This window comes from Camelus dromedarius, chromosome 16 (assembly GCF_036321535.1).
Source record: "Camelus dromedarius isolate mCamDro1 chromosome 16, mCamDro1.pat, whole genome shotgun sequence".
Classification (NCBI taxonomy): Eukaryota; Metazoa; Chordata; class Mammalia; order Artiodactyla; family Camelidae; genus Camelus; species Camelus dromedarius.
Window position 1 is genome coordinate 48,136,923 of NC_087451.1, and position 243,793 is coordinate 48,380,715.

At 40.5% G+C, this 243,793-nt stretch overlaps 10 protein-coding genes, 1 long non-coding RNA gene and 1 pseudogene across 18 annotated transcripts; 7 read left to right on the forward strand and 5 right to left on the reverse strand.

Moving 5' to 3' along the window:
- Positions 1 to 15,381: 15,381 nt before the first annotated feature.
- On the forward strand, positions 15,382 to 27,480 carry SLC46A1 (solute carrier family 46 member 1). Of its 2 annotated transcripts, XM_031468361.2 has the most exons (6): positions 15,382 to 15,620; positions 16,541 to 17,393; positions 18,531 to 18,614; positions 19,908 to 20,064; positions 20,616 to 20,711; positions 27,122 to 27,480. In XM_031468361.2, the coding sequence occupies exons 1-5, from the start codon at positions 15,393 to 15,395 to the stop codon at positions 20,671 to 20,673; spliced, it is 1,380 nt and encodes a 459-aa protein (XP_031324221.1). In that variant the 5' UTR covers positions 15,382 to 15,392; the 3' UTR covers positions 20,674 to 20,711; positions 27,122 to 27,480. The 2 variants fall into 2 exon arrangements, with proteins under 2 accessions (XP_031324221.1, XP_010977287.2); XM_010978985.3 differs by lacking the exon at positions 27,122 to 27,480 and having other exon boundaries at positions 20,616 to 26,842.
- On the reverse strand, positions 22,768 to 41,994 carry SARM1 (sterile alpha and TIR motif containing 1). Its single transcript, XM_031468360.2, has 9 exons — positions 40,160 to 41,994; positions 34,663 to 35,281; positions 32,427 to 32,639; positions 32,029 to 32,120; positions 31,681 to 31,916; positions 29,662 to 29,764; positions 29,396 to 29,585; positions 24,742 to 24,863; positions 22,768 to 24,654 (listed from the first exon to the last, which is right to left on the reverse strand). Exons 1-9 carry the CDS (start codon positions 40,627 to 40,629, stop codon positions 24,525 to 24,527), a joined length of 2,175 nt encoding a protein of 724 aa, XP_031324220.1. The 5' UTR covers positions 40,630 to 41,994; the 3' UTR covers positions 22,768 to 24,524.
- On the forward strand, positions 32,635 to 38,229 carry LOC135323260 (uncharacterized). Its single transcript, XR_010384621.1, has 2 exons — positions 32,635 to 32,818; positions 33,809 to 38,229. It is a non-coding gene; the product is annotated as an uncharacterized LOC135323260 (long non-coding RNA).
- A 208-nt stretch (positions 41,995 to 42,202) lies between the features above and the next one.
- VTN (vitronectin) lies at positions 42,203 to 45,076 on the forward strand. The gene is made up of 8 exons (XM_010978986.3): positions 42,203 to 42,376; positions 42,470 to 42,589; positions 42,666 to 42,980; positions 43,055 to 43,194; positions 43,453 to 43,609; positions 43,776 to 43,928; positions 44,323 to 44,670; positions 44,886 to 45,076. Exons 1-8 carry the CDS (start codon positions 42,313 to 42,315, stop codon positions 44,996 to 44,998), a joined length of 1,410 nt encoding a protein of 469 aa, XP_010977288.2. The 5' UTR covers positions 42,203 to 42,312; the 3' UTR covers positions 44,999 to 45,076.
- Positions 45,077 to 46,414: 1,338 nt separating this feature from the next.
- On the forward strand, positions 46,415 to 47,329 carry SEBOX (SEBOX homeobox). Its single transcript, XM_031468363.2, has 3 exons — positions 46,415 to 46,445; positions 46,610 to 46,770; positions 46,949 to 47,329. Exons 1-3 carry the CDS (start codon positions 46,415 to 46,417, stop codon positions 47,327 to 47,329), a joined length of 573 nt encoding a protein of 190 aa, XP_031324223.1.
- An 816-nt stretch (positions 47,330 to 48,145) lies between these two features.
- On the reverse strand, positions 48,146 to 53,825 carry TMEM199 (transmembrane protein 199). 3 transcript variants are annotated; one of them, XM_010978989.3, is made up of 6 exons: positions 53,579 to 53,825; positions 53,400 to 53,473; positions 53,012 to 53,101; positions 52,458 to 52,500; positions 52,148 to 52,260; positions 48,146 to 48,487 (listed from the first exon to the last, which is right to left on the reverse strand). In XM_010978989.3, the coding sequence occupies exons 1-6, from the start codon at positions 53,784 to 53,786 to the stop codon at positions 48,407 to 48,409; spliced, it is 609 nt and encodes a 202-aa protein (XP_010977291.1). In that variant the 5' UTR covers positions 53,787 to 53,825; the 3' UTR covers positions 48,146 to 48,406. The 3 variants fall into 3 exon arrangements, with proteins under 3 accessions (XP_010977291.1, XP_031324222.1, XP_010977289.1); XM_031468362.2 differs by lacking the exon at positions 48,146 to 48,487 and adding an exon at positions 50,471 to 51,397; XM_010978987.3 differs by lacking the exon at positions 48,146 to 48,487 and adding an exon at positions 50,471 to 51,848.
- An 81-nt stretch (positions 53,826 to 53,906) lies between these two features.
- POLDIP2 (DNA polymerase delta interacting protein 2) lies at positions 53,907 to 62,377 on the forward strand. The gene is made up of 11 exons (XM_010978990.3): positions 53,907 to 54,147; positions 55,537 to 55,618; positions 56,439 to 56,536; positions 57,232 to 57,328; positions 57,499 to 57,574; positions 57,804 to 57,911; positions 58,359 to 58,495; positions 59,300 to 59,326; positions 59,504 to 59,629; positions 60,661 to 60,740; positions 61,322 to 62,377. Exons 1-11 carry the CDS (start codon positions 53,987 to 53,989, stop codon positions 61,434 to 61,436), a joined length of 1,107 nt encoding a protein of 368 aa, XP_010977292.1. The 5' UTR covers positions 53,907 to 53,986; the 3' UTR covers positions 61,437 to 62,377.
- A 179-nt stretch (positions 62,378 to 62,556) lies between these two features.
- Positions 62,557 to 72,247, reverse strand: TNFAIP1 (TNF alpha induced protein 1). 2 transcript variants are annotated; one of them, XM_031468359.2, is made up of 8 exons: positions 72,095 to 72,247; positions 69,399 to 69,603; positions 68,814 to 69,131; positions 68,070 to 68,239; positions 67,550 to 67,639; positions 67,412 to 67,464; positions 66,422 to 66,617; positions 62,557 to 65,276 (listed from the first exon to the last, which is right to left on the reverse strand). In XM_031468359.2, exons 3-8 carry the CDS (start codon positions 69,016 to 69,018, stop codon positions 65,040 to 65,042), a joined length of 951 nt encoding a protein of 316 aa, XP_031324219.1. In that variant the 5' UTR covers positions 69,019 to 69,131; positions 69,399 to 69,603; positions 72,095 to 72,247; the 3' UTR covers positions 62,557 to 65,039. The 2 variants fall into 2 exon arrangements, with proteins under 2 accessions (XP_031324219.1, XP_010977293.1); XM_010978991.3 differs by lacking the exon at positions 69,399 to 69,603.
- Positions 72,248 to 72,440: 193 nt separating this feature from the next.
- IFT20 (intraflagellar transport 20) lies at positions 72,441 to 79,240 on the forward strand. 3 transcript variants are annotated; one of them, XM_010978995.3, is made up of 6 exons: positions 72,450 to 72,587; positions 75,302 to 75,531; positions 75,691 to 75,819; positions 77,012 to 77,097; positions 78,272 to 78,375; positions 78,815 to 79,240. In XM_010978995.3, the coding sequence occupies exons 3-6, from the start codon at positions 75,693 to 75,695 to the stop codon at positions 78,894 to 78,896; spliced, it is 399 nt and encodes a 132-aa protein (XP_010977297.1). In that variant the 5' UTR covers positions 72,450 to 72,587; positions 75,302 to 75,531; positions 75,691 to 75,692; the 3' UTR covers positions 78,897 to 79,240. The 3 variants fall into 3 exon arrangements, with proteins under 3 accessions (XP_010977296.1, XP_010977297.1, XP_064351957.1); XM_064495887.1 differs by having other exon boundaries at positions 72,452 to 72,587; positions 75,279 to 75,531; XM_010978994.2 differs by lacking the exon at positions 75,302 to 75,531 and having other exon boundaries at positions 72,441 to 72,587.
- A 102-nt stretch (positions 79,241 to 79,342) lies between these two features.
- TMEM97 (transmembrane protein 97) lies at positions 79,343 to 87,271 on the reverse strand. The gene is made up of 3 exons (XM_031468358.2): positions 87,063 to 87,271; positions 82,270 to 82,414; positions 79,343 to 81,387 (listed from the first exon to the last, which is right to left on the reverse strand). Exons 1-3 carry the CDS (start codon positions 87,186 to 87,188, stop codon positions 81,134 to 81,136), a joined length of 525 nt encoding a protein of 174 aa, XP_031324218.2. The 5' UTR covers positions 87,189 to 87,271; the 3' UTR covers positions 79,343 to 81,133.
- Positions 79,842 to 80,560, forward strand: LOC116157756 (barrier-to-autointegration factor-like; annotated as a pseudogene).
- Positions 87,272 to 109,100: 21,829 nt separating the features above from the next.
- NLK (nemo like kinase) lies at positions 109,101 to 240,924 on the reverse strand. Of its 2 annotated transcripts, XM_031468356.2 has the most exons (11): positions 239,369 to 240,923; positions 168,931 to 169,060; positions 160,718 to 160,773; positions 134,582 to 134,688; positions 132,958 to 133,043; positions 129,022 to 129,231; positions 125,911 to 126,012; positions 119,960 to 120,046; positions 114,058 to 114,256; positions 113,013 to 113,106; positions 109,101 to 110,900 (listed from the first exon to the last, which is right to left on the reverse strand). In XM_031468356.2, the coding sequence occupies exons 1-11, from the start codon at positions 239,824 to 239,826 to the stop codon at positions 110,846 to 110,848; spliced, it is 1,584 nt and encodes a 527-aa protein (XP_031324216.1). In that variant the 5' UTR covers positions 239,827 to 240,923; the 3' UTR covers positions 109,101 to 110,845. The 2 variants fall into 2 exon arrangements, with proteins under 2 accessions (XP_031324216.1, XP_031324217.1); XM_031468357.2 differs by lacking the exon at positions 114,058 to 114,256 and having other exon boundaries at positions 239,369 to 240,924.
- Positions 240,925 to 243,793: the final 2,869 nt, after the last annotated feature.

Here is a 243,793-nt window from a genome sequence, read left to right on the forward strand (position 1 = left end):
ACACACCATTGAACACACAATTGGGAAGAGATGACCAATCGTGCATGATTATAAACTACTATGTACAAAATAAGTAAGCTACAAGAATGTATTATTGTACAGCACAGGGAATACACCCAATATTTTATAATAACTACAAATGGAGTATAACCTTTAAAAACTGTGAATCACTGTGTTGTACATCTGAAACATACACATCAACTATACCTCAATAAAAATAGTTAAAATAATGCACCATTATATCATAGTTCTGTGATACAGACATAATAGATGTAAATAATCTCAAGTACATAGATTGTAGCAAAAATTATAATGTTAGTAAGCAGTGATGAGTTTCAAATTTTTGTTACCTTTGTTTTTAGCCATTTCTTTTGGCATGTATATCATCTCTGTTTCTAAATGGAATACATACACTCATTTTATTCATCAATTTCAGACATTATTTATCAGCTTCCTATTATGTTTATCTATAATATAACTGTACTGGGAAATCTTAGGTCTCTCAAGTCAAATATGATTGTAATTTAAAATTAAATCAATATTCAGTGTGTACATTAGAAATGCTTATGCAAATATTTATAGTTGGTTATTGTAGTGTATGATGATGATGATGCCTTTCTTTATCATTATTTTTATAGAAGTTAATAATTGCCTTGTTAACTAAGTTTTCCTTGTATACATTATTAACTCTTCTCACACCATCTTAAGGCCTAGAGTACAGTGTTCCCAAAGGTTATTCCCATCAGGTGCCCTGTCACTTCTACATCATTCCTTGAGACCTTCATTTTCCTCTGTCTTGGAGACCTCCATTCTCCTTTCATCTAGGTTAGTTGCTCTCCAGGCCTGCTGCACAGCTGTCATCCTCGGACTCCCTTTTTGTCCCCTTAGTATTCCCTTTGTCCTCCTCTGAGTCGGGTCTCATGCCATCCTCCTAAATTTACTTGCTTTCTTTTGGTGGAGCACGTTTATCAGCAGAGGGCTAGTTATGACAACACTCGGTATGATTGCCTCATGAGTCATACTGCCCCAATGTGGATGGACTTCCCTTTATATCTGAAGCACAATTGTCATCATGACATCTACCTTCATCATCATTCTGAAGATTCCCTTTGTTTCTCTTCTGGGTTGGCTCTCCTATTCCTTCTATCCATTTCTTGCCTCTTAATTTACACCCTCATTTAGGTAGAGCACAACTTCTAATAGCTTGTTTAGAAAGGAAATATGAAATGAACTTTTTGAGAACTTGCATATCTGAAAATGCCTGATTCTATCTTCACACTGGAATGACAGTTTGGCTGGTAATAGAATTCTAGGTCGCAAATAATTGTTCTTCAGAAGTTTGAAGTCATTCCTCCATTGTTTTCTTTTTTTTTTTCTCCACTGTTTTCTTGCTTCAAGTGAAATCTAAAGTTCTTTTGACTCCTGATCTTTTTATGAAAGCTGTTTTTTCTCTTGGAAACTAGTAGGTTATCTCTGTCTCTAAGAATTTAAAATGTGACAATAATGTGCCTGGAGTGAGTCTATTTTTAACAACTGGCTGGACATTTAGTGGGCTCTGTCAACCTACAGGCACACATCCTCCAATTCTGAGACATTTTCTTGAACAATATCAATGATGTTTTCTTCTCCTCTATTTTTTTTCCTCTTTTTGGATTATTTGGTTTTTCAGGTGGCAAGGCAGTCTCTCTAAATTTATTATCTTATTTTCTGTTTCTTTTTCTTTTTGCTTTAGTATCATTTCTGTTGTCATGTTTTCTGTCCTCTTAATGCTCTTTTTTTTTTCTGAGAGCATCCTATTCTTGTTTTAAGGACACAATATCTTATCTCTCTGATGATATGATGATAGGGATTTTTTGAAATTTTCTTTTTCCTGCATAGTTTCTATTTCTCCTGAGCTTTTTTTTCTGTTTGTTTGCTTTAGTCTCTATCATCGGTGTTAGAGGCTTTTCTCAGATGCTAGTAATTCATGCATTTGGTTATGATTAATAGTGGGGAAATAAAAGCAATTTGGATGCTCTGAGTCAACTATGAGTTTCACCATCATGACCTGGATTGGTCATTTGTTTGGAAACCCCAAGTGTCTCTATCTTTAGATCTTTCTTCTTTAGCCATTCACATTACTTACAAAAGACTCTTCAAATCTTCTGACTAGAGGATATAGGTTTCACTTCTAGCATTATGGGAGCCCAGTAGGAGGAAAGGGATGGGAGTATGAATAATTAGCACATATAATACATAATTCTACCTTTCAGTGTAGCCTTCAACCATGCCAGCCGACCTTCCCCCATGTGAAGAAATTTTGTTCCTTCTTTTAAGAATTACCCCCCACTCATCTGCTGGGGTGTATGAGGGACAGTCATTCCATGGTATAGAGTAGCAGAGGGGATTTAGCATCTAACTATTTTTCAGCTTTCACCCAATCCTCTTTATTTAAAATTTTACTCCCACCCCATATTCAATTCCATATATATATATGGAATATATATATATATATATATATATAAATAAAATTCTTCCATGTGGAGTAAGTACAGTCTATTAGCATCTGTGGGATCATCTGTAGTTAATCAAGTTTCTTAATTGCCATCCACAGCATCCACTCTAGCTGATTTAATCATAAAGTGGTGTATTAATGGATATCAAGTGGCTAAAGAATCTCTGGGAGGACCAGAGAACTGAGAATAGAAGATAAATTACAAGCTCAAAGCAGCCAGGAATAACACAAGCAGGAAAATGCCTAACCATGCCACAGGATTTTCCAGTAGAAACACTACTATTGTCACAATTCACTGCCTAATCCCTATAACACTAAAATTTGAACCCTGGGAAGTTATCCCTGTCAGACCCCTCGAAGAACAGGATAACAGCACTATTGTGTTTACAGAATTTCCAGACTCCCAGCCTGTGGTCTATAGCTCATGTTGCTCTGCTGTAAGTACCTATGCTTGAAAGGTACTAGGTCATTGCAGCTGCATGATTTTTGACAGCAAAAGTAATTCAACAGAGGAAGGATATCCTTTCAACAAATGCTCCTGGAGTAATTGGATATCCACAAGCTAAAAAAACAAAACAAACAAACAAAAAAATGTAAACCTCACATCTTATACAAAAATTAATTCAAAATGGATCATAGACTAAAAAAGAAAATGAAAACTATGCAATTTATAGGAAAAAAGTAGGACAAAATCTTCAGGATATAGGGCTAGGCAGAGTTCTTTGAATTGGCACCAAAAACACAGTCCATAAAAGCAAAAATTGCTAAGTTGGACTTTGCCAAAATGAAAAACCTTTGGTCTGTGAAAGACCCTGTTAAGAGAATGAAAGATAAGCAAAAGACTAAGAAAAAAAAAAAATCACTTGCAAACCAAATAGCCAACAAAGGACTAATATAAAAGAATGTTCAAAACTCTACATTAAAAAAATCTAATTAGAAGGTAGGCAAAAGATAAAAAGAGAAATCTAATTGAAGAGAATGTACAAATAGAAAATTTCTCACAACTGTGTGTGAATCTACAATGATCTTAAATGAAAAACTTTAATTAAAAAATTAAATCCTTCCCTACAGATCGCAAGTGTTTGCATGATGGAGGGAAGTAAAAATCATTTATTTAGGGACATTATTGTAAATATTCTTCTACAGACACACATGATTCCATTGATAAAACAGTCTGGTCAATGAATAATTAATGACTGTTTCAATGAAAATTCCCAGCCTTACAGTCTCAGAGGAATGGTAGGATTTCCAGCCCAAGACAAGTTCAGCAGATGCAGCCACGTTTCCAGGAGCCTCCCACAGCCCCTAACCTGCACTTGTTAATGTCCCTGCCTCCTACTAACTGTGGGGTCTCTAGTCTGCCCCATCTGTAAAATGGGAATGTCCACAGGTCTCAAAGTGATAATATTGTTAAGTGTTTAATGCATAACTTCTCCTTCTATTGGTTTTCAAACTGGCCCCTGTAGATGGAGGGCAAGGAGAGACTGAACAAAGAGGCAGCCGCTCCAGATTGGTCAGGGGCAGGTTTAAAATCACAGGAACTTCCATCCCAGGCTTGTTTTCGGCGGCTGCAAGATGAGCAGATCTCCACATTGACCAGCCAGAATCTTTAAAACTTATCTAGAGGCCTTATCTGGGTTCAGTCACCATCCAGATGGTCTCAAAAATAGCGGCCTGTTTTAAGGCTATGTCCTTGGGGAAGATTGGGAGGGGGAGAGGAGGAGGGAAATTTCTACAGGGGAAGACAAGCTGAACTCACATTCCAGGCACAAGGGAGGGGTGAGGAGCTTCTGATTGCCCTGGTCGAGCTCCGTAGGTCAACTGGTGGTCAGGTCCTCTCAATAATCCTCTCCTTTTCCTCCTCCTTCCCCCTTCCTCTTCCTTATTCTCTTTGAGAATAGGAATGCCAATTACAGGGGGGTTGAAAATGGCAAGTGGTGGACTGAAGGCTGCTGGGATCTGGAGAGAAAATGCTGGCAGTCAAGTCTGGAAGAGATGAGCTGTCTTGTGATCAAGGAAGCCCAGGAAATGCGATGTGTGGCTAAGAAGAAAGTTCCTGGTAGGAGGGCATGTGAGGTGTTGCCAGGCTAACATTTCAACAGTGTGTACTTTTCTCGCCAGTGTAAAGCCCCATGGAACCAAGAGGGCTTGTCATATAGCACATGGCCACCAGGAAGCAAGCAAGGGTCAGGTCTAGAGAGTAAGCCAATTAAGAGCAAGACCCAAGGAGAAAAGGAAGAAGGAGGCAGTTAAGGCTCCCAATCACCAGAAAGCAGGGAACCTCCCAGGCCATTGGAACTAGTCTTGCTGCTGAAGCCCGACCCTGATGTTACCTGCGGGGTGGTGGCCACTGAGCCCCTGCACATTTCAGAAGTCCTAGCCTGTCATGTGGTGGGGTCTGCTCTGAACAGACATGTGCCCTGGAGCCACACTGGCTGCCTGGTTGCTTTCAGGACCACCTGCACAGCGCTGTACTGTTCAGAAGAGAGCCTTGAGTGGACCCTGCTGGAGCTGGACCCAAGATTAACCTTTGCAAACTGCTCTTAATCTTCTCCATCTGGCTTCTTGTATCTCTAGAATCTGTCCAAGTTACAACTTCATGGAGATAAATGCTTTCTCCTGATTAACAATCAACTCACCTTCTGATAAGAGCATATTGCCCTGTATACCCCACTGTGTGCAGCCTTGGGAGAATCAAGATGCCTTCCCCACACCAAGGGGTGGGCATGTGACCCAGCCAGGCCAGCCAGCCTCTCTGTTTCTTGGGAACCAGAATCTTGAAAGTGATAGAATAGGACTGCAGCTGCTTTATCCTGGCAGCAGTGTCCTATAAAGTGTGTCTGATGGTTCCCGCTGCCTGGATTCCCAGAACTGCCCTGTTTCTTGTCCTAATTGTGACCTGGCTGTTCAGCATTCTTTGCATTCTGACAGTTACCCTTCCAGAGCTTTTAAACAAATCCTTTTCAAAAAGACAGCCAGGATTTGTTTCTTTCTCTTGCGACTAGAGAATGCTAAGTGACACAGAATGCTTGAATCTAACAAGGTGACATCACATGTAAGGGATACTTGTATGGGCCTGAAAAATGGGTCCAAAATCACCTGCATGAGGGCCCAGATGGTGGACCCAGGAGCAGAGTGTGAGGCAAAAGCTTGGGGATTCCCAGGAACAACACAGCAGGAGCCAGCAAGGCAGAAAGAGTGCCCTTTCCCTGCCAGTTATGGCTTAATTAATGGGGCCAGGTAGTGGGGACAAGCCAGGTGATGCTCACATGGCATCCTGCAGAGTGATCTGTTCCTACAAGAAAGATCACTATGGGGAGGAATCTGGAAACCCTATCAAAGGAGGGGTAATTGAAGAAGCAGGGTTGTTCAGCCTGGAGCAGAGAAGTCATGCTATCTTAAAATATCACTTATTCAATCATCCAACAATTATTCCTGGCATGTCAGACACTGCTATATACAGAAATACACATGACTTAGAGTTTATACCCTGTCGGGGCAAGTATAGGTCTCTGTGGCAGTGCCTGCTTCAGATGGAGAGTGGGCTTCCTGGAGGAGGGGGTATACAAGGTGAGTTTAGAAGGATGTGTAGGAAGGAGTTACTCCAGGAAATAGGCAGGGGTGGCTGGTGGGCATGGGAGAGGGGCTTTCTAGGCAAGGGCAGTAGCAGGTGCCAGGGCTTTATGGGAAGTGAGCATAGTGTCTTGTGTGGAATGGGCGCTGAGTGTGAGGGGGCTGGCACTGGATCAGAAAGAGCCTCAGATGTCATGCCAAGGGAACCATGGAAGCTTTTTAAGTAGGGAAACAGCATAATAAGATTTGCATTTTCAGAAGATCGCTGTGGACAAAGATTTGGAAGGAGATGAAAACCAGGATATATGAAACAAGTTAGGAGTTACTTGGAATAGTCTGAGGAGGGAAGGGCCCTGGGCTGGCGGAGCGGCAGTAGGGACAGGGAAGGGTTCTTGCGGTGCTAAAATCAGGGGGAGGAGAGGAAAAGTGGGGCGCGGAAGGCCTTGTCCACCAGGTAAGTCATTTAGTGGTGAGGGTGGTATCTTGACTTCAAAAAGAGCCCTCCTGGCCATGGCAGCAGAACCTTGGGCAGCCAAATGCCACTTTGTCAAGACTGTGTGTGGTTTTCAGAGACTAAGACATAGTAACCAAACCCATTAGGGACTGTCTCATAGTTCTAAATACCAATGTGTTCGTTTCTAGTAGGGAATCAAACTTTGAAAAATTTAAAGAGACCTTCCCAGAGGCACCAGAGTCCATGTGCCAGTCAATAGGCACTTCTATTCTATTCATTAAGGGTTCTGGAGGCTGGAAGTGTCATCAGAGGTCACCAAGGGAGGAAGAGAATGAAAGGTGTGTGTATGTGTAAAGACTGTAAGGCTATTTATGAAGACTGTGAGCAAATTGCTGGCGAGGACTGCTGTCCACTGATGTCTTCATGCTGCCTGCGAAGTGAATGCTCATGTCTGCCCAATTCAATGCTTCTCACCCTGGAGTGAGTAAATTACCAAATTTCATCTTTCCCTTTGATCTCCATCTTCTGGATGTCTCCCCTATTCTATTTCAGGTGACTCTTTTCATATGACGCATTTTCCCACTACGCGCAGTGCCTTATTTCTTACATACTGCTGAAGTTAAAGATACAAAAGCTGAGAAATTGATTTGCATGTCGTATGGTGGAGTTCATCCCTAGAGCTCAGAAATGCTGTAGAATTTCTATTTATTCAATAAATGTTTATGAGTATTTTATACAACTCAGTTTTATTCAATTTATACAGTATTTTATTCATAATTTTGGGAGGAATCATTGAAACATTGTTTTTGCAACAAGTCAATGGCATGGGGGAAGAAAGCAGATGTGAGGGACGATGGGGGAATGGAGAGGCTGTTCTAGAACAAAAGAGATATAAGAGATAGAACAAACCCTTAAAATGCATTGTGTGGGCTTGTTTGAAGTCTAATTTAAACACATCAGTCATTAAAAGGTATTTTTGGAAACCTGTTATTGAATACCCAGTACTAGATCATGTCACAGAATTATTGTTATATTTTAAGGTATGATAATAACATTGTGCTTATGTGAGAAGATGTCTATATATTTTAGAGATGTAAAATATGGGATGAAGTGAGACACTATAATGTCTAGAATTTATATTTTAAAATACTTTGGCAAAGGACAAAAATGGATAAGTCTGTAGCAAGACTGTGATAATTGTTGAATCTAAGTGATAAGTATATTGCGTTCCTCTATTTTGTGTGCATTTGAACCTTTTCATAGTCATAAAAAGTTAAAGATGAATTAAACAGTTGCAGCAATAAAGATAAAGTTTCTAGGCTAATTTCTTATCACCCAGTTCTCATTCCCTCATCTTAACCTAGGAGATGGGAAATTCATTTTAAGGTTGGTAACAAGAGCTTGATGAGGCTGATTTTTCAACAGGGATTTCTGTAGATGATTGCGTAGGAGATTGTGGTGTGGATGGGTTTTCGTGACTTTTTTGGAAAATTTTCTGGAGGAAATTGAAAACTCGCTTCTTTGCTTGAGAAAGGACTCTGAAGAGCTGGCTGCCCACCAACAGTTCTGCAGACTCAGGAGGCAGCAGAGGGCAGGAGTGAGCAGTCTAGCTTTGGAAGCAGACAGATAGGGTTCCAGTAATGCCTTGGATCCTTAATTATACAAGACTTTTGATAAATTTCTCAATCCCTAACAGCCTCAGTCTCCCTTTCTATCAACAAGTACCCTAATAACCACCTTGTAAGGTTTTATTAGGATTACTTCCCGTGTTTGGCATATGGTAAATACTCATTAACCATTAGCTACTATTATTATTCTTGCTGCATTTTGGTGACCGGCATTTCTTTGTCCTTATTAATTTTTTTTGTGATATGATTTTTTTCAATTTCCTAAAAAACATGCATATAGGAAAGAGTGGGGAAGATCCCACACTCCAGAAGCTGGACCACTGCTCACATCAATTTTTACAGGTTTTCTTTCATTCATGGGGAATACCCAGGATCTCTCTGCACCACTGTCACCTTTCCAGAAATTGTTTTAGGATCCACAGTGGAGGGACATCCTTTCAATGAACAGACTTAGAGTATATATGGAAAGTGATTCAAGTCCACACTTTGAAAACAGAGCAAATGGAAATAAAGGGAAGAAAATATACACTTAACAAGAGATTCAAATGTATGTTTTGAAAACAAGAGAAATCATAATCCACAGATAAAATATTTATCTGAAAGGAGATTAGATACACATTCAAAAAAAAAGGAGGGGGGTCATCATATTCGCTCTGAGGATGTACAAACTCCATGTTTATACCTGTCTGTTCATTATGCTCTAAAGACACTATGAGAGACCCTAGAGGGAGAGGGACACGGTGAGAGGTGAGGAAAGGAGGCTCAGCTAGTGGCAGCAGCTTGTTGTCTTTTTGATAGTAGCCATTCCGACAGGCGTGAGCTGATAGCTCATTGTGGTGCTGATTTGCATTCCCCTGTTGATTAATGATGCTGAGTATCTTTTTATGTGCCCGTTGGCTGTTTGTATGTCTACTTTGGGGACATGTCTATTCAGAGCTTCTGCCTATTTTTTAATCAGGTTGTTTGTTTTTTAATGTTGAATTGTATGAGTCACAAGTGTTCTTTAAATTTGCCCTTTTCCTTCAGTGCTGAACACCTGCCACCCACTCTCAGGGCAATGAGCACTCACCTATGGCCCAAACCCATTGCTTTCAGGTGCCTGCTGATGCTCCATCTTTATCTGAAGTACACCACACTGGGGTTAGCTCAGTGTTTTCCCTTTACCCGCTCAGTCTTACAAAACAAGGGCACATACAAATCACATGTCAAAATAACTGCATCAGAAAGCTAAAAATGAGGGAGGCTAGTGGGACAGCCTGAAGTGTTGGTTCAGTAGAGCTACAAACGTGTCCCAGCTTAGCCTCTGACAGGGGGCCTAGCAGTGCTGGAGTGTAAGTATGAAGGGTCAGCGCTTGGACCGTGGGGTGCAGCTGGCTGCCTTGACAAGTTACGCTGTGAAGAATGGGAGAACGCGTCTGCTGCTGTCATCACCTTACTGGGTAGGGATGGCTGCTTTCGCCCTCTCCATGACTGGGTTTCAGCTTCAGATTTGCTTCCAGGGATTACATTGGTCTCTGAGTTCAGGCCTGTCTGTTCCTATGCTTCAGTCCCACCTTTGAGAGAGGAGCCAAAAATCACCCCCAGAATGTGTTACATCTTGCTAATTACATTCTCTAAGGATGAGCTTATCATGAGGCACCTTTGCTTCATTCCTTGGTATTAAACGTCCAGCTGATCCCTTCTTAACCCATTGTGATCTGATTACTACCCTTCCCTTCCCTTGTCTCACCTGCTGGAACTTCTGGGGTGACCAGCACTGACCCCTGATTGCCTTGACCTCTCTTTAGTATCCAGCATGTTACCCATCTCGCCAGAAATTCTCTTCTCTTGGCTTCAACACTCTATTCTGCTTCTCCTCTTCCTTCTTCTCTGCCCACTCCTTCCTCTGTCCATCTGAACCGGTTGTGTTCCTCACTGACTCCTGCCCAGGCTCCTTGTCACTTGCCCCATCCTCTCAGGATGGTCTGTCCACCCCCAAGGCTCTATCACACATAGGCAGATGACGTCCAGCCCTGTCCTTCCTCTGGAGCTCTGGGTACACTGCTCTAGGCACACCACTCCCACACCAGGATGTCACAGGGACACCTCGAACTCAGTAAGATCCAAATTGAACTCCTCAGAGGTATCACCTGGCTCCTGCCAACTTCTCCGGCCTCACACTCTTTTCCCCCTTGCTATGAGGTGTAGCAACACCAGACTGTGGTGGACTAGATGCTAAGGTGGCCTTACAGCTAATTAAGTCAACAAAGTATGGGAGGAAACAGAATGTTTTTCAGACCCCTGGAATAGCAGCTTGGCATGGTGTCCCAGTGATTCCATCTGCTTTGTGTTCAGAAAGCATCAATATGGGACTTACAGAAACTTTGGGATCCTGGGGGGAGGGTATAGCTCAGTGGTAGAACGCATGCTTAGCATGCATGAGGTCCTGGGTTCAATCCACAGTACCGCCATTAAAAAAAAAAGTCTAAAAGAAGGAGGGAGGGAGGGAGGGAGGAAGGAAGAAACTTTGGGATCCTATTCTGGTACAACGGCCAAGCCCAGTTAAGGGGCTGCAAACTTGCCGGCCTACAAGCCCAGCCTAATAGGCTTGTGTGAATGTTGCCACAATTATGAATTTTTAAGAGAATCCAAAAATCTGGACTTTCATGTGAATCTTCCAGTTGTTAAATGTTGGCAACTAATTCAAAATTTACAATATACTATTTGAATCAAATAATTTTTTTGACAACACCATGTGAATCAAACAAAGCACAGCTGTGGGCCACATCCAGCCCACAGGCTTTGTGTCTGTGAACTAGAGGGAGCAGAATACTGGAGACTTTGGAGTCAGACACCAAGTCAAATATCGGCTCTGCTACTCTGTGTGTCTTTGGGCAAATCACACAACCTCCCAACGTCCTCATTTATGAAACAAGAACAACACTATTTCCCTCTGAGTTGTAATGAGGACAAGAGATCATGTCCAGTTAATGGCCAGCATAGCAGTTCCCTAAACGGAAGCCAATGATTGCTTAATCAGCGCTATTGACACATCTAAAAAAAAACACGTGTTTCCATGGTCAGCCTAGGAAAAGAGGGTATATGAACACCATGGAGGACAGGGAGAGGGAGCCTGGCTGACAGTCCACAGGCACTTCGGTCCCTAGAGAGCAGTTCTCGGAGGTGGCTTCCCTTGTTCACAGAGGAAACACCCTCCCGCCAACCCCTGCCCCCGCAACCATCCTCCTTCCTTTGGCTCTGAATCCTGGCTCAGCAGCACCATTCTGATCAGTCCTTCCATCGCCCATTTCCCTGGTCCTGGGAATGGGCAGCCCTAGGAGAGCGATGTGGCCAGACATCGTGAACAGCCTTCTGGTTGGTACCCTAGTCTTTCTTGAGTTGGTTTTCTGATGCACTTAGAAAAGCTATGTGCTCCAGGACACCGTAGCTGGTGTTCTGAGCCTGGAACTGATGGGGGGTGTCCTTCCTTTGAACCCCTAGACATTACCCTCATGGTCACCCCCAAACTGTGTCAGCCATGAGGAACTCCTGCAGGGCGTCCCAGAGGTCAAGAGGCCTGAGTCACTTACGTTATCTGAGAATACAGGGAAAATAAAAATGAACCCTTGCCAAGACAGGTTTTTATAGTATATTTAAAACATTTACTTTGAAAAATTAACACATTTTAACACACACAACATAATGCTGTTTAACCATGCTATTCACAGGGTAATTCCATGGACCTGCCTTTCCCACAGCACAGAAAGCCCTTCTCTATTTCCTCCGCTTGCCTGGTGACTCTTTATCACCATCCCATGCTTCAAAATTCAGCTCCTCTGCTGTGAATCCTTTTTTGACTTCCTTGTGAGGACACTCTTTGAACTGGTTGGTACAACCACATCCTTTTATTATTGTAATTTGGAATCTGTGGTTTTGCCTCCCACTGGCCTGGGAGCTCCCTGAGGGAAGGGGTTGTGTAAACACTTGTCAGTAACCCCAGCACCTGACAGTGAGCCTGGCAAGTAGTAGATGCTAAGTGAATGGGTGGTGGGATGGAAAGATGACAAGGCTCATCAAGAACGATGTGTTTATAATGAGACCAAGGGCAGGAGCCCCAAGACAGGAAGTGGTTGGGGGAAGCTTCCCACGTGGGGTAAGTGGCTGGGGGGCTGTGCCTCTAGCCCTGCACTTGTCTGGTTTCTGAACAGCATTTTCGTCCAAGGCTCAGTTGATCCCCTCACCTGGGACAGCCTCACTCTTTCTGGTTAAACTCCCTCCCCATCTTCAAGCTTAGTTCAACGGCAGCCACCAATATGGCACCTGGGCACAGTCACACTCAGAACTGGCACGTGAGAAGCAACCACTCGAAGAGGGAAACGTCTTTACCCTCATCCTCTTTCCTCCCTTCCCTGTGATATCTAAAAACAGGAACAGCTCTCCAGACGCTGTGCTTGGCCACTTGTAGGAAGGAAGCACCGGCTTACTGAGCACTTAGTCCAGGGTTGGACAGCACCGTCATTAGTGCTGATACTTCTCATTCCTGAGGCCATGGCGGGTGTAACTAATGGATCACGGGACTTCTCACCGAGCCAGAGAAACAGCCCATCTCCACGTAGCAATCCCGGCAGCTGCAGTCAATTGACTGGAGTTGGTGCATGCCACCAAACCTATTTAACATTTCATCTTACTGCCTGCCAGGCCCATTGCTAGGAGCTGCAGAAATGAATTAAACAATATCTGTGCCTTCAAGTTTGGAAGCAGGATGTAGGTAGAGCTTGAGAGCTGACAAACTTGTGAACACATATTTATAACCAGGTGAAGTATAAAACCAGGATTAAACATATGAATACAGTATTATGGAAGCACATACAAGGCAATGACTAATTCTGCCTAGAAGTGTGGTGCAGAGGTAGGTCTTGAATGATGAATAGGAGTAGAACGGACCAAGCAAGGTGGGAAGGGTATTCATAGCAAAAGGCTTAACATATGCTAAGGCTTGGGATCCAGAAAACACTGGAATGGGTATAAGGAGAAGAAAATCTATTCCCAGAGTGGGAAAGATTTTTTCCTGCATCTCTCTAAGCCATAGATATGCCATCTGTTAAAAAAAAAAAAGTACCTACCTCATAAGGTTGTGGTGAGGATTGAATAAGATAATGTGTAATGCCCTCACACAGTGCCTGGTTCAGTGAAAGTCAGCTCCTCCTGATGTCTCCAGAAAACCATGGGGCATGAACTTGATCTCTGGTAACTGAGCTGGAGTAGGTTTAAAGTAAAAGAACATCACCAGATTTTTAAAAAATATTGTAGTTTCCACGACTAAAATACATGCTTATGTTAGAAGAGTTGAAAATATTTTAAAAAGAGAAAAAAGAAAAGAAAATCTTACCTCCCCCAGCCCCATCCCAACCCAGAGAGAATCTCTGTTAATATTTTGGTGCAGTGTCTTCCAGACTTTTTCAGTGCAGTTCTTTTCTACACCTATGACACCATAGAAACAAAAAGTCCTCTGGTTTTTAATCACATAAAAATGATGACACAAGCAGTTTTCTGTATTACTGCGATTTCTTTGAATATATCATTTTAATGGCTAATATCCATTGAGTGGATCTATTGTAATTTATGCAAGCATTTCCCTGCTGTTGGACAAGCAGGTTGTCTACAATTTTTTTCCCCAATTGTCAATGATCTTATAGAGAACATCTCTCGACACAGAGAGGGCACATGTCCTTAGGGCCCTCGTAATAACTTGGGTTTCACTGAATGAAATGGAAGGCACAGTAAACTGGATGGCTTTGAGCAGAACAGTGACCTGAGTGTAGCCAGGATATATATGAATTTATTTGTATGTCCGGGACATGCTGGGGGGTGGGGGGTGGAGAGCTCTAGAAACACAGCAGTGTAAAGAAAAAGAAAAAGTTTCCTGCCACTTCAGTTCTACAAGGATTAAGCCATTACCCACCTAATTTGCCCACCCATTGGGAAAAAAACACTCAGTCGAACATAAAAAGATTACTGCTAACCACAAAGAACAGGCATCAGAATTTAATGATTTGAGTACTTTTCTATGTATGGGAAGATACAAGAATCTGCGGTCACTGAAACTTTTCCTTAGATGTGTATCTTATCTATCTAGGGGCAGTGTCCAAAGCACAGAATTTCCCTCAGGCGCACAGTTGGTAGGTGGGTGGTGGGCGACTGCAAGGGCTAATGGCTTGACCCTCTGATTCGTGTAGAACTGGAATGGCAGGCAACATTATTTTTCACACTGCTTGTTCCCAGAGACTCCCCTAGGCATGGTCCCTGACATGCAAGTGGCACTCGATAAATGCACTGATAAAGGAGAAAGGCAAGTAATACTATTCCCTTTTACAGGCAATAAAACCAGAAAGGAGATCTGATTGACTTCTGCCCCGATTTCTACAGTAGGAGCACCCAGAAGCATAGGGTCACAACCAAGGGCCTCCCAGGCCCTCCACCATCTCCTCCTCCTCCTCTGCTCCTCCAAGGGCACTGCAGAGCCAGGCCCCAGCCCCAGAAACAAGTCTAGCCTCCTAGAAAAAGATCCTAGGGCAGGAGTGGAGCTAGTGACAGCCTATTAATAACAATAATAGCACTTAAAATATGCCAGATACTATTCTCCCACAGTAACTCTTTGAGGCAGGTTCTATTAGCACCACCATTTTAAAGATGAAGAAACTGAGGTACAAAGAGGTAAGTGGCATGTCCAAGACAGTAGCAGAGCCTTGGCAATCGAACTGAGGCAGTAGAGCTGGAGGCTGCACCCGTATCCACTGAGTCGCCTCTTAACGGAGCAAAACATTAACACAGACAACAGAAGTCATAGCCTTGAGTTCTCGAGCTCCTTGTTTCTTCTTGGATAAATTGGAAACATTAATAGTTGCTAGCCTATAGAGTTGTAGGGAGATTAACGTATCTAGAGAATACAGTGCCGAGCACATAATAAGCGATCGATGAATGTTAATTATTGATATTACGGTTATGGGCGTTTCTGGGCCTGGGAAAGAGTGCAGGGCGATAGCCTTGCACGGTTTGCAGGTGAGATCACTTTGTGAGCCAGCGGCACGGGGCCCCTCACAGTCTCTCCCCAGCCCGGAGACTGCGAGCCCAAGAGTGAGGGGCCCCCAGAGGCTCTGGCCCCGCCCCACCAGACTTTAAAAAAAAAAACAAAAAACAGGGAGACGCTGGGCGCAGGCGCAGAAAGCCAAGCCGTCGCCTTGCGCCCGCCCAGAAGTGCACAAGCATGGAGGGACGCGCGGACTCCCGCGGCGAGCCCCGCGCTTGGCTCTCTGGGTCCGTGCTGGGCCGCTGCTGCGTGGAGCCGCTCGTCTTCTTTGCCAACTTCGCCTTAGTCCTGCAGGACCCGGTCACCACGCAGTACCTGTGGCACCGCTTCAGTGCCGACCTTGGCTACAACGGCACCCGCGAGAGGGGCAGCTGCAGCAACCACACAGTGGATCCCACCGCGCAGGTAGCGGCGGCCTGGAGAAGGGGGCGACGTGGCGGCGGCGGGCCCTGGGCTACAGCGTGGGGGTAGCTGAGGTGGTGGGGCCTGCATGAAGGTTGGGGGCAGACCAGAGGGTTCTGGATATTGGGTGGTGGGCGGGTCCGGAGCAAAGCTGGAGCCTGAGGAAGCAGGGTTAACCAAAGGGAGTATTGACTGAAGAAAAAAAAACAAAAACGTACAGCCTAAAAGTTGAGAACTGCGTTTTATTTGGCTGACTTTCTGAGGACTCAAGCAGGAGAGGCAGCCTTTCAGAATAGCTCTGAGGGACTGTGTTCCCAAGAGATAAGGGAGAACCTAGGATATATAAGAGTTTTGCAACAAAAACCAGGTAGTGGGAACGTGGAATGATTACTGTTAATTAAAGAAAACCACACATCTCAAGTTAATGAACAGCCCTTTTCTCTGTATGGGGTGATGCAAGAGGCTGGGCTCATTGAAAACTTTCCTTTGATATACACCTTAGCTATCTTGGGCCAGTATCCTGTTCTTTCCCATCCTGAGCCCTCTCCCAGGGTGCATTGTTGGGGGTGGCTGCAGTGTCTGAGGGCTTGGCAGTGAGCAGTCCTTTTGTCTCCATCCCGAGTTCCCTCGGGGCTCACCTCAGGGGCGGTGGTAATGGCTGAAGGCTTGATGGCCACAGCATCCTTTGCCGGTATGCCTGGTAACATTTTTCATTCACAGTGGTAAAAGTAAGGAACGGGATCTTGTCCATTTCCCATACCCACCTCCAGTGTCAGTTTTAAGAGTTGTACTAAAATTGTCTCTGCAATTTAGGCTCCCAAGAAAGTCCTCATACCTGCATCTCCCAGGATGGTGATGGTATGGGGAGTGAGCAGCCTAGAGTGAGGAACAGCACCCCAGTAATAAGACTTTTGTCCCCACAGGAAGTGGAGACTCTTACCTCCCACTGGACCCTCTACATGAACGTGGGCGGCTTCCTGGTGGGACTGTTCTCATCCACTCTGTTGGGCGCCTGGAGTGACTGTGTGGGCCGCCGTCCGCTGCTAGTGCTGGCCTCGTTTGGCCTGCTACTCAATAACCTGGTGTCCATCTTTGTGGTACACCTGCAGCTCCATGTTGGCTACTTTGTTCTGGGCCGCATCCTTTGTGCCCTCCTTGGAGATTTCAGTGGCCTCCTGGCTGCTGGCTTTGCCTCCGTGGCAGATGTCAGCTGCAGCCGCACCCGTACCATCCGAATGGCCCTGCTGGAAGCATGCATTGGGGTGGCAGGGATGCTGGCGAGCCTTGTTGGAGGTCACTGGCTCCAGGAGCAGGGATATGCCAACCCCTTCTGGCTGGCCTTGGCCTTGCTGATAACCATGACCCTCTATGCAGCATTCTGCTTTGGTGAGACCGTGAAGGAGCCAACACCTGCTCGGCTCTTCACACTCCGTCACCACCGATCCATTGTCCAGCTCTACGTGGCCCAGGCCCCAGAGAAGTCCAGGAAGCATTTAGCCCTGTACTCACTGGCCGTCTTCGTGGTGATCACTGTGCACATTGGGGCCCAGGACATCCTGACCCTCTACGAGATGAGCACACCCCTTTGCTGGGACTCTAGGCTGATCGGCTACGGTTCTGCAGCTCAGCAACTCCCATACCTCAGCAGCCTGCTGGGCCTGTGGCTTCTGCAGTACTGCCTGGATGACACCTGGGTGGCTGAGATCGGTCTGGCCTTCAACATTCTGGGGATGGTTGTCTTTGCATTCGCTACCATCACACCCCTCATGTTCACAGGTAAAGTGTATGGGCTCAGGGACAGTTTGTCTCAGAATTGCTGGGTGAAAAATGGGGGCTAGCCACCTGCTGCCCCCAAACGTAGTTCATGCCTATGTCTTAACATCATTGTGCCCCTAGGCTGCACTGGAGGACAGACAACTAAGAAACCTCACAAAAATACTATCTTTGTCATATAGAAAATACAGACCTTCAGTAGCCAAGGTCATTCACTCACATTATCAACCATAAATGTTGGTGGTAAGATAGAGCAAAGACAAGAATATGGCTCATACACTAATTGCTTTACTCCTTGGCCTCCCACAGCCTGCATTCATGGTGTTCTTAAGCAAAGTCCATGCCATTATTGCCTTCACACTCGCTTCTCCGATAAGAATCACAGGACCTGTCTCAAATATCCTTCGTCAGCTTCTCTGGGTTTTTAAAAAAGCCAGTCTTCTCAGATCACAGATAACACACTCCTGCTTGGGTTAGTTCTTCTTCTCCCCTCCTCTCTTCCTTTTTTTTTTTTGGTGGAAGAGGGCAGCTGGGAATGAGGAAGTTAACTTTTCTGAAGGAACAGATTTATTTTAATAGAGCCCTAAAATATTTTGTTTACAGTCAGCCAGTCAGTAATCAAGAGATTTCTGCTCGCCTAGACGGTGTGACTGGCGGGGACCCAGGTACTTTTCTCTCCTGCCCACGGCATCTCCCATGGACTAGGTGCTGGGCTCAATGCCCTTGGGTGTGCAGGGATGATGAATATGCTGTCATTGCTCTGGTGAGCCTCAGCAGAGTGGGATTTGGGGGCTGTCACCTGAAGGGCCCCTGGGAGGCCTCATTGTCTAACCCACTTTGGAGGCTCCACTGTCCTCCAACAGTTTGCAGTTTTCCTGAGGAGGCAACAGTTGCGCAAGGGAGAGAAATGGTTATGAAGGAAACAGTGTAGCCTGTGAGTAACTAAATGTCAAGGGAAAGGGAACTTGCATTTACTGTGTGCTTACTGTCCCCTGTCATTGTCTCTTTACCCTGCTGAGGAAGTTCTTCCTGTGTCTAACCCGAGTCCCTCATGGGATAGGTACCAGAGCTCTGCTGCCTCTCACTTGGGCATCCATCTTCACAACCCCATTTTCTTGATGATTGTTTCTTTCTCCACAGGGTATGGGCTCCTCTTCATGTCATTGGTTATCACACCTGTCATCCGGGCCAAGCTCTCCAAGCTGGTGAGCAAGTCAGAGCAGGGTGAGTGTCAGGGTTAGCCCTTGTCTAGTTCCTCATACCCAGTATTGCCTGAACCTGGCAGAGGGCAGCCGTGGGCTGGGAGGCATCTGTCCTTCCTCCCTCCCACCCTGGAGAAGTAAGTAGCCAAGACAACTACGTTGCTGTCACAGTGCCTAGGGCTGGCAGAGGACCACAGTGCCTTGGAATTTGCAGTCATGTGCACGATTATGTCCTTTTGGATCAGCCAAGCAGAGGATTTACTCGTTCCAGACCCCAGCTTTTCCATCTGTAAAATGAATGTCACAATGCCAGAGTTCCCTACTTCCCTGGGGTCAGAGCATACAAGCTCAGAGGAGGCGAACAACTTTGTGATGTAGATTTCACCGTCTCTGCGTGGCAGATGAAGCAGAGGATTAAACTGACTCACCCAAGGTCATCAGTCAGTGGTGGAGCTAGGATGCACACCTGGATCTGTTTTCAAGAGCAGCAGGTCTTGGGATCTGGGTTTTAGTCCTGGCCCTGTCACCCTCCTGGCTGTGTGATCTTGGACAGGTCCCTTTCCCTCTCTGGACCTGTTCCTCATACGTAACACGTGTGGATTGCTCTTGATGACATCTACAGGCCCTTCCAGCTCTGGCAGTCTGGCAGTTTAATCTCAACTTCCGTTGGGTTGTTGCTCACTTTGCAAAATTCGGGTTCTGCTGGCATATCTATAAAGAATAGCTTCTCAGGCTTCTAGGTCTTTAGATCTCAGTCTGAAACGTCTGGCTCATCCACTTTTCCCCGCCTGCCCTGGAAGGAGGATCTGGTGATGGCAGAAACTCTGGTGCCATATATAGCCCACCATGGGTTCTGTTGTCCCCAGAACCCATGTGACTTCGTTTATTCACTCATTAAGTTTTTTTCTATCACCTTCACTGTGCCCAGAGATGCATGCCAAGGGGAACAGGAGAAAAGAACAGCCCTTACTAACTGGCTGACTCCAGGGGGCTAGGCCCCATGATGGGCGCTTTACGTGCAAATTTAATGTTACCAACAGATTCAAAACCATTTTTATCAGGCTTTTGCTAGAAGACATCACATGTACTTTTATATATGTATAATAACAGTCATTTGTTTGGTAGCCACTGTGTGCCAGGTGCTTCCTATGCATGCCTTCATTGGAGTCTTATCATGATGCAGGATTTATAGGTGAGGAAGGTGAGATTCAGAGAGGTTAAATGACTTGCCCGAGGTCACACAGCTGCGTGGCGGTGGTGCCGAGGTTTGCACTTAGGTCTTTCCGATTCCAGAGTGGTATTTATTTCTTCACAGGTGCTCTCTTTTCTGCTCTGGCCTGTGTGAATGGCTTGGCCATGCTGATGGCCTCCAGCATCTTCAACTCGCTCTACCCAGCCACCCTGAACTTCATGAAGGGGTTCCCCTTCCTCCTGGGAGCTGGCCTCCTCTTCATCCCGGCCATTCTGATTGGGTAATGCAGGGCTCTGACCTGTGTTCAGAGTGGAGCTCTTTATCCTAAAGGTGTCCTCCTCTGCCTCCTCCCAAGCAGAAACAGCATCCTCATTCCTGGAGCTCTTCCCCTGTGGGTGTGTCAGTCTCAGCCTGACTCTCCCTTAGCAGATGGTCACCTAATCCTCTGGGAGCCATTCCCCAGGGACAAGGCAGAGGGCTGGTAGGGGAAGGGTCAGGCTCACAGTGCCTCCTGGAAAAGCTACATTCTTGCACCCAGTTCCCCCATTTTACAGATGGAACTGTGGCTGGCAGAAATGTGCTAAATGGAAGCCTAGAGGGCTTCCTTGGCCAGGCGTGGCTGGGCCACAGGCTCACCTGACCCAGTTCTTCCCCTGATGATAGCCTCAAGAATCATTTGCCAGAACCCTCTGTCTCTGGACATGGTCTCCCACCTCTCAGCCTGGGGAGGGGGATACCTGGACCCGCCCACCCAATAAAACCTGCGTCACTTCTCCAGGATTTGAAGGTCCCCACCTGTTAAATCTGAACCTTCTCTCTGGTCTCTCACAGGATACTGGAAAAGACTAATCATTGCCCTGAATTCCAGCAGTTTCCCCAGAGCCCCTGATCTGCCTGGACCAGAGGACAAAGGGCAAGAGGAGCAAAGTGAGCACTAACCAACTGGAAGTATTGCCTCTGGATCCCAGCCCTCAGCAGCACCGGCAGCTCCCTGCAAAGGGCAGTGTGGTCAAGCTCGACCAAGGCCCCCACCTCATCCACAGCTATGCCAGCCTATGACTCTAGGATCTGGAATTGTAACCCAGACAGACCCACTCCAGGGCAGGCAGTGGGGGAGCCATTCGGAACAGGGATCTGTTTACCCTGTAGGCCATCAGGCACATAGAACCCTCCAGGGGAGAGGAAAGGTCCTGATGGAGGTGACACTTCAGGGACCAGTTGAAGCATGAGGGCTGGCCCCTCTGCTTCCAACCGAAACTGCACAGCTCACAGTGCTCAGTTTACCACGAGCAGCCACCAGTCACTCCTTAGTGATGAATATGGTGCTTGGTCAGTGCTGGCTTTGTAGGGAGGGAGGGTTGTGGGAGTGGCTTGGTGCCCCCTGGAGGGAGAGTGCACTGTCTGAGGGTGGGAATCAATCTCTTGGGCTTAGCAGTGCCAAACATAATAATTATAATCACCCTGAAATGAACCTTCTGGCCCCCAAGGCATTGGGCTGTGGGGCCCTCTGTTTTCCTGTTCACAGTTTGCCCACCAGAGGTCAGACAGCAGTAGCTGCTGGAATGGACAGGAGCCCCTGAGCAGCCATGGGATTGGTACTGGACATGGCCAGCCCAGACCTCCTCCTGACTGACCATTCTCTTCTGAGCTGCTGGGATGTGGAGGGCTGCCAGGCTTGCATCAGGCCAGCAGAGAGACTCCGGGCAGAGACCTGACCGCTTGTTCCTCAGTGTCAGAGATCCACTCCCTGAAGGCACCTGTACTGGTCTTCCTGGCTACACCAGCCCAAGCAGAATCAGTTTTTGTTACCATTCAGCCCTCCAGCACCTCCCTCATTGCTGGGCATTTCAGCAGGGCCATGTGCTGACACTCTCCCTTGTTTATCTGTAGGTCAACAGGAACCTGGAGATGGGCCTGACCCTCCAGAAAATGAGGGGCCCATTTCTAGGGCATTAGGAAAGCCTGGACCTAAAGTTGAAAGGCAGAATAGGATTCAGTATTAAGGCACTGGCTTTGATGAAGGCCATAAGCCCCCAAGCAAATCAGATGGTACTTGACTCTTCAAAACAGAATTGGCCACAGGGCATGACCCCCTGCCAGTATTTCTACCCTCATTCTCTCTCACCTGCCCTACCAGCCGGTTTCCTGGCTAGAAATCACGTAGGTAAAATGGGGGAGGCCCAGAGTAAACCAGGGTCAATTGTGGCCTTCTGTAGCCTGGGCCTGTGTCCAGATTCCTATCTCACTGTCCCCTGTCATTGGGAGATCAAAGCAAGAAGAGGGCCTGGGCTGTACTCTGGGCAGGGCCTCTAGCTCATTCATATTTGGCATTAAGCAAGGTGGTAGTTCAGTGACATCCCCTAATTAATCATGGTTGGACAAGTTAGGAAACACTAGATTGAATAATGTTCTAAGATCCTTTTTCCCTCATACATTCTAGAATGAGAGGCCTCTATTCATGGGCCTTGGGGGAGGATGAATGAGTTGGAGCTGGACTTTTGACTTTTGAATGCTCCTGAGCAGTTCTTGGTCCAGAGAGGGGCGGGGTGAGGCTGACTCAGCCCTGACCTGGGGGCAGCAGCTAGGGCCCAGCCAGGCAGAAAACCCTGCCCCTGAAGACCCGTGTCAGAGCAGGCTGCAGGGGAAAAGGCTATTTCTCAAAATCTCAGGACTAACCCTGTGGGGCCAAGTCTAGATGAAAGGTGAGGGCCAAGGTGCCCGCCTGGGCCTCAATCTGGGCAGTGTTTGTCATGGTGGGGGATGCCGGCCCCTGAACATGCTGGCCTGGCTGGGGGAGGGTCATCACTTCAGCAGCTCTGGTGGGGCCTGGAGTCTGGGCAGTCGTTCCTCAGAGAGGCAGGAGACAGGCAGCAATGGGGGCTGTACCGAACAGAAAAACAGTGCTGGGAAACTTCCCTGAGTACTGCTCAAGAGAGCTCAGAAGGGAGTGGGGCTGGGGACAAAAAAGACAGGAAGCTTCTCCTGGAGGAGACTCATCAAACTGTATTATTATTGGTTCTGCTTCATGAGGGCAACATTCAGTCTGCCTCAGTCACCATGCTATTCAGGGCCTGGCACTGGTGGGCATTCATGTGGCAAGGAAGGAGAGTCAAATGCAAAGGACCAGCTGAAGACAGTATTTTTGGCAGGGAGGGGACTGGAAGGAAGGAGTCCGAAGCCTGACGATGTGGCTCGAGAACTCAGAGTGGCCTGTGGCCTGGCCAGTACCTTCAGGAGGTGGCTTGGGAGCTGAGCCAGCCTTTAGGTGTGAACCCACTGCCTTCAGGAGGGGAGAGGCAGGGCAGGTCCCAGCTGATCCCACTAGCTGGAACCTGGATTTATTGGAGGGAGGATACAACCCTGGTGGAGGAAGCACCCAAGGGACTCCTGCTCGGTTATTTCTGTATAGCCTCTGGGTCAGCCTTCTGTTACAAAAACCTGTCCCCCACAGCTAGATTCTTTGGGGCAAGGGAGAAACCAGCCATCTGTGGCTCAACAGTCCTGCCCAGGATGATTCTTAGGAGAGCAGTCCCAACAGCAGTGGGCTGAGCAGCAGGAGGCCAGGTCTGCATCCTGGGGCTGACACTCATGACTTGGGAAACTGGGCACATCATTCATTTCCTTCTCTAAAATGGAGATGATACCAGGTAAGGTTGCTCTGATGATTAGAGACCATGGAGTGTCAGGGAAATGGCAAAGATTTGTGAGACATTTGTGTTTTACAGCCTTGCTACCCACCTGAGAGTTGGTGAGAACTGCAGAAACTCAGGCCCCACCCCAGTCTCCTGAATGGAATTTTAACAAAATTCCCAGATGATTTGAATGCACCCCCTTGCCCTGCTGCAGGGTCTTGCCTCTTCCCAGGGAGCTACAGTTCTGCCCAGGCTACTGCTGATGCCACAGGGCGCTGCCTTGCCCCACCTCCCCCTGAGCAAGTGGGTGGGCAGCCTTGGGTGGGTGAGGGGCTGGGGAAGGGAGCTGGACCAGGCAGAGGCCCAGGGCACAGCACCAAAGCATAAGTAAGGGGGCTAGCTGCCCTTTGAGACATGGCCTCCCCTGCTCAGACCCAAACAGGGGACTCCCATGTACCAGTGAGTGTAGGCCGCAGCTGCAGACCAGTGAGACCAGTACAGGCTGGCTCAGCCTGACCCTGACCCAGGTGTGGTGAAGGAGGCCACACGTCAGGAAGGCTGGGAGAGGGGCCAGGCCAGCTAAGGACACTGAGTGGTTATAGGGCAAGGCCACGGGGTGCAAAGAAGTGGTGAGCCCAGGGGCCAGAAGCTGTCTGGGTGGAGAGCCATGGCTGGACTCATCCCCAGCTGGCTCCCAGGCCCAGGCCCTTGCGGGGCGGAGAGCGTTGGGCACTGTGTTAATGCCTGTTTGAGGCTGCCTGCCTTCACTCTACTCAAGCTGGCTGCTGTCAGGGCAGGAGAAGGGTAGTGTGCAGCAAACCCTCAGTCTCCAGGGTCTCCAGAACTGAGCAGTGACCCTCCCACAACAGAAACAGGACCTGGTGGCAGGGCCTAGGGAGGTCTTAGCACCCCCAATGCCTGGCTTCCCTTCCCTTTCCAGAGGAAGCTGGGTTTGAGGTGGACCATGAGGGTGAGGAGATAGAGAGCCATTTCCTGAGAAGAGCCCAGGCTGTCTCAGCCCAGGGAGGACAGTCTGAGTTGTTCCATTGGGGGGTGAGGAGGATGATGGAAATGGGGGTCATGGCAGGGCTTGGGAACTAGGGACTGGTTAAGTTGGGCCCAGGGGTACAGCACCCTCCAGACTGGTGTCGGAGCCTGCAGACGAGTCCCGGGAGGAGCGGCCCTGCAGGAAGCGGATGATCTTCTCAATGGTGGCCTCCTGGTACTCATGGGACCACCTGTGGGCACAGAGGCCGGTGGGTCAGCGGGCTGGGCAGAGGGAGCTGCCACTGGGGGCATGCGTAACCCACCCCGCCCCTCCTCACTTGATGCCGTTGAAGCTGAGCACAGCCTGCATGTCCTCAGGCAGGGCCTGGGGCTCTGGCCACTCGAAGCCATCAATGACAGGCACGATGTTCTTGCCACAGCTCAAAGCAGTCACAATCTCCTGGAGAGAGAAGAGGAGGGAAGAGGAAGAGACCCTGGGTCCCATCCAGGGACCTGGGGCCAGGCAGGCACTGGGAGGGCCAGTAGCCCAAGGCTGAGCCCAAGAGCCCAAGGTGGGATACTGGCCTTGAAGTCCACCTTGATGTCTCCCTCACCTGCTGTGGTAATATATATATATATATATATATTTGGTCTTTGTTCCAGGTTCTTGGCACCAAGCTCCTAAAACCCTCAGAATCTCAGATGACCTGGGAGGTAGGAGGCTCTGCCTAGGTAGCTTCAGGATGGGGGCTGGTGGCCAGAAAGACTAAGCTATGCTTAGAGGGTTGGAACTTTCAGCACTCCTGGCCCCCCTGCCCCAGACACTTCCAGGGAGGGGAGAGGGGCTGGAGATTGAGTCCAGTCACCAGTGGCCGATGTTAATCATCACGTAGACTTAATCAGCCTACATGATCAAACTTCCATAAAACCCCTAAGGATTGGGTGGGTTGGTGAATACATTTAGATGCTGGGAGGGTGGCCCAGAGAGGCATGGAAGCTCTGTGCCCCCCTGCCCATGCTCCCACTCCCCATACCTTACCCTATGCATCTCTTCCACTTGGATGTTTCTGAGTTGTATCCTTTATAATAAGCCCAAGAATAGTTAAGTGCTTTCCTGAATTCTGCACGTCATTCTAGCAAATTATTGAACCTGAGGGGGGAGGTCATGGGGACTCATGAATTTGTAGCCAAGGCAGTCAGAAGTGCAAGTGGCCTGGGACTTGTGGCTGGGTCTGTGGTGAGGGCTGACTTCTGGGACTGAGCCCTTAAACTATGGAGTCTGACATCCGCTCCAGGTAGTAGTTAGTGTCAGAACTGAACTGAATTGTGGGCCAGCCAGTTGGTGCTGGTGAAATGGAGAATTGATTGTTGGTGTGTGAAAAACTCCACACAAATTGGTGTCAGAAGAAAAACATCACACCTCCTGCATCCAGATTGATCCATGAGGAGCCCTGCCAGTTGTCATCCTTACTTATTTCTCAAATCCACCCATTTTTCTCTCCTCCACCCGCTACCACTGCCCTGCTCCAACCCTGTATTACCATTACTCCCCACCCAGTCTCTTCTCATCCATTCTTGCCCCGTGGAATTCACTCTTCACATTGCCCTTTCACCTAGCCACTCTTTGCAAAATGCAAATCTGATCATGTCATACCCTACTTAAAACTCTTCATGACTTTATATGGCTCTTAGAATAATGTTCAAAGCTTTATGTGGTTGGCCACAGCTCACTTCTCAAACTCTACCCCATCCTGTTCTCCCAGCCCTAGATTTGCCATCCCCCCCCCCGCGCACAGGGCATTTGCACATGCTGTCTCCTATGTCTAGAATACTTTTCCCTGCCCTTTCACATAGCTAATGCCAACTCATTTTTCTGATCTGAACTCAATCAGCCTTCCCAGGGAAGTCTTCCTTCACTTCTCTGACCAGTTCAGATCCCCTATTTTAGGCTTTCATAGACTTCGCAGCACCTACAGTTGCAAATTTAAATTAACTAATGAGTAATTTACTTATTATCTGTCTTCCGTACATAAGACATAAGGACCGGGACCATGTCTGGTTTTCACTCACCTTGTGTCTCAGGATCTTGTACAAAGCCCTGCCCATAGCCAGCCTTTGCTAAATACTTGATGGCTAACTGGCTAAATGAAAGAATGAGACAACATTGCATAGCAGTTAAGGTTGTACTCTGGAATCATCAGATCTGGGTTCATATTGAGTCTCTGACACAGGCTCTGTCATGTGAGGCAAAAACAACATCTCTAATTTCTAAAAATAGGGTTAATGATAGTCCCTAACTGGTAGGATTGTTGGGAGGCATAACTGTGATAACCCATTGCAAGTGATTAGAATAGCACCTAGCAAGTAGTGTATGTTTAATAAGTAACAAGTAATTATTTCCTCCTTTGTGAAGTGGGGATAATAAAGCTTACCTCATCAGGTTGTTGTGAGGCTATGACTATTAATGGGTGCTCTGGTAAGTGCTTATTGAATATTTTTTTTTTCCTTTCAAGGGGGAGCCACAGGGATTAGGCTTTTTGAGTGCAGTTCACTTGTGGTTTTCCATATTGATTACCCACTAAATGTGGCTTCAGGGAAAGCAGTTTTAAAACCAGAGGCAATTAAGCACTAAAAACAACCAAGGAGGGATAATGGAGCCTTTGGGACTGGTCCAAGGCAAAGGCTCTCACCACTCCTCCTGCTCCTCCCTCCTTGCAGTCTGCTGGGCCAGTGATGGATGCCACACACCCTTGCGGAGCAGAGCCTTCCTGGGGAAGGAACCTGCATAACTTCAATCCTGATTGATTTCTGGGGAACCTCTCCATTTTATGACTGAGAAGAAGGAAGCCCAGCGAAGGGAAGGGACTTGCTCCCAAGTCACATATATGCCCAGCCCAGGAGGGGCCAGGCCTCTGACTCAAGCATTCAGATTCCAAGTTTCAGGCTGTTTCAACCAAGCCCTCTGCCTCTCTTCTGAGCACTTGAATGAATTCTGACCTTGCAGCAATTTATTTGGGAACCTTTAGACATTTGTTTTATCCAGAATTACACAGTAAAGTTAGAAGATGTGTATGGTTCTCCTAGTCATCTCAGCTTCATCAGTATCACTCATCTGTTTAATCATTGATTTAATTATTCTATAAACTCTTCAAGAACCTACTTTGTACTATGCATGGTTTTAGGCGTCAGGGATCCAGCATGAATAAGGCAAGGTCTGAGATCTTATGGAGCTCACAAACATTCCTCTCTTTTTCTCAGAAGGTCACCAGCTCTAGGCCATCAGTCATGATCCTCCAGGGTGTCTCTCTGACCCAGCACCTCCTCCCCAAACCAAACCCAAAACTCAGCCTCTCCTACATGGCCTCTGGGGCCTGACCCTCTTCCCCACTGTCCATATGGGCTGCATCCTTTGTCAGAGCCTTCTCCTTAAAACCCACTGGCCTGGCATCACTGCCCTCATGGGATCCCTTTCCCCAGTGCTTTAAGCACAGGTCTTCTCTCTGCCTTTAGGAACCCCATAACCTGGCTCCTTAGTTCTTATCTAGCCAGTGGTGTGCTGGTACATGTTTAACAAGTAACTCTCCAGAGGGGAAAAAAAAAACAACCAACCGAACAAATAAAACCCTAATTTGTAGTTTTTACCAATTTCCTTAGTGTAACTACTCCCAGCCTGGCTGACTTCAGGCTACTGACATGATGTCACTGAACTTGGAGTTGGAAAGAGAGATGATTACTCTGGTGTCAGCTGAATCCAGTCCTATCCCACCACCTTCCCCCCCACCCCTCAGATCTGAGCCATAGGACAAAGTTGGATCCTAAGAAAGAGCACGGGCTTTGGAGTCAGATAGACAAGAGTTCAAAGCCCAGCTCTGATTTCTATACCAGCAGTGTGGCCATGGGAAAAAGTATTCTACTTCTCTGAGTGTCAGTTTCTTCATCTGTAAAATGGAGAGGCCAATACCAGTAATAATGTAGGTTTTTGTATCTTTCTCATCCCTACTTTTGTTCTTTGCTCATGCTGTTCCCCTGCCTGGGATACCTTCTCTTCCACTGATCTAAATTCTTGAGACTCTTCTCAAGTCCTGCTTCCTCCATGAAGCCTCCCCTGATTATTCCAGCCCTCAATGATTTCTCCTTTCTCCATATTCTTACGGCAAGTAAGAGGTTGGCCTACCTGGCTTTACACTGACATTAATTTCCATATGATCTGGTCACTCTGGGCATATTCTTGTCTTTAGGAAAAGGGCCCTATACATATGACTACTGCTTCCTTTAGCCCTGGCCTCAGCTCCTGCTCACTGATTAATGATTAATGACTAATAACCAGCAGATGTGACATGGATCCATCCATCTATCCATCCATCCTACAAGTATTCAATTAGTTTCTACTATGTGTTAGGCACTGAGGATACAATGGGGAATTAAACAATGGTAGTACTCATAATAATTGTACTACTACTACTAATTACAGCCATTATAGAGCAGTTATATGCCAGGCATTCTGCTAAGCACTTCACAAATTTTAGCTCTTTTAATCCTTATAACAATATCCTAGGGAATTAGGTACTATAATTATTCTACTTTCCAGTGATAAACATGAAACTCATTAGGGTTAAATAACTTGCCCAAAGCCAGAGCCAGGATTCAAACTCTCAGCTTTGTGCTCTTAACAATGCCATTGTGCCTGTCACTATGCTCTCCTGCCCCCTTCCCTCACAGAAATTATTTTTCAAAGCATTTTCATCCCTTTCTGGACCCTCACAACAATCCTACAAAATAAAAGCCAGGCAAGTTATCCCCATTTTGTAGATGAGAAAACTGAGGCTCAGAGAGCCTAAGTAAATGGCTAAAGTCCTGTTACAGTCAGAGCTGTGGCTCCTAACTTCCAGTGGGGCCATGAAGGTTGCTGGTGTTCAGATGAGAAAGAATGGGACGAGGACTTTGTCCCCTGTGCCACAGGCCAATGCTGAGACCACAGAGGCCAGCACTTACCTTGTGCACCCAGTCCTTGCAGTCATGGTCCTGCATGCACTTGTCCAGGGCCCCAGCTGACAAAACCAGCACAAAGTTGCGGGCATCTGTGACACTCTGGATGAGCTTGTCTTCAAACTTGCCCGCTTCCAGCTTCTCCACATCGATGAAGACACTGAAGCCGTGCAGCTGCAAGTGCACCTTCAGGAGGCTGCAAAAACGTCTTATGTCACTGCCATGGCCTCGCCCCAAGGTCCCAGGCTGCCTGCCTGCCTGCCTCTCCTCACCTGGCCAGCTGGGAGCCCGAATTCCGGCGGTAGCTGATGAAGACATCTGGAGTGTCCCCGCTGGGCTTGCAGCCCGTGCAGGGAAGTGGGGAGTGTAGCATTTCTGAAGCAGATAAAAAACAGCCTGGTGAGGGTGGCTCCCCCATCATTCACCACGAGGTACATCATCCCCTACACACTCAGCCCCCTAAGCCCGGCTCAGGCCGGGCGGCTTGCTCCAAAAATGTGGAGATGGTGAGATGAGGCCTACTGGAAGGCAGGATGCTAACCAGGGGTGAGGCCCTCTCAGAAAGCAGACATCATGTTTTAGGGACATTGATATGCATCTCCGGCTCTGCCCTCTGTCTAGAGCTCCAGACCTGCACAGCCAGCAGCCTGCAGGCACTCCAAATCCAACACATCCCAAATCCTCCTCTGACCCTCTTCTTCCTAGTCTCCCACCAAAGCCAGAAACCTGGCTATCAGCCTCAACTCCTGCCTCTCATTCATTCCTTCAACAAATATTTACCAAGCGCTTTGTGTGTATGAGGCACTATTCTTAGTGCTTGGGATACAGCAATGAACAAAACAAACCCTGCCCTCATGGAGCTGACATTCAGTGCTCAGAGCCAGGCATCATGCTCTGTGGCTTCTGCCTTCTAACATCCTGGACTCCAGCCCCAGGGCCCTCCCTGTGTCCAGGCCCCCAAATCCAGCCTCTTCAGTTGTCTCCCTAAATCCACACTTGCCCAGTCTAATCTGTTTGCCATAGCCACCAGGGAGATCTTCCTAAAATCCAAATCTGAGCGTGTCATTGCCCCCACTTAAAAACCTCTGCATGGCTCCCTACTCCCTACAAAAGGGAGTTGTAAGCTATTTTTTGCTGTAGACCCTCTCATTCTAAAAAAATAAATCTTAGGGGTTTACTGGGAACTGCACTGGAAAAATGATAGAAGCTGGTCTGCTTTGGCTGAAGCAAAAAGAATGGGGCCAAAGCCCAGTCCCCTGCCCCTTATGGGAGCTTAATACATACTTACTGAATGAGATGAATGAAAAGAACCCATCATCTTATAATATTCAGACTTAACACAGAAAACTTCTGTCTGTTTACAAAGAAAGGCAGAAGCTCAAGTCAGAGTTCTGTCATTTAATAACTCATAACCTTGGGAAATGTATTTAAATTATTTAAATTTGAGATTCATCATCTTTAAAATGAACACCCATGATGGAAATGTTCTTTATCTTTGATTATGATGGTGGTTACACAGGGGTATACATTCAAAACTGTCCAAACTGGACACTTTTAAGTTAAATTATATCTCTTTTATTCTTTAAAAAGTTAAAAAAAATTAACGCCCATTGCATAGGATGTATGTAGAGATTAATGAGATAATATCTGTTAAAAAACTTACACAGGACCTGGCCTAGAGTAATTAATGATAAATATTAGCTACATAGTAAATTAAAATAAATTAATAAAGAGGGCTGCTAGAACCTGAGAATCCACTCTGCTCTCACAACCTCCCTAAAGCACCCACACTTTGTAGGCTGTTGATTAACAGGATAAGCCCCTAGTCTTCCCACCCACATTCACTCTGTGCACCCCCCATGCTGTCTTACCTCCTTACTTGTATATATTGCTCCTTCTGCCTGGGTTGCCCTTTCCTTCTGCCACCACTCTTTCCCCCACCCCCAAATACATCCTTCCAGACCTGGTCAGGTATCCTCTCCTCTCCAAAGCCTAGGTCTGGGCAGACAAGATAGGTGGTGCTTCCTCTAGGCTCCCTCTGGAGTCCTGGGCATGCTACCTGCTGGGGTCACCTGCCTGTGTATTCTCCCACCCTCCTACCCACCTCAGACTGGGAACTCCTTGAGGGCAAAGTGCAAAATATTCGTCTTCCCATTCTTAGAGCCCAGTCTGGCACAGCCAACGTGCTCAATCAATCCGAAGTGGGGCTCAGAGGCTCCCCTCACCCCTCCAGGGCTGGGGCTAGGGCTGGGGCTGGGGCTGGGGCCGGGGCATGGGTGGGAGCAACTGACCTCTGGCAGCCGTGAGGATGCGGGCGCGGTGCACGCCCAGGCGGATGCCACAGTCCTCCAGGAGCTGCTGCTCAGACACGCGGTGCAGCAGGGAGCGGTCTAGGCCACAGCTGACCAGGCCATATGTGTACTGGCGGAAGCGCGGGTCCAGGCTGCCCAGCCAGTCAGCCAGGTTGCTGCGGTCGCACGTAGCGTAGTTGGCGAAGGTCTTAAGCTCCGTGAGCTCCCTGAAGAATCTGCACCGGAGGGAGGAGAGGAAGCTGAGGTCTTGATTGGAGACTGGCTAGAGGCAGAGGGGGCGTTTAGTTAGACCTGCCAAGGGGGATGTGCTGGCTAGAGGCTCTATACCTCTTTCGGGTGATGCCCGACTTCATGCCCAAGTCGGTCTGGAGTTCCTCCTCCGTAAGCCGCAGAAGCAGGTCTCCATCTACCTGCTGCTCCTGGAGGAGGGGTCAGGTGTAAGGAAAGGCTCCCCTCCTCATCATTTGGACCCCACCCAGCACAATGTCAAGGGCAGGGACCTGGAGATGGCGGTGGGGAGGAGAATGGGACCCAGATGAGAACCAACTGACTCAGAAAGTGGCCGAGTACAAGCTCCCCACGCCCAAAAGGCCACCCTAGTGCCGCAGGCGTGAGGTCCCGGATGGGGATTGGTCGCCTGTGTACAGGGCGCCCCTAGCGGCCGCGCGGCACTCAGGCAAGCACCCGCTTCCAGACCGCTGTCCAGCGATTCTGCGCGGCTCTACCCGGAAGCTCTCGCAGTACTGGGAGAAGCCGATCTGCTGCAGCCACGTCTGGACCTCGGCCTCCTTCCAGCTGGCCACGCAGGGCAGGATGGGCCGCGGCACCTCCTCGCCCAAAAGGCGCAGCGCGCGCTTGGCCAGCGCCGACGTCGTGCCATTAGTGGAGTAGGAGACGAGGCGTTTCAGGCTTTGGATGGCACCTATGTCGCTGAATACCTGGCGAAGTATGGGGAGAGGGTGTCTTGGATCCACCAGTTGCCCTGTCGTGCCTGGTCCCTCCCCGCGCCTCTTTTCACCGCTGAGAGCCCCACCACCTACCCTAGGTCTCCCTTCATCAACTAAATCACCAAGTCCTGTGGATTCCTCCTCCTGACGTTCCCTCAACTCTTGACCAGGTAAGTCCCTCCCATGTCTCCTCCCCTCTACAGCTTCCATCTGCTGTGGGATAAAGTCTAGTTCTCAGTATGGCTGCCAGGCCTGGCACAGTGCAGTCCCTCCCACCACTCTCAGCTCTCCACCTCTTTCACCAAGCCACACTCCTCTGACACCCACCCACAGAGGCTCTCCCACCTCTGGGCTTCAGCCTGTGGTGTTTCCAGACACTTAGTTCTTCCAGCCTGCTTGTGGGAATCCTACTCATCTTTTGAATCCAAATTGATTGGAACCTCCTGCACGCAGCCTGCTTTGATTTATCCACAGTTTGGCCCATACCTCCAATTAGACCTTGTACCGCACTCTCAATGCCACTGTCATTAATTGACAATGCAACTTCCACTAGACTGAAAGCTGAAGTCATGTCTTAGTCACCCCTGGAGTTCCATAACAGGCACACTGCAGGGCACAGAGTCAGGGCTCCATTTGTCTTTTCTTAACTGCACTCACTTGGCCTTGCTGGGAAAGGAGTGCCAGAGCTGGTGGTCATGGCTGCTGCCCAGACCCACTCCTTAGGGTCCTCACTCCCTACTTCCCTTTAAGTCCTTCTCCCAAAACAGAATGACCTGCTTTGCAAAGTCAGTCCTCTCATGGCCCAATTCTGGGGTGCAGAAAGGAAAATCAGAAGCTCCTAAAGCATTGGACCTCAGAAGAGGCCTCAGAGATCTCCCTAGCACATCAGTCTCTTCTTGATCTATGGGGATACACATGATGGGTGACAGTCACCTGTGAGACACACTCCTCTGAGCAGCCCCAGATGACCACTGTCATACAGACAGGGTGGTCCATGCAGCATGCCCCATTCCCTGTGCACCAGTGGTCACTAACCTCCCAAACCCCTAGAGGGATGCAAAGGAGGGAGAGTGACATTATAGGATAATTAATTCTGTTATATTTTAAAAACAAAACCTGCAAACTTTTGACAATTTAACTATTACTATTCCCACATCCAGGATAAGAATCGTTGCTACAGTCCACTCCTTCAATTATGGTCCACTTCTTCAATTTTCCAGAGGACAAAAATGAGGCATATAAAGGCCCAGAGAGGGGAAGCCAGGTACCTAAGGTCACATAGCAAGTTAAAACAGAGGGAAAAGGCTGCAGATCAGGCCCTGAGACTGAGGACCTCTTGGGACTTGGGTGGGAGTTATCTGACTGACAAACAGATGTCGTGCCGCTGTTTACTCCATCTCCTTCCTGGAATCCAGACCCAAATGACAAAAAGGTCCACTGGAGGGCCCCAACTGGTCATCTCTCAGGCACTTCAAATTCCATCTGTCCCCATGAACTCACTCTGTGCCCCACCCATTTCACACAGTTCACCTTAGTTCAGTACCAGGTGCCACCACCCACTGGGTTCCTATGTTCAAAGCCAGGTGCCACCCTCGGCTCCTCCCTCCCCTTCATCCAGTCACACACCAAGTCCTAATTCTGCCTCTTCAGCACCTCTGGAATGTGTCTGCTTCTCTGTGCTTCTGCTGTCATGCCCAGGTCCCAACCTTCACTTTCCCAACTGCCCCCTGCCATGGCCTTCTATCTGGTCCCTTTGCCTCCAGATACACCCTTGCCAACCTCATCTCCATGCAGCAGCCAGGGTGACTTTGTAAAACACAGGTGTTCCCCGAGTAAAACCTTGATTTCGCCTTTAAGGCCAAAATGACTGGTCCCTCACCTTCCTCCTCACTTCACCTAATTCTTATGCAAACTTCAAGTCTCAGGTGAATGGCATTTTCTCTGGGAAGCCTTCCCAGATGCTCTCTAACCCCCACCCCACCCTACTCCACACAAGCCCCACACCTGCACCCACCTTGGTCTTGCCCTGCAGACTCTTGATGGCAGCCTCGGCACAGAGATAGAAAGCGCCGATGCACTGAGCCTCCAAGCGCGACGAGTCGAGCAGTGGCACGAGGCGCTGCAGGTCGTCTGGCCCGCGGCCCTGGCTGGTGTCGCTGGCATCCACCAGGCAGCGGGCGAAGCGGCCGGGGTCCAGCGAGGCCACGAGCGGCTCTACGAGGGCCAGCGTGCCGGAGCGCTCCACCTCGCGCTCCACCTCCTTGTTGGTGGCTAGCACCGCCACGGCGAGGCAGGCGTGCAGTCGCAGCAGCTCGTCCTCCTTGGAGAAGGCGAGTGGGAAGAGCCACTCGGCGGCGCGCTTCTCCACCATGCGCCGCTGCACCGCCTGGCCCCCGTGCAGCGCACAGTTGGCTAGCGCCAGCGCACAGTGGCGGAGCAGCGCCGGGTCTGTGCGGCGGCACCAATAGAGCACCGCGTCCAGGCCGCCGGCTGCCACCAGCCGCTGGCACGTCTCCTCCGAGTGCTTGAACATGTGCTCCAAGATGCCTGCCACGCTCCGAGCCAGCTCCACTGGCTCGCGCTCCTTTGCCAGGTTCAGGATCACGCCTAGCCCGATGCGCGCCACGCGGTCCCTGCCAAGATGCTTATCTTAGCCTCCTAGGAGCAATGGCCTCATCACTCATCCTCTCTGGGCCTTGCTAGTGTCATATAATGTCATGAGTCTGGTCCTCCCTGCCTCCCCCGCCTCCCTCACCTCCTGCCCTGGGAGAACCAGACTTCTCTGCTTATAAGGGTACTCCATCCTGGCCACACCCATTTCCACTCTGACACCCATCCCTGGAGGAGCAGTATATGTAGTGGCTAAGAATTCTACCTCTAGAGCAGATTCCCTGGGTCCTGGTTTCTTCTCTACCATTTTCTAGCTGTGAGATCTTAGGTACCTTTATCTTTCTTGGTTTCCTCATCTCGTAAATAGGATAAAAAGAATACCTACCCCATAGGGTTATTATGAAGTTTATAATCCATGTAAAGTGCTTGGCACAGTGCCTGGCACATAAAAAAGACTCAATAAATGTCAGCTTTTCATCTCTGAAGTGCCACTTGAAGTACACCACTCTTGGCCTTGCCTTCAAACTTCTCTTCACTCCATGCAGTGTTATTGGAGTGTATTTGTCCATTCATTTAAGAGGTCATTTATTGAGGGCCTACTGTGTGCCAGGCACTGTGGTAGAGGCTGAAGTTAAACAGTGACTAAGAGTGGCCGGAGCTCATACACAGCTAACATAGAGCAAGTAAATGATGAATGGACAGGATAATAGTTATATGACCATAATGATAGTAAAACCAGGTGATGTAATGGAGAGAGCCTGGATGGAGGGATATGTCTGAGGAGGTGACGTCTGAGAGTTAAACATCCAGAGACCCCTGCCTGCAAGTATCTGGAAAAAGAGCACAACAGGCAGAGAGAAAAAGGACAAACGCCCCGTGGGCTGATGAGCTTGGCATGTTTGGGGAAGAGAAAGAAAGCCAAAGATATCTGCAGTGTCTAAAATCAACAAGGGATTCATATATTGAATATTTATAAAAAAATTCAAGTCAACAAGAAAAAGGCAGTAAATTTAATGGAAGAGGGGCAGTGGACACAATAAATGCAGTTCATAAAAGATGAAAACCACAGTGCTAACAAGCAAATAAGAGATGCTCTAATTCATTAGTAATCAGAGAAATAAAAATTAAAACAGCTATCACTTTACACTTAGTAGATGGGCAAAAAGCAGAAACTGGGTAATACAGGAAGTTGGTGGTGTGTGGGGCCATGAACACCCTGAAGCCCTGTGGGTGGAGGTGTAGGCTGGGGCGTGTGGGTGAAATTAAGGAGACAGAAACTCTATGAACCACAAATGAGGGCTCTTGGGTTTATATCCCAAAGAGATTGTCACACAGCTCCACAAGAGGACATGGACAAGTCCATTCATTGCAGTGTTATTTGTGGTGGGGGAAGCTGGGGCAGTCCAGTGTCAAGCCTGGGAGAGTGGAGAGGTAACACAGGCAGGTGCCCACTCTGGAGCACTTACAAGTGACTGAGCAGATGATAACATAGCAACAAGGAGGATCTTAAAAACAACACTATTTTAAAGCAAGAAATAGAATGTGTTATATAACACAGCACCATTTGTGTACAATAAGAATCTGCACATAAAACAGGAGTAGAGATTTTACCAGAACACAGTAAACATTAAACAGATACACATTAAACATATTGGATGGTTGCCCATGGGATTAAGTTAGAAAGATAGTGGGACATCAGTCAAGAGGAGAAAGAGAGACTGCATTCTAGGCATAGATGTATGCAAAGACTTGGAGGTGTCTGGTGTACTTGGGGACTGTCCCCATCTCAGCCATGCTGAAGTGAAGCTACTCCAAGTGGCTGAGGTGGAAGGTTCAAAGGAAGAATGAGCACAGTGTTCTGGGGGCCTTTTGAGCCATCTCAAAGCATTTGTACTTTATTTTGATGGCAAATGGGGAGCCATTTTCAGGAAGGAGAGTGACTTAGTAACATGTGGGTTTTAGGAAACTTGTGCTGGCTGCTGTGGGGAGGACAGATCCACGGGAGAGAGGCTGGAGACCAGCAGAGCAGGCAGGAGAGTTGCCACATTCCTGGCAGAGGTGAAAGTGTCCTGTCTTCCTGACCTCCACAAATGATGTCCTCCACAGATGATGTTACCCACAAAGACTTACAGGCCCAGCCAGTCATGGAGTCCTCGCCCAGTGAGCATCACAGTGCTTGTGACTCTGTGTCCACTGCAGGGCCTATCTGAGCCCAGAACATGGCCTGAGGCCAGTACAGCTTTGCTGAGCTGATCACTGAGCTTCTCTCCAGCCCAAAGGAACAGATGGATCCTAACCATCCACTTGGGCAGCTGGCACTGCAGTTGTTCCTTTACCCAGGGAGAAAGCCAAAGCTCAAGAGAGGTTACATGACATGCCCAGGGTTACACAGCTGGTGAGAGACAGAGCTGGGATTTGAATTCATATCAGTCCATTCCCAGGGCTCAAGATCATTTGTTGGCACTGTTTGCTTCCAGAACTATCTGACTACATAAGCTCTGAAACTATCGGAACTAGGATGTGCTTAAGACATCATCTAATCCAACACCACCTTCGTTTCCTGAGGCCCATTGAGGGGAAGGGCACGTTCAGGAACATCAGTTTAGAGAGAGGACTTTATTCTGCATTTTTGAGCCCCAGCCCTCACCTTCCCCTATGCACCTGGCACCTTTAAGAGTTAACTCTGCTTATTGTGAGACTTATTCACTTAATTCCCAATTCTTCTGCAGCCTGAGAAGCTGTGGGTCTGGGTTCAAATCCCAGCTCCAAAGGAGGGGTAAATTGTGCACATACACACACATACAAGCCTGTATATATTATATATATATGTATCTGTATATGCATAGACTTTCTGGAAAGATATACAAGAAACTTGTTTCACTGGTTTGCCTCTAGGGATGGGAAGAAAAACTTTAAAGGTGTATGCTTTTTGTACCTTGGCACTTGAATTTATGTGCAATAGTTTTTTTGGCTTTTGTTGTGTTTTGTTTGTTTTTTTAACGTATCTCCTCCACTTACTCACTATGTATTCTTTGGAAAGCCGTTTAACCTCATTATGGTCCCCTGATGGGGGGCCAACTGAATTTAGAGGGCTAGCAGTCCGACGAGGCCCTCACTGGGTGTCGTGGGTCCAGGCTCAGAGGGCCCTACCCTGTTGGGCTTCTCCTGGATTTCAGGGGTGAGTGAAGCTGTGATATAGGCTCCTGGGTAGTGGTTGTGGCAGCACCCTGGGAAGAAGAGAGCTGCAGGAAAGGGAATGGCAAAAGGAGTGATGGAAGAACCTTCTTTAAGAGGAGGTTGGTTGGTGGAGGAAGGAAAGATGTCATAAACACAAATTCTCTCTGTCACCCCCCCAAACCCCATTTTCTTGCCCTTTCAGCCTCCTTCCGGTGCAGTCTAGAGGTGTGGGGAGATCTCCGAGAGGATTTTGATGGCGACCAGGCTCTCTAGGCTCTGTCCTTGGTCCTGAAGTGATGCCAGCACCAGCACGTTGCTCTTGGGGCCAGCGACACTGGTTAACATGACTCCTCAGTAATTCTAAGCCAGGTGAAAACTGTTATTTTTCAACCTTGAAAAATGTCAGGGCTATTTCTATCTTGCAGCTTTCCTCGTCTTAGGGTGTTGGCTGCACCCATTCTCTAGGAGTTCTAGTTATAGCTGCCCCATCCCACATATCATGTCTACAGGGCAGACTCATCAACCCAGGCCCACCACGTCCAGTGAGTGCCCACTCCATCTGCTAGCCCTCCACATTTACAGCCCATTCCCATCAGGACATCTGATGTTAGATGGGAGATTAAAGACTTGCTGAACAAGCAGAACCCTAACTTGGTCTCCTAACTTAAATTGCTTCATTGATGCATTTTTGACAGTTGTATCATTTCCACTGTCCACAAGTTTATTTTTACTTTTTGAAAATGGCAAGGAAAACACCCCCAATTCATGCTCATCACACTTGTGAGAGCTATATAAACTGAAAGTGACCCTTTCAAAACCCTTCTAAATCTGAGGGGCCCAAGAATTCAACATGAGACTGGAATGTGACAGCCTGGTCTGCTCTGGCCTCAGAGGGGATAGAAAGTGGGCCAGGGTCCTCTCATTCCAGGGGAGATCCCAAGAGGCAGGAAAGAGTGGCAGCCAGGCTTCAATTGGACCCCACCTACTGTATCTTGGCACTGTGTGAGGAAGATTGGGGAACACATACTCTGACACCTGCCTAGTTCCACACCTGAGTTTCCTCTTCCCCACCCACCATCCCAGCAGAAAACCTTCCATTCCCCATTAGCAACCACAGAATGAGATCATATCTGGTCTGTTACATGAACCAAAACAAAAAAGGAAGAAGCAGGAAGTGGATTGGGGGTGGTATGAAGGCAGCAAGTAACCCTTAGTTCAGCACTCATTTCAGCCTGGGGAGAGAGGGGAGGGGTCCTCCTCCTGTTCTGAGCAGTGTTTCTCTTCCTCTTTTGGTGAGAGGGAGATGGTATGGCAGAGAGAAGCCAGCACAGAAGGACACCCAGGCCTGCGGGGAGGAGGGCTGTGGGTTTAGAGGGAATTGACATTAGGGTCCCACCTTCATTCTCAGAACCAGAGACAGTGTCCTGTCCTACTACTCCATTCCTCCCCTCCCAGTCAAATTCCTCGCCCCATTGGCCCTGGGAATGAATTTTGGCTGCACCATTATTTCACTGTGTGACGCTGGGCAAGTCACTAAACTTTCCCAAGCCTCAGTTTCCTCTGGTAAAATGGACACACTGGTCCCCAACAGGGATGTGGTGCAGGGATTTCTGAGGTGAAGCAGGAAAGGCCCGATGCGAGGTACACGGAGACCAAGGCACTAGGCGGTCCTTGCTGCCCCCACCCCCCACCCCAGCGCTCTACCCCTAGCCCGGCCCCCTCACCTGTTGTCAGCTACCAGGATCTGCTCCAGCAGGCGGGCGGCCTGCACGCGCGTCTCCAGCTCCGGCGCCTGGAGCAGTCGCAGCAGCAGGTCTAGGCCTCCATCCAGGCGGATGGCGTCGCACAGACCCTGGGCTACCTCGCGGCCCATGGCCGGCAGCAGCCAGGCCTCCTCCACCAGCTGGAAGACCTCGGCCAGGCCGGCGCCCACCGCCCGCACGCTGCCCGCCTGCTTCAGCGCCGACAGCGCCTGCTGCAGTTCGGGCAGCGTGCGCTCCAGGGCGCCCTGCACCTCAGTGCCCGCCCCGGGCGACATCTCGCGGGGACCACGACCGCCCGCGGCCCACCATGGGCCAACGCCGCCACCGCCGTCCGGCCCCGGCACCCCTAGCCGCTCAGCGCCGGGCCGTGGGTCCGACATGGCGAAATAGCGGCACAGCTTGTAGGCGGAGAGAAGCAGCGTCAGGACCATGGGCGCGGGGCTGCTGGGGACATGCCCGGCCTGAAGGGGCGGGGCCGGGAAAAGCGATCCAGAACTTGGGAAGAAGGGGACCCAAGAGGGGACCAGGGGGAAGATGCTGGAGGGAGGGTGGAGAGAAGGGTACCAGGCAAGAGCACTGACCAGAAATTTGGGGGAGGGGTGAGGGCAGGATCTGGGACGAAGCGGTTGTGGAAGGGGATGCAGGCCCAGATGCAGGGGCTAGGCGATAGGAGGAAGCGGGGAGGAGAGGAATGGACCCAGGCGCGGGAGGGCCTAGGAGGCAGCAACCAGAACAAAGCGGCTCCAGCTCGGGCTAGGTTCGCAGAAATGCTCTGCAGCAGCCCCGCCCCTGAGAAGCCACCGGCCGGAGCAGACGCCCCGCCTCTTGGTCTTAGGGCTCCTCCCCTGCCGCCTGCGTAGCCCCACACTCAGCCTTTCCCAGGCACGCCCACACCCCGCCAGGCCTCTCTCTCCAGTCGCAGACCCCTATCCCTTCCGCTGGATGCAGGGGGAAGGAGCGGAGGGCGAAAGGACTGCCTCCATTTTACCCTGGTGACACTGGAATGTGAGGGCAACACGGTTGGGTGCCCCTGCCTTACTAGTGGTTAATGCAGTAGTAATAACAATTTTTAAGGCCCTTTATGCCTGTTTCTCAGGCCTTAAAACATTCCTAAGAGGTAGGAATTAGTGCTCCCATTTCACAGCCGAACGGACTGAAGCCTATAGAGAAAAGATTGCCCGAAATCACACTGTCTTCTGATTATAGAACAGAAAAAGGCAGCGGAGTCTCTGAGGATCACTTCCTCCAGGTGATGGGAGGACTTCCAGAGGTCTCTGGACTCCTGAAAGTGAGCACAAAATCAAGCATTCTGTGCCAGTGAGCGTTTTCTGGGTAGAGGGAGCCTACTTCTCACTAGAGTCCGAAAGTGGGGAACTGGCCTACGGGGAGGATGAGGGTGGCGATAGGGAGTGGCCTGCTGAGGGGCAGTAAATTAGCGGAAGACTCAGGAATTACATCCAGTCTAAGGGGTGAATGTTCACCCAACTTACCATGCTATGAATACCTGCTTGGGGAAATCAATGCACCCAAAAGATAAAACAAATTTCCCCAGTGTGCTTACCAGCATAGTTCCTACCCCACTTTCACTGCCCTAAATACACAATGGGGAGGGGGAGCCACCCAGCCAGGGATGTGTCTGATCAAACAGATCATGGGTCAATAACCATTTATGGAGAATGAAGTTGGGGGTGCTCCAAGCACTGGGCATTTTGTCTGCTTTAGCTCCCACCCTGTGCGACAAGCATAATTAGTTCAGAACTAAGGCAGGTAAAGAAGTTTGCCCAAGGTCACATAGCCTGTGAGCAGCAGAGTGGGCTTCCATTCTGCCCTCCAGACCCACTGTGTTAGCCCTCTTCTGAGATGACCCTGAGCTTGGCAAGGATCCTATACACAGCTCTCCTGGGCCTGGAGTTCCAGGAACCTGACCCTTTGCTGCCTCTGGGGTTGGGGCACTAGGGGCTGGGCTGGAGGTTGAGCAAACAGAGCAGTAGAAAAGGCAGCTCCTCTTCTCCAGTTTTCTCCCTCCCTGTTTCACCTCTCCCTCCCTTCCTCAGGCATCAGAGCAGAGACTGCAGTTTCTCTACTTTACCAGGCTCAAGGCTGGAGGCCCTGCCATGGCACCTCCAAGGCCCCTTCTGATGCTGGCCCTGCTGGCATGGGTTGTTCTGGCTGACCAAGGTGTGGGAGGGTGTCAGTGGCCATTTGGGTCAATGTAGGGTGGGCAAGGGTGGCCTGGGCTTGGCCATGCTAACTGATACCCCTTCCCCACAGAGTCGTGCAAGGACCGCTGCACTGAGGGCTTCAACGCCGACAGGAAGTGTCAGTGTGACGAGCTCTGCTCTTACTACCAGAGCTGCTGTGCCGACTACGTGGCCGAGTGCAAGCCCCAAGGTGCGTTCAGAGTGGCTGGGTGGGCTTGGGGTCCCCTCTGCAGTTGGAGACTCACCACCGCCCATCCTGCCTGCAGTGACTCGAGGGGATGTATTCACTCAGCCAGAAGATGACTACAGGTTGTACGACTACCACGAGGAGACCAGACCCAGTATGAGTGCCCAACCACAGACAGAGAGGCCCAGACTGCAGGGCCACACTAAAGAGACTCCTGAACTGGCACCTACTCAGAACCCTCAGGAAGAAGTCGTTCCAATATCTGGGCAGGGGAACTCAGAACCTGAGGTGGAGCTCCTCAGGCCTGAGATCCCAGCAGAGGAGGAGAAGTGCAGCGGGAAGCCCTTTGATGCCTTCACTGACCTCAAGAATGGTTCCCTCTTTGCCTTCCGAGGTGACTCAAGGAGGGGTCTCAGGGGAAGGGGTCTGCCCCAGGAGCATCCTCTCACATAGCCTCCCTCCCTCTAGGGCTGTACTGCTATGAGCTGGATGAAAAGGCAGTGAGGCCTGGGTACCCCAAGCTCATCCAAGACGTCTGGGGCATTGAGGGTCCCATTGATGCCGCCTTTACCCGCATCAACTGTCAGGGGAAGACCTACCTCTTCAAGGTGCCAGGTCCAGGGCCTGTGGGTTAGGGTCAAGGGTATCAAGGTAGGGGTTGAGGGCTGCTGTGTCCAGGACCAGGGTGGGCAAGAGGGCTAGATCCCAGCCTGTGGTCCCTGGCTGGGTCTCTATAAGGACATGAAAGCCCCAGGTTCCAGGTCTTGGGGCTACAAACCTGGAACTAGGGCTGCTGCCTTAGGTAGGGGACTCTGCCTCTGTGCCCAGCCAGCTGCCTCCTCACTCTCTTCTTCCTGACCCCTTAGGGTAGTCAGTACTGGCGCTTTGAGGATGGTGTCCTGGACCCTGATTACCCCCGAAACATCTCTGAAGGCTTCAGGGGCATTCCGGATAATCTGGATGCAGCCTTTGCACTTCCTGCTCATAGCTACAGTGGCCGGGAGCGGGTCTACTTCTTCAAAGGTACTCAGGGGGTGGGTGGGAGGATGAACAGGCAGTGGAGCAGTCTTGGTTTTCTTCCACACTCCACTGGGGACTGGCCTCACATTATTGCCAACCCCCTGCCGGGATCTTGTAACTTCTACAGCCTCTGGGCTTTCCAGTCTTGCTCATGGCCACCCCTCCCCAGGCAAACAGTACTGGGAGTACCAGTTCCAGCAGCAGCCCAGTCAAGAGGAGTGTGAAGGCAGCTCCCAGTCGGCCGTGTTTGAACACTTTGCCCTGATGCAGCGGGACAGCTGGGAGGACATCTTCAAAATTCTCTTCTGGGGCAGTTCCTCTGGTATGGAGGAAGAGCAAGTCTTTCTTCCCCCTCAACAGGGCTGGGATCCGCGGGTAGAGGTAGGGATGGGCTGGCCAGAGGGGCTGTGACTGTGGAGCTATTGATCAAAAGTTGTTTGCTCAGGTCAGACTTTGCTTCTGTTGACCTTTGTCGGGGAGGTTTGCCTTCTGCTGGACCCCACACCTTGGACTTTGCCTAGCACAGCCAAGAGCACAGCCAGCAGAAGGAGGGGCTGTGGCAACCGGGGAGGGATATGGTGGAGGGAGCCCAGGTGAAAGGGCATTGAACAGGGATTTCGAAGGCCAGGATGCTAGGCTCTGCCTCTGGCTAGCCGTGTGTCCTTGGGCCCATCCTTGGCTACCAAGGCTCCCCATTGACCCCTTCCCTGACACAGGTGGTGTTGGACAGCCCCGGTTCATCAGCAGGGACTGGCTTGGTTTGCCTGGACAAGTGGATGCGGCCATGGCTGGCCATATCTACATCTCAAGCTCAACTCCCCGCTCCTCTCAGATCAAAATGACCAAGTCTAAGCGTCGCAACCGCAAGCGCTACCGCTCACACCGTGGCCGTGGCCATAGCCGTAGACGCAGCCAGAACCCCCACCGGAAATCTCGTTCAGTCTGGCTGCCCTTGTTCTCCAGTGAGGAGAGTGGTCCTGGAGCCTACAACTATGACTATGAGATGGACTGGCTAGTGCCTGCCACCTGTGAGCCCATCCAGAGTGTCTACTTCTTCTCAGGAGGTGGGAACCCTGCCAGCCCTATATCTGGTCTGCTGTCCCTGCTCCCCATGGGCTGAACACAGCTCTTGGGTGATGATTCCAGAAAGCCAGATGGGAGTCCTTAAGTGCATTGTGGATGTTAACTTATCCTTCTAGGAGAGATCCAGGTCTTCTTTGGGCAGGAGTGGGCAGGCCAATGCTGGGTCTCACACACCCTCTCCCAACTTCTCTTCCAGACAAGTACTACCGAGTGAACCTTCGCACGCGGCGAGTGGACGCTGTGATCCCTCCCTACCCACGCTCCATCGCTCAGTATTGGCTGGGCTGCCCAGTCCCTATCCACGAGTAGGAGTCTGAGTCCACACAGCTGGGCCTCTGCTGCCCCCTCCGCCAACTTCCTCTTCCCAGCCCAATAAAGATTCCTTGGTCTTGAGTTTAAGACTACTGTCCTGGCTGGGCTGGACAGGCAGGAGGGAGGGATCTGCCTGGGTAGAGGAGGGGAAGCTGGGCTGTCAGGGTGGCTTGGGGGAGGGGACAGAGCAGAGCCTCCTTGTGTCCAGCTCATGTTGGGGATAGGCCCACTCTGTGAGCGAGAAAAGGTGTGGGTTGGGAGGGCCTCATGAGTGCAAGACTTCCCCCTGCACTGAGCAGCCCCCCACAACCTACCAGCCCCTAAGCAGGAGCTCGAACCCCTCTGAGGATGACAGGAGTTACCAAGCTACACTTCTGAGCCCTGGGTTTGTTTTACCTGTCACTAACTAGGGTCTTGGAGGAGAGAGAAGGGGCAGGAAGTGATGAGTTCTGGTTCAGCTTTTCTGCCTATACTGGACATGAAATGCTGTTAGCTTAGACATTTGAGTTCCAGGGGAACTGGTCATTGTGCTCCTCCAAACCCACCTCAACGATGAAGGACCTTTGAGGTCTCTGTCTTGGATCTGTGATGCGGAGCACTGAGTCAGGAGAGATAGGGAAGAGCAGGAACTAAAAGGAAATACAAATGCACCCATTTCTCTTAGAAAAGTGGCCCAGAAGACCTCCAAGGATGAGTACACTGTAAAAGCAAATATCTTTCTTAAAACCCCTCAATGTAACTGTGGAACCTTCTCTGGGTCCAGATTCCTGGGCTCTAGAAAGCCCATTTGGGCTCTCAAGGGGCCAGAAAGAACGGGCTAGATGCAGACAAAGCTCTAAAGTGGACCTGAGGGTGATCTGGTGGTGACATCTGCTCCCAGCCCTGCTGAGGGGAGGGTGGCTCCAGCTCACTGCTGCCCCCCTGTCTTCCTCCTCATTCTGTTCAGATCTCCTAGCCCTGTCCTTAACTGTGGTATAGGACTCCACCCACTCTCTCTGGATGGCAGCCAGTACCAGGGCACTGAGGGCTGTGGGATAGGCAGCTGAAACACTGGCAGCATTGGAGAAAGGGAACGCCTTGGCTTCCTGGAAGAACCCTGGGAGGATTTTCACAAAGTACAGGATTTCAGACACAGACTACCAGAGTTTGAGGTTTGAAGAGGGGGCTGGGCTTCTTTTATGAAGCCCAGAGGAATAGGGTTGCCCAACCCACATCCCCACAAGCCCCAACACTGCCCCTGGCCTCCCCTATTTTCTCTGGGAGTTCTCCGCCCTCATCCTCGGAGCTGGACACTAAACCTACCCCCTCCTGGAGGCGGAGCCAGCCCTCGGAGCAGGATAAAACCCCAAACCGAGGGGACTGGTGTGGGCACAGCCTTGGCATGGCCATCTGGCTCCTCACTCTGCCAGCTCCATGGCCAGCTCAGTGGATGCATCTTCTGCAGGTGATCTGGTGGGGAAAGGGTGGGCAGGGGGAGGATGTGGGGAGGGTGTGATGGGGAAGTTTGAGAGGGGTGGGGAGTAGGAGCTTCCATGTTTGTTGGGGGTTTGAGGCTGGGGTAGAGGTTCTTGCAGGGACACCTGGCTTGACCCCCACCCTGGCCTACAGGCCTTGCCAGTGGGTTGGGTCCCCATCGGAGAAAGAGGACTACCTTCAGCAGAGGGCAGCTGCTGGAGATGGAGCGGGTGTTTGCAGCACGGCCCTACCCCGACATTGGCACCCGTGAGCACCTGGCCCAGGTCACCTGCCTTCCTGAGGCCAAAATTCAGGTAAGCTGTGACCCCTACCCCTGCCCTCATTGGGAATGCTCTCGCGCAGACAATTTCTAAGCTTGACCCACAGTCCCTTCTCTCTGGGTATCCTGCCCCCAGGTTCTGCTTTCACTGTATCCAGGGGAGGGTGGGAAAGGATGCTGTAGCCAGAAGAGACTCCTTCTTTCCTTATCAGGTGTGGTTCCAGAACCGCAGAGCCAAGAGAATCAAGAATAGAAAGCCAGGAGGCCTAAGCCCTAGGCCTGAGCCACCCCAGAGATCCTGTTCTCTTCCAGACACCATCAAGCAGTCTGGGGAGCCCCGAACCCTGGGCCAGTCTCCACCCTCCAACAGCACAGCTCAGTATGCCTCTGTGTGTCGACACACCTCCTGCCCAGCTCCTGGCTTGGGTCCAGGGCATGGATGGGTGGGGGCTAAAGCTACTGCCCCATGGGGACCAGCTGGGGCTGCAGGGGTCCACCTAACTTCAGAGCGAGCTACCCCCCAGAACTCACTGGGCAGCCTGTCTGACCTCATCTATGCCTCGGCCATTGTCACCAACCTGGACCACTCCTAATCTAGGTCTAGAACTTGGAAGACCCCTCCTGTGACTCCTGTAACCCACTCTACCCCTTAGGACTGAACACATCAGAAGTGGACCCAAAAAAAAAAAAAAAAAAGAAGTGGACCCTCTTTTTAACAAGGGAGTTCTCTTACAGGAAGAAGGGTTAGCTCAGGGATCCCTCCCTTCCCCTGTCCTCCAGGCCAGCCTAGATGCGGGTCCTATGGAGTGACAGGGGCCTGGCTCTGCTACCTAGCACCCTGCCCCTTCTGGGGCTTATGCCTATCATCTCGGCAGGAGGTACCTACAAAGAGATGAGGTCAGGGCTCATGTTTCCCACTTCTCCTTCCAGGCCTGGTTCCCAATTCTTCTCTCCCCAGCTGACCACACCTCCTCCCACTAAAGGAGAATGGCCAGCTGCCCCTCACCCAAGGGCCCTCCAAGCCATAAACTGACTGTTAAGTGAACTAGGAGAGTGCTGATCCTAATTCTAGACTGCAGGGACCAATCCTTTCATAGTTCAGGGCCCCCTCTCCTGCCCTACTACTGCCTGGACAAATTAATCAGAACCACGGATCTGAAGAGGGAGTGATATTAAAGTAATAAAGTAGAAATAGGAGTCTGGGCTTCTGTTAATCAGATTGGCTGCCCTCTGACCTGCGGCTGCAGACAACCTGAGATTCAGGATGGGGTGGGGGTTGGGGGTGGTCTGCACGGCAGCATTGGGTTTTGGTATCACTGTCATCTGTAATGCCAACTAATCTCCAAATAAAACCCAAACTCTACCTTAATCTGGATTGTTGTGTGCTGCAAATGAATTGAGATGGGGGCTGTTTGCTTTTGAAATTTATCTCTATCACCTAATCCCTAAATAGGGCCAGGTTCCACATAGACTCTGGGTGGGAGGTATTATTCAGGCTTCTGTTGGGATTAGTTAGAGGGATAGTTAATTGAAGGGCTTAGGCCTCTGGCTGACAAACCCTGGAGAGACGGGAGCCTCAGCTGTACCCACTTCTGCTCCCACTGGTTCCCAGACACTCCAGCTGCCTCCACTTCTGGAGCTGCTCTGCTTCAGAGAGAAAAGCTGGGAGTTTACAACTGGTCTGCGCTGGATACAAATCCTGGTTGCCGTGTCTGCCGTGTAATCTTGGAACTCACCAACAGTCTATGAGCCTAAAAAATGGGGATGATAACACTCATCTCTCTGTTTGGGGAACAAGAAGCAATAATACAGATGAAGGGCTTCACGTGGTGCACGACATGTAGTAAAAGCGCTCAATACACGGTAGTTCCCACCCCCTCCCCATACGACAGGTCTTGAGGAACTGGGAAGGCCTCAAACTTCTTGTTCTGCAGGCTGGCTGCCAAGGACTCCCCTTTCTCCCTGGGACGCCCTGGACACAGGCTGCACCAGAGAAAGCATGGTATGGTGAGACAAACGTCTGAGAGCAGAGAGTTCCCTTCTCTGGGACGAAAACTGGATGACAGGCCCTCCCCCATCTCCATTCCTATTCTAATTCGTGCCCTTACAGATGGGAGCCACCTGCACAGTGGCCATTTCCTTGCAGGCCCCAGGGCTTTGACTCCTCTAGCCCCAGAAGCCAGGGCAGTGCTTGGCCCATTAAGGAACTCTCAACAAGTACTCAAGGCCACGGAAGCCTATTGGCTTGTGAGTAGGGGGCTGGGACCAGGTAAAGACCCCATTCCAAAAAAGAGGGGTGTGTGGAGAATGACTCCAATTGCATCCTGAGAAGACGCCCTGGATCAGAAGCTTTTTAAGGAAGTCTGCTCTTTATCTAAAATGTGGAAGTCTTCCAACCTGAATCCAGGTACGTGGAAGCTGTGAAAGCTCAAGGGTAGGTTGTCTCCCTGACCCATGGAGTTTAGCACAGGTAAGTACAGCTGTGAATCTCCACAAAGCTTCAGTGTACCTTTTTAACTCAATCTTAAACCATCTGGGTTACTAGAAACACTGTAAAAGTCCACCTGCATTTTTTCTCACAATCAACAATAGAAATCCTATGATTTTTTTTTTTGGTTTTTAAAAAATTGAAGTACAGTTACAATGTGTCAATTTCTGGTGTACAGCACAATGTCCCAGTCATGCATATACATACATATATTCATTTTCATATTATTTTTCATTAAAGGTTATTACAAGATATTGAATATAGTTCTCTGTGCTATACAGAAGAAATTTGTTTTTTTAAATCTATTTTTATATATAATGGCTAACATTTGCAAATTTCAAACTCCCAAATTTATCCCTTCCTATTTCCTTTTCCCTGGTAACCATCTATGTCTGGAAGTCTATTTGTTTTGTAGATGAGTTCATTAGTGTCCTCTTTTTTCTTTTTTCAGATTCCACATATGAGTAATAATATATGGTATTTTTCTTTCTCTTTCTGGCTTACTTCACTTAGAATGATCTCTAGGTCCATCAATGCTGCTGCAAATGGCATTATTTTATTCTTTTTTGTCTGAGTAGTATTCTATTGTATAAATATACCACAACTTCTTTATCCAGTCATCTGTTGATGGGCATTTGTGTTGCTTCCATGTCTTGACTATTGTATATAGTGCTACTATGAACATTGGGGTGCATGTATCTTTTTGAATCAGAGTTCCCTCGGGATATATGCCCAGGAGTGGGATTGCTGGATCATATGGTAAGTCTATTTTTAGTTTTTTGAGGAATCTCCATATTGTTTTCCATAACAGCTGCACCAAGGTGTAGCTTTTTAACTCAATCTTAAAACTGTCTGAGTTGCTAGAAACACTCTAGAAGTCCACCTGCATTTTTTCTCATGGCTGACATTTCTTCCAACCAACAATAGAAACCCTACGATTTCTCAACACAGTGATCTGTGGTGGGACAGAAGGGCCTAAGCCACCCTCTCTCTCATGGAGGATAGTGCCCTGAGAGGCTGACTTGCTATAATTCAAGAAACTGGCAATACTATAGAGGAAACATCTGCTGAGCCAATGAGTGTATAATTTCTAAGAACAGAAGAGTGTTCTGGAAAAAGAAAAAGATGACAGGAGCTCATACACTGAACAAAGACAGAGTCCACCATTAGGAACAACCCTGGCCAATTCTCCCAACTATGGAAATCTCTAGGCTTTTGTGTTCTCACAGGATTTGAAATAAGAATATGCTGGGTACAACAAATATTTATTGGATAAATAATGCTGATACCATTTTTAAGTGCCTTATACAGATTCTATCAGCACACCACTAATCTAAATTCTTATAAGTTTAACATTACACAGAGACTTCAGGGCAACCTAAAAGTCTCTGGCTCTATTTAACAGAGGAAGGACCTCAGCTGGTCATTTGATCTTTCTCAGCCTCAGTTTTGTCTTCTGGAAAAAGGGCCTAAAACCATTTCCTTTTCCAACCTCTGGGATTACTGTGAACACCAAAAGCAATCACGTAAAACAGTTAGTCAACTGAGAACTCTTACACACTATTTTTCATACTCACCCAAACGTGTTGAAGAATCTACACAAAATAACCTGTATTAAGCTTACATATAATATGTATATATATGTGATGTGTATATTCACATTCGTATATATATAGTTACAAATATAGTTAAATCTAAAAACAGTCCCTTGTCTACAGAGAACATCTCCCTTTATTTATTGATACAACCCACAGAAGACATACTCTCCCCACAAACACAAACATGCACAAGGGATTTCACAACTAAAAGCAGGCATACTGTATTGCCATCTGAATCATTTTCATTTTTGAAAGCAAAAGGTGATGGGAAGGTGGAAAGTTTCAGAAGGGGTAGTGAGTGGTGAGACAGGCAGAAGCATACAGAAAATATGAACAAGGCAAGCAGAAGAAGGAAGAGGATGAAGACAGAAACTAATTAAAAAAGGTAGCTGCCTTGCTTCCAATTCCACCATTGTGTACCAACCATCTTTCTCCTATTTGATGTCCTCTGATCAGTTCCTCTTCCAGCACAAACTGGAGAAAGGGAATCCCTTCTGCTTTCTTGGAGTCTTCTGATCTCAATTTTAGGTCTGCATCAAGATGTGTGCAGCAAGGATGACCACTGATTTGTGAACCTGGGCAAGTTCAAGGCAGTATGGTCTACTTTTGAAAAGGCCTGGATTCTCTGTACTCCCAATGGAAAAAGACCCCTGTCCCAGCAATGCTCAGAATGGACTGGAGAAGGCAGATGGGCACCAGGTTGAGGAGAACATATTGAGAGACCAGGTCTTTTCAGTTGTTGTCTGAGTCTCCTCTACTGCCCCCTCTGTAAACTGACACAGGATGGGGTGCCCCACAGGAACAGCAGGTGGCTTTGGTTCAGCCCTCTGACTAACCAGAGCTGAGTACAGAGAGCCTGATGGGTTGACTGAGAATCAGTGATTGGCAGCTGGAAGCCTGGAATCCTTAGACTTTGATGATCAAGTGCAGTTAGAGCTCTCCCAACTCGCCTTCCATTGCCCGTACCATGACATACAGCTCGGCCAGACCCACCACAGAGGCCACAATCAATGCAGCCAGTATCCGCTGGGAAGAGAAAGAACCAGGCTTAACAGATGCAGGCCAGCTTCCAGCTCTGCAGACTCTAGCAACTAATAAGGATGGAGAGGACCTCAACCCAGCCCATAAGTTGGGGGAAAGGGAAGAAAAGAGGATCTGAATTCTCTTGAGGTTATCATCTACCCTCCATGACTACTGGACAGCTCAAATGCGCCCCTTGTTTATCACACAAATACTTTACCTGTGCAAGGCATTTTCACATACATTCTCCCTTTCCCACCAATACTCCCACCTGGGGCAGCCTGCCCTGCCCAGTAACTACTCACCGAGGTCATTTCTGTGAAGATATATTGGCTTCCAAGGTAAGTGCAGACAAAGGCAGCTGCCACCGTGACAATGAAGTTGAAGATGGTGATGACCAGAGCCTTCACTGACCTCACTTTGGGGAGGAGCCCAGGGAAGAAACCTTTAGGTTGCCATCCTCCAGGAGGCCCTCTTATCTCAAAGCTCCCTCCCCCATCAAATGGGTTTCCCTCAAGCCTGAATAGCTCAGGCTTAAATACAGAGTCAGAAGGAGTGCCATGACCGACCGGTCACAGGAAGAGGTTTTAGCAGCCTGATTTCCTGGCACCTCACCTTGCTTCCCGAGGTCACTGAGAGTTCCACCGTGCCTTGAATCCTGAGAGAAAGAAAAGCAAATGATTTCAGAATAGACATAGCTCAGAGGCAGCCCGGAGAGTATTCATTTGTCAGTATGAGCTCAGCCCTCTTTGTTCTGCAACACATTAACTCTGCGTTCTCCATGGATTTTTGTCTGGGACCAATTGAAATCTTTTCTGGACCACAGATCAAGCATTTCAGAGAAGGGGTGTAGGTTCCTAGTACCCATCTACCCATCTCCTTCTCCAGGGCAGGAGCATACCAGAGAACAGTAGGGAGCCCTGTCAGAAGAAAGGCTCCAGGCTCATCTCCACTTCTACAACTTTTAAAAATCAGTCACATCTGAGCTCAGAGTGTTGGTAAATAAGTTGGGAATTGTATTTGGCCTGTACCCAGCACAGAGTCCCTATGGTCTCTGAAGAGTATACAAACCAAGTTTCTATGCTGTTTCTTTTATCTGTACCTCTTCCCAGTGCTGGGCCCTACTTTCAGGGGCTACACAATATATGAACTGAAGAGTGAGCCCTTACCTGACAGGTGACATTGCGGGTGATCCGCTCATATTCCTCATTGGCGAGCTGTATCTTAATCTTCTCCAGACGGGCAACTAGCTCTGGGTTCTGAAGCACAAAAATCAAATGAGAAGAATGATACTCCCAACTTGCTAGAAAGCACGGGCGCAAAGCATGCTAAAGGTGTCAGGCGACCCATATTCTGCCTCCATTGCTTTGGAAACTAGTCTTTTGGGTCTCAGTTTTCCAAGCTGTCAAACAGGGTGGACAATATCTTCTTCCCCCATCCCAGCTCAGGGGGATTTAAAAGACAAATATTTTAGCCCAAAGATCGATTCATAAATCTGGATGTATCACAAATCCAACTCAGCCAACACCCACTCTCACAGATATATCCCTTACATACCCGAGGAGGCTTCACAACCTCTGGGAAATAGATTTCACTGCCTTCTAGGAGCTCATGAAGGTATAGTGTGGAATCTGGGAAGAAAATATTTCCACAAATATAATGATGCATAGAGCTGAGGTCGAAGGATTAAGATCAGAGAAAAATGAGGCGACTGTGGACTGGAGACTGGGGCTCACCCCTTTCTCTCAGGTACTGGTGCAGATCCCGGATCAGGTGGAAGGAAATCAGGCGTTCGGTGCCACCCGGCTGACATTCCTTGTGCTTCTTCCCTAGTGCGGCCTCAAGCTCTGCCCTCAGCTTCCGCGGCAGCTGCTCTGGCTCGAGCTCCCCACCGGGACCCAAAGCGCGTATCAGTCGCTCACCGGCTAACAAGCAAGACGCCATGTCTAGCCAGTTGTAGGGTCAGGTGACCCCGAGCCGGGACTTCCGTCTGCCTCCGCCGGAAGGAGCTCTGAGCTCACGGGGCGGGGCAGAGGGCCAAGGGGGCGGGGATACGGCGCGGGGCAGTGTGGGGCGGGGGCGGAAGGCCGCCCGGCCGCGGGTGCGTCTGTGTGTCAGCAGCCCGGCGGGCGCTCTCTCGGGACATGGCGGGCTGTGTGGCCCGGCGGGCCCTGACGGTGGGCAGTCGCTGGTGGTCCCGGTCGCTGGCCGGGGCCCGGGGGCCGAGGCTGTACTGTGCGGCGGGTGGAGCTGGGGCCTTCCCACCAGCGGCGACCACGATGACGCGGAGGCACCTCTCGTCCCGGTGAGGGACGGAGCGCGGGGGCCGGGCGGGAGCCCTGGGAACTTGTTCCCAGCCAGCGAGGAGACCACGGGGCCGGGCTGCGTGAGGGTGATTGGAGTTCGACCCGGGAGAGGGTCCCGGCCGAGAGTCGACCTGCGCTGCCTGGGACGCGTGCCAAGAGCAGAGAAGGGAGCCCTGGGTTGTGCAGGGCTGGCTCTGAGGGGACACTAGTAACCCTCCCATGGAGAACCCTGCCTCTCCGAATGGGGGAATCCGAGCGCTGCTGTTAGTGGGCAGCCTTTTAATTAAGTCTCAGGGCTTTTGACTTGAACCCTCAGCCCATGACTGGGTCAAGGCCTCCCTGAGAAAGATGCTAGAAGTGGGAAACGGGACTCGAGTCTGGGCCCTGCGTGGGTCCCAAGTTTCAGTGTGACCTTGGGGATACACCTTTTATTTATGTAACTTGGGGAAGGGGGTTTGAGGCCATGGGGATGTTGTGAGTAGTGCCTCTAGGGATAGGACAGGCAGATCAGATTGGGGCTGGTGGATCAAGTGGGAGGAAGCATAACGTTCACATCTCCAAAACAGTAAGAAAGCATTGCTTTGAAGGGCCCCCTCGAAAAAGCAGCTCTGTGCAGCGAGGTCTCTGAGATAGCTGACCTTTTAATGGCTGAGATTAGACACGGACCTTGGGGAGAAATGATAGCTATTTGCAGTTTAAGACCCTTGAGAAAACTGATGTAAATCTGAACAAAAACTAGTTTGGGAGAATACTACTAGGTGCAGTGCAGGGAGTACAGTAGGAAATCTAGGGATGATTAAGCCATTCAAGGGCAGGGTGAGGACTGCAGTTTAGAGGGGAGATGGACGTGAAATCATATAACACAAAACAAGTATTTTTTTTTTGAGCACGCCTTATACACTAGGATCTGAGAGGGAACACAGGCTAATCAGACACAGGCATTGCTCCCATTGCTCCCATTACAGTTTCTAATGGAGATAAGACAGGGACATGAATAACTGAAATGCAAGGTGGGAAGGGCAGTTAAAATGTTGTGGTAAGTCAGGAAGGTGGGTCAAGGAAGAAATGGAGGCAAGGGATACAATTAATTAAGCAGGGTCTGAGGGCATGATTTGAGGAATGCTGAGAATCAGAAGAAAGTGATCTGTGAACAGACAGGTCTCATGGAAACCAAGGAGGCATCTCTAGCTGGACTTCAAAGGAGGAAAGACAGAATCTCTGGAGTGGTGGTTTGGCAGGACCCTTACGTGCTTCAGCTGGCTTCACTGCCCTGACCCTTCTCTGCTACTGCCCTGGCCCCTCAGTATCCTGGTAGCTTTTTCAGATGCATTAGTAAATCCATTCCCTTCTCAGCTTTTCAGTTGCTTATTCTTTTCCTTCCTAATCAGAAACCGACCAGAGGGCAAAGTTTTGGAGACAGTTGGTGTGTTCGAGGTGCCAAAACAGAATGGAAAATATGAGACTGGACAAGTGAGTGCTGGTCTGGGTCATCTTTCATTTTTATGGTTTGTTCTGCTTCTGAAAGGGTCAGATTTGGTCACAGGCCTGAATGTTATGGTATTCTGCCTTGGTGTTTGGTGCCAGACCAGAATCACAAGGGTGGGGTTTATTTTATTTTTGTTTTTAAGATGGAGTTTCTGTTTTCCTGCATTTGAATGTATTTCCATGTGTCAGTCAGTTCTCTTTCCAAATTAGTGTGGACAGAGATGGTTTGGATTGTTATGAGGAGAGAGCCCAGTTGCTGAAGAGTCATTTAACATAGTGGTTGGTGGGAAGCTAGTGGAGGGAGCTTTCAGAAAAGCAAACCTGCTTTTTGATGCTTTATCATATTTGCAGTGAAGTAAGATCTGGGTGTGAGGCACTTTTTTCTGTATGAGCTCCACTGCGATAGATTTAGGCCCAACTTTTTTTTTTTTTTTTGTATGTCTGCAATGGACTGAGCGTTATGCATTGGTGTTAAATCAGAAAGCAATACCTTCACGGAGTTGACAGTTTAGAAAGGAATTATAATATGCAAATGGTCAACAGCTGTACACTGTGCTAAGTGGAGGGGAGGTAAAGGAGGCTTCCTAGAGGCCTCAGCTATGGCCTAAAGGATGAGTAGAAGTCACCCAGTTGAAGAGGCGGTAAGAGTGTTCCATAGTTTGTCTAGGTGGATCGCAGAATTCAAGGGAAAGAGTAGCAAGACCTTGTGCTAGAGTTGCTAACACCTGTGCCACTTAGTGGTCTGGGCCCCACCCAGATGGACCTGCTGGGCTGCAGACTCACTGAGGCCTCTCTTTCCTCCCAGCTTTTCCTTCACAGTATTTTTGGCTACCGAGGTGTCGTCCTGTTTCCCTGGCAAGCCAGACTATATGACCGGGATGTGGCTTCTGCTGCTCCAGAAAAGTAAGTTTCCTCATCATTGTGCCACATGTATCCTCAGGAGGAGACCTGCTTCATGGCAGACATACATAATTGGGGCCCCAGGGGTGAAGACAGCAGCATCCTTCTGGGCCTTAGAAACACTCCCAGGCCACTAATACCCATGGAGACAGAAGTGTTTCATGCCAGGGACAGAATTAAGATCCCTTTAGGTCTCCCCAGGATGCTGTCCCAAGGGATTCACAATTTGCATTATAAGTACCCCAGAGGGCATTTGGGGGACTAGGCTTCTTGATTTCCTGATGTTCAGTTAGAATCTTTCCCTTAATCTTTTATTATCACTAGAATATGTTAAAAAAGAAAAGGCCCAGCTCTGTTAAATAATCACAGACAGCCCCTGGGACGTGAGGAGAATGGGGTGCTTTGGGTTTCGGGGACTGAGGCAGCAGTTTGATTTTCTCAACGTGGCCTGTTTCTTGTAAAAGGCATCCAGAGAGTAAGATAAATGATGACCCTATGCCATGGGTCCTCCATACTCCATTGCTTACCCCTGACTGGGGAGCGTCTGGCTGGGGTGTTGCTGAACAGGTACACAGCAGGTGCTAAGCCCCTTCAATTCAGGCACCAGTCTGTTTAGTGAGGAGGTGATGGGGACCTGGGGCAAGCACTGCTTCTCTTTTCTCTGGGGGTGATCTTGGGCTGCTTCTCCTGCCCCATAGAGCAGAAAACCCTGCTGGCCATGGCTCTAAGGAGGTGAAAGGCAAAACTCACACTTACTATCAGGTGCTGATTGATGCCCGAGACTGTCCACATATAGTAAGTAAGCAAGATGGCTGTGCCTGGGGTTCTTCTCCATGGGAAAGGCCTGAACCCCGATGGGGGCTAAGGGAAGGAGAGGGGTTAAACAGGCCTGGGTCAGCACTGGGCCCCAAGCCCTCACTACTGGATAGTGACCAAGAAAGTCTCTGACTCACTTCTTGCCTTAGTCTCAGAGATCTCAGACAGAAGCTGTGACTTTCTTGGCTAACCATGATGACAGCCGGGCCCTCTATGCCATCCCAGGTGAGTGGTGAGCATCTGAATGGTGCCTGTGGTGGTCGGTCTAGTGTGTCTTAGGGAGAGGATTTTGATGCCTTTCTGATGTCCTTTAATCTGCTGGGAGGGAGTAAAGATGCTGAGAGCAGTGGTGGTCATCCCAACCTGGGACAAGGCCAGGAATTGTGTTTCTTCTCAGCCCTGGTCCTCTCCCCTCCTACATGAGTTTCACTGTCCCTTTGCCTCTCTCTGCCAGGCCTGGACTATGTCAGCCATGAAGACATCCTCCCCTACACCTCCACTGATCAGGTTCCCATCCAGCATGAGCTCTTTGAAAGATTTCTTCTGTATGACCAGACAAAAGGTATCCTCTCTTATTAAGGGAAGCTGGAATAGGAGGGCCCTTTCTTCAAAGAGAGTATCACAGAAGCATTTTCGAAGCTCTGTTTCCACAACCTTATTCAAACTCCCATTAGACTTGTCAGATAGATGGCTATTATCTCCTCCTAACAGATATGGAAACAGGCTCAGGGATGATGAGAAGGGACTGAAGGTTGCGAGGTGGTGTGGAGCGAGGTCTGAAAACCAGGGCTCCTAACTCCTAGTCCGCTTCTCTTCCCCTGATGTCAGCCCCTCAGGGCTTATTCTTGGTAGGCAGCTCTCTGCCTTCTTCCGGCCTGTGCTTGGCTCATGTTTGGGTGTCTTGTTTACCTGGGCCACCACTGGGAAGAGTTTTCTAGAAGGGGCAGTTGGAGAGTGGGTGCAATGCCCTGGACTCTGGCCTGGACTAACCAGTCGCCTCTTGTCCCAGCACCCCCTTTTGTGGCTCGAGAGACGCTACGGGCCTGGCAAGAGAAGAATCACCCCTGGCTGGAGCTCTCTGATGTCCACCGGGAAACCACTGAGAACATCCGTGTCACTGTCATCCCCTTCTACATGGGCATGAGGGTATGTGCCCAGCTTGGATACCTGCCCTCAGAGCTAGGTCCCAGGTTCTGTGTGGTATCCTCAGTGACTGCTGGTGTGGGTTCCAAATTTAAACCATGTCTGTGGTTCTGATTTCAAGTGCTGCATACATGGTTGGGGTTGAGCAGCCTCTTGGCGACAGCTGACACCAAGACCTAGAGCAGGGAAACCCTGGTCCCAGGAAGGAGTCCTCCTGGCTAACCCTTCCTTTTTCTCTTCTGACTCAAAGGGGCCATGTTTATGAAGAATATACACATGCTTATTTAAATCAGTCTAGGCCCATCTTTACACTTTTTATGCGTTAGTCAAACGTTCATTTAGCTGTTTCTTGCTTGGTGGTAAGCTGGGTCCTGGAGATACAAATAAAAGTGGAACACTGTTCCTGCCTTCCAGGAGCTCATGGTAGTGGGGGAGGCCAACATATAGCATGTCAAATATTATAATTAGCCTGGAGTATGGGAGGGCCAAGGAGGAGGACAGTGGCCTGGGCCAGCGGTGGTAGGAGGTGGCGGCTGACAGGGAGGGTGGTAAGGGAAGAGCTCCAGGCTGGTTTCTGTTGGCTTCCAGCTCTGTTGGTGATCTCGATAGGATGAAGAGGAGGGAGGCCAGGGATGGACCCAAGGGAGACTGCCTCCCTGTGGGCTTGTTGGCCATAGTTCAGACATAGTTGAGCTTTGTTCTATCTTTGCAACCTTCCTAGAATACATCACTCCTTCGGAGAGATGATGATGGGAAGAGACTTGGTCCTGCCCTCTGGCACTGAAATTCTTTGTGTTTTTTCCCCAGGAGGCCCAGAATTCCCACGTCTACTGGGTGAGTGTCTTCCTCGGGAGGAGGGGAACTCAGGAGGTGTGCCTGCTTGGGCAGGTTGGGAGGTGGGGCTTGTGCAATGCAGGTGCCTTTGTTGCCCTTTGCTCTCCTAGAATTCTGAGAGGGCTAGCCCAGGGTCTGTTCCTTCTCAGATGTGAACTCTCTTCCCTACCCTCACAGTGGCGCTACTGTATCCGCTTGGAGAACCTTGACAGTGACGTGGTACAGCTCCGGGAGCGGCACTGGAGGATATTCAGTCTATCCGGCACCTTGGAGACAGTGCGAGGCCGAGGGGTGGTGGGCAGGGTGAGCATCTTTGGGCCAATAATGCCCAGTTTCTGGTCCTGCACAGCAGGCTTGGGAGCTTAGTGCATGGTTTCCTCCTTCTCTGTGGTTAAGGACAGAGGCTCAGTGTGTGAAAGCGTCAGGCTGTTTGGGGTGAGAAGCCTCATAACCACCCATTCACAGATGAAGAGACTGAGACTGTTAAATTTAACTAGCCCATGGTCCTATAGCTAATAGTGGCAGGGCCTGGATTTGAATCCAAGTGAATCTGACATCAAAGCTTGTGGTTGTAGGCATAGTGCCTTTTAAAAAATTTGAATTGGGTGCTCGCTTTGGCAACACATATCCTTAAAAAAAAAAAAAAAGAAAAAACAAAACTGAATTGGAATGCCTTCAGGCGGGGCATGCACTCCCCACCACTCCTGGTTGTCCTTCCTCTGCCTCTTTATATGCGTACATCCTTTGCTGGTCCTTGAAGAGATCTGATTTTGCAATTCGTGTGCTACGCCACCGTCTCTTGAGAAATAAAGTCACGAGAAGGGGCCACATTCAACAAGCATTTATCGATGTTTGCAGGGACTTGGGGAAACTGGGTGGGATAGTAAAAATAGGGCTTTGGAGTTAGTCTGGTTTCAAATGCCAGCTATGTTGTTTACTCGCTGCATAATTTTGGGCAAGTTATTTAACCAAAATCTCAGTTTCTTACTGCTGAAATGGGGTTAACACCTATTACCTTATGATTACCACCAGACTTAAGTCAGCAGGAGTTTGCAGAATACCACATGGTGCCTGGCACTCAGGTACTCAGTGAACAGACGCTGGAAGAGGTATTTACAGAGTAGGCCCTAGTTACCTCAGACATTCAATCTGAGATTGTCTTTCCCAAGGTCAGAATAAAAGGACCAGGTCAATGGCTGTGCTGTAGGAGGAGGTACTGGTCGAGTTATGGTGGGAGGCATGAGGGGGCATCCAGTCCTGACTGGCAGTCAGCATGGGGCCGCAGGGTACAGGGAGCTTGTCTGGCCTGACCTCTTTTGCCTGAACCCTCACAGGAACCAGTGTTATCCAAGGAGCAGCCTGCATTCCAGTATAGCAGCCACGTCTCCCTGCAAGCTTCCAGTGGGCACATGTGGTGAGTGAGCATGTGCTGGGGCGGGGGCAGCTCAACTTCACGGACACTGCAGGTCAGAGAGAGCTCATAGCTGACAGTTAACTCTGGGCCAAGTGAAGCCCTGAGGTGGAGCCTTATCTCCTGTTCATTGTTGTGTGGGTGTCATCTGATTTTTTATGACTGTCTGTTTCCTACTTCCCTGTGGTTTTGTGGACTAAAGACTTACGTCAGAGAGGTCTGGTGACTATTTTTTTTTTTAAGAATGTACTTTATTTATTTATTTATTTTAATGGAGGTACTGGGGATTGACCCCAGGACCTCGTGCATGCCAAGTGTACACTCTACCACTGCACTATACCCCCACCCCCTGAGGTCTGGTGACTCTGATGCTGTACTGAGTTGCCCATGTAGTTGGTTTTTTGCCCTGCTGTTTCACTCCTTAACCTGGAAGTGTAGTTGGGTAGCTTATTCCTTATGCATCTAAGGACCAGTATCAGGACAGCTGTGTTTCTTATTTTCATATAGGGCCAGAATGGGCTCTCCAGACCTCAGGAGGGCCTTAGCCCTCATTCCCTCTAAACCAGCTTTTCTCTGACCTACAGGGGCACGTTCCGCTTCGAGAGGCCTGATGGTTCCCACTTTGATGTCCGGATCCCGCCTTTCTCCCTCGAAAGCAATAAAGATGAGAAGACACCACCTTCAGGCCTTCACTGGTAGGCCAGCTGAGGTCCTGAGTACCCAGCCTCAGCCCCTGAAGAACATCCCACGATTGCTGCAGAACTCTCTCCATCGTGGGCCACAGTGGGTCTCTTAATCCTTTGCGCCATTTGATTGTGGGGTTCTTGTTTTGGCGGGTGGAGTGTAACTGTTCTCTCCAGAAGACCCATGTAGGACTCCTCCAAGGCTGGCCTCCCCCATAAGCCCTGCCTGTGCTGTGTTCCAGTAAACCTTTCCATCAGGAACTCTGTGTTCAGCTGCCCAGGCCTGGAGGAGTTTCCTAGCCTGTCACACAAATTGTTTAGAATGTGAGGTTTGGTCAATAAACGAGTGCACGCTTGGCCATCCTCGCCATTTCTGCCCCTGGCGTCTCAGGCTCCCTTTTTGACCCAGCGGGGGCCCTTTGTTGCTTTCCTTACTGCCCTCCCAGGAAGCTGCCCCTTCTACTAGGTTGTTTCCTTCTTGAGACTGGGGGTCGGCTGACGTCTCCCAGGTCACTGTGCCTCTTAGCCAGTGGAATGGGGGCTGGACTGGACTCTTGTTCTTTTCTTTACCCTCTGCCAAGTGCAGAGCAGGAGGCCAGCATCAAGGTCAAAGGAGTGGCTTAGCTCTTAGTGCTGGCCAACTGTTGGCATCTCTGGCCTCCCTGGGCCTGGGAGAGGAGTGAGGCAAGCCTGTCGGGTTTCCCGGAGCAATGGGCTTGCCAGCTGTGGGCACAAGTCTCAAGCCTCCAAGATCACAAATGCAGAAACTCAGCCAAGGAGCTTTGGTATGGACGGTGACTAAGCCAAGCTACTTTCTGAGCTTCTCACAGATCTCCAAGAGCCAGAGATAAAATGTGTTGCATTTTTGCCGATTCTTAGGATCCCTGCACACTACTGTAGTCATTGTTAAAGAGGTCATTTTCTTGAATTAATATTAAATCTCAGTTCCAGTCCTTATTAGTGTTGTCCTTAATCCTCCACCAGGGGGAGCCTGGGATGCGGGGCAACTGATTGCAATGGAACATAGGACCCAGCGAGAACATAATGAAGTCAGGTGATGAACTGAAATACAAGAATTACATTCAAGGCAGCGAGCTGACAAAGGTATACTCACTGTAAGCATGGCTCTGTACTACTGCAGTGTAACACAATTTTATTAGAAATTAGTGTTTGTTTTCATCATCTATACTGAGCAACAAAGAATTGTAGTTACATGATAAAGAAGGAAGTTCTTTCATACCGGGACCTGTGCTGTCTTTCAGGCAGACCTCGGTGGGGTAACAGGTTGATTAGAACCTAATACTGGTCCCTGTGGTTAACAGCAGGCTTCCAGTTTTCTCAGAAACTGACAAGAATGTTTGACTTTTATCCACAACTTTTGTTTACATTCCCTTTGGCTGCTCGGAGTTGAAAAATTCACAACAGCCAAGAGCTGCTTTCTGAATGGGGCTGGGAAACTCAAAATTCCCCAAACCTTTACACCACAGTCTGATTTAAAAAGCTAAGATTATTTCAGTGAGTTCAGTGTTAGTATTTTAAGACCAAGGAGATATTTTCAGTTGGAGGAGATAAGTGCCCAAGTCCTAGACTCTTGTGCTTTCTCAGGAAGAAAAGACTACTCGCCACTGACACAGCTGAGGATCTGAATGTGAGAGCAGTAAAGAGAGGCCACAGGGGCTGGGGAGGTCAGAGGACAAGCATTAAAATACCTCAGTGGGGAGCTGGGACTTTTGAGTATTAAAAGGCTTCAGGAAGGCAGCTGAAGAAACAGGCCAGTGGCCTCAGGCAGAAGCATTCCAGTCACTGTGGGAAAGCCACAAAGCCAGAGCCGGAATCTGGCCAAAGAAATGGATTTGTCTTCATTTTGTTACTCCAGTGAGGGCTGGAAGAACTGTTTGTAGCTGATCACTAAGGTGCCCCACCTGAAAGTCTTTATACATTCAAGACTGTGACAAGTGTAAAATGCCTGATTAGAGTCACTTCCTCCCCCACCCCCCATCATGTCATTTCAGGTCCTTGTGAGCATCTGCTAACCCTGGCCTGGCATTTGCCCGTAGGCTGTATGGGGTCAGCCATGAGCAGCCACTTAGCTATAGTAAGAGTAGTCAAGAGACATGAACTTGATAACCTATGTCCCTTCTTGACTGGGTACTGCTAAGTGGCTGTGCTGCTTTGTTAGGCTGGTTGAACAGCTTCCCTAGCGGCATTCCTTTGGAAAAGAATTTGGATAAGCAGCCTCCCAAGGGCCAAGCCAAACAGAAGGATGAAAACCAAAGCCCTGAAGAGGATCTTGCACCCTTGCCCAAGAGCTGGTGCTTGGCATCTCCAAAAGAAAGCAAGCAAGCTTTCAAGGTGCTGAGGCTACTCACATCATCCTGTGTTCAGGGACTCACCACTGGACAGAACCGCTGTCTCCAGCCAGGACACAAAACCAGTAGCATGGGTGGGAGGCAGGGGGTGTGTGTGGCGAAGCACAGCCGCCTCTACACAGGGCTGCCAGTAATGCGGGACTCTGCGTTCGCTGCCGCCACCTGATAGGCCTGCAGGCCCGGTGCCCATGGGCTCCACAGCCTCCCTGCTGCGGCTCTTGCTCCTGGCTGCAAGCAGCTCCTGGCCCCTGTGATGGCTCTTTGGCTTTACAGTAAGTGAAGACAGCATGCCTCGGAGCCGAGGGCAAGTGAATCAAAGAGAGCAGTCATGTTAGACCTTAGAAGTCAGTATGTGGGGGTAAAATGTCCTTTCTCAAAGGGGTGTTATTAGGACCACAGGTCCTAACTTACACATCCCTTCCCCTCTGTGCTCTCTGTGCTGGCTGCTTGGCCGGTTTGGCAAAGCCAAAGCTGGTCAGTTTTTTTTTTTTTTTTCAATTATTGCTTCTTTCCCCTCCCTCAGATTGATTCTGTAGGGAAGAGGGGATTAGGATCAGAAAAAGATGACATGGGTTAGGGCAGAATACAAATCTCCTGAATAAAAGTACAAAGTGCTTTAAAGAAATAGATCCCAAAGGCATCAAAAGGGCCAAGGGTTCTGCTTTACTCAGGGTCCTGGAACCCTGGAGGGGTAGCAGAAATACCAAGTCCCCTCATTATTAGACTTAAAACTAGTCACTTCCTAGATTACTTTTTTAAAACCAAACTCATCAAGCCTATGCTTAAACACCTTAGGAAAAAAGGAGCCCCGTTTTCCTTAAATTGGGCCTCCACAGCACCAGAAGCCACCTTCCCCAGAGTGAACCCATTCCCCATGGGCCTCCACTGAGGCCTGAAGTAGCCCCTCAGTAGAGCAAAGGGACACTCAGCAAACAGCCAAGGGGAATGCTCTTGGCGGGGAGGTGGGCAGGTCAGTCCACTCAGCCCAGGGCAGCAGCGACTCCCTGTGGCAGGAAGGGAGATGCTGAGCAAAGGGGCCAGGGCTCAGTCCTCCTGAAGTGCTGGGGGAGCAGAGCAAAGAAGCATGATCCCTCCCCTGCTCAGAACCTCTGACCTCCCAGGCAGGGCCTGTCATGCCTCTGGGTGCTGGAGCAGAGATGGAGCCAGCAGCAGCGTGGGGTGGCCAATTGGGCGGGGCTCCACAGGAGGGCAGACAGGGCGTCCCGTGCCCTGACTCCCGGAGGGTCTTGTCAGTCGCGATGGGCAGACTGGTGGCTGAGCTGCCGGTCATCGTAAGTGCTGTAGCGCTTGACGTGGATGCGGCGGACCCGGTCCCGTAGTTCAAAGGTCTCCTCGTCTTCACTGGGAGAAGCCTGGCTGCGGCTCCGGCTTGTGGCCTCCAACAAGGAGTTGTCTGGGACTCTGGGGGTCTCATAGAGTAGGACGTTGAGTGTTTCCTCATAGATACGGGCCTCTGGGAATTCCACCTGGGGAGGGGGATTGAGAGGAGCAAGTGGGGTTTCATCCCAAAGAGGGAGCAGCATGTCAGGGCCTTCAGCCCTGGTGGACTCCATAAGGCCTCCAGAACTCTCTCAAGAGACACGGCTGTCTGTCTTTTGAGGGAGGACAGGGGTCTCCCTCTGAAGGTGTGAGGAGATGCACTCTACAGACAGAAGGATGCAGAAGATTAGCATCCCTCCCTTGCCCCACTCAATCCCAGGCCAGTGGGATTGTGTAGAGGCTATGGCCTTGGCTCTGTGGTTGGGCCTAGGTATAAATTCAGCTCCACCACTTACTAGCTGTGGGGCTTTAGGCTCAACCGTGCTGTGCTTCAGTTTCCACATGTTAATATCTGCCTCAGAGTTATTGTGAACATTACATGAAAGACATAAAATGCTTAGCAGAGAGCCTGACACACAGTAAACAAACCAGCAAATACATAAATAAAAGCTTGGCTGTTTCGAGCCCTTCACATGCACACATTTCTCTCCCAGGTGAGCTGCCCTCCCACCCCAGCAAAGCTCTGCTGTCTCTGAAACACGTTCATGGGGTGGGGGTGGGGGTGGGTAGGTAGCTATTCTCGAGGGAGGTACCATCCGCTTGCAGTCTAGGGACAGAGTTAGCTGGGTTTGTGTTAACTGTCTCCTGTCAAATCCCTCACATGTGCCTGACACTGTGTGGTTACTGCAGAGGCTAAGCTGACTGACCCGAAACGCTCAACCAGCGGGGGCCAGACAGGAGATCTGAACAGCTATTTCTACTGCCCTGCCCTGCACTGCCTCTCCTGAGAACTGTCTCATTTTCATAGCAGCTCTTTTAAATTCATACTATCATTCCTGAGTTTTCAAATGAGGAAATAGAAGCTCAGACGGTTTAAAGGGCTTATCTAAAGTCAGAAAACTGATAAACGGTAGGGCCAGAATTCAAATCTGAATTGGGCCAACTCCAAAGACCTGGTCCTTCCCTGCTGGTCAAAAGCTCCACCTCTCAGCTGACCAGAGCAGAGTTGTGTGCCATTCCCTAAACCTCTTTTATTAGCTTTGGTCCATGACCAGTACCTCACAGTGAGTTTGGGAAAGACGGCAAAACGTCACTTGGGGCCACCCTACCCATGCAGACAGAAGCCCCTTACCTTGGTCTGCTTCTTCTCCGTGGCGTACACGATGGAGGTGCAGCACACCTCTGCCAGCTTCCGACCCTGGCCGTAGAAAGACCAGCAGCAGATCTCATCGCCAATGACGTCCTTGATGAAGAGCACTCGGCCGTTGAAGCGCAAGGAGAGCTTGTCGAACAGCTCGATGTTTTTCAGCAGGTGGTCGTCGGAGTTGCTGAAAAACCGGTAAGGGCCCTCGGGCCTGGGTCCCAGCACAAGAGCAGGTGCTAGCTAGGCCCTCCTCTCCCCACCTCTCCCCTGTCATGCTTATGAGATAAGGAAAAGTCAAGATGCCAGAGGGACAGGGAGAGAAAGGGTCACAGGGCACCCTTTGGGTTTGGGGGCCTGCAAGGAAAAGGAGGTGGTTGGTTTTAAGTTAAAGTAGAGAAAACTGGGGGAGGGAGGTCTCCTCTCATCAGGCCCAGAAGGAAAGAGGTCACTGCCATCTCAGCAGGAGGACCCCTACCCTTGCTGTCGGGGTGGCACTGGCAACATGCCTGCCCACGAGGAGTCACTGAGAGGGTCTGGGTCTCCAAGCCTGCAGCCTCCTGCATATACCTAACTGGTGTGTTGAGAGGGGACAGGGGGACAGGGGGACATTGGCCCAGCAGTGAAGTACAAAAGCTGTCTTAGGAGGAGTCCCAGCCCCTTGGCTTCCCAGCCTTCCTCCACCCTGTAAGAGAATGCTGGGAAAACACCTGGCCTGCTGCCCGACATGACACACGTTAACAGAATATTACATGTTCAGTCTCGTCTATGTCCCAGCCAGGGCCCTGAATCGAGTTCCAAATGCCCTGGCTCTGATTTCCCTTCAACTCTCTGTCTCCTCCAGAGACCCAGACCTATGCTAACTGTGCCAGGCTCCCCTTGGGTCAGCTGCCCACCTTCTGTCTGCTCGCCCCTTTCGGCTGCTTCTGCAGTCCTTCCCCAGGCAGTGCACCCCACCCCCTCGCCAGGACCCCTCCCTACCTGGTGTAAGAATACTTGTTGTTGCTTCTGTTGTACAGCAGCTTCACCACAGGCTGTGAGGGAGAGAGCGTGAGGGCCAGGCAGGGGCCTGCGACCCGCAGCCCACAGCCCTCTGAGATCCCTCAGAGGTCCCAGTACCTTGGTGGAGGATTCAATGAGCCTCTCCTCTTCCTTCAGGGATGTGATGATGGGGATGTTGCACACAGGGTGGTAGGAGTCCTTCTTGTCCTGGGACACACACAGCCAAGAAGCTTTTTTGAAATCTTCTGTTTGCCAGGCTTAGCTGGGCTTTCCCCAGAAGCTGTCAGAGCCCCTCTGCACGGCCACCTCATGCTTGTTGAGGAGGCATCAGAGATCAGGAGGCCCCTGGCAACAGACACTTCCAGCTGGCACGCAGACCCCCATTTCCAGAAAACCTAAAATCCAGATACCTAGGTATATAAACAAGAAGCTGGGCCTAGTCACACTGCCTGAGTCTGTCACCGAACAAACTGACTGGCTGCCAGCTTGCTCAGCCTGGGCGACACCTGGTGTGTCTAACTATGTTTGAACTCATCAATCATCCCTGCCATGCACCCTTCCATGACTGGACCCTTCTGTCCTTGAAGGAGGGGGCCCATCCTGACCTCATCAACTTGCCCCAACTCCGCCTCCATACCTGCAGGGCAGTCTGGCACATGTTCACCAGCCCCTGAATGAGGTAATATTTCGCTTCAGCCATCAGTTCCTTGATTTCTTGCCGGTTCTGAGGGAGGATGATGGTGTCATCTCGAAGGTAATTCAAAATGGTGCCGAAGTGCTTTCCACATCGGTCTATGAGGATCCAGCCTAGGGATTCAGACGGGCCCCAGAGGGTTACTGTTTGCTTCCAGGTACGTCAGAGCAGGCCACAGGCAAAGGCCACCTGACGAGCCTGGTGGCAGGTGCTAAGAAGCACAGGAGCGTAAGGCCCACAGCATAGGAACAGATGTGGGAACAGAACCTCTAGCTCCCTTTTTACCTCTCCTCCCTGAAACCAAGAACATACTGCGGGAGACCCAGGCCCTCCAGGCTCTGTGGAGGCCCACAGAGGTGTAAGCTGAAGAGCCCACAGGCCCACTTCCTGGCAACAGAAACCACCAGGCCCTGCTTGCCTTCTGCCCACTGCCTGGTCACTATTGGTTCTAGTGAATATTTTTAAAGTATGCATCTTCTCCCTGGAAAACGTGTAAACACACAACATTCTATACACAATTTCAAAGAATTCTGAAGCTCTACTAAGAACTCCAGGTGAAGGAGTCTTACACTAGGTGAACAGGAAAAATGGGCCTAGACCTACCAGGCTTAAGCCCTGCCCTGAAGTCATTTCCTCAGGAGCCCTTCCTTCCCTCCCCAGCCCGCCTCACAAGTCCCAGTGCCTCACCTTCTTTGTCAGTCAGCACCTCCATGCGCCCACTGAACATGGCCTTGAGCATGGTGTCGTGCCGGGTTAGTGCCCGCACGGTGGTGTAGTACAGGGAACCACCCACGTTGAGCTGGACGTATTTGTTGCCCAGGCCTCCTCCCTTGAAGCCGCTTAGCTTGGGCTTGGCCCCTGAGGCTGGACACAGACAGGTATCCCCCGACATCTCCCGCTGCAGGTAGATCACCACACGGCAGGAGGTCGGCTTGGAAGGCTCCACTGTGGTGGAAGGGTCACGAGCGAGTGGCCAGTGGAGGCCAGAGCCTCATGCTCTCAGCACTGTGAGCGGGAGATGGGAGAGAAGATAGGAGTCAGTGGAGGAGAGCCCTCAGCCAGGAGTGGGGAGGAAGAAAAAGACATTCCTGCCATGATATTCTTCATGGTACCAGCAACCAGGCCCGGGAGCACAGTCTCCCAGAACCTGGTGCTGGTCACCTCATTAGCCTTCCTGAGACTCAGCTGAGCTCTGGGTGGCAAGGCAAGCAAACCCTTAGAACTAGTCAGAGACAGCTCCAGGAACAGACTGGGCAGAGCAGAAGTCCTTACCCCGGGGAGCCACCAGTCAGCTTCCAGTTATTTTCTTCTTAAGGTTCCCAGGATCCAAGGCTTCCAGCCAAAAAACCTACTGGGAATCCAGCCAGCCTAGGAGTTTCCCAGGAGTCCGAGGGACAGGATGCACTTCCTTTCTAATGATTCCAGGCTCAGGAGCAGCCTGCACCAGTGCTTCCTTTGAACACCACCCAGAGTCTGGCTTCAGGAAGGCAAGTAAGAGCAGCCTCAGATGAGCATGGACTGAGCCAGGCTGGAGGGAGCCAGCCAGCATGCCCAGCAGAGGTTACCTTGGCTTCAGTCGGGGTTTCCTGACCTTCCCCTGTTTTTGCATCATCCCTGTCCCAAGTTCCTGAAATTGTCACCATTTTTCAGGATAGAACAACCACAGGATGGCTATTTTTGCTCCTTTTTCCTGAGAGGGGGCCCAGCCTATCTCTTCCTTTCTTCCTGCCCAAAAAGAATGGGGAGATAGGATAAGAAAAGACCAGATGATAAATCTAAAAACAATTAAGTGATTTGGAAACTGAAACACTAAAAGGAGTTCATAGAAGGGAGGAGTGAGGAAGGCAAAAGAGGGCAAAGCCAGGTCACCTCTTGTGATCTAGATTCTACATATGTTTTGGTTTTCTTAAGAATCACTAAAATTATTCATTGAAAGAAAAAAATAGCAAACATTCTTTCCATGTTTATTATGTTCCAGGTACTATTCTAGGCACTTAAAACATCTCAGCTCATTTAATTCATTCGGCAATAAAACAATATTGAGTGCCTAGCAGGTTAAGCAGTAGGGACAGATATGAAAAGATATTGTCCTTGCCTTCAAGGAGTTCAAAGAAGCATGATAATGTTAACAAGAATAAAAATAGTAACAGTTAGCATTTACTTGGCCCCTGCTTTGTGCCAGGTGCTGGGGATACAGAAGAGAACAAACAAGTCACAGCCTCGAGGAGCTTATGTTCTAGTGGGAAGACAGACAGCCAACAAGAAAATGAACAAATAAGCAGGCAATTCTAGAAGGTGAGAAATGTAATAAAGATGATAAAACAGAAATAAGAGGCACTAATTTGGATGGGGAGCTGGGGAAAGCCTCTTTGGGAAGGTGACATTCCAGCTGAGGTCTGAAAGAGCATTCCAGATAGACGGAAGAGTAAGTGCAAAGTTCCTCAGTTAGACACAAGTTTTAGGAACAGAAATAAGGCCAAGGTGGCTGGTGCATAGAAAGAAAGGGGAAGTTGGCTGGATGTAAAGTCAGGGAAAGCAGGGGCTGAATCATATTGAAGACTTTGGATTTTATACTAATTGTAAGAGTAATGGATTGTAGGGTTTGAACAGTGGAGTGATATGATCCGAGTTTACTCCGGCTGCTTTGTAGCGAATGGATTGTAAGGTTGCAGGAGAGCAAGTGGGAAGACCAGAGGAAGCAGTAGTCTAGGCAAGAAATGATGAAGGCTTGGACTACAGTGGTGGTTAATACAGTCAGAAAAAAAAGTGGAATGGCGTCATTTCATCATCACACACGCAGACATTTACATCATCTCTAAGTGCACTGGTTTTCCCACGTTTACTGCTCGACTCTCCAAACAGTCCTTAGCACAATGCTATGCACATTTAAAAGTATTTAATGTTAAAAAAAGTATTTAATATGTCAGTCTGTTAGACTGAAATCCCTGCAAAGATTTAAGTAGGTCCTAGGGAAGAATGTCCAAGGAAGGGCCAGGGCAGGTGCTGTATGAAATACTGAATTCCTTTGGTGGTTGTCCAATGTGGATAAGATGAGCCCCCACCAACAGACTGCCCATTCAGTAAATAAACTCGAATGGCATGAGATCATCTTACCTTCCTTTGCCCACCCCAAAGGAATAAATCCACCCCTTAACAGGTTTTAACAAGTTCCCTATGTATTTTGTGTTTGACCCCAATTTCCCCAGGATCAAAGAAAGCACACATACGTATTCCACCAAAGCAAAGGAGCTCAAAGACTGTGGGCTACTAACAGGAAGGCAAATCCAAGCTAATCTATTCCTTTTCTACAAAGCAATTGCTTTGAGCCCCTGGATGACGTCAGCTCAGATTCTGCCCGCTCAGATTCCGCCCAGGCCAATGGATTCCAGGAATCCTGTGGCAGGTGACGCCCCAGAAAGTAATTTCAGTGAGAATGAAGTTTCCACTGAGAGCCTCAGTGCTTTTCCTTCCGGACTTTGTGTGTGGATATTTGGGGATGCTAGGGGGCATATCCGTGTCTCGTTCGGCGAAGCTAATGGGAATCCAAGCCGAATAAAGGGCAAACTACCATGGCGGTGTTATAAGGTGGGGTCCTAGGGAAAAAAGGTCCCAGGAATCCGTCACACTGGGGATGGGGAGGGCGGGAAGCGAGGAGGAGCCGATCTTGGCTAGAGAGGGCGGATCTAGCAGAAATCCAAGGTGTAAATCTTGTGCTTCATCCAAAGGGTCTGGGGAAATTGAGCGAGACCCAACCTCTCTGTGGTCAGGGTAGAGTCTTCCCCAGCCCCTACACCACCTCACCACCGAGAAACCGAGACCGGCTCTAACACCCACCCCAAGGGGAGGATCTGAGCTCTCCGCCTCCCTTCGCCGTCCCACGCCTTTTCCCCGAGACCGGATGGGGCTCTTTGCTCAGTCCGGGACCCGTCCATCCCTTCCCCTAGGGCACGGGCAGGCTCAGCTCTCACCCTCCCCGGTGGCGCCTCGTCTCAGCTGGGCTGCAAGTCGACACCGTGCCGCCCCTAGACTGTGGCCGCCTGCCTGCCAGCAATCCCAGGCGTAAACTCGCATCCTCCACCCACAGACCCTGCCCGCAACCGGCCGGAGCCTGAGACTATAAGGCGGGGCAGGCCTAGCACCCAATCAGGCGGCAGGGAGGAGCCCCTGAGAGTATGTTGCGGTGATCGCACAGGTACTTCCGTCAGCCTTTCCGGGGCAAAGGCTTCTGGGTCTTGTAGGCAACCGTCCCTCCTCTCAGGCCTCTGTTTCCCAGCAGGCTCTGCGAGCTGGGCGGTGGTAAGTACTTCCGGCGTCAGGAAGTGACGTTAGGGATAAACAGGTCTTGTATCCGTGGCAGCAGCTGAGGCAGACGAGTCGGGCGCTGGTTGCCGCGGACCAGGGAGAGGAGCTGCCTGCCGACGTCAGCCTGGACCACAGACGCTGCGGCTACGGGGTGGACAGGTAGGCCTTGACTCCGGGTCTGGGGACTTGGGCGGAGCCGGGGCGAAATGAGCTTGACAGGCCCGCGCCCTGCGGAAAAACAGTCTCAGGGCGAGAGAAACGTGGGAATTCCGCCCGGCTCTGGAAGCGATTTTACCCCAGGCTTGGGCCTGGAACTTTACGCGCCGATACTCGCAAACGTTTTAGGAGGAAACTGCGGCTCAGATAAGTTCAAGGAGTTTATGTAGTGAAGACAGCCAGCTCTGTCACCCAGGCCTTCTTAACTTTCCCCACATTCTGCTGGCGGAGCCTGCTTGTTGCACCCAGTGTGGATCCAGGGGAGCCGCCCTCGTCTTCAGGGAGCTTAGTCTGGCTCTTGTGTCTAATGTTCCTCAGATGAGCGTGTGGTGGGAGTTGGCAGAGAATCCAGTAGGCGGCTGTGAACCCTCTCCCTCCACTTCTCCTGTCTGACCCATCTCCTTCAACCATCCCCTCCAACCATACAGCTGGCTCAAGCCAGGTACCTGGGAATCTTGCCTGACTCTCCTTCATTTCTCCCCAAATCCAGTCAGTCATCCTTTACTAAGTCCTATCAACTCGACTTACGAAACATCTCAAATCAGTACACTTCTTCAGCTCCAAGCCTTGGTCATTGTAATAGCCTGCCCTGTTTTCACAGTCATTCATTCCACAAACATTTGCTGAGTGCCAGTTTGGTGCAGGCACCATTCTAGATGCTAGAGTTACAGGGATGAACAAGATAGGTGTGGCCTCACCCTCTTGTTCCCTCCAACACATTCTCCATCCTGGGTCAGAGGGATTTCTCTAAAAGGTATATTCGTTTATGCCATTCTGCTGAGAATCTGCTGGCTGCCCATTAATTATACTTATCCAGGCTCATTACTGCTGCTTTCAGAACCTCCACCATCCAGCTCTAGCTTCCTCATCCTCTTCCGCTCTCCCCCTTGCTCAGTGTTTCAACCACACTGTACTTTTGTTCTTGGAATGTGTTAAATTTTTTTTAGAGCCTCAGCGTCTTCACACATGCTTTTCCTTCTGCCTGGAATATCTCCTTCTCCCTTCAACTTGACAAACTTCTGGGCATCCTTTAGGCCTCAGCTTAACTGTCACTTTCAGAAGGCTTTTATTTACAAATTTTTTGTAATTTTGTTTCCATGTGAGTTACTTCCTCCTGCTAAGGCTTCACATAGGACCGTGTGCTTTTCCTCATACTATTATCACTATTTGTGATTATTTGTGTACTGTCTGTCCAGAGGTCAGAAACTAAAGTATTAAAGCATTTTCTTCACTACTCTATCCCCAGAGCAGGGACTCAGTAGATGTTGGTGAATAAATGCACACCCTCAGGAAGAGCAGTGGTAGTTGAACTGGATCTTTGTGCCCTCAGGTTATTTGAAGCTTTCTAGACCAGCTGGTCTGATTAATCACCAGGTAGGTGATTATATGTGAGTATATGTGTAAATAGAACAAATAGGAAGACATATCTTTTTTAAAAGCCCAGTTATAAGGAACCTCTGGATGATTAAAATGTTTCAAAAAGCCTATTTATTTGTGTGGACTCTAGTGAGGCCAAAGGCTCTGGGCCACAGTCATTCACAGCCAGGTATGCATTAGTTGGCCCACACAGTGTTGAAAGTGGGTTTTTTTTTTCTTACTTAAAATTTTTAAATTAGATACTTTACTTTAAAAATCAGATTACATATATAAATCTGGATTTCTAGTCTTCTTGAAAATCAGTTCTGGCAACAGTGGGACTTAATTCTTTCAAACCATTGCTCTTCCTATGGTATACCAACCTTAGGCAGTCACTCTCAGAATCACCCTTTTCAGAACAGAACTTCTCTAAGGAAGCTGGAAGGGAAACAGGTGAGGCTGGGGGAGGTGGGAGGGAAGGGCTCAGGGCCAGGTTGCCGTAGGCTTTGGAACACCTGGGGTTTTGGAGTTGGTATAGCAGCCAAGACAGAGCATGTGCTCCCTTAGAGAGAGGGAGAGAGGGAGGGAGAGGGAGAGAATGAATGAAAATGAGGATTGAGGATGAGGATGAGTTTTCAGTGTTTCCTTCCCAGAATTGAGGCATTCTTTGGACCAGGAATGCAAGGTGACCTGGGAAAAGAAATCTCTGTTGGTTCTTTTGGCCTACAGAGAAAAACCCAAACTCTTTAGCTTAGCACACAGGGTCTTTTTGATCCGGCTCCATCCGACCTTTCCAGCTTCATCCGTCTTCTTTGCAGGATAGGCCCTTCCAGCGGCTTCAGGCTCTTGTCCAGGCTGTTTTCTCAGCTTGGAATGCCTTTCCCTGGCCTTTTTACTTGGTGTGTCCTTGGTGATACTTCATTCTGTTTTGTGCTTTCTGCTAGAAAGACACTGACCCAAGCTTTGGGTCCCAGTTCAGGCACGTGTACCTGTGGCGTACATTTTGGGTAGTATTCTTACACTTGGCTTCTTACTTTCTTAAGCCTAATTTGTAATTCACTCACATTTTCTCTTTTACTTGCTTTTTGTGTTGTTCCAGTACTGTATCTGAAAAGCTTTTTCATGTCCTTTGGATACATTAATGGGGATAAATAAATAGGCTTATGGCTCACAACTTAGTTGACACGTCAACTCCCTCACCCTAAGTTAACTGCTGTGTTCTCCTCCAGCGCTTTGGTGATATTTCTGTAAAGCACTTAACACAGTATAATTTTTCAGTGTACATGTCTGTCTTCCTCCAGCTGAACTCTGTGCTCCTCCAGGGCGGGCACCACGTGCACTCATCTTTACCCCCAGCATCTAGCAGTGCTGGCATGTAGTAGGCACTCAAGAAATGTGTGTTGAATGAACGATGCCTGTGACAAGCAGCTGGACTTTATTCTTTCCTGACCCTTGCTCCTATGACACACCTCCTCCTGGCTCCCCCTTCAAAGCAGAACTTCTCTTCTCTAGGGAAGCTGGAGGGAAACAGGTGAGGCTCAAAGAGGTGGAGGCAGAGGGTGGGCGGAGCCTTTGGAATACCTGGGTTTTTGGCATTGGTGTCCGGGGCCAGGAGTGGGACTGGGCTGGAAGCATGTATTTCCTTGGGTGGCTGGGAAGTGATCTGGGATTGGGGCTGGTTTCTTTACAGCCATGGCCAAGGACATCCTGGGTGAAGCACGGCTGCACTTTGATGAGCTGAACAAGCTGCGGGTGTTGGACCCAGAGGTTACTCAGCAGACCGTAGAGCTCAAGGAAGAGTGCAAGGACTTTGTGGACAGTGAGTGTCATTTGGGGAGACAGGGTACTGCTCAGCTTTGAGCTGTTCTGGCTGTGTCTTCCTCTTCCCCCCACCGGCTGACTGCAGCTCTTGGCCCTGCCACAGTGGAGCTGCTGGCTCCCAGGAGGTTGAGCCTGGCCTTCGTGAATTCTCATGTGCTACCTGCTTTGCCTACTCTCTTCTTACGCTCTCTTGTAGGTCCAGAGCACTAGTAAAAACAAATACTGTGATGGGGAGAGATGGGTGTTTATTTAGATACACCATCTCAGGAACCTTAAACTTCATGGGGGCAGGACTATGGCTTACGGATGGGAAATAGTTATATATTCATAATTTGATTTCTTGGGAGAAATAGTGTTCTCAGTAGCAGACTTGCCATTGTTTGGAGTGAAAGTTGATTGACTGGAGTTTCTACAGGCAGTTCAAAAGACTCAAATAAGGTCTTTTTTTTTTTTTTTAAGCTGGATACTCGGGATACCTCCTGTCCCAGCAGCCAAATAAGCCCAGTGGCAGTGAATATAGAGCAGATTTAGCTAGAGCAGGGATTTCTGGGCCTTCTGGGAGCTCCATTCTATAGGCTGTGGAGAGAGCTTGACTGGCAAAAGGTGGTGTGGGTGCTCCCACCAGTCTTCTGATTGCTCTGTTCATGCTGTTCTACCATTTGGGCCTTAGTTTACTCTTCAGTAATGTGGAATTCCACTGTACCCAAGGAAATTGAAAAAAGCAAATGGGAGATTAGGTCCTTAAATGCTTTGAGCTTTTTGTTAGCTCTGGGTACAGGCAGAAAGCTCCCACCCCAACATTAACTGAAATATGTTGTCTTATCTGTGGCTGTCTAGAGGCAGCATTCCTGTCCTGAGTCAGTCCATTCATGAACATGGCCCTTTGTGCTTCCTGTCACTCCTGGGAAAGCAGGATGGGTTCCCTCCAGAATACTGGCCCACCAGGAGCCTAGTCTGAGCTAACAGCTACTGGCTGGCTCAGTGGGGACTCAGGGTCCACCTATGCCCCAGTCCCGCTCTGGGCACCTGGTCACCCTTCTCTAGGTTTGGACCAAGGCTGGTAGACACTAAGCTTTTTTGACACAAATTAGGAGGGGCAATTTGCTCTGTCTTTTCTCTGTAAGGGAATGCTAAGGGAGAATGGTGATGCTGAGAAAATAAAACTTTTTTTTTTGTCCTTCCCCCAAAAGAAATTGGCCAGTTTCAGAAAATAGTTGGTGGTTTAATTGAGCTTGTTGACCAACTTGCAAAAGAAGCAGAAAATGAGAAGATGAAGGTAAGATCAGCATATGTTTTGTCCAAATCTTGGCCTGGAACCCTAGCCTCTCATCCTTCTGCCTTTTATTTTTTTGGGGTGGGGATTGTTTTATTTAATTAAAATAAGATTTTAAATACCAAGTTCCATACAAATATTGAATTATGGTGTACACCTGAAACTAACATGTCAACTGTATCTCAATTAAAAAGTAAGTAATTCTTGGTCCAATTAACCTATTTTTTAAAAATAGTTTTATTGAGGCTTGATTTTTATACAAGACTCATCCATTTTTAAGTGTGTAATTCAGTGATTTTTAGTAGTATTATAGAGGTGTGCAACCATTATCACAGTACAGTTTTAGAACATTTTCATCACCCAAAACTATTCCTTTCTGCCTCTTTGCATTCAGTACCTTCTTGTATCCCCTGCTCCAGGTGGTCATTAATCAGTGTTCATCTCTAGATTTGCCTTTTCTGAACCTTTCACATAAATGCAGTTGTACAGTATATATAGTCTTTGTGCTTCTGGATTCCGTTGTGTTAAATTTTTGAAGTTCATCCATGTTGTAGCGTAAATCAGTAGATTGTTCTTTTTCACTGCTGAACTAATACTCCATTGTATGAATTTATTACATTTTGTTTATCCATTCACTGGTTGATCAGTTAACCTACTATTGAACTCATATGCCAGGATACTTTCAGTCATTGTTTCCTTTAATCTTTTTTTTTTTTCTTGGTTGGGGGGGGTAATTAGGTTATTAGGTTTTATTTGTTCTTTAAATGGAGGTTCTGGGGACTGGACCCAGGACCTCGTGCATGCTAAGCATACAATCTACCACTGAGCTATGCCTTCCCCTCTTGTTTCCTTTAATCTTCATATCAGCACTGAGATAAGTGGTTTATCCTCATTTTGTAAATGAAGGTGTGCAGTGTGGGTGACTCGGCAAAGGACACAGGCTAAATGGCTCTGGGGGTGCTCCTAGGTCTGCCTCAGAGCTGCAGTCTAGTTCTCACTGGGCGCTGTGGGATCATGAGGTTAAACTTCCTTCTGACTTACTGAAAGCTCTGGGTCTCAACCTTCCCCCTGCTGGGCACTGAAATAGCCCCCAAGTGTCCCTTCCCCAGTTGAGGAGTTAATGCTGAAGATGTTTTTAGTGAAGCCATGGCCTTCTTTGGCAATACTGTTCTTCTAGGCCATTGGTGCTCGGAACTTGCTCAAATCTATAGCAAAGCAGAGAGAAGCCCAACAGCAGCAACTGCAGGCACTCATAGCAGAAAAGAAAATGCAGCTTGAAAGGTAAGAATTTTTGATGTAAAGCAAGTTCTTGACTCAACTGTGATTTTATTTTTCCTTCTTGAATGGTCACCTCGTCCATATTCTTCATCATCGTTCTCCCGGGAATAGTCTTGTCATCCTGATTTGAAGATTTTAAAAATAAAATTACATTTGATGGGAAGAAAATTTAATTTCAAACAACCTCTAGTTTGAGAGCATGAAAGCACAGGTAGTGTCTAGAGTTGGCTGGCTCTCTGAAAGGAAGACTCTCAGGGCTAGAGGCTTTCCAAGGGTGGCCCCAGGTAGGGCATTGCCTCTTACTTTTTTCTTTCTTGCCCTCACTAACTTCATTTTGAGCTCACACCATTTCTTGGAATCATCTAAATCACCCACATTCTTCTATAGAAGAATTAAGTCCATGGTTTATTTCATCCATTTTTCTAACAATTTTGTTTTTCAGGTATCGGGTTGAATATGAAGCTTTGTGTAAAGTAGAAGCAGAACAAAATGAATTTATTGACCAATTTATTTTTCAGAAATGAACTGAAAACTTCATTTTGTAGCAGGAGGGCAAAAAAGAAAAAAGAAAAAAAAAAAACCCATAACCCCAAATCAAAAAACCCTCTGTACCATTGCAGTGACTTATGACCCAGTGTGTTGTATAAGGTGTGTGAAGAATGCAGCATCTCTGAAGGCAGTAATAAATCAAATCTGAGGGAGCTTTTTTCAGATGTCAGTGCATCTGCAGGTGAACACCCAGTGGCCATGGTGGTCCAGGTTCTCACCTCTTGCATTCTCAGTCTGAACTGAGCAGTATGTGAACTTTTTTTTTCTTGGTATATTTACAAAGCTTTGGAAGGAAAAGCAATAAATTATTATTTTCAAATGGCTTGATCTACCTCTTTTCCTGATACCCTTGAAATGTACAGTTAACCCTTTATAAGAGAACCCTGCCCTCCCTAGCCCCTAGTCCACAAAATAAACCAGGTAGTGGTCAGCAGCTTCTTTTATTTGGACCAGACACACGAGTCAGATGATACTCCCAACAATCAGACCGTTAGGGCTTCTAAGCAAAACAAAGAGAGGTAACTAACCAGGACCAGTGCCTACCATTTTCCACGTGCGTTCACAGTCTTTTTTTTTGAGTTGGCCTTGAGTACAAATTTAGAGAAAGCTAATAAAATACCAAATACTAATGTGAAGAGAATCTATATGCACCCATTGGACCTGTCATGCCCAGCCCCCTGTCCCCTTTGGGAACAAGACAGGAAGGAATTCTTAAAACTATTAGGATGGATGAAGTTATTCAGTAAGAAGCACAGCTCCAGATCAGGTTTTGAGACACCAGACCTCAGAGTAAAGCAACTTATGTTAGGTGGTCTCTAAAAAGTAACAGAAGACTAAGGTCTGGAAAGAGGATAAACAAGGAGACTAAAAAATCTCTTCTCGGTTACGAGAGCTGGAGCTGCGGATCAAGCCTGATCAAGATGACAGCCTCCCAAAAGCACTGAGACTTCATGGCAGAGCTCATGGGGAAAAAACCAGTGGGAAGGCTGGCCGGGATTGGTGAAGTCCTGGGCAAGGAGCTGGAGAAAAGAGGCTTTGAAAAGGCCTATGTGGTCCTTGGTCAGTTCTGGTTCTAAAGAAAGACGAAGACCTCTTCTGGGAATGGCTGAAGGACACATGCGGCACCAACGCCAAGCAGTCTCAGGACTGCTTCGGGTGCCTTCAAGAGTGGTGCAATGCCTTCTTGTGATGCTCTCCGGGGAGACCCCGATCCCTACCCCCAGTATTGAGTCTCCAGAGTTTGCAGTCAAGTGAGGACTCCTCCTCCGTCTTCTACAAAGGAAAAGATTGCTGTTGTGGTCCACACCTCCGATGCACTCCAGGGTCCTTTGGGAGTTCTCTCCCATCACCATTTCAACTTTTTTGGAGGTCTCACTCTTGCTTGCATTTCCCTTCTCTCCCTGCCAATTTCATGTCAGCAATTACCAGCTTTTCTGAGTGGATTCCTGGTTCCTTCCTTCACACTCACCCTCACCTCTGGTCTGTTTTATGCCATTTGGTCCTCTTTGGCAGAACAGTTACTGTTCTTGTAAAATTTTTTAAATCAATAAAGTCAGTGGCCGTCAAAAAAAAAAAAAATCTCTTGTGGGATGATCTTTTTAAGACAAATAATACACCTTCTAGTCTGACCCATTTCTGACTTAGTCTCACTAGGGTTGAACCTTAAGGAAAACTAAGTTTAAAGCTCTTATAGACTATCTCCCCACCACCTAGGAGTGGGGGCAAGAAAACAGTTTTTAATGAATAGTAAAGAGGCATAATTTCAAACTTAAAAATGGCCTGAAACATCCCACTGTTCATTTTGCTGATTCACGACATGCTGTAGACTCCGGAGTCAAGGTTTAGTCACACGCTGGTCAGATAAGTCATGATACATGCCAAGTAGGCCATGTTTCTTGGAAGTTTATCTAGTTTCTGGTCTGGTCCTGCCTTTAGTAATCCTGCAAGGGAACTTGGGCACACAGCAAGTCCTTTGGCACCACTTCGCCATAACCTGGCCCACACCCTCTGCCTGTCCTCAGGTGATGGGTCTGTTTGTGCCAGTGCCCTTGGAAGGTGACAGTTTGATATGCCTCTTGCTGGTGTCTTGCTCCTGTGTGTTGCTGCTGGTATATTTCAAATACTATTGAAAACCTGGGTTCTGAGCAGTTTTCCTGGTACTGCGTCAACAGGAAACTGCCCTGTGGGCATCTCTTCCTGGGGCCCATGGTTCTCATTTTTTCTTTATTTTCTCCTTGTAGTAAGGGTTCCGCAACAGGAAAAGCAGAAGTATAAGAGGGATGAGAAAATAGGGAGTGTAGACAGATATAAGGAATAGTCGTTCGTGGAAAGTCTTAGGTCCTAGTCCTTTGAAACAACTGGCTTTGGAGAAGTCCTCGAATAGAAATGTGGAGAGGATTGGTATCAGAGTTGTCATGGTGTGCACTGAGTAGATGACTGCAGGGGTGCGGATCCACCTACAGCCTCCTGAGGTCGTTGGGGGGAGAGAGAGAGAGAGAAGCGTCAGGTCTGCTTGTGACTCCAGGGATGCCCACAACATCCTTCCCCGTCTCTGCCTGCTCCCTTCAGCTGAATCATTCTACCTCCTTTTCCAAGTGGAAACCAATGGAAAGCTGGATGTGTTATAATAGTGCCTAACGTGCAAACTTACATGACAGCTGGAGGCCTAACACACTGACTGCCAAAGAACTAAGGGTGGGGGCTGGAATTTAATTCAGAAAAACTGGGGCAGTAAAATGGCCATTACCAGTTAAACCTGGTTGGTCTACAGTGCAATGGTGCTGGGGGCAGTCCTGCCAGCAGCATCTGTTAAGTAATTATATAGCGGTGAGAGGGATCAACAGATTCTGCTGAGAGAGGACTGGGGGGCTCCAGTGGGACATAAGCTGTATAAGCTTGGTTACCATGAACACTGGTATAGCTGCCTTCTTTATAAAAGCATTAGTCATGTGGGACACTTAAGGATAATTTTTAAATGAGATGTTGAACCATTTAGGGATTAGCTTAATGCTACTGCTTACAAGCCAGTATGATACTCCCAAAGCAGAAAAATAAAAGCCAATAATAATAATAATAAATTTTGTAGGGGGAAAAACAATAAAAAGAAACAAGTTCAATCTTTAAAGTAGCCTCAGGTTTCACGTGTAAGAGGTTTCTAGTCGACTGAGGCAGCCCTGCAGCCCAGCTGACCAGACACTAGCCTGAGCCACATTAACGTCTCTTTACAAGATCTACCCTGGCCATTCCCAGCAGATCGTCTGTCTCCTTCCAGGGACCACTCCCCACTCCCAAAAGATTTCTGGCACCTGGTTTCAGGGCAAAAATGGGATCTCCCCACCATTTACCAACCTTTGAAGAAAGCATATGTTGCAATGGGGAAGAAAGGCAGCTGAAACACCAGCTCGCAGAACAGGAAAGACTTAAACCACATTGGCGGGTTCTGCAGCAGAGGGTCTTTGAACTCCTCAGTGTACCACTGCCGCAGGTTTCTCAGCTGGGAAAAGAGCACGATCACGATGAATATGGCCACCGGGCAGTACAGGCATCACCAGCTCCAACCCACTGGAAGAGTCATTCATTGCCCAGGCCCCTTGGCAGCAGACAGCACACCCAGCTGGCTTTTGTGCTACCCAGCGTTTGTCAAGAGCAACAGTATCTGCCACTTAGTAGGCTCTTAGTTTGCTGAACAAATACACGGATGTGACTTATCTGCCAACACCATCATGATATTTGTCCTTTCACAACAGCAACTGCACAGCAAACTCCAAGGGCCAGATTGCCTCAAATACAGAAATGAATTTCCTCATCTTTTTTGGAGGGGATGGGATGGGAGGGAGGTAAATCTCTGTGAAAACCTCTGTGAATATGCAATTTTAGGCAATTTGAATAATCCCCAAATCTCAAGTTCCTCATCTTTCTTAACCCCCTAGTTCTAATTTCTTTTCTCCTTTTAGGAGACCAGTAGGATATTTGTAGAAGAACAAACTCTCCCCTATACCATAAACTATGTAGCTTCTAGGTTATGTCAAGGCTGGACAGTTAGTGGTCTCAGTTCTAGCTTGGGCCCCACTTTCATAATTACACTGTCATATCAAAAGATACAGATCCATGTTGATGTGGCTACAGGCAGGGGAAGGAAGCGGGAGGATTTGAGGCTGCCTAGTTTGTGCTCTTTTATGAGCCCGAAGCCTCCATACCATGCAGACTACTGTTAACCTCCTGGAGACAGCATCTTAACACACCTGCCTTCAAAGCCAAATATATGTCTTGTTATTATGATAAATCAAGATAACTCCCAAGATAAGAATTTGGCTTACAATGGAAAATTCAAAAATATTTTTCCTGTTAATTTTTAATCTAAAGATAAAGGTTCACAGTTGTGAAATAGAAGCCTCTTTGCTGTGAGTGAGCTTTAAGCAAATATCCAGACACCAACATTCTGTTAGCATAATATTAATTACAAAAAGGCCTTAGCTAGATAACCAATTTATTGACCAAATGATCTTTAATTTGTATTTGAGTTGAAATTTAAATTCACAGCAATATCCTTAGCTTCTTCCTAAGCACTTTTCAGGATGGTAATGTGAAAATATTCACAAAGGTTAAGTCATGGCACCTCTCCTGGGCTCTAGTTCCATACATGTAAAACAAGTGACTTGGACTAAATGTTTCTTAAGATCCTTTTTTGCTTTCTAGATTTACTTAAAACAATTACTTAAAATTTACTGTAAAAAATCCTGGAAGGAAGAAACTATTTTAAAAGATTTACTGCAGAATTGAAAAGGCATTCTGGTTCATTTGAACTTCATTTTCTATTTAATTTGTATATTCTCTCTGATACACCCATTTCATAAATCTAGGCAAATTTGTACAACAGTGTAATTTCTAAGGGCTGCAGGATGATATTAGCAAAATTTACAATCCAGGAGACCCTTGAACAACACGGGTTTGAACTGCACAGTTCCACTTACATGCAGATTTTTTTCAACAGTAAATACTACAGTACTTTACAGTACAGTACTGTGGCTGGCTAAAATTTGAGGATTGGGAGGAACTGTGGGTATGTGGGGGCTGACTATAAATTATACGTGGATTTTCGACTGTGCAGAGGGTCGACGCCCTTAACCCCTGAGCTGAATGAAGAGCATTGGGACCTGGGGATAGAGTGCCTAGCTCTGGGCTAAACACTTCACCTCACTAAGCTTGTTTCCTGATTTATAGCACCTACTTCACTGTTGGTCAGATGAAAGGAGTTAATGCTCAGTCTTTAGAACAATGTAAATGTTCTAGCTAGCACATAGCAAATGTTAAGATTACTTAATCAAATGTAATTAATATTTATTTGGAGGAGTTCAAATTTAATCCTATTAAAATCTCAGCACGTGAGTGGTCTTTCATAAGAATTATTCTTATTAGGTAAGACCCCCAAAAAGGTAATAAAACTCTTTCCGTGTATACCTGACTCACATTTGATTCAATTTACCACTGTCATCCATTAAAGTCACCAGCCCTATGCACAAGGATTTCTAAACCAGAGTTGCTACTGAACAATCTTGCACTCCTCTGCCTTAGAATGAGTGCAGACTGGTTTCAGGCCTAGATGCTCACTTGTTTTTCCTTATTTTAACAGAAGCAGTGCTACCCAGCTGCACGTGGCACTACAAATGCTTCCCATCCCCTCTGTGTTCTAATCCAAACTAGTTTTACTGTTTCATACTAAGGGTTTTTATAAGTATTGATCTGGTTCAAACCAAGACAGATATTTGCAACTTTTAGCCCAATCATTATGTGATCTCCACAATCTTTTTAGTTCTAGGGGAAAACTCCTTCTGTTTAGGGAGGAAAAACACAACAGATGTTAAATTTTGGCACTTTTTCAAAGAGAATCTGAAGATAACTCAAGGCTTTTATTAGCGATATTTCCCCATACAGAAGCAACAAAACCATCTTTGCCCACCCAAAGCACCAGGAGTGAATAAAGACACAGGCATCCCAAGCTGGGATGCCCCTGTGTTGCTAAGGCCTTCAAACAGCATCAGGCAGACACATGAAAACACACACACACACACACACACACACACACACACAGTTTCTGGTCAGAACCTGCCTACGTTGGCTCTTGATCTTTTACAGTAAGTCAATTTAAAAAAAATAAAGCTGAGAAAACTTTACCTAATCAAATACGTGAGTTTAAATGGGTCTTTATGATGCTGGACACATTTAATTGTATTTTGTGAGTGATCAGCAAGGAACTTGTGGTAATGGCACATTCAGAAAAGATAGGGAAACCAACAGCTGTTAAGTCTGGACGGGCTGGCTGCCTGGAGTAACATAACTGCCTAGTATGAAAGGAACTCATAATGTCAGAGACTAAACAGGTAGTGTGCCTGAGTTCTGCTGGCCAGCAGACTGCACAGACATGGCTCTCCTTTCTTCAAGGCAGCTAATAGCCGCTGCAGAGCTGTGACAACCTGTTCAGAAAGATCATGTACCACCTGGGCCTATGTGGTAGGCTGAATAATGGCCCCCAAAGATATCCACATCTTAATCCCTAGAACCTATGAATGTAACCCTGTCTGGCAAAAGAGACTTTGCAGGTGTGATTGGGTTAAGGATCTTGAGATGGGAAGACTATCCTTGTTATCTGGTGGGTCCTAAATGTAATCACAAGTGTCCTTATAAAAGCGGGGCAGAGGGAGATTGGACTAATGAAGAAAAGGCAGCAAAGTGACAACAGAAACAGATATTGATGTGATGTCGCCACAAGCCAAGAACACCTGCAGCCACCAGAAACAGAGAGGCAAGAACAGATCCTCCCCTGAGACCTTCAGAAGGAACCAGCCTGCAAGACTCATTTCAAACTTCTGACCTCCAGAACTGAACGAGCTTAAGTTTGTGTTGTTTTAAACCACTGTATTTTTGTAATTTGTTCTGTAACAAATAGGAAACTAATACACCCTGTATCTGTTTGAGCTTGTAATTTAACCCAACTCTCTTCTACTTGACAATTGAAGCTACAGAGCCTTGTCTTGCCCAAGACTCTCAAGCAGTTCGTGGAAGAACAGTTCCCAGACTGTGGGCCAGTGCTCTTGCCACACACAACCCAGGAAAAGGTAGGTCAGAGGTCTTCCCAGTTATGTTTGGAGCTAGAAACAAACCAGACTATGGAGTCGGGGTATATTGTCCAGCAGTGGCTCTTAACCTTTTTGGGAGGGTTGGAGCCCTGGAAAAGTTGATGGAAGCTACAGAAAACACAAGACACACGCAATTTTGGATATCCCATTAGGGGTTCACAGACCTCAGGCAAAGAACGCCTGCTCTGCAGAGAAAAAGCATTTAAGGAAAAACAAAGGCAAAACCAAATCTTTAGGTAGACAAGTCAACCGTGCCCACCCTTCTACAGTCTAGAAGCGCAGAACTGAAGACTGGAATCCTGGGATAGAAGGTTATAGGGTCCAGACGTGAAAATAAAACGTAAGAATTAAAAAGCATTAAAGCGAAGTTTGGGGTAAATAATACTCTCCAAAAACCAAGAAATGGGGCTTTTCGCCTCTGTTTCTACCCAGGTGATCATTCTTACTCAAACCCAATTAAACAGGCTGATTTGAAAAGGTGTCGTCAGTTTATTTCTGAGCTTTGGAAGTTGCTGGATCCTAATCGTGAAGTAAGGACGCCCAGCGGGTGTCTTTTAGCCGGTCTAATTCTACTTGCATTATTTCTCTGGGATTAGTCGGTATTTTAAAGCTCTCCCAAGAAACACAATTTTAAAGCAAGTCCAACATATGATTGGGGCACTGGATCATCCAGATTACTTCCCTCAAATACCGACAACTGATCAGAGCTGGGGTATGGGAGCCTTAAACTAACCCAGGGAAGAGCTGTCTTTAAAAGGAGCAAAGTGCCCACAGAAGCCCAGGAGAAGCTGCTGGGAGAAACGAAGAAAACCTCGAGGAACTAAGTCGAATTGACCGGTAAGGAGGGGCCGCAGCGCCGGCAGGACCCCAGGAAAGCGGAAGGGAACCCTGACTGGGCGAGGCGGGGGGCGAGGCCTGAGGAGGGGAGGTCACGGCGCCGCCGGGAGAACCGCTGGCCGAGGGGCCCCAATCTCGGCGACCGGCGGCCAGGACCGACGGAGCCCTCACCTCGACGGGGTAGAGATCGCGCGGCAGCAACGCCTGCAGGTCCATGAGGAGGGTGATGGGGATGTGGGTGAGGAAGTAGAAGCCCAGCAGCCATTCCAGGCCGCGCCGGGCGCCGAGAGGCCCCATTATCGGTTGGTTAAGTCGGGCAGGACTCGAGGCGACGTTCGCCGGAACGCGACGTGGGAAGAGGCCCCGGCTCGCGCCGTCCGAGACCCTCCTCCCGCCCCACCCGACCTGAGGGTGACGCCGCCGGCTCCCATTGGCTGAGAAGCGGCAAGCGGGCCGGGAGCGGCTGCAGAGGCGGCCCGCGGGCCGTTTCAATTGGCTGTGGAGAGCGCCGCGTGAGCGTGGGCGGTGCTGCTCGGCCGCCGCGTGGGACCACTCCGGGCGGTGGGCGTGCACGTTGAGCCGCTCTGCCCTCCGCCGGGACCGCCCGCCTCCTCGCCGGCACCGCGTGCGCGCTGGGCTCCGCAGCGGCTGCTCTCCTTGGCGCTTTCGCTCATCACTCCTCCGTTCCTTCATTTCATCCATTTAGCGCTTGCGAAGCGCCTCTTGTATGCCCGGCCTTGGACGCTTTTGGGGATGGAGCTCCCAATGCAGTGGGGTGTCACCCTCCAGGGCCGGGAGGACAGTGCGTGGTGATCCGTGCCGTGGGACCAGCGGTCAGGAGCTCTGTCCCGCCGTAGTTGAGGGTCCCGGAAGCCTTTTGAAGGAGGCAGCCAGCCTCAGTTAAGAAAGAAGCACAGGAGGTAAAATTGACTAGTCTTGATGATTGTGGAGGATGAGGGAGGACCAAGGGTTCATTTTCATTCTGCAAATATTTTAACTATATGCTGGGCCCAGGTCTGCCTGGGACAAGATGGGGCTTCCATTCACTGAGAAGAGGGACATAGAGGAGAAGTGACTGAAAGAGAAAGTAATTTGGTTCCGGCCATGTTTCATTGAGCAGTCTCTGCAGCCTCTGAGTGGGAAAGTCTAGCAGGTAGTTGGATTAACATGTCAGAAGATGTAGATTTGTGAGGCCTCGGCGTTTGATGGTAGTTGAAGTTTTGAGAGCAGGAAGTCTGTAAGATATCTTAGAGGAGTCCTAAACTCAGAGGTCATGGGAAGAGGGCGTTGAGATACAGGTGGACAACAGGAGTGTGATATCTCAGAAACATGGGGAGAGGGAGGGTCAGCTGTGTCAAAGCAGCACTGAATGGTACCCACCTGTGGTCTTGTGAGAGCAGCTGTGGCTGATAGAGGCAGAAGCCAGATGAGAGCAGGGCAGGGGGTAAGGAGGTGGGGAAATCGAGGTAGTGAGTGAAGACATCTGGTTATGAAGCAGGAGAGAGAGAGACGAGGCAGTAGCTGGAGGGCTTATTTACTTTTCAGAAGAGAGAGACTGGAACACTTCTCTTTAAATGCTGCTTGAAGTTTCATCTTCAAGGAGGAGAGGTAGTCCATACAGGAGGAAGAGAGCAGGAAATGTGGCTCAAGGCCGCCGAGGACCTGGAGAGAATGGATTAGGGTTGGTCAGAGGAGAGCTGTGCTCCCCAGAGTGGGCCCCAGGGGGCTAAGACAGAAAAATTGTTGTCAGTGTGGGGGACCCAGCTGAGATGTGTGGCCATTGATCTGGAGGCCTCACTCTCTAGGCTGTGTGCTTTTCTCCCATTGTGAGGTCTTCTCACAGAAATGCTGTTGGCCTCACCCAGGGTCAGGGTGATTCTGAGGAGGTGAACAAGAGAGTGATTGAAGAGGGCGAGCATGCGGTTCAAGCAGGATAGGGAGTGAGTGACATGAGGCCAGAGGGGACTGGGAGAAAGTGGGAAAGTGAATGGGTGTGAGGCCTGGCTGAGGAATGAGCATGAATGTGATGGGAGCAACTGGATGGATGGGCCAGAAGGTTGGGAGAGGATGACAAAGGGGGTGCAATGTCTGGGCTTCTGGGATCAGAAGAGGTTCTGCCCAGGGGGAGCTGTGGCAGAAGCAGAGTGGAGGGGGAGGTACTTGGAGATGAGGTCAAAGGACAGAGAGCCCAGTGTGTGGGATGCATCGACTGCAGAGGCCACCTCGGATGGTGGTGGCAGTTATGTGGAGAGAAGGTGGTGAGGCCGTTGCCAATGTCTCTGGTATGTAAGGGGAGTGACCAGGAGGGAGGTGGGCTTGGGCTGAGGTCTGGCTTACCCCTTGGAGAGTGGAGGGGAAATGGTGTGGATGTGGCCTTGGGGAGCAGGGAGGCTGGTGACCCCACCTCCTGCCCCTGAGCCTGTGGAGCGTGAGAAAATGAACAGCTTGCCATGGGGAGGGCTGCGGGGAAGCCGAGACCTTAGGGGCAGGGGAGTCAGGTGTCAGTCACGGTGGGATGTGAGGGCAGGGGCTGTGGAGGGGTTTGTGAGCCCCACAGTAGAGGTGCTTGGGCTCTGGAGAGGAGGTGGGAGGACAATCAGAGCAGGGTGGAGGGAGCGCACAGCAGGAGAGGGAGGGGGAAGTTCCTTCTGGGCTGATGAATAAGGGATGACCTTCGTCAGAACACACAGCTCTGGCATCCTGGGGTTGCTGGGGGACAGGCTGGAGTGCCCCAGCACCCCTGTACTCGGGAGGGGCCTCCCTCCTCCCCAAGCATGGCTTTCGGGACAAGGCGGCACCTTTGAAGCTGTGCTCCATGCTGATTGTAACTGCCTGCTGGGGAGAAGGGGTGTGGGGCCCCTCAGCTGGGATTTGCCAGGAACGTGGTAAGTATACAGCTGCGGAAGTGACTGTGCTTCCAAAGGCATCTTGCCCAGCCAAGTTTGTTATCTGTAGATAAAGATTTTCAAGGCCGAGCACTTTTGGAAGGCCCTCCATCCAACAAAATCTCTGTCCAGCTGCTGTCTTATGTTTGAAATTCCTTTAGTGGGGGAACTGCAGCTTGACGAGGTCAGGTAAGGGTAAAAGTAAATGGCCTTGGGGAGGAGGACATGGCTAACCAGCAGATTTTCACCCAAAGCAAGTGTTGAGTGAAAGAATGACTTAAAAAAAAAAAAAAAGTCCTAAGCAGCTTCTCTGTCCTGAGTGAGAAGAGGTTATGTTTAGCACTTTTTGAAAATTATGTGTATTGTGATGAGTGAGACAAATCCCACTAGCCCAACAATGGACCCCACAGTGATGGAAACAGAATTCTAGCCTTGTGACCCCAGCCCGAGCTAGACCTGCTACCTTCCTCTTTGGCAGCAACTGTCCAAGCGCTTTCTTCTCTCTGCTTTTGTTTGACTTTTCTCCTTAAAATGCACCCATCCTCCTCACCCACCCCTGCCCGCCTCCCCGATCCCTCCGTGTTTTAAGGCCCAGTCAGAGGCCTCCTGCCCTGATTGCCTGTCTCGTGGCAGCGTCTCTGAGCCCGCGTCGTCTCCGACCCGATCATTCCTTTCACTCTGAGCAACAATGATCTGAGTACGTGTCTGCACAGCTTTTCTCTTCTGCACAATGAAGACTGTGTCTTTGGCATCTTTATTTTACAAATACAAAGCTGGGGTCATTGTCGAGTGAACTAAATATGAAAGTTAGGCCTCTCTGCACACTGAGGCAGAGACGGTCACCCGGTGTAATCGTAAAGGGAAAACTGGGTGTAAGAACAGCCGACCGATGGCGAGATGTAGACCTGTCAGATTTCAGGAGGTTCTGCAGCTAATAGGAAATGGTAAGACCTGGAAAGCCCCTGTGGCTTTAGGATCAGCAGATGGCTCCACACCTCAAAGCCAAAATATGTTCGTTAACAAGAGCTAAGATTCTGTCAGTCCTGGAGGTCTAGCAAGGAGGCTGGGGCTCGGGGTAGATTCAGAATGTTCTGTCTGGAGATCTGTGGGTTTCACGGAGGCGGAAGGCAGCTGGCCCCTAGGCTTGAGTGATTACCTCCTGTTCATGTCAAAGAAACTGTGAACTTGGGCAGAGGGACAGAGCAGGTGGGGATTAATTCTGAAAGACTGTTTAAAATTTGGATATTTTGTTGTTTGTAGATCTTTTTGCATTAATTTTAGTTATTGCATTAAATATTATTTATCCTGATTACTAACTTTTGGTGTCTGGCTAAGTTTTTGCACCTGAGATGTCTTACTGGTCCCAGCCCTGGCTGTCAGGGAGGAGTGGAGCTAAGTTTGATTTGGGGAAGAAGGGTCAGGTTACTGGGCCTGGAAAGCAAAGCGCCAGTAGATTTGGTATCAGGGCAATAGGGGGACAGTGGGGGATCTTGAGCAAGGTGGTTGGGGATTGCAACAGTGGAATCCCCAACTAGGAAGGTTTGTCTGGCTCCAGTGTGCAAGGTGGTCTGGTGGGGGTGGGGAGGCTGGAAGCAACATACTGGCGTTTGTATACTAGATTGTGTGTTTCCAGAAGTTTTGTAGTTAACAAAGGAAAGAGCTGGGATTATTAGGGTCAGGCTTTTTCCAAGATAGATGTTTCAAATACATTTGGTGGTGGAAGTAAAGGGGCCCATTTAATGGAAGTTAATATTTCTCATGGAGTTCCTACTGTATTCTAAAGCAGGGGTTGGCAAACTTTAACTGTAAACAGGTCAGATGGTACTTCAGGCTTTTCTGTCCCAGCTACTCAGCTCTGCCATTTGTTGTGTGAAAGTAATACAGGAAAAACGTGGGGCAAGGGGATGGGCCGTGTCCCAGGTCTCAGTTGAGTCTCTGCGATGTCCCCTGCCAAGTGTGGGTCCTTGGCTTCGTGCAGGAAAGAATTCAAGAGCGAGCCATAGTAGTGTAAAAGTAGATTTATTCAGAGAGATGCACATCTCATAGACAGAGTGCAGGCCATCTTGGAAGGTGAGGGAGTGAGAGGCCACGAGGCGCGGTGTTGCTAGTTTTTATGGGCTCAGTAGTAGATGGCGCTGGATAAAGTTTGTTGAGGAATGAGATGTGGTCTCAGAATCTCTCTCCATAGATTACTTATTAATTACAAAAGAGAAAGGTACCAAGCGATCCAACTAAGTATCACCAAAAATGGGACAAACATTTGTGTCTCCTGATTTAATGGATGGGAAGCATACCACATCACCTCTGTAATAAGCCTTTCCAAAAATGTTTAACCTGAATCTAATTAGAAGTATCCACATTTTGTAGTATATGCTACATGACAGTTGGCCTTGCACCTTCATAAATGCCAAATGCCATGAAAAAGAAGGCAGAAGGACTCTCCTATATTAAAAGATGCTGAAAAGACATGATCCTTGGCTCAGTCTTGAATTGGAAGAAAAAAAAAGCTTATAAATGAAATTTTGGGGACAACTGGAGAAATTTGAATATGTCCTGTATATTAGGTAATATACTAATTGTTAAATGTCTGTGGTATGATCATGGGATTGTAGTTATGTAGGGTAATGTCCTTGTTTTAAGAGATATATTAGGGGTGAAGTTTTATGTTTCAACAAAAATAAGGAAGTGTTAATAAACATACGTGTGTATACATGCATATTTGAATGAATCTATTAGGGGTTTCATAGAAAAAGCCAAGTAATCTATGGAGAGAGATTTTGAGACCACATTTCATTCCTCAGCAAACTAATAGACTAATAAAGCAAATGTGGCAAATGTTTAAAACAGGTGAATCTAGGTGAAGGGTATATGGGTTTTGTTATACTGTTTCTTTCTACTTTTCAATAGGTTTGACATCTTTCAAAAGTTTTGGCAGGACAGAGACAGCCAAGCCTAGTTACCCTCAAAACAAAACAAAAACGTTTTCCTTTAATAAATGGCATCAATTTTTTTTTTTTAAAAAAAGCACAACTGGAAACTTTTTATTATTCCCTCAGGAATAATGAAATTCAGAAAAGCTTTATATAAAATTTTTAGATTACAGTGTTTTTTTCAGAGGCTGTTAAAGTTTATTGTAAAATGCTAAGTGGAGTACATTTTAAAACTGTTAGAAGTAATCACTGTGTTCAGCCAGGTTGCAGGATACATAACAATATACAAAAATCACTTGTAATTTCTGTATTAGCAATGAACAATTTGAAAACAAAATTAAGGAAAAAATTCCGTAAAAAATTACATGGGAATAAATTGGACAAAGGAAATGCAAGACTTGTACATTTGAAAACAAAACATTGAAAGAGATGAAAGAAGAGCTAAATAAATGGACAGACATTCCATGTTCATTTAATATTTAATATTAAATGAGTAGGTTTAATATTAGTAAAATGGCAATATTCCCCAAACTGATTTACAGAAATGCAACCCCTATCAAAATCTCAGCTAGCCCTTTTGCAGAAATTAACAAGTTGATTCTAAAAGTCATGTTGAAATGCAAGGGACTCAAGAGCCAAAATAATCTTAAGAAAGAACAAAGTTGGAGGATGCACACTTCCTGATTTCAAAACTTCAGAGGTGCAGTAATAAAGCAGTGTGGTAACTGGCAAACAGACATAGATCAGTGGGATAGAACTTAGATCCAGAAATAAACCATTAGGTTTACAATGGATTTGATGTCCTCTAAATGTTTTTTATTACTTAGAAAAGAGAGACTGAAAGTAAATTGATTATATAATGATTAAATATCTTTCCATTTCTGGAACAGCACAGCTTTATATTTTTTAATTGTGGTAAAATAAACGTAAAATTTACCATTTAAACCACTTGAGGTATACAATTCAGTGGCATTAAGTACATTCACATTGTTCTGCAACCATCGTTACTACCCATCTCCAGAACTTTTTCGGATTCCCAAATTCTGTACCCGTTAAACATAACTCCCCATCCCCCTCCCTCCTCGCCCCTGGAAACTACTTATCTATTTTCTGTCCCTTTTCTAGGTACCTCGTATAAGTAGAATCAATCAATATTTGTCCTTTTATGTCTGGCTTATTTCACTTAGCATGAGGTCTTGAAGGGTCATCCATGCGTCATGTGTCAGCATTTTTCTTTTTAACTGAAGTATAGTTGATTTACAATGCTGTGTTAGTTTCTGGTCTACAGCAAAGTGATTGAGATATACATATATATTCATTATTATATATTAATATATACAGATCTATCTATCAAGAATAGTATATTCTTTTTCATTATGGTTTGTTACAAGATACTGAATATAGTTCCCTGTGCTACACAGTAGGACCTTGTTTATCTACTTTATATATATAGTAGTTTGTATCTGCTAATCTCAAACTCCTAATTTATCCTTCCCCACCCTTTCCCCTTTGGGAACCGTAAGTTTTCTATGTCTGTGAGCCTGTTTTGTAAATAAGTTCATTTGTATCATATTTTTGACTCCACTTATGAATGATATCATGATATGTGTCTTTCTGTCTAACTTACTTCATTTAATATGATAGTCTCTAAGTCAATCCACGTTGCTGCAAATGGCATTATTTCATTTTTATGGCTGAGTAGTATTCTGTTGTGTACATATACCACATCTTCTTTATGTATTCACCTGTTGATGAATATTTAGGTTACTTCCATATATTCACTATTGTAAATAGTGCTGCTAAGAACATGTATCTTTTCAAATTAGTTTTCTCCAAATATATGCCCAGCAGTGGGATTGCTGGATCATATGGTAACTCTATTTTTAGTTTTTTAAGGAATCTCCACATTTTTCCATAGTGGCTGCACCAAATTACATTCCCACCAACAGTGCAGGAGGGCTCCCTTTTCTCTGCACTCTCTCCAGCACTTATTTTTGGAAACGTTTTGATGATGGCCATTCTGACTAATGTGAGATTATAGCTCATTGTAGTTTTGATTTACATTTCTCTAATAATTAGCGATGTTGAGCATCTTTTCATGTGCCTGTTTGCCATCTGTATGTGTTCTTTGGAGAAATATCTATTTAAGTCTTCTGCCCATTTTTCAGGTGGGTTTTTTTTTTTTTTTGTTATTGAGTTGTATGAGCTGTTTGTATATTCAGGAAATTAAGCCCTTGTTGGTTGCATCATTTGCAAAATTTTTTCCCCAGTCTGTAGGTTGTCTTTTCATTTTGTTTATGGTTTCCTTTGCTGTGCAAAAGCTTTTAAGTTTGATTAGGTTCCATTTGTTTATTTTTGCTTTTATTTCTATTGCCTGGGTAGACTGACCTAAGAAAACTTTGCTATGATTTATGTCAGAGAATGTTTTGACTGTGTTCTCTTCTAGGAGTTTTATGGTGTCATGTCTTGTATTTAAGTCTAAGCCATTTTGAGTTTATTTTTATGTGTGGTGTGAGGGAGTGTTCTCATTTCATTGATTTACATGTGGCTGTCCAGCTTTCCCAACACTACTTGCTGAAGAGACTGTCTTTTCTCCATTGTATCTTCTTGCCTCCTTTGTTGAAGATTAATTGACTGTAGGTGTGTGGGTTTATTTCTGGCCTCTCTGTAATGTTTCATTGATCCATGTCTTTTTGTGCCAATATCATGCTGTTTTGATTACTGTAGCTTTGTGGTATTGTCTGAAGTCTGGGAGGGTTATGCCTCCAACTTTGTTCTTTTTCCTCAGGATTGCTTTGGCCATTCTGAGTCTTTTATGGTTCCATATAAATTTTAGAATTATTCTACTTTTATGGAAAATTATGGTAATTTGATAGGGGTCACATTAAATCTGTAGATTGCTTTGAGTAATATGGCCATTAAATAAAAATTTTTTTTTAATTTTAAAAAATTTTATTTTTTATTGAAGTGTGGTTGATTTACAATATTAGTTTCAGGTGTACACAAAAGTGATTCATTTATACACATACATATATACACACATATATTTTCAGATTCTTTTCCATTGTAGCTTATTACAAGAAATTGAATATATTTCCCCATGTTATACAGCAGGTCCTTGTTGCTTATCTATTTTATATACAGTAGTGTGTATCTGTTAATCCTAAACTCCTAATTTATCCCTCCCCCCACCTTCCCTTTTGGCAACCAGTTTGTTTTCTATGCCCATAAGTCTATTTCTGGTTTGTAAATAAAATTTGTATCTTTTTTTAGATTTTACATGTAAGTGATATCCTAAGATACCTGTCTTTCTCTATCTGACTTACTTCACTTAATATGATAATCTCTAGGACCATCCACACTGCTGCAAATGGCATTATTTAATTTTTTTAGTGACATTATGAGTAATATTCCATTGTATATATACATCACATCATCTTTATCCATTCATCTGTCAGTGGATGTTTAGGTTGTTTCCATGTCTTGGCTATTGTAAACAGTGTTGCTATGAACATTGGGGTGCATGTGTCTTTTCAAATTATAGTCTTCTCTCTCTGGATATATGCCTAAGAGTGGGATTACTGAATCATATGGTAACTCTCTTTTTAGTTTTTAAAGGAACCTCCATTCTGTTCTCCATAGTGGCTGCACCAATTTATATTCCCACCAACAGTGTAGGAGGGTTCTTTTTTCTCCACACCCTCTCTAGCATTATCCATAGGCTTAAAAAAAAATTTTTTTAAATGGAGGTACTAGGGATTGAACCCAGACTTCTTTTTTTTTAATAAAAGCTTTATATTTTTTCTTATTTATTTATTTATTTTGATGGAAGCACTGGGGATTGAACCCAGGACCTTGTGCATGCTAAGCATGTGCCCTACCACTGAGCTATTTCCCTCCTCCCAAACCCAGATTTTTTAATGATGGCCATTCTGACTAGTGTGAGATGATACTTCATTTTAGTTTTGATTTGCATTTCTCTGATAATTGATATTGATATGAGCCCACTGGCCATCTGGGATATGGCCATTTTAACAATATTAATTGTTCCAATCCAAGAGGATGGGATATCTTTCCATTTCTTTGAATCATCTTCAACTTCCTTCATTAATATTTTATAGTTCTCAGTGTATAAGTTTTTCACCTCCTTGGTCAGGTTTATTCCTAAGTTTTTTCTTAATGTGACATTTATTTATTTATTTGGGTGGGGTTAATTAGATCTATTTATTTATTTAATGGAGGTAGTGGGGATTGAACCCAGGACCTCATGCATGCTAAGCATGTACTCTACCACTGAACCATACCCTTCCTTCTTATGCAATTTTAAAAGGGATTTTTTTACTTTCCTTTTTTGGTATTTCATTGTTACTGTAAATAAATACAACAGATTTCTGTATGTTAACCTTGTATCCTGCTACCTTGCTGAATCCATTGATTAGCTCTAGTAGTTTTTATGTGGAGTCTTTAGGGTTTTCTATATATAGTATCATGTCATCAGCATATAATGACTGTTTTACCTCTTCCCTCCCAATTTGGATCCCTTTTTTCTTGTCTGATTGCTGTGGCTAGGACTTCCAATCCTGTGTTGAATAGAAGTGGTGAGAGTGGGCATCCTTGTTTTGTTCCAGATTTTATCAGGAAGGCTTGCAGTTTTTCACTGTTGAATATTATGTTGGATGTGGGTTTGTCATAAATAGCATTTGTAATGTTGAGATATGTTCCCTCTATGCCCACTTTAGTAAGAGTTTTTATCATGAATAGATTTGAATTTTATCAAATGCCTTTTCTGCATCTATTGAGAAGATCATGCAGTTTTTGTCCTTTCTTTGGTTGATGTGGTGTATCACATTGATTGATTTATTGAAGCTTGTGACCCTGGGGACGAATCCAACTTGTTTGTAGTGTATGATCTTTTTTATGTTGTGGGATTCAGTTTGCTAATATTTTGTGGAGAATTTTTGCGTCTATACTCATTAAAGATATTGGTCTGTAATTTCCTTTTTTGTGTCTTTGTCTGGTTTTGGTATTGGGGTGATTGTGGCTTCATAGAATGAATTTGGGTGTATTCTCTCCTCTTCAATCTTTTGGAAGAGTTTGAGAAGGATCGGTGTAAGTTCTTTGTGTGTTTTGTAGAATTCCCCAGTGAAGCCATCCCGTCCTGGACTTCTATTTGCAGGGAGTTTTTAAATTACAGAGTCTGTTTAATTTCTAGTGATCAGTCTGTTCAAATTATCGATTTCTTCTTGATTCAGTTTTGTTGGGCTGTATGTCTCTAGAAACGTGTCCGTTTCTTCTCAGTTGTCCATTTTATTGGCATACAGTTGTTCATAGTATTCTCTTATGGTTTTTAATATTTCTGCAGTGTTATTTGCTATTTCTTCCCTATCATTTCTTGTTTTACTTGAGTCCTCTCTCTTTTTTTCTTGGTGAGCCTGGCCAGAGGTTTGTCGATTTTATTTACCCTTTCAAAAAAGTAATTATTGGTTTTGTTGATTTTTTTCTATTATTTTTTAAATTTCTATTTTATTTATTTCCTCCCTGATCTTTATTATTTCTTTCCTTGTGCTGACTTTAGGTTTTGTTTGTTCTTCTTTTTCTAATTCTTTTAGGGGGTAGATAGCACCCAGCATCCCCCACGTACCAGCAGACACACATTCTGGGCTGGGGAGTGCAGCAAGGTGGCTAGGACTGTCTGTGCTGGTCTCTCTTTCTCTGTTCTGCCTGCTGCACTCTGAGCCTCTAAGCTCTTTATCTGTCCCAGCTGATCTCCTAGCCAGTGAAGGAGGTTCCCAGGGTGAGGGAATCTTTTCTTTTCCACAGCTCTCTCCCAGGGGTGCAGGTCCCATCCTGATTCCTTCCCCCCACCCCCCTGTTATCCTGCTTGGTTATGCGGTGATCTTTCTCACAGCTTTGGTTGTATGAGATCTGCCAACGTTCAGTAGGTATTCTGTGAGAATTGTTCCACACGTAGATGTATTTTTGATGTATTTGTGGGAGGAGGTGAGCTCCACGTCCTTCTATTTTGCCATTGTGCCAAAGTCCCTCATTTCTTTCTTTTTTTAAGCCTGAATAATATTCCATTGTACATGTATACGGTATTTTATTTATCCATTCATCCATTGATGGACATTGGGTTGTTTCTCCCTTTTGGCTATTGTGAATAATGCTGCTATGAACATGGGTGCACAAATACCTGTTTGAGTTCCTGCTTTGAATTATTTTGTGTATATACTCAGAAGTGGGATTGCTGGATCAAAGGCCAATTCTAATTTTTCTTGAGAAATTGTCACACTTTTACATGGTATCTACACTATTTAACATTCCTATCAGCAGTGCACAAGGGTTCCATGTTCTTATATTCTCTCCAACATCTGTATGACATTTTTTGATATTTTAATCTTTTACTTATATTTAATTTTGATATTTAAATATTTTGCTTATATTTAATTTTTATCAGAACTTAGTAGCTGCAGATTCCACCTAATTCTAATTGTGGAAAAATGACTCCTGTATAAACTGATTGGAAAGTCCTTATTAGCAAACCAAGCAGTCAAAATAGATTTACCTTCTGTTGGAAAAAGTCTGACTTCATTTTATACATGTTTCCATTAAAAAAAAATCTCAGTTCTAAAATTCAAGACAGAGCTGTGCCATGAATTTGTTGTCTGAGTGAAGTAAACTACTTCCAGTTTCAATATTTCTTTCTAATGCTCTCTTTGCTATACTTTCCAGGAGTTCTCTTTTGGGATTGATGTGTTATTTGACAGGAGTGAGTGAGGTCTTTAGAAACAAAAACTGTTTTAAATTGTCTCTTTACATTTATAACTTAGAAGACTGATTTTTTGAGTATAGGTAAGTACATTTGACTGTCCTTTTTGATTGGATTACTGCATTCTGTTGATTCTTATTTTGTGGTTGCCTTTATTCCTTTGATAACTATGTAAGCTTAAAAAGCTGAAGCTCTAAACTGTTCTTAGAAACAATGAACAGTATATATATGTAAATTTTACTTTATTTTTTTTATCAGTTGAAGTCTTACTTAATTAGTTGCAACCTATAATAGTACATATAGTATTTAAAGTAGTAGATAAAGCAAATTGATTTCTCCCCAATATTTGCCTAATCAGTTAATACAATAGTTTTTTAGTATGGTGTATTGACAATTAGTAGATGCTACATGTTTGGGAGTATTTTGTTTTTGTTTTTTAAATTTAAGTATAGTCAGTTATAATGTGTCAATTTCTGGTGTACAGCACAATATCATGCATATACATACATATATTAGTTTTCATATTCTTTTTCATTAAAGGTTACTACAAGATATTGAATATAGTTCCCTGTGCTATAGAGAAGAAATTTAAAAAAAAAATCTATTTTTATATATAGTGGCTAACATTTGTAAATCTCAAACTCCAGGAGTTTTTTAAATGTTATCTTTGACATAAAAATCCTCAACAACTTCCTAAAACATAGTTTCAGTATATAGGCCTTTAAAATGCTACTTATATTTTATTAAAATAGTTTTTGACATCCATACATATCTAAGAGCAAAAATAATTCCTGCTGGTTAATTTATATGTATTGTTACTTATCCAATATGCAATATGGTCTTACGTAGCACTTATTTTTTAAAAATTTTATTTATGCATTTACTTTATAGCATTTAAAAAATCGAAGTATAGTTGCTATACAATATTACTTCTTACAGGTATACAGTATAGTGATTCACAAACTTTAAAGGTTATACTCCATTTATAGTTATTATAAAATATTAGCTATAGTCCCCATGTTGTACAGTACATCCTTGTGGCTTATTTTGTGCCTGATAGTCTGTACCTCTTAATCCTCCTCCTCCATCTTGCCCCTCCTCCTTCCCTCTTCCTACTGGTAACCACTACTTCCTTCTCTACATCTGTGAGTCTGTTTCTTTTCTGTTATATTCACTTGTTTGTTGTATTTTTTTAGATTCCATATGTAAGTGGTATCTTACAGCATTTGTCTTTCTCTCACTTATTTCACTTAGCATAATGCCCTCCAAGTCCATCCACGCTGTACACCAGAAACTAATACAACATTTTAAATCCGCTGTACTTCAATTAAAAAGCAAACAACCAACCCATTTAAAATATGGGCAGAAGAACTGAATAGACACTTTTCCAAAAGAGGAAATGCAGGTGGCCAACAGGCATATGAAAAGTTGCTCAACATCACTAAGATCAGGGAAATGCAAATCAAAATCACAATGAGGTATCACTTCACACCTGTCAGAATGGCCAAAATAAAAAAAAACACAAATAACAAATGTTGGCAAGGATGTGGAGAAAAGGGAACCCTTGAACACTGTTGGTGGGAAAGTAAGTTGGTGTAGCCACTATGGAAAACAATATGGAGGTTTCTCAAAAACCTAAAAATAGAACCACGATATGGCCCAGCAGTTCCACTCCTGGGCATATATCCAAGAGCAACAAAAACATTAACTCAAAAAGATACATACACCCTGCTATTAACAGCAACATTATTTATAATTGCCAAGATATGGGAGCATCCTAAATGCACATCAATAGATGAATGGATAAACACAATGTAGCACATACATGCAATGGAGTACAACTCACCCACAAAAAAGAATATTTTGCCATTTGTGGCCCTTCATTCACTTTTTTTTTTTCACTTCAAAAACCATAATTTTATTAACTGGCATAAACATTTCCATTGCATCCAAAACAACAAAATACCTAGAGGTTACCTATACTCTGAAAACTGTAAAACACTAATGAAGGAAATTGAAGACAATACAAAGAAATGGAAAGATATCTTGTGCTCTTGGATTTGAAGAATCAACATTATCAAAATGGACACAATACACAAAGGAATCTAGAGATCCAATGCAACCCGTCAAAATACTCATGACATTATTCACAGAACTAGAACAAACGATTCCAAAATTTATATGGAACCATAAAAGACCTCGAATTGCCAAAGCAATCTTTTGTAGGTCTTTTTTTTTTTTTTCCTCTTATTTTTGTTCTCTTTTCTTATGGTTTGATGACTAGAGAAATTACTTTAACATTTGTTGTAAAGCTGGTTTGGTGGTGCTGAATTCTTTTAGGTTTTGTTTATCTGTGAAGCTTTTGATGTCTCCATCAAATCTGAATGCGAGCCTTGCTGGATAGAGTATTCTTGGTTGTAAGTTTTCCCTTTTCATCACTTTAAATATATCTTGCCACTCCCTTCTGGCCTTTAGAGTTTCTGCTGAAAAATCAGCTAGTAAACTTATGGGAGTTCCCTTGTATGTTATTTGTTGCTTTTCTCTTGCTAATTTTAGTATTTTCTCCTTACCCTTAATTGTTCTCAATTTGATTACTATGTGCCTTGGTTTGTTCCTCTTTGGGTTGATCCTGTGTGGAACTCTCTGTGCTTCCTGGACTTGGGTGACTGTTTCTTCTCCCAAGTTGGAAAGTTTTCAGTTATTATCTCTTCAAAAATTTTCTCAGGTCCTTTCTCTCTTCTCTTTCTGGGATCCCTATAATGCGAATATTAGTGCGATTCATGTTGTCCCAGCATTCTCTTAAACTGTCCTAATTTCTTTTCATTCTTTTTTCTGTTCTGCAGTAGTGATTTCCACAAATCTGTCTTCTAGCTGACTGATCCATTCTTCTATCTTCCTTAGACTATTCTTGGTTCCTTCTCTGTTATTCATTTCAGTGATTTTGTTATTCAACTCTGGGTATTCTTTCTATTTTCCAACTCTTTGCTAAAAACTTTGCTCTGTGCATCTATGCTCCTCTCAAGTTCTCTGAACATCTTTGCCATCGTTACTTTAAACTCAGATAAATTGCCTATCTCCTCATCACTTATTTCTTCTGGGATTTTATCTTGTGCATTGGCCTGGAAGATATTCCTCTGCCGCCTCATATTGTCTATCTTTCTATTTGTTTTTAGGTAGGTTAGTTACATTTCTTGACCTTGGAGAAGTGGCCCTCTGTGGGAGACATCCTGTGTGTCCCAGCAGTGCACTCCTCTCATCACCCAAGGGCCATGGTCTAGGTGTTCCCAGTGCAGAGTCTGGCTTGTGTTTGTGGATTCATTCCACAGGCTTTGGGAGTGTTGTTTTCTTATTTCTGGTATCTGCCCCCTGGTGGATGAGGCTGGATTAGAGGCTTATGCAGGTTTCCTGGCAGGAGTCAGTGCCTGCCCACTGCTGGGTAAAGCTTGACCTCTAGTGGGTAGGGCTGTATCTAGAGGCATTTGTGGCTTAGGAAGTCTGCTGATGGGTGGGGTTGTGTTCCCATTCAGTTTGTTGTTTGGCCTGAGACTTCTCAGCCCTTAAGCCTACAGGTGGGTGGGGCTAGGTCTTGGTGCTAATGATTCAATCAAGATGTCAGCCTCCAGGAAAGCTCATGTAGATGAACACTGCTGGAATGTCTGCTGCCAGCTTTTATGTCCCTTGGCTGAGCTGCATCTGTCCCCTATCTCCCCAGAAGACCTTCCAAAACCAGCAGGCAGGTCTGGCCCAGGTTTCTATGAAATCACTGCCTCTGCCCTTGGACCTGGCACATGCAAAATTCTGTGTACGCTTCCCAAGAGAATGAAGTCTCTGTTTCCCCCAGATCCATGGGGCTCCTGGAGTTAAGCCCTACTGGCCCTCAAAATCAGATGTCCTGGGGTTTCCTCTTTCCAATGTCAGAAACCTTGGATTGGAAGCCTGATGTGGGGCTTAGAACTCAGACTTAATTATTCTTCGGCTTGTGGGTCACCCACCTTGGGAGTACGGGGCCAGATTATACTGTGAGCACACCCCTCCTACCATCCTGCTATGGTTCCCTCTTTGTTTCCAGTTGAAGATCTTTTTTGCAAGGTTCCAGCCTGTTTTTTTTGGGGGGGGGGCGGCGTTGTTTAGCAGTTGGTAGTAGTTTTGTTGTAGCTGTGAGGAGAGTGAGCTTGTGGTCCTATTACTCAGCTATCTTGACCAGAAAAGCCTTATATGTAAATTTTTAAATGGTTTTCTCTCTCAATGAGTTACTCTTCCTAGAATATACTTAATTTACCCCCCCCAAAACCAACCCAACCCCCAAATTGTCCCTTTATTTGGCAGCCCAAAAAGTTTTTACACAAAGGGACATTGTGTCACAGTAACATTTAGGACACGTGAGAAGTAAGTCTTTTGTAAAGTGTGATAAAGGTGATTATGAAGTGTGGGGGTGGAAAGGATAGCTGGAAGGAGACTGGGGATGGGTAGAAAACATGTTGAAATTGATTCTTAACAATGTATGTGCCTATGCACCTCCTGGAGAGTCTTCATTTATCTGCAGGGATATCTGTATCCTAGTTTAAAGAATGCTAATTAATTTTATCCCCCTTTCAACTAGACATTATTTTTGCTGTATGCAGTCTGTTTGCTTGATTTTCTTCACATGTTCACCAGTTTCCTTGTTCATTCTTGCTTTGATCTGCTTGTAGTTATTCTTTCTTCTTGAAGTACGTCCTTTAGAATTGCCTTTGATGAGTATGTGTTGATAATAAACAATTTGTTTTCTGAAGAGATCTTTATGTTTTTGCACTACATGTTGGTTTATAATTCTAGGTGAACAGTTATTTTCTCTTAAAACTTTGACTATATCCTTTGGTTGTCTTCTAGATTCAGCTGTTGCTCTTGAGAAGTTTCAATATGTTATTTTTGGCAATTTTTTCTTTGTACATTTAGGACCACCTCTTTGTCACTCTGCAGTTTCACTAAAGCTGTCTATCCCACTTATGATTTGTTGTGCTTCCTAAATTCAATGATTCCTGTTATCAAGTCTAAGAAAATTTCAGCTATTATTTATTTATCTTCTAACCTTTTATCTTTGGAATTTCAATTTTATACAGATTCAACCTTCTTCACTGCATCCCTGAGTCTCATTATCTTTTATTACTTTCTGTGCATTTGTGTATTTTTACTGTATACAACGTAATGTATATTGGGTAAGTTTTCAGAAGTTTTAGCTTTCATTTTTTATTGTAGTATAAGTAATTTACAATGTTGTATTAGTTTCTGGTGTACTACGTAGTGATTCGTTTTATATATATATAAAGAATATATATATATATTCTTTTTCATTATAGGTTATTATAAGGTATTGAATATAGTTCCCTATGGTATACAATAGAACCTTGTTGTTTATTTTATATATAGTAGTGTGTGTGTATCTGATCACTCTTGTATCTGCTCATTCCAAACTCCTACTAATTTATTCCTCCCCTCTTTCACCTTTGGTAACCATAAGTTTGTTTCCTATTTTTGTAAGTAAGTTCACTTCTGTCATATTTTAGATTCCACATATAAGTGATATCATATTGATGTGTGTCTGTCTGACTTACTTCACTAAGTATGATCATCTCCAGGTCCATCCATGTTGCTGCAAATGGCATTATGTCAATTGTTTTTTATGGCTGAGTAGTATTCCATTGTATATACTTACCACAATTTCTTTATCTGATCATCTGTTGATGGACATTTAGGTTGCTTCTTTATCTTGGCTAAAAAGTAAACTGTAAATAGTGCCACTGTGAACATTGGGGTACACATATCTTTTCAAATTAGAGCTTTTGTCTTTTCTGGATACATGCCCAGGAGTGGGTTTGCTGGATCATATAACTCTGTATGTTTTTAAGGAACCTCCATACTATTTCCCTCAGAGTCTTTTTTTTTTTTTTTTTTTTTTTTAGAATACCTAATCATTTATATTGCTGGAAATACAAGTTCAAAAATTTCTGCTGTACTCAAAAATATATGAACCCAACTGGTTGCAAAACTCAGCTTAAGCTGATTCTTCATAGTTAGATGAAAGCCTGATTTGGTTATTCTGTTGGTCTTTATTTGCCATTTGTATGATGATGTATATTAAGACGTTAATTTTTAAGGCCCTTGTTGGTAAGACAACTGAAGAACTATTGAATAATGAATTTTGGCAAGTAGTACGAAGTGAGAAAAGGTGCACAAATGAGTAAAGAGGGCCACATCTGAATCTGGCAAAAGTGAGAAAGTTTGTACAGCTAAATGCCTCTTGATTTTTTCAGTGTGTCTAGTGGGATGGAAAAAAATGGTTAGTTTTTTTCAAAATGTGGTTTGAATACTTGTCTTTTAAGGAAATTTGTAGTAGAATAAAAAATGACTTAGAAAACATGTACTACACATATGAGCAATGGCTTACCTGGGGGGGGAAATTGGTTAAATTGGTTCTATCTTGAATTATTTTTCTTCATGGAGAAACATGTCATGACAAAGGAGAAAACATAGATAAGAGGTCATAAATTCAAGTTATTCGTTGTTTCCCTTTATAAAAAGAAAATGGCTCAAAAGCTTTAGCTTTACGTGTGTTCATGTGGAACAACCTTCCACATATATCAGATGGAAAGGGCAAGACGCAGGACAGTGTACATATTGTAGTCACTCCTATAAAAATATATAAGCTTGACTATGCAGCGCTATCTCTGGAATGATCCGTAGAAATTGTAAACAGTGGTTTGTGCCTCTAGGGAGAATGATTTCCTTTTCACCATCCTTTTGTAGGTTGTACCTTGTGAATGTATGACTAATACGCACACAAACAATACAGTTTTTAAAAGGAACTCACAATATTGTCTTCACAGGATTATTCTTCTCAAGGATAAGCATTCTCAAAAACTTTAAGGTAAAGCCACTCATTTAAAGAAAACCATGATATATTAAGACATTTTTATAACAGTTGGCTGTAAGGATGATGAGCTGTGAAAATTAGTATTACTATTAAAACATAAGTTAAAAAAAATCTTTCTTTACTTAGAGATCTTTGATGGGTAGCTCCCTGAGACAGTAGGCGACTGACCACTGTATCAGAGACCCCTGAAGTCGGCTACCCAGCATAAACAGTGACCTTTTAGCAAGAAGGTCCACTTGTTAAAAATTCTACCAACAGCAACCCCCCCAAAAATTGTAACTTACCACTTCTTTCCAAGTATCTGGGCATTGTTCACTCACTGATAAAAGTCACTTAAAAGTTCAGGGGAAAATGTTATCGCTTATGTATTTGATTCTCAAAATATTTTAAACCTGAGAGAGTAGAAACTGGATGTTAAATTTGGTGAGCAGTATCAGTCACTTCAGTTCAGCCCTGATTTCCAAAATGGAAAACAAGATTCAATAGCATCTGACTTATTAACTGGAATATTTTTGTTTTTTCCTTTATGGTGTGTCACCACCATATGACATATTTTTTTAACTTTGAGATAAAAACATTTTTACATTTTTAAACATTGAGATAAAAGTACATTAAAGAATGGAAGGCCAAATGTGCATGAATTTTGGAGTTGAGATGGGAGTGAGGTCTCTGATTTCGGGCTTATGTAACTTACGGGTGGACGGTGAAGCCCAGGCCCAGGGCTGGGGGCAGGGAGCAGATGGAGCACTGTAACCTGAGTCCTTCTGTTCCATCTCACCTGCCAAAAAAGAAAAGCTGGTGCTGTGCTGCCAGGAGCACCACCCTGGCACCAGTCCTAACCTAATATGAAGAGGGGGGCTACAGCCCAGCTCAGCACACAACTCTGTCCCCCACACCCCAAGCATACTCACAAGTCCTTTCCCTTCCACAGTTCTTCATGAAATGTTGAGAGTGGCTTTAGCAGATTAAGCCTCAACCATTTTGCTAGTCTAGGAAGGGGAAAAAAGAAAGAGCTAGTGGGGAAGTGAGAATGATTTAATAATAAAATGTGGGTAGGGAGGAGGAAACATTATTAATTTCATTTTTGACATGTCTGAGATGCCTGTAAGATACCCAAGTGGAAATTTCTAATAGACCCTTAGCAGTAGATTTTGGCTGCACATTGGAATCAACTGGAGAACTTAAGAAAACAAAGACAGAAACTTACAACACAAAACTGATGCCTGATCTTGCCTCCAGAGATTCTGAGGTGCAGGCTTGGCACTGGAATTCCTGAACGTTCTTCAGGTGATCCAACTCAGTAGCCAAGCCAAGAACCCTTGGCTTTGAAGTAGGATGAAAACCTAGGACTGATCCCTAGCCCAGAGAACATGTGAGGATTCAGCAGGGGAAGGAGCCTGTAAGGGAGAGCTGTGGCCTCTAAAAGAGAGAAAGACCATTTAGGGAAGGACAGGTGGAGAGTCAGATACTGCAGAGAAGACCCTGAAAGTGTCCACTTACTACCGTGCTGTCTGGGCATTACTAAAGCACATGAGAACAGACCCCCAGAGCTGCCTTAAAGATCTATGTAAATTTTGCATTCTATTCTTTAATATACTTTTAGTTTAATATAAAAGTAATATTAAAAATGACATACCACAGAGGAAAAACAAAGTAAAAATTCCAAACCTTATGAGCCATCATAAGAGATTCTCTCTATCTTCTGGGTCCTTATACTTAAATTGCAGCTGATTACAGCCCTAATGTACCTGTCCATACTGACTCTACTGGCTGTGGAAATTCCACATTTTTGCAATTATCAACAATTTTAAATAAAATAAGGCACAAATCCCTTGGTTAGATGAGCAGGTTCCAGTGAGAACAGGTTAATATATTTTTCTCTAATACTTAATGTATAAAGAACTTCAGTTTCAAAGTGTTACATGTGCAATTAACTCATAATACTCTTGAAAGTGATAAACTAGTTTTCTTATTTAAGCATTATTAACAAGGCTTCCTTATAAGTAATTCTTGCACATAGTAGCTATTCAAAAGTTTGTTGGATAAAAAAACTAGTATTAGTTTATGTAAGTTAGAACAGTCAACTCCGCCTATGTCAGGGGAAAAAAATGCATTCATTTTGCTACATCAGGAAAACACAGGGAGAAGTACACATGCCATCTAAAAACCCAAGAGTAACGTTGCTTTATCCAGCCTCAGGGAAAGTATTCTGAAGTTAGGCAGTCTGGCATCAGGTCTTAATTATGCCACCACCCAGCTGGGACTTCTTCCTTAGCTGAAAGTCCCTTTGGGCTGCCAGGGTCAGGAGGCAGGAAGGAAGAGAAGGGAGGGGGTCAAGCCCCCTTAGCAGTCTGCTGCATCCAGAGCAGTCCACTTTATTTAATACAATGGACTCCACTACGCTGGAGTTTGATTTCACATGAGAATAGGATTCTTAAAAGTTTGAAAACCACTGGATTACACTCTAAGGTCTGGAAAGACGTTCAAATTGCATATATATATTTTAAATCACAATATCTTTGACATTGGTTAACGTAGTTTCTAATATGTTTTTGGTAATCTAAAGTTTCTGGGAAGATTGAAAAAAAATCCTACAATTAATTTCCTCAAAGATCAAAATGTAAATATAAAAAGGAAATGTCCCAAAACTTTGCAAATTCGGGAAACAAACTGTACTGAAGAGAAAACAAAGGAAAATAACACATATGACACAACTTTTTCAAATGTCACATTTAATGTTTTCACCACTGTACTTCAAATCTACATTGTACAAAGTGACCAGTAAGTGTGCACGGTAATTGACCAACCTCTGAGATTGTACCTTTCACACCAGTGTCTTCTTGGGCTCTTTTGATACTAAACACGTTTCTCATTCAAGTGAATTGAAATGCTTCAGTTGGGTTGATTCTCAGGAGCCTCATAAAAAAAAAACAAAGATATTGCACCATCTTTGTTTAGTAATTCAATGTTTGTTTCTTTCACAGCAAATAATTACTTCATTGAAGTTAAAACTTCCAAACATAACTTATTAATAGTCTTCAAATTCAGCTCAGATCACTCAAGATGAAAATACTCTGCTAAATACAGATAACTTACAATAACTTTAACAGTTAATTGTCCATAACACACACCAAGGTTTTTTCCTAGACCAATTTTAAGACGATCCATTAGTATTCCTTGTACAGGTGAAAAACGATCTTCAATTTTCTTGTCTTTTTATTTTTAATATAAAAGTTGGAAGGGACATTCAAGTTTCAAGTCTCCACATTGAACTTAAAAAAAAAAATAGTCATCATCAGCATGTGGAGGTAAACAAGCCAAGTTGTATAACTCCAGGAGGTAGAGGCCTTCAATTTGTATTCATATATACATATGCACAGAAGAATTCAGTGTTCCAACAGAAAAAAGAATTTGTCAAAAAAGTAATAAGTTATTTACTACTGTGACATTTCAAGACTCCCACAGCTTTGCCTAAGGACACAAACACATTTGACATAATTCCTTATGTGCCTTTTTTTGTGGCTTAAATTTTTTAAAATTTGTTTTTGTCTTTTTATTTTTTACTGTCCAGTGCAGGAAAAGTCTCACAAAATTTCACAGACCTAAAATGTGCAAGCTAGTTCTCTCTCTATACAGCAATTGGGATTCTTTTGAAATTAGCCCAGAAATGAATTATTTACACACATGAAAGATGCATGCTTGGAGGTTCTTTTATGTAAGAAAGAGCAGAAAAACTTCTAATAAAAATAGATTAAATATATATATATATATTTATACTGGGTAAGGAAAACAAAAGTTTAGTCTCTCCTAGTCACAAACTCATTCTCTCTACCCACAACATTGGATTTTAGACAGCACACGTCACCGTCACGGCTCTAATGAGAAGCTAATTATAGGGCTTGATCATTAGGTGGCATGCCCCTCCCCCGGTCCCCCCCCCCCCAGGTGCAGCCACCATTAGCTCATGTGGCTCCATGATTGGTCGCAGGCAAGGTTTCTAGATTCTTTAGTTTTAGAAAACCCCAAATTTTCAGGAATGGCTCAAATATCTAAATGTTTGACTGTGTGTGTGTGTGTGTGTGTTTGTGTGTGAGTGTGTGAATAATCTCACTTCATTTTAAAGAGGAAAAACAAAACAAAACAAAAAACACAAAACCCCAAACTCCCAAATTTGGTTCAATTCTCTTTTGTTCTGAGGTGAGCCATAACAGCTGCACTAAATTCATAAAACATGTGCAACTCTGGGTAAAATATTTTTTCTTCTAAAAGCACAACCACTTTACAGGATTAAAAGTCTAGTAACATTTCTAAATATTATTCATATCATACAAGTAGTGGTTGTTAATTTAAAACTTCATTAGTAAAATTACAGTACAAGCATGATTAACCTCCAGAATTGCAAATCCCAGACTCCAGTGGAAAGCTACATTACATCTTCAGTAGTACATTATCTTCCACCGTCACTCCCACACCAGAGGAGAGGGGGGCATCTCAGACGGCTGAGCAACAGTGGAACTGGAAGAAATCAGAGACACAGTGAAATCAGTTGTAGCATCACAAAAGGCAACAGGGCAATTCACTGCTGCCTGTTCTCCCTTCTTCCTTTAAAGAAAAATTATAAAGTCCATTTTGGATTTTTATTTGTTTCTTTTCACTTCTGCAAAGTTGCATTTGTTTCAAATTGTTTAAGGCTCTGTATCCATAGGAGTATGATACAGTGGTATATGGTATAGTGGCTAATAACATGGGCTTGAAAGCAGCATGTCAGTTACTAGTTGTGTGACACTGAGCAAATCCCTTCACTTTTCCTCTCCTGGAAAGGGCTGACTCTATCCACCTCACAGGATATTGTGATAGGATAATATATGTAAAGTGCTTTCCACAGTGCCTACTTCATAATAAATGATAGCTATTATAAACAATAATGCCTATACTCAATCAGGAAAATAACTTCAAAGGATACAGAATTAGCCATTTAAAACTAGCTTCTCAAAATAAGGTGACTTTAAGTGGGGACCTATTTTGAATGAGCCTCATAAGCATTCTTTTATCAAGTTTTAATTGATAATCATTTATCATTTGTTATCCACAGATCTGTTTTTACCAGTTACTTCACATGTCTGTCTAATGTTGCCAACCAGACTATAAACTTGAGGGGGTTGTGTGTAATCACTTTACTTCTTCGGGGCCCAGGATAATGAATAACTTGCACCTGGAAGGTATTAAAACACCTGATTGACTGGATCACTGACTCTTAGGGGAAAATATTAAAGGAATTTTAAACCACAGAGAAGTGAAAATGCAACTTAATTTCTACAGAAAAATACATGGAAGGAATGAAAGTCACCTGATTTAAAAATTCTAAAAAATTGTTGACTTTGGTTCAGTAAATTTAATCAACTTCAGTGCTGGCTCAAGGCCAACTGAAAGTGAGGGGAAGGGAAAGAGAAGCAGGGAACAGAGGGAAAGGGGTGAGGGAGAAAGGCAGGTAGAGTGTGGGCTCTCAGATCCAAAGCCACCCTTCATTCTGCTTTGTGATACCCGAGCCAGACCCTGTTCACCCTTCTTCACCACCTGGCTTGATGTTAGCCTTTGTCAACAGAGGGCGCTGGAAGGGCACTGCAAGTCCACAGCATTAGGAAGGCGCTTCCCTTCCAGATTCTGGCCTGTGTTTTTTTTGTTTTTGTTTTTGTTTTTTTTTTTTTGACGTGGAAGGTCCAGCTTTGATCTACCCAAACTTTCTGGCAAGTTTCTCTGCAACCCAGGCCCAGCAGCCTCTTTGATGAACCAGCTCTGCCCACACCTTTTGGAAAGTTTCTTCACCACCCTCATGCTGTGTTCCTGTGGCAGCCAGATCCTCTCCAAAGAGGCCCAAATCTTATTAGCCTTGGGTGGAGGGGCTTCCTGTAAGTTCTCACTCTTCCTTGTTCACGCTCCCACAGTCCAGAAGGAGGACCTGCTTTCTGCATGTGCTATTCCAGGACTCTTCAGAATCCTTTCATGCCTTTTAGTAGTTCACCATCTTTTTTCCTAGTTAATGCTTCTTGTTATTAAATTTCTCCTGTTCATATTACTGGCTTTCTACTTCTACTGACTGGGCCTTGACTGATACAAGGAGTTAGGGAAAAAGAAATGGAGAAGGAAAGGACAAAGAGAATGAGGCTTGTTAAGTCCTGAAGGAAGTTTATAGCTTTTTAACCAGTAAGACTGTTGGCTTCTCTTCTAAATAGGATACACCAGCTGTCCACCTATAAAATACAATTTTCTTGCAATTATTATTAAGGTGGTGGGGATGTAGTGGGAGCTGAGATGACCATGTCCAACTCCAGGACAGTGGCTGCCTCACTGTGGAAGGAGGATCCCCATGTACATGATCAGGCGGCATAATGTTCATCTGGGGAAAAAACTGCCACAGCAGCCACAGTGCACTGGAGCTGGAAGAAAAATGCATGCTTACATTTTTAATATGCTTTTGACTAAAGCCAAAACTCATAACAGAAACTTTCTGTTGGCCCTTTTATGTACATTATCTAATCTAAATAAAACCAGAAATATGCTGAATAACAAAACCACAATGGCATCCTTTTAATTCTAACAACAAAGTTAGAATTACATACATATAGTTACCTAATAAAGCTCTTAAAAGCAGCAGACTGAGGGTTGATGCAGAGAGGCACTCTGTTTCCTTTCTGCTGTTCCAAAATGAACTGGTGAATAATTTCTGTGGAGAAAACAAACATCATACAACCCATGCCAATTTGCAGGCCTGGGAGCAGTGGATTCTTAGGTTAACTCTAACCAGCATGTGAACAGCATTTCCTAGTGGTTTAGTTAAATCAAACACACACGTCATCTATCAGGCAGAATCCAGTGGAACTTTCCTGAAACCAAAATGACAGCTGCTGCTAAACATAGGAAAAAAAAACACCACCACCAAAATGGCATTACATGGGCTGGAAACCCCGTCAGTGGGAGGAGTAAAATGGTCTATAAATTTGAGAGTGACTCCACTGGGTTGGCATTACAAATGAACTCTTCTAAATTGCTGGTAATTACTGCCTTTTTGAAAATCACTTTAAAAACCTCAGTTGGTATTTAGGTACATAGTTTCAGACTGGTTCCTTTGGGGACTACTCTCTCTTCTAAAATGTCCTAGAGCAGACACTTAAAAACTACTCAGGATTTTGGATGTCATTAACCCCCACCCCCACCCCAATTGGAGATCGTGTCAGGAAATTTTATGAGTAGACTATCAGAAACTTCCTTCTCTTGTCCGCATCCAAGGAATGATTCCCTCAGTGGATGTTTATCCTTTTTAGAACTTTGCATGCTATATAAAAAAGTCCAATATGTTTCATTCTATGAAATCATACTGAGTGAATACATATTAAATACGCTGAGTCACACTCACTAAATAAGTCAGCTTTGAAAACAAGAACAAAATGTTCATTCCTCTGCCTGACCTTCCCTTAGATATAATTTTAAATCAGTGTTTTTATAACACACAGCGCTTTCTTGGCATATATGCCCTGGACAAACAGTCACATGCAAGTTTGTAAAATAAACATATTGAGGAACTTGGATCTCCATTAAGGTCTCAGCTTTTCCCGGCCACATGGGAGAAAATGTTACTAGTCATCCTGCCTGGCCGAACGCCAAAAAAGATACTCACCTTTAACCTGTCGAACAGAACTGAGGTTCTTCTCAAAAGTGTCATCAAATTTGGGATTGGTGACAGGCTCAAAGTCACTGGTATAAACTCTTCCAGTAGAGGTGGAAAAGCAACATTTACACATACACGTGTGATATCGTAGTCGCCCTTCATCTAGGTAGGGGTGGGCTAAGGCATCCTTAGCGGATATTCTTTTGGACTGAAATCAAATTTAGAGACCAGCACATCAACACTACAGATAAACATGACTGTCCGCACAGGATCTTTCACAAGCCACAGTAACTGCTTTACACAGCTTATACTTAATTTATGGTGCATCCTGTGTAAAGGGATAATTGCAAATGGTGAGGACAAGAGGGATAATTGAATTGAGAAGTGGGTAAGGTAGCAGTAGGAGTATATGACATAAGACAACAAACTACTGTTATAAACCACCGTACACCACCATAAAGCACTTAGAAATGACTTTCTGCTAAGATCCTGAAAAGTTCCTACCTTTAAATAGATGTATGCAGGGTCAAAAATGACAAATATCACGACATTTAAGTATGTAATGCTTTGGAAGGGATACATTTACATTTTAAATAACATATTTTCTAAATATGTCTCAGCATTTAGAAGAGATGTGATCATGGTGGCACTTTCAGAAAGCTGCTTGAAACTTTTATCCTCTTGGAATACCAAATCAACTTAGGGCAAGAGCCTGTCTGAAAGCCGCTGGAGTTAGGCAGCAGATAATGGCCGGAATGCCATGTTTGATATCCAGCTCAGTGTGAATATAGGCAACCTGGGGTTTTCTGGGACTTCAGATCAGAATACTTAGTACACTAGTGTCAGGTTACATAAGCCAGAAACTTTTAAACTCATTTCTCTATTAAAAAAGAAAAAAACTGTCCCTCCTTTTCATCAATGGACATATAAGTACTACTGAGAGAAAGTGGATTTTAAAGGATTTAGGGATGACTCAATAGTAAAGAGTAGAACAAAAACTGACACTCTGCCTTGCTTCCAATCCTAGTGAGCACTTCACATAACACAACTGAAAAAGAAAAGAAAACCATCTGCACTCAAATAAAACAAAAATAACTGGATCACTATGACTGGTTCTGGTCCTCCAAATAACAAAATGTTAACTATTTCCCATAAACCTGGATTCCCTAAAAAAACTTTATCTGATTTTTTGCCATGCTGATGTTAAGAGGCATGTCATGACATTTTGGGATGTGATCAGAAAGCTGCTGTTCATCTACCAGGAAGAGGCAAATGTAAACTTGACGACCTTGGTTTTGTTCCTTTTGCCACCTGTCGTGTTTTGTATTTGGTGATGGAGCCCTTCTGAAGTCTGACTCACTAGCATGCTTAGCAACTAAACTTTTTCTTTCTTTCCCTAAATGAATCCAACTATTCCTAGAGGTTCCACTTGGAAAAAGATCAACTGTCAGAACGAAAAGAAACAGGGCAGTACACCTTGCACGGGTCTGGGCCCCCCTGAGTCCTCAGTGTCTCTGGCCAGGCTCACGTGCAGGATTGAGCTCTTTGGCTTTTGCCCACTGAATCTGGTTACTGGTCAAGTCTATTTCTGTTTCTGACTGAGCATGTGTCCACACTGGTGGCAGCCGTGATTGAATCTGGGTTTTAATTTTACCATAGGACCATTAAGTCATTTCTATCAGGTGGCAGATGTCAGAAATTGGAACCCAGTCAGCTGCCATCAGCAGCTGGAATCTGGTTCCCTGCTAGTCTTTTTTGTTTATCTGTGGATTCTGATATTTCTTGAAAGTTCAGATGCAGAGGTGAAGGGATTTTTGGTGTTCTCCTAACTATTGACTGTATGCTCTGTGTTTGTATGTTCTGTGTGCACCGATACGGGGTCCTCTAAAGTATCTTACGTAAGAGAAGCCTTTGGACCAAAAGTAAATCAAATCCCTAGTGTGCAACGATCAGCTTTGATTTCTCTAAACAAATTAAGGTCTCTTTGGGACTTCTGAAACAAGGCTAAAGAAAGAGACTTGTTTCGTAAGGGATATTAACACTGAAAAGAAAAACTGTCCTGCTAAATTGAAAAAAAGAAATCTCAAAGTTACTCCCATTTTTAATAATGATCTTCTTTTGAAGGACTTAATGGTGCTTAATGATGTCCTATGTATCTTAATTACAACTTGTTTCTTTAACAGATCAATATTTGCAATAGATACGGACACTTGTTACTATCTTAGATTTTGTTGCTTTATCAAATTGGCTCTTCTAGTTTTGAATAAGAGTGATAAAATTTTCTTTTACAAATATAAATTGATGTACTTTGTATATTTTTGAGGGGAGTTAATATATCATATTATGAGATTTCTTAAAATCAAATAGAGCAAACTCCCAACTGGCTTTTAAAAATAATATTAACACATAAAAGACATATAAAAAGAAATGGAAAGATTTAAAAACATTATTCTTCCTTATGAATGAAATATATTAGCTCTTAAAAATTTTTTTCTTAAGTTGTAACTCAGATTTTAAAAAAGCTTTCGTTGTGAGTTAAAGTAATACTCTTAGTTACTAAATTACAAAGTAAGCAAAGTATTTCTATTAAACAACTTCAAAGTTTTAATATCTGGTATGTAATTGTATAAAATAAAGAGGTCATGTGATATTCCTATGCAAGATGACTCTTTGGATAAATCAGTCTGAGTTAATAGTTATAAAAGTTAAAAAAACCTGTTTTCTTTCTGATTTTACTGCCACGTGCAAATAATATTAGTACAATGCTCTAGCTTATGTAAGTTTTGAGTTTGTTTTCTCATAAAAAGCCTAATCACTTTGAATTTGATTTTTTTTCCCCTGGTTTTGCTGGTCAGATAAACTACTGTCACTTTGTCTAAGATTATGGAATTGCAAAATTATGTGTTCAACTAAGTTAGATGAATGATAGGTAATATGTTTCTAAAAAGAAATTGGTTTTTAGAATGCTACAAACTGTAAAGACTTAATGTGTTAAATTTTAATCTTTTAATTCTTAGTTAACACCTTTAAGGTCTTAGTTAAGACCTTACTAATATTAATTTGAGTTAATAAATAGTATTTGGATACCTGGATAACAAAATTTTAATATACCTAGGTTCTTCATTAATACAGTATAGAGCAGCCATGAAAAGACAGTTAAAACAAGTTTATACTGTATAGCACAGGGAGCTATATTCAATATCTTGTAGTAATTTATGGTAAAAAAGAATCTGAAAACAAATATATGTATGTTCCTATATGACTGAAGTATTATGTGCTATACCAGAAATTGACACATTGTTAACTGACTAATTCAATAAAAAATACATATATAGGAAAAAAAAAACCGGAGAAAGCAAATAATTTTGCTCATATAAACAGTTTCAAAAATTAAGCCAAATAGAATGTTATAAATAAAAGTATTTTATGAATCTAAGAAAAAAGGGAAAAATAAAATTCTTAATTAAAAAAAAAGTTAAAAAAGAGGTGTAAACACCTTTGGGTTAATGTGTATATTTTTAAAGAATGTAAAAGAATGTGTGATGGTAGGAAGATGTATATGCAAGATAACAGATGTGTTTTTGTTTTCGAAGAGAAAAAGTGAGTAATTTTGTCTAAATTCCTAATAATTATTGTTGTCCTTTAAAAATATTGCTTGTAACTGTTTATTTCCTTTATATAAACTGAAGTCTCTGGAAATTTGTTTAATGTCTTCAGTATTTTGAGGTAATAGTTACATCTTTTAAAATGAGTTATTTATTATACCCCATTCTTTTCAATATTACTGATGATACTATAATTCATCTTATTATTCTCTGGTGGTTTCTGGTTTTTCCTTATATTTGCCTAAAGGCTCTTGCTACAAGCTAGAGGTCAGGAATTGAATCTTCCATACAAAACATCACAAGGACCTCAGTAAAGGATTGTTCAGATGCTCCTGGCTGTTGTCTTTAGGGTACAAACCCATGGATGTAGCTGATATTACCACAGACGGCCACCTCTTAGACTGAACCAAGTAACTTGGTCAGGATTTCCAGGAATGTTTCAGTCCAGGAGCAGACACATGGCAACAGACTGCTTAACCCAAGATCAACAAAACAAGTAATAACTACTTCAGACTAAATGGACTAAATAAACTGATTTCATTAAGGTTAAGGTTTTATTTTTAATGGACATTAAAAAAAACCCCTCATTTCTTGCTTCTTAATGTATCACCCCCCCCCCCCATTTAACAGTTTAAAACTAGAATGAAACACTCTTTAAAAATGGTATTTCTAATTGAACTGTCAGAACCAGAAAGGGAAAAATCCTTAATATCAATCATAAACTAAGTTCAGTAGGAATCCGTCCTCCTTCTTATAGATAAATCTCATTTGTAACTATGAGTACACCCAAAGTTTCATTTAACAAGGTGTGACAATCCCACTGTAAAGGAATAAGGACTGCCCTTCCATGTAGAACTGGTATCTTAAAGACTTCCCAGGAAATGTGCTTGGCATCTGCTCTATGGCACAGGAAATTCCGGCCTCAGAGTAGTGAAGACTATGAGCTCCCAGCAGGGCAGGGTTGTTAATGAACATGGGATCTCAGAACAAGACGGTACCTTCCGGCTGTAAGTACGGCAGGTAATACCTGGTACAGGTGAATGACACCGTTCTAGGTTCCTAATCTAAACAGAATAAAGAGAATTTCTGATACATAAAAGTAAATTTTAACCTCAGGGCCTTTACAAAATCTTCTCTGGGCAGACAGACATGACCTCTGAAACCTGAAGCTCACGTGGCTCCAGTTTCGTCAACCATAGGAAAGGTCTTTATTGCATTAATCAACATCTCCTGTTAGCTATCTGGGTAAACTTGCCAAATAAAACAAAATATCAAACTAATGACACTAAATCACTAGCTCATTCAGCAAGTTATGTGGCTGAAACTCCCTAATGGCAGGAACTCGACCACAAGGAGGGACTGTGCAAATGAGAACTGCCACTTTGTCTTGCTTCCCGTATCACTAAGCACCTCACGTGCCAACATAAACAAACACGAGGAAAACAAAAACAAACACCAACCAACCAAACAAACAAAAAATCCACTTTGTACCCTGAGATGTAACAAAAATAACTTGGTCACTGGTTGGTTCTGGTCCCTCAAATAACAGAACCTTGACTGTTTCCCACAAACCTGGGCTCTTTAAGAAAACATTTTTATCCTAATCTTGTTACACTGACAACTGAAGATAGTTTTGACCTTTGTGGATTTAATAATCATGTGAGAAATTTGCTGTTTTCTCATGAATAAACTAATGTAAACTTAATAACTGGGCATTTGGTGGGGAGGGTTATTTTCCCCCTTTAAATACCTGTTGTGTTTTGTTATTGGTTAACTTCCTTGTACTCTTGACAAGTAAATTTTTCTTTTTCAAATGCTTCCAATTTTTAGTCTTCTATGACAATAGTTATTGGCACAGATGTGGATAATAAATATTCTTTGGATGAATGAATAAATGAAGAACTGAACTTGGTCCCAGACGAGTCAAGTCTGGAAATGGTGTTTGGAAAAGCTACCGTCTTAACAAACCCAGAGTAAACATTTCCTTATGCAATACACTGGGCAGAATTTTTCAAATAATGTTAAATTTTTTTCTCCTGATTTAGCTTGGTATCAAACTCCTTTTATAAATATTGAGATGAATAAAGATGTTACAGTTCCTTATCTCTCTTCACCTAGACTGTTATGTGTTAATAATCAAATTTATATGTGATAATTGAGCATGATACACAGGGAACCGGGGTGCTTAAGTTTATCTTTTGAAAAGTCAGTATTTACATTGCCCATCTATTCAAAGCTAGAATGTTTTTCTTAGAACACATTTATTTTTAATTCATTAAAAAAATATAAAAACAAATACTACTTACTGGATCAAAGACCAACATCCTGCAAAGGAGATGAACAGCTTCATGTGTAGCCTGGCTAGACAGGGTATAAAGTACAGGAAGAGATGGCTGTGAAAAAATAAAGAATTCAAATATGCAGGTGAGTCTTTGTGTAAATAGATACGGAATACAGCCAATTTTATGACAAGGTAAGTACCCAGCTCAAAAGATGTGTATACATAAGTCTCCACTCAAAGGGAATGCATGTTCTCCTCATTAACCAGCCTTCAAAAGCAAAAAGTCACTGACTTTCAGTGGCATATTTTATATTGCATGACTACCCATTCTAGATAAGAGCACCAAAGAACCTACAAAAAAATGAAAGCTAATCCTGTAAATATGGAGCTCCTGTCTTATATTGTACCTGCTTTGGCAAGAAGGGAAGACCAAACATGCCCAGGGATGGATAAGAAAAGATTTAAAACCTTGGCCATATGCAAGGTTAAGCATTTCCACTGTGCAAAGTAAGCATGTGAACTATGTCTTATGGCAACATTACCATAAAGTTGCAAAAACACTAGCCCTAAAGGAGCTGTAGGACACTCAGGAATTTACAGACTCTTCTAAGAAAGAGTCTTAGAAGAGTTCATGTTTTCCTTCCTCACCAGAGAGGTGTTCTTCATCTTTGTTGTCTCAACAAAGATAATAAATGAAAGTATGACATCTAAGAAAGTATGACACTGCTTGTGGTGGTTCCACCTGCCCTGCCTTTAGCACTGATTTCTCACCCAGTAATTGTCTTTTCTAAGTGGCAGGCATATCCACACGCCCATATCTAACCCTCTTGCACCGAGGCAGGGAGATGGCTCTCATGACTTGAGAAGCCACAGAGCTTACAAAGTATCTATTTCGCTGCCTGGTGAGGCAGGCAACAGAGCAGGTGAATGGAACCACTCCTCTGTCTCTGACACAAGTAACACTAAAAGGTCTCCTTGGATCTCGATCACAGCCTCATCCTGCTAAGATAACTACTAACATCAAGTCTTTTACATATCTGCCTCCTCCCAACAGTTAAGTCATATAGGAAAATCCAAAAAGAACAACAACAAAACTCCTCAGCATCATCGGGAGGTCATTATTCACCTTATAGATGTTTTCTTCAGGATCAGGAGTAATGGGGCATAAGAGTTGGGGGTTTTCGTTTACTAGCTAATTAGATAAATCAACAGGCCTGAATCTCAGTATCCTTACGTATAAAATGAGGAGGTTGGACTAAATGATCTCTGGTTTACTTTAGTTTTAAAATTGTATGATACTTGATATGATTACCACATATAAAAAGCATTCCGTGCACAGAACACATATATAGCTGGCACTTAAATATTACCATTCCTTGGTGTATTTACGTGTTTGCAGATAGGGAACTATTTCTTGTTAAAAATATGTAAGTCTATGACAGCTCTGAAATTATTTGTATTAGTCAAGATAATGGGGTCGGGAGTGGATTGTGGAGAGTGTAGGGGAGAGGTTTTAATTTACAACTTAATTTACATATATTTTCCCTAAGGATTTTTCCTACTGTGTAAAATAAAGTAATCTGATACTCTTGAAAGATTCTGATTTTTGGTTTGACTGTGAATAGCTATCCTCTTTTTCACTGGCTTGTGCAGCCAAATTACAGCCAATTTTTACTGACCAAAATGTCTCTCCATAAGCCATTCTTTTCTGTCCACTCTCAAAGTGAATCTACCCCTCATCCTATTTTTTTGTGGTAGAGGCAATTTATAGTTTAGGGAAGGGAATACTGGGATGAGCACTAGAAGATGTGGCCTCAAATTCTGACTTTGCCGTCACTAGATCTGGGTAAGTCACTTGAACCTTGACTTTCTCTCTATTGGACTGCACCAGTACAGACCTGCCTGCCCACCATCATTGCTAATCATCTAAATCCACCAAATGCCAGGCCCTGGGCTAGGTGTTGAGACAACAAAGATGAAGAACACCTCTCTGGTGAGGAAGGAAAACATGAACAAGGCATTCCAGAGGCCAATGAATAGAGGACAGAAAACAAATTCGAAGGCAAAATTTATGACTTTAGGACAACTGGATATGGGATGGGGAGGTTGTGAAAATCAAGAGTGGATGTTTAAGGGTACCAGAAATTTAAAAAATCCATGCCCCCTAATTTATCTTTCTTTAAAGAAGCACACTCGAACAAATATGCTAAAACTAAGGCTGTTTCATTTCAGCTTAAATGGTCATTTGATATGCTTTCTCCTTTTCTGTGTTTTTATATGCATGTTAAAAAGAGGCACAGAGAAAAAGAAGAGTCAGTTTGAGTCATGCCAATAGCTCTCCAGAATGATAGCCATTAATAATTCAGCATTAGCTCCACAGGAAAGATGCAATACTAGAAATGCTGCATTTCTAATTCCACTTTCTTCCCCTCTAATTTACCAGCCATTATGGTTGGAACCAGTTGGGCCCAGGGTATCAGAACTAGAGAAGTTTATATTTCTCATCAAGTGCATAGAGTCAATTTGAATAAGAGGGAAAAACAGAATGCTTAAAAGTATATCCTAAATATCTCATTTGGAAAAAAGTCTTTGCCAATTCCCCCAACACTCACACACATTACTCTTCTCCCTTTAAAGTATACTGGTCCATTTTCTGTTTGTTCTGCAAGTTTATAAGTCACCTAGGCAGTGTAGGCGTGAGTGGGTGCCAGTGCTGAATCACGAGGACAGGAAGGGTTATAAAGAGTGCTCTATGAGTGACTATGATTGTTAGGGAAATGAAGCAAGGATGAGCTTCTGGACTTGGGTGAGAGGCCCTAAATGGTATGCCACAGTCATCATAAGCCAACTGCAGGGCACTGGTCACCGCAGTGGAGTCGGCCAGGCTGCGTAAGCCCTGTAGGATGTTCCTGTTAGTTTTCACCTGGCAGCAGAGAGGCTGTAGTCATCAGTCTGCAATGTTAACTGCAATGCACAAGGGTCAGTGCACTACACTAAGTGCTCTGGGGTTGTATAAAAGAAACCCCCACCTGAAAAATAAGAAGTTTAAATTGAATGAATCCTCTAGCATACCTTGATTCTCTTAACTGTAAGATAAGGTCCCTGCCAGGAGACAGGACTATTTTCGCCTCAGTGAAAATATTTTACCTATTTCTGACACAATTAGCTGAGGATAATCTGAGGGAAAATGAAGATCTAAACCTTATAAGAGAAGAACAAACGGACTGAGGACTGATAATAGACTTTTCAATCCTATCAACAGGGCAATGCCCCAACAAGTATTTGCCTTAACAGACACTTGAGCCATGGCAGCTAAGATTCCCTTCATCCAAGACTGAGTTGTAGAAAAGAGACAAATAAATGTCACACGGTGTTTTTGTCTGCCCAGCAATTCCTGACTTTTCAAGAACCACACTCCCTTTCTCACTCTCAGATCAAGTGGTTTGGCTGAGCTTGATTTCAGTCTCCCAGCTCCAAGGATGGGTACCTGACCTCGGCCTGGCCAGTCAAATGACATATTCCCCTGAGCAACATGACTGGTTCCAGGATGGGCACACAGTCTAAAATAGGATGGGACCAACCAATGGAATGGCTAACCTAACACATACCCCCAATCCGCTTGTCCCTTTATTATATGGGATAGAAAAGACTCATTTTTCAGCCTGTCTTGCATCCAGGAGGCCACATTATCACACAGTTCTGGACAATGACATATAAGCAAAGGTTTGCTGGGCAGGCTTCTGGGAGAACTTCCTTTCCTGATAAAACGAACAGATACTGCTAGTGTTCCCTCTTTCCTCCCTTTTCTTGCTGTGAATATGGATATGATTTCAGGACAAGCTACAGCCATTTTGTGACTATGAGGCAATAAGCAAGACAGTATGAAGTCAACATTCTAAAGATAACAGAGCAGAAAGAAAGAAAAAAACTAGATCCTCAATGACATAATTGAGCTGCTATGCCATCACCAGATTGCCTACCTCTGGACTTCACGGTATGAGGGAAAAAGGAACTTCTATTTCTTTAAACCATTGTAAGTAAGGTTTTCTATTACTCATAACCAAATACATTCCTAACTGAATCAGAGACCTTCCAAATATTTCCTGGATCTATTTGGGAAAACTCTTTCCTGAAGGACTGATATGCTAACAGAATGTAAGCCTGGACTGCTGGTTCCACTTTTGCCAACACATGGGGGAAAGCCTGTCTGAAAATGAAGCCAACACACAGGAAAAAAGTGAGAAGAATCAGATTCCTGCCATGGAACATCACTTGACTACCTGAATCCAGAAAGCCTGAAGTCAGCGGTAGCTAAAGACTTTTCAGTTATATGAACCAGTGAATTTCCTGTTTCGCTTAAGTCAGTTTTAACTGAATTTCACTGGAGTCCTGACTGGTATACTGCATGGAAGTATGTATAGTAACCAACTAACACAAGTTTATTAATTTGAGGCAGTAATCCATGACTTTAAGAAGATAGCTAATTAGGTTCTTCTTCTGTATATGCATATTTGTATTTTTTAAAAAGTCTCAACAAACAATAGTACATATTTCTGTTTGTAAAAATACATGTAAATAAATCCATAGAAAAATATGTCTGGAAGGACAGTCTCAAATTAATCAAAAGGAGACTAGGATGGCGTGGGGAGTAGTGAAGGATGACTAATTCTGTAGGATTTTTACTTTACATGTATTCACATATTATTTGCATATATATAAATGAATTTTTAAAAATCTGCTGTGAAGGTATATGTGTCAGGTATTGATAAATTAGTTTAATATTCCTGACACTGGCCAGTAAATGGAACATAATAGATCTTGTTAGTTCTTTCTTTGAATACAGAACATTCCTCTAGGTTAAGACTTACTGTGCTCTTCTAAGTGAGGAGTTAGGGCCCAAATTATTTCATGCTTCTAAACTAAATGCAACAGAAGGATGCAACCAGCAGGGAGCTGTTTAAAATACCAGCACCTACATCTCTAGTAGTAAATCTACATTTACTAGTTCAGGCTGGTTTTAGAAGCTAACACAGGTTACCCATTGCCCTTTTTGCCTGTGAAAATGGAATCTTGGCAGTCACACTAGAATCATAGAAGGAACTACAAGGAAAAGGCAAGGCCTTGATAAAATGTCTGACAGGTCATTTGAAAGGAGTGTCAAACCAAAGGTCTGTCATTTGGTCTATCAGCTAGGTCAATCAGATCTTCTAATGATCAATCAAATCATATAAATGCCCAATTTAAAAGAAACCAAGGCAAAGCTCAGGAAAGTTAGTTGCCAACTCTTCCTGTTCACATCTTCTCTCTTCTGTTTTGGTTTGTTGTTCTTAGGAAAAGTATTCCCTTTACTCACTCTTTACATCATTAAGCTTGTTTTGTCCAAAGGAGATTAGGAAAGTGCTTCTAAAAAATGCTGCTAAATCAACACGGTGGAGGAGATAATAACCATCTTGTCTTTCTCAGCAGTGACTTGGCTGGTTGCAAGTAAAACTGGTCAGTGCAAATCTGGCAATCTCTCTTCATACTTCTTTTCTAACAACATTCACATCTGATTCTGTGTTAGTGGTAAGAATGCAATAGAAACAGCTTCACATTCCTGGCTGGAATAAGAGACACCAGGTATTTAGGCTCAGTATGTGAAGAGGGTATCGTGACATATGTGCTTTAGGTTATGGCACTGAGGTCAATGCTTCACCCCTGGTAACTTTTCCCAGACACCAGGAGACAAAAGCCAGGGGTCATTTATTAGCAAAGGTGCTATAAAAATATTTCCTTTATCCTACAGCATTGGAATTACTATATTTTATTTGGTCTGACAAATATTTAATACTTCCTTACTTATGGCCATGACATTAAAAAAAAAAAAACCTACCAGTAATGTTTTTGTTTAAAAATTCTCATTTCATTATTCTGTTGGAGGGAAACTCTGCCCAAACAGATGGTTACCAAATACAGAGCCCCTCCCTCTCCTTTTACCTGTTTATGAGGACCCCTGAGTATGTGTGCCTTAGCGCCTTCACAAGCCGTCCTCATTGCTTCCAGTGATGGTGTGCCCAAGAGATCTGTGATCAAATCCAACTATGAGGAAACATGAAATACAGACGGATAGTAAGCTCATGGAAACAACATTACTCTTAAGTCACAGCCTTAGAGATGAGGACCAAATTCTGGGGGGAAAAACCTTAAGGCAAGTTCCAGGTTAACTGATTGGAACCCCTACTTTCACTTTTTAGACTATTAAGAAAAAACAGAAAAATGTTTATTAGGTATCCATAGGATAGAAATATAGAAAATACTTCTAGCAAGCCTGGCAGAAATAATTTAGGAGTCTGCATCTACCTGCCCTGTGTTTTGCTTTGACACCATAGCATCTATGATCCTTGCAGAAGTGAACTGCTTTTTTAGTGATGGCTAATGACTATTCTGTCCAGTTAATGAATGAAATCTGATGCTTCAGAAGGACTCAGGCTCACCAAGGAGCTAATCCACAAACCAGGCAGCTGTGATTTAGTAAATATTGGAAACATTCACACCTGAAACAAAAGTAAAGTTGGGGCCAGTACACACCATTTACATTATAGTTATGCACTGGTGAAAACTGTGGTACTTAGAAAACTATGACACCACATAGGTCCACATCTAGTTAGCTGGGCACAATAAGAGAGACCAATAAAAATGGCCTTCTCACAAACAAGTCTTTGTAGGTAGCTGACTACCTTAACAATTTTCTGTAGAGCTATAATTGTTCTAATTTCATAATCCAATTAGCAGTAACATTTCATTCGGACTCTTTTAGGATGGAAAATTCTTACCTAGAGAATACTTTTCCTTGGTTCTGGGGTTGCCAAATATAAAGCACTATTTTCTGCACTTAACTAAACCATGGGGTAGTCATCAGTATCCCTGCCCTCCAAGATAATGGAGTTACTCAAGCAGCTTGTTTTCCACAGAATTAAAGATTTCTATATGTAGGTTTTTGGGAAAAGTGTGTTGGTGATACTTCTGGACCTCTAACAACTACACTAAAGGCAGAAGGAAATGACTGGCTCATGAAAATGAATGGAAATACTGAGAAAGCTGTCTAAAATGGGTCAGATCCTTGGAAGAGAAGCATTTTAATGAAGTCTGCTGGTACTATAGTACCTAGGGTATTTATTTCTCAAAAATAAAAAAGAAAATGCTATAGAAAATATTTACTTCTACTTAGAATTTAGACTCATTTTCCCTTTTGGATCTTTATTTCTTACCCCAAAATACACTGATGACAGACAGGTGCGCATTCTCCTTCAGGGGCTACGTAAGACTGGCAAACTCAAGACCTGTGTATTTCTCTAGAAAATGAGATATCTGAATCTCATTCCAGCGGTTTTGCACTTTCCTTTATATATTCTTTTCAGCAGCAACCCAAGATCATTGTTCAGTATATAGGATCTGAACATCTTCATTTTTTTTAACCCCTTCATTTTCACTTAAGCTTTTCTGTATGACACCTTCTTACGTCCAGATATGACAGTCTTATAGGCAAGTCTGTTAACCTGTACTTTCTAAAGAAATCAAACAGTAAAATGGCTATTGTTGACAGTATCTGACATTAGATTCTATATGATAATCTTTTTTTATCACTGAGATCAATTTCAAAGATGTAAACTTAAAAAAAAGGCTTTCAATGTATAGTGGAGAAATACATTTAAATACTGATCAGAGCATATATAGTTTCTGATGTATCAGTTAACAATTCTGGTAGATAGAATGTAAAGGAAATGATTCCAATTTTGGTCAGGTGCATGAATTATCTACAAAGATACACAGTAGTCAGGGTGCTCTTTTAAAATGTGATCCATCAAATCTTAACACTCCCTTGTTCAAAACCTTCACAGAGCTTTCCATCATACTTGGATAGAATGAAATCCAAAGTTTTTATCAGGCCACCATGGTCAGGGCTCTTTCTCTCTGACCTCATCTCCTACATGCTCTTCCTTGCTCATGCCATCCCTCCAACACGCCACCCTTGTTCCTGCCTCAGAGGACCTTGCTGTGCTGATGGTCCCTTTTCCTGGAACACTTTTCCCACTATCTTGCTTCCTCATTTCACTTGGGTCACTCCTCAAATGTTATCCCCTCAGACAGTCCCTTAGCACTGCTCTGCTCCTAACCTGGATTATCTTTCTTTATAGAATTTATCATTACTTGGGATTATATTTATTTGTATACTTATATATTTTCTGTCTCATGTGAAAGTTTCACAAAGCCTGGAACTGACTTCGTCTTACTGTTGTATCCCTCACACCACCACCATCATAATTGCTACCATTTACTGAGTGCTCACTATACGCTAGGCCTTATTTTTAGCTTTACTACTTCATTAAATATTAACAACCCTCAGAACAGTTTAACTTGCCCAAGATTTAATAGGTTGTAGAGCTAGGATTTGAACCCACCAATTTTGATTCTACAGCCTGACTCATCATTGTTACATTATTCTCATGCTAACTATATTGTTAAATGAATTAAACATACTTAGGAATTATCCCAAAGAAAAAATGGGTAGTAATGAATCAGCTATCAAGGCAGACAGTTAAAGTATCATGAATGGTTTCCTAAAACTACATTTTAATCAGCTTCTGATGTTCTCTGACATGTTTAAATATTTTAGTGCAACGAAGGTTAGAAATGTTTCTAAATGTTCCTATTTAAAGAAATCAACACTCAAAATTTACATTCTGAGTACAAAGTGTAAGTACATTAAGTCACCAAATACATTTTCCAGTCAGATCCACTCAGTTAGAAAGAACAGAGGCCCTTTAACAACTGGAGATTACACCTGTGCAAACTGTTACAGCCGAGTCCGCTACCACGCATCAGTGCGTGTAATAAAGTCAACACTCCCTCTAAGAGGCAAGTAAGTTGCAAAAATCAATCCCTCTGTAATCTTCAACTTCATAACTTTCTGAATTTTAAGTGAACTTGAATTTGCTAAAAGCAATTTAGACGGTACAATGAATAAGCCCAAGACATGTGTGCAAGACAGTTTTTCCTTTAAATCTGTACTAGAATTGAAAGCTACTAAAGCCTGAAGTGAAATCATACCTGCTGAATGGGACTCTGTGCCTGAAACAATATTCTTCGTCCTAGTAGTTCTGCAAAGATACATCCGACAGACCAGATGTCAATAGCATTGCTGTAGTGACGGCTGCCCATCAGGATTTCCGGAGCCCGATAATACTGAGTAACAACTTCCTGAGTCATATGACGGGATTCATCTAATTCTTCCACTCTGGCCAATCCAAAATCACAAATCTAAATAGGAGAGATTATCAAAATATTGTCAAACAGACAATATGGAAAATGGAAAAGTTAAACAAAACAACAAAAAAACTAAACTCTTTGACAGACCTTTTAAACTTTGAAAAGTTTTCAATGATACAGGTAGAGTATATTTGTATAAACATATAATTTTATTTGGAAGAGAGGGAAGAAAATATCAAAAGTCCTTATTTCTATATAAAATGAGATCTGCTTCTCACCTTCAATCTGTTTTCAACTGATACTTAAACAAACAAAAAGCAGCTGAATGCATAGTTCTAGGTTTAATGAAGAAACCAAGCTAATTTATTTTCAAGGCTGGCTTATAAAGGAAGATATTAGAAGGAAAAAGAGGTATATCTTGAAGACCTTCTGAGCTAACTATACTCACTGTCTTAATGAAATATACATAGTAAAATTTCTCTAGTGGGGAGGATATAGGTCAGTGGTAGAGTGCATGTCTAGCATGCACGATGTCCTGGGTTCAATTCCCTTGTTAAATAAACAAACAAATTAACTAGCAAAGCTAATTACCTCCCCTATTAAAAAAAATTTTCTTTAAAGCTATAGATTTCAAACGGAGTCCTGCTGAATCCAGTTTTGAGGAGGTACTTCAGGAGTTCCACAAATATTTTACCTAAACTTCACATAGATCTATTTAAAATACTAATTCACACTCAACTGTGTGGCTATGTCAAAATGTAGCACACTGTAGAATACCAGTGCTAGTAGATTCATTCATTTCTTCATATCATAAACAGTTAATTGAGCACCTGTTATGTAGTAGACAGTATGCTAGAACGTGGAGACATAACAGTAAATGAGAAAGACTGGTTCTTTCATGCAGACCTAGGAATACATCTTTTCTTGCTATTTCTGTTTAAGTGAAAAATACGTAGAGGTTGCAAGGTGAGCTGTTAGTAAACAGTAGCAGTGCCACCACCGGCAACTTCTGCTTATTTTCAGGAATTAAGATTTTCTTGATACTGAGCAACCAAAACAAAAACTGGGAGCACTGAGGATGAGGTAAGAGAGAAATGACCATCTAGTAAGCTTCAGTGTTCTCACTGATTAACTTTGAGTCAACATTATAAGTGATGAAATAACACTTCTTACCTGTTTTCTAAGTTGAGGTCCCAGCATAATATTTTATTTGAAAAAGGGGTCTAGAAGCTTAAAAAATATTTGAAAACCACTGCTTTAAAAATAATTTTTTTTACCCCTAATTTTTGGCAATTCTTTTTATCTTGAATCTACTATGTCTGGTCACATCAAATGAATTTATGTTTGTATGTGGGGATGAATTAGTATGAAGCCAACATCTTTAGAAATGAAGGTAAATTTCCGGACCACACAGAAAAACCATACCAAAAAGGGAAAAAAGGGTATGTTGTTTATCAAATTCTCCCAAAGACCAGTGTTCAAATAACGCATAATATTTAAAAACGTTATTACTTCGGCATGAATTTTTAGGATCTCTCTTAAAAAAATTTTTTTTGGGGGGGAAGGGGAGGTAATTAGATTTATTTATTTTTTTAAAATTTATTTTTAGAGGAGGTAATGGGGATTGAACCTAGGACCTTGTACAAGATAAGCATGCACTCTACTGCTTGAGCTATACCCTCTCCCCCAGGATATCTCTTGAAACTAAACAAAACCCAAAGGAAAGAACTTAAATCCACTTTATCTTTCTTGTATTTATATTTTAAAAAAACCTAACCCCCCATCCAACAGAAAATGTTTTTCCTCTTACAAAGGAAATCTTTTGTAGGAAAAAAGGATCTAGAATTATTTTTTGGCAATTTATCTGGACAACACAAGCTAAACCCAAAGTAAGAAGCTTATATGATCAGATAACCAAAAAAGATATTACAGTTTCCAGCAAAGTTATGTTTTGTGTTTAATAGGAAACAAAATATATTCACAATATTAAAGGATGCTAATTTTAAAAAATGCTTTATCATAATTATTTTCAAATAATTTTTACACTGGAGAAGAGAGAATTAGCATCAGTAGACTGGCACTCTGGCTTCCAAAAGTAGGCTGCTAAGACAAGTTAAAGGAGCAGAGCAAAATTTCAATTTGTTCTCATCTGTATGTTGTTTATTTACAAATGACATTTTCTTTTAGTTACTCATTCATGTAGCCAGAGGTTACAATACTGTAACAGACGATTTGGAAAACGGACTGCAAGTAGTTAATGGTATTAAGCACGACAGGTTCTACACAAATGCCTTGTGAAGTTCTGCAACCAGAAACTGAAATAAGAAGAAACTAGCTTAAATGATTATAAAACTGATTGGGTCTAAGTAGGACAAAGAATTCCTGATTATAATGTTTTTATTATTTTATTTTATTTTATTTTTAGAATTAAAATAGGCTATGGGGATAGACTGCAGCTCTTTTTAAAAAGTGAAAAGGGGGTAGGGGAATGAACTCAATGACCTACAGAAGAAATATTTACTTTAGTGGTTTTTGGGAAAATTAATTTCTCTGTGGAAACAAAAGACTGAATTATACTATTAGCTGTTTTCAGGGAAAATATGAAGAATAGGTGTTATTAATCTTTCTAGAGTTAATACAGGAACAGAATTTTCAAGGCTATAGTGAAGGGAGAATTTTTATTAAAAAGCAGTATAACACATCAGCTTTTAAAGAAAATTGGCCCAGAGTTAAAAGAAAGCATTTAAAATAAAAAAATGAAATTCATTTAGATATTTGGTTTTAAGGTTTAGTTTAACTGCCAACAAGCTAAGTACTAATGACAGTCTTGATTACGTTTAAAGCAGGCAACATTTATAAACAGTTCTTTTCATTTTCAAATCTATCAGTTGAAATGTTAAGAATATTTATAATATAATGAAGCATCATGTAATATCGTAGCCACTCAGAAAGTAAGTGGAATTTTAGTTTGCTTACACAGAGATGACTCAGGTCTAGGAAGGCGCTCATCTCTAATTTCTGTGATGGAGAAAAATGTGGTGGACCCCTCACCACATAGGAGTTCTGCTAATACACATCTCTGTTAGAGGTAGGGAAATGCACACATGTGGATTTTGCTATTTGTGAGCCATTCTAACAAAAGACAATGGGGTGGGGGTGGTCCTGGGATAGGAGTAAAAACTGAAATTGACAACTTGAGATTTTGGGGCTACTAACCATAATACATCCTGTAACCAATTCCCTTTCAGAGGAATAACTGATGGTTGGCTACTATATATTGTGGAAACACATCTGACCCTTTTCTGGCTTAGTATTTTCACTTTTAAATGTTTCTATGTCCCTACTTTGCTACCTCAGTCAAATATCGTATAAAAAAGGTTAGCAGTGCAAAACTAGGCAGTCTTCTTAAAAGCCATACTTAATTCTCATGTAAGTAGAAGCTTACTGGTCTTTCAATATTTCTTCTGATACACACTTCCTTTATAATGGGACAATCTGAAAATAAATCACCTTCTCTGCTCTTCTTTCTAGTCACATCGCAATTTCAATTCCAGGTTTCCAAAACATGTGCAAAATATCATGAAGAAACCATAAGCCAAGACTACAAATTAGTTACTATGGCCACGACCATTGACATTGCTAGAGAAAACTGGGTTCTTCAATTTTTAGTAAAGTGATGAATATAAATTTAACCATTTCTTTCACAAAAACATGTTCTTAAACCTGCCTTGATATTCTGATTTTTTTCTCAGATGTTTGAAAAAACTGAAAAGCTACCTTTAGAACACAGTTGCTGTTCACAAGGAGATTCCCTGGCTTAATGTCTCGATGTAAAATGCCAGCTGAATGGAGATATTTCAAACCTGAAACAACAAACAGATTGAATTGCAGACATTTAATTTCCTTTACTCAACCAATGATTTGGGGGAAAACCACAGAAACAGTATACAGGATTTTAAATTGTTCCTTAAATAACAGCATAATGAACACTATTAAAAGACTGACTTAGTCCTACCTCAAAAAAAACTGTAATTTTTCTACTGTAAATAAAGTGTCATCAAAGGTTTGCACAGTCTTGAGATAATGTCTATAATTCAAAAGATTATTTAGGTTTAAGTATAAATAAGCCTTCCCAGCACTGGAGTTAGGGCTGACCAGACCAATAACCTTGAATTGCTCATAAGTGTGGCTATTGGAGCTCAGCTATTGATCCTCTCAGTCTGTGATTCTGAGCCTGCTCCAACAAAACAGTGCCCATTAACCAACAGGGAGCCTTTCCGAGGACATATTTTCATTGATGGCACAAAAATTCAGAAACTTTCCCAGGTTTGTTGGTAGTATTCTCTACCACTGAGAATCAAGAGGTTACTTAATTGGCAATTAATTACTTTAATAATATTTTTGACATCATAAAAGACTGTGGGCTTCAGCATTGCTAGATAAAAGGTCACAACTTAAAGGCTGAGTCTTTTGAATAAAATATAGCAAATCATTTTTTTTTTTACAAGTGTAAAAGAAGTCTGATACCCAATATCTTCCCTCTGCCACATCCCCACCCAGAATATTAACAAATCTACAGAAGGTGAACTTTTTAGTTTTAATATTTTGTAAAGGTTTTAATCTTTTTGGCAGATGCTTTTCAATTTTTACAAAGAATGTCTTAATTCTTTTATAAAGAATGTCTTAATTCTTTGAATCCTTTGGCGGGGCGGGGGGGAATATTTTACTAGGTAAGAAAACTGTTTCAGCTTTAAACAACTCTCCATTTGTAATGGCAAAATTCTGAAGGATACACCCTTTGGCCAGAAGCAGCTCCAACAACATTGGCCCAAATCGCTTCTCTATCAAATTGGTGTTCTTCAATGAGCCAGCCTGGAGAATTAGCTGATTGTTTCTACCAGTCTCCTTCATGCTTTTTTGGCTTTAAGAGTCATTTTGCTTTTCTAGAGGTGGACTCAGGCATGCCAGCCAACACTCTGACCAGGCTCACCTATTGGTGGTTTGAAGAATGTATATCATTCATAGGGAACACTATTACTTTTCAGTTTTGTCATCTGATGCCAGCCGCGTACTCCTACTAAAGGTGGTTTAGTGGAAACTTTGTGACAGAAGAATCCCTGCTTGACAAACCATCCCGCTTATTTACCTCCCCAGATTAACCCACTTGACTGCCTAATGAACTAGACAGGGCCTTTTCCATAGTTGAAAATAAGAACCATTTGGCTACCCTTAAAAGCCTCTTATTTAATATCAACTATAGAGATTATTAAATAATACCTTGGTCAAAAGAAAAAAGTCGTTAGGGAAGAAGTAAACCTTGAGAGGTCAAGTTACTTAAAATTCAAAGAAAACATTCATTTTCAGTGACACTACCTTTTTTTCTTCATAAAGTAAATCTTACCTCGCAAAATCTGATAAAGAAAAACTTTGACATGATCTGAGCTGAGTGGTTGAGGAGAGACGATAATTTTATGTAGGTCACTCTGCATCAATTCTGTGACAACGTATCTTGAGGTTTTAAGTTAAGGAGAGTTCAGAGAATTCAGCCCCCAACCCCTCATAGTAGGTGCCGTGTCTAAAGAATAACTTCTGTTCTTAAGGCTGGAAAAAGCTTAGGGAACGAAAACTTCTAGGCAGTGTGACAGAGGTGAGAATTCCAGCCCTCACAAGATAAAACATTGCCAAAATTAAAGAACTTTTAAAAGTTAGCAGGAGTAAACAACCAAGTGACTTTCCTATAATTAGTATTACGAAAGAGAAAAATAAAGGTAAATATTTTAAATGACAGCCAGGCCAGGGAGAGTATGGAGGCCAAACAATCTCAGGATCTACTCAGACATGTTCCTGGAGCATCCTCTGAATCCAAACAAGAGAGGGCTGTTGGCCTCACACTAGCCACCATGGCACCAATGGAAAAAATGTCAGCCTACCCATCAGCTGTGGCTTAAGTTACTTTATAAAGTATGGTACTCCTAAAAAGGTGTAAAATGCTTAGTTCAAATCCAAATCTCTCTACAATCTTCACAACTGAATTCTTTTACTTAAATTTTTCTACATTTATACCTTCCTCACTAAATTTTAAGCTTCTTAGACTTTGTACTCTGTTATATCCTCAGGGTTTTGCTCAGTCAACACTAGGCAGATGATCAAAGGCTAAGGGTCCAGGGAGCAAGAGATGTGGGAGGCACTGTCTTTGGCTCTATCTAGAAAAAGACAGATTCATGTCTTACCCTGTCTTCAGTTAAGAACTCCTAAAAAGCTTGAGTGAGTTTTATGATTTAAGTAATATAACCTTCCTTAAGACAAGGGGTGAGGGCCTTTGACTTTCAGAGGCTCCTGCTAGATTTCAAATTCTTTTGACACCTTGTAAAAGTTAGCTTCACATTCTGAGTGAAACGCTAAGGCTTCCCTGGCCCTGTGCAACTGAAAGCAGGGAAAACCAGACAAAAAGTGTCCAAGTTATTCTGCTTTCTTACCGTAGTTCCTCAGGTCCTAAACTTCTTCTTCCAGAGAGATCCTATGGAAGCTTTGGAAAGGACAAACCATCTGATACCCTGTGAAACACCTCTTGTACTAGTCCTGTCCCATAGCTAATCCTAGAAGAAGACAGGTCATCTCAAGAAGAGGCTACAGTCTTGGGATGCTTAGCATTAGCTATAAATGAGCTAAGAGGGTCCTGGGACTCTTGTTTCAGCACTTACATGCTCATTTTAAGGGTAAATGCTGGGCATATAAAGATAAGAAGGAGTCTGCCTTCAAAACTTATAATAAAAGTGATGTCAGGCTTTGGAACTTAGCTTTGAAAAGGTTCTTACAACATCTCACTACAGCAAGTGATCATGATTTGGGGAGAAGGGTTTAAAAACACTTAATTTAATGTTTAGCAAAAACAAGTAGAAAAAGGGCCAGCTTGGGAGTAGGGAGAATGAATAATTTGATAACCCCTGACACACATAACATGGAGTTGAAAACGCCCTCATCCTTGAGGCATTTTCTTCAAATGGCTAGCAGGACACCCAGCTGTTGGCTTTCCTTCTCCCTCTGGCTGTTTCTTCTCAATACTCCTTCGTTGGTTTTCTTTCCCAACACTTAATGTTGAAACACCCCAGGGCTTGGTCCTCTTCTCTGTTGATAACTCACTTTCTAGGTAATTGGATCCTTTGACTTTAAATAACATCCACGCTAATGACTCCCAACTCCATATTTTAGTTAATCTTCTTGCCTTAAGTCCAGCCTTGTATGTCAAACAGTTTACTCATCATCTCCAAACTGACATCTCAAACTAACATTTCCAAGATGTATTCTCTACCCTTCCCACACCACATACTTTCTAGCTAGGCTTTCCCACAACAAACCTATTATTCCAGCAAGTTGCTCACACCACAAACCACAAACCTTGGAGTGTCATCCTCGATTCGTCTCTTTCTCTCTCTCTGCCTCCAATTTATCAGAAAATACTGTTGGTTCTTCAAAACTTAGCCACAGAATTAGACCACTTCTTATCATGTCCACTATTACCACTTTGGCCCAAGACCCCTAGATTTCTAAAGCACAGAAGCCACAGTATTTTTGCCTATATACGGACATTAGCTTTATTATATATAGAAAATATAATATTAAGATTTTTATACTCTTAGGTATAGTTTTTATATTAGGCTTTATTAACCAGGCTCTTTCCAAAGAAATACATTCTACTTCATAATGAAAGTTAGTCAGGAAATAAGATCTGGCATGTAGAATTTCCTTATAGGACAGTTTCAGCAACAAGTTAGAATCATTTTATAAAATGATACACATCAGCTAAATCATAATATTATTATCAAGGTTAGAATTAGTTTTCATCCTAATAATTAAAACTTATTTTCTTATAAAATTTTTCAAACACACAGAAAACTTGAAAGAATTAAACACTGATCACCATATGTATGCCTACCACCTAGATTCTATACTTCACATTCTGTCCTATTTGCTTTAGTGCACACTTATCCATGGCTCTTTCCATTCATCAATTCATCTTATTTTTTGGGTGCATTTCACATAATCATCCTTTAGAACGAAAGCCAGATTATGTCACTCTTCTGCAAAAGCTTCTCATTTTTAGAGAGTCAAAGTCCTTAAAATGTCCTGACAGGGCCATAAATGATGTGGCTTTCTTCCTTCTTGGACCTCCTATCTCTTTCCTCCTTGCGATTTTCTAAACATGCTAGACACACACTGACCTTAGGCCTTTGCTTTGACTGTTCTCTCTGCCTGGACTGTGCTTCCCCAGACATTTAGTTGGCTAACTCTTTCACCTCCTTTGTGTTTTTGCTTGAATCCTATCTTTCGATCAAGGCCCACCTTGACCACTCTAACAGTGCATCCTGCACTCCTCATCTAATTCCTACCCCTTTGCACAGCTCTACTTTTTCTTTTTTCCTTTCGTACTTATCCTACATAATTTTCTTATTATGTTTATCTGTCTCTCCAATCCTGCTCTGTGAGGCTGAAGGTTTTTGTCTGTGTTGTTCACAAATCTATCCAAAACTCTCAGGAAAAATGCCTACTAAGTCCCCTATAAATATCTGATGAATGGATGAATATATATAGAACATCTACTGGGTACCAGCCACTTGACTAAATATTTCAAATATCTCATCTAATTTTCATGGCAATCCTACAAGACAGGTGGTGGTATCCCCAATTACAGATGAGGAAATTGAGGCTAACAGAAGGCAGTAACCTGCCTAAGGTTACATAATAGTGAAACTTGGAATTGACTACATTTAAAATTGTTTCAATGACCCCACACAATTAAGGATTTTATCTTCTCTTTTTTTCAGTTGTACTTTTAAAACCTAATGAAATATACTAAATGTTCACTGCACTCTTTATAAAAGAATTTCAGCTAATAAATGCAGAAGCAATGATATAGTAGGGAAAAACAATAACCGTTTTGCAACCTCTAAGATACCATGGATCTAAGGTACCAATTATCAATGGCTGCTAAAATCACTTGAAAGAGATGAGAATACCACTTAAATCCACAACTCAATCTTAGCAGCACTTACTGTGGGACAAGATACTATGTCCCTATGATTTGCACACCAGTGCCTATAAAGTATTCATGTCTAAAAAAACCATATAATCAATCCTCTAGCTCTAATGATCAGTTTACTAGAAATATGGGGAATAAAAAACCAAAAGACACCATGAGGAAGCAATCAGCCAAACACACAATATGGATTATTCTCCAGGAAAAATATCTCCAATAAATCAGTGACCAAGAAAAAAGAAAAGGAGAGGAAAAAGGAGGAGGGTTGTGAGGGGAAGGGAAGGGAGGAATGCTTGGGATAAAGAGTCTCAAGAGATATAACCAAATGCAATGTATGGATTTTGTTTAGATCCTGATTCAAACAAAGCTGATTAAAAAAGAGATCTTTGTGGCAACCAGGGAACAGATACTAAGATATTAGCTATTTTTATTAGGTGTGATAATAATGTGATGGTTATATTTTTAAGGCCCTTATCAGTTAGAAATGCATATTTAAGTATTCTTAGGTAAAACAATGTGATGCCTGGGATCTACTTTAAAATATTCCCACTTTCCTTTCCCCTATCCTCTTAATAAGAAAGGATAGAGGAAATAAGTGGTAATTGTTGAAGTTGGGTATTGTGTATATCATAGATACTATACTATTGTCTCTACTTTTAGGATTTAAACATTTTCCAAAAAAAACCCAAAAAACAAAAACCCCCAAAACTTTATCACAGAAAACTAGGGAAATACAATGAAGCCAGAGTATAAAAACTACCTAGAATCCTACCTCTTTGAACTAACCTATAACATCTTCATGAAAATGTGTGTTCATAGATGTATGTATATTTAAAATTGAGATTATAGTATACATATGGCTTTGCAGCCTATTTTCTTAACTTAATAAAATATAAGCACTCCCCTGTTATTAAATATTCAAAAGCAGTATTTTTATGTCTGTATAGTGTTCTAGTATACAGATACATGTGTAATTCACTTCACCAATCTATCACTGGTAAAAATCCAAGTTATTTCTAAAAAAAATTTTTTTCTACTTTACATACCCTGAGATAAACATCCTCTATATACAGCCTTCTAGGAACCTGATAATTTCCTAATGATATATTCCTTGAAGTGGAATTATTGTGTCAAAGAATATCATATCATACATGTTTTTTTTTAATTTAAAATATCTTATGAACATCTTTCCATGGTATACAATCCTTTATATCATTTAAAGTGCTTAAACAGTATTCCATTTTATATATGTCACAACTTAAGCAATCCCCTATCCATGAACATTTAGGTTATTACTATTTTTTCTTTTTACCATAATATAGTTCTGTGGGAGGGCAAAGAGCTTTATGGTTTTGTTTCATAAAGGATCCTTGATTATGCATAGATCCTCTCTCTTGGATTAATCCATTTCTCTAGAGAAGACCCCTCCAAACTTCTATGTTAGAAGGCACAGGTCAGGCTGCCAGGGTTCTATATGAGTGAGAGAAGGGGCCAAAGACACCATAGTTCAGCTCATGCTGTCTCCAGGGAATAAAGCTTTATTTAGTCGTCTGTGGAACAGGAGAAGATCTGAACATCTGAACATCTTACTGCTTCTTACCCAGGCTTGCAACCAATTCTGTGTCCAGGCCTACCTGCATCGCTACTTTCTGAGATACTTGATACCTCCAATTCCTGAGCGGCTCTGATATTCCACAGCAAGAACCAACCTGTTTCTGCCTCTTCTAGTTTAAGTTTTTAACCCTTTACTGATATTTTAGGAGGACTGCAGGAAGGACTGGCAGTAAAGATTCGTGTTCTACAAATTGTGTTTTCATGTTAAAAACTGTTTACATGTTTATTGGCCATATGTATGCATGAGTATGAGAGAGAGAAAAAAAGAGGAAGAGTGAGTGAGAGACAGAGAGAGAGAATTGTTTCTGTTCTTTACTCAGTTTTCCACTGGAGTGATAATTTTATCTGTAAGAGTGCTTTACATATTAAGGAAATCAACCTTCTTGTATACACTGAAAAATGTTTTCCCACCAGGAAATCTTAATCATAGGGTAGAGACAGAAGAAAACTTCTATTTGCACCATTAAGCCATAATCAGAAGTCTTAATATTCTTGAGTTGGTTCCAGAAATTACAAGGGATGAAAACAAAGGAACATTACACAGGAAAACAACAACAACAACAGAACAAAACCAGAAAAACTTGACAACTGCCATCCCTGTATTAAGTATTGTCAACCAGGGCTTTTACTCAGGAGAAAAAAACTCCTTAAGAGCCTATGAAGCACTTTTCTATATGGGATGTCAGTCATGACTTCTGAGTTTATTGACAATTTTTTTGTTCCTGCCAGGACTGTAAAGTTCTTGCATGGAAGTAAAGAGCAGGTTATATCTGTCTCACATATCTACAAAGCAGGCAGCCAAGATGCAATGCCAGACTCTTTACTGTTAGTACTGACAGTTGGTATGCATGCAAGCAGCAGAGAGAAAACATCTTAATTTTCCAATTATCAGGTTGAATTCATAGTGCTGGCACTTGAAAAACTTGCTTTGACTTATAAAAGGAACAAACTGATACAAAAGCCAAAAACAGAGAATAAGTATGAAATAATGTCATATGCTTTCTTCTAACAGTGATTACATTTTCAAAGAAAAGGGAAAAGGAAAACACTGTCTGGCTGGAATGGGTACTGTTCTAACCAGATATCTTATAATTACTCATTTCAGAAAAAATTCTTATGTTTCACTTAGCGTTACAGATTGGGGTGTTGCTTACCCTAGACCTACTGGATTTGAACTGTCAATATTGGACTATTTTGACCAACAAAAATAATAATTTCATATGGTTCAACCTAATACAGGGCAAAGTATTACCAGATACCAAAAAACTGAAAAGCAAGGCATTCAAAATGAACACAAAGCATGAGTTCAAACAGTAAGTCAATTCTTCCATACTAAGAGCACATATATATGTGCATATTTCTCATAAAACATAAACCAGCAGGTATTCCCTCTGCTAAACACAAATGGTAAGATTACTATGTTACTGTCCTCAGAATCTGTGAACTTAAAAAAAAATTTCATTCAACCTCCTGTTATAATATTTAAGAAAGGGGAGTTTAAAAGAAGCATACTTTCGTATCTCTGCTTCTTGAGAAGATGACAGGCTGCATTAAAAAAGAATGAGGGTAGGTTAATAAACTCTTAATTTAACCAGAAAGTAAAGTACAAAACTACACAGAACACTGTCTACCTTCACCATTTTGTTTAACTTGTGTAGAGAGGCTTTCCCCTTCATCTAATATCTTTTAAACATAAAACACCAAGAAATTTTAAATGTATGATTTCTACAAAGTGATTAAAACAGCCACTGTGCAGAGAGTAAGTTTCGTCAAACTTTAGGTTAGCAAAGTAAATTCTTTAGGGCCGAAATAAATATTTTTCACTCCAGTGAATAAAGCAGTTTTCTTCTTTACAGAAAACAAGCCAACGACCAGGCTAACCTTTTTAATTTTTATTTTTCTGGAAAATGTAATTCCTGAATTTTGAGATTTAACAATATAGCTGCAGAAATTTAGAAGCAACACACACCACCTTATGGTAAGGTTTCTGTTTTGCTCTAGCAGAAATCCTCTGATGTCTCAATCCCCGGCATAATGTCTCCCAGATGTCTCAACTAGTTGCCATGCCAACTAAAGCAGCTTAAATTAAATGAGGGCCTGAAAAGGCACCTGCATCACTCCAGGTCTGTTGCGCATTAAATAAAGCTCTCTTGACAGGGACTCAGAGGTGCCATTAACTTGAACGGCAGCTATCTTATTATTGTTTCTGAGTAATTTAATGAGGGTCTCCAAACAAGAGGAAAAACAGGGTGCTCTTTCCCTCTCCCGGTCCTTCTAAATGGGACAGCCTCTCCAACAGCTGGTGCACCCACTGGGTCAATGACTTTGCTGTGGCCTTTTAAGTTACCATTGGGTAAAGGTAAAATACAGGACCAAAGTTGGACTTTCTGGAGAATAGTAGCAGATTAACCATTTTCCCCTATTAAAACTCATCATTAAAAATATGATTGTAAAAAACATACTGTGTACAGTATGCCAACCTCAGAGCGATTTGAACAGCCCTGCTATAAAATAAATTGCTGCTGATTGCAGCAATTAGTTAAGTAGTTCCATGAAATATGGATTTCAAAATGTACTGATTTGCTTCAGAAAAGCGAAAGATGCAAATTAACAATTATAAATGCAGGGGGTGGGGGGTGGCAGCTCTTGATGCCTCAGGTGCCCAAGAGACACAAGTGTTTCTGTGTCGTTTTAAAGAGTTAATTGTGTGTGTGTGTTTGTAATATTCACACTTCAGAAGCTTCTTTATATATAATTGGGTCAAAAATAGTCCTTTTGCTGCTTCCTCAAATATTATTAGTCAATAGGGAATATTACTTAGCAGAAACACAGACTTAGGCTAGAGAGGTTATATGATTTACCCAAGGTCACATTTCCAGTTTGCAAAAAGCCAGAATTACCTTAGGTTTCCTGATTCTTAGTCCAGTGCTCTCTCTACTCCACCAAGCTGCTTCCCATAAAAGCCTGCCTACTCTTCCCATTTCTTAACCAAGTGCCACCACAGTATGCAGATTACTTTGAAATAAAGAAAAGCTGAAATACTTTGAATCATGTGCTATGAGGAGAAGAAATGGAGAAAGGAGACTTTTTGTGGAAGGTACTTAAGTGCCACTTGATGTCACCTCATTTAATCCTCACTAACTTGTAACTATTCCTATTAAGAGATGAGCACATCGAGGCTGGGAGAGGTTAAGCTGCTGGCACAGAGCTCGGATTCAAACCCAGATTGTAATGATTCTGAAGTCTGACCCTTTCCATGAAGTTTTTGCCTTAATTTAACATCGAGAGAGAAAATGAAACTCATGAAAGTGACATTACTTGCATGTTGCAAAAACTAGGTTCCAAACAAAAATCAGAAATTCAATACTGTACTACATGGTGTGGCTTTTAGCATCCCTCCCTTGCCATGTGTCTTCAAGTGGGAAGTCACTCTCTTCCTTCTTCAACAAATAGTCTGAATAGTAGCATATGCCAGACACTGTTCTAGGCACAGGAAACACAACGGTGTACAAGAGCATCGCTGTCCTCACCGAGTTTATAGCACACCAAGGGAGATGGACAATTAAACAAGCAATTACAACAGATTCGCTCAAAGATCACAACACTGTTACAGCTGTTAATCTCATAAAGCCCCCGAGGCACTGCTTTGGGATTGAATATGCCAGACTTGACATCACACAGCCAACAGGAATAAGAAAAAGTAGCACAACCAAGAGATACTCTTCTAAAAAAATAAATCTCAAAATTATTAGAATTGCTCAATTCCAACAGATTTAAACCTTTAAACATGTGAGAAACCATCAAGATTCTTTCAGTTCCTACTGAATAACTAATCAGATACACATTCTAATTGGCAGTTTACCTCTATCTATAAAACCACATACATGCTAACATTAGGTTTCCTAAAACAGTTCACCTTTTTTTTTAAAAAAAAAAAACACATGAGAAATGATAAAAATCAAAGCAATTAACATTTATCGAGTTCTCTCTACATGCCAGGCATTTTCTAAGCACTTTATATGAATTATCTCTATGAATTCTCACAGCACAAGTAGTAGATTATTCTAGAGAACTAATTGTTCTCTTTTTGAGTTTTAGTCTTTCCTTTTGGAAGGAACTGAGTCTGAGGATGTCTGAAGTGATTGCCCAAATCCACACAAGTACTCTTGGTCATTTCTTCTAGCACTTGAACTGCAACAACCTCAAATAAAAGACAGTCCTACAGTTTGCTGAGAGACTGTGTCAGTTTGCTGAAAATTATTTTTGAGCCTACTATGTGTCACTTTTAACAGTCACCTCATTGAATCCTCTTAACATCCTGAGACTATTCCTATATAACAGACCTAGGCTGGGGGTAAAGGCATGTCAGGTTGACAGGCTAAATAACAATACTCCTTTCGCAAGCACCTGAAAAATAATATACAAAGGTTAAAAAATCATAGCAGCAAGTTGTCCTATCTCGCACTTGCCTCTTTCTCTTTCTACCTCCTGAGTATTCACTTCCTTCAATTCTTATTCCTTTCATTCATCCTCCTTTAGTCAAATTATGAAACTAAAATTGCCAATTCAATAAAAATTTTCCTGTACCTATGAATCATATATGCTTAACTTGAATAGCTTTATTATATTCCTTATATATCCTTTAATGGATAAGGAGAAGTTTAAAAGTCAGCATGTGTGTGTGTATACATAAATAGAAGCCCTGACTAACCTTTTGTGTGTGGCTGGCTAGAGGGTTGGGGTAGAAGCCCTTGACAAGATGGGGGAAGAGTCTGAACTAGAGATTGCTGGAAATATAGGAAAGGCCTTTGGTGCGGAGGTCTAAATTGAAAATATAAGTTTGGGAATCATTAGATCTGGTAAGAAATCACAATCTCTACCTTCTACTAAATGAAATCTGCCACAGATGGGGTATTAATTTGCTTTTGGTTACAATCTTCTTTTTTTAATTAAAAAGTTTCTTTTTTTATTAATTTTTTTCCCATTTCTTTCCTTCTTTTAATTAAAAAAATCTGGATATTGAAATTATGGAAGCATGTCACCATTAACGAGTTATAATGTCAACCTTAATGATGTGATGCTCTTTAGAATAATGTACGTCAGTTGTCAACAGCTGAGCTGTCAGTGCACAGTGCCCAAATATACTATGCAAGACACCATGCTAGACTCTCGCAATGGTTGCTGAGGAATAAAATGTGTTCATGGAGGACAGAGGAAAAAGCAGGAAAAAACAAAAAGAAAAAATCTTCTGAGGATCAAAGAAGTGAGGTGGGACTATACTAGAGATACCAGAAAGGCATGTTTAGGATTAAAAACAGTTTTGTACAATTTTCTTTGATGCAAAAAGGGATTATGGGCAAGAAGACTAGGGAACTAATGTAGATAGAGCCTGGCAGCCAACTACCCCTTAATGCTAAACCTCCCCTGACTTCTTGCTCCAATTAAAACAAATCTATACGATGATCAATATTTGTTTAACCCACCTTGATGCTGCTGTGTCTATTTTAGGAAGTAATTTAAGAATGCATGATAATCAGACTCATGGCAGAAAGCCTGACTACTCCAACTGTCAAAGGTAATTCTGTAGAAAAAGCTACATAATCACCACAGAAACAAATGCTGACACCAAATTCTGACCTTCAATTATGAGTAAGATGATTGAGTCCTTTTCTGTTTTTAGGAAGTCATGATTATTCAGGCAGTCTCAGAGGCTGCAGGACTGCTGCCAACAGCATCTTTGTTTAACCAGCATCATTAGCATCAATAAATACTGACTGGGTACCAAGTGGGTGTAGAGAGCATGCTAACTCAATGACAAAACAGAGAAAAAAGATGGATGAATGCAAGGCAACATTTGAGAGGTTAGAAAAAGACTGAGATTGATATGTAAAAAAAGGAGGAAAAAACAACAAGAGGGCAGAAATATTTTAATGTATATGCCCACAGAAACCTGATCAAAAAAGAAAATAGCTAATATTTGTTGAGAATTTTGTGTCAGGCATCCAGCTTAAACTCATTTTGCCTTATCTACCTCTAATTACTCTAAGGAGTAAGTCCCATTAAGATTCCCATTATACAAACAGGTGGAGAAGTTTAGAGAGGTGAAGGAACAAGCCAAAGGTCACAGCTCATACACGGCAGAGTTGGAGCTAGATGCCAGCTTTTGCTGTTATCCTGTGCTCTGTCTTTCAAAAGATGAAGTAAGTCTCAGAAAAGGTAAACGAAATCATTCTACTTGAAAAGAGAGCAGATTTTTTAAATGAGGAGTTAAATGGATTTAGGCAGTGGGAGGCAGTGTAGGGTAGGCTTTGGAATCAAAGACCCGGTTAAAATCTTGACTCTGTCACATACTAGCTTGACATTAGGCAAGTTAAGTAACTTCTCTGAGTTTGTTTTTGCATTTATACAATAGGCACAATGATATCTACTATGCAGAGTTACTGCCAGGGTTTGGATATTGTATGTGAATCACATACAAATGCCTGGCATGTAGGGAGCACAGATTACGTGGTAGCTTCTGCTACCATCATCATCACTGTTACAGGAGGAGTACATGTGGACTGTATTCTTATTTCCAACACTTCCCCCCAGGAAAAAGCCAAAGGAATTGAAGTAAAACACACACAAAACAGGCAACCAATTAAAAAGGCTCCTTCTATGTACTGATCTTCAAAAGAAAGATCAGGCAGTCTTAAAAGGATGTGACTGCTTAAGAGGAAAATTATACCCACTTCTTATTAATGGGGTCTCATGTGTTTTTTTGTTGTTGTTTTTTGGTGCCAAAAAAGAGTATGTTCATCCATGCTAGTCACATTCCTTCATATGAGGACAAAAAACTCTTCTTTTAGACTAAGAAAAGTTTTCTACAGGGCATAAAGCATATTATTTTTGAGAGAGACCTACAGTTGGTTTTAGACAGAATGGAAACTAGGGGGGACAATTAAAAGTGCTAATCTCCATGAGATCTCCACACAGGGCACTCCTGGGTTTGGTAAAGGGCTTCTAGTAACCTGAAAGTTTTCTTCAGTCTTGAGCTCAGGGTGGTAAAAATTAGCTATCAGATTGGTATCCCCTAACTGATTAGTATTTCATATATCCAAAACAACACACACATGAAACAACTTTGCTTGGCTCATGCGTATCATATTTTCTTTGGAAAAATGCCGCTTCAACCTAATCCTATTACCTGCCATCTGGTTCTCATGTCACCTCCAAGTGATATATCAGTAAGTGGAAAACTGTCAAACACGTAATTATTAAACCCATCACCAACAATTCAGTGCTCCTGATATTTAATAATGATATTCATACATTATACAGAGAGCAAGCTTATAATAATAAGTAGTATATAAGTAAACTGTACTCTGGCTAAAATACTGATTTGTGCTAGTGTACTGTGGGTCTGTTAAGTTCCCTGAAGTACTGCCCTCGAATAAATTGAGTTGGTAGCAGGAGACTCAGCGGGTCTATGAACTGCTTCCCCATATCCTCCAATTAAGGCAGGTCTGATATATTTAGTGGCTTCTGAAACCTCCGGGTCTCTGTGTAACAAAGTATTCTCTCTGGTATCTACCAACCTTAAAAAATAGAAATAAAGTCAGAACAGTGGGATAGGACAAAAAAAGATCAAATAAATAGTCCTATGAGTGTCCCTAAACTCTCACACCTGAATTAAATATGTCACGAGGCTAATCATCAGAAGGTTAACCAGAAGGTTAAGCAGTTCAAGAGAATGATAATGGGGTTATGAGGCTTTTCAGGAGCTCAAATTAGATACGGCTTTGTTGTTATTCACTATTACACTCTAATAGTTGGGAGGCCTGGCAGCGTTCCATTCCCACCAGCTGGGAAGTTTTAGAGGTATATTTATTTTGTAATAGAGGTGAAAAGACTAGATTCTTCTTTAGATTTTTTTGGCTTCACCTGAAACACAGGTGTTTCAAAGAGCTGGTATGAATAAGTTCCTCTAACTATAGCAACTCTCTTCAAAGCAGAGGGAAAAAATTCCAACTGAGAGTTCCAACTAAACAAGTCTTTAAAACAGCCTCAGGATTTGCTAATACACTGAAGCCAAGGTAATCTTTATGCAGCCAGGAAGGGACTACTACTAAGAGATGTGACTACTATTTTAGGGCATAAGAAGGGAAGCAGTTCTTGGGAGGTTAGGTTAAAGGAGGAAATTATGTCCTATCTCTCTAATTAATAAGAAAGGTTTGGTTAATGTAATAGAAAAAGCAGTAAGAAAGACATAATGTGGATGCAGTCTGGATGGAAGGCTTGGAGGTGCTAGCAAGTTGTACACAGAATATACTTTCTGCGAAGAGGAGACCAGGTAAGGGAATATGAGGTACTAAGGTTGACAACCTATTCTTCATGAACAGTTCACATCTTATTAAAAAAAAAAAAATCCTCTCTATAAACAGGCTAGCTTTATTACTGCCGGGCCATTATGAAAGTCCATTTGTTTGCTACTGGCATCTGTTGGTAGTGGGCTTGACATACTTTATTTGTATCACAAAGTTCATAGGAGTTCCTACTGTCTTCCAGCTTCACTGAACTCTACCTCCTCTATAAGGCTTTCTCTTACTACTTTTATAGCACTTATTAAGTGCTATGCACTGTTCTAAGTCTACTTAATAATCTCAATTTATTCCTCAAAATAACTCTATGAGGTACCATTATTATTGTCATTTCATTAACCATGAAATTGAGGCACAGAGAGCTTCAGTAACTTGCCCAAGATCACACAGATGGTAAGAAAAGCTGGGATTCAAATCTAGGTAGTCTGACTCCAGCTCCTTGCTCTTTGCCACTACAATAGATTCTCTATTACCTCAAGCTAACAGAATGCTGACTAGATAGGCCCTGAACTGACTGTAAGAATTTTGAAATAAACGGAGAATAAGGATCTTGTTCCCATTTCACATGATTTCACGTGATGTGATAATACGTCACTAAACTCAATACTGCTCTTGTCAGGTAGCAGAACTATCGGATAATTAGAGTATGATGGAGAAGGGGACTGATTTTAGAGTGCTGTTATTTAGGCTCCAATACCAAGAACACGTATGGGAGAAGCCACCAAGGCTCTGTAAGAAGAAAGGGAGACACGTACTAGTCAATTTCCTAATATAACAATCCTTTAAGAATATGTAATGAAGGTCAACTCTTCACATTCCCATGTTTGGCCTTGCCAATCAGTCTATGACTTAGACTGTTCCCACCTCTCAGACAAAAAAGAATAAAGCTGACTCATTTCTCAGCTTCTAGAGACAGTAAGAACCAGGGGAATTTACAAACTATTACAAATAAATGCTTGCTGTTGATAAGGGTTATGCAAATATGTCATAAGAAAGCACTACTACATAAGCACTTTAAGTATAGAGAGCTAGTTATTCTGGACAGCTCAAGTTGTGTATATGTGTGAAAATCTGTGATGCGGTCTTATGTAAAACAACTACCTATCAGGTTCAAAAACTCGCCATCTAGAATTCAGAACTATAGTGGGCTGATCTGCCTGCTCAATGGAACTGAAGCGTGAGAACACATTTATTGCTCTATGTGCAGTGAGCAACTGATGTTGTATGAAAAACTGTTAATGATGTGTTAAAAGCTTTCACAGCCAAATAAGGGTATTATCTGGTCTAGCTGGATTGGGAAAAGAAAATGGAGAACCTGCTGTATCAAATTATTTTCTACAGAATGAATATAGACAGAAAGCTTTGAAACCACAATTTTAATCCCTAAACAGTCTTTACTGACTTAAGATAATGAAAACTAGACAATTCTTTCTTCCACTTCATATGGGACAGAGACCAATTCTAAGCCAGATTATAAAAAAGAAATCTTGCAATATTAAATATTTATCAAGTAGGATCCATGTTGGGTCAACAGTTCTACAACCATTTTTTTTTAAAGTCTTCATCTTCATGAACATGAGTTGGAAAAATTATGAAAATCAGGTAATTTTCTCAAAAGGATACAGTGAATTTCTGGTTTAATAAACTATAGTGTGCACTCAAGTCTGGTTTCTGAAGCCATGGATTCTCTTATATGAAAAGTCCAAGAATGACAGTTAAAACATGCTTAAACCCACATTAAGCACTAATTCTAAAATCTTGCCATTCCTGTTGGAAGGAAAATATCACAACCATAGATATGTGAGATTTGATAGTATCTTTTTCCTCACATTTTTTTCTTCCAAAATCAAGTCCACATAGGAGAGAGATTTCAACCTAGAGCTCAGATATGTAACTGCCTCAAATCAAAATGAGGACATTAAATAGCATGGGTAATGAAAATCTGGTTTATGGATATTGTTGATTTCAAACAATGTTTTCCACATGAAAGAAAAACAGCAATGTATCACAGAGAAAATTGCTTTCTCTTGTAACAAATGGTCTGCCCTAAATATTATCATCTTCTTTGTAACAAAAAGCATGGGTGCCTTTGCAACTAGAAAAAAAATCTGTGTGTGCTTCAATTAGAATCACTGACCTTTTCTGAAGCATGCTTGTGCTTCTCTATAGAAATCAATGGAATAAAAGGTCACGGTGTTAAAATGTTTGAATATAACAATCTCTCTCTCAGACAAAGGCAAATTCCTCTTCTTTTATAAGGTAACTAATTTGTTGCATAGAATGTCAAAAATAAAAAAAATTGAAACTACCTTTAATTTGCAATTTAAAACTGACTTAAAAAAAAGTCACATTCCACCACTGGAGAAAAAAAAAAAGAAAAAAAAACCTGGAAAGCTGTCATTCTACATCTTCTGCCATGGCCCAGAAGATTCTGTTGGCTGAGTCCTTGTCACTAAGGCTATAACCACATATGCAATAAAACAGAAAAAGCATCCTAGAAAATATGATGTTATTTCAAACCTCAGCTCTCTTCTTCCCGAAGTGCCCAAGACAAGCTCTGTGCCCTTCAAATGTAGATTGTAGAGCCTGGGATTACCAATCTTCCATCATCATAACCGTCCAAAACAAATGCACATATATACAAACCCAGGCATTAAGAGCCAAGAACAGAAGCTGAATTAAATGACTGAAATAGTCACTATTTTCTCTGACTATAAAAAAAAAATGTATTTGAAAGAAGAGCCTCTATCTAGATGAGAAACATTTTACTTCTCCAATTTTTTTTAAATTAATGAAGAGAAGGGGCAAATTCTTCAATCACCACTTAATCCATTCAGAGGATAAAGACGCACATATCAGTCATATAAACTGCACCATGTTTCCTACTGCCAATACAACAAATCTTAACACTTTCTCCAAGAGACAATAAGTCCTCAAATTAGACCTAGCCATCCTTTCTTAATGGGTCCGAAGACTCACTTCTACATCCAATCTACTTTCAAATGTCTTTCTGCCCAATGGAATTTGAGAGCAACTTATTCGAGTCTGATCTATTGTAAAGCTGCAAGAATGATGTCATTAAAACCTGAGAGCAGATTGCTATCAGCGGTATAAACAACCACAACAGCACTCTGAAGGGAGCACAAGCCTCCTTCAATATGCCAAGCTACAGATGCTTCCTTCCTTAATACACCTACCCAGTGCAACCCATCACCAGTGAAGTTCATTTTTGGTTGAAGATTTTAAAAAGCAAAGTTATTAAAAGGAATAGTTATGAAGGGCAGAGAGGATTCAAAATATACAGAGAAGAAAAATCTAGAAGAAAGATCTAAAACAGGTATATCAGAAGTCTGTTTCTGAGTACTTTCTATGGCAGTTGGGAAGATGTGAAACTTAAAATGGTGGTCCATTTAAAGGGATCAGCCTCCTCTGTCAAGATACAAGATCTGTCATATATCAAATTATACCTCAATAAACCTGGGGGGATAAGATATGAGATCCAACATAGCGCCTTATTCATTTGTTCACAGTAACCACTTTCTAACATTTTAAACAAATATTCTATTATGCATAGAATGTATAGATGCACCACCTATTAGCATTGTTCCACATTGCTATTTCATTAGAACAGCTATGCAAAAAGTTATATGAACCCATGAACAGAAACCAGATACTGCCTAAAATTTTTTGGAAAAGTAAGAATATGACCTGAAATATTGAAAATATATTTACCCTACTAATATGTAATTGATCTCATATGAATTGATACAGGCAGGACTAGTGAAAATGTTTTATTCTATGAAAATTATAAGTTCCAGGTAAGTCTTCCAAACTCTTTTGTGGGGGAGGGGAGGAGGGCAGGGCAGTTTTCATATATAAGAAAATGTGGTTAATATCTCTATTGTAAACCTGATTAGTCTGGTATTATAATTATTTGACAATTGTCAATCATCTCTTTTGAACCATGAACTCCTTAAGGATAACAGCAATGACCATTATATGTTACACTACCTGCTGGTACTTCTTTCCTGAGAGTAAAGTTCTAAAGTTAAGGCATAAAACGAACATTGAGTTTCACAAAAAAATCACCTGGGAAGATGCCATGTTGGGGACCAATATACCAAACTCTTATTAAATTCAACAGTACTGTATTCTCTGGTATTGGAACACAGTGCTGTTTTTCTTTGATTGAGCTTCATATGAAACAGCTGGCTTGTGTTAAGGGGTCATGCCACATAAAAGTACCTCTCTCAACACCAGCATCACTCTAAGCTTGGTGAAATGGTCTCACTATGGGAAGCCTACGGGAGCTGAAAGTACCTGAGGGAACAGCACATTCTTGATTCCTATCTCATGCTCACTCTGGAAAAGAAGTTAAATGAATGGAACTGGGCATAAACTAATTAAATTATCTCTCTCTTTTAACCATGTTAAAAAAAACAACATGGTTGCATATGCTTCGGTTTAAATACAGGACACTGACTCTACTATAAGATCAAAAGCTGACTGTTCAAAGAACGAATGAAGCAGAGATTTTGGGTGATTAGCTCAAGGCCCAGAGTCAAAGGCATACAGCTTTAAACTCTCAACACCTGACTTTGCATCCTGACCTTTCCACTGTTGATGTGTCCAAATGAAAATAAAGTTAGAACACTTACCCTAAGAAAAATGATATATTCTGATTTTTTTTTTAAAGCTTAACAGCAATGAATTAAGCGTTGACCTTCTTAAGAAGTGTAGTTAAGTCACAGTTAACTTAGCTATCGAAAAACATTCATAATGGATTTACACAAGGAGTATCAAGGAGTAACCTGCCTCCTCGCCTACCCTTTCCAGGTTATGGTTGGTTCCACTGCTATGCTCAAAAACCTCTTAAAAAAAAATGTGTGTGTGTTTGTGTGTGTGTAAAACAGAAGCTAATTCCACATTCTCTTATCTTTTCTAGGAGCCTTTACAAAATCCTGATCTTAGCTAGAGGATGCAAACAGCTGGTTTATATTTGCATATACAAAGCTTCTCAGGTGGTCACTGGTAACTTCAACATTCACATGACAATCAATCATTTCAGTGCTTTAGTCTAGTGGATCCCAACCGTGAGGGCACACTGAGTTCACTGGAGGGAACTTAAAAAAACAAACAAACAACAACAAAAAACTGAACTGACTGATGCCCAGGATCCAACTCTCAATTAAATCAGAATCTCTGGGATGTTCACTTTTTAAAAAGTTCCCTAGGTAAGTATAGTGTGCAGCCACGGTGGATAATCTCTAGCCCTCAGATCCTCAACCATTTTAACTCTAAAGACTTTCATTATTATTCTACTTTAACCACCTCAAAGCATGGCTCTACTTTAGATCCTGAAGCTACTACAACTTATTGTAACTACAAATCCTTTCTTGGAACAATCGCCATATTCGAACCATACTACTACTACTACTACTACTACTACTGCTATCGGTGAGCCTGCTGTTTGCCATCATCCCAACACCTGTCTTCGGATCTTGCCTCTCCCTTTTCTCAGAGTATACCAAGTCCTCTTCTGATTTCAGCTGCTTCTCTACCCATATGGCCAGCCATTCTGTAATGTTCTCAGTAGCCCCTCAGATTTCTTCATTTCCTTGTCCTGCCTCAGTAAATACCAACCAGTCATCAACTCAATAACCCAGGCTAAAAAAGTCCCAGTCAACTGCCAAGAATCCTTCCGTTCTTTCACAACAGTCCTTCACAAGTCACTGCCTCTCAACCACAATAGTCAGGTCCCTGTTAAGGTATTTAAAAAAAACAAAAACAAAACTGTGGTAAAATATACATAATAAATTTACCATTTTAACCATTTTTATGTGCACAATTCAGTAGCATTAAGCACACTCACAATGTTATGCAACTACCACCACTATCCAATTCTAAAACTTTCTTATCACCCAAACTGAAACTCTTCATTGTTTATAAAGTATGCTTCTGATTCTGTCACTCCTCACCACAAAAATCTTTCACTGAAGCCTAAAATGCGTAATGAAGAAGGATGAAATTCCTTAGATCAACATTCAAGGCCCTCTATGACTTGGCCCTAACTAGCTTAATTTCTCATTATTCATGCATTCTAAACTCTAGCCATTCCCTAAAAGATGCTAATACTTACTCCCTCCATTTGGAATATCCACCCTCCTCAATGCTACTCATCCAAATCCTTCTCTTCCTTCAATATTCAACTGAAATATCTTTCCTCCATGAAGTCTTCTTACTGTTTTTTCTGAGTGAAGCAATGACTCCTTCTTTTAAAGTTGCACACCACCTGTCTATATTCTTTTGATATTCATTCTACCACATATGATAGTTATTTCTTTACATCTTATTTTACCCCACAGACTTCATTCTTCTTGAGGGAAACATTAAGAGGCAGCAGTGGGTTATGGGCACCCTTGGCCCACTGGACCAGCCTACATGGGTTCAAATCCCAGCTATGTCATTTTAAAGTGACCTTGATTAAGTTAATCTACCTCTCTGAGCTCCAGTTTCTTCATCTTTAAAATGGAGATAAGAATGAAGTATTTACAATAGTGCCAGACACATTAAATTAAAAAAAATTAAACAAGTGAACAATTCATCTCTATAACCTCCACATAGAGTAGTACCATGTTAAATACACAGCAGTGCTAAATGTTTGGCTAAATGATCAATTAGGCTGAGTAGATGCAAAGTTTTGGTTAAAGTCAGGAATTCTGATGTTCTTGGATTGTTCTAACTTTTCCTTTGTTTTGCCTTTCTGTGTCTCTGTCCTAGGCTCAGGGCTAAGGAGCCAGAATTGGTGACAATGGGTAAGTGAAAGTTTTTATTTTTGTTTAAAATCTTCAAATGCTTTTCAAGTAATCCAGCTTGTAAACTAAAATGGGAAAGAGTGAAAATCAGATCCCCAGTGCTCTCTGGACACACTGACTTTTTTTTTACATCACTATACTTTCCAACTTACATTGCAATTATTATATATGTAATTGTATCTCTCACTAGATTACAAACCTGAAAGGCACAGACTATCTCATTCAGTCATTTAATAAATATTTATTTAGTATCTATTATAATGTTAGGCATTGTTCTAAATGCTGGGAATACAACAATGAGCAAAACAGAAAAAAAAATCTTGGTTCTAGGAACATAGTTGATATTTATATTTATGTCAGAAATGAGGAGGAAATTCTAACAATACAGGAATCTTCAAAACTCCTAAAATATAGATTTCTGGTCCTTGCTGGTACTGTTATTGCAGGAGGAGTACATTTGTATATGCATATACACATTTCATTTTGTTTGTCCTTAGCTTTTCACTGACTCCTAGGAATCGCTGAGGGTTACAGAGCTGTTTCACAGCACTAGGGAATCATATATTGTATATTCTTTAAATTATAAAACATAATACACTAATACTGTCAATTAAACTACTGCATGTGGGGAGCCAAAAATTATACTATTGCCTACCAAGGACTTAAACTGGCCAAAATGGACATGTAGGTTCTCTTGATGCCTTTATGACAAGAGATTCCTGTTTAAACATTGCCTGTACAAGCCAAACCTATTCAAACAGGGCCACTTCTGAAAGTGAAAGAAAAAACTTATTAATAATTATACCAGGACAACAGGTAAAATCCAGGAGTCCTGGCAAACTGGGACACATAGTCATCCCATTAAACTTCTCATCTCCATTGGTTTTAGGTTGTAATTGTTTCTAGCACAGAAGACCTGTACCATCCATATTCTCTATAAAATGCTAAGATTATGTTTCAAGTTAAAAATAAGCTTTCCCCAAAGCAAATCAAATTTTAATTTCTAACCTAGTACTTTCTGGGAAGGGGTCTGTTTATGTACAGAGTCCAGAATCCTGATGGAAGCATGATAAATAATGTTTTCCAATCAAACAATTAGAAACTGGTTTCTCTTGGATTAAATTTCAGTAGGCTCAAAGTAATTAAGAGCCAAACTGCTTTCATACAGCTTTCCAAATAGGAACTCAAAGTGCAAAATGAATAATGTAATCCTTTCAGGCTAGAAGTTCAGTTCAGAGAAATATATAATCTTTCTTAATTGTTAAAGAATATATTTTCTAGATGGATATATTAGATTTTAAAACTATGAAAATACAAAATACAAAAAGATATAGAGGTTATGATAGAATTTATTGTTCCTTCCAAACCTGGCTCATGCTAAATCTGTTGAATCCTGTAGGGAAATTTATAAACAGTTATAATCTAGACATTATCCTTTAAAAAGTTACTTGAGGATTTATCAAAAGATGCACGGTCTTTCAAAACCCAAGCCAAATTTTTGGTGGGCACTGATGTAATCATTTTTATTACAGTTTCAGGGGAAAACATGACCAACTACATGATACACATGTGGACACTTATTCTACACTTGATTACATCAAAATGCTCATAGACCTCAGATCTTCTAAAATGATATTAACTATTCAATTAGTTTTAAAAAGATCTGGTTTAAAATACTGTCTGCTAAAACTTACATATGCAATATAATATCCCAACTTTCTAAACTTAGAAAAAAATGTAATAAATGGTACTATATGTTCAATGAAAGATTACTAAAGATTATTTCTTTCCCATTACAACTTAAATATGATAAATACATATTTTTGACTCTATAAACTGACTCCTTTATTGACTAAATATTAGAACATTCATTAGATGCACAGCAATATATGTACTTAGAACTTACCTAAAAAAACAAAAAACCCGCCTCAAACAGACCTCAAAAATAGCTTCTTCAAAGCACAATTCCAAGATCATATATCTAAAACTCAAAAATTATCCCTTCTAAAATCTGCAGATACAACAATCCTCCAACTTAAAGAGAAAGCACTATCTAAAACCACATGTAATGCATATGCCATTTTTCAAAGATACTACAGAGGGAGCTGCTGACACAGATGGATGATACATTAAGTTGAAATCAACTAGTAACTTGAGATCCTATTAATCCTCAATATTTTTGTGTTTTAGGTAGTAAGTTTTCTTATTTTTCAGAGAGAAAAGAATTTCTTTTTGCTTTGGCTACAACATATTTAGTTGTATTAAAAAGCACAGGACACAGAAAACTTTCTATTTAGGGTATTAAAAGAATCAGCAAAGGCAGAACATATATGTAACTAAGGTATTTCTTATGTTTCCACAAATTTTTTAGTATTATGTACTCCAAGCTAAATCATGCCTTCCTAAAAAAGTCTTTACAATCCTGTGGCAGATACAGGTTTAATTCCTTTTTATGATTAAAGGCTCTGGCGCTTTTCAAATGGCACCACCACTGGAAAATACCTTTTTTTCTGTGTATCATTCTACATGTAGATAAAAATTATACAACAGAAAACAACAATATTGAGGTTTAGGTCTGAGGATTTTTTTCCTATCTGTAGCCAGCTAATTACTGTGAAAGCACAGGCTTTTTTAACCTAGAGGTAAAGAGTTAAATAAAAAAGCAAAACATTTAAGTAAATGGTATACTAGGGGATTCCACAAATATTTTATGACAAAGGCTTTTTATTTAAACATTCATGAACAATTCTGGGGAGAGGAATTTCATAGAAACAGTCTGCTAGCTAATGAAATGGGCTGAAGTCAGCTCCCAACAGCTACTATACCACCTATGCTACTCATGTTTTTAAACCATAACTATGCTAAATTTTCCTCTGCTCTGCAAATTTTTGAAGTAATAATGAATCCAGGATCTCCCAGACTCAAATTATGGCCAATAATAACAAGTGACTGAAAAGTCCTAGCTTATAAAAGAACACATAGGGTTTTAAAAGGAGTAACAGACCTAAGTACAAAAAAATAATGCCTAATGTAAACAATTTATGCTTGAACTGTAAGACAGAAATGGGTATGAGTTAGCTAAGAATTCAGTGAAGAGGATCTAAACATATTTAACATTTGTTAAAAATATTCATATTCACCAGATATCTTATATGAAAGCATTCTTTCCCCACAGATGGATTAAAGGATTCACTCAGCAGATCTAGGTTGGCCAAACCCTATACATTCCAAAAGTCTTTAGGACTGGCCCATGAGTGGCTCCTGGGAAATAACCTTTGAACCCTTGCAATATCCTGACTCATAAAAATGTCAGTATACCTGGGGCTTTGGCCATTCCAGATGGTTTAAACTAACAATGTGATTTATGGTGAACACCTGTTTTTGTCGCCTGGGGCCCTGGGCCAGCTGTATTAGTTCAACCTCTCCGTGAGAAGAGAGGAGGGATGGAGACTGAGTAGCTGAGGTCAGTCCCAAAGGCTCCCTGAGCCCCTGTAAAAACCCTGGACACCAAGGCTCAGGTGAGCTTCCCTGTGTTGTCATACATTGTAGACGGGAGAATTAAGCACTATCTGTGCAATTTCACTGCGAGAGGACAACTGGAACTTTGTGCCTGGTTTCTCTTGAACTCTGCCTTAGGCACCTTTTTCCTTTGCTGATTTTAATCTGTACCCTTTTGCTATAATAAACTGTAAACTTGAGTAGAACAGCTTTCCTGGGTCCTTGAGTATTTTCAGTGCATCATCAAACCTGAGGGTGATCTTGGACACTTGTGACACACCTATAAATACAGTAAAATTCTTATTTAATAAAGATTTTTTCATTTCCAAAGCCAGCAATTTTATTTCCAAAGTAGCAGAAATAGTATTACACATTCATAGGAATGCCCTTCAGTATGTGGATTCCCTTCCCACCAACTAAAATAAAGAAGGTGGCTCCTGGCCAGTATAGAAAGTTACTTCAACTAATGGAAACAAGTACTTCTCCCCTCTTACCAGCTTCCCTCTTTTCTTCTATGAGGACCCAGGTAATCTTCAGGAAGTCTATGAAATGGAGTAATTAATGCTCTCACTGCAGTTGCTACCTCTGACTTACTAGCTGAGGAGAAAAGAACTTTCTCAGTTCTTCTATCCTTGGGTTAATTTTGTACTTAAAGGGAGTGTCAGAACCATCTGGCCTGGCCCAAGATCTCATTTTTGTATACCAAGAAGTATACAAAGATACTGTTATCAGCCAGGAGCTGGTCAAGGGCCAGTCTTTTCTTTGGAATGTGCAGGACTGGAGCACCCCAGGTCCACTGAGTTAACCCTTTACTGTACAAAGGGGTTAGTTAGTTCCACAAAGGATTGGTGGGTTAAAACATCAATAAGAATTATAGTATTCAAGAACTTTTGGTTGATCAGATCAAAACATCCCTGTAGTGTTGATAAGTGACAATTCTATCACCTAAGCGACTTAGTCATTCTCTTTCCCTTTGGGAAGCTCTTAATTGTTCCTACTTACTAAGGAAATTATAAACAATAACTGTCTTATGTGGAAGTATCTACCACCTGTGTAAAAATGAGATTTTCGTTTACCTCACTGCTGAATCTGAAAAAGTATCTTTGCTATTATATAGTTGGCCCCCCATAACCATGGGTTCTGCATCTGTAGATTCTGGTACCCACATAAGTCCTGGAACCAATTCCCCACAGATAATAAGGGACGACTATACTGGTTCCCATTCAGAGTGCTGGGCTAGTTTTAATAAAAACCTAGAGTAAATAAACTGCACTGTTTAGGGTTCCCTGCTTTCACTTAAAGCTTTACCAAGTTAAATGCATAATGGTAAATGGTGGTGTTTTGCCTGGGAATGTCAGATGGGCTAACCTATGTCCCAACTTTTTGCATGCATAGTCTCAGGAGTTATTACCAGGCATTATTTTACAACTTCTTATTATCCATGATACCCAACATACTATTTTCACACATTAACAGTAGTAACTGGAGAAAATTAAAGCCTCTATCTTGAGAGAATCATATAAGTAGGGACTAAAATCAAGACCACAGAGTCAGATTGCCTGGAACTGAACCTCAATACCAACACTTACTTGCTCTGTGATCTTGGTCAAATTTTTTATCTTTTGTGCCTCAACTTCCTCTTCTGTAAAATGGTAATAATCACAATACTTTTCCCAGATGGTTGTTAGAAACTTAAATGCATAGAGAACTTAGAATTGTGCCTGGTATCTGCTAAAAACTTACATAAGTTATGGCTATTGTCATCATCACCACCAACATCATTTTTCCAAGGAACTTGGGACATTTAACTTACATTCTTTCTTTAATTTTCACCTTTCCCCAAGTGGTAGAAAAAAGGGCAGTATTGTCCTCTTGACTGATCGGCAGTTGTTACATAATGACAAGAGCACTTTTCTGAGTTCTACTACAACACACGCCGCCTCACTGGTTGCATCAGCAAAATGGGGGTGGCAATAACGTATCTCATATAAATATCTGCTCAGAAGTCTTGTTTTGTGATATCGCCACTCAGAATATACTGATAATGTTGTGCTCTGTCGGATACTGGGGAATTTCAAAGTTACCTGGTTCCAGGTACTCAACCACTTCTGCAAGGATGAGATTTAATATACTTCAAGGCATGAACCCCAAAAGGTGCTAGAAGAACAAATTAATAAAAAATTGCTCCCTTCTTTCACATCCCCTGGTTAGGATACATTTCTTCAAAATAGTCAATGTGTGGAGGTTGGAGTATGTCAAGGGCAGAGAGTACCTGGGAAAAGGAAAAAAAAAAAAAGCCAAATTTAGAGAACTAAAAAGGAAACAAAAAATGACATAAATGCAAGTAAATACTATTAACTCTTTAATGATTTAAGGCTTAGTTTCAATTGCCCACTGAGATTAACTACATTTATCAGTCAAGAAACATGGTCCTAAACATTAAGATGGGCTTGTAAACTTACTATCTAAAGGACAATTCTACCTAAACCAAAATGAGAGAGGCAACTGAGTTACACCACAAGCTACCAGAATCCCTGCCCAGGAGAGAGTGTTGGAAAGAAATTTCCTATTTTTAACAATCAGTGTTGTTCTAAGAACATGAGGAGCCATATCTACCATTCATTCGTTCATTCCTCAGTTCAGTAAGTGTTTACTAAGTGCATTCTATCTGGCAGGCACTGTGGCAGGCGCTTGGGTAAAACTGATGAACAAAACTGATTATCATTCCATGTCTCATGACTAGGGGAGAGGGAGGCATAATAAATAGGCACACAAATATATGATTATGATATTTATTATTATGCAGGGAAGAAGTAAAGAGGAATGGGGAGGAAAAAGTTTCCCTGAAGTAACAGAACTCTAAGAGTTGAAGCCTGAATAGGAGTTGGTCAGGTGATGCAAAGGCATGGAGGCAAGAAAGAACCAGGCAGATTCTAGAAACAGAAATGCCAGTGCTTATGGAACATAGTGGGAGGAAAATAGACTGGAATAAAACAAAAGAGAAAGGCAGGGGATATACCACACAAAATCTCTTTAAATTATGTTAAGTGTTTTGGATTTCATTCCAAGTACAAAAAAAGAAGTCACTAGGGTGGGAAAAAAAAAAAAAGACTTTAAGGCATCTGAAATTTAAGTCCTTTATAAAAGCAGGATACTACCAATGTAACTTCTGCCACTGAAACATACAAATAGGCCTTCTTCCCCTACCAGCTATCTATCTAATCTTTTAAACTCCATCTATGATGTCACCCCTATCTTGCTAATGAGAAATACCAGGATTAAAGGACACAGAAGAAATTATTTAATAGGAAATAAACTGTGTAGGACAAGTTCAAATCTTCTGATCTTTAGCTTTTTAAGAAAAAAATTTTATTATGGAGAACATCAAAAATATAAATGTGAGCAGAATAGTATAAAGAATACTCTTGTCATAAAGAACTAGTTTTAGTAGTTATCTACATATAACCATTCTTGTTTCATCTTTACCCTCCACTCTTCCTATTTAATTTTGAAGAAAATACCAGACTTACTTCAGCTATACATCAGTAAATATCTCTAAAAGATAGTTTTCAATACCATCAAATATTCAGTGCCCAAATTTCTAATTTTCTTTTTTAAAGTCTGTTAGTCTAAATCAGAGCTAAATAAGATTTACATTTACATGTTACACATATATTGATTTATGTCTTTTAAGTTTGAACCTATAGACTACTCCATTTCATTCTCTTTTCCCCTTGCTACTTACGTATGGAAGACACCTTGTTCATTTTAAAGGTTATTCTTTGTTCAGCCAAGCATGTGTCACTTTAAATTTTTTAATTAAACTAAAACTTCCTGTATTGAAGAAGCCTTCGCCCACTTTAAAACCAATTAAATATAAAGGTTTTAAAAATAGTTTAGATGTTTTATGAACAATATCTATATTTCCTTTCTGAATTAAAATGTTTATATTTAGAATCTTGGTATAAATAGAAAATAACAGATTTTCCAGTTCCTTCAAAGAATAATTTTTATCATACGAAAGATAAATTATTTCATTTCTTTATTTTTAAAAACCTATAATTAGCTGGTGTCACAAATTCACATAAATTCACTTCTCATTACGTGATAGAACAATTTTTAACATGAATATTTGATGCTTGAGGAAGACAGTTAGAAATTAGTGTTTTACTTGACATCTTTCGGACTCTAAACTCTGTATCTGAACAACATACATCCTGTCTTGGGGGAAAACATAATAAAATGAATGACAGCGTCCATTAGACAAAGCTATTTTACACTTCAAATCTATCTGCTATAATTAGAGGTTATCTAGAGGAAAGTGACAACCATACATTTTAAACCTTGATAGAGAAGAATGAGCCTTTCTTACTCCAAATTTGATGAGGCTTTTTGTAGAAAAGCCATGTAAAACAGGGTTAGACATTTGCACTAAAGCATTTAGCTGTGATTGTTAGCTTCAAAGGTACAATATTTTAAACTCTGCCTGAAAAATTTTAAATGCCTGTTTTCCTATGCTCCTGTCCTTTCTACCTCAAAATGTTTATCAGATGATAGCATTCCACAGAGTTTTTAGGTGGCAAAAACAGTGCTTAGACCAGGAGAAATGATCCAGGAATCTCAGAAGTGAGAAGGAATAGTAGTGAAGTTTCAAACTCCAGACTTCAAGCCTGACGCCCTGTTTAAATAGCCCAAATCCTCTACAACCCTACTATTATTTGTGGGAATAAAGTGTGTGAGATTATCCTCATGATGTAAATAGGACACAGGCAAAGAGTCAAAATATCCCAAAATACCATAGACTCAAATACAAAAAAAGCAAGCAGACTTGTCTAATTAAAAAATGAACTAAAGCTATATCCTTAAATAATGGTCATTATCAGTGTCTCAGCACATTTCTCAAATCTTCTAAGAACTGGACAAAAAGCTCATTGTGGTAGCTGCTTTTTAGAATTTTAACCTCTGTGATGTTAGAAGATTCATTATAAATTGGTTACATGATGAGTGAATGGCTTAGTTTTTTTCTTTTTAGATAGCCCTTTATCAATAAAACAATTGCCATGAATAATCTCAATCTGAACTGTAAAAGACTAAAAATATAACTGTTCACAGAATTCATTTTAATCCCATACTTAAGCAATGAAGCTACCCCTCCCCGTTCTCTCATCAGCTCCCAAAAGATTTTAAGTTCTTTAAGGTAGAGACTACATTTATTACTATTATTTTGTATGGAGTGGTAACATAAAGTATACAAATCCTAAGTATATACTTGGATTAATTTTTACACAAAGTATATAACATGATAAATTTTTACTCCATGGTTAAAATCTAGATCAAGAAATTAAGCATTTCAATATCCTATAAAGCCCCCTTGCCTCTTTCAAGTCAAAACCCATCCCCACTCAGAGATTAGCACTATTCTCATGTCCATTACCAAAGGTTCATTTTGCCTGTCCTTGAATTTTATACAAATTGAATCATAAAGAGTGAACTCTTTTCTATATGGCTTCTTTCATTTAATGTTATACCTTTGAAATTCATCCATGTTGGCTCATCCTTTTTATTGATGTGTAGTGTACCATTATATGAATGGACTGTAACACAGTATATTTATTCAGAGTACTCATGGCAAACTTTTTGGGCTGTTTCTAAATGGTATCATGAACAGAGCTGCTATGAACATTCTCGTACCTTTGTTAGAGACACACAGTCATCCATCTTGCATATACCAAAGAGTTGAACTGCTGGGCCATTAGGCTGGTGTATATTTAGCTTTAGTAGAAACTGCCAGTTTTCCTAAATGGTTTTACAGATTTACATTCTCACCAGCAGTAAGAGTTTTAGTTGATTCACATCCTTGTCAACACTGGGTATTGTCAGTCTTTCTCTTCAGCCATTCTGGTGGGTATATAGTAGTATCTCACTAGTCTTGATAACTAACAACTCTGAGCAATTTGTCATATGCTTATTAGCCATTTGGTTATCCCCTTTTGTGAAACTCTTGAGTAACTCTTTACTGATGGACAAAAATTCTTGATTCATAGAAGCTCTTTATAAAATATTGATGTTCAGGTATAGAATTTACAGTTTGAAAAATGTCAAGTAAAATAGTTATTTTTAATGGTCTTCCTCAAATGCTAACCATTTATTTTAAAATTGTTTTATCACATAATCCATTCTGGAAACAAGTTTATTGTCTTTGTCTTTTTATTCTCTCAAACTATGGATGAGCATTAACTCTTAATGTTAATGGTGCCCAGTTTAATACATTTTTAAAAAACGGTCAATGCTTTTTACTTGTCTAGTTAAGAAATCTTTGCTTATCTCAAAGTCATGAAGATCTTTTCCTATGTGTTATTCCAGAAGCTTTATTATTTAACCTTTCACATTTAAGTCTATGATCCATTTTGAAATAATTTATGTATGAGTCATGAAGTAGATTTTTTTTTTTCCATATGGATAGCTAATTGATTCCTGTTTATTGAAATGGCCACCATTTCCCTCTGGACTGCAGCGGCACCTCTCTTGTAAATCAGGTAAATATATACGAATACGTCATTTTGAAGACTCTCTAGTCTGTTCCATTAATCTGTTTGTTTATCCTTGTGCCATCTCGATTATAGTTGCTTCATATGTTTCTATATCTGGAAGTGTAAATCTCTCTGATAAACTTCTAGATTGTCTTGAGTATTTCAGGTCTTTTGCATTCCTGTAAACTTTAGAATGTTTGTCAGTTTCCATACACACATACAAAACCCTGCTGGAATTCTCACTGGGGTTACACTGAATGCATAGTTCAACTTGGGGAGAACGTGCATATTCACCACAGTGAGTATATTCCAATCCAGGAACACAAGAGATTGTATTTTTTTTTTGAGACTCTATTATTTTAAATGTATCAAGAATATGCCCAGTACCACAAATTTTAGGCAGAGAGCAAACCAAATCTACTGAAAAGTAAACTACTCTAATCATCCTTTGCCTTTTCACACTCCACAGCAGCAGAATCATTAGCATGAACAATGTCTGCAGCTAAACAGCCTGTCTGCATTCAAACAAGGATCCTACTGGTCCCATACTGGTATATTCTTTAGCCTACTTATGAACCCAGAGACGCCTGGTTTGAATTCGGTCAGACTATACAAAGGAAAACAAATGATCTTTTTTGCCTTCACTACCTCTTCTTTGCCTCCTCTGCTTCTCTCTCAAGTACTCCAGAACTAAAAGTTGGGAAAAAGTAACTCCAGGAAAGATCACTGAGGCTATCATTCCAGACTCGCGATTTCTTCCTTCCTTCCTTCCTTCCTTCCTTCCTTCCTTCCTTCCTTCCTTCCTTCCTTCCTTCCTTCCTTCCTTCCTTCCTTCCTTCTGTCACTTTCATTCATTCACTTACTCAATACTGACCACTTACCATGTGCTTAGTGCTATGCCTATGGACAAGAAAACCCCAAAAATTGGATTACAGGGACTCTTAGCAGGAATAAATGGACCCTATGGAGGCTCTGAATGGGCTTCAGAAGACTAGTGAAAGCCTAAAGTGACATAAAAATTGTGTGTATGTGTATTTTTCCAAAAGAAGGTTCATAGCTTTCATCAGATTCTCAAAGACTGAAAAAAACCCTCAATCATCCCTTTTCCATGCTGATAAAATGACAGCTATGTCTATGTATATGCATGTGCAAGTGCATAGCTGGGTGAAGTAGAGAATATTTTGTCAGATTTTATGATAGCTCAGATTCTGACTAGACATTATTGAGAGGCCTAAACAACATCAATCTTTAGAAAGTTAAACCCATTTCTGTCTCCCTAAGTTATTACATCAAGGTGAACACATCCTTTAAGATGAACAACCTTTAAGAAAAAGAAAGTGTATATATATATATGTTCACTTATGTACAAATATATGTGTATGTATGTGTGTGCTCAGTCAGATCACCCGAAATCAAAGAATATGATACTATGACTTTGAAGGTTCTGTTCAAAAGAAAATCCGAAGCTTCCCAGGGCTTTGTAGCTATTCTCTGACACATAAAAAGCCATCCAAATTAAAATCCAACAATAGCCAGGTAATCTTTCTAAATGCCATTTTCAGCATGACATTCCTTTCTTCTCCTTCTATTCAATCAATTCTATTCAATCAAATCTCAAAAGGTTCATCTTAAAGTTTACCTTTTCCATGTTTAAAGCATCTTTGAGATTCTAAGTCCACAACAATTTCTCTCTTTTTCTTAACAGTATGATACTTGTCTACCATCAGTCACCTGGGAAGCTTAAAAAAATACAGCTACTTGGGTCTCAACCCCAGACATTACAATTTAGTAGGTCTGGGATGAAACCCATGAATCTGCATTTTTAAGGCTTACCTGGTGATTCTAATATACTTTTAGGTTTGGCTGTCCAGCTTTTCACTATGCACAGAACACAGAATATCCTGTATTAATGTTCAACCATGCAGGCCACAGCACTTATCACAGTATTGATCACATTACTAAACTCCTTGAGGGTAGAAACTCTTAGAAGCTAATGTAGTTTTGAGATATAGGATGTGCACAATAAATGTTTACTGATTAATGAACATGGGCTCACAAGCAAGACAGATTTAGACTCCGGTCTTGTGCCACCTTGACCTTGGGCAAGTTACTTAACTCCAAGCTTTGGTTTCTTCCTCTCTAAAGTAGGGATAACAAGCCCTATCTGACAAGATTTTTAAGTATTAATTAATTAATATATGTAAAGCATCTACACACTTCCTGACACACAGTAACAAATGTTAAACATCTGGTCCACTTCCCTGAAAAAACGACCATGTTTTAAACTTTTTTGTGTGTCCTCCACATGACCTGGCACTGCACTCTGCACCCAGGACACAAGTCAAAAACATTTGTTGCCTTAACTACATCAAACACCAGTTGCCACTTAGATTGGCATTCCACACATACCAGGTATGCTGACCCTGAGATCCTTTTTAGATCTCAGAGCACAGATAAATTCATTATGTATAAAATAGTGGTGTCATGATGTCTTCATCTCCAACTATCTGCCTCACTTCTGAGCATTCCCATAGAAGTCATAAGCACTCTCTCATGACAGAGCTCAGGAGCTCCAAACAATAGGTGCTGTGTTTTAATATGTGTGATTTTCATGAATGCAGTTTGTTTCTTTTCTTATACTACTCACTCTGACACTATCTTTATAACTTAATTTATTACTCTATAGGAATGAGTTATGAGCAAAGATAGCAATATATACAGATAGCAGCCTATTACACCAGCCCTCCCTTACAAAAGAAACCAAGATATGTTTGAATGTAATAAACCATTGAAACCCTTAGTGAGTTTCTGATGCTACCTTCAAAATATTTCTTCACCATGGATCACTTTACTTGAGTCTCTGACAATGTACATAAGGCTTGTACTCTTTGATGCTGGGGTGGCATTTAAGTAAATTTGAGAAATAAATAACAAAGCAAGCACTAGACATCACTCTAAAATCACTTCCAAAATGTGAGGAACCAGGTGTAAAATAGCAACTGGAAAGATACTTTGATAGTTACTGAAACAAACACATTGCTAGGTAGTTTCAACTGGATGAAAGACAAGCAATAACTTTTTAAAAAAGTTTAAGGGAAACGGATTTCAAGAGGGGTAATCAATAAAATGAAATATGTCAAACCAATGAGCTTCAAGTAAACATACTATAAGTTTGATATTCCTAGTTTTATCAAACACTTAAAACTTTTACAAATTTACACTTCGGCCAAAGTTCTTAAGGTTCCTGTGTAAACAAGCAGTCAGATTCATAAGAAATTATTATTTCCCTGATTTTTATTTCAGGAATTAAAGTAGCACAGGTTTAGTTGCTGACATGCCCCAGGTAAATTTTACATGTATCAAACTTTTAATTTAGGATTAGTTGAGGAAAAGCTATCTCTCAAACCACTATGATTCTATTTGCCCATGAGTCGTCGTCTTCTTTTTTTTTTTGCCCATGAGTCTTGACATCTCTAAAAACAGCTATTAAGTAAGATAACCTGTTACTTTAAGAATTGTACTGTTTTTCAAAAGAAGAAATGTTTCCCCATACCTTTAACTTAGTTTCTGGTTTAAAATATTAAAAGATTAAAATAAAGCATTTAAAATCAGGGGCCAATTATTTTTATTTAAATCACTTAGACCACATATTATATTCTATTTTTATGTTGAATATTAGTATTGTTCCTCAGCTAAATATTAGCATTTGCTTTATATCAATATTTATCTGTCAAATAATAAATCCTAGAATTCACTTAAACTTGCTTATTATTCTAATTTGTCTCAGGTTTCCAAATCTCTTAATAAGGTTCATGTACTCTTTTTAACACTTTTGCTCTTTACTAGTACAATTAAACACGTTTAGCAAATAGTTTATCCCAAACACCAATTTCACTTACATTATCATGTTTAAAAAAACACAACATCTTCAATTCCCGGAAGACCCTTTTGCAAGAGACCAGATTCTGGAAGACGTTGGGCATCTTTTTGAGTGCTACTCTCTTTCCATCTCTTGGATCTGTTACTGACCTAAAGACACAATATTTAGGGGGAGAGGAGAAAAAGACAGAGAAATCAATTCCAATCTTTGTTCTTCAGTGTTTCAGAGTATGACAAATACCTTTATGTTAAAACACCCAGTATTAAATCCACTCAATAATGCTTAAGGTATCAGTGAGGAAGATTTTAAAAAAGTATAATCAAAGAGAATGTTTAGCCCACCCAACTCACTTGCCATGACTTTTCCCTTATTAAACCCCTGTCTAAGTTTCTTTAAGCACTTAATCTTCCTGAGAGGTCACTTAGCAATACATCTGAGGTAGAAGGGCTCTTAATGGTAAAGCCATTTTAAAGATGGTGGGGGAGGGGTAGGAAGTACAGGTCATTAACACAACTGAAATCAAATTAATTGCATGCTTTATTTCCAGAACCCAATTCAGGATGGAAGAGATGTTCATTCAGATGTTGTCCCATTTAGTTCAACATAGAAAACACAATTCAAATATTTTGGTTTCTTATATAAATGAACATCTTTAAGTAATACGGATTTCAGCACACTTCAGGACATAACCGTGTCCCCTTATAATTCTGAGCAGCAGTTTAGGACTGTAGCTTCTAGGTTGTGATAACCTCTGCTCTTTTGTTTCTCAGTTCTTGGTATGACAACTGCCTCCTGTGGCTACTCTCTAACAGCTCAGTGTCCACCTTTTCTCTCTTTTAACCTCTTAACACCTGTACAACCAATTCCTTGTATTACATTTCCCTATGTTTGAAATACTAGTGTGTTTTCCATTTTTCTGACTGGACTCAATTGATACACATTAAATCAAACAGTTTTGGTAAAGAAGGCCAAGTGGCTGTTTGGCAACTTGATTTTCCATAAATTAACCTAAAGATTTTTTTCCTTCCATCCACCATCTATGACCGGCTATCATTGTAGAATTTATTCCTGTCAAATTTATTTTGCTAGATTCCTATCATTCTTTCAGTTCCTGTTTCAGCCGTTCAACGCTTTGGCTATCCCTATCAGATTCGTATCATTTAAAAATCTGACCTATATGTCATCAGGGCCTTTATCCAAGTTACTAATTAAAATTTAGAACAGGACTGAAGATTGTGCTCTGCAACAGATACAACACTAGAAACCATCTAAGAGGCTGGCATCTAATCATTAATTTTGGGTATGGTTATTCAATCAATCAATTAATTAATTAACTACAATCACTCAGTTTATTTCTTCATCTTCATATTTCATCAAATCAGATACTATCAAATCACCTTCCCAAAAATAAAGCATTCCCATTATTTACCTATGAGCCTAAAAATCGTACCAAACTTTTATGAATATCACCACTTCTTTATAAATTCATCCTAATGATCACTACTTCCTTTCCTAAGTGCTCATAAAACTCTTAAATGCTGCATTCTAGTATTTTTAAACAGCAGGAGGTCTTTACTTTCTCCTACTGATTGAAAATTTGGTAAGAACAAAATATCATTAAGTCTTCAATAGCTTGAAGTGTAATTCAACCAGGCTAAGAGACCTAACATTTTTGACCATTGTCTAAAAAATACCAACCAAAATCCACAACACTGCTTAAAATCCACATAAACTAAGAAAGTAAAATAGGAAAGAAACCAAATATAGTATTATAGTTAGACTATTAAAAATAAAATTCTTTTTTGGTTTAAATATACCACTTCTGTAGCTAGACACCAGAAGATGAAAATGTCAGTGAAATACAAGGAAGGGAAATTTTGGATCACACTCTGGATTTAGTTGTCATTGTCTCTTGTATTGTTTGTTTTCTGAGGGGGAGGTAATTAGGTTTCTTCACTGATTTTTGCTTGGTACCGGGGATTGAACTCGGGGACCTCTCGGGTGCTGAGCATGCACCCTACCACTTGAGCTACAGCCTTCCCCCTGTCATTGTTCTTGAGTCTTCTTTAATCTAGAACAGTTACTTAGCGTTTCTTTGTCTTTCACGATATTGCCATTTTGGAAGCGTACAGGCCAGTTATTTTGTAGACTGTTCCTCAATTTGAGTTTGTCTAGTGTTTTTTCATGATTAGATTCACATTATGCATTTTCAACAGGAACAACACAGAAGTGGTGTCTTCTCAGTGCAACACATAAGGGGCACATGATGTCAATTTTTTCCATTACTGGTGGTAACTTTGATCACCTGGATAAGGTGTCTGTCAGGTTCCTTCATTGTAAAGTTATTATTTTTTTGCTTTGTAACTGTGTAAATAATGCTATTCCTCATCAAACTGACCCACCACCATTAGTATCCCTTGATGGTTTTTGCTTAAATCAATTATTACTATGGTGTTGCCAAATTGTACATTAGTAATTTTTAGTATCTTTAATAGCTAGCCTGCACAACAAATATTGGTTTTAAATTATGAGTAAATTGATTTAACACAATACCCTTTCCAAGTCCTCATGCAGCAATACTTCTTCACACTGGTCTTGAACCCACTGTGGTGAGATAAGCTGCTCTAAGATAAATCCCCTCCTGGCTCAAGGTTAGTGCTCTGCCTTGTAATGTTTTAAGGTAAAATTCACAAAGCAGCATTTTATTTTATTATTCATGCAAAAGCCAGTCATGCCTGTGGCTGGTAACAATATAACTCTAATGAATGTGAATGGCAGTGCAGTAATTTCACGCCATGTTGAGTTTGTTCTCTCTTAACTTGAGGTAGCAGATGCTTTAGTTCAGCACAAACAGTGCCACAGAACACAGATAAGTGTGGAAGCCTGTTACACAGGAATTCTTTAATTTTCTTTGTTACTGAAAGGCTTGCTGTGTTTAGTTTCTCTGCTGCTGCAATACCCTGGTTATTCCAACTGCACTTGTTAATGAAGCTACAGCTGTAGAGATAATGAACAACATTTAGGGCAACTTTCTTCATTTCAGAAAAAAGCCATCCTTCGACCTACAACTCACTTATTGGTCAGTTACTTTCTCTAAAATACTGAATGCTCTAAATAAAACATTGCATCTGTCATTCCATCTGATTACCTTCATAAGCCTTCAAGTTATACTAACAGGCATTTACTTGCTAAGTTTTAAATTCATGGTTAATTCTATATTATATTAAAAATAAAGTTTTAAGGGTTGTGAGAAAGAATCCTTTCTTACATCTGCTTGGGGTGCATCAATCCTTTTCTGCACTTAGAATATAAGTTCAACTGTTTTTTAAACAGCTAGAAGAACCCACAAACCATTCTTCAGAGAGATATAGAGTCAGTCAAAAGAGTACAATACCAAAACAGGAAGCTTTTTAGACCTGGTGTGGTCGTTTTGTTGTGGAGTTTTCTTAATCCCAGGGAACTGTGACCATTGCCACAAATCTGCTTAAATTACTGACAAGCAGAAGGGCTGGAATTAAATAAGAGTGAAATTTATTATTGGGGATACTTTCCCAGGCTCTAGAATGTTACTTTACAATATCTTTAAATTAGTATAACTAATCAGAAAGAATCTCCAAGAAATTATATGCTCCTCATTCATTTTATGTGAAGAAACTTTTCCCCATGTATTTTAGCAGTTTTAAAGTTCATAGTTCTGATATGGGTTTTTAACTATCTAAAGCAAAAAAATAATTTATAATGAGAATGCTTCAACTTGGAGTAAGAAAATCAGGTTCTTCTAGTTTGTCACATTAATTTATAATCAGCAATCCTCTATTTTTTGCTAGACATATTACAATTACTACTTCAACTGTACCAATATAGTACACATCTCAGTAACAGAACTTCCTCCTAACTAGACTGAGTATTTAATTATTGCCTTTACATTCATTTTGAAATTTATTTCCTTAAAAGTTATTTTTCTTTGTATTTAGATTAAATCTGCTTGAGAAAACAATAGTAAACTATGAGACAAAATTTTTGACAAGTCAGTCTAGAAAATGTTTATTTGTCCTTAGTACCTGTTATATGTTCATGGGCACTATAGGTTAAAGAATAAGGAACTTATTTGTATGACAATGAATGGTTTTTCTATCCTAAACTTCAACAGGCTATATAGTTTGTGTGCACTCTGACATAATTTACAAAGTTGCACACTAGAAGAACAAACCTTCTGGGTCTCCCTTCCCCCACCCAAAAACAGATAAAAAAGGATTCTCATCTTTCATATTTAGGTAATTTGTTCCATTAGTTGGGGTTTTCTGATGTTTGGTTCTTTTTTTTAAAAAACCTGGTATTTGCTGACTTAGCTCTATACATAAGAGACCCTTTTCCTTTTATCCAAGATACTTATAAAATGATCCCCAAATCTGTTAATCTGATTATGACAAGGAAAAAAGGTCTTACACGATAGCCAAACCAAAGCAGTCAGATCATTCATTCTTTTTCTCATATCCTAACATAATACTATTGATCAGAAGATGCAAAATATCTACATTTAACTGAAAGAGTTAAATATGAACTTAAACATCTTCTACCTCTGTGTTTAAATAAGCATAAATAGCAATGACCCAGCAGCCACTGAGCCACTCTGATCTGTAGTGAGACACCCAGAGGTGCTGATAAGGGAGGAAGAATAAGGAACAAGAAACCCATTCAATATCAAGCTGTCATATTTATTTTCAAACACTTGTAACTAGTGAATAAGATCTAACTTTTAAGACCTCCTCAACTCCCAACACCAACAATCATTAAGTAAAAATATAGGTACAGAAATTATTTTATGTTAATTATTGTTGTCTTGCGAATTTTTCATGGATCTTTATATCATTAATTAATTAGTTCCATCCTTACTGCAGATGCTGGGAAGGCAGAGAGATCCTCCTCAGTTACTGTCAAATATCTCTGTAAGAGTCTGACCTGACTACACGAAAGTTGCCATACTGCCTTTTCAATGGGGATTTTCTCATGTTAGAGGGTGAACATGACACAGCCTAGTCTGCCAAGTCTAGGAAGTTTTCATGGCCCACTAGGCACAGTCCTCTCCTAGAAAAAGACCTATGAATATTGTATGGGGAGGAAAACCAGTTGCAATGAGGGAAAGGCTTCTGTACAAAGCCACAGAGGAAAATAATTCACAACAGCATCTCCTTGCATTTTAACAACTTTGGGCTAAAGGAAATTACAAAGGGTAACCAATACTATGTCACACAAAAATGTGCATGCTTTTAATCTCATTGATGATTTCCTGAGGGAGATGTGTTCAGTAACAGGAACACTGAGGGATATAAAGATTTTCTTAAATACTAAAGAATGGTAATTTTTGTTGTACATTTGGTTTATAAATGTAGGAGAGACCAAATGAAAGAAAAGAACAGCTTTATTCATACAGTAGCTTTATAAGATTATGGCTCTGCTGATGTCAAAAATTGTAATGAATTTAGAAACAGAAAGTTCACATCATCAGGAAAAAATGTTTCTTTTTAAACTGCCTTTAACTGTTTATAACTTAATTTAATAGAGAATGCTTTATCATTGGATATTTTAGTGGTTAAGCTAATATTTTAGTTATTACTTAACATAAAATATGTCTCAGTATGCTGTTAGTTGAAAGCAAACTAAAAATACCAACAGTAAATAGTCATTTTTGAAATAAAAGCGAAAATTTGAATATGGCTTAGAATTATGATTATAAATACCCATATTTTCTAGAAGTGTATATACTTAAGTATACATAGGTGAAATGACATGAGTCTAAGATTTGTTTTAATATACTTCAGTAATAAGGATTGTTGAAACAAATGAAGCAAATCTTGAAATTACTGAATCTGAGTGGTGGGTTAATGGGGCCTAACCATTCAAAAGTAAAGGAAATATATGTTTCAAAATTTGCAAAATAAAAATTAATGTTATTTATAATATTAAAAATATCCAATATTGGAATTAAAGCTAACAAAAAAATCTATGTAAGACTTCTACACAAAAAGACTAAAAAACATTATAAGAGAAATTAAGACATAAATAAATGGAGAGACATACTATATTCATGGATTAGAAAACTAGTGAAAAAAGGAAAAAAAAAAAAGAAAACTACTCAATATTGTAAAAATTTTAATTCTCCCCAAACTGATTTATAGAGTCAATGAAATTCAAAACACGAAACAGTTTTCTTTTTGTGGAACTAGACACATTAGTTTTAAAGCTTTTGTGTTAATGCAAATATGCCAAGGATAGCTAAGACACTATTGAAGAAGAATAAGGTGGAAAATTCCTCTACCAAATATAAAAATTTATTATAAAGCCACAGCAATTTAGTTAGTGTAATTTTGGTGCAATAGACCAATGAAATAGAAATATGGCCCAGAAACACATTCTCCAATATATAGATACTTGGCTTATCATAAAGGTGGCCCTACAGACAGGAAGGTTATGCTGTAAGCTAGTATTTCTCAGTTTCAAACAACTGTCTAAACATTTCTCTCCAACACTGGGACTAAGACTGCACACTATGTTTTGGTTTTGCCAACTTGCTCCTTGTTATGCTCTGCTAATAGGCAGCTTTCGTAGAGATTGCAAGGCTGGAAGATGAAAAAGGCACAAAGGGCTCTTACCTAAATACATACAGAACTCCTACAAATCAATTTTTTAAAAAGGCCTAAATAGGCATTTTACAAAAAAGGGTAATCCAAACGACCAATTAACACATGAAAAGGAATTTAATGTCATTAGTCATTTGAGAAATATAAATTAAAACCAAATGAGAAAAGTACTATATAACCAACAAAATGGCTTATATTTAAAAGTCTGACAATACCAAATGTCTGGTGCAGATGTACCATGTCAATTACCATGTCAATTCTAATACACTGCTAGTAGAAGTGTAAGTTCATACAATCACTTTGGGAAACATGTTGGCTTTATATACTAAAATGAAGATAAGTATACACTGGAACCCAGCAATTTGACTCTTAGGTATACATCCAAAAGGAATGTGCATATCTATACACTAAAACTTTACTAAAACATTCATGGCAACCATATTTATAATACCGTTAAAGCCGATATCCATCAAATATCCATGAACAGTAAAATAAATAACAAATTGGTGTATATTCACATAATGAATACTCCACAGCAATTAAAATGAACTACTGCTATGTGTGATGACATAGATAAATCTCACAAACATAATTCTGAGCCAAAGAAAACAGTCCCAAATGAACAGCTACTGTAAGATTTCTATACTGTTAAAAATATAAGCAAAGTTAAACTCTAATGTTTAGGGATACTTAGGATATAGAAACTATTAAGAAAGGAAGCAGTTACCATAAAAATAAGACAATGGTTATCTTGGGGTGGGGTATAGCATGATGAGGGGAAGAAGCCAAGGGGATTTCTGGGTGCTGTATGTCCTATTTTTCCTATAAATCACTGAACTGTATATTTTATTTTGTGTACTGTTTTTGTATGTGTGTTAGTATATAACTAAAAAAGGTAAAGACAAAATTCCCAGTTAAATTTGAGCATAAAAAAAGCATTTCAGACTGATATCTACATAATGAGTAATTTTTAAAGGGGATGATTCTTTCCAATTTTTTTTTTTCACATAGATACACATCTACACTAGCCCAATGGATTTTGTCGTATCTTTCCTTGTGCCACTGGTTCATTCTGTATATTTCCCATGTTTTCAGAGAATTCCAAAAGAATTTGCTTGCTTAAAAAAATAAACATTTTCTTCATCATTACACAAGAATATGCTATTAAGGAGCATTCCACAGGAGAGTGCTGTCAGCAGAATTGCAGTCCCACCCCTAATCTAATCACAATCTCCCAACTTCTTCTATTGTGAAGCAAAATGCTGAAGCAGCTACAATATATAGATGTGCTTCAGGTTTTTAATTAGTTAGCCTTTTAAAAATAACCAAACCCAAAAATATTGCAAATACAAAACAGGAGGCAAGACTTCCAGCTGTGGCAAACTGAAGAAATCAGCAAATCCTCTCCCCACAAAACTAGTACAAAACTGGACTTAAGTGTCAAAAACAACCATCTCAGGGCTCCAGAAGACAACTAAGTCAAATGACAAATTTAAAAGTGTTATTTATGAAAAATGTGGAACTCTGAGTAGGAACAGTGGGAGTCAGTGGTATCATTGCTTGGGGTTGCTCCTTATCCACTCCCCACCGCAAACACAGTCCATGCAGTAGCTGTACTGGGCAGGGCTGGCCACGGAAACCAGCAGCTTCACTGTCTGAGGTTGCTGGTGTAATTTGAAATGGAAGGCAAAAACCCCATACCCAGTGGCATTGAAAATAAAAGTATTAAACTACTGGAAAAGAACAGATAAAGCCTACAGCTCTTCTAGCCTTGTGATAAAAACAAACTAGAAATGGAAAACTTTTTCAACCTGATAAAGGGCATATGAAAAACAGAGCTGGGGAGGATGGTATAGCTCAAATAGCGGAGCGCATGCTTAGCATGCATGAGGTCCTGGTTAAATCTCCAGTATCTACATTAAAGAAAAAAAATTAAATAAAATAAACTGATTTTATTTGCAGATGACATGATCCTCTATAGAGAAAATCCCAAGGAATACACAAAAACACTACTTGAACCAAGAAACAGGTTTACCAAGGTTGCAGGATACAAGATTATCATACAAAAGCTGATTGTTCTTCTGTATACCAGCAATGAACAATCTGAAAATGAAATTAAACAATTCCATTTACAACACAATCAAATATAATAAAATACTTAGGGAATAAATTTAACAGAAGAAGTGTAAGATGTATATACTGCAAACTATAAAACACTGATGAAATAAGTCAGAGAAGATTTAAATAGAACACTTTACATTCATGAATTGGAAAAGTCAATGTTAAGATGGCAATCTCCCCATAGGGACCTAAAGATTCAGTGCAATTCCAATCAAAACTAGAACCCTCATCTATTACTGGTGGGAATGTAAAATGGTATAGCCACTTTGGAAAACAGTTTGGCTGTCTCTGTAAAAGTTAAAAATAAATTTACCATATGACCCAGCAAATCCACTCTATGTATTTACACAAGAGTAATGAAAACATATGTTCACACAAAGACTTCTTCTGTGTGAATATTCATAGCAGTATTATAGCCAAAAAACTGGGAAGAGTCATATCTATCAAATAGTGAATGGATAAACAAACTGTGTTACATCTATACAACAGAATAAAAAGGAACAAATTATTACTTACTAACACAGATAAACCTCAGAAGTGAGAGAAAAGCCAAACACAAAAGACCCCATAATATATGATATCATTTATAAGAAATTTTTGGAAGAGACAAATTTAGAGAGATAGAAAGTATATCAGTGGTTGCTCAGGGTTGGGAATTGGAATGGGTGATTGACTACAAATCAATTAAGTACTAAGTTTTGGGAGTGATGAAAATGTTCTAAAATTGGTTTGTGGTGATGACTGCACAACAGTGGAAATTTATTAAAAATTATTGAATTATATACTCATGTTAGGTGAATATTATGGTATATAAATTATGCTTCACTAAAGCTGTTAACAAAAACCAATCACCTCGGAAGACTGACTGTTTACAATATTCTAGGCCCTATTCTTACTTTATGCTACATAATTTCCCCCTTGATATTTATATAGTTTTTCCATTTATCCACATGGATCATATATTAATCATTTATTCAAAGAAATACAGAAAAATTATCATTTCTCTCTTTTTTCTTTTATTTTAATCAGTGTTTTGTTTATTGCTAATTCATTTAGAAATTCCTGTAATGTATGCAATGAAGAATTTATTAGTTTATAACAATATAAACCATAAATCAATTTTTGGAACTGCTACTTTGTTCTATGGTTTACTTGTTTATTTTTCAGCCAATACTATTTGATCATTATCACTTGATATGTCTTACAACTTTTGCATATAAAGCAGCTACTATCAAATTTAGCACATCAGAATCAACTGTTGGGCTTTAGAAAAAAACACAAAACCAAACAACCTTATTTCATTACTTGTAGCAGGGACTAAGAATTTGTATTTTTAAAAGCTCCCAGTTGACTCTTTTACCCAGATTCAAGAACCGTTGCTTTAAAGACAGGCTTTTGTAACTCTAAGGTACGTAAGAATCACCCAGAATTCCTAGTTTTAAAATGTAGATTGATTCACTATGTCTAGGGTGGGGAATTGAGATCTGCATTTATAACAAGCTTCCAGGTGTTTCTGATATTGCTGGTGGCAAGGTTTTAAGATATGTCAGTATTTTATTTGGTTAAATATTAAATATATCAATATAGTACCCCTTGATTGCTTGGCTACAGTGACCAGGGATTCCTGCATTCCTGGGTCCCATGAGACTGTGGCAATCAGAGAGTTCTAGGCTGGCTGCCTCCCACAGGGCACTGCACAGACAAGAATTAGGCATGCCTTCCAGTCTCTCTATGAAGGAGGCCTCTTTGCTTGTCCTGGGCCATTGTTCTGAGGGGCAGGCTTCAAGTTTAGCACATATTTAGTGGCCTAGGAATGCAGGGTGTTGATTTGCTCTAGTTCATGGGTATCATCCAGAAAAGAGCTAATACACTCATCTGGAGCCCTGAGTTTTGCAACTGCCACCCAGAGGATACTTCCAGGTCACCTGGCTATGGTGGTCAGTAAGGCTTACACTTGCAATTCCTAAAGATGGTATATATTTGCATACTTTTAATAATCTGGCTTCTAGTTAGCCTGAATCTAGGTGCTGAGATCCTCCTCTCTGGGATACCAACAAGTCTTGGCACATCCTCAACTACCAGGAGCTATTAAAAATATAGTAAGCTGCCAGCACAAGTAGAAAGGTTTGAGGGACAACCAAGAGCTGAGGTAGGGTTAAATGATAAGGTTCATCTCCTTCAAGAAAGCTAGAGAAGCTATACTTACATCAGACAATAAGAGTTTAAAACAAAAATGACCATAATAAGAGACAAAGAAGGGTGTTACATAATGATAAAAGGGTCAATCTAACTAGAAGATATAACATTTGTAAATATTTATGCATCCAATATAGGAGCACCTAAATATGTAAAGCAAATATTAACAGACCTAAAAGAAGAAATAGACATCAATACAATAATAGTAGGAGACTTCAATACTCCACTTACATCAGTGGATAGACTACCCAGACAGAAAATCAATAAGGAAACATAGGCCTTAAAGACACATTAGACCAGATGGGCTTAACAGGTATTTATAGAATATTCCATTCAAAAGCAACATAATACACACTCTTTTCAAGTACACATGGAACATTTTCTAAGATACATCATATATTAGAACATGAACACGTTAATAAATTTAAGAGGACTGAAATTACATCAAGCATTTTTCCCCCAACCACAACAGTATGAAACTACATGTTAATTATAAAAAGAAAACTGGGAAGTTCACTAGTACGTGGAGATTAAACATGCTACTGAACAACTAATGGTTCAAAGAAGAAATCAAAAGAGAAATCAAAATATACCTGAGACAAATGAAAATGGAAATGTAATATACCCAAATTTACAGGATGCCACAAAAGCAATTCTAAGAGGGAAGTTCATAGTGGTAAATGCCTACTTCAAGAAACAAAGCCTCAAATAAACAACCTAACTATACCTCAAGGAATTAGAAAGAGAAAAACAAATAAAGCCCAAAGTTAATAGAAAGAAAGAAAAAGGAAAGATTACAGCAGAAATAAATGAAATACAGACAAAAAAGACAACAGAAAAGATTAAGTGCTGGTTTTTGAAAAGATAAATAATATTGACAAAACTTTATCTAGACTCACCAAGAAAAAAAAGAGAGGACTCAAATAAAATCAGAAATGAAAGAGATGTTACAAACTGATACCACAGAATTACAAAAGATCAAAGAAACTACTATGAACAATTATATGCCAACAAATTGGACAACCTAGGAGAAATGAATAAATTCTTAGAAATATACAATGTACCAAAACTGAATCATAAGGAAATAGAAAATTTGAACAGATTGATTACTAGTAAGGAGATTGAGTCAATAATCAAAAATATACCAACAAACAAAAGTTCAGGACCAGACAGCTTCACTCATGAATTTGACCAAACATTCAAAGAATTAATACCAATCCTTCTCAAACTCTTCCAAAAAAACAGAAGAGGAAAGAACTCTTCCAAACTCATTTTAAGAGGCCAACATTACCCTGATACCAAAACCAGATAAGGATGCCACAAGAAAATTACAAGTCTATATTCCTGATAAACATAGATGCAAAACTCCTCAACAAAATATTAGGAAATCAATTCAACAATACATTAAAAGTATCATCATGAGATTTATTCCAGGGATGCAAGGATGGTTCAATATCCACTAATCAATGTGACATACAACATTAACAAAATGAAGAATAAAAATCATACAACCATCTCAAAAGATGTAAGAAAGCACTTGACAAAATTCAACAACCATTTATGATAAAAACTCTCAACAAAGTCTACGTATAGAGGGAACATACCTCAACATAATAAAGGCCATATATGACAAGCCCACACCTAACATCATAATCTTTGGTGAAAAGCTGAATGCTTTTCCTCTTAAGATCAGGAACAAGACAGGGATGGTCACTCTTACCACTTTTATTCAAAATAGTGTTGGAAGTCCTAGCCACAGCAAGTAGACAAGAGAAAAGAAATAAAGGGCATCCAAATTGGAAAGAAAGAAGCAAAACTGTCACTATCTGCAGATGACATGATATTATATATAGAAAACTCTAAAGACTCCACCAAAAAACTGTTAGAATAAACAAATTCACTAAAATTGCAGGATATAAAGTCAATATGAAAAATCTGTTGCATTCCTATTTACTCATCATGAACTATCAGAAAGAGAAAGTTAAAAAAAAATCCTATTTACAGCTGCATCAAAAAGAATAAAATGTCTAGAACAAATTTAAACAAGGAGGTGAAACCAGCACACTGAAAACTACAGGACATTAAAGAAACTGAGGATGATACAAATAAATGGTACAAATAAATGGAAAGAGATATTCCATGCTCATAGATTGGAAGAATTAATATTGTCTGAACATCCATACTACCCAAAGCTATATGCAGTCTTAATGTGATCCCCATTAAGACTCCAATGGCATTTTTCACAGAAATACAACAAACAATCCTAAAATTTGTATGGAACCATGAAAAACTTCAAATAGCCAAAGCAATCTTGAGAAACAAGAACAAAGCTGGAGGCATCATGCTCCCTGGTTTCAAACTATGTTACAAAGCTGTAGTGATTAAAACAGTATGGTATTGGCAGAAAAACAGATTAATAGCTCAATGCAACAGAATATAGAGCCCAGGAATAAACTCATGCATATATGGTCAATTAATTTACAATGAAGGAGCCAAGAATACATACAATGAGGAAAGGAATCTCTTCAATAAATAGTGTTAGGAAAATCGGACAGCTTCATGCAAAAGAATGAAACCACACTTTAAACCACACACAAAAATTAACTCAAAATGGATTAAATACTTAAACCTAAGACCTGAAACCATAAAACTCCTAGAGGAAAATATAGGTGATAAGCTCCTTGACACAGGTCTTGGTGGTGATTTTTTTTAATCTGACTAGAGCAAAAGCAACAAAACCAAAATAAGTAAATGGGATTATATCAAACTAAAAAGCTTCTGCACAGTAAAGGAAACCATTAACAAAATGAAAAGGAAACCTGCTGAATGGGAGAAAACATTTGCAAATCATATATCTGATAAGGGGCCAATATCCAAAATATACAGCTCAGGAAAAAAAAACAAAACCCAACAACACCTGTTTAATATATGGGCTGAAGATCTGTATAGACATTTTTCCAAAGAAGACACAAAGACAGCCAATAGGTACATCAAAAGATGCCCAGCATCACTAATCATCAGGGAAATGCAAATCCAAACCACAAAAAAAATTACCTCACACTTGTGAGAATGGTTATTAACAAGAAGATAAGAAATAACATGTTGCTGAGGATGTGGAAAAAAAGGAACTCTTGTGGACTGTTAGTGGAAATGTACATTTGGTACAGTCACCATGGAAAACAGTATCAAGATTCCTCAAAAAATTAAAAATACAACTACCATATGATCCAGTAATTCCAATTCTGGGTATTTATCTGAAGAAAAGGAAAACACTCACTTGAAAAGAGTTCACTGCAGCATTATTTACAATAGCCAAGATATTGGCCAACAAACAACCTAAATGTCTATCAATGGATGAATGGATAAAGAGACTATGGTGTACACATACACACACACACAAAAGACTATTATTTGGCCTTAAAAATGAGTGAAATCTTTGCAACAACATGGATGGACCTCACAGGCATTATGCTAAGTGAAATAAGTCAGACAGAGAAAGACAAATATTATATGATCCTTCCTATATGTAGAATATATATATTTAAAAAAACAAGCTCAATTAGTATCCACATAAATGCTATTTTTTCAAAACACTAGAAATGCATTGCCAAAAAAAGCATGTAATGTGTAGCACTGTAAATAAGCGTATTTACTGTTACACAATCTATTGTTAAAATACAGTAATACACTTTACTTTTAATTTAAAATTTGCAACTTTCCTAAATTCAATCATTATGCTGTCGAACCCTTTAGATCTTCTAGTTATGTAACTATTATTTGTATTGTGATAAGTTAATTTCCTTCCTGCATATATCCCTACTCACTTTTTTATTATTATTATTTTTATATTTATACACTGGCTGATATTTGATAACAGACAGCAGTGTTTTATTTTTTAATGGAAGATGGCTCTATTTTTCCATTTGGGCTAATGCTGACTTTCAGTTATAAATATATAGGGAAAACCTTTTATAGAGAAAACTTACTTCCTTTATACATTTAGAGTTGTCAGAAATGAGTTTGATTTTTATAAAATATTTTTAGAATATTTAAAAAATATTTTGGGGGCATTATGATGTTCACTAATTTTCATTTTCTGTTTTAATTTACCAGGTTATAAATCCTTGAGAGCAAGGATTCTTCTATTGTATTATAGTATCTGCCCAGTGCCTAGAACACTATCTTCTCTATCTTGGGTCAATGAACGTTGGTTGCATTGATCTTTTACTATTTCTCCTAGTAATGAAATGATTTACATTAATAGCTTTCCTTATACCAAAGTAATCTTGAATTTCCATACTAAATCTCACTTGATTGTGGTATTTTTTAGAAACATTGTATACCGTTTAATATACTTTTTATTTATATTTGGATTTTTTCATTTGTGTTCATCAACAATCTTGGCCTTCATTTTTATGTTCTGGACTTATCAGGCACCCTATCTGTCTGCCTCACAAAATAAATCAGTAGCCTTCAGTGTTTAGCAGCTATTTATATGATACAGGTATGACATGTTGAAAAATAGTCATCACTGATCCCAGCAAATTTTCTTGTGTTTCCTATTACAATTAATTTATTCAAAATATCTAGTTGAGTAGTGTTCTAAAATTTTAAAGTCCAGTTTCTAAATTTTTATAAAAGCTACCCATTTCAGAAGTTATCTTTATCTACCTTATTATTCTTAGATCCTTTTGAGATTAACTAGTCCATTATATACAGATTTTTTTTTCTTGTTGGAATAGGCGAGTAGAGTTGAACAAAATTTTGCCAGTCTTATGAGCTGAATAATTGGTGATGGAGGTTTTTATGTTTTTAAGTAGTATATAGCCTTTTCAGGTATGTATTTCTCTTTTTTATCTGGTTGAAAACCTGCTATGTTTGGCTACTTAATTCTCATTTCTAATCTTATTACACCATAATCTGAAGATGCTGAAAAATTTTAAATTTATGCTGAAAATATTTACTAAGAAATTGTGTGTATTCAAATCTGTGTGCACTAAAGCACATATGCTTACTATTTCCATTTCATTCTCTCAAAAATTTATTTTATATAGAGAACAATTAATTTTTAATTCATTTAAATTGAAATTCTGTTGGTGAGATATCATCTTCTACTTCAGTGTTCTGGTATATAGCTCTTGGATTTATGAGTTTTTGTTTCCCAAATTTTCTTGTTACATAACCTGGAATGCATATGCTGGCATATAAGAATGGTGTGTTAAGACATATCCCAATTTTACAAAGGAAAATTTGAGATAAATGAGATAAATTTTATGTATTTTCATTATATATGAATTGAAAATAATTTTAAAATGGTAATGTACAGGAAAACTATTTTGTTCATATAAATAAAGCACACTGTATAATAAACAATTTAGTTGAAGATAATGTTCTGAATAAGTAAAAATTTTCTAAAAACTAAGAAAATTTAAGACATCAATCTTATTTGAAGTACGTTTTCAATGAAATAGTTACAGTGAAGTACAAAAATCATAATTCTACGTATTTTATGCAAGGTTCTTCAACCATAATATGAATGCTTCAGATGCAGAATAAGTTTTGGAAAACATATTTGAAAAAAATGCAAAGGCAAATGTAATTTTAACTCTAGTCTTCGTTTTTAATTATGGTAAATAGAGCAATAAAAGGAAATGAAATAAACCACCCACAACAGGAACATCAAACACTGCAAACAATAATTTTTTTCATATCTTGGTGTATTAACGTAGGGTTAAATTCAGCCTTGACTCTGAGCAGTGAAGCCTGCTGGCATGTTGCAGAAAGCAAACTGGCTCTAAATGAGCACGGTGATGATAATTAGCTAACAGTGTCTACTCGAGACCCACCTGGCGAAATGAGGGTGGGTTCAAATGTTGCTAGTAACAGATAACAAGGGCTTTCTTCTATGGCCAAAAATCACCAAGTCTTCTTCATAGCTCATTTAATAAAGGGTAGAGGGAGGATTTGGTTACCCAAACACCTGGCAGGGGTATAACTGATGACTGAGTCCTCACTTTTCCCCAAATTCATTTTTCACCAGCAAGTGACACCTAGAACCCTTTGAAGAGTAATCCATGTTTTCTACCACTTGAAAAGGCAGTTAGCTGGTGGGAAAGTAATGAAAACACCATCCCAGGATTAGATATGAAGCATACCAGCCTTTGAACCAAACAATAATTTAAAATATTTTATATGACCAGTTTAAAACTCTATTAATATAATATATAGATTATATATTTACAAACTATAAAATCTCAAGTAAAGAGAAATGCATTTGCTTCAGCCACAGCTCATCAGCCACGTCAGAGAAGCCACCTGTTATACCACAGCTAGAATTTCAGGTGTATATTATTACATGGTAGAAAGATTTTCAATCCTTTGGGATATGAATTTGAAAGACAGTGTTGGATGAAAGGAGGTGCCTGTTTCCTTCCCCTTCAGCTAAGACAGAAAACCTTGAACCAAGGTGAAGATTCAGTGTAGCAATCAAAAGATAGTCACGTAGAATGCAGGAAAATGATCTGCTGCCTGGCATTTTACTGAGAACACCTAACAAAACCACCTGAAGAGTGGAAGGCTATCAGGTCAAGCAGAACTAAACCAGGATTCAATGGTGCAACAGTTTGAGTAGCGGGGAGGTTGGAGAAGGTGGTCACGAGAAAATCATAAAATGGATTTAGAACTAGGGCAGCATCAGTTTATTCTGAAATAGTTTCTTTTGCTACTTATAGCCAAAATACCAACCTAGGGGAAAAGAAGCCTTTCCTGAACCTACAGAGTTCCATGTAAAAAGATTTCAGGACTATTTCTACCACCTCCTATCAAATAACTGCAAATTACTTCCACATGAATCCTGAATCTCTCCTTGAGAGCCTTGCTCTGCTTGTTGTCAGTTTCACTTCAGGAAAGATGAAACTAACCATCAAAATCATGAGAATGAGAAATGTCAAGTCTGTTTGCCAAAAAAAAGTCTATCTGAAAACTAGCACTTATAACATCTAATAAAGATAACTAAAACCTAGCCCCTGTCTTCCAGTGACTGGCCCTCTTTGATAAAGCAAAAATGATTGTTTATATGTAGCACTTTGTTATCGGGTTACACAAATCCCCAGGAGAAACAAACCAGAGAAATAAGTACTGCCAAGGTCTACCTCTGAAAGAGGCTAGAAAAGCAGCTTTACATCTATTCTAAGATATATCTTAAAATCCCTGCCTGCTCTTAGAGAATATAGTAGTTTCAGTGAAAGAGTGAACATTAGTCAAGAAACACATTCATCACTAGACAAAGGGTCAATGGAGAATCTCTTTCAAGTTGAAAAGGAATTCTGAAGTGTTTCACTTATTAAGTAGCAACTACAACCAATAATAGGAATAGAATCAGAGTATACAAAATGTTATAAAGGTATGAGTCAAAAAAGTAGCAGGTAAAGTGGTCAGAATAAATTCTTCAAAGAACTTATCAATCTTAAAACTTGGAATATTTCCCTTGGAACATTAGTCTAACCTACAAACCTGCTAAGTTTAGGAAGATTTTAGATTTTTGCCTATTTTCAAAAGTACTTATTCAGAATTTGGTTTCAAAAATTCATCAGTAACCAGATAAAATTTAAATTCTAAGCATATTTCCAAATCCATGATCATATCATCTATAAATACACATAAATTCCCTTAGTTAAGTCTCTGGGACTTTAAACATATAGTGACTATCTGAAGCAGCTTGTCTTGAACTGTTTTCAATATATGGCTGAATACAAATAACTTTCAAACAAAAATTTTCACATTATAAAGTTTTAAAGTTCAGAAAAAAAAGTAAAACATAGCCTTAGAAAGTGAGTGCAAAAAGATTTTAACTCATAATAAAAAAAGGCATGCAATGCATAATCTCAATGGTGGCTGTCTTACTTAATTTCTAAACTTCCAGAGAGCAATCTACAGGACTCATCCTTGTCAACCTCACAACATTTTTAACACTATATATAAAGATGCAAGAAACAGGGAATGAATCACAGAACAGTACAAAATAAGACTTCCTTCCATGTCACCATTGTTGTTTAGGACAGAATGGGGATTTCTACACTCCCTTATGCTAGACCAGAAACCAGAAGTGCTCTTCCCTTTTTGACGACTATTCTTAAGCAAGTAGCTTAAAAGTCCTCTAAAGAGTTACTGTAGTACATAATGAAGGCAGAATAAATGTATATAACATTGGAAATGTTCTACTAATCTGCTTTGCAAAGACAAAGCCCTTTTCAATGTCAAAATCATATCAAAAATGAAAAAATTATAATATGGAAAACAGATCCTCAAGGATCCAAGATACACAGGAATAAATCTAATAATGAGGATAGATAGGTAACAAATGGATATAGATACATAAAAATGTAAAATTTTACTGAAAAACACAAGAGATAACTTGAATAAACAGAATGAACCACGTTCTTGAAAGAGAAGAGTGTGGCAGACTGTATTTTCCAAAAATGGCCACAATAATATTACCAGTTCCATATGTTCTTCAAAACATCGCCATTCTTCTCACAGAGATGGGCCTATTTTCTTTCCTTCCCTTGAATCTGGGGGAAGGCTTGTGACTAATAGTGTTATTCAAATGATGAAATTCTCCCAAATATAAATCAATAAAACAAAAGTTCTCTCTTGATCTCTGGAGCTGAGCTACCATGTAAGAAGTCTGGCTATCCTGCAGCCACCATGCTGAAATGACCACATAGTGATAAAGATGTTTCAGAAGCCATAATTGTTCCATCCCTAGCTGTCTGATTCTTCCCAATCTAGGCACCATTTATGGAGTAAGACTTCTGATGATTCCAGGCTTCTGCCTTGGAACTGTCCATGCTGACACCAAATGCAGCAGAAACTAGCCCCCCCCCCCCCCCACTGAACCTCATTGGACTGCAGATTCAGGAGCATGACGTTTTTAGCTCTAAGTTTTCAGGTGCTGCTACATAGCCACAGTTAAGTGGGAAAATAGTACTAGGATGAAAATTACAGACTGATTTATAAGTTTAACAAAATTACAATTAAAACTTCAAAAAGATTTTGGAGAAAATCTGATAAAATGACTTTGTGGCAGGTTAATGATGGCCATAAATTTTTGGGCACCAACCCACTAACCCTTCAGATTAGACCAACTCACAGGTGAATACTACCTAGTCAATGTCATGTGGAGCAGAAGAATTCCCAGCCAACCTTGCCTGAATACCTGACCCACCAATTGTGAACAAATAAAATGACTGTGTTTTAAGCCACTAAGTTTGGGGTAGTTTGTTATGCAGCAACAGATAACTGGAACAGGTTCTAAGATTTATCTAAAACAATAAATACTGATAAATAGCTAGGAAAATGATAAGATGCTTTGCTGTCCAGATATAAAATGTAACAAGCTACAAAAGTTACATATTATGGCATGGTATTAGAACATAAATACATACTAACTTTTTAAAATAGAAAATTCTGAAAGAGATCCAATTAGAAATAGTATTTTAGAGAATGATAGATGTATTTCAAATCAATAGAAAGAAATGGGATGTATTATGCAACAAACAGTAATGGGACAACTAATTACTTTGGGGTAGAGTTATACCTTCACCTTATATTTTATGTGAGATTTATACACCAAGAACTATAAAACATTGCAAAGGGAAACTATAGACAACCTAAATAAAAAGAAATATACCATGTTCATGGATTCATATTCACTGGCTTCAAAGACATGATATTGTTCAAATAGGAAAACTTCCAAAATTGATGTTTAGATTCAGTGCTATTCCAATCAAATCCCTGCAGGCTTTTTTGAAGAAATCAACAGGTGATTTAAAACGTATATGCAAAGATGAAGGACCTAGAATATGCAACTTTGAAGAACAAAGTTGAAGAACACTACCTAATTTCAAGGCTTATTTTAAAGCTACTGAAATCAAGACGGTATGATGTTGTCATAATGATAGACACATAGACATAAAATAGAGTAAGGTCCAAAAAAAGACCCACACTTACATATCAACTGATTTTTGACAAAGGGGCCAAGGTAAATTCAATGTAGCAAAAGAGTTTTTCAACCAACAGTGCTGGAACAATGGTATAACCATAGGGAGAACAATGATCATGACCTTTTCCTCACACTACATACAAAATTAATTCAAAGTTGATCACAGACCTAAATGTAAGAGCTAAAACTATATAGGAGAAAATTTTTGTGACTTTGGGTTAGACAAAAATTTCTACGATAGGACACAAAGAAGCATAATAAGCTATTAAAAGGAGGAAAAGATGAAAAAAAGTCATTCGAGATTAAAAACTTATACTCTTCTAAAGAAACTGCTGAGAAAATGAAAAGGCAAGCCACTAAATGGAAGAAAAAAATTAAAAATATCTGTAAAAAGGCCTGCATCCACTATATATCTTTCAAGTCAATAGTAAAAAGACACAATCTAATTAAAAATGGGCAAAAGCACAGCAAAGGAAACCATAAGCAAAATGAAAAGACAACCTACAGAATGGAAGAAAATATTTGCAAATGATGCAACCAACAAGGAATTAATTTCCAAATATACAAACAGTTCATACAGCTCAATATTGAAAAAAAAAACAACCCAATCAAAAAATGAGCAGAATACCTAAGTAGATATTTATCTAAAGAAGACATATAGATGGCCAACAGGCACATGAAAAGGTGCTCAAAAGCAATAATTAGAGAAATGCGAATCAAAACTACAATGAGGTATCACCTCACACCAATCAGAATGGCCATCATCAAAAATGTAGAAATAATAAATGCTGGAGAAGATGTGGAGGAAAGGGAATTCTTCTACACTATTGGTGGGAACATAAATTAGTATAGCCTTTATGAGAACAGTATGGAGGTTCCTTTAAAAAAAAACTAAACTAAACTAAAAAGAATTATCATATGAACCAGCAATCCCACTCCTAGGCATATAACCAGAAAAAATGAAAACTCTAATTCAAAAAGATACATGTACTCCAATGTTCATAGCAGCACTATTTACAACAGCTAAGACATGGAAGAAACCTAAATGTCCATAGACAGATGAATGGATAAAGAAGATGTGTGGAATATTACTCAGCCATAAAAAGGAATGAAATAATGCCATTTGCAGCAACATGGATGAACCTAGAGATTATCATACTAAGTGAAGTTAAGTTAGACAAAGACAAATATGATATCACTTATATGTTGACTCTAAAAAATGTAATACAAAAGAACTTATTTATGAAATAGAAATAGACTCACAGACACAGAAAACAAACTTATGGTTACTACTAAAGGGGAAGAGAGGGGGATAAATTTAGAAATTTGGAATTAACGGATACATATTACTATATATAAAATAGATAAACAACAAAGACCTACTATATAGCACAGGAACTATATTCAATATCTGGTATTAACCTATTATGGAAAAGAATCTGAAAAAGTATATGTGTATATATATATGTGTGTGTGTGTGTGTGTGTAACTGAATCACTTTGCTGTACACCTGAAATATTGTAAATCAACTATACTTCAATTAAAGAGAGAAAAATGGGCAAAAGACTTGCACATTTTATAAAAGAAGATATGCAGATGGAGGATAAGCACATGAAAAAATATTCAAGATCAGTAGTCAAAGAAATGCAAATTATAATCACAGTGAGATTCTACTACACACCCACTAGAATGGCTAAAGCTCAAGAAGACTAACATTTTTAGCCCTAATCACACTACACTGTGATTATGGACATGTTTCTCTATTCTAATAAAATGTAAGCTTGTGAGAATTAGAGAAAGAGAAAAAGAAAGACTGACAATAAAGAGTAGTAGTGAGGATTTAGAGCAACTTGAACTCTCATACATTGCTGGTGAGAATGTAAAGTGTACAGACACTTTGGAAATTAGTATGGCAATATCTTACAAACTTAAGCATATGTTTAACATGTGACCTAACAATTCTACTTCTAGGTATTTACCCAAGAGCAATGAGAATATCTATCCACATAAGGACTTGTACAAAAGTTCGTAACAGTATGATTCATAATAGCCAAAAATTCAGTGCACTCCTAATGCTCATCAAGTGATGAATGGTAAATTTTAGTACATCCATAGTGTGTGTGTATATATACACATATATACACATATATATATATACACATATATAAATCTCTCAAATGAAATACTAATAAACAACATGGATGAATCTCAAAACATAATGCTAAGAAAAAGAAGTCAAACACAAACGACTATGTAATATATGATTCTACTTGTCTGAAACTCTACAGAAGACAAAACTATAGTGACAGAATGTAGGATCAGTGGTTGCCTGGGGTTGCACATGGAAAGGGGGACCAACTGCAAAGGAATGAGAAGAAACATTTTAGGGTTAGAGATTCAATGTCTTGACTGTGAAGGTGGTTATACAAATGTATATAGTTACCAAAATTCATCAAACTGCACAATTAAAATGAATGAATTTAAGCATATATAAATAAAACTTCAATTTAAGAAAAAGAACACACAATCAGAAAACAAAAGAAATGGTGTTCCACTTCACCAGTAAAAGAAATGACACTGAAACCATGAGCTATTGTTTTTTTCTCCAATAGACTTGGAAAAAATTACACTAGTGATGAAAGGTGTTAATTAGTACATTTCTTGAAGAGTAATTTGGCACTGTATACCTAAATTTTGGAAAACTGAGTGGACCTTTTGACTCAGCAATTCTATTTCTAGGAATTTTTACTACAGAAATAATCAGAAAAATTAAATAAGCATGGTATTGGAAAGCTTTTCATAACGGTGAAAAATAATTGGGAAAAAGCCCCGTATGTCCAACAATAGGTGATCAGTTAAATAATAAAACATCCATTCAATTAAAATGATGTGCCCAATAATACAGTGCCCTTTCTGATGTATGAAAATGTACTCAATGTTGATTTTCTTCCTCTTTACTGCATCTATGTTGGTACCTTTCACAAAAATGTTTACCCTCTACCTGTGGGAGTTATGGTACAAATAGGTGACTAATAATTATCGTAACAGTCAGATTTCTAACATTAGAAGAAAACTAATTAATCATTCCTGCCTTCTTTGACCTCAGCTTGGGCAGATGAAGCTAAAATTTCTGCCTGATTCTTAGGATGATTAACGGAAAGGGAAAAAAAAGAACCTTTGGACTTCACTCAGAATTACCACAAAAGATCTGATAGGAGCAACTATTTCATTTAAAAGAGCTCTGACCCAGAAATTTAATTAGTTATTTTAATAATTTACTTACAGTTTGTCCTGTAATAGATAAAGGAGTAACAGAAAGTTCTAGTATATACTTTTTAGGTTTGTGACATTTGGGCCTCAGTTCCTTATCTATAAAAGAAAAATGGCAAGGTGTGGGATTAAGTCATTTCTAGTTCTAAGGAAATCTATTAAAAATCAGTCAATGCTTTCAAGAATTATAGAACTGGCAAATGCAAAATGCCAAGAAATAACTACTCAACTAGTCTGGCATGTCTTATAAACATGCACTTAAAGAAAAAAAATTTTTTAAAAAGAACTAAGATCCTTATTAAATCCTGGTGAATTTAAACCCAGGGAACATTCACTATAACATAAAATGGAAATTTAATCTGTCAAGACTAACAAAGGCAGGAATCACAACTGAAAAATGATATATCCTCAATGGTTTCTTATTTGCTAAAATTTAAAGTCAATATCTCTCTTGATGACAGTGAAAATGTATAGCATCTGTCATTATAACCACATCAGCATCGGGTAATAAGATGTTTAATAGTCCCACAACTATAGGTAATTTGAAACAGAAAAGAACAATATACTAGTTATCTAAGGTTAATAATTGACTGTGCCTGCTTTAAAATAATAATGTTTCCCAACCTAACTAGGTTCATATATTCGAATAAAGTATGGATAATTCATTTTATAAATGAAATACAACTTGGGTTTCAACCTAACCAAAAGTATCATATCTAATAAATTTTACCTACAACTCAAAATAACTTAATTCAAAGACCAGTAAATAACCTATGTAAAATGTTTGTAAATTTGACTATAAAGAAAGATTTGAATTTCATTCATTTAATGACAAATCAAATAAAACAAGTTAAACATCAAATAGACAAGAAATGAAACTCATTTATCAAATCTTAATAAAGGAAATTATTATATTCGGGAGAAATAGCCAACTATAAATATTATACATTAAATTAAAATTTTCCATAATCAATCAACTATCTGAACTATCTTTGCTGTATGAAGCTTTTTTTTGTGCAGTTGCCTTCATAAGTTACTTAATAAAAATAACTTCTAATTCGGCCCTTTTACCTTGGTGCCTCATTTTCATGTTAAATTATATCCTAACCCAAAGTGAAATATAACCAACTGGCTCAAGCAAAGTTCCATCAGATGGAAGAAGAATAAAACTATCATTAAGTGTGGCTGGAGATGGTGGTGATGGGATGTAATGCTGCAACATATAAGACACAGCCAGACCAAACAAAGCATGAAACAAGAAACAGGCTCCATCCTATCACTGTTTAGACCCCACAGTGTCTCACTTATGTAATCTACAAGGCAACTGCTGGGAGAAGAATGCAACTCTTATTGTCTAACAGAAAAGGAAATGATTCTTTACCTGCCAACAGTAAGGGATTTCTTAAACTGTTCCCATGACATCAGTGATTTGTAAAAGTAAATTTTTATTAGCGCCTCATCTCTTTATTGAGGAAAATGCAGATGTTTCAATATCCTTTTCCTTTTCTCTCTGCTATTTGGAAATAGAGGTGGGAATAAACTAGGGAAGTGTCTTCAAGATTTACAGGTGCTGTTAACTGACTTACATCAGTGGCCCACTAAAAGTTTCTCTTTTGATGCCCAGGTGTCAGGATTCCAATATTAAAGTTCAGGTAACCTCTTAGTTCAACTGCAATGGTTGACATTTCCTCCTCCTTCAGTACTCCTTTGATTTATATCCCCTTATGTGTAAAGATCTGAGGCTACACTGTAGGAGGATTTTTTTAAATTTAAGAACATTTCATTTTCAAAAACTCGTCTATACAACTGAGCCACAATAAAAACAATAATAACACAGTAAGGTTTTGATCAAAATCTCTATTTTTAGACTTAATTATGTAAACTAGGGTAAAAGTAAATTATACTTTTTCTTATGTGTGAAGTTATAATTTTACATGGTAGAATCAAGGAGTTATACATTTTGTCATCTTCTTCAAAAACAACTCCTATTTTCATTGAGTCAGTATGAAGTTCAGAATGCTATTTAAGCCTTGTTTCTGTAGTGGTTAGCATGTTCATGTCTAGATTCTAGATTCGTCTGAAATCAGTTAAGTAGCTACCATTCTTTTTCAACCTTGTCCAAAGAAGTATATTCTTGACCTATAAAAGAATGCTTGTGCTGACCATTTCTTGAATATCACTGTTTAAAGAATAAGTAAGCCATCATCATGCATGTGCAACTCTACTTCATTTATGAGAGAGACTTGGTGTAGAAACATGGGAAATTCTGGAAAAATAAACTCTCCATTCTGGTTTTATGATTTTAAGAAAAGAGCAATAGTTAGAACACACAACCAAGAGAAAAGGACAGGAACATACTTGGTGGAAGATGACTTTTCTATTTGAGCCAGTTATTTTAGAAAATCCTAGAATACTTACAGTGAGTGTCAGAATGCCATCTGGTTGCACTATTGATGTAATTTTTAAATGTAACTTTAAGGATTGAGCAATCCAGGGGGGATGAAGGAGAGGGGAAGCCTAATGGAATAATCACTTCAACTATATTTATTTTAACTGCAGCAAATTTGGAATCATAAGATACTTAACACCCTGATCAAAAAGTGAATTTTACTGATAACTTGCTTTACTTTTATTTATATAAATGTGTATACTTTTTATTGGAGTAAAGTTGATTTACAACGTTGTGTTAGTTTCTGGGGTATAGCAAAGTGATTCAGTTATATATATATATTCTTTTTCAGATTCTTTTCCATGACTAGGTTAATACAAGATATTGAATACAGTTCCCTGTGCTATTCAGTAGAAACTTCTTATTATTTTATATATAATAGTGTGTATCTATTAATCCCAAACTCCTAATTAATCCCAAACTCCTAATTAACCCCTCTCTCCCTTCCCTTTTGGTAACTGACATCTTGCTTTTTAATAAAGCCCGTGAAGATAAGAATTACACAATAGCAGTGGGATATTTAACTCTAGAAGTGAGCTTTGGATAGAGAGATGCATCTTTTCCAAAGAACTCTAAATTTCTTCTACAACTATTTGAGTTACAGTCTGGGGAAAAAAAGGAAAATAATTCCATCACATGTAGAAGCTACTAATCTGAATTAGGAATGGAATGCATTGGACACACTGCCACGCAGAATAGTCAGCAACCTCTTCCCTAGGGTCCAGGTGACTGTCCAACTTGACTACCCTCCTAGTTTGCTTAGGGGAGAGAAGATAAAACAGGAGGACTAGAACCAAGAGGCAGCAATAGTTAGTATGGTGTGACATTTAACAGCACCACATATACCTCAGTCTTTTCTCCCATGAATACAATCCTCTCCTAGCACATGGAGCAGCAATTTCCACTCAAGGTGGCTTCTTGCTATTATTTGTGCTTTCCCAATGTTCTTTCTCTTCTTATTCTGATAAACAGATCACATTCCCCACGATCCAACAAGATTTCTTAGGAAATTTAAAAATTGGAGCTAGGAGAGAGAGGTCCCCTTTCCTCTTTCATTGAAGAAGAGCTTACAGCTCTGTGTACTGAGAGCTGCCTCTGCCATGTGGAGGAACTAAGTCAAGAAAATAATCATAATTTGCAGAGAAAAGAGAGGAGATAAGAATCCTGATAATATCAAGTCTTACATTTCAGATTTATCTAAGGCTAATTCTACTTCTATCCAACTTGAGGTCTGGTTATATGAGCCAAGAAATCTTTTTTGCTAGTTTGAGTTGAAGTTTTGTAATCCAAAAGACTCAACTCTTACACCAACTTTTACTAGATGCTCATTTTTACCTGTATAAAAATACCACCTTTTGTTTCTCCTTCCCATCCCCTCACAGATCATAAACACTGTAATTTGCCTCTCCAGCAACTTCCTAGGAGACAGCACTGTCTAAAATAATCTTTTTCAGATATTTAATCTCCTCATGACTGACCTTACATTATATACTATCATGGATACAAACCCATAGCTCCTTTGTCAACTCCCCAGATCTCTTCCTACACTACTTTCCTTTCTAGTATGTAAGCCTTGGACTCAGTAAGCAAAGGACAAGTGGCTATAGCTGGGTTAATAATGCACTATTTATAAATATATCCATGATAGTCACTTTGAAGGTGTAAAAGAAAAAGGCAGCCTTATTGAAATGTGTTCTTGGTTTAGGTTCCTAGGACAGAAACAATTTGATATCAACTTTCAAACTACTTGGGTTTGCAACTCCTTTTGGATTGTTTTGGTGGTGTATTTGCTCAGAAATCTGAAGAATCTAACCATTCCCTGTATAGCAAAGCCTGGAAACTTGTGGAAAATTACAGCCTTTTCAGAGAGCTTAATTTCACTTCACATAAATAAAAACAAATCATTTTACTTGTTCAGAGGTTATTAAGTATCATCTGATGAGAATATAACTGCTACAGGCAAGACTTGTGAATCTATCATATTCTAGTAAAAATATTACAGCTTCTTTCTGCTACCCTTGCTACTGAGCAATAGTCATTTTTTGTCATCTTTCTTGCCATTCTCTTTTTAGAGATGTAGAGTTGAAATCCTAATGTGTTCTAATGCAGACCATGTCCAGACTTAGGCAGTCTGACAGCTGAATAAGGCCTGACACAACGTTCATCAATTATTAACACTAGCAGAAACCATTAAAGCGTCTAGTACACCACCAATAAATTAGCTGAATAAATGAAATAAATGAATAGTGAGAGCCTTTGATGTACAATTTTCATGGGAAATATTGTTACCTTCATTTTTCAAAAGGGAAAACTGATGCACAGAGAAGTTAACAAATTTGCCTTGGGTCACAGAGAATAAATGGCAGTACTGGGACTGGATTAGAGTCTGTTGGATTCAGACAGTATGTGGTCTTTTTTCTATACTAGGCTGCTTTCCCTGAACTCTTAAGTTCTATGAAGCAGCAATTATAAAGCTGTCCCTCTACACCTTCTAAGGACCCCTTTGACCACAATTACATTTCACAGAAATCTCCTTTTTATTATAAATCGCTCCTCTTGATATGCATATGGAGTAGACTGAGGAGAATATGCAGTGAGAACATGGAGGGAGAGTTAATGGGGACCGCCCACAAAAGCTCTACTTTTGGAAATGCTATTAAATATAGATCAGCCTACTTTAAGAGTGCTCGATTTTGGTTTCATTAAGTATGTATGTATTTCAGAGCCAGAACTATATTTAAGAACTATATACCCATTGTATATTTTTCCAGCATCTGGTCACAAGAATGTTTCAGAGAAACTGAAGTTCTTTGTTTCACTAATAATATGTCCCCTCCCCTCTTCAACTCCCTTCCTGACCAGTTATTATTCATTAGTTGGGAGACAGCATTTCTCAGAAATCTGAATTATGAAAACTTAAAAATACAACAAAAATTAAGCCATCTAGTTTCTTAGCTGCTTCTACACAAGGACAATATTTTGTTTCACCTTTATCTCCCTACCACTTGTTACATACTAGGTATTTGTTGAAAGGGAGGGTTTTACTATTGTAAACCTGGTTAGAAAATGAAAATTTAAAAAATTTTATAAAATACTGTCACTGAACTTGAGGATAGAAAAATCTTAAGGGAAAGAGAAATCCTAAAATACTGTTCCAAAATACTTCTGCAGTTAATGGGAACAAGAAAATTCCTTTGCAAACTATGGCTTCCTCCAAAGAGAAAAATAAATATCACCAAAATAGAAGAATTACCACATACTGAGTAAATGTTCTAGATCTGTTTTTATTTGTTGTAAAGAAACGTGTATCCACAAGTTTTCTGAAACTGCTAACATATTAAATGTTACATTTAATTACTTAAATTCTTCTTCCAAAACAAAAATGCTGACAAGCCTTCCCTTTCCTTTCATTCTCCCCTCTTCCTTTTTTTTTTTTTTTAAGCTACAAACAGCATACCAATCTTAATGCATGAAGACCAGAAGCAGAAGACCAAGTTGGTTCTGACAGAGGTGCATTTTACTTTAGAAATGGGAAGAAAAAGCCATGATGCAGGTGCTACATGTCGCCAGTCCAAAGAGGTTTTGCCCTTTGGCAGAACATTTAAGAAAAACTTGTATATTGTTAGTTATAATGATTTCTAGCCCTTTATTGTTCAACAAGGGGTGCCTACCTGTCAACATTTCAAAAGATGATAAAATGACATTCAGGACATAGAAGACAGGCTAGTTGTCAAATGAAAAAAAAAATAATCTGATGCCAGCATGACAAAGGCTTTTTATTTTGAAAGATATGTAACAAGCCCATTACTTTAAAAAATTAAAAGAAGGGGGGAGGATATAGCTCAAGTGCTAGAGCACATGCTTAGCATGCACGAGGTCCTGGGTTCAATCCCCAGTACTGCCTCTAAAGTTAAATCGATAAATAAACCTAATCACCTTCCCCTCCAAAAGTAAAAAACAAAAATTAAAAAAAATAAAAAATGGAGGAGGAGGAGAAGAAGGAGGAGGAGGAGAAAGGGACCTCTTCTGCCTGGATTAAATGCCATAAAACTTGTAATGTGTCTTCTGGGATACCTCAAAGTGAAATCAGCAAGGATCTCCTCACAGGAAAAGGCATGGGATCCCACAGAACAGACAATCTCACTTCACAGAGTACTATGAAAATTTTGGTCATTACTTTTTAAAGGAGACTTAAATGGAAATAGATCTTATATCTATAGGAATAACTTTTTAATATAAATCTACAGATTTTAATTGTTATATATATATATGTGTGTATGTATATAAACATATACAAATGTACCCATACATAGGCATACATGTATACATATAGTCATTAAACTGTCAGTTCAGCAAACTAATTTATTACTCCCCAAAAAGTAAATACTGGGGCCAACAGTACTAAATAGTTTCAGGTGAGAAAGAAATGGAATGAATGAAGCAACTGAATATGAACAAGAAGAGGTTACCGAACATTTATTGTTACTGTTGTTTTTCATGACATTCCCAGTTTATTTAATTGGTTTTTTGATTCGTGACACATAGTTCAATTTCATAGCATATGAAGTGGTCCTATAAATTTCTCTGAAGTTTCCAAATTACCTTTTGTTTTTAAATTGAAGTATAGTCAATTACAATGTGTCAGTTTCTGGTGTACAACATAATGCCCCAGTCATGCATATATATACATACACTCATCTTCATATTTTTCATTAAAGGTTATAACAAGATATTGAATATAGTTCCCTGTGCTATACAGAAGAAATCTGGTTTTTATCTGTTTTTATATATAGTGGTTAACCTGTACAAATCTCAAACTCTATGGGAATAACTTGTATTTGGTAGATTACCAAAATGCACTATGTGGATGAGATTTATGTGGGAGCACTTATTTTATATTTATAAAATGAAGTCATAGAAGCTGTAAGAACTATACTGACCTTTGTTCAAATCAGTGATAATATATTTCAGGTACAAATGTAAACATAGAAATTAGACACTCATGTACTCATTGCCCAGATAAAATGTTTGCCACATCTGCTTCAGATACCTTTTATTTAAAATATTAAATGCTACAGATGCATGAAAAGACTGCCTGTCTCTCATGGTCTCCCTCCCCAGAGTTAACCATATCCTGACACTGGTGTGAATCTTTGATATTCATATTTTAAAATTTTTGATACATAAGACTATCTCCATAGAAACATATAATTATTGTCTTAAAATTTTATATGAATGGTATCACATTGGCCTAAGCTTTTATATATAACTTGCTTTCCCCCACAAAAAGCCTTGTTTTTAAAATTTATCCATGTTGACCCTTCTAGATCGAGTTCACTCATTTTATGTGTAGCATAGTATTCCACCATATGAATAAACTGTAAGTCCACAGATCCAAGAAATTCACTGAACCCCAAACAAAAGAAACATGAAGAAAATCATACCAATACACATCATAAATAAATTGCTTGAAACCAAGTGGGGCATAGGGGAACTGGATGAAGGTATGAGTGAAAGGTACAAACTTTCAGTTATATGATAAATAAATACCAGGAATGTAATGCACATTATAATGACTCCAGTTAACACTGCTGTATGGTGTATCTGAAAGCTGCTAGAAGAATAGATCCTAAAAGTTCTCATCATAGGGTAAAACTTTTTTTTGTATCTATGTAAGATAATGGATATTAACTAAACTTCTGTGGTAATCATTTCACAATATGTGTAAGCTGAAAGAATTCATCAAGAAGGAGACTTGTACTATAAGAAATAGTAAATAAAGGAAGTCCTTCAGCAGAAGGAAAATGATACCAGATGAAAACCTGGATTTATACAAAGGGATGAAGAGCATGAGAAGAACACAGGTAAATACAGAGACTTTTTCGTATTATTTAAATCTCCTTAAAAGATAATCTACACTTAAAGCAAAATAACAACAATGTAGTGTGTGGTTTAAAACATACACAAAAGTAAAATGTATGACACCAATAGCACAAAGGCTAGAAGGAAGTAGACTACTGTAAGGTTCTTATGCTGTATGTAAAGGAGTATAATATCAACTGAAGGTATTCTGTGATGAGTTAAAGATGTATACTACAAATCCTAAAGCAACTACTAAAATGACAAAGCAAAGAGTTATAGCTGAAAAGCCAAAAGATAAAATGGAGTCATAAAAAATATTCATGCTCCATATAAAAAAATTGATAAACTGGAAGTCATCAAAATTAAGAACTGCTCTTCAAAAGACACTGTTAAGAAAGTAAAAGAAGTCACCAACTGGGAGAACTTACTTGAAAATCATATAGCTGATCTGTATTGAGAATTAAAAACTCTCAAAACAATAAAAACAAACAATTTTCTAAAACATAGGGAGAGAGTTGAACAGACACTTCAAAAAAGACATACAAATGGCAAATCACTAGTCATTAGCAAAACAAATTAAAACTACAGTAAGTTACCAATACATACCCATTAAAGGATCTAAAACTTAAAAGACTGACCCTATGAAGTATCAGCAAGGATGTGGAGAAACTGGAACTCACACACTACTTGAGATGTAGAATGGTAAAAACCACTCTGGGAAACTGTTCAACTTAAAAAGTTATACATACACTTACCATATTATCTAGCCATTTCACTCCTAGGTGAAATGAAAACATAAGCCCATGCAATGATTTAGGAATATCCATAGCAGCTTTATTTGTAAAAGCCCTAAACTAGAAATAACCCAAAACTATGGTATATCTCTACAATAGATTACTACTAAGCAATAAAAAGTAATTAACTATTGATTTGTGAAACAACATCGATGACTCAAAGTAGAAATGTTGAGTGAAATAAGTCAGATGAAAAAGAGCATATTCTATATAATTCCTTTTATATAAAACTCTGAATTTTATATAAATACATTTTATTTTCTAAATGCAAAAAGCATTTAGTGACAAAACGCGTGGAGGTGGGGTTGATGAGGCACGGAGGTGTGGAAGGGAAAGATTACAAAGAAATCTTTTTCTGGTGATGAAGATGTTCCGAATCTTGATTGAGGTGATAGTTTCATGGCTATATACATATATCAAACTTATATCATACAGTCTAAATATGTACAGTTTGTTGTATGTCAATTATACTTTAATAAAGCTGCTTAAGTCATCTTAACCTGTTTTCCAAAAGGGCACATGCTTTTTGTTATAATATGAGTAGTTCTGAGGGTCTAATACATAACATGCTGACTATAGCTGATAATAGTGTACTGTATAATTGAATTTGCTAAGAAAGAACTTCAGTGTTTTCACACACACAAAAAGTAAATATATGAGGTGGTAGATGTGTTAATTCAATTGTGGTAATACTTTCACAATATATACATTTATCATCAAGTTGTACACTTTAAATATATTACAATTTTATTTGTCCATTATACGTCAATAAAGCTGAAAAAAAGCTTCACCCATTTTCATTAATGACACTGTTGGTGTTAGTATGCTGAGCGCTGTGTATGTACTGCAGAATGAAACAAATGCAAACTTATGTGATGTCTTACTTGTATCATTTCTGCTGCCATTGAAAACCGGGATTCTCAATACGTGAGAGAGGAGATAAAAGTCTAAGATTGAGTTTTAATAATTAATTTGATTTGAAGTATCAGGATAAACTCCTGATGTCATTTTATTTTAAAAAGATCTGTCCACTAAAAAAACCTTAGAAACAGTGACCAAGCCAGAAAGAATCAGTACCTCTAATGCCCATGGGATGTTGGAAAAATGGCTGATTCCAGGTCTGGGGTAGGAAATGTACAGGATAAGCCTGGAACATTTTGCCATATACAGACTACTAGGATTATGCCAAAAGGACTCAGAAGCCCAGTGCCAAGCTAGTATAATATTTACATCAATAAAGATAATAACTGCAACAAAATTAAAATATCAAGTATTTTTAAATCCATAAGTTAATATTAATTAATCCCTGTTGGAGGCTGCTAGACCAATTCATTATTTTGAAAACAGATAGAAGGAACAAATCATGCATTCATCCTATCTTATAAATCCTACCTATATAAACTATACCTATCAAAAGGTAATCAAAGTTTCACTTTACAGAAATATTTCAGTTAATAAATGAAGAGGAATGATAGAATATCACCATTTTGCAAACCTTAACAAATTGATGGCTCTAGGTTTTAATCATTGTGGTCTACTAATATCACAAAAGGAGAGACAACCCAATATTACGTGTCTCCTGATTAAGCACACACCACTACCTAGTAGTCATGCCTACCCACAAAAAAAAAAAAAAAAAGAAAGAAAAAAAAATCAAACATGAGCGTGATTAAGCCTCTAGATCCAGCTACAATGAACAGAAAACAGAACAGGATAACATACTAAACTACATGGGTGCAACCAGTGAATCTCAGTAAACTCTCAAAACCACCCAGATTCCTTAAAATTAAATTATAAGGGGGGGGGGGGGAAGAAACACAGAGAGGAAACCACTCCCCTAATGTGGGCATTCTCAGGGTACTCTAACATTTCCCCCTTGATGATCTCTTCCACTGTATTAAGCTATAAACCTGAGAACTGATGACTAAATCTCTTCTAGCTGACACGACAGAGGTGACATATCTAATGCCCAACCTCATCATGGGTTATAAATTCATAGTACTAAAAAAAAAAATCTTAGATATCATCCAGTCTAACCATCGAACTAATATACTCATTAAATGTAAACAAGGTCACTTTCTTCTTCAAAAACCTTGAATAAATAGAACAAAAAAGAAAAAAATCCAAATTCAAAGTCCGATCTCTGTTTCTAGTTTTATTTCCCTTCTCTTCTGCATATATCCTATTCCAGTGCCATACTAGGCAATAGCTATTCCCCAAATATGCCCACATGCTCTTACCTCATCTATTTCCCTATCACTGCCCCATCTACTACTTTCATTATCTGAAATATTCCCATTGACAGGATCATGAATGATTTTCTTTTCTGATTTACATTCCTCTATACAGCAATAAATGGTGGATAATTAGCATTTCCGTGTTATCTTTCATACTGAGGATAGAGTATAAAACACACAAAGGACCAAGATATAACTAAATCTTTCTTTCCAAGTTCAATTCAAATACTAAATGTTAACACTATAATTAATCTCTGACCCATATTCCCCAAAGTATCTCTCACTGGCACATATGAGAGATATGTACAGCCTTATATAAAGGTTAAAAAATCAAATAAGATAATTTTCAAAGTCATAAACTCTAGGCACATTAAAAATGAGGCAGGAACTGTCACATAAATGTGTAAGGTGGTTAACTTTTCTATCTCTGTGAAAATTCACTTATTTTGTCTGCCTAAGAGCAAAACACTCACTTACAATCCCTATAAAAAGTATCTGGCTTGCAGTTATACTCATTATCATTTTAACTCTCATTTTTAAATGCGATATATGTATAATCAACATCTTTCTAACTTCACTAGAGTCACATTTAATGCTAGAATTAGATTCTAAAGTTAAGGCAAAAAACATTAAGTTCTTTAACTTATACAAATTCAATTATACATCTTAGTAAAAAGTAACAAAACAACAATACTATAAAATTATATTTTCATACATTGTTGGTGAGTGTAAATCAGAACAATCTTACACAAAAACTTCTAGTTGCCATCCAAAAGCATGTTTTCCTTTCCCTAAGAAATAGAGTTGCACTTTTTTTTTCAAGGCAGCAATGCATTCACCTAAAAGTCTATCTTTCCCTTCTCTTCTGCAGCTATTGTGGCCAGGTGATTCAATTTTGCCTAATAAAATATAGATGGAATTGTGTGATTTCCAGGAAGTATGCTTAAAAGGAAACTATTAATATGTTTTCCTTTGCTTTCAAGAGGGGTAACTGGGGAGATAGACAAAGATAATTTTGTAAACCCTTTTGTATCTCTTGAATTTTAAACCATGCAAGGGTCTTATATTTTTTTAAAAAAAAACATACAGCAAAAAAAAATACAGTGACTTTTATTTAAATCTTTTTTAATTTTATTTTTTGAGAGGTAGGTAATTAGGTTTACTTATTTATTTATTTTTGGAGTATGTACTGGGGATTGAACCCAGGACCTTGGGTTTGCTAAGCATACCCTCCACCACTTGAGCTATTACCTCCTCTCACAACAGTGACTTTTAAAAACTAGTTTTAAAACTATCTAAAAACTAGTTCAGTGAAGAAATAACAATTCTAAGATTTATGGAATACCAGAAGAGGTAATTGCTGTGGATGCCAAGTAAACTATCTCCATTACCAATTAATACACCCACTCCACAAGAAAGCAGCAGTGATTTTTTTAAGGCAACACAGTAGCCAGGTAAACATTCTAGTACTCTGAATCTTATGTTATAAAAATATATTCCAAATTAATACATTTGAGTTCACAACAAGATAAAAAATAAACTCTAGTTATTTTCCCAGAAGAAACCTAACAAATGGAAATGTATACTTCCCCCCTTGTTTAAGTTTAAATGTATTTACTTATTTGTGAATGATGCTGTGAAACATGCCCCTTTTCAGTGGAGGGGAAGGAGTATTGAAAACTCTCTTTTTGAAGGTTGAGGTAAACTTTAGTTACTCCATGAGTATCAGTCAGAAAGCTTGCTAAGAGGATAGTATCAATGGAAAAAAAAAAACATAAATCATGTATGATACTTCCTTTAATTCAGATAAATTAAAATTTTTGAGCAGCTGAAATAAAGCAATTTTCCTAGCAACACTTTTTCTGATCAGTCATATACTGAACTATAATCTGAAATTGATTTGTGTAACACTCACAATACTGCAAAACATAGAGAAAGCAATGATACAGAACCTTTTGTCCGGTTGACAAGTCATAGCCTGGACAATTCAGAAGCCTGAAAGACTTTAACCCCATCACTGGCCCTTTTTGGATTAGCAGTTAGGTGGTTGAGTTCTTTCTCTTCCCAGCTCTATCACTCAATCAGCTTTCAGATTTTGAGTTAGACACTTAACAAAATAGTATTTTCTAACTCAAAACTATTTCATCGTTACAAGCTAGTAAAGGCATACTGCAACATTTACTGACTACCATTTGTTAAACTTTTTAACATACAGTGTCTCATTTAATCCTTACAATAACCACGCAAGGTAGGCTCTTTTACTTTCACTTTACAGATGAGAAAACATACTATGAGGTGTTAAAGAAGGTGCTCATAGTCACACAACTGCTAATTGCAGAACTTCGATACAAGCCAGGTTGCTGCCTCTGAATCCAGCGCTAAATCCGCTACACTTAACACACCAATGGGCCTTAGTCTTCTCAAATACTGGCTAATGAATCTTCTAATACAGTCCTACTAACTGTATCATGATATAGTTCATTCCTTCTACAACTGTTTTGTGCTTTGCATTGTGCAATAAGCATTTCTCAGGGAAGCTCACTATCAAGTGCGTGTGTGGGGGGATGGAATCTGGTGACCACCCAACACACCTTAAACCTCCTCCCTGTTGCTACTTCTGTATATTCTCTTCATATCTGTATATTACTTAAAGGACATACGGAGAATCTTCATGGTTATTTGGCAATATGAAACCCCACTTCTAAAAGAAAGATAGTATCTATTAAATGGCTAGTGAAATTTAAAACAATTAATGTGCTCATGCTTGTATTCAATCTCCAAATATTTAAAAATCTATGCCACACAAAGCAATGATTAATTACTACAAAACTATCATAAAATGTACCCTCAAACAATTATATACATTAGAATTACTGGTAGAGCTTTTAAAAAGTGTATGTCACTACTTCCAAAAATTAGGATTTAGCAGGTCTGGGCTGGGAACTAGACATCTGATGCATACCCCTGGTTAACATTCGCTACAAAGTTCAAAACATTTGCTATAGTTCAAATTTATGTAATAATCTAGTACAGCAACTTTTTCCTTTGTGAATGCATTATGAAGGTAACTTCCTGTCAATATCACATAAAATCATATTTTTCTCTATTCCAAAAACAAATTTGGTTAAGGCAGATTTAATATACGATATAAAGATGCTCTTTTCCTCTGCTTATTTCTAAACCATGTGACTATTATTTCAAATAGTTCTCTGCACACAATTTTCAGGATCAACCAACATACTTTTCAGAAAGGGCTACAATAGAAACCTGAGCATTTAACTTCACAGTATAACCCACTTTAATGGTTAAAAATTCCCTTCTAAAAGACTATTTAGGTGTAACTTTTAGGATAAATGAGAGAACTCTGAGATGTGCACCTGCATATGTTACGTTTCTTAGTCATGACAAACAGGCTATTTCCTCAATGTTTACATTTTAAAGCTTTTACAGCCAAAAGCACTCTACTCAATTCAAAAATTGACAGGCTTTAGTGAAGACAAATAAACCCTTTTGGACCATCAACTTTAGAGGTCAACATTAAATTCTGCTCTTCAATTTCATCTCACAATCCAAACTGATCCTGCAATAAGAGATGCAGGAAACACAGGGGACTGTGCTTCCTTTTTAATCCCACTTACCCTTTTCCCCAGCTTCCTACTCATGAGGACAGGGAGGCATCCTGGTTTCAGAGAAAAGGAACTGATAAAAGTTGGATGAACAAATTAGCAGAAATTCATAATTAGGCATCCGGGACTTGTAAAGACACATTCTGCCAAAATATTTTCTTAAAATCCAGGTTATCCAAATGAATTTTATCTGCTATGCTAACACCCTGTATTTTTTTTAATAGCTAATAATGTTTAAGAAATAAGATTACATAGAAAACTATTTTCTTTGGCTGAGCCTCTCAGAAAAAGCCAATCGTAATATGTTGCAGATGCAACATTTCTTTTTAAAGCCATACTTTAAAAACAGCATGAATTTCAGGGGAGGAAGACTTTTTATGTGGTTGACAAGCTTTCAGTGTTAAGGGGTATAAAAGCATTCTTAACACATACTTCTGCAGGGTGATTTGCTTAGGGACACAGAATTTACTTGGAGATGTCAATATCGAATTCAAACCTGTTAACAGGAAACTTTCAAATCAACATAAAAGCTGACTATCTTTGTGTCTGCAGTATATACATCATTGATCTATGTGAAGGGTTAACAAGAGAAGCTTCAGGATAAAGCTCAAAGGTATGCTTTATTCAGTCTTGCCCATTCCTCCAGTTCTTAGTGGTTTATATTTGTTTGTTACTTTGGGGTACGGCGATGGGGGAGGGTGGACAATCTAATTTTTAAAATTCATTTAATGTTGTATTATAATTACCCCAGCGAAGAATCTATAATAACCATTATCACTAATTCTTTAAAAATCCAGATCTAAAAGCAAAACTGATTACCTCAAGGAATCAAGTTCCTTGAATAAAAAGCATACAATTAAAAACACAAATAAAATACAAAATAAGTAAGATAAAATAAAAAGCAACTAACATCTGGATGTTTGCTTTTTCATTTTCAACAAACTTTCAAAATATATGGCAAGATGTATACTACGCTGATCTGTCAATCTGGCTCATGAGATACTACAAACCAACAGGAGAACTAAAGTGCCTGCAGATGCTACACCTGATACTGTCCCATCCAGCTTCTCTGGGCTCCCCATTTCATTAGCAGCATGAACTTACCCTGCATTCATCGGTGTGCTGTGTTCCAATAATAATTACAATTTTTCCTAGACAGGTTTAATGATAATTTAAAATGTAAATAATGACCTCTTAGACTGTCACAGTCCTAGCCTTGTGGAGTGGGGAGGGTGAGTATTACGGATCACTTTCAGAATCAGATGAAAGTTAATGGGTCCTCTTCTTAAAAAGTGACACACATGCACAAAATGCTGCACACAACTTCAGGGATTCACAGACTTTCTGAAGCCGCTGACCCGTAGTTTTGCAAGATGAAGAGTTCAAGGGATCTATTACACAACAGGGTGCATATAGTTAACACTACTGCACTATACACTTAAAAATGACTAAGATGGTAAATTTTATGTATTTTTAAAATTAAGCAAAAAGAAAGATAAAAAGAAAAGAATCCATGAGAATACAATAAATCTAGGAAGAGAAGCTGAGGTTGGTTTTTAGAGGTCCTTTAATGCCATTCTAGGGCTATGAATGAACTTTTTAAACAAAGAATTGAGAGAATCAGGTATAGAGGGTACTACAAATCAAATATTTAATGACTACTCTGAGTCTGACATTACCCACATCATCTCATTTACTCTTCCAATAAGTCTGCAAATGAGTATAAAACAAGTGGGGGAAAGTGGGGGAAACTGGCAATAAGGAGACCAATTATGAGAACACTGCAATAAGTGGGTATTAGGAAAACATTTACATGCGAGACATGCTTCTTGAGCAACATGAGTCAGTTTGCCATCCATCCCTCAGCTGCTAGTATTAATAAATCCTCTTTCTTCTCTGACCCAGGCCTCTCTCTATTGTAAAGTCACCCCAACTTCTGCCTTAGTTGGTCCTCTCGCCAACCGGTCTATAATCTCTACGCTCTACCAGGTACTCTTTCCGTCTCTTTTTCACACTACTAACTTAATTCTTTAAATCATCATACATCTTTAAATATGAGAAAGAATCCTAGGCAGAAGGGATATGTGTCCATAAAATGAGCTTCTGCAATAGACACCACTAATTTTTCTTATTGTAGGTGAAGTATATAATAGCCACAAAATGACTACGTAATTCACCACAGAAAAGGAGACTTAAATTCAGGCAACAGGAAACAATACCATCCATGCCCCACTCCACCCACTACCTGCCCAAAGTAATCAATGTCGTTTAGGAAACATCCTCTTTTAAAATTTTAATTTTTTAAAAATGCAAAAAAAATTATTTTCTAAAAATAAACAGCAAATTAAGTTATAACAGTCTTGGCTAAAAGCTTAAAATTTCAAGGTATGTTATAAAGATTTTGAGAACTCAAATTCAACAAACTTTAGTGAATACCTCTTAAATGCTAGGAATATAGAAATAAATAAAATCCAGTCTCTATCTTTGTATCTACAGGAATATCTCCCCTTCAAGAAAGATATGTACATAAAGCAGTATAGAAACAAAACTGATATTAATTCAATCCATCTAGGGATACAGATAGGGGTGGGAGTTGAGCCAGAAGGGGAGATACCTAGAGAGAACAACGTCTGAAGTGAGTGAAGAGTAGAATGTTTTTATCACAATGGAAATGAGGGAAGAACATTCTAAGCTTGGAGATAGGACTGAATGTGGACTTTATTTTTCCCCTGTATTATCCCTTGTCACACTTTCAAAAACATCTAGAGGTAACTTACAAAGATACATTGAGTATAGGTAAAAGGAAGTTAGGTTAATTTACCTAAAAATACTGTATAAAATATATGACTAACCTTGAGGGGAAAACAAAGGAATTTCTGAGGGCAGAAATAACAAGAAAGCATAAATTCATAAGAGTTAGGAATACTATAGCCTGTTTTCCCCAGACTTACTGGCCATTCCTTGGGGGACAAAAGTCAAGGTTTTAATGGGATACTTGCTGAGATGACTGGAGGCCACCTCGGGCCCTACCATGGAGACAAACTGGATTAACAACACATCTATAAATACACCAAAACTTCCTAAAAGGCTATGTCCTTAATGGGTGAAGTAGGAAAAAACTCATTCTGCAGAGAGAGAGGATAGGAATAAGGGTCTTTACTTGCTTTGGTTCATGGTAGAACAGTTAAATCAAAATATATTTCAGCTACCATTCTTAACCATAATCTGGACCACTGTGGGGCCAGAATTCAAACTAGTTGTGTGACCTGAAAAACCAAGGTAAAAAACTGACTTAAAAATACGTGGTACCCCTAGACACTCAAATTATCTCTGAAAAAAAAAAATCTGATTTCTAGCCTCAAAAAAATTACAATGAAGTTCCAAAGACCATGGGCTCACAGTTTAAAAAAATCACAAGAAACAAGCATGTATGAGTCAGAGCCAATGAATAGCAAACTATATAATTAGACCAACAAAGACTGCAGATAATATAATTATCAGATGTACAATATGAAATAAGTATTTTTAATATGCTTGAAGAAATAAAATAGGGAGAAAAGTATGATACAGGAATAGGAGACTATTAAAACTGACCAGGCAGATTTGAAAACAATTTATATTAACTATGGACTTTGTATATGCATGTTAAAATTTCTAGGACAACTAAGGTATGGAACTTAAAAATTAGGGTAAGAGGATGGGAAAGCTCAAGCAATTCAAAAGCAAAGAGAAGAAGTATGAAAAACAAGACATGGAAAATATTAAAATAAGATAGCGGAAATAAAGATCAGCACTCATGGTTGACGTAAATGGATTAAGTGTGTCACTTAAAAGATTGTCAGACTAGATAAAAAATTTAAGTACATGTTGTTTACTAGAGACATAAAATATAGGGACACAGAAATGTTGAAAGTAAAAGGATAATAAAAGAGAAATTAAAGATATACCAAAACATTAAAGAAAGAGAACTGGTAGCAAGCTAACTATTTCCAATTATGGTGTAGAAATAAACAAGATACTTCTTCATAATAAAGAAAAGAGTTTGGATAAGGAACTCTTATCCAAAGAGTTTGGTGGCTGGTTCATTGGTTGGTTGGTTAATTATACACATAAAATTTGAGAATTCAAAGAAATGCAAATGAAATTCCAGAAAGGGATAAACCCTTGCTAAGTTGCTACTGACAAAAGAAATTAAAGACAAAAATAAATGGAGAGATATACCATGTTCATGGATTGGAAGACTCAATTTTGTTAAGATGTCAATTCTCTTATATTTAATCTATAAATTAAGCATCACCTTAATCAAAATTTCAACAAATTCTAAAATAGAAGTTAACAAATTAATTCCACGATATGGAAATGTAAAGTTTAAGAACAGCCAAAATAATCCTGAATGAGACCATGAAATTTGGAGGACTCTCACTACCTGCTTTCAAGAGTTACTTTAAAGAAGTAGTTCTCAATTGTAGGTGATTTTGTCCCCTAGAGGACATTTAGCATTGTTGAGACATTTTTGGTTGCCACACTGGGGGGATGTTAATAGCACCTGGTGGGTAGAGACCAGGGGTGCTGCTAAACATCCTGTTAATACATGGGATAGCCTCCCATGACAAATAAGTATGAGGCCCAAAATGTCAACAGTGCTGAGGTTGAGAAATTCTGCTCTAAAGCTACAATAATCAAGACAGTACAAGAACAGAGAAAAAGACCAACAGAATTAAAGTCCAGACTGGCACAAATCAACTGATTTTCCACAGCAGAGCAATGCAATTCAGTAAGAAAAAGAAAGTCTTTTTAACCAAAACAGTTGTAAAAACAGGTTATCAGTATTAAAAAAACAGTAACAAAAAACCCCTCAAACCTTTATCTTACTCCATATACAAAAATTAAATTGAGATAGAAAAGTGACCTAAACATAAAAACTAAAACAATAAAAATTCTAGGGAAAAAAGGGAGAATATTTTCATGCCTTTGGGGTCATACAAGAAACATTAATGAATTGCAAAAACATGCAGAGTAAAGCAAGATCGGCACAAAAGAATACATATTGTATGATTCCATCTACATAAAATCTAAGAGCAAGTAAAAATAATCAAAGATGATAGAATCAAAAATGTGGCTGCCTAGGGCAGAAGAACAAGAGTGGATGGTGGAATTCACCAGGGTGAACTTCTTGGTGATGAAATTTTCTGTATAACTTGCAGAAGACCTCCAACAGCCCAAACCACATGAGCTTTTACAGGACCTGCTGTCAACTCTAAGAGGGTGAAGGTATGGTTTTGTCTCGGCGACATCTTTCTTGCTGGCAACTTTGATTCTACCTCCTTCCTTGGCTTGATTCTTTAGTATGTCAACATGCTCTCAGCTATCACCTTCAGAAACTCTGTGCACATGGGCTGGGTCTTGCAAAATGGAACAACATATTCTTATCATATGATCTGGCCCTCCAGCTCCTTGGTATCAATGGACCAAAATGAGTCAAATGCTTATATCTACCCAGAAACCTGCATCCGGAGGTGCAGGGGTGGTGATTGCTATTGTCAAACTCATCAAACTCTACACTTAAGTTCTGCATATTCTGTTGCACATAAATTACAATAGCAATAAAAGAAAATTTTAAGAAAAAGTGGCAGCTGCATTACTACAAGATAAACTATGGAAAAGGGGTTTTTAGAGTTGAGAGAGTACATATTTAGGAGGTTCAATATAACAGAAGGATACAAATTCTAAACTTGTATGTAATAAGAGCTTCAAAACATATAAAAGCAAATATTGAGAGAACTAAGAGGAAAAATAATACAAATTCATAAGATTTTAGCAATATATCAACTGAAAGGTTATGCCTATAAAGTATATTTAACTGCATAAATATTTAATTGTATGAACTATGTATATTTAAATAACACAACTAGCAAACTATCTAAATTTCAAGCACAATAGAGTATTTATAAAAAGTGATCATATACTAGGACATAAGGTAAATCTTGACAAAATCAAAGAAAATAGTATAACACAGACCACCTATTCAAATCATAACAAAATAATGTTACAAAGTAGAAACTTGAAAATAAGTAGCAGTTCTGAAAATTAGAAGCACACTTCTAAGTAATCTATAGATTAAAGAAGAAATAAGACATACACATATATAGTCAATTGATTTTTGGGAAAGGTGCAAAATCAAATCAATGGAGAAAGGATAGGCTTTTAACAAATGATGCTGGAAAAACTAGACATCTATATATAAAAAAAAGGAAGCTTAGCCTGAACACTACACCTTATACAAAAATTAACTCAAACATGGACTACAGATCTCAACATAAACCATAAAACTATACAACTTTTAAAAGAAAACATAGGAGAAATCTTCATGATCTCACAGGCAAAGACCTTCTAAATATGCCACCAAAAGCATGATTCATAAAAGAAAAAAAGACCCTGATCAACAGGGTCTCCTCAAAATTAGACATTATTAGCACAAAAGACACCACTGAAAAAAAATTTTTTAAAGAACTATAGAATGGGAGTTATTTGCAAATCATGTATCTGAAGGAAGATCTATATCCAGAAGATATAAAGATTGCTCAAAACCCACTATTAAGAAAATAACCCAATTTAGAAATGGGCAAAGGCTTGAACAGATACTTAACCAAAAAGGATAGAGATGGTAAATAGGTATACGAAAAGATAAAAGCTCAATATCATTAGCAATTAGGGAAATTCAAAACCACAATGAGACAGCACTACATACCCACTCAAATGGCTAAAACTGAGGGTGAGGGAAGGGGATGGACAATACCAAATGCTCAAGAGCATGTGGAGCAACTGGAGCTCTTGTACACTGCCTGTGGGAATGCAAAACTGCCATCACTTTGGAAAACAGTTTGACAGTTTCCTATAAAGTTGAACATGTACTTACCATCTGACTCAGTATTTTCTCCTAGGTATTTACTGAAGAGAAATGAAAGTATATGTCCACACAAATTTGCATATGAATGTTGTGGTTTTATTTGTAACAGTCAAAAACTGGAAACCAAATTAACAGGTGAATGAGTAAAAAATTGTGATATATGAAGACAGTGGAATTCTATTCAACAGAAAAAAGGAGCAAACTATTGATACATGCAAAATAAATCATAAGGATTTAAATGTGCCCACTGGATTTGGTACCTAGCTAATAGTTCATAATAGGTCACTGGTCATTTATCCTTCAGAGTGGTTTGAACTGTATGGTATGTGTAAGAAAGGAGCATACAGTGGATTGGGAGTAAACGAGAAGCGAAGAAATAGAGACAGTAATTGAAGACTAATCTTTCAAGGAGCTTTGCTGTGAAGGGAAAGAGAGATTAGGTTGGTAATCTAGAGTATGATAAAGATTGAAATTAGGGGTATGCCTTGAACAAATTTATAGGCTGTAGGGAAAGGTACTGTAGAGAGACAGAGATTGAAAACTTGAGAGAATATAACAGATGGAAAAAAACCCTGGAAAACTGGAAGAGAACAAGATTCAGAGACAAAAAAGTAGAGGAAAGCTGAATAATGTTGACACACATTTGTCTGTGGGTGGAACAGGAAGTTATTCAGTTTCTGCATCCTTTGGCTTTTCATTTTCTCTGTGAAATAGAAGATGAAGTCATCTGTGGAAAGTGAAGAAGAGGTGGAGTAGGAACTTCAGGAGGGTGAAAGAGATTTGAAATAGCTGTTGTGGGAAGTGGAGAAAAAAACTAACTTGAGACAAGTATAAGGCTGGAGAAAATTTAAAGTCCAGCAAAGGTTACAAACCACGAATTATGTCAAACTGCTGTAAAAGTTTCTGAATGTCCAGGGATAAGCCTCAAGCAAGTAAGGAGAAAGAAACTTTCATCACTGATGGCTTGTAATAAAGATTGTGGTCTACACTGGGAGTAGCACTGACCTAGTCCTACAATTGCCTTCTCCTAGCTTCTAGACCTGTTCCTACTGCAAACCATTCTCCTCAGTAATGCTTGTGCATCTTATAAAAAGAAATCTGATCATTTTAATCATTTAACTCATTCAACAGCCTCTCAGATTCAAATAAAATATGAAGGTATTAAAATACAAACAAGGTCCTTCTGAAACATCTCTTAACAATAACTCTGTCATCCATCTCATCTTTCAGTTATATGAACTAATCCCAGGTCCACGAATGTAACATGGTCTCTCTCATGTCCCCGTGACTTTGTACATGAAATTCTCTTTCAGAGCTGTCCTTCCCCCTCATTCCTTGACCTTTCACCATCAAAATTTAACTAAGATGTCACTTCCTTAATTAGGTGTATTACAAAAAATGCACTGTCTAACTACACAGGCTACAATTCACAACATAATTCTATAAAAAATGTCCCCTTGGAATCGTACAAACTGAGGGCTGGGTATCTCACTTCCATCTTCCCAAGGTAAGCATCCTGGGCCTATCTACATATATACTTTAACTGTAATTTATTTACAAAAATTAAGGTACAAGTTTCTTCAAGGTAGGGATTGTGTCAGGGAAGATTCCTTGGCCTCATAAATTAGAATAGGTATCATAATCACTGTTTTCCTTCATAAAACAAAGATTGTAAGTACTAATAGGTAACAACAAAAACAGCTAATGTTTATTGAGTATTTACTATGGGCAAGGCACTATACTAAGCATTTTATATATATTATCTCATTCAATTCTCACAAGAACCTGAGATAGACACAATTATAATTCCTATTTTATATAAGAGGAAACTGAGGAACAAAGAGCTAAAGCAATTTGCCTGAAGTCAGCTGGCCAATATTTAACAGAATGCGAATTTGGGTAAATTATCTCATATTTGTTTGTAATGTCTGCCTTCCCTATCTAACATCATATTAATTTTGTTCCCACTATGCCCTCAGTGCTCAAAGCATGGTACACAGGCCTTCAATAAATATGTCTGCTAACTTGAAGATGGTTCTAAATTCAGCCAGACATTTACATTTAGCCCTACTAAATCTCCGCTTGTCAATATCTGCCCATCATTCTTATAGCACTTTCTCTAAATGCTTGTCATCTGCTATACTGGCCATCTCTCCTAGCTCCTATTGATTTGAAATTTGATAAGCCTGCTATGTTATTGTCCAAGTTATTAATAAAAATGTCACAAGTCCTATATTTAGGTTCAGAAAATTATTTCTGACATCTTAAATTTTGGACATTTACTCAACTAAACTGAAATCACAGCTATTTAAACTATTTAAAAGGTTAAAGAATAGACATTACTTTGGTAGAATTTTCCATAAAACATTATTTTGCCTTAACTTTTCTCAAGGCATGCAGTTTTTCAACAGGTAGATAAACACTCCTTTCTCATTTCATTCAGTTTAATTATATATTAGCTTTCAAATGCACTTATCAAGTTTTCTCATTTTGTCACGATTTCTTTCTGCTAAACCCTTATTTGTCATAAAAGCTCCAGAAGAAAAAGCAGGGAAGAAGATGTTCCATATTACTAACTGAACTTTATGAGGGTGAGGGGGTAAACCTTCCATGAGTTTGACTCTACAAACATCTCTGGAGAAAGAAATTAGGAATTTTCTTTATACAGACAAAACATAAAAGCATGTTCAGACTGTATAACTATCTGCCTTTTCAGGAAAGCATTTCAGGGAATATTTTTCAAGAATAAAGTTCAATAAGAAACATACAACAAAATTATTTGTTTTTAAAACCTGAACACTGAGAAACAAAATAAGAAAATGAGCATACTGAGGAAAAAATGGTGTATATACAAGTCTTCAAGTTTGAATTATTTTTCCTCTTGGAAGCTATATTAAGCTTTATAGTTGAAGAATGCTAGCATCAGACATTAACATTACTCACTCATGAAGTTTGGGGGTAAAGTGTTTCAGTTGTATTATAATGTAACAAACAGAAAAAAGGTAAGAGGTGATTTGATTACTGTCTTAAAGATAAAACAGTTGTCAACCTATCATAATTTAATAATCTTTGCTAGAAGTATTTATCTCATAATTTATTATGTTAATCAAAAAAGAAAATAATAATTCGTTAATCAACACACATGACTTTAATATTAAATTTTTCATCATTATCCAGAGACACCACAGTGCATTTTAGTAAAATATAAAATATTTACCTAAAACATACAATTCCAGGTTTGATTTTTAATAAGTAAGGATTTTTTTTTTAAACCTATAAATTTACTTCACGAATATTCAGTCACTCTTGGAGACTTTAAGTAGCTTAATAATGGTATTTACATTCAGTGAAAGAGAACTAAATGAAAGGAAATGTGCATAAAGTTAGTATCAGATACAGAACTCTTAACCAGAAGGGCAAGAGGACAATAAAACTCAGAATTAAGCCACTATATGAAGATAATGGAGTCACTACTGCAGGGGTTCTAAGAAAAAATGCCAACAACTTGCCCCATCTATAATAGTTTTCTCTCTCTGGAGGTTCAATACAATTATTATTTATGCAGTTTCAACTGACATCACCTCTCAAATTTTCCCCACTAAATTATATGGCATGACTTTCTAAAATGTTAATTTTATAATAATTTGAGAAATCCAATATATCCCCTATATAGAAAAATTGAAGGAGGGTATCATCCATCACTAGAGTACTAACTGAGTGAACTGGATAAGTGATCTTTATGCCTCTTCTGCACCTACCACCAAAAAATAAAGTTTCTAAGGACATAAGCTGTATTTCTAGTTTTGAGGTAGAATGGATCCTCATTAGATACATGAAGTACAGAGACCCCAAAAGCTATATGATAACTTTTATTACTCTCATTCAAGTTAGGAACTCATATGACATAGAAATATCACACAAATTAGCTGGTGCTACTTTTGTCACTAGCACTGTTAAGTCGTAACTAAGGCATCAGAAAAATCATCTCTGGGATAGTTCAAAATCATTTTTAAAACTTTTTTTTTTAAGTTTTCTTTGAACTATAAGATTATGGGCCCTTTTAAAAAATATCTCACAGAATTACAGAATACTAAAACTGGAAAAACTAGTACTTCAACCTTCCAATTCTCAACAACTTGAATCATTGAAGAAGTCTATGTAAAACTAACTATTCCTACTACCATCTCTTATAGACCATGTTTACTAAGAATTAGTTATCTGAGAATGCAGTGTTTAAAGAACAGCAGGTGTTAGTATTAAAATTCAGGGGTTATTCCCTAAAACGAAATTCCCCAGAACTCAGATTCAAAAATACAACAGAATAATTACAGTTTAAGTAAAGAGAAAAACAATGAGTTTAATAGAAAAGAATTATTTTTATTTAGTAAGATAAACAAAGTGGTGACACTTATGCAAATATCTTTGAAGCTATCATGGACACCATAAAAAGTAAGCTAGAGAAGAAATTTTTAAGTGTGCCGCAAAGAACCACTTTTATATTTAACCTAGTTCAATGTTTCCTCTGGTTTTAGGAGTTTGAATAAATGGGGCAACCATGCTCTAAAGCATAAAGATTCTGTATAAACCCTTACTCATCTCTTCCCTCAAAGATTCATTAAATTGTTGACAATAAAACAAACTCATCTCAATTTTTAATCATATTTTTTAATTAGAGATCAAATTTGTTAAGTTACTGCATTCTCTATTTACATCTTTCTTTATGGGACTCAAAGTACTTATAAAGTTCATTTAAACTTTACCATTTGTATAAAGCAAATACAAACTATAAGCAAAACTAAACAACAAATTGTTTAGGAAATTTTGAGGGGTGATAGAACTATTCTAAAGCTGGATTATGGTAATGGATGCACAACTGTATATGAACTATATACTTTAAATGGGAGAATTTCATAGCATGTAAACTATACCTCAATACAACTCTTTTTAAAATAAAGCATCAAGAGAATGAGAAGATAAGCCACAGACTAGGAGAAATATTTGCAAAAGACATATTTAATAAATAATTTTATCCAAAATATACAAAGAACAATTAAAAATAATAAGAAAACAAAAAACACCCAATTAAAAAATAGGCCAAAGACCTTAACAGAAACCTCACCAAAGGAAAAATACAGATGGCACATAAGTATATGAGGAGATGATCCACATCGCATGCTATTAGGGAAATCCAAGTAGGAGATACCACTACACATTGCTTAGAATGGCCAAAATTCAGACCATCACCACCACCAACTGCTAGCAAGTACTTGGAACAACAGGAACTCTCATTCATTGCTGGTTGAACCATTCTGGAAGGCAGATTGGCAATTTCTTACAAAACCAAACATACTCTTACCATACAATCCAGCAATCAAGCTCCTTGGTACTTACCCAAAGCTGTGAGAATTTATGTCCACACAAAAACCTGCACATGAATGTGTACACCTGCTTTATTCATAATTACCAAAGTAACTAAATGTCCTTCAGTAGGTGAATGGATAAATAACCTGTGGTACATCCAGACAATGGAATATTAGTCAGCACTAGAAAGGAATGAGCTATCAATCCATAAATAGACATAGAGGAACCTTAAATGCATATTACTAAGTGAAAGAAGCCAACCTGAAAAGGCATCATGCTATATGATTCCAATTACATGACATGAAAAGAGAAAACTATGGAAGCAGTAAAAAGATCAGTAGTTGCCAGAGGTTTAGGGGGATGGATAAATGAAGAAACCGAGCACTGAAGATTTTCAGGGCAGTGAAGCTATTCTGTATGATACTACAATGGTGATACTTGTCATTATACATTTGTTAAAATCCATAGAATGTACAACACCAAGAGTAAACCCTAATGTAAACGCATACTTTGGGTGATAATGATGTGTCAATGTAGGTTCATCAATTGTAACAAATGTATCACTCTAGTTCAGGATGTTCATAGTGGAGGAGGCTGTGCATGTGCAGGATCAGTGGGTTTATGGGAACTCTCTGTACTTTCTGCTCAATTTTGCTGTGAACTTAAAACTAAAACCTGAAAAATAAAGTCTATTTAGAACAAAAGCAAAATAAAATAAAATAAAATAAAATAAAATAAAGCAGATTATACACCATGATTAAGTGGGATTTATCTCAGGAATGCAAGTTGGATCAACATTTAAAAATCAATTAATGTTCAACACCCTTTCATAATTAAAATACTCAACAAACTAAGAATAAAAGAGAACCTTCTCAATCTGATATGCAGCATCTGGAAAAACCCACAGCTAACACACTTAGCAGAGAAAGACTGAATGACTTCTAAAGGCAAGAAACAAAGTATGTCTTCTCTTGCCCCAGAAATTAGACAAGAAAACTAAGGCAGCAAGATTGTAAAGAAAAACTCTATTTGCAGATGGCATGATCTTGTATATAGAAAATTATAAGGAACATATTTTTTAAAAGTATTAGAACTAATAAAACATGTTCAGCCAGGATGCAGGGCAAGATTAATATACAAAAATCAGTTGTACACACAAGTAATGGGCAATCCCAAAATAAAATTAAGAAAGCAATACCAATTACAATATCATTAAAAACAATTTTTTTAAAAACTTAGGGATAAATTTAACAAGAAGTATAAAACATACTCTGAAAAGAAAACTGTCCAAGAAATTAAAGATCTAAAAAAATGGGAAAATATCCCATGTTCATGGATTAGAAGACTTAATATTGTCTTTTTTAATTGAAGTATAATTGATTTACAATGAGAAGACTTCATATTGTTAAGATAATAATATTTCTCAAATTGATATACAGATTCAGTGCAATCCCTATCAAAATCCCATCTGGCTTTTTTGCAGAAATTGGCAAGCCAATACTAAAATTCATATAAAAATGCAAGGAACTGAGACTAGCCAAGACAATCTTAAAAAAAAAAACAAAAACAAAGTTGGAAGACACAAATTTCCCTATTTTACAACTTACTACAAAAGTTATAGTAATCAACAGTGTGATACTGGCACAGGGAGAGATTTATAAATCAATGGAATAGAATTGAGAATCCAGAAATAAACCCTTATATTTATGGTCAACAGATTTTCAACAAGAGTGCCAATGCCATTCAGTTGGGAAATAGTAACAGTCTGGTAATGGGACAAGTAGGTATCCACAAGCAAGAGAATGAAGTTAGACCCCTGACCTCACATGATACAAAAATTAACTCAAAATGGATCACAGACCTAAATCTAACAGCTAAAACTATAAAACTCTTAGAAGAAAATACAGATGTAAATCTTCATGATTCTGAATTAGGCAAAACCTTCTTAGATATGACACCAAAGAGAAAGTAACAAAAAAACAAATAAACTGGACTTCATCAAAATTAAAAACTTTTAGGCTTCAATGGACACCATCAAGAAAGTGAAAAGACAAGCCACAGAATGGGAGAATATATTTGCAAACTTATATTTGATCATGGACTGGTAACTGAAATACATAAAGAACTTATTAACAACTCAATAAAAATATAACCCAATTTAAAAAAGGACTTGAACAGACATTTCTCCAAAGATACACAAATAATCAATAATCAACAAGCACATGAAAAAATGCTCAACATCATTCGTCATTAGGAAAATACAAATCAAAACCACAATGAAGTACCAGTTCACACCTACTAAAATGACTGTAATGTAACTACAAACAAGAAGACAACAGTAAGTGTTTACATGGATGTAGAGAAATTAGAACCCTCTTACATTGCTGGTGGGGATGTAAAATCATTCAGCTACTGTGGAAAACAGTTTGGTGGTTCCTCAAAAAGTTAAACACAGAGTTAGCAGATGCTAAATGACCTGGCGATTCTATTCCTAAGTATATACCCAAGAGAAATGAAAATACATGTTCACTTAAAACTTTTACAAGAAAGTTCATAAATAGTATTCAAAATAGCCAAAAAGTAGAAACAATCCTAATATCCAACAACTGATGAATGGATAAACAAAATGTGGCATATATCCATACAAAAGAATATCATTTCGGCATAAAAAGTGATGAAGTACTGATATATGCTACAGCATGGATAATTCAACTTTGAAAACATGCTAAGTGAAAGAAGTCAGTCACAAAAGATTACATGGTGTATGATTCTATTTATATGAAATGTACAGAATAGGCAAATCTAGAGACACTGAAAGATTAATAGTTGCCAAGGGAATGGGGAATGATTTGCTAATAAGAATGAGGTTTCTTTTGGTGGTGATGAAAATGCTCTAAACTTAAAATGAAAATTTACTTTGTTCATATACAAAAAGAACATTATATTGTACACTCTAAGTGGACAAACTGCATGATGTGAATTATATCTCAAGAAAGACATTTTTTAAAAAGCAAGTAATTCCACAGTTCTCATGATAGTGGCTTCCTCTTAGTGGGGGAGGTAAGGCAGAGAGATAGGGTAGGATGTGCTTTAAGAGCAGCTTCAACAAAGTTATTTTATGTTTATTTCTTAGGCTGGGTTATGGGTTCACAGATACTTTTAAAAATTATACTTCATAACTTCCATCATATCTCATAAATGTATCAAATTATGTTTACTTGTTTGTTTAAAGAGCACAGGCCTGTGTGAAAACCCCAATCTACCACTTGTCAGCTATGAAGCCTGAGGCAAGTCACTCAGACCCTTCTGAGCTGTAGATTCCTCCTCTAAAAATAGGGACACCATAATGTACCTCCTTAGGGTTATTCTTTATAATAAATTCTTAGGGTTTCTTTAAAATCCAAAGTGAAAATCCTCTATACTCTCAGTTCACTATAATAACCATTGTTGGTAAATATCCTTCCAGACTTTTCCAGAACATGAGAGTAATTTTTCTTATATTTTAAAGGGACAATCTTTCACATTGATTTTCACGTAATAAACTGTGAGCATCTTTCAAATTAAACCACTTCACTATTCATAGACATTTAGATTGCTTTCAGTCTGAGGGGGTTTCCCCAATTTTTTCATTTTTTTCTTTTAGACATTTTTATGGTATATTTTACCAAATACACATCTTAAATTTCTACACAGGCAAATCTGATGTTGCTGTCTTGCTTTGAGGTCAAGGAAATACATACTCTCCTTCCAAGATGATAAAAATGGTTATCTATATTTTCTTCTTACTTTTTTGGCTTTGTTTTTTACATTTAAATCTTTAATCCACCTGGACTTTTTGTACATGATGAACAGGGATCTAACTTCATCCCTCCCCAGCACTAGCTAAACACCCAACAAAGATACAAAATAAACTAGTGGTGTGTTGGAGCTGGTTCATACTGGCTCCTGAGAGACTGTTACATTTTATGAAATTTTGTAAAGCTGACTGAAACATTGCCATTGTTAAAAACTAAATTATATAAACTTACAATGAAATAAATCATATTTAAAATAAAGGTAATAAATACTCAGAAATCATCATTCCTAATTATTTTATTATGATTTATGCTTTTAAATTAACATCTTCTTTGCCTGTATGGGAAAAATACTTTATAATGATGTGCTACTGTGTTTCTTTTTCCAATTCAGGATTTAGTGACGTCAGGTTGGTAGCTTGAAATTGATCATTAGAGGAGTATTAGTATTTACCACAGAAATTGGCAAGCCCTACGAACCAGGGCTTTTTTTTTTTTTAATTTTTCAGTGGCTCTGTTATTAAATATATACCAACACACCATAGAAATAAGCCATTCTTTCTCACTTTTAAAGAGGATCTCTACTACACACTAATCTACCATTTATTTCATAAATTCATAGAACAGAATAAGGAGCTTAGTATTAAATAAACTTTTTTTTTTCTGAGCTTGCATCATAGACTGCTTTGGTATGCTTTGATGAATTAGGTGGCACTTTATACACAGTTTCTATTTTTCTAACATGAGATCACAATACTACATTGAGAATGTATTTTTCCTAAACAATTCAACAGCATTCTTAATGTAGACTATAGAAAGTAGTAGCAAAATAAAGGACTCTTTTGGGGAATAGCTGGTTATAGTATATTATTTTTGGATGAGAGCTCTTTACTCTTAAGAAAAAAAATCCAAACACAACAAAACAAAATCACTACCATGGGGTCATCTAAACACCACTCTGTTTTCTCATAAAAATTCCTCATTGCATGAGGAAGTAGGGATCTACGTAATGGCAAGAGCCAGTGATAGTACTTTTCTTTGACAGTCACCATCTCGTAAAGACTTAGTATTAGCAACTTTTAATTCAACAACAAACACTTATTAAGTACCCACCAAGGACCATATTAGGCTCTGGAGATGCAAATGAGACATGGCCCTAAGCCTTTGAAGTGCTCATCATTTTTAGTGGATCAGTGGGTAGAGAATGTGTCATAATTGATTACAAGCATTTGCTCTGATTAGCACTGAGAGGGAAAGAGAGACAGAAACATTGATTTCCATTTGTCTTCTAAGGATAAGTATTTACCTTAAGAAAAAAAAATCAAAGTATTAAAAAAAAAAAGTCTGCCCACCTACAGAGACAAGCTGACACGTGTTGGTAACTAGATCTTGAGCATCCATACCTATTTTCATGTCTTTCCTGCTGAGGTACTTTAAGAAGTTAGCGATCTATTTGCAGACAACACTATCAACTGCCATCAAGTAAACCACTATCTGCTGCATATATATTTCTTACCTGTCACAAGCCATTTAGATTTGAACTCCAGCTGCCTCATTCTAGGTGTTTATGTTATTAAACTATGTAATGTAATAGCTGGGTGAACTCAATAAAACAATCCACTTTTGCACATAAACAAAAGACTTGACTTTTAAAGACTTGCTGTTCAGTTAGAGTTTCCAGTAAACAAAATATCTCACTGTAGCCCAAGGGGCAAACACAGCAGCCGCCCTTTTTCATACACACATTTGTGGCTTAATATACACAGAGTGATGATTCCAACCACCTCTAGTCACTAACTAATATTTTAAACTTTAAAATCTATTTCTTAGGGATTTGTGCTATATATAGAAATAATCATTATCCTTTGGGAAACAATGGTTCATTTACTGAAAACGAGTTTAACAAAGGAATTATTTGGTACTGAAAAATACAGAGCCGTGAATTGGGTGACACAAATCACAACATCATCAGCTCATGTGACTGTATTAGGGTAATTTTCTTCAAAAAAAAAAAAAAACAAAAAACAAAACAAAAACTATAGTAACTTAAAATTTAGCTTCAACAATGTAATATCCTTAATCATGTCTTATGTCACAAAACTGTGAAACTAGATCTTAGGCTCTTATTTTGAAAATGTCCCTTAACTCTCCAATCTGAGATAAATGCCACAAAAAAGAAAAACTCTGCAGAATGGAATATTTCTATTCTGCCTGAAGCCTAGTTTTGACTGGTATGTTTCAGTTGCACATTTGATTCACACTGAATTTTGTTTTAAGTATTAGGAGAATAAATAGCATTCCAGAAAGTCACAAGCTTGAAAACTTCCAGTTTCTTCTCTAGTTGGAGAGCTTACAAAACTTATTACATGGAACAGTGAGTTGATGCAGTGACCATAAATTTCTTAACATTGTAAGTCTAAATTTAATCAAGATCCAATCTCAGCAAGTTCTGTAAAAATAGCCTCAAAGCAGATAAAGCAAAAGTCACAGAATGTTAATCTAGAAGAATGGTTTATGGATATATCGTTGTACAGTTCTTTCAAATTTTCAGGTTTAAAATTTTTCAAAAAAGTAAAAGCAGGAGGGGCAAGATATCCTCAAAGCAGATACACAACACGATTACATACAACATGAAAAGAGTGCGTTATTTTCCACCAAAAGCCTTGTAGCTCATGACATTAAACTTTTACCAGAAACTTTAGAATCACTGACACACACAAAAAAAGAGTATTCTAAATACTCTATTTTTTTTTCAGAAGCATTGTTCCCGGTTTCATCTATAGAGTTTTTGTTTTTTATTTGTTTTGTTTTGCTTTTAGAAGAACACTTCCTCCATTTTCAATGGGCATTAAGTTGGACAGGTATTACTGGTAAAGCAGCAAAGGAGCAAAGGTTCTGGCTCGGCCTCTTACCAGCTGTGTAACCTTGAATAAATCTCTCAGCTTCTCTGCGTCTCAATTTTCCCACTTATAAAATGAGGCAGTTACACTAGATGCATTCTAAAGTATCTTGCAACTCCATAATTCCTTTTAGATAGAGCTCTAGGCTTGTGAGAATGAAAAAATTAGCCCTCCAGAAAAAAGGCCAAAATCTACCTTTGCAATGTTAGTGAAACAAACAGGATACAAAACTGTAAATGTACAATGTAATAATCATGATCCCAACTCTAATATTATTACAAACACACACATTCCAGGTAAAAAAAAGTTATACCAAAATACTATTAGTGGCTATTTCTGAGTTGTAGGTTAAAAACAGCTTTTCTGATTTTCAGAGTTTCTTATGATAAACATATTATTACTTTGATAATAGGGTAGGAGGAGGGAGTTAAAGAATAAGGAAAACCCTCCTTTTATGCGCTAAGGGAAATTTTACCTTTGGAAGGCAGTCTATACTTTGAATTTTTCAAAAACAGTTGGGCTTTAATCAGAAAAAAAAAAAAATCTCTGGTATTATCATGTACTTGATACCTGACAACAATCACACAAAAGCTAGTTATCTGCCGTAGGTTAGTAAGCTTTAAGGAGATACTCTATTTTTTCACATGTCCTGAAATTGGTAATAAGTCTGACAGCTGACAAATACATAGTGCCAAGCACAGTTCTAAGACTTTACGTATGTATTGATTCACCAAATCCTCACAATACCCTATGAGGTAGATATACCAGTATTTACTATCCCCACTTTACACACGACAACCATGAGGCACATAAAGGTTAAATAATTCACCCACAGCTAATAAGGGCAAGATTTAAATCCAGGCCGTCTGCTATCAGAGTACAGGCTCTTAACTATTAAACTACCCTGTCCCTTTGTACTTAAGTGCTGTCCTCCTCAGGTCATTCTTTAACTTAACTGCTTTTGCTCTCAAAGTTCTTCTAAACTACTTTTCTTTTACCTGAAAAGAAATAATATTTAAGTACTGATATAAAAAGACTGGCCAACCTTTTAACTTGCTAGCTTAAAAGTTTAATTCATTTCTGAGTCATTACTTCAAACATACAGGAAGTATACTTTAATCTCCATATATATCACTAAGTAAACAACATTATAACATCTGAGGAATTAAATAAATAGCATTAATTACTGAGTTAAAATTGGAATGTTTTAATAAGGGAGGACGCTTTATTGATTGACATTATTTGTCCTCATGACCTTCTGTGAAAAGAGTCCCTAAAACCAACTAGGTTGTACCTTTCTAAAATTTCTATTTTATTGAAATGACATTTTTAAACCATGTTGCAATTAACCGTTTTGGTTTCTGAAAGAATGCATCAGTATTTATTTTGGACATTGGCTTCAGTACACACCCAATTATCTTCACAATAACCTCAAATACTGTAACATGCAGAACGTGGGAAAAGGAACACAGAGGAAGCCAACCAATTAAACATGGTTGAAGGTTCTCACCTAATTCTTAGGCAATTCAAAACCAAACCAAGTATACTGCGTGCCTTTTTCTGCACAGTACCATTACCTATCAATTTTTATGGCTTCTGGATTACTTTTAATATAGCTCAAAATTACCCACATCTAGCCCCATCAGAGTAAATATAGAATCAATGGTTTCCTATTTTAAAAAATTAAAAAGAGAAGGAAGTGGAGAAGTGAGAAAAAAAAGAACTGCATTGGGCGCCTGTTAACTTCTAAGTGCAATGAGACAATCACCTGATAATTGCACCCTTTGGGTACTTCTGTACTGGTAAGATAATAAAGTGAAATAGTCACCTGGTTTATTTCAATTTACTTACACAATTTGCAAATCTGTAGCTCTCTGCTATGGTGCATTAAGAAAATTAGCATGTAAGAAAAATTACCTGCTTACGTAAATGAGGATGATTTTTATCCATGCAGACAGAAAAAAAAAATAGCTGCAATCTGGGTCAAACGACTAAATTTATCTATTTGTTCAAATGTCTCTCTTCACCTTTTCTCTGTAACTCAGAGCAAGAATTTTAGGTCAAGGAACGGATAAACAAAATGTTTCTGTGTTGCCCATTTCTCTGTAAGAAGTTTGCTGTCTGACACTACTGAGCTCTACATTACTTAAACTGAAAACAAGACTGAGAACTTTATCTAGATAACAAAACCACAACACTGAGAGAGGAAAGAAATCAGTGGAGGATATCTGATCTAACTGAAAAGAAAAGCAAACATGGCAAGGATCAGGTACCAATTTTACCTTCTGCTACTACTTTAGGCAAACAGGGCTTCAGAAAAGAAAAGGGAAATACTCCAAATAATTCAGGGTAGGCAGGACAACTTATCTACAAAGAACATCATTCCAGTTTGTTTTATAAACGGACCAGGTCAAGTTCTTATGAGTCTGACATAAGTTAGATGAGTGTGTTCTTGGTCATTTAATGACTGCCTTCCCAGCATTCGCTGCTGGAATTCATCCCTCCTACTTATCACTGACTCCATCTCCAGGTCCAGGGATGGACCTGATTGCTCCAAAAGTAACCTTATCTTCACTGACACTAACTGGTTCAGAAATGAGTATACAACCCAATAAAGGCCAGAGAGACTCTAGAACTGGGCTGGTCAATAAGGTAGCCAGGAGCCACATAGCTACTGAACACTTGAAATTTGGTTAGTCCAAATTGAGACATGTGGTAGGCACTAAGATACACACTGGATTTTGGACATTTTGTATGGGAAAAAAAGAATGTAAAATATCTAATTAATGATTTCATAGTAATAACATGTTGACATGATAATATTTTTGATATTTTGAGTTAAATAAACTATATTACTAAAATTAATTCACCTGTTTCTTTTCACATTTTTTAATGTGGCCACTGGAAAATTTAAAATCACATTATATGGCTTTAATTATACAGTTGACCCTTCAACAACACGGAGGTTAGAGTTGCTGACACCCTAGTGCAGTCAAAAATCTATGTATAACTTTTGACTCCCCCCAAACTTAATTACTAATAGCCTATGGTTGACTGGAAGGAAGCCTTAGCAATAACACAATCAATTAACACATATTTTGAATGTTATATGTATTACGTACTGTGTTCTTACAACAAAGTAAGCTAGAGGAAAAAAATGCTAAGAAAACCATAGAGAGAAGATGTATTTACAGTGCTGTTTACAAGATGAATCATCTATTAATACCTAACAATATTGTCTTATATGATACAAAACACTAGATATTATATATATCACTAACACTAGACATCAAAGATGAAAATATAATGTGAAAAAGAAATACATATTTATTTACAGGTGTAACTATTCATGCATTGATAACAAAGAAACAGCAATATGGTAGCTTCATGGTAGCCCAGTTTAACCAAGAGTATTGGAAACATTGCTACATTTTTTTAAAAAGCCACTTATCTGTAATAATATGCTGATACACAGTTTGTCCAGCTATGAGTGAGTGAGGGGGGAACATACTACCTGGTAATGTAATTCTTTGAAAGCAAAGTTAAAAAAAAAACACCAAACTAACACACAATTAATTTCATATTAAATATCATTCACCTTATGCCTATGTAAGGATAGACTGGTATCTATATATATTTTATGCATTCATGACATACCTTTAACTTAATTTTTTGATTTTTTAGGTGATGTGGTTCATCTGTAAATTTTTTCAAATTGTCACAGATATCCAAAAAATTTTCCAATAAATTTATTTTTAAAAATCTGCATATAAGTCGATCCACACAGTTCAAACCCGGGTTGCTCAAGGTTCAACTGTATATCTGCTGGTTTGCTGAAGACTTATTTCTATGAAAGTGCTCCCTTCCTGCTGTGGAAGAGCTTCAGGAAGTCACGGTCCCTCTAATCTCTGGGCATTGTGTGCCCTAAACTGCTACTGCCTTAAAGCTGTGACACAGCTCATTTTCTGAGAGGTCCATCTGCAAACCAGCAAATTCCCTATGCAAATTCAAAATTTCAAAGATTCCTAAACACAAAACATTTTAAATCAACTTGCTAGTTAATGTAAGCACTGGTACACAAATCATCATACCTGATTACTCACACACAAAAAAAGACAAAATACCTAATATTCGACTTTATTTAAAAATCACTTCAAATATTTAAGAAAGCAAGCAAACAAAGCCTAAACTACTAAAAAGGTAAAGTACTATCAGGAAAATAATATCAAATTCATATTTAGGAAAAAACTGACTGCCCATTTGCAAATGGCAGGCTCTTCACCACTGCACTGAAACATGTATACAGTGATTATTACCAGTAAGTCAGTAATAGGAGAAGGTAAGTCTCTTGGACAACTTCACATTTAAAATCTGATCCCAAATTTGAAAACTATATAAAAAGTTTTCTGGAAAAGGGTTACCCACCAGAAAAGGGTTACATTTATCTCATTCTACCTTTAAGCAATTTTAGAAGCTATTCAACATCTGTAGTCCTGAAGAAAGTTGTCTTGTGGTCACTAGCAGAATCTACTTGCCCAAAATAATGCCACAATGGTTCACAAATACTAATTCAATTTTATAATGCAAACTTAGGAAACACAGGATTCTACAAATGAGGAAACCAAGACTCAGAGAACTCAAATAACTTTATCAAGGTCAGAGTTGTTGGTAGCAAGGCAGGGGCCAGAACCTGGTCTCCTAACAAGTGTAATTTAGTACTTTATTACCCTGTCATTAAAAAAAGAATTCTTCCCAAGGAAATGGCACCTTGAACATGATAAACATAAAGTTCTCTAGTTTATTAAACAAATAATAACTTGGGGTTTGAGAGAATTGTATTAATAATAAAACAAAGTGCTACTAATACTGAAGACATTCTTTGGAACCAAACATGTATCTCAGAGGGGGAAAAAAATCCCACACAGAATCATTCTCTCATGTGCCATCAATTATTTACTTGCTAAATTCAATAGCCTTTTCTCCACCATAATTTTCTTTGACATTATCTGCACCAAAGATCTCCCACCTTCTTAACAATCTTCTGTCATTTGTAGGCAATCACCATGAACATATTTTCCTATCTGACTGCCCTTTAGTTCCACCTCTGATAATTTCTTCCATCTACAACTGAGAACATTCCCTAAGGCCTAGACCTCAGCTACCTCTACTTTTCCATTTACATATCTTGAAAAAACAATATTCTGAATAAGTCACTCTCTTAAAAACTTCCAATGGTTGCCATTCCCAATGTTTCAACCTTTTTCATTATTGCCCTCCCAGTAGCATTTTTAGACATTTTCCCCCAAACACCCCCTCATGAAATTTTAATGCCATAGATATGCTGTATATCTGTTTATGTACTATATGTATATGTGTGCTTTATTCATAAAAAGAGTAAGGTTTTTTTTGTCCCTCTCCCAAGTACCAATGGTGTCTCAACTCTTCAGTAGGACACACCAGCCTCCTGAGTATCTAGCTCAAGCTTGCATCTCCACCCTTATCCTATCATCTCCAAATACACTTTACGTTAAAAAAAACTCCAGCCCTGTAAGTCTCCGGGTATGGGCCTGTCCACCTATAATGCCCTTCCCAATTAGTTGACTCTCTCACTCTTAAAACTCAGTTGAGGTACTACCTCTTCTTGGAAGTATCCACATCTTTCACAGAAATCCTTCTCTGTATTCTCAGGGAGTATCTCTACTGCTGCATTTATGGCATTTACGAATCTCTCTCCCCCACTAGATCATAATCTCCTTTAAATCCTTATCAGCCAGCACAGTGCCTGGCAAACAGTCAACACAGAGTACATGAGTATTATAAGAACAAGTGAAAATAGTACGTCCTTATGTTTTTTATTTAACAGTTTCAAAATTAGTTTCAACTCTCCATCAAGGGTCCCTGAGAGCAAGGATGTATCACTTTTCATACTGTTTATTTAACTGTAAGCTCCTTCAGGGCAATAACATGACTTAAACATCTTTATATCCCAGTACCAAGCATAGTACAGATAATAGAAACTTGAAAGAGGTTTGCTAAATTATTTATAGAGCTAAGTATCCTCATTAGTGTGTACAATAGTGCTGGACTGTGGGTAGACAATAAAAATACATTGATTAGTGAGTTCCAACAATGTCAAAACCTACTGTCTGATAGCAGATATGATTCAATTAGCCAAACTAATTCAAAACACAGATGTGAAGCTGAGTTTAGGTAAAGAGCACTAATTATCATCAAAGGCAGACAGCCTATATACACTCCGTATACTAACACCATTACAATTAACTATTAAAGTTGAACTCAACATAGTTTCCTTAGAAGTCATCTTTTCATAATGCCAGAGTGCCAGAATTTTTTCTAATCTCTTTTGGCTAGGTACCTGAGAACTACAAACTAAGTCTACGATGACTTACCCCGTGCTTATTGACAGTATTACAACTCCTGCCTAAGGCACTCTCTGTGTTACCCCCAAGCAATAAAAAGATCAAACTGACAAGCTATTTTAGTTAGGAAATCATTGTTGATCTGCATTAGATGACCTGATCAAGAAATAATTCACTAGAGTGTTATGGAAGCACAGGGAATCATAAGTAAAACCCTAATATAATCTTATAATGAAAGAGTTTTCACCCAATGACTTTTCTTTCTATTTGGTTGGATGACAAATGATAGTTTTTGATGACAAAAGTTTCTTTGGCCTTGACAATTTCCACCAAAGAAATCAAATCAGCATATTAAGGAAACATACAGTACATAAACAGTTGATTCTTAACTGCTAGGACATCAACAAATCTAAGAAAAACCACCAAGAATAGATACAAAATTCTACACAATAAAACTACACTGCTCCAAGTTGTGAAGATAATGAAACATTCCAGTGCTCCATTAGAAGATGGTCTTTTATATGAAGGAACAACAACTCTACAGTTGCCTATGCTTTGAGGGATAAATCCCAGAACTTAGATTCAAATAAATATTCAGTATTTTGCAAATATTCTTCTAGCATAACATATGAAAGGGAACTATACCTGCCTCTATTTCTTTTTCAGGACATGCACCAGTGGTGCTAACTGATAGCTTAAAAAGTTGCGTGCAATTTTAAGGGATACGGTGGCTTTAGCTTGTTCGAAAAGGCAATTCTTTCTGAAATGAATGTTTTTAGTAAAAAAGAAAAATCATCCTTTTTTCTTCTGAGCTGATATTCAATAACATTACATGAAATTTCTCCCCAAGAATAAAACAAGTTTCTTTTGTTGTGTTGTGGTTTTGTTTTATTTTTAGTTTTTGAATAAAATTTGCATAATCTTGTCCAGAAGCCTAAGTACAAAATGACTTCCAATGTTACAGGCGATGGAGTTTCTATCGCCCAGAAACCAGTTCAGTGTCATTAGACTGTGTTACTTTTATTCTCTCTCTTTGCCTCTCTACTTTAGGACTATGAACCTGCAGTTTCTAAAAGTGAGTTTGTTTGTAGTTAAAGCAAACAATATAGATTTCCACATTTCTAGTTTCACATGGATGCTTTGTTATGTCTAGAAGAGCAACCGTTTCCTTTTTATGGTGCAGGCTCTGCTTCTTCAAAGCTCTTTTCACAAAGCAGACCCCCCAAAGAATCCAGCTGTGGCTGTTAATCTTGGCTGATACAGAAACTTCTCAATACTACATATTCTTAACTTGTAAACCACAATTAATAACAAAATACACTTTAGGATACTACTCTTTCTGATGCAGCTAACTCCAGCATTTTCCCAAAATTATTCCAAAAGCATTCCCCATTTTTCCAAATTATGGTTTGCTATTTGAGGAGTAAGATGGACCAGAGGAAACATCAGGGGGAAAAAAAATGATGCCTCTAATCTTCACAAGATGAGCAAGCTAGACATCTCTGCCATGCATAAGGATTTACACTGAATAATTTTTCATTAAATCACACATTTCCCTCACCTCACTGGGATTTTCTTTAACAATTCACACCTTTTCATCCAAACACAAGTAAAATGAATTTCCACTAATGCTGAACTTTCAAAATAAGGATGTCCTTCATTTGTTACATTCTGAGAAGAAAAAAATTTTTAATTTCCTTCCAGGTATGTAAATCCATAATACTTTCTAAAATAGTGCAGATGATCTGACTAGAACATCTACCAAGTCCATACAAACATGTGTATTTTTTACTTTTCATATGTTTGTTTCTAATAAAATAGAACAGAATATTTCACCCCAACTCATAATTCAGCCCTCCTTACCTCCCTGGCATTACAGCACAACTACAGGGACACTCTGTGGTATTTAAAGTCATGCCTCCAAAAACAGTCTGCATGTTGATTTCACCTGATAAATCTGACCATATGTGAAGCCACTTCTACACACATTTACATAAGTTTGAATTTCCTATCAATAATAACTACAATAAAAACAACTAACATTTATTGAGTCCTTACAGTGTGCTAGACAGTATACTCATTGGTTTACAAGGATTACCTCATTTAATCCTTTTACCAATCCTATAAGATAGGTACTATTATTATCCTCATTTTATAGATGAGAAACAAAGAGGTTAAACAATATATCAAGATCACACAGCTAGTAAATAACTAAGTATCACTACAGTGATGCTTTAGTTTCAAACTACTTAAAGTAACCTGCTGAAGGTATTAGAATAATAAAATTCAAAGTTCTCCAACTTTACTTGGAGAACAAAGGCAACGGACTGAATGAATCCCAGGATCTTTGATCTTCCAATTAATCAGATAAGTAAAAAAACCAAAAACACTGATTTTATAAAGTGGAAGCTTCTCCCAGACTCACTTCTATCAAGGTGGCAATATGTACCATTAATTCAGTCTGATATTTCAGATTGCCAATATCAAAATTGCCTGGGTTTAGCAGTCCTCAAACCTCTCTCATGTGGTCAACTTCCTTCAGTGTTCAAAGGTACAGGCTTCATGAGCCCCTGAAGCCTTATGTTCCAATACTTTCCATCCCAATGTTGTCATATCTTTAAGAACAGCAAAACTTAACTTTCCTTTGGCAGGTATGAACTACAGGCGAAAAGGTATTTATATTATCCTCACCAAAGGACTGAGGTTTCTGTTTGTGTGTTGTTTTGTGTTTTGGTTTTGCATTATGAAAATGTCCATATGGGCATCTGGAAGCCTTGACATCTGATAAAGGTCAAATTATATATGATGCTTTGGTAACCCATGAACAACATTCTATCATTGGCAATGAATGTATCTCCAGCTACCCTATGATCATATTACCAGGTAAGCTGGAACCTTTACTTTGAGATAAAACACAGCAGACAGTTGTTAATGAAACCTTAATTGAACTGTCAAAGCACCACCTTTACCAGCAAGCTAATAGGTAATTCACTACTTTTACACAACTGTCCAATACTGATAAGTTATTCCAGTACTTAAATTCAGCAGAAAGATAAATCAAGCCTAGTAGACTAAATTGTTCAGTGATAAATCTGAATGGTAAAATGCTGCATCACTTCTACAAATATCTCTCCCTGTCTACATGGAGGAACAACAATATCCCCCAAAATTATATGCAACATTTTTAGCCATCAGTTAGTACTACTGGGTACATGTCCAGAAAAAGAAACGAGAGCAGATATAGTTTCCTTTCATATGCTACACCAGAAGAAAAATACTAGCACAATGCATTAAACATATTTGGGTCTAAGTGACTCTTATAATGCCCAAGTAGCTATATGGCGCTTTGAATTAAATGATGTATCATTGGTAGAATATTTCTACATTCCATTTTAATCACTTTAGATTGTTGTTTCACATTCATTAGGCGCCTTCTAAATTAAAAAGAAAAATTCTCATTTAGTGAAAAAGTAAAAAAACCTCTCTAATATCTTTAGCTTGGGTTTCAGAATACTAGTGCAATTCACACTGGTTTCATGTTCAAATCTCCAGTTTTAACAATCTGACTCAGGACAGATAGCAGTTAAATTCCAAATATAATAGGCAATTCAGACAACAAGTCATCATATGTAAATATAAAAATAGAAAAGTATTTGCATACTAAAACACACACCTGGAACTCTTCCCTTTTTTCATGCCAAATTGTATTTCACCTGTAACAGCTGACAAAAATAGTCAATGCAGCTAAGTAGAAAAACTTGGTTAAAGAACAAAGAAGGACCTGACCAGGATATCAAATAACCAACCAGCAAAGATGCCAGAGTACTGTGCTAGGTGATGGAAAGAAAAAGAAGTACTCTAGCAGACACAGTCATTATCCTCAAGGGACTTACAAAAGTAGTCAGTGAGACAGAGCAAACCCCAAACAACTGGTCTACAGTTGTAGAAGATGCTACAGATGGAGGTACTTCAAGTGCATGCAAAGAATTCCATAGGTGGTAGACGGTGTCAATCAATGAAAGAATCTGGAATGAACTCAAATCAAACACATTCAGATTTTCATATATCAGTAATTCAGGATACCCACTACCAGAATGTTTGCTGTGGGATATTTTCAGCACTCCAGTTTCTCACCTCCCTCTTTAAAAAAAAATTTTTTTTTCCCTTAGCACCAACTTGAAGTTAAAACTTCTACAAGTCACATCACCATCTGATAGAATTGTAAGCCAATAATACCTTTACAACAGAGTCAAGAATGCTGCAACCCATTACCCTTTCAGTATCTCTAGTTCTTAGCATTGTATGCAAAGCACTAAAATGAAAGCAAGCATCCAGGTCTAAGAAAATCCAAATTCTCAGTAAGTCACTGTCACAATTTAAAGCAAGGAACAATCTTTTTCTGGCCCCATCCCTTTGCCCTCCCCCCCAGCTATGAAATCCTCAAGGGTTAGGCAAGGAACGACAGTTCATGGTGCAATCCCTGAGGATAGGCTATGGAAGGGAAGAGAGGAAGGCAAGAACAGGCAGGTCCCTGAGCAGAGACTGAAGAGGCACCATTAGCGGCTACACGCTTTCCCATCAGGAATCTCACACACCTTGGAGAAGGCAGCACTGCAGCAGCAGCAAGCTCCTTGGAGAGCTAGCTGGGACAAAATTGGACTCTTTTTAAAAACAAACAAAAACCAGAACAGATCACTTAGTAGCTTACTTTATAAAATCCGAAACATAAATAAAGATGGCCAGATATAATGCAAAAATAAAACTCAAATCAATTACAGCCTGAAAAGCAATGACGAAAGGAGACGTTTACCAGGCTAGTTCCAAACAGTTCATTTTCCTGTGGTGATAGGGGTTTTTCTAGACATTAACAAGAATTGTTTTTTAATTGAGGTATAGTTGAAGGAATCTATTTTTGAAGCACTGAAAACATCAATTCACCTTATCCACACCAGAATGCTTAATCCTTGGGGGTGGGGGGGGACCTCAGTTCACTCTAGTTTTGATAGGAATAGGACCCTACAATGATAAACGTATTTTATTATAAACTAGTAATCTTCCTAAGAAGGACAAGTACACAAAATGTTGCATTTAAGAAGCCCTTGGACTTTTAAAAATGTCCTAGCACTAGCAAAGTAGAGCAGTTTCATGTTTAAAAAGTATACTTCCTACTACAGCAACCAACCAAGGGGTAACAGCAACTTACAAGCCACAAAATGACACTAAAACATCACACTGAATGTGGGCCACTGCATAGTTACAGTCTACTGACCTCAATTGTGGTACTCATGTGTGATGCTATATTTAATGCATTCTTATCAAAAGGCTAAAGCTACATACTTTCCAACTGTAGCTTTATGGTTTAAAATAAATCACTCATGCAACAACTTAACTGGTTCAACTATGAACCCTATCTTCCTTCTGGGGATCAAGATCACAAATTGAGGAAAGAAAAGACCAAAAGAATAACAAAATATATCCCAATGACAAGACTGTTATAAGGAATCGAGTTTGGGTCAGTTGTGACATTTGCTGCAATTTGGGCAACTGATTCAAACTAAATCAAACATGAGTGATGGCCAAGCTCTGTGTAGGAATAAGCTTTTCACGCATTCATCTATTTATTGATCCTCTGTTCAGTGGCTTGCCTAGGTTCTACCCAGTAAGTTTGGTAGACAACAAACTTATGTGCATTACTCAACAGAGGGTGCCCCACCAAAACTGGCCATGACTCAAAAGCATAAGCCTAGACGGCCAATGCATTAGGCCTCTTCACCAGGTAAGGCAGGGTGGTTTCCTACAGTTGAGCTGAGAAGCTTGTTCCACTAGGCCAACATGGAGAAAATGGTGAGAAATGAAACTCGCCCAACCACAACCATGAGAAGATACCAGGTGAAGTTGTGTTTTCCTTTTGATACTCACCAGACAACACCAAAGGCTCCATATCCAATAGGTCTATCCGGCTCAATATCCAGCTGCTGTTGTGGATGATGCGAGTGCTGATGATGGTGCGCCTTAACTGTGGCAGCTGCGGCAGCCTGTACCTGAGCTGGGGCTGCCGCAGCTGGTCCAGGAGCCTGACCCGGTGCCGGTGATGGGAAATATGGCTGTTGTTGCCCAGGGTTTAGCATGGCTGCAGCTGCAGCCGCTGCTGCGGCTGCCGCAGCTGCCGAAGAGGTATGCTGCTGTACGGGGTGTACGGCAGCAGCCGACCCGGGATGAAGATGGTGCTGAGGGTGGTGGTGGTGGTGCAGGTGAGGAGGAGGGAGGTGTGGAAGGTGGTGGTGATGGTGGTGGTGGTGACCTGCTGCTGCTGCAGATGTACCGCCATTGTAAGCCGCCATCATTTTTGCGTTGGCTCTTGCGCCACAAAGAGACATTCAAAAAAATGCCCTTTGATTGGAAAGCAAACTGGGTCAAGCTGTCATTTGGCCATTTAAAAATGAAGAAAAACCACTCACTCCACCTCTAAAAACATGGAGCGGAACTGGCTTTATGTCTTCATCAGTCAATCCAGACAACTTAGAGGATCTTGGTGTTGAATTTGGGGGTGAGCGTGTGTGGAAGGGTGTGGGTTGCCCAAAAAAATTAAAGAAAATAAAAAGGAAAAGGAAAAAGGGACCCCTTCCCCCCAGGTTTCCTGCCACAAGTGGGTACTAAAACTCCATCCTTAATTCGGGGGAGGTTCCAACTTTGAATGTGGGAATAAAGGCCAAACCTCCCGACCCCCTGAACTCCACACACGAAAAGGATCAGGTAACACGCCACCCTTGGAATCTTGTAAGAGGCTTGACTCATCTACCCCTTCCATTCCCACATCCTTTTCTAAACACCTACCACCTCCTCAAAAATACAACTGAAAAAAATTCCAACCACCCCAAATTAAAAAGATAGGGGGAAATTCTCGGGGAAACCTGCTTCCCCCCTGGAACTCTCAGGCCTTCCTACATCTCCCCCGCCTTCCCCTCAGGTTGACCTGATTGGAGGGGGGGTACCAAACTTTCCAGAACAGAAAAGAGCCAGGGAAGGAGGCAGGAGGGATAGAGTGAGCACAGAGGAGGCGACAGGGCAGGACAGAGAGGAGAAAGAGAACCGGGGCAAAGTGAAGGTAAGGAGGTGCAGGGAGGAATGAAAGAGAGGTGGGCAGCGCTCGGACGCCCAGACAGGGATCCGCCCCGGGAGGAGGTTAGGGTCCCGGGGCCAAAGAATGGGAGCCCCGGGAGGCGGGCGGGGTGCAGTCGGAAGCGAGCTGACTCCTGCCCCCGCCGCCGGCTGCTTCTGCTGAGGAGGGTTGGGGGGGAGAGCGGGTGGGTCCCCCCGCGCGACGGCCCCCGCAGGGCTCAAGGCTGCTCCGTCTCCCCCCCTCCCCCCCACCCGGCTTCCGTCCCCGCGGCCGCTTTCTCCTCAGCCGCTGCGGCCGCTTTCTCCTCAGCCGCCGCCTCCTCAGCCGCTGGTGCCGCCGCGGCCGGACTCACCTCCCCTAGCAAAGCCGGATAGAGCGGAGCCAGCGGCGGACACGCGCAACCAGCCGCTGAGGCCCCGCCCCCGCCTCACACTGACCGGCTACCCTAGCCAATCCACTCCCACCTGTCCGCGTCCTCCTCCAATCCTTGGCCGGGAGCTTCAGACAGGCGCACTGTTCGGCCAGTGGAGACAAGGTGTGGGACTCCTGGGGAAATCCCGCCCCCAACCCGGGATGGGCAGATCGAAAGACCAATCAAAAGACAGAGTTTGACGTGACCGACAGGGCCAAAAGCGAATTGAACACCAAAGATCTCCGTGACATTTTCTTTCGCCTCTCTCCTCTTTTCTTTTTCTTCTTTTATTTATTTTTTTTTTTTGGCAGGAGCAGGAAGCTGCGTGCTAATCCCGCCTGCAAAAGCTGGAAGAGAGGGGTGGAATGAGAGAACCAATCATGAGCTGGGGACCGAGAACAGAGCAACCAATCCTTAGCTTGAAGAGGGAGTGGGATGAAACTGGGGCCAGATAGACACTTGATTTAACAAATGGAAAAAAAGATTGATCTCGGTCCCACCCTTCAGGTCTCCTATAGGTCAGGATTGTGGAGAATTCGCTGTCATACCAGAGATTCTCAAAAGGCGGGGCCAAGTGAAAGGGGTGTGGTCTAAGGGAAAGGGGCGGGACCGAGAGGAAGAAGGCGGAGTCCAAATCATCGGTGGTCCATTGATGGGAGCCATCTACTATCCCTTTAAAGACTTCAGGATGGAGTAACAGAGACAGCAAAAGGGGATATGGAGCTTCAGAAACTCAAGGTCCATGGTTATGCAGCAAGACAGTCACAAAAGAATCTCAGTAGACTGATAATTCGTAGCCTATGGCTGGTCCTCTACTCCTAATCCTCAGTGGCAAAAAGACGAGTTATTTCCAGTTTTCACAACTACACATTCATTGGGTGGTAAGGCCATTGATACAAATTAAAACAACAAAAATAATAAACTTGACCATAAGATTGTAATTTTCTCCCATATTTTCTAAGTCAATAAGTTTTAGTTATTGAAATCTTACTAAAATAACATTTTTCACTTTCACATAACCTCGTTTATCTGAATTTATTTTTCCTTTAAAATACGAAAGAATAAGCTTACAGAACCTTACCCTGAGTAAAATTGTGCACACAGAACTCTGGAGATCATCTTTATTCATCTTTTGCCTGCCCACTCCTCCCTTTTTAATCAAGCAAGTCAAACGCTTTTGAACACTTCTAAACACACGCACACTCTTCTCCCTATTCACCACGGTATTACCCAAATGTTTGCCACTAGCTTCTTTAATTAACACATTTCCCTGTCTACAGGCTAGCTCTCCTCTAATCTGTCCTCCATTGAGAGCATTGCAATCTTTTAAAAATACATGTCTGACCATGCCTCTCTCCTTGAAAAAAGTCAATGTCTGAGTAGTCCAGCTAGATCTGGTTCCCACCTTCCTCGGCTGCCTCATTGCTTACCTCCACCCACCATACTTCAGACATTCTGAATTTCTTTCAGTTCCTCAAATAGTTTGTTGCCCCAGCCTTCATGCATATCTTTGGCTCCAAATACTCTCCACTCCACTCCTCTAACTTATAGGTCATATCTTCACTTTTTTTTTTCTGGAAAGCTTTCCCTAATCCTGTTGTAAAGTGCATGTCTCTTATATATCTCCATGGCCTTGCCTCCCTCATAGCACTGAGAACTCTATATTTTAACTGTTAGTTTGGCCAGGACAGAAAGCTTGTCTGTCCCACAAAACATTGCATGCCTGGTTTCTAGGGCAGCATCTAAAAGGTGAAGGCAATAAAGATTTGCATGCACTATTGACAGCAGGAGAAGTGGGTACCAATTCAATCTCTGCAGTTCACCAGCTGTATGACTTAGGCAATTCAACTAACTTTTCTGAGCCTCGGTTGTCTCAGCTGAAAATGAAGGTAATAATATATGCCTCATCAAGTGTAATTGGGGATTAAATAAGGTATAATACGTATTTTGAAGTTCCTGGCAAATAGTAAAAGTTCAATATATATTCATTCTCTTTCCCTTACCTCACCCTCACAAAATATTTGGGATGCCATTATAATTTCCCAGTGCATATCAGTCTCCTCCAAAGTGTGGTTTCCTGGAAGCTTCTTAGAAATGAAATCCACTGAATCAGAATCTTGGGGGTGATGGGCAAGACCCTGTTTAATAAGCCCCAGGTGATTCTTATACACACTAACGTTTGAGAAGCATACCTACGAGAAAGGGGCTGCGTCTTCTTAAACTTTGTTTACTTTTCAGTATCTAGCAAAGCACCTAGCACCTAGAAAGTGCTCAATAGATGTGAAAAAACACATGCAACCCATCAGCAAATCATTGCATATTAAGAGTATTTATTCCTGCCATAAACATTTATTGAGCACCAACTATATCTCAGCATGGTGCTAATTTCAACAATAGGGGAGGAGAGATACAAATTAACAGTTTCTCCCCTTCAGCAGCTCTGTCTGGTGCAAGAGTTTCCAAAATGGTGTCTGCACACTCCAAGTGGTGCACAAAGTCAGCCACTGGGCTCCAGAGAGAAATTAGTACAACTTCTAATTCTGCTTGTTTTTTATTTCATTGTTTTAAAATGTCCATTTTGTCAGTGTTTTATAACCTACCTAATATAGAGTAGTATACATGTATATTATTTATAAATAAATAAAATATGTAAATTGGGGATTTATGCTCCAAAAAATTTATCAAAAATATTGGGAAATCACTGGTCTAGTGACAATTTAATGTCCATGGTTTAAATTAGCTCTATCTGATAGAAATATGAAGAGAGTAATAAAAGAATTTTTAAATGTTCTAATAGTAATGTTAAAAAGTA

Coding starts and splice junctions, on each gene's coding strand:
- VTN (XM_010978986.3), top strand. CDS start 42,313: ATGGCACCTCCAAGGCCCCTTCTGATGCTGGCCCTGCTGGCATGGGTT. Junction 42,981..43,054: donor TTCCCTCTTTGCCTTCCGAG/GTGACTCAAGGA, acceptor CCCTCCCTCTAG/GGCTGTACTGCTATGAGCTG. Junction 43,929..44,322: donor CTTCTGGGGCAGTTCCTCTG/GTATGGAGGAAG, acceptor TCCCTGACACAG/GTGGTGTTGGACAGCCCCGG.
- TMEM199 (XM_010978987.3), bottom strand. CDS start 53,786: ATGGCGTCTTGCTTGTTAGCCGGTGAGCGACTGATACGCGCTTTGGGT. Junction 53,474..53,578: donor CCAGTACCTGAGAGAAAGGG/GTGAGCCCCAGT, acceptor TTTTCTTCCCAG/ATTCCACACTATACCTTCAT. Junction 51,849..52,147: donor TCTTCACAGAAATGACCTCG/GTGAGTAGTTAC, acceptor TTCTCTTCCCAG/CGGATACTGGCTGCATTGAT.
- TMEM97 (XM_031468358.2), bottom strand. CDS start 87,188: ATGGGGCCTCTCGGCGCCCGGCGCGGCCTGGAATGGCTGCTGGGCTTC. Junction 82,415..87,062: donor GCGATCTCTACCCCGTCGAG/GTGAGGGCTCCG, acceptor CTCTTTTCCCAG/CTGAGAAACCTGCGGCAGTG. Junction 81,388..82,269: donor AACATATGCTTTCTTCAAAG/GTTGGTAAATGG, acceptor CAACGACCTCAG/GAGGCTGTAGGTGGATCCGC.
- SEBOX (XM_031468363.2), top strand. CDS start 46,415: ATGGCCAGCTCAGTGGATGCATCTTCTGCAG. Junction 46,446..46,609: donor AGTGGATGCATCTTCTGCAG/GTGATCTGGTGG, acceptor CCTGGCCTACAG/GCCTTGCCAGTGGGTTGGGT. Junction 46,771..46,948: donor TTCCTGAGGCCAAAATTCAG/GTAAGCTGTGAC, acceptor TTTCCTTATCAG/GTGTGGTTCCAGAACCGCAG.
- SARM1 (XM_031468360.2), bottom strand. CDS start 40,629: ATGGTCCTGACGCTGCTTCTCTCCGCCTACAAGCTGTGCCGCTATTTC. Junction 31,917..32,028: donor TCGGGCATCACCCGAAAGAG/GTATAGAGCCTC, acceptor CCTCCGGTGCAG/ATTCTTCAGGGAGCTCACGG. Junction 29,586..29,661: donor TCGGGCTCCCAGCTGGCCAG/GTGAGGAGAGGC, acceptor ACGTTTTTGCAG/CCTCCTGAAGGTGCACTTGC.
- NLK (XM_031468356.2), bottom strand. CDS start 239,826: ATGTCTCTTTGTGGCGCAAGAGCCAACGCAAAAATGATGGCGGCTTAC. Junction 169,061..239,368: donor GGAGCCTTTGGTGTTGTCTG/GTGAGTATCAAA, acceptor TTGTGTCTTTAG/GTCAGTAACAGATCCAAGAG. Junction 126,013..129,021: donor CACAGAGTCCCATTCAGCAG/GTATGATTTCAC, acceptor GTTTCCTCATAG/TTGGATTTGATCACAGATCT.
- SLC46A1 (XM_031468361.2), top strand. CDS start 15,393: ATGGAGGGACGCGCGGACTCCCGCGGCGAGCCCCGCGCTTGGCTCTCT. Junction 17,394..18,530: donor CACACCCCTCATGTTCACAG/GTAAAGTGTATG, acceptor CTTTCTCCACAG/GGTATGGGCTCCTCTTCATG. Junction 20,065..20,615: donor ATCCCGGCCATTCTGATTGG/GTAATGCAGGGC, acceptor GGTCTCTCACAG/GATACTGGAAAAGACTAATC.
- IFT20 (XM_010978994.2), top strand. CDS start 75,693: ATGGCCAAGGACATCCTGGGTGAAGCACGGCTGCACTTTGATGAGCTG. Junction 77,098..78,271: donor CAGAAAATGAGAAGATGAAG/GTAAGATCAGCA, acceptor CTGTTCTTCTAG/GCCATTGGTGCTCGGAACTT. Junction 78,376..78,814: donor AAGAAAATGCAGCTTGAAAG/GTAAGAATTTTT, acceptor TTTGTTTTTCAG/GTATCGGGTTGAATATGAAG.
- TNFAIP1 (XM_010978991.3), bottom strand. CDS start 69,018: ATGTCGGGGGATACCTGTCTGTGTCCAGCCTCAGGGGCCAAGCCCAAG. Junction 68,240..68,813: donor GGTGCTGACTGACAAAGAAG/GTGAGGCACTGG, acceptor CTGAATCCCTAG/GCTGGATCCTCATAGACCGA. Junction 66,618..67,411: donor AACAAGTATTCTTACACCAG/GTAGGGAGGGGT, acceptor CCGGTTTTTCAG/CAACTCCGACGACCACCTGC.
- POLDIP2 (XM_010978990.3), top strand. CDS start 53,987: ATGGCGGGCTGTGTGGCCCGGCGGGCCCTGACGGTGGGCAGTCGCTGG. Junction 57,329..57,498: donor CCCGAGACTGTCCACATATA/GTAAGTAAGCAA, acceptor TTCTTGCCTTAG/TCTCAGAGATCTCAGACAGA. Junction 59,630..60,660: donor GCCGAGGGGTGGTGGGCAGG/GTGAGCATCTTT, acceptor GAACCCTCACAG/GAACCAGTGTTATCCAAGGA.